Source organism: Epinephelus moara, chromosome 1, assembly GCF_006386435.1.
Source record: "Epinephelus moara isolate mb chromosome 1, YSFRI_EMoa_1.0, whole genome shotgun sequence".
NCBI classification, from domain to species: domain Eukaryota; kingdom Metazoa; phylum Chordata; class Actinopteri; order Perciformes; family Serranidae; genus Epinephelus; species Epinephelus moara.
In genome coordinates, this window is record NC_065506.1 from 21,001,875 (window position 1) to 21,282,573 (window position 280,699).

Sequence of the window (280,699 nt, forward strand, 5' to 3'; positions counted from 1 at the left end):
GGTCAGTGATGGCTGAGTTGAAACTGGGCCAGAACATCCACAGGAACAGTGTACCTGTGACGTGAGAGGCAGTCAATCAAAACAAAGTTAGATTGACACATTTACAATTAGTCAAACAGGTCTGACAATGACTAATGTAAAATATAAACTGCGCCAGATGAACTGGGTCCTAATGAAAACACTGAGAGGTGAGGTTTAAAAGTGTTGAAGTGCAAAAAACAAATTGCTCACCAATCATGGCAAAGACATCAGAGTGGTAGACAGACCCATTGAGGCGTTTGCTTTGGTGTAGGTTTGGTCTGTAGAGGACCCAGGAGATGCCCAATCCATAGTACCCTCCGAAGCAGTGAATGACCATGGAGCCACCAGCATCTCTGCACTGTGGGAATAAGCAGCACAAAAGACATTGCAATGTTTGAAGGAGATTTCTCACTCCTTGGGCAATAATTAAGTTTCCTGTGGGATGACCATGTTTGGTGAGACTCACATGAAGGAGGCTGAGGATGATGAATTCCTCCACAGCAAACAGCGTGACCCCAAATAAGGTGACAACCAACAGCTGGACAGGGCTTACTTTCCCCAGGAGGGCACCATAGGCAATCAGGGAGCCAGCACAACAGAAATCTGCATTGATCAGACTGTGGGGGACAAGGAAAAGGACCGGGTCAGAATGACTGACGACCAAACTAGCAATGATTGATTCACCAAATTACTGTGAGGAGTCAAAGCAAGGCTGGACTGTCAGCTGGGCAAAGTGGGCGACTACCCCAAGGTCCCAGAACCCCACAGGCCACAAAAGTCCAAAGTTCAGTGCATGTCAGATGATTTTGGTGATATGATTTGAATGGCAAATTTGTTTGGGATTTAGCACCACTAAAGTACAGTATCAAATAATGTGGGTCCTGCATTAATACCTAATGATGTTGCCCAGTCATGTCGAGGATCCTTGTCTCACAACCAAACTATTTATAATAACACATGATGTGTATTCATATTTAAAGTTGTGTATACACAGAAACCTTGAGGCGAGGTAGTGTTATTCCAGGACAGGAGTACTGTTTGTTGTCTGGGTGACTGTACAATGAGCTGCCACAGATTTAGCATTGCACTTCTATAACGATGTTGGATCCCCAAATTGACTGTTTAGAAAAAAAAACAGATCCTAAGAGTGAATGAAGATCCTCCAAACAAGCTAATCAGCTGTCATTTAACCATGCTTTCAGTGGACAAACTTGAATGTCTACAGCTTAAATCTGTCATTTTATGGTTGTATACATTAGGAGCAGTTACCTTCAGTTTGTTATGACAAGAATGACTGCTGTGTCTCAAGGACTCCACGAAGCATGACAAGACCAAAGTACATGAAAAAAACGTGAGACTGTCATGTCCATCTTCAAAGACAGATTACCTTGACTGGTTAAAGAATGTGTTTTTCTGTTTGAGTTACATAACACACCTGCGTGTCCCCACCTGCGCTTCTCCAGTTTACTGAATGATTGATGATGCACAAGAAGCTGTTTATTTGCTTGCAATGGAGACTCACCTCTCTACTCCGATAGTGATTTTCCCGGTGGAGTGGTCAAGGGAATGGAACCAGCCTTGCATGAGAAGAGCCCACTGCAGACCAAAGGAGGCGATCAGGAAGTTGAAGCCCACAGCACCGAAGCTGTAGCGTTTCAGGAAGGTCATGAGGAATCCAAATCCAACAAAGATCATCACGTGGACGTCCTGGAAACCTGCCAAGAGGGAAATGATGAGCACATTTGTGTAATGACATGCAATGAGTTTTTTGTAGAATGTTAAGTACAACACTTAGAACAAAAGCATATCTGGCTTTGACAAACACCTGTCACTCTTGCACTTTCATTTTCTACTTAACATTAATTAACTTGTAATTTAAAGGCTGAATCAAAGGTTTTGTTTTGTTTTTTTTAATTATTTATAGATTTGTAATTTGTGTTTTGCATGTTGAGATTGAATTAAAGTGAAAGGTTACAACATACTAGGAGCACATTTGCTGCCAGTGTCACAAGTAAGCTTCCAAAAAGTGATATGTAGCATTGCGCAGTGCTAAAATTTTAATGTTACACTCAAGGTAAGGAGAGGACTTTTCATAAAACGTTCAGCTTTTGAAATAGTTTCATAAGTTTGCCTTCGCCATAATCTCAGTCTAGATTCAAGTTGGAAAAACAGCCTCCTTACATCATAACTCATGTTGTTTTTATGACCTCTGACATTTCAGTGCAGTATTTTTAGCAGTGAACGTAAACCAAAGACAGAAACATGAGAGTAAAATTAGAATAAAATGGCTACAATCTGGTTCTTAATAATTGCAGCTGTTTGAAATATGTTTCATTTGTACATTTATATTTTACTCACAGCATACTACACTATCACAGGATAATCAAACAACACATGCATTTAAAAATGTAACTTTTACTGCAAGGAGAATTTCTTGTACTTACTGGGATATCTGAAGTAGAAGTCATTTTCAATATCGCTGGTGATGTTGTGACTATGTTTGTGCTCTAACCATCTCCGTACGTCTGATTCCTCATCATAGCGGATGAAAACTCCAAACAATATAATCATAGCAATCTGCCAGACAAAGCAGACAGCCGGCAGGCTAACTCGGACATTGGTGTTCTTGTGCCCTAAGAAGAAATTCCTCATGCACTCACAACAGTTCCCCATGTTGATAACTTTCTGCTGATGATGCTCTGATCACTCCTAAGCCAGGCTCTCTGTCCGCTGTGACTTCCAGCTGCTTTTCAGCAGGTATATTTATATATAGAGACCTTTGGAGGGGGTGTGCTCCCATGCACACACACATCAAGGGGGGTTGGACACACCTCAGCTGTCACCAAGTAACCACTCCTTACCTGCTCACCTCTCCTCCTGCAACCTGGCAACACTCCTCCTACAACAGATAGCCTATCACCAGGAAATAAAGTTACCACTGCATTAATGTGTGATAGAAATGACGCAGTTACAGAATAACTTAATATGGCATCATTTTGTTATGTGGTCACTTCTGGCCATTATTCCAAATTCTCACATTTTCCATGTGGTCAACACAATCATAAACATGATAAATATCAAGCTGTGGTGGTAAAGATATTTAGCCACAGAATCCAACGCCTGCAAGTACAGCTGAGATAATGACTTACTATGACTTTACTATTCACTTGGTCCTGTATTGGAAATGTTTTTTATAGTGTTAGCCATCTGCTCTGTGAGAGCATTAAACTGCTCCTGGGTGAGTACACCTGTCAGTCAGGCTTAGGCTACATTATCATCACCAGAGTTGTAAACTGAATTTATGTGTATACTTCTGTAGAAGACACAACAGATTACAGGAATCAGAAAATTGCCAATAGTCTTTCTCTGACAATATTTTTTAATGCTTTATTATAACCTTTTAAGCGGAAACAAACAACTTTTCAAGTCAAGTCCACTGGCTGCATCACATGCCCACAGGTTATTTGTGTCCTCCTCCTACAATTCAAGTGTACTTTGTGTTCTCATTGTTTTATCCAAACCTGATGCTTACCTAAGAGATTCCAGTGGAAGGATCCATCATATGCATCACTGTGACACAAAGAACATTCCAGATGATATCTGCTTGACCTGTTCAACACAGTCATCTCTTCAAATGATTACATAACACAGAATGCAACACTGATGAGATCCGCCTCTCTGATAGTGTGACGGCTTGTGCTCAACAGTTCAACTATGATTTACAGTATTCACTGCAGGTCTGCCTTAATGGGGAATACTTCAATGTGATGTTTATTGTACTTGCACTTATTTTCCCAATATCACAAGAAATATGTATCACTTGGTGTAGTAGGTTTGAAAAGCCGACAAGAGTGGGTCTGCAAAGAAAAATATAAAAGAGATTTAAGATTCTTGATAGATACAATAGACCGGCTGCATTATTTTACTGGATTGTTATTTGTCAGTAATACATTAAGTTTAATAGCCCATAAACCGTGCTCACAGGGTGGGGTGAAAAGCATTTTTGTCATCATGACAGACTCATGGCCTTGTTATTTTTAGGATGTTTGCACTGTATTATGTTGAGAGTCCTGTATAGCACAAAACATGTGATCTAGAATGGTAAATGCTTTAAAAAAAAAAAGAAAAGTTTTTTTTTTTAAAATTTGTACACATTTCTTTGATGACAAAAGTTGACCTGCTTTTTTTTCCAAACATTTCAGTAACATTTTCTCTGCAGACCACATCTCTAATGCTTTATGAGGGCATTTATAGTGAATTATAATGCATTTAAATGCTTTATGACTACACTTATAATCACACATAATGCATACTCATAAATCATCACTGTGTAAATAGGTTTTAAGTCAGGTACATAATAAGGCATCTATAATAATGCATACTTTATCATAATGTTTCATTGTAGTGTGATGCTTTTTCATTCCTTTGAAAGAATCTATGCTGCATCATAAGTGATGAATGCCTGCCGACACTAGAATACTTTGAAAGACTTCGAAAAGATTTAGAAAAGACTAAAGTCTGGCACCACTATGAATGCCCTCATAAAGCATTACAGGTGTGATCTTTATAGAGTGTTATTAAAATGTATTTGTTCTTGCATTTAAAGACATTTTAAGGCTCTTTTGCGATAGCACAGTTGTTGGCGGGAAAGATGGAAAGAGAGGGGGAATGAAATGCAGTAAAGGACTGTAGGTCGCAATTGAACTCTCGGCCGCTGCAGCAGAGACAGAGCCTTTGTTCTCGCACTTACTGCAGTCAGAGGCAATAACTTTAATCCAGTATCATGAGATATTTCTATAGAACAAAGTATGGTAGTATCAAATTATCAGATGTCAAAGTCATGTCAGAGCAGCAGGCATTCAGACCCACTGACACAGACCGTAGATGTAAACCAGTTGAGACATTAGGGTAAACAATGTCCTAACCAGTGTCAACAGAATGCTCCACCTGGTAACTCTGCGTCTTGGACAGCCTTTTGCTGGGAGCCAAGTCACATGATCATGAATATGCATACTGTATCTATCAATGGCAAACCAACACGTTTTCTTGCACACGTCTGTTGAGTTAGGCATTCTACCTAGAGAACACTCCTGTTTGATGGCAAATGATACTAATCTGAGTTTTCTTGGACAAGAGTTACTATGCCAGCTTGGTTGTACTTGGTTGTAATATTACGTACCCTGATGATGACAAGCAGGTTGTTCTTATGCGCTGTTCATGTGTATACCTACGAAAAGTAATGCACACGTAATCATGAGCCAGTATTTTGTGTATAACCCACTAAGATTGGGAAGGCTGGTATCATGTGACCAATGCACTGAGGGGAGTAGAGAAGGACATAATCTAAAGAGTGAAACTCTGCTTAAGGATGCAGGTTGGGGTGAATAGAATAGAATGCCTTTATTGTCACGCATGTACAACGAGATTAAAAGCAGCTCCAGTACCAGTGCAAGCAGTGTAAAAATATACAAGAATATACAATATAGACAAAGGATAAATAGTGCAAAAAGAGGGGGGTGGGGGGTGTAATTACAGAAAATTAATGTGTTCACATTATGGAGTGGGATATTCCAGATGAGTCCGACCACTGTGGTGTCGTCAGCAAACTTGACGATGAGGTTGCTGTTGTGGGTCAAACTGCAGTCATGGGTGTATAGGCAGTACAGGAGGGGGCTCAGCACACAGCCCTGTGGGGAGCCGGTGCTCAGCGTGCGGGTGGAGGAGAGGTGGGGGCCAAGTCTCACAGTCTGGGGCCGGTTGGTGAGGAAGTCCTTTATCCAGGCACATGTGAGAGGGGGGAGGCCGAGAGTGTCCAGTTTTGTGATAGGGATGTCCGGGATTATTGTGTTAAAGGCTGAACTATAATCCACAAAGAGCATCCGGACGTAGCTCTGCTGGTGCTCCAGGTGGTTCAGCGCAGAGTGGAGAGCTACAGCGATGGCGTCTTCTGTGGCCCGATACGCAAACTGGTGGGGGTCGAAGTCTGGGGGGAGATAGTCCTTGATGTGCTTAAGAACTAGTCTCTCAAAGCACTTCATGATTACCGGGGTGAGGGCTGCCGGACGGTAATCGTTCAGGCTGGTGACGGGAGACTTCTTCGGCACCGGGATTATTGTTGCTGCTTTCAAGCAGGACGGGATGACTGCCGGGCCAGGGAGAGGTTGAAGATCCTGGTGAAGGTGAGGGCGAGCTGGTGGGCGCACGCTCTGAGCACCTTGCCAGGTACTCCGTCTGGGCTGGCAGCTTTCCTGGGGTTCACTGCCAGGAGCACCCGTCTGACATCATGCTCCTGTACAGTGAGTGGAGTGGTGGAGGAACCAGGTGGGGGTGGGGGCAGGGCTGGAGCAGATCAGTGCTGCTGTGATCTTTCGAAGTGAGCAAAGAAGCTGTTTAGCTCCTCTGCCAGCAGCAGGTGGTATGACTTTCCTCCTGGAGACTGGTGTTTGTGTCTGTGTGCAGGGATGGGTGGTAACACATTACAAGTACCCGATAGTTGGAGCACACCCTCCGGTCCCCTTTTTTGAAGATGGGGACCACCACCCCGGTCTGCCACTCTGCAGGCACCGTACCCGACCTCCACGCGACACTGAAAAGGCGTGTCAGCCAAGATAGCCCAACAGTGTCCACAGCCTTCAGCATCTCATCCACACCCGGCCCCTTGCCACTGGGGAGCTTTTTAACTACCACAGCAACCTCTGCCAGGGATATGGGCGAGAGTTCCCTCGAGTCTTCAGGCTCTGTCTCGTTCACAGTGGACATGATGGCCGGGTTCAGGAGGTCCTCAAAATGCTCCTTCCACCGCCCAACGATGTCCCCAGTTCGGGTCAGCAGTTCTCCCTCTCTGCTGAGCACAGCCTGAGACAATCCCTGCTTTCCCTTCCTGAGTCAGTAAACAGTCTGCCAGAACTTCTTTGAGGCCAATCGAAAATCCTTTGCCATAGCCTCCCCGAACTCCTCCCACACCCGGGTTTTTGCTTCAGCAACCGCTACAGCTGCAGCCCTTCTGGCCAACCGGTACCTGTCTGCTGCTTCAGGAGACCCCTGGGCCAGCCAGACCCAGAGGTGGCAGTTGAAGACCCCACGGACAGGGGCCTCAGCCAGACATTCCCATTTCACCCTCACTACACGTTTGGGTTTACCAGGTCTGTCCGGCAGCCTCCCCCACCATCTGACAGCTCTACTCCTCTCTTCACCCGAGTGTCCAAGACACACGGCTGCAGATCTGATGATACGACCACAAGATCGATCATTGATCTTTGGCCTAGGGTGTTCTGGAACCAGGTACACTTATGAACCTCCCTGTGCTCGAACATGGTGTTCGTTATGGCTAGTCCATGACTCGCACAGAAGTCCAATAACAAAACATCACTGGGGTTCAGATCAGGCAGGCCGTTCCTCCCAATCACCCCCTCCAGGTTTCTCAGTCATTGCCCAGGTGAGCATTGAAGTCCCCCAGGTAAACTTTGGAATCCCCAGCCGGCACTCCTTGCAGGATGCTGCCAAGCTGTTCGGTGCATAAGCACAAACAACAATCAGAGACCTTCTCTTTGCGACCCGCAGTTGCATCGAGATGACCCTCTCATTCTCCGGGGAGAACCCCAACACGGTGGTGCTCAGCCGGGGGCTTGTGAGTATCCCCACACCAGCACCTCTCACCCTGAGCAACTCCCAAAAAAGCCAGAGTCCAGCCCCTCTCCAGGAGTTTGGTTCCAGAACAAGTGCTGTGTGTGGAGGTGAGCCCAACTATATATAGTCGGTACCGCTCCACCTCCTGCACCAGCTCCGGCTTCTTCCCCGGCAGAGAGGTGATATTCCACATTCCCAAAGCCAGGGATCAGCACACCAGGGGCCCCGCCCCGTCTGCTGTCCAGCACCCAATGCACCTGCCCCTGATTTCTGACCCTGCGGGTGGTGGGACCACAGGGTGACGGCTCCATGTAGTCTCTTCAGGCTGAGCCCGACCGGGCCCCATGGCCTAAGGCCCGGCCACCAGACGCTCACTGGCGAGCTCTCCCCCCGGGTCTGGCTCCAGGAGGGGGCCCCGGTGTCCCCATACTGGGCGAGGTACTCAGCTCCCGAAAAGTCTGTTTCATCAAGGTCTTTGAATCGCTCTTAGTCTGGTCCCTCCCCCAGGACCACTTTGCCTTTGAAGACCCTACCAGGGGCTATTAGCCCCGGACAACACAGCTCCCAGGTTCACAGGGACACTCAAACCCCTCCACCACGTTAAGGTGGTGATTCTCGGAGGAACACTGCTCAGCCTCCCGGGTAAAGTTTACTCCAGGGTGCTGGAAAGGAGGCTCCGACCGATTGTCGAACCTCAGATTCAGGAGGAGCAATGCGGATTCCGTCCTGGCCGTGGAACAATGGACCACCTCTTTACCCTTGCAAGGCTGCTGGAGGGGTCGTGGGAGTTTGCCCATCCAGTCTACATGTGCATCGTGGCCTTGGAGAAGGCTTACGATGGGATGACAGTCAGCACCTCTAAGTCTGAGGCCATGGTTCTCTATCGGAAACCGGTGGATTGCCCTTTCTGGGTTGGGGGAGAGTTACTGCCTCAAGCGAGGAAGTTCAAGTATCTCGGGGTCTTGTTCACGAGTGAGAGTAGAATGGAGTGTGAGATGGATCAGCGGGTCAGTGCGGCTTCTGCAGTGATGCGGGCGATGCACCGGTCTGTCGTGGTGAAGAGGGAGCTGAGCCGGAAAGTGAACCTTTTGATTTACTGGTCAATCTACGTCCCAACCCTCACCTATGGTCATAAACTTTTGGTACTGACCGAAAGAACGAGATTGCTGATACAAGCGGCGGAAATGAGTTTCCTCCGTGGGGTGGCTGGGCTCAGCCTTAGAGGTAGGCTGAGGAGCTCTGACATCCGGAGGGAGTTCAGAGTAGAGCCGCTGCTCCTTTGCGTTGAAAGGGGTCAGTTGAGGTGTTTCGGGCATCTGACTAGGATGCCTCCTGGGCACCTCCCGCTGGAGGTGTCCCAGGCATGTCCCACTGGTAGTAGGCCCCCGGGGTAGACCCAGAACACACTGGAGGGATTACATATCTCGTCTGGCCTGGGAACGCCTTGGGGCCTTGATATGCTTTTTAAACTACAGTAGCCTAGAGAGTGAAGGAAAACACCCTGTAAACGTTACAATGAACAGCGATAAAAAAAAACTGACTGCATAAACACACACGCAGCACAGAGGCAGCCTCTGACCTCACGACAGCTGCAGCTGCAACAAAGAATTCAACCCAAATCAATGAAGTAAGCTTGATGCTAATGTTAATGTTTGCATTTACAATGAGTGAGCTGACAATACATTAACGTTACTTTAAGGAGTCAAAACTCCGCAACAAATCATGATACTAACGTAACCACTTACTAATTTACTGGTTCCTCTTTAGCCCCTGTGGGACTTAAGGGTATGAAATCTCTCCATCTCATTATGTCCTTGTCAACATGCTGTGTCTTTCCCCATGATGGCTGCATCTTGTCCAGCAGACACATCACATGGCAGGGCTGTTTCTGGCTTTTTTTGGGCCCTATGAAAAACTTGTATTTCTGTCACTCATGAATACACACCACATCTCATTACATTCCATATGCATATGAGACCAAATGCTGCTTTTTACTCGTAAAAAACACAACTTTTAATTTAACTGAGGTGTATTGATAACATCAAAACTAAGTCTGGCATTGTGCTGCCAGCCCTGTCAAAAGATAGCCCTCTTGACACCTGGCCCAACAACTTCTGTTGGGGAAATCCTGGCAGGGACTGAACGTAGGGTGGAGAGCAAAGCGAGGAGCACCTCTACTGCATATATTGCACGGAAGTAACATGAACTTTGAGTACTTTATTAAGTATTCACTTTTACTTGAGTCATTTTTTAGGGGAGTAATTGTACTTCTGCTTGAGTATAAATTTCCAGTGCTCCACCCACCACTGCCCATGTGAAACCAAGTGAACTTGAGTTATTTTAAAGTACAGTCACCATGTGCCTTTTCCTAAACCTAAACTTTCATAACTTAACTTGCTGAAACCTAACCTACATAACTTTATGTTAAGTACATAATGTGACAATGCCATTTGTGGGGCGTTAATTTGTGAGATATCATGTGAACCAATGTATGTGCATTTTATTAATATATCATGTGAACAGTTGTATGCAGATACATTGTGACAACGTCATGTTGTTGTAAAGAGAACAAACGGCCTCCAGTCACCTCCACCAACACTGCTGTGAAGTCTGAAAGATGTCCCACCTGGGCCTCAGTCTGCACTTAAGAAATAAACAGCCCCACAGGATGATGACATGGACCAAGGCCCAGCCAAGTGACAAAACACAATTGGTGGACACTAACGCAACAACATCAATCATGACAGAGACACTCTTCCTGTGGCCTCTTGATAATATGCACATAAGTCAGCGCAGTCAGGGTGATAATCTGCCTTCAAATGCTGTTTTCTCTCATCATCGAATGAGACAATGGATCTGACCAGATCTTCACACAGAGCCAATCTGCCTCCACAAACTTTCATCTTCGTCTGACCAAAATGGAGACTGAACACAGCCCTCATTCTATTAACTCTCACATATTTGGTTCATTTTCAATGAAGGACTCCCACGGATGGCCTTGCCAGTTTCATCTATGACATGTGCCAGAGTAAATTCCTTGTCATAATTATTATTTGTCTTAGCTCAAGACTAACTAGAAAGACTACTAGTTAAAGTTCAGATGTGATTAGGTTTCAGTTTTGACTTTCTCTGATGAAAAACTAAAGTAAGGAAAGTAAACAAATGGCTAAAGTCAAGAGGGTGTGAGACAGAAACTAATTTGTTTAGCCATAGAGCTCTTCAGCAGAAACAATTTGTAATTGTTTGTTATTGTTCGCTAGTGCACAATAATTATGTTTTGTTCTTTTAACATCGGGTTGTGTTTTTAAAGAGGCAACAGATAGGATTCGTTTTTTTTTAGCTTGGCGCCACCTAGCATCAGCGGTGTTGCTCGCACTGTCGCAATGACCAAATTGACCGTGGGGATCAGAGATAATCAATAAAATGTAGGCTGTAAAGCCACCAGTACTATACCTCTATGTAGAATGAGAAGGTGTGTGGACACTATACTAAATAAATGAGTAAAGAGACTGAGCAACAATTATCAGATTTATCTGAAGAAAAAACAAATAGTAATGCAAATAATTATACCAGAATGCACAGTACCAGTACAAACAGCTCACAGTAAATGATACCAATATGTACAGTATCAGTACAAACAACAGTAGACACGTAAGGGATAATCTATAGTGAGCCGGTGACTGTTGAAAAATAACTCCCGACAGGGGAATGGAACCCCGACGCACAGCAGAGTTATTTTTCAACTGTCGCCGGCTCACTATACATTATCTCGCTTAGAACATGGCTTACTACTAAGACATTCAAATGTTACAACTGGCATCAATATTATTAAACTGCTGGCAGAGTGTTTTGACAGAGGAGAGGTGTTCACCAGACAAACAGGAGCGGAGGACAGGATTTTACTCCACTTCTCCCAGTCGTCAGGTGTGGTTGGGGGGGTATTACTGTCCGAGGGCTGCCATAAAATGGCAACGGGGCCGACCAACACTCGCTACCCGGTCCCTGGTTGCGTCGATTTGCGATGCTGGCCAGCTAGGAGTTAACTAGCAGCCAGTACAGTACAGTCCTCTCTGGTCTAGCTAACATTTAGCCGTGTTACTTACTGATCCATTAGAAAGAAAGCTAGCTGGACATGGGTTTTGAAGCCTCTTTGGTCACAGGGCTCTCTCCATCTCTTGAACGCCTGATTGAGGTTTACTCTCATTTTTCCTCTTCTTTTATCTCTCTCCTTTTTGCTCTTCTTTGCCTCCTGAGACAGAGGAGCTTGTTTTCTTTTGGGAGGCCGTTTTTCACTTGTTTCCAAACTTTGTCCGTCTGCCATTGTGCTCGTGACTCAACAATCTCATGCCCAACTCCTTGTAACAGTCGAATATATGAAATGTGCCTTTAACATGGTGTATACTGTGTCGCTTAACAGCAACGTCATCAAGCAGCGCTTGTTATGAGTTGAGTCTGTTGAAAGTGCACCCCACGCTGGTCGGACGGATACCTATGTGCTCCTGCATTTCTTTTATTTCTCAACACAACAGTGATGGTTGTAAGTAAGTGTGGCGACTATTCTGTTCATGTATGAAATCGTAGTAGCCGTACAACCGGGCTTGGTAAGGTTGGAGTGTTTTTAAGTTGACGTAAAAATAAACGTTGAGCATTTGTGAAATCCCACACTCGTGTGGAAGTGAGTTTCTGCCTGTCGTCTAACTCCTAAGAGCTACACGGACCCAAAACCATTACATCCTCATAAGGACCAGCTCCAGTCCCTGATTGGCTGACCGACCAATTTCGCAATACATGATGCGAAATTTCGTCACCGGCGGCAGAAGCTTATTGCACAGCCACTAAGTAACCTATGTAAACGCTGACAGTCTGATTTTACTGTGGCCACTACCCTGTGCAACCCACATTATTTTCATAATGATATATTTAGGAAAAAATGCTGTCTGTTGCCACTTAACGGGAGCATATCTATGTTTCCCGGGTTCTATGTTCCCCACTTAACCCTGCAAAAAAGGTTCTATGTTCCCCACTTAACCCTGCAAAAAGGTTCTATGTTTCCCGCTTACACAAAAAAGGTTCTATGTTTCCCGGGTTCTATGTTCCCCACTCAACCAAGCGGGAAACATAGAACCCTTTTTGTGTAAGCGGGAAACATAGAACCTTTTTTGCAGGGTTAAGTGGGGAACATAGAACCCAGGAAACATAGAACCCGGGAAACATAGGGATCCATTGATCCCCATTTAAACTACCACCACCTGCTGCTCTGGAGTTACCTTCTGTCACACAGGTGCAGAACGTATGTGCCAGTTTGCAGCTGTCATCTTTATGGTATATTCAGCTCAAACTTTTGTGCCAAGATGTAGGTGAAGTGAGGTGAGGTAATTGTCAGTCTTTGCCGCCACTAGTTCTTTGATGTCGGTTTTGTGTGTCTGTGCCTTAAGATGCTGAGCTCAGGCAGCAGGGTGGAATTGAGGGGAGGAAGAGTGTTGTTCGATCACGAGGCAATTCCACATGAAGATCCACCCAGAGGAAGACATTCGGCCTTTGGGGAATATCTGACAAACAGCAATAAATCAATGCTGCAGAGAGTAAAGCCCAGAGGGATCATGCTGTTTTATCTTTTCAAAAAGAAATAGGTCTACATTTAAAAATGTTTTAAAAGAGTTAAGGCAGTTGAAAAGTTGATCATTCAACTTAATCTATGCAGAAACGATACAGTGCACAGTACAGTGTGATATGCTTAAAACGCCTCAGCCCTGAAGCGGATAGACATGTGACAACGTGACACCATGGAGGTTTCAGATCTTATCTGATGAAGGCATTTCAGCGATGTTCTCTTTGTCACATGGTGTGTCATGCTCTGCTGTGGGTGCACAGGGCCATGGAATGATGCAGCTGAAGAGATTATGAGCTCCTGTCAATCTACAGGTAAGTGAGACACAGATCAGTGCACTGTAGCTATTCAGACAACAAAGCTTATTTTTTCCAGTTTCTTCCAGTTTTTTTTTGCTTTAGCATTGCTTAGATGGTAAACAACGTAACTATGGCATCCCATCAGACCTGCCACGTGGCATCACTTGGACGAAAACCACAGGACAATTGAGCCTTTGAGCACCTCTATCAGTATCAAAGCTTGAAAAAGTGAAAAGGCATCAAATGATTGGTTCCTTCTCAAATGAAGGATAGCCTGTTTTTGTTGGAATGATTTTTTGATCTCATATTCATCTCGTTTACAACTCGATCACTGTTCTATTGTGCGGTCTGTGACAGATTGATCACAAGTAAGGCAGGTGAAATCTATCTTTGCATCACAACTCATTACATAATTGTTTTCCTATGATACCTTGTATTGTTTCAAGGTAATGGTAGTAAAGATTTCCGCACACTTACATTTGTGCAGTGTTTCAATTTATTGTGGAGCTGTCAGTCTATTAGACCTCTATCAGAGCATACATCTCTGCTCTGATGAAGGTCTAATAGACAGGAAGCTCAACAATGAAGTAAAACACTGTGTAGATGTAAGTGTGCAGAAATCTTTTCTACCAGTTTGGACTTTTTGATGTTTCCAGCACGTAGAAAGAGCGGTGGGTGTCTTGCATCATTATTTCAAGGTAATAAAAGCCAGTTAAGGTAGGATTAGTTTTGGCACTTTGATTATCCGTCTGGAGGAGTTTGAGAAGTGTGACTAACCAGATAAGAATTTCCTAGAACATAGCAGCCCACACAGCTTGATGCCACACAGATAGCAGAGCGTCAGGCAGTCGGCTGCGTCTTAGTGACAGAGAACTCCTGCACCCTGTGACACATCTGACATGCAGATAACCCCTGTCCACAGTATTGTGATTGGAAGAGGAGACACAAGTTTTAAACACAACAACTTTGTCTCTCACATGGGTCATCATGTGACTCCGATTTCATTCACATGCGAATTGTCTCGTGTGCTTCAGTCATCCCCACAGGTGACTCTGAGCACATTACTTATGCAAATACCCATTTTCCTCATTTATTCCTAGGTGTTTCCAAGAGCAACTTTTATTTGTATTATGCTTTAGGAATTTGTAATTACATTACAGTTTTTTTTGTGCATTACTAAAATAAATACACTGCTCAAAAAAATTGTACACTTAATCGTTACACTATAACACCAACTCAGTTAAACATCAGGGATATCAATCTGTCCATTTAGGAAGCACAAGTGATTGTGAATCAGTTTCACATGCTTTGATGCAAATGAAAGTAACAACAGGTGCAATAGAGGGGCAAGAGCGAGACAACCTCCAAAAGGGAATGATTTCACATGTGGTGTCCACAGACAGTTGCTCTCTCCTTATCCTTCCTGACTGATTCTTCTCTAGTTTTATGTTTTGCTAGTGTCCTTGTCACTAGCAGAACATAGGCGGTACCTGCAGCCCAATCAGGTTGCACAGGTAGTCCAGCTCCTCCAGGATGGGACATCCATACGTGAAGTCGTAAGAAGCACAGTCTAAAGAGCATGGAGGAGATATCAGGAGACTGGCCGTTACACGAGGAGAGCTGGACAGGGCCGTAGAAGGGCATCAACCCAGCAGCAGGACCGGTATCTGCTCCTTTGTGTGAGTGGAACAGAAGGAGCACTGCCAGAGCCCTACAAAATGACCTCCAGCAGGCTACTGGTGTGCATGTTTCTGACCAAACTCTCAGAAACAGACTCCATGAGGGTGGCATGAGGGCCCGACAGCCTCTAGTGGGACCTGTGCTCAGAGCCCAGCATTGTGCAGCTCCATTGGCATTCACCAGAAAACACCAGAACTGCCAGGTCCACCATTGATGCCCTGTTCTCTTCACAGTTGAGAGCAGGTTGACACTGAGCACATATGACAGGATCTGGAGATGCTGTGGTGAACGTCATGCTACCTGTTACATCATCCAGCATGAGCAGTTTGGTGGTGGGTCAGTGATGGTCTGGGGAGGCATATCCTTGGAGGTTCATACAGAACTCCATGTTATAGCCAACGGTACCCTGACTGCTTTTAGGTACCAGGATGAAATCCTCAGAGCAACTGTCCGACCTTACGCTGGTGCAGTGGGCGCTGGGTTCCTCCTGGTGCAGGACAATGCCCGGCCTCATGTTGCCAGAGTGTGTAGGCAGTTCCTGGATGATGAAGACGTTGATGCCATTGACCGGCCCTCTTGTTTCTATGACCAAAATCCAATTGAGCACCTATGGGACGTTATGTATCGGTGCATCCAACACTGCCAAGTACCGCCACAGGCTGTCAGGAGCTCACTGATGTAAATAACATTTGAAATAATTTTTCAGCATGATTTTGCATTTTTATTTTAAATGTCAATCATTAATTCACCATTTTAAGAAAAGTAGAATTATTAACTGGCAGTTTAAAAAAGTTTTTTAATAGGAAATGTAAGGTTAACCTTTATTAATCAATTTATGATTATGTTGATTGTGTTAATTTGACACACTACAAAAAACCAACAACACTGGAATAAGTATAGACTTATTCCAGTGGCTCACTCTAGACTCCATAACACTCAACTGTATTTCACCTCTATGACGTCACTGCACGTGAACAAAAATACAAGTGAACTGATGGCACGTGAGATTGGGATACAAAGAAGCAAAAAGAAGGCTGAAATAATTAGTAATAAGTAAGTAAGTAAGTCTATGAACACAGTTTAACCCCCCCCCCCCCCATCCCCCCTTTTAATTTCTCTCTTTCCAGTATAGAGTGGTCCCTGTTGGGGCTCTGATCACAGTCATTGTGTTTGTTTGTTTAAGATGTGTGTGTGAAATAGATGCACAGTAGATGAGACTGATAACTCTTGCACGTTGCTGACTCTTTCCAAGCTGCTCAACCATTACATCTTTTTTGAGACATGACGCTGTTTTGCAATTTCTGATTAAACGATTTCTTTACACAAGCAGATTTGTTTCAAAACAATGTTTAAGAAAAACAGGACACACTTGGAGGTGAGGTGGAGGTCTGAGGATTAATATTATTTCATCACACTTTGTTTTGTATTTGTATTTATTGTTTGTTTGTTTTTTACCACTGACCCCAGTGTCAGCTGAAAACCTGGCTCAGGTTTTGTTTCTTTATTTTGAAATGCTACACTGATGCTTACTATTAGAGTAACTTATTCTGTATCAAATTCATGAATTTACATTCATCAGATTTCCAGTAAACAGACTCACTGAGTTAATATCAGAAGAATATTGGCACATTTTAACATCAGTTAATATTATTTGCATATTTGTGAACAGTGCATTGAATGAACTGACACAAACAGAGACTCTGACACTTTCTGTACGATACGTGACAGGAAAAATTACATCACAGTCTGCAAACGCCACCAAGCAGCTTCATAAACCCTACTAACATTACATGCCATCAACACACACTCAGCAAGATCTGAGATTTAAAAGACAAATGTAGATAAAATTAAAATTGCAGTAAGTATCCAGAATGAAGTATTTTCCTACTGACCCATTAATTGGTAAAACTGTCAAAATAGAATAGCTAAATTTAATTTTTTTTAGGTGCATCTACTGTAGGAACCTAAATGCGTTTTATTGACATTTGACTAAGTTTTCCTGACTCAACGCAATTATGAATGAATTAATTAACCTTTATTTCCCCAAGGGGAATTTGCTTTGCACAAATGAGCATAAATGGGTATCAAAACACACGACAACAACAACAAATAACATGAAAACATGCATTAAAAAAAAATCATAAAAGATCATATTATATTTTTTGCCAGAGGAGGACAAATCATAGACATGTACTCAGATAATGGAACCAACATCCGGTCAGCTGACAGTGAATTGAAGAAATCGATCAAAGAATGGTTGAAGAAGATATACAAATTCAATTTTTTCATTCTGTTGTCATATACACACAGGCCCAAAATACACACACATGCACAAACAGGACCTGTACATGCATTAAATGGAGAGATGTCAGAGCGAGGGGGCTGCCCATGGACAGATGCCCTGAGCAGTTGGGGTTTCGGTGCATTTCTAAAGGGTACTTCAGCAGTGCCCAGGAGGCGAACTGCCACTGCTCCTGCTACCAGTCCACACTCCAGATTTTGTCAGGACGGGGATTTGAACTGGTGACCCTCCAGTTCCCTATAGCCTAATGATACCTACACTTAATTTAATACTCGGCCAATGGGGAATTTTTGGATAGTATTTTCAATGGTTCTGCATTTTTCATTATAAGATTACAGAGTATTATTCATATCCCACACCACTGACCTTATACTGTCTCGCAGTCGCAGGCACTCTCAGTGTCATTTCATCTCATATGATATGTAGTAGCCTACTTCATTAATGGTTCTGATGATGACAAGCTCATGGCAGGATAGGAAAACCCAGAGTGGACTGAACTAGTTAATAACCAGCGTTGTAGTACCAGTTATCCAGATGGCCAATGTGACGGGTTAGTCAAGCCAAATAACGACAAGATATTCTAGGTAAATTGAACTGGCTTCGTGGAACAAGCCTCTGATGTTTCTGAAGTTCAAAACCTGAGTTACAACCAGGAGTATTCAACAAGGACGACCAGTTTGCTCACCACAGATGGAGACACGTCCGGTGCAAACGTGCTCCGGAATTGCTGGAGCAAAGAATACCTTGCATACCTCACTTAACTTCTGACATAAAAAGGGGTTGTTTGTCAACTGAGGTCCTTCACGATGCAATACACGTTAAGTTAAAAACAGTCTGTTGATGTTTGACTAGCATGTAATAATTCAACTTACATGGTTCAATGATATGGAAAGTATTTGGAAGGAATATTTAACGAATTTACAGGTTGACGTAGGTACAGATTATATTTACAGTTTTGCAGTAAGTTAATAGGCCTGTTCCTTGCACTTAAAATGTGTATGGATAATTTAAAATGCATGAAATTTAATTTAAATGACATTGGTTATACTTGGGAATAACTTACTATGATGCTTTCTAGTAACTGCACCTCTACTGTCTTTTGATAAGAAGAGTTTGGTTGTAAATATAAAGGCCCCCCTATTTTATTTTTGTGTCAGAGTTAACAGCTATACTAAGTGGTCGTGAATGCAATGTGGACATTTTGGTGTGCATTTTGGACAAGGGCACTCATTAAAGAGTCAAGCCAAGACGTCATTCTTTGGAAATCTACATGTACTACTTGCGCAACATCTTAGATTTAGGTTTTGTTATCTTGGAGCCAAATAAAGACAAACACGGGGCTCAACATCATGAGACACTCAGATGACAGCTGAAAGCCACTGAACATGCTTGACCGGTCAGGTGGTTCCAATTATAAAATGGTTATGTACTTAGTGTGAGGAGCTAAAAAATATGATTCACACATGACAGACGAGCGTCAAGTGACAGGCAGCACACCCTCCTCACTGTGGATATTTCTCATCTTAGACAAGACTTGAAAGGAACATCAAGGCCTTACTGAGTGTGTGTGAATAAGATTCAATTTGTTCTGTCAGTCCTGTGATGGCTGAAGCTGATACATTCAACTTGCACAAAACACTTTTAAAAACTTTCATTAAGTCAACTTCAGTACAGAGTTTGAGCCACTTTGATTCAAAGCTCAGCAGCTCTGCAGTGAAAATGTTGTGTTTTCATTCTCTGTGGGATTAATCTCAAATTGGTGCAGCGAAACGTCTTATCACTGAAATATGAAAAGGATTATCCACGCTAATGATGCCGATCCACATCAAATACGGCTTAAGTGACAGAAATTGCACATCATTGCAAGAACAATTACAGTATCTCTTCACACTCTGACACTGAGCCAAGGATGTTCAGACCGGCCAGACAGTAGCAACAGTGTGTGCACAAAGATGTATATCATTTAACTGAACCTCTCCATGACATCACACACCCACGCAGCCATCATGATGAGACTTGTAACTGTCACTTAACAATGTCGCTTGCCTTGTCTAAACAAAAGTCTGAGACTCAAGGTCAGGGTTAGTGCTTACACTTTGATGGTTTCATTTTCTCCTGACAAGGCTGTAAAAAAAAATAAGAGAGGGTGACATTTTGGTCAAATGACTAAACAACACCTTTTTGCATCAACCGAAAGGGGTTAATCCTCCGTGCACCTCTGACTCCGCCTAGACTAATCAGAAAACCAAACTGTTTTCAAGTTGTCACAGGTCATAAATGCTACCTGTCAACCAGGTGAGCAGCAATTCCTACAAAATATACATTGTGTCATGGTAAAATACATGTGCTGTATAATGGGCTCTACTGCAAGGTGGCCGACGAGGGCAAATGCGACGGTTTAAAATGTTTCAATTATCAATTCCAAAACAAATACAACAATGGAAGTGTGTTGCAAATAAGAAAAAAAAGTGCCAAAAACATTTACACATTAACAGCAAACATCCTGCAAATACAGAAAAGATGCAAAAATCAAAAATACACAAACCCGAAAACAACAATAACATGCAAACCTCTAGGCTGCAAAGACACTACACCTCATTCTTGTAGTGAGTCGATATTTTGGAGTATTTATTTGAGCTGGTCTTTTTTTCATTTTATTTGTTTGCAGTGGGGTCCTGTATGTGGTTTAAAGGGCTGACTGTTTGTTTTGACGTCATAGACCAGATTTTCCCTCCACTGCCAGCACACTCCCTGGGTTTGGATGACTGATGCTGAGGAGTAGAATGCCTGTTCCTGCCCTGATGGCAGCTGACTTAACTCATTTCATAGCTGTTAAGGTAATTGTGTGCATGCTGCATGCAGCAGTGCGTTCTTTGTAAGGCCAGCTACATACAAGTAAAAAGAAAAAATGGTGTTATTCAGAGTGCAGCTCTTGTCTCTGCTATCCCTTCATGTTGTATTGGTTAAAATGACTGTGTCTGAGACGGTCCAGAATGGATGAGCTTAATGTGGATGAACTTGTCAGGCTCTGCTTTACATGTCTACAACTTTTGACTCATGTTTCATCAGTCTAATTAGCTGTCAATCTTGTTCCATTAAACAAACTTCTTTGAAATGAATGCCAACATAGTGAAGCAGCACATTTACGATGTCACACCACTAGGATTAGCCAATTACATTCAACCAGCAGTGTTGGGCAAGTTACTCTCAGAAGGTAATATATTACATAGAACTAATTACCTTCACCTATTACCTAATAATTTACTTTATAATATTACTCTCTGTGTAGAGTAATATGTTACTTATTAAACTATTTTTGTGTTACTTTCACCAAAGTGACCTCAGAAGAACTAATAGGTATTATAAATGAATGAGGGTCATGTTGTTTGACTGCCGGTAATCAAAGCACAGAGGCTCCAGGTCATTACAGGTCATTTAATATCCAGTGCTGCGCACAACTGACCCATTTATGCATTCACACACAGTGGTTACCACTTTGTATTAAAATCCCTGGCTTATATTAATAATAGCGTGATGATATAGAACAACAATCAGCCCAAACCCGGTCATGCAGGCAGATGATTAAAGTATAGTAAATATGAGACAAGGATAAAGATTTGTGGGCATATGAAACACAAGAGATTGGTGTGCAATTAAGTCACTATGACATGTGCAAATTAACGCACCTTGGCCAGAAGTGCCGATCACAGGAATGAGGGAAAAACAAAGCGGAGGCCAGCTCCTTATCTGCGATGCTGCCTTGGGACGCAGAAGCAGAATGGGATGCATTGTCGACGTTGCGAGTGTATTAATAGTAAAATATGAGAGACATAAAAGCCCTAAATGATTATAGGTGTAGGGTCATATAGAAACATCATCACCATTTTCAGATGATTTACATACAGAGATAAATGTCAGACGCTATTATTATATAAAGGAGACCTTTGTTTGGTTGACGACTGTTGAAATATACACGCCCTCCACTGCTGGATGCTGCAGGCTCATCTACTTTAATAATATATCAGAATGTGAGAACTATTATTTAAATTGCACACAGAGAAAGTTTTGCATCCAATTACAAATTCACCAGTCTTCAACACACAACACAAAGTAACTCCACCAAAATAACTTGTATGTGATGATTAAGCTTACAGTCCAGCTTCAGACTGTTTATCTGGAACCGAATTGTTTGTTTCGTCAACCGTAAACACCAAGTTGAAAATCAGCGCTGGCACATGACTTCATAAAAGCAACTATTCCACCGTTGGAAAGCAGCCTCCCTTCCAGAGAATTTGAGTCACAAGAATTTGTCCCTGAGTCATACATTTATGTTCAATAAAGGAGCTGGCTGAAGCCAAAAAGGCAGTCTGAGGCACTCTGACTGAAATGTATAAAAAATCCTTTAATTAACAGGGATGACCAACGTGTTACATAGTCTTCTTCAGGGACCCTGCAATAAACAGGACAGACAATAGGATTTTATTTATTTTTACACTACATTTTCACTGAAAGCTGACCGAATCCGACCCAAGCCCGAATACAATTTATACATTTTTGACCGAACCCGGCCCGACCCATCGGGTAGGCCTAACGTCGGGACCCATCGGGCTCGGAGCGGGTAGCCACACTCTAGTGTGTGTGTGTGTGTGTCCCCTATCTATAGGGGCCTATCTGAATTTCTGTCTTTGAGAGATATTACTTTGTAATATAACGGAATTTTCTATCCATACATATAAATTTTAAATATATTAAAATTATAAGGCATCTTTGAGTAAACTTCGAGTATCATTTAAGTAGGCTATCTCGTGGCCAGGCCGAGTGTCCTCTTTTTTGGAAATCAAAATATGGGTCACCCTAGCATTAGCTGCTATTTGTGGCTACGTGGTAGCAGCAGAAACAAGAAACAATACTTATGTATGAACATGGCAAACTTTTAGCAACCAGTTGCGTATTTGCACATCCAGCAGCATAAAACCAAAACATTAAGCTCTACGACGCTGGTACTCTGTGCAGAGATGATCAGAACTGCAGAAATTGGTGACAATATTCTGTGGGTTTGTCACAAGCAACTCCTCTGACATTAAATATAGAAATTTCATGCATAGTAGAGGTGAAATATTGAGTTTTAAAGGTCCAGCATGTAGAATTTAGGGTGATATATTGGCAGACATGGAATATAATATAATGAATATGATTTCTTAAGTGCGCTCACACCTGAAAATAAGAATCATTGTGTTTTTGTTGGCTTAAAATGAGCCTTTTATGTCTACAAAGGGAGCGATTCCTCATTTATGGAGTCCACCATGTTGCACCACCATGTTCCTACAGTAGCCCAGAACAGACAAACCAAACCCTGGCTCTATTTGCATTTTCACTTCACTCCATCTCAAGAGTGTTGGAAAAACATTGATTTTTTTAAAACGTTATACTGCTTTATTCAGTGTTCTTACTTGTTTAAATGGTCTGTTTGTTTCGGAGAAATAGAGACCTCTGTGGATAATTTGGACCCTGGTAAAAACTTTCTGAACATCTGGATCTCAAGCTATCAGAGAAAAAAGGGAGCACACATTATCAGGTGTGGGGCTAGCAGCCTGTCAAACAGCAAAGGAGAAACATTGATTTGTAAGATTAAACTGCTTTAATCAGTGTTTTTACCAGTTTTAATCACCTGGTCTGTTTGTTTTGAAGAGGAAGAGACCTCTGTGGATAATTTGGCTCCTGCTAAAATTCTCCTGAATGCTGAAGGATCCCAACCAGAAGAAGTTTCAGCTGGTTGCCATCTACAGTGCTCATGGCTTGATGTAACTTAATTCCCCTAATACTGTTCCTTTAACATCCTGTGCAAAAAGAGTAAAAAATACAGCTCAAATATACCTGCCATTTTATTTTAGATAGTTATGTATAATCAAAGGTAGTGATGTTACACCTAAATGCTTCCTGGTGACTTACAGGAAGATCCCAGAGAGGGAGGCCTGCAGTTGGATCCTGAAAACCAAACACACAACACAAACAGCTGATAAGGCTGTGCTGAGATCATCCTCCTAAAGTAATAAACTGTATCGATGATATTAATTGCTGGATGTCCAACTTTTTACAATTCAGTACAGAGAAGAGTGAGATACCCATAGTTGGTTGAAAAAAGTCAGAGGCAGAAAATGTATTCACAGTGGAAATCAATGTCTCTGACATACAGTGAGCAAGTCTGAAACCTTGGTATTACGTTGGACACGGTTTCAATTTTGAAAATCACGTTACCAATATAAGAAGAACAGCTCTCTGTCACTTAAAAATATGTAAAAACCTAGAGCAATCATATCTCAGACTAGAGACACAGGTTAATGTGTTCATCTTCAACAGCTTAGACTATTGTTACGCTCCATTAGCAGGATCCAATCCAAAATTAAAAAAATCAGTTGGGCGGCATTCAAAACGGAGCTGTCAGCGTACTGTCACGTACACAAAAATTTGAACAGAGTACTCCAGGACTCAATGTAGAGCACTTAAAGTTTTGTGTAATGTCATGTGCTATGTAAAAAAAATTTAATAAATAAAACTATAACCATTGCCAGTAATTGACACCTTATTGTCCAAGTGTTGTAGTTGGCAGCCTCGGGAGGGTGTGGGAACATTCTCTGTGGTTTCTCTGAGTGGAACCAGTTATGATATTCATGTATAGAACTTTTTGTTGTGGGTATAGTATTACACATCTGTGCTGTCGGAAAGAAGACGGATGTATCTAAGATAACCATCTGTTCTCAGAAGGAGGAGGAATGACAAACACACAAGGCAAGATAGAAAGAAACAGGAATGCTGCCATCAGCTGGCCCAATGATATTTACAAAACTCCAGGTTTATTTCCACAACATAAAAGGGTCAAATGATAGTTTGTTCTCACTTTGGAGATATGTTCCAGTGTTCATAATGACTAACATATTTTCTGAAGGACAGAAATTACAAAACAAACAGACAAATAATAAAAATCCCAGTCAACAGGCTTGTATTATGTAATTTTGTTGTATATGGCACTAAGGTCAGCCCGCAGTTTCTTAAAGGACGGTCTATTTCTGGGCTCGTACTGCCAGCAGCTGTTCATAATCCTGGAGATTTCCACGGGGCAGCCGTGTGGAGCAGGCATACGGTATCCTGAAACACATCACAGACCATCAAAACAGGTACTGAGATCAGCTGGAGTCTAACCCAGCTGACATTGGGTGAGAGGCAGGGTACACCCTGGACAGGTCACCAGACTATCACAAGGCTAACATATAGACGGCTTTTCTCTCACTTTGCCAGACTTTAGTCCTGCCTCTAGGAGCCTGTTTTGAACTGTCCTCATTGTGCACTTCACCCCAGCTGATGTCTGCCATACTTTTGGTAGGTCACTTGATGTCATCCTACGGTTCTTGAGTGACATTTGAATGAGTTGGCGGTCATCTCAGTCAGTGGAGAGTCGTTTTCGCCCTCTGCCAGTCTGTAGCTTTGTTGCCCCCAATGTCTGCTGCTTGACCTTGTTCTTATGAACCGCAATCTTTGAAATTCTAAGGATGCAAGCAACCTGATGCTCACTGTATCCCTCTGCCAGCAAAGCCAGAAATGAACCACTCTTTTCAAAACTTTTCTTTTCAACTCTTTTGTCATGGTCAGTAGTTATTATTTGAGTTACCACGAGCACTGTTTTTACTATCCAGCTGATCCTATTCCAAGAGGATAGTGATGACCACAGCTGTGGTTTTTATATTTTACCTCGTTAAATAAGATTTGGTTCAGGTGATCACCTAATCAGTAGCTACCTCATCAAGTGGAATGAGGCGTGCTTGTGCTGAAATGTAATGGAATGGCTACCTTATGTAATGAGATGATAATTAAGGAAAAAAACGGAATGGTCTCTTAATTGTTTTTCAGAGCTGTATTAGTGAATGTCTTGGCAGTGGTACGCAGACAATAAGCCATTCATCTCTCTCGATACATGTTCTGCCGGTCTCTGAAGGGGAACTCTGCCCTGGAGGCACGGGCTGCAATGACTTCCAGCCAGGCTAAATATGTCATCTTAACACCTGCTTGGAGTTAGAGATCATAATCTTTTAAATATTGTTGTTGTCTATTGAAGCCTTTTTAAAAATGTGAATTTAATATGCCTGGCCCTCATTATTAGGTTAAACCCTAACCCCCTAACACTACACATAGTCTGAGGCTGATCTAAATTTGCAGAGTATGAACAAATTCAGGTGAAAAACTATGGATGAACCCCAGATTGGTGTGTACGCACTGTGTGTGAATGAGGCCCACTGACTGTTGGCTTATCTTGCCAGATGAGTCTTTACCTTTCTCCACCTCGTCGCGTGTTTGTTGGTTGGTCATGCTCGTGTAGGGCGTCATCCCCATGGAGAAGGTCTCCCACAGCAAGACACCAAAGCTCCAGACATCACTCTCCATGGTATAACGGCCTAAAAACACCAGCAGGGGGCAGCATTAGCAAAGGCACAGGCACAGGCCTGTCAGTTTTTAATTGACTACTGGCAGAGAGAAAAAAGAGGAGTGTCTGTGGTTGTGACTGCAGGGCAGAAACAGTTGCGGTGTACCATAGTTCAGGGCCTCAGGAGCCGTCCATTTGACAGGAATCTGTCTGAGGCCACCCTCTGCAGAGTAGACACCGTCATCTTGCTGACGGGACATCCCAAAGTCACTGATCTTCACCACGTTGTGCTCTGCAACAAGACAGTTCCTCGCTGCCAGGTCCCTTAGAAAAAGACAAAAAGACAGGGAGAGGAAGATGTAAGAGGGATTAATGCACGGCTGATGAGCAATGGATACAAAAGAGACACAAAAGCATCATGCGCTATATTTAAAAAAAAAAAAAAAAAAGAGATACAGCAAGAGAAGAGGGGACTAAAAGGAGTAAGAGAACAGGCGTTCTTGTCATGTCTCTGGTGTTACATGTGAGACAGTTTGACATGCAGCGTTACAGGCTGAGCAGCTACCAGCTGCCTGCTCTGATCTGTCCCCGCTGGGCAAATCACACAGTGCTCCTGTAATGAGCTGGGTGTCACAACCTCATGTCTTCTCCGGAGCACCGTCAGCCTCCACTGATCCCTTACCCAAAGCACCACAATCACTCCCACTCAACAACTGATCCCCTTAAACCCTACAGATCCATATTAGGTTGCATCATTTCAAACATGTTCACAACACACTCTTGATCTCAGCTTTTCCTCACTCTTCTTTTAATAAATGCCTGGAAAGCAAGATTTATTTATATTTGTAGATTATGTATAAAACCCAATGTTTAATCTTTATAATCAGTTCCTGCTCACTTTGAGATCCACAGTCTTTAGAGGGTTCGAGTCAGTTCTCCTCTTGGCTTAGTACAAAATGTTCAAAAAGAAAATATCAGCCGTTTCAGCATCCTTGCATTTCCTCCCTGTCTCTTTTACAGCTGATTCTAAAATCGTATTACCAGTGTACAAGCCTGTATGAGGCTCTAAATAGTTTAGCACCTCCATATTAGGTTGACTGTCTCTCCTTCGATACCAGACAGGCAGCCTTTTGTGGACCTGTGTCCATTAAAATATCCAGAAAAACAGTTTTTACTCTCTACTCTGTTTTTTTGTATTTTAAAGTGTTTGTTTGCAAACTTCATTTGCTTAAGTATTAAAATGTGTTTTTAATACAACTTTATGTAAAGCACAGTTTTATGCATTTGAGCTGCCATGTTTCTACAGAGGCTCAGAATGGATAAACCAAACACTGGCTCTATTCAGATTTTGTATCAGCCTCTGTAGTTAGCAGCCCTTCTGCACATTGATTTTTTTCTAATGTTAAATGGCTTCATCCAGTGTTTTTACTGGTTTAAATCACCTGGTCCATTTGTTTTAAAGAGGGGGAGACTTTTGCAGATAATTCACTTTCTGGTAGCTATTCCTGTTCCAAGCTATCAGAGAAAAGAAGGTACATGTTTAAAGGTCAGATATGTAGGATTTAGGGGGGGTATAATAAGTATGTTTTCTTTAGTGTATAATCACCTGAAAATAATAATTGTTATGTTTTCATTAACCTAGAATGAGTCATTTATATCTACACAAGGAGCTGGTCCTTGTCTACCTTGTCTGCCGCGTTGCACCACCATGTTTCTACAGTAGCCCATTGGCCATCGTAGTTAGCAGCCCCTTGCAAGGAAAGACTTGGGAAAACAAAGATTTATTTATTTATTTATTTATTTATTTATTTTACCGGTTTAAATCACCTGGTCTGTTTGATTTGGAGAGGAAGAGACCTCTGTGGATAAGTCGGCTCCTGATAAAAAAACCCTTTTGAACATCGGGATCGGAAATGCGGAGAGCACACATTAAGTTATCAGAGAAAATAAGTGAGCATTAGCAGGTGCTGGGCTACGGCCTGTCTGTGACATACTAAACAGTGTCTGAAAAACACTGATTTCTAATGTGAAACTGCTTTTTTCAGTGTTTTTACCGGTTTTACTCATCTAGTCTGTATGTTTTGGAGACGAAGAAACCTCTGCAGATAATTCACTGCATGATTCCTTAACCTTACACACTGTTTAGCTGTAGTTGCAGTTCATCAGTTACGCAAATCCTGATATTACCAGTACAGTCAAGGCCCTTTCCTGTGGACTAAACTCCAACTGGACAGCAGGACATCAGTCATCTTCCACAACATGTTGGCATTTACTTATGTCTAATTTCTTATGAAAAACAACAACGATTTACCAAACAGCACTTTAGCACACTTTTAGATGTTTATTTGGAAAATCTCCAGCTTCTTTAAGGACATTTAGGTTCTTTGAGTTTGAATGCACTTATTGTAAGTTGCTGTGGATGAATGTGTCTGCCAAATGAATGCACTGTAATGCGCTGTTAAATTAATGGTTCTGCTGTCTTTCTAATTCAAGTAAAAAAAATTGTAGGTCAGCCAGCAGTGCATTTAAGCTTCCTCTTCAAGGACACAACAGCTATCAGTTATTTAAGAAAACTTTATCCTTCACTTTTAATCGACTGTTGAGAGCTGCATCAACATATGGGGAAGTGCTGCTGCGGGGAAAGTGCAGTTTGGTTTACAGTTAAGTGATGTAAATGTTAGGAAGGTAAATTATGTCCTTTATTGTGCCTGTGCACCATAAAGGTTTTCAGATCCATCTGCCTGTGGCTTGTTCCACAATTGGTCTCATGGAAACTCTCACTTTATGCAAAATGAACATGTTTTAATATTCAACTAATTAATTTCACTGGACCCCTCATTTGTCTCATACACATGCTCTGCTGTGCATCACATGTATTCTGTGTGTTAAATTCATGGTGACTTTAGATAAACAACTCAGTCTTGAGAAACCTAGACATAAAGCAGCCTACACTGTCCTCTGCTCTAACGATGCTTTCTTGTGTTATGTTTGTTTTATTATTTATATATTTGTTATGTCTTAGATTGTGTATCTGTATCTGAAAATACGTTTTCAATATGGAGCATCAGCTCAGGCGGAGCACTGAAGTTGCTATAGTCAGTCAAAATCTCTCTCTGTGTGTTCAAGGCTGCTGTTCTGTTTTTATACCACTGTCATTTTGTTCACCATTAAACATCATTTCATTCAATACAAAATCATGGAAGAGGGAAAATAAAGCTCTCCAAGTGAATAACCTTGCTAAAGTTCTGCAGAAACCCCTTTCTGGCAGAAATCTTTTCATCTGAACCTAAAGCATGATTGTTTTCCTAACCTTAACCAAGAAATCCCTTTCAGGCTGAAAGCCCTCCATATAAACCTGTCCCTGAGTCCCAACAAATATCTGTGAAACACAAAATTGTCCCAGTTCTTCTTTTCAACATTCAGTTTAGATGTTTGTCATACTTTGTCTTACTAGTCATTACCTGACTCAAAAACAGTAATGTACTACTCGTCTGAATCAAGTGGCACCCTCCAGGGCTGAAAAGTGAAGCCAAGGCTAAGTGCCAAAAACTGTAGTTCCTCTAATGGCCACTTGAGGCTGGCTCCAGCAGTGAGGCAATCCTCATGGACTCCCATAAACATGTTTACAGCCTGGTACAAAAATGGGAGACCAAACCTAATGTTTCTACTGCTGAGGCACTGGCTATGGCAGTAGTTTTTGTGCCCAAGGCAATCAGAGGGCAAGCCAAAATCTCAAGGCACACGTGTATTTATATCTTTGCACAACAGCTTCTATAATGTCTTATCACTCTTATCATGACATAAGACAATAAAAACAAGAAAAAAATAACACTAGTTTTCGTGATACTGTCTTCTCTAGGCAGTAGGTCGTCCTCACTGGTGCTTTGTTGTAATCTGCTCCGTACAATAGAGCAATCAATTGTCCCACTCAAAGCTTTCTCCTGTTAATTGTTATCATCCCTCACATTGGCTGCCAATCAGGGCTTTTGATGTGTCACACACTTAGAATTCCCACACACAAATGCCAACAAAAAGAGTTTGCCTCTTTATTAGGATATGGGTGCACACAACGTACTGATACAGTCAATTATAAATTCAGTCATAACTTTTTGTATAGGTCTAGTTGAATATTGCAGTAATAATGTGTGGTTATCACAAAATTCCACATCACACCTGGATTGGCATCACAACACAACATTTGAGCAAACACTGGGCTATGGTGTTGAAATATTCGCTCAGTGTGCTAAATGTCGAAATAGCAGTCCCCCATCCTGATGAAACACCCATCCACATAAATGGATGCATGTGAATGCAAGGTCCACTTAAGAGTCCTGGTTTGGGGGTTTGAAAATTTGATAACCCTACACTAACAGGACAATAAATTCACACATTTTACTCAAAATATGTATCTGCACCATCACTTCCTGTCTCATAACTGTCTGCAGACCACTGCTCTTTTGTAGGACAGTTATTATTCTGACAGCGGAGGTTAAATAAAACTAAATGGGTCAATAAGCTACAATAGCTTCCTCCATTTTTTGGTCTCCGCGGCTGTACGTCCTTCAGAGGTCAGCAGTGTTAAGAGGGCTTACCATCAGACAACAGCTTGTTAAATCAACAAAATTGAAGACTACGTGGAGCATTCACATGGATTCATTTTGTGAAGTGGGGACCCTTGTTGCTGCTCTGACTCTTTGAGAGCTCTCTCATCGACAGGCACTGAATCTAACTGCATTACCATTCACTATAAATGTTTAACTCCTTGACACAAGAGCCTCTGACAAATTAGACAAAGTCACAATCTTACCTGCTCCTGATGTAATGATAAGACCTATACAAATATTACCTTTGTATAAAATGTATTAAATCTTATCACACTGTGCAAATATAAATTAACTGTTTGACCAACCTGTGGATACACTTCTTGCTCTCCAGGAACTCCATACCCGCTGCTACATTTTCTGTCATTTTGACCAACATCTTTGGCCTCAGATTGTGACTCTCATGCCGTAAGAAGGTGAGAAAATCACCACCTTATGAAACACACACACACACACACACACACACATATATATATATATATATATAGAGAGAGAGAGAGAGAGAGAGAGAGAGGAAGAGAATGATGATGTAGGAACAAAGGAAAGCAATAATGGTAGCATAAATCTTGGGTAAACACACTGAGGGTTGTAAAGGTAAGGTAAGGTAAGGTAAGGTAAGGTAAGGTAAGGTAAGGTAAAGTAAAGTCTAGGATCATGTTTACCTTGAACAAGCTCCATGATGATGTAGATCGGCTGCTTTTGAGTGCACACTCCTATCAGCTTCACAATGTTAGGATGGTCGTACTGCTTCAGGATCCTGGACAGCACAGGAGAGGAAGTGTGTGTGTGTACGTGTATATATGCATGTGTCTGTGTCTGTGTGTGTTTGTGTACACACTGACCTGGCTTCCATCAGGAACTTACTCTTGTGCTCTGGGGCCAGGTTCTCTTTACAGGACTTCACTGCTACAGGAGTGCTATCAGAGCGTAAACGGCCGCTATACACTTCTCCAAAGTTGCCCTGTGTAGTGCGAACACCAACATAATGTGTTACTGTCAGGTTTTTTTAAGTGTATTTTCTAACTCAACAGGGGACTTGATGTATCTACTAAGATGAGATAAGATAAGATAGATAAGATATAACTTTATTTATGAGGGAAACTTGTGCAGCAGTTGCAGTACAAAGTTAGAGGAGTGCAGATACAGAGCATGCAGTATACAATGACTGAAAAAACAAAGTTGAAAAAGCAATGTTTAGCAGATATAAACTAAATATAAACTAGATAACAGTTAGCTGACAATAAGGTGCGATATGAGCAATTTTCCTTGATGAACTGTAACCACATGTGCACAATTTTAAACAAGGGTTGGTCAATATGGAGAAAATCAAATATCATAATATATTTGACCAAGTACCTCGATATCGATCTTTCGACAATATTGTAGTATTGACCATGGGTGCTTACACAAAATATTTACACAATGATCTGATATTATCATATCAATAATCATTAGTAATGTGGATATAATGACGGGGTGGGTAAAGTAAAAAAAACAGAACAGCTGGGACAGTCGAGTAAGTTCAGAAAGTTCATCACTTTACTGTAATGCAGCCTTTAAAATCAGGGAAAGACAATTATATTATATATTATTGTATATTATATCCCAAATCTAAGACAATACCTAGTCTCATATGATGACATTGATATAATATTGCTTGTTTCAAACTATGGAAACTATGTTAAATTGGCAGGTAAGTTAAATCTGAAGGACAGGTTAAAAGACAGGGCTATTCATTGCCGTAACTGTTCCTCCTGTGAATACTGGTTATGAAGACAGCCTTTCTTAAAGTGATTTCAATGTGTGTGATGGGGGACTACATCTACAGTCCTGCTCTGGTGGAAAAATTACTTTCATAGTTTCTGCAGCTAATGTGAGACTTCAGCAGTCTGGGTTTCACAGACCAAGTGGATATCTTCCACAGTTACTGTCGCTTGTATTTCCAAGGACAGTGTTTGCTTGCTGGGCCACAGCAGAGGGAAAGTAATGCAAAGTGGGAAGTTTGTTCTAGAAGTACTGGAACTTTGGACAAATTTACACTGATGAAGCCCATATTAGCTTTAAGAAATCTCTTAGAGACAGAATCTCTTTGCAGCCAGAGAGGAGAAACATCACAATGAACAATAAAACTCTTACATGTACTTGTGTTCATGCAAGTCAGACAAATGTGAATCTATCCTTCAAAGTGGCAACAAGGTCTCCAGAGCACTCTTGTGGACTGGCTAGCTACACTGAACAAAAATATAAACGCAACACTTTTGTTTTTGCTCCATTTTTCAAGAGCTGAACTCAAAGATCTAAAACATTTTCTATATACACAAAAGACCATTTCCCTCAAATATTGTTCACAAATCTGTCTAAATCTTTGTGAGTGAGCACTTCTCCTTTGCCAAGATAATCCATCCCACCTCACAGGTGTGGCATATCAAGATGCTGATTAGACAGCATGATTATTGCACAGGTGTGCCTTAGGCTGGCCACAATAAAAGGCCACTCTAAAATGTGCAGTTTTGCTTTACTGGGGGGGTCTGGGGGGGTCAGAAAACCAGTCAGTATCTTACTGGGGGGGTCTGGGGGGGTCAGAAAACCAGTCAGTATCTGGTGTGACCACCATTTGCCTCATACAGCGCAACACATCTCCTTCGCATAGAGTTGATCAGGTTGTTGATTTTGGCCTGTGGAATGTTGGTCCACTCCTCTTCAATGGCTGTGCGAAGTTGCTGGATATTGGCAGGAACTGGAACACGTTGTCGTATACGCCAATCCAGAGCATCCCAAACATGCTAATTGGGTGACATGTCCGGTGAGTATGCTGGCCATGCAAGAACTGAGATGTTTTCATCTTCCAGGAATTGTGTACAGATCCTTGCAACATGGGGCCGTGCATTATCATGCTGCAACATGAGGTGATGGTCTTGGATGAATAGCACAACAATGGGCCTCAGGATCTCGTCACGGTATCTCTGTGTATTCAAAATGCCATCAATAAAATGCACCTGTGTTCGTTGTTCATAACATACGCCTGCCCATACCATAACCCCACCGCCACCATGGGCCACTCGATCCACAACGTTGACATCAGCAAACCGCTCACCCACACGACGCCACACACGCTGTCTGCCATCTGCCCTGAACAGTGAAAACCGGGATTCATCCGTGAAGAGAACACCTCTCCAACGTGCCAGACGCCATCGAATGTGAGCATTTGCCCACTCAAGTCGGTTACGACGACGAACTGCAGTCAGGTCGAGACCCCGATGAGGACGACGAGCATGCAGATGAGCTTCCCTGAGACGGTTTCTGACAGTTTGTGCAGAAATTCTTTGGTTATGCAAACCGATTGTTGCAGCAGCTGTCCGGGTGGCTGGTCTCAGACGATCTTGGAGGTGAACATGCTGGATGTGGAGGTCCTGGGCTGGTGTGGTTACACGTGGTCTGCGGTTGTGAGGCCGGTTGGATGTACTGCCAAATTGTCTGAAACGCCTTTGGAGACGGCTTATGGTAGAGAAATGAACATTCAATTCACGGGCAACAGCTCTGGTGGACATTCCTGCAGTCAGCATGCCAATTGCACGCTCCCTCAAAACTTGCGACATCTGTGGCATTGTGCTGTGTGATAAAACTGAACATTTTAGAGTGGCCTTTTATTGTGGCCAGCCTAAGGCACACCTGTGCAATAATCATGCTGTCTAATCAGCATCTTGATATGCCACACCTGTGAGGTGGGATGGATTATCTCGGCAAAGGAGAAGTGCTCACTAACACAGATTTAGACAGATTTGTGAGCAATATTTGAGGGAAATGGTCTTTTGTGTGTATAGAAAATGTTTTAGATCTTTGAGTTCAGCTCATGAAAAATGGGAGCAAAAACAAAAATGTTGCATTTATATTTTTGTTCAGTATGTCATCTGACAGGCCAAAAAAATGAATTGTGACTCACTAACCAGGTCTTTCTTGCTCTTCAACCAAACTTCACACTGAGTTTTACACAAATATGTTCTCAACATTTTGAGATATCTGAGACTCAGAGCGAGACAAACACATGGACACACTATGGCTCACTTTTTACTGTAATGGGCATGATAAAAAAAGAAATGATTTTAACAATTGGTCTTGCTTCTCTCACTTCTCTTCTAAATTTCTGTCAACAGATATTCAGTTTACTCACCCGTCCAATGAGGGGTCCCAAAATAATATCATCATGTTCCAGGACCCACTTGTCCTAATGGGGTTAAAAATGAACAATAAGAGACGCATAGTGGTTCTGTTAACTGTGAGACCAGCAAAAGAGGAGAGACAAGAAAGAGGAATAAAATTTGAAGGAAAGATCATCACATTTGCATGTGTGCTCATCTGAGACAACAATGGAAGCACTTCAGTTAAAGGGGACCTTTTGTGCTCATCTGCCATTTGTTGCCATTTTTGGGTTCATACTTGGGGTCTCTTTTGGAACGTGTTTACATACTTTATTTTTCTCATACTGTCAGTGCTGGAGCACCTGTATTTGAGCTCTCTGTGAGACGCTTTGTTTTAGCACCTGTTTATTTAAAGGAGCTGTATGCAACATTCAGAGCATATCTATGACTCAGAGTCTGGGGCAGGATAGTCTGTACACTGTTGTCGACATAGAGGTGACTGAGCTGGCAGCTAGCAGCTAGCAGCTAATGGTGCTAACTCATTATATTAGTGAATATGACTGTCACATACAGAAACTTGCATCTCCATGTTACAGTAGCCCAGAATGGACAAATCAAACACTTGCTCTAGATAAGCCCATTTACATTTTTGCATTTTTGTGTCGGCCATCGTACTTAGAAGCCCATCTGCAGCATTGGAGAAACCCTGATTCGTAACGTGAAACTGCTTTGTTCAGTGTTTTTACTGGTTTAAATTATCTGGTCTGTTTGTTTGTTTCATAATTCAGCTCGTGGTAAAAACCTCCTGAACAATGAACACTGATGGAATTCTAACTGGAAGATGTTTCAGCTGGTTGCAATCTGCAGTTCTCACTGCTATATGACACTTAATCCCTTTAAATCAGGGCTATTCAACTGGCGGCCCATGGGTCACATCCAGCCCAGAAGCAACCTCTGACTGGCCCGGCTAGGGATTGGTACCGAGACCCAGTATTAAACAGCCCAGGGCAAAATTAATCAAGACTGTAGTATCAATAAGCTCTGCCATACAGTATTGGCTCTTTCATCATTACTTTTTAAATTTTGGTGTCATGTAACATTGTGCTGCAGCCTCTCTCCTGCATTCTGCATATACACACGCACACACACACACACACACACACACACACAACAGACAGAAGTCAGACAACAGCAGAGGCCGCGGGGCAGATGACGGGAGTATAATTTCAGGATTACTCTAGTTGACAATAAGTACGCTTGTCACTATAGGTAACTGCAGTAAAACCTTCGCCAGTAAAAGCCAGTGCTTTATTAATACATGTGTTCAGCATGTAGAAAGCGCTATTTCAGTTTGCCCAGTCCACGGTCTCTCAGTCACCGCTATTATGGTTTACTATCACGGTTTACACAAGCACATGAATAGCCCTGCCCCAAATCTTACACACTGGACCTTTAAGGTAAACCACTATCTCTTTCTAAACCTAACCAAGTAGTTTTGGTGCCTAAAGGAAACTGCAACCGTTCAGTGCCAACACCTAGTAATGTTATGTTTAGAGGTCGTGGTCATTTCAGATATTTCTGTGAAATCAGGTTGCAGCAGACTGTGTGTTACAGCAGTACCTTCAGTATAGGTTTCTTCAGCACTATGTCAGACCTCTTGGTGACGTGTTGTCGTGAGGACAGCAGATGATGGATCAGCTGCGGGATACTGCTGAAGCTTTCTCCATCCAGACGGTACAGATTCTACTGACACAGATGGAAAAGCATTTACAGAAGTTAACTGCTGTGCAAACATACTGACAGAGGAAAAAGACACAATGAAAAAACCTATACATGAAAATAGCCTTTTAAATTGTTAGATTGTTTAAATGAGTTGTAGTTGTGTATGTTTTTCTTGTGTTTAATTGAAAAAATAGAGCTGGGAGGGGAGCAGTACTGTACATCTAATTTTTTTAGCAGTATCTTGATCATTTAAAACTTGCATACATATTCAAAACACATGCTTTAAACCACACACAGAAACAAAAAGGATCTACATATAAGATAAAATGCCCCTCGACTCTCTAAAAAAGTGTTTTGTTCTTTACTTACATCCATGCTCTGAATAAGGAAATGCTTGCAGGATCCTTCCCACTGCACAGAGAGCACATAACCATGTTTCTCTTGACTCTTCCTCACCAAGAAGTCTCCGTCATTCTTCAGCAGCTGCTGGACCTCCGGTCTGGGAATTGCTCCGTGGTACCAGCCCTGCTGTCCCAGAGGACGATCCACGTCCAGCACTGGGGTGAAAGCCGGAAGCACCTGAAGGCAGGAAGAGAGAAAAGCAGACCCTTTAAAGCTGACATGAATAATGAAACAATAAGAAGTGATGGAGGATGGATTTTAGGGTGATTCTGCAGAGAATATATGGAGATACTTCAAAGAAAAGTCTGTAATACTTTAAAGTCTAACCGCACCACCTTCCATGCCTCCAGGGAACCGCAGAGCGGGGAGCTGGAGAGCAAGAAGTAGTTCACATTTAAAGAATAATTTGAGCTTGAAGTCCAGCACATTAGAGACACTGAAATATTTGCTTAAATTGATCATTTACAGCATGCACACGGTGATTTTTATCTTTCTGACAAATTAAAAACTACAAACCGGCTGCACAAAGCCTTTTCCTGTTGAGGGTTTGTGTGCAGCACAGCTGGTTCATGGCTCCATCTGTGCTATCATCTGCGAGCAGTGATAAAACCGTGAAAGGTAAACTGGCTGCCTGAGAGGTAAACTTAGTTTTAGGTCAGGCAGAATTTCCAAAGTAGTAACTTGACTGTCAAAGCTGACCTAATTAAGTTCGACGGTGCCTTCAGGAGCACGAGACCCCAAAGAAAGATCATGGGCCTGAGTTAGCTCAGCCGTGCAGTGGCTACACTGTCTCCAAAACATGATGAATTGTTTGTTGTGTGATAAGAGCTATGAGTGTACAAAAACAGACGCTGCAGTTAAAGTTAAGGGCAGGGAGGTGGAAGAGCGAGGAGGGGAAGTGTCTCTCAACTGGAACAAGTGTCCTTCCTTTTAAAATGTCCTTCTGCAACATACTGTGAGACAGATATTGTTCTGCTATGTTTAATCTGACGCCAAACAATTTAGTATAACCACTTGTAATCTGTCTATCTTTATTCTGTGTGTAATTATTGTGCCTGGATTGTAATTCAGTGTTTAACTTACCTCCCATTTGGGTTTAAACAGGCCACTCAGATTGTTTTTGATCCCGTCCATGAGGAGTTTGGAAGGATTTGGGCTGTGATCCTGAAAAAAGAAAAGATCGAGAGCAAATCATGTTGGTCCATATAAATTAAAAAAAAAAATTACTACCAATAAAAGGGAAAACATGCAGGTCTATGGGTTAAGTCATTATTCATTGATTTGCTACAAGCAGCAACCTCCAAGGCTGGAAAGTTAAGCCAATGCAGAAGTGTCAAAAAATGCAGTTCATCGAATGGCCACTTGAGGCTGGCTCCAACACTGAGTAAATCCCCACAGACCCTCATGTTAAAACTTTACAGCAAAAATAAATGTGTTTACAGCCTGGTACAAAAAACAGCTTTGGTCTCTATAACAAATTTTCCCTGTTCATGACAACTGTACAGGGGTAACGTTATATATCCCACCCTTTGATATTTTATTAAGGCTTAAAAGTACACATAATTGAGGGCTGGGCCTGTTGAGTGACAGGCTGTCTGTGAGGCATCACTACAGTCTATGAGCTAGATCAACCCCTTGCTCATCCACAGCTCCACCCTCTCCTACAAATATGGTCATCTCTGACACCAAAAGGCCAAGATGGCAAGGCTTCAAATCGGGAGTCCACGAACCATTGAGTGACGTCCCGTTAGCTACTTCTATTATTTTAAACAGTCTATATTTGCTACAGGAATAGCTGCAGTTCAAAACAAAAGCATGGGCTCAAGTCATGTGAGTTGAATGTGAGTCATTTCCCAGTCCCAAATTTGGTGACTTTGAACTCAGCTTGACAAAATCAAACAGGATAAAGAGCCTTAGAGATAGGATGAGGAGCACAGAGTATTGGAGGGAGTTTGGAGTAGAGCCACTGCTCCTTCGCGTCGAAAGCGGTCACTTGAGATGGTTCGGGCATCTGATTAGGATGCCCCCTGGGCGCCTCCCGTTAGAGGTGTTAAGGGCATGTCCCACTGGTAGGAGGCCCAGAGGCAGACCCAGAACACACTGGAGGGATTACATATCTCAACTGGCCTGGGAACGCCTTGGGGTTCCCCAGGAGGAGCTGGAAAGCGTTGCTGGGGAGAGGGACGTCTGGGGTGCTTTGCTTGGCCTGCTGCCCCCGCAACCCACCCCGGGTTAAGCGGATGAAAATGGATGGATGGATAGACTAAAAGTCTTCAGTCACACTAGCAGCTATGTGAGGCCGTAGGCTATTTTAGCACAGCTTTGAACTTAATGCTGATATTAGCATGGTAACATATTCCCCGGGTCCTATGTTTCCCGCTTTGTATGGGACCCCAAAAGGGTCCTATGTTCCCCGCTTTGTATGGGACCGGGGAACATAGGACCCTTTTTAATAATAAGGGTTCTATGTTCCCCGCTTTTCCCCAAAAGGACCCGGGAAACATAGGACCCTTTTTTTTTTAAAGGGTCCTATGTTCCCCGATCGGGGAACATAGAACCCGGGGAACATAGAACCCGGGGAATATAGGGATGACCCCCATTATCACAATAACAAGGCTAACATGCTGGAGTTTAGCAGCTATAATGCTCACCTGTTAGCATAGTAACTTTTGCTATTTAGCACTAAATAAAAACTCCAGATGAAGTTGATGGGATTGTCATCTGTTTTGTAGGTATTTGGTCATAAACCAAAATACTGGAAAATTTTCAACCTGATGGTGGCGCTCTGTGAAAAGTCAGTAATCCTTTGAGGAGTGTGAATATCTGTGCTAAATATCTTAGTAATTCATCCAATAGCTGTTGAGACATGTCACTAGAAAAAAAAAACTTCAACCTGCTAGTGGTGGTAGAGGAAGTCAGAGGATCACCAAAGTCAGCAAGCTTCATCCTCCTCATCCTCTCGGAGCTTAAAAAAAAAGAAAAAGAAAAAGAAAAAGGTAGGAGAGACTCTAGCAGAGAGAAACATACATTGTTTGAGTTGGACGAAACTGAGACGGCGTCTGGGTCCAACTTCAGAGCAGAGGGAGGTTCTTTGGAGCCCAGCTGGTCCAGTTTCTCCTTCAGAAGAAGCCTCTGAACCTCCAGCTTCGCTCTCACACCCTGGGACAAAGCAACCTGCTGCCGGCACTCCTCCATCGCATGTCTCTTGCTGAACTGGTAGACCCTGGACGAGGCAGAGAGCATCAGGCCAGGTGAATTATATTTGTGTGGGACATTTTCAGTGAGAGCAACATCGATGGTTGCACAACAGGTGAGACAAACAGGCAGTACAAGAACACACAGACATCGATAAGAGGTCTGAGCAAATAGGTTTGCAGATGCCTCCTATTGACTAACACAGTCAATAAGGAGGCTTTTCTAGTGACAGCTTAGTCCATCCTGGATTTTAAGCATGTAAGACCAGTGAACTTTAAATGACCCAAGAGTTCTGCTAGTGAAGTGAAACAAGGCTTCTAAAAAACGAGCAGGGGTTTGATTGCATGGATCCTTGCTGCTTTTTTAACAGAACTTAAATGGCCAGTGCATGGCTGGATTAACCTGATTAACCAGGGCATGAATTTGCTGATGGACCCCTATTGAACACCTCAACCTCCCTCTGTGAATTGTGCCTGTACCCCGTCACCTCCAAGTTACCCTTAAGCACAGCGCACACACTATAGTACTCAGCAGCTCCATTATTTGCCCTGAGACCCAGAAACAACAAGTATACCTGTACTGAAAGAATACTATTTTGAGCCAGGTGCTCTGTGATTTGGGGCAGCAGGGTAAGGCAGTNCATGTATAGGTCCTGTTTGTGCATGTGTGTGTTCGGACCTGTGTGTAATTGACAAACAGAGTGAAAAAATTGAATTTCCCCTTGGGGATTAATAAAGTATATAAAAATTAAAAAAAAAAAAAAATTAAAAGATGTGCTCAGCTTGTCAGTCTTGACAGATTTTAGATTCATCACTTGATCCAACAGAGACTTGACACTGAAAAACATCAACATACATTTTAACCAGCAACCATCATTGCATATCTGTACATGACCCACCAAGAAATTAAAAACATCAAGCCCAACATTTGTAACATTTGTAGTTTTTATAGTTTATGTATAATACACATATTTTTTTTTTATAGATTGCTACTGACCATTTTACAGTAATCAAATAAATAAGTAAGTCAGGAATACCTGACGGAGATGGGTCTGCCTTTTCAAGGGTACATTTAGCAAATGACAGCATTTTTAACTTAATGTGAGTTCTTCTTTGAACACAGGTGTATTTTTCAAGGTCACAATTTGAATCACTGGCAAGGGCCTGTTCTCTGACCAACACATTGTTGGAGGGCTTGCTCTCTCTATGGGCCGCCCCATCCCTTGGAGCCCAGTGAAACCGCACTGTCTTATATTTACACCCCTGATTTTGGGTCATTTGATTGGAGCTGAAATGATTAATTGATTGACAGGAAACTAATCGGCAGCTATTATAATTATTACTTATTGCAGTCATTTTACAATCAAACCTGCCAACGCCTCTCAGATGGAAGGATTCACTGGTTGTCCTTGTACATAAACAGTATATCAGCGGCTCCCAACTGGTCGGTCATAGTCCAAAAGTGGGTCATGGGTCCATTCTGAATGGGCCACAAGTGACTCGCAAGCATGTCAAGTTTGTAAAACACACACTCCATTTCTAAGTACAGTGAATTTCCAGCACAGAGTTGTTATGTTGAAGTGCCATTTCCTGCTGTAGAGTGAGTGACTAACAGACAGCTACTTGACAGAAACAGCAAACTAGCTCGATGACATGGCCAAACTCAAGTGTGATGCTGAATGTTGACCTTGAACTAATGATTGAGGAGTAATCTGGACCCCGTGGCTGGACCAGTTGGGAACCACTGCAGTATATGATAGCAAAGTGAATATATACATATATGCATGGATGGATTACTGACCGGGCCAACTGGGCACAGGCCCAGGGGCCCAAAGTATCAAGGGGGCCCCATGGCCTTAACTTGCAAAATGTCACTGAAATTAACACATGCTGGCCAGGAAGAGACTCACATAACCACAAAGTGATGCAAAGGAACCACAAAGAGACACAAAACAACAAAGTACCTCAAGTAGTACCTCCATAACACACAAAATAATCTTGAAGATCCAAACAACTCTAAAAGACACAAAACAAAAAAAGGAAATGGAAAACCAGCTATGTCAGAGAGGTGTAGGACCCTTTGCATATCTGAGCCCAAGCCCATGTCTGTATGATCTCAGAGTGATGTGAGTAGAACCACAGAGGCAAGTACACTCAGTCTTCAACTTCCTCAAGCTAGCAGGTTCTCAGCTACGAGAGGTCACACTGGGTTTGACCTCATACAGCATGTCACTGCTGGTTTACAAAATGTTTTCTCAAAATACAAACCAAAGGGCAGCATAACCTCAACTTGCCTCACTAACACCACCACCATATGTGCTCCCCAGCTGCTCATTTTAAGGTATCAACATTCTGCAAACAAACACATTGTTTCCAGTTGTCCTCCAGGAGCTCGACTCGATCACTCCCAAAAGACGGTGAACCTCTAACACTCTCAGACAGCCTCATCAACCAAGATAAATGAGGGGATAGAGTGCCATAGCTCTGACCATATCTCTGTATTATAATTCATAAGGCACTTAGAGTCCCATGAGACCACACTGGTTATTAGCTGCTGGCCAGCCAAGAGCACATTGAACTCTCCCATTGGGAAGGACTGCTACCTCAAAGGTTGTGTGTTTTTGCTGTGAAACCTCCTCTGTGACCTCTGAATAAAACATCACAGCATCACTGATTCTCCTTGTGTCTGTGGTCCGCTCACCTCTGGCCCTTCTTGACACCTTCCCGCTCTGCATCCAGCTCCAACTCCAGCTGTTCCACAGAGGTCTGCTGGGAGCCCAGAGTTCGAGCCAGATTTAACAGCTCCTCCTCTATTGCAGTCAGTCTGGGAGAAGGAGATGGAGAAATATCATGAAAGGAGGAAGTAATTGATGCAAAGCACTCAGAGGAAATAGGAGGTAAAAAAGGACCAGGAGGGTGAGGAGGAGGAAGTAGTTGGGACACTAAAAAAGGAAATTAGACTTTAGTCATCTGGACGATTGTGTCGTTTGTTCTCACTTGTGCTGCACTGTCTCAAGCGTGAGGTCGTTCAGTTCAATCCCTCTGGGATCTAGCTGTACATTGTCCTCCAGAAGGCTGCAATCAAACTCTGCACACGCAGGAGTCTCCCCTACAGACCTGCAAGTACAAACACACAGTGTCATTGCTCTGCAGGGTTAGCTTTCATGATTGCATTGATTGATTTGAGAGGAAGTTTTCCCTCAGTCTACCTGTTTTGTTGGATGAAGCTTTCATATTCTCTGTGAGGATCGATGGCTGTCAGAGCAGAGGATATCTCTCTGTGGATCCGCACCACTTCATGATGGAGGAGAGTGGAGATGTCGAAATACTCCTGCAGGATCTCCTTTCTGGGTTAGAGGTCGCATGAAAACAAAGTTAGCGATTTGAAGGACCAATTTTATGAGTTTTAGCCAGAGTCAAACCACAGATACAGTACAGAACATGTTTCCAAAGCACAACATAAGAATTTCCTCACTGTATAAGGATTGTGGGGGCTGGTAAATAAGACACATGCATATCATTTACATTTCAATTAAGTATATAAGTCAGCAAGTCAAATAAGAGATAATGCGTAAATTATACCTACTCTCTCTCTCTCTCTGTTAATAACTGCAACATAACAAAATCTTATAAAATACACTCCAAGATATTGTGTAATCCTTGTACTGCAATATGCACATGTGTCAGCAATGCCAAAGTCAGTTTCATTCGTGGGACCAGAGAGTGTTGAGCTGCATTCAATGCATACAATATCTCTCTTGGGTCACTGTTTCTCAGAGGACACAAATTACTTATTTGAGCTAGGCGTGGTCAATTAGTCAACTGAAGGAATGACATGATCAGTAAAGCCTCTGTGTGGCAAGGTGGTATAGTGGTTAGCACTGTCGCCTCTCGGCTGAAGGGAACTGGGTTTGAATTCACTGGCGGCTGGGGCCAAGAGTTAATAATACTCATTTTCAGTTATCAGTTGTGTAAAGTTGGGGTTTTCAAACTTTTCTGTGCCCAAAATCTCAAGGTACACCTGTATTTATATCTGTGCACAATAGCTTCTATAACGTGTGCTATCACTCTCATCATGACATAAGATAAGACAATACAAGACAAGACAGGTAGGTTCCGTGCTACTGTCTACTGACAGTTGTTTTGTTTAATCTTTTCTTTTGGTGGTAGGTCGTCTTCGCTGGTGCTTTGTTGTGATCTACTCCATACAATAAAGCAATTCATTGTCCCACACACAGCTTTCTCCTTGTAGTTGTTATCATCCCTCACACTGGCTGCCAATCAGGGCTTTTGATGTGTCACACATTTAGAATTCCCACACGCAAACAATGACAAATAGGTTCCCTGTGAGGGTTTTTCATTAGATAAAATTAAATGAAATTACATTTTTTATCTACAGTTTGCCTCTTTACTTGGAAATGGGTGCTCCTATGGTTATCACAAAATCCCACAGCACAACTTGATTGGCATCACAGTTCACCATTTGAGAAACACTGGTGTAATGTGTTGAAAACATTAAGGTATTCTTTACCTAATAAGTGTTAGTGTGTCATAGCTGTGAAATTTAGGTACTCTTTACTTAAGACATGAGATGAAATATATTCAGACAAACTCAGTGCAAGTTGTTACCTCACATTTATCGGGGACATTCTATGGGTTTGTTTTACCAATGCAGGTAAGTTAGTTGCAGGTCGATTCATATCAGAACTATGAAAATGTAGTTTGAGAGACATTGCCTGAGATAGGCAGTCCACTGCAGTAAATATTTCAACATGTTCCAATTCAGATTTTTTGTATTGTTTTGAGCAAACAAGCTGTGACATCTGAGATCTGACAGCTCACTGTCAAACATTTAATGCATGAAACTAACACATTCAGATGATGCTTTTCCTTTGTCATCTTTATTATCAAAGTTTGGGGCTTTCTTTTTTTATATCTACATTTTCTGAATGCATAAACTAGGAAGAAGTGTCAAAACAGTCACTTCTCTCAACTGCATGACTAAATATTGACACTGATGAAAAACTGAAACCAACTTAATGTTCCCTGTTCATTTAAAGGTCCAGTGGGTGGGACTTAGGGGGATATACTGGCAGAAATGGAATATTACAGGTTAGTTTTCTTTTATTGTTTAATCACCGAATATAAGAATCATCATGATTTCATTCGAATGAGCTATTTATATCTACATAGGGAGCAGGTCCTCTTTTATGGAGATCGCCATGTTGCACTGCCATGTTTCTACAGTAGCTGAGAGTGGACAAACAAAACAGTGGCTCTAGGTTAGGCCATTTGTATTTTTGTGTCAACCACCGTAGTTAGCAGCCCCTCTGGTTTATATCACCGCATCTGTAAGTCTTGGAGAGGAGGAGACCTCTGTAGATATTTCAGTGCTTGATAAGAACCTCCAGGACATCTAGCTCTTAAATTATCAGATAATAAAGGTGTGCACACATTAGAGGGCATTGAGCTGGCGGCCCATCTGTGACATGCCAAACGGTGTTGGAGAAATATTGATTTGTAACGTGAAACAGTTTTATGTAGTGTTTTTTTTTTTTTTAACTAGTTTAATCACCTGGCTTGTTTGTTTTCAAGAGAAGGAGACCTCTGCAGATAATTAAGCTCCTGGTAAAACAATGAACAGTGAAGGAATTTAAACCAGGAGAGGTTTCAGCTGGTTGCAATGTGCAATCCTCACTGCTAGATGTCACTAAATCCCCCTAAATGTCACACACTGGACCTTTAAAACACTGCTGTAGGGATGATGTTTTTTTTGCAAGCCAACCTGGAAGCTGATTCTATTGAAAAAAAAAATGGATTACTGCAGAAGGTAAGCTCTGTGGCAAACAAAATATCATGAAACATACATGTTTTGTTCAGTAAAATAGTCTTCACAAAGGAAGCATAAATGCAGTCGCCAGAAGTAAAAGGCTAACGTTAGGCTATGAACAAACTTCACCGCGGTCACTTGATTTTATCATCACCATCACAGAGAAGCTGTAAAGCTGTGTACATTCTGTTGTCTAATTTAAGACACTTGTTAGCAACTGTCTTTTTTAAGACATGTTAAATCTTTAAAATTCCCCAGCAGGGTATTTACTGATGTATTTTAATGTATTTTATGTCATAGAATAAAATATGAAAATATCTTACAGAACTTATTTCAGGCATCTAACCAAGAATCCATTGAAAAAAAACATTGACTGTAAGATGAGGAAACTGCAAGTGCAAAAATGCTAACACATTTCTTTGTTACATTAAGTCTCAATCCTGCAGCACTGTGTAGGGGAAACATGGTTACACTGTGGTACAGCCAATAAAAACGTGCTTTTGAGGTCAGCATTCCTCTTATATGTACTGTTTGTGTGTGTGTGTGTGTGTGTGTGTGTGTGTGTGTGTGTGTGTGTGTGTGTGTGTGTGTGTGTGAATAGAAATCAGCTGAGTGGATGCAAACAGAAAAACAGTAAAACAGGACCACTGAAAAGCAACATCATTCTCACACACACACACACACACACACACACACACACACACACACACACACACACACACACACTGTAGTAGATTTTATCTTACAGTATGAGCACCATCTCCTGCTGCAGAGTCTGCAGTGCACTGAGCAGGGCAGGCTGGATCTGACTGTAGTGGTGCTGATGGTAAACTTGAGCAGCTCGCACAGACAGCACGTACTCATTATGCAGCTCGTAGAGTTTCACTGAAGCCTTTATATAACGCTCCTTAGCCTTGTCTCGCTCTTTTTCTGCACACACACATGAAAGAAGGGGGATGACACAACATTTCATGGTTTAAATATACATATCAGTTTTGCAGAGTAAAACAGAAACAAAGAAAGGCCAGTCCATGCCCTCAGAGTAAAACCGATTCTGTTCAGAGAAGTAAGTGGTGCCAAAAATTCCCACCTTTACTGGCCTCCTGGTACTTCCTCTTGGCCTGAGCTGCATCTCTCACTGCCTGTCTGTAGCTGCTCTTCAGCCTCTCCAGCTCTGTCTGGGTTACCTGAAGCAGCACACAGACACACAAACAGATGGAAAACATTTGGTGGAAGGGTGGGCGTCATTCAGGGGAGCTGTTTGTGTGGTTTAAAGCTGCCAAACTGAGTGTGAGAACTACATCACACAGGAAGTGGACAGTGGCCTTCTCGTGTTTAACTGCAGAGGAACACGAAACATGAGAAAAGACATAAGAGGAAATGATTCAACCTTTGTTATACTGCTGGTGCTGATACTTCAGACCTCCGCCTGATAGCATCTCTGACATTGTTGCTCAGTCATAAAATCTATTCTACTGCACAATGACTTGCACAAAACCAAAGCCGTCATCTGCATAATAAAGTAAGAAAATTAAAATAAACAAACTGTCTGCTGGAGACGGCCAAGCTGCAACCCAATATGGATCAGTGAAAATGAACACATCATTTCCCTGATGTAATTGGGTAATAAAAACAGGTGGAGCAGCCAACGGTTTGAGATTGCATCAAAATGCATTTGCACACACTCTTTCCAGTCTATTGAACCTCATTTCATTCGACTGCTGTCTATTTATAATGCATCCACTGCAACACTCAACTGCATGTCAAGATGACAGACTCGCGCAAAAATCAACACATAGACTCTAAAGCAACGACATCTGCTTTTTTTCTGATAAGAATCGTTCAGCATATGTAAATACTGTATCACCATGACTGTGACTTCTTGTAAACAACCACAGAGTCCAGAAAAAGGAGCAGGTAGTGGTAATTATGACACTGGCTCTGACATAACATTGGACTCTCGAACGTGATATACTGCTGCTTACCGTGCTATTTCAAAAGCCCCACAGTGGTTTCAAAATAAATGAAGTACTGCTTTACAACAGCTGAGATATTGCTAGCAGTTTTCAAGTATATTATTGCTTAAAATGCAAAAAAAGGAAACGTACAAAAGTGAAATGAAACTTTAAGCAGTGTGGGTTCACTTACAAACTGCCCTTATGAATATATACTTTGTGTGTATGTGTGTTGTCTGTGTGTGTCAGTTTACAAAAACAAAAGAGGGTAAAAATGTTCAACCATAAGGACAAAAGAGCAACAATAATCAAAGTTCAATACCTACTAAATCAACAGCTCACTTTCAGCAGTGAGCTGTTTGATCGCAGTCGGAGGTCTGACTGTGTAAGGGTGATTTATCTGTGCTTTGGCATGACCATCTATAAATAGTGGTGTATTTGAGTGTCTGTGTGTTTGTAGTCTCACACCTTGCTGAGCTCCTGCCTAAGCAGGTTCCACTGCTCCGCGTAGGTTTTGCGGAGCTGCTGTTTGTCTCTGATGAGCAGCGTCAGTTTGCTGATGGGACCATCCAGCAGATCCTCAGAGCGCTTCTTCATCACCTGACTGAGGAAGTCCGTCTGAGAGACCAGCACTCCCCACGACTGACGGACAGGAGACAAAAGTCAGGGGGAAAAAGTTATTCACACAAGACAACAGTCCTCCCCATGTTGTAACCTCTGTTTGGATCTGTCTTTTGGTTCAGTAACTACCAACATATTGCTTTAGATTTCAGGAAAATCTGATGAAAGTCAGACCTGGGGCCATTAAAAAAATAAACATACTTCACATTTTTTGCTCTTAACTCCTGAACTGTGAGGTGCAGAGATAAAATACGTCACCACGATTTTGTTGGTCCAACCTGCACCTATTAATATTGTCCACATCCGCTTTGCACAAAATTCTCTGTCACCATTCTTCTAATTCATTTTATCAGATCTTTGCCATCTTTACTAGACATCTGGTGACTTCTGCATTTTGCCCCATTTTCTGTTTAAGTTGCAAAGTCATAGTGTTTCTTGCATGGCTTATTTTAGATTGTCTGAAATACTTCAAGACAGCATCGGGCAAATGCAACCAAACTGAGGATAGATTCTTAGCAAAGTAAAACAACTTTGGCATTTCATCTACAAGTTCAACAGCAGCATGACAAACTCAGTGGTTGTGAGTTTGATGTATGGCAGATGTGATGATGAAATCTGAATCCTTTCAAGTATTTATTTCCTTATTAAAGTGTCAGAATAAGAGGACAGTGCAGCTCTAGTGGAGATTTACTGTTCGTGCTCTTTAGTGCTGTATTATCGGGCTTTGAGAACATATATAAACATTTTGATTTAGATCATTTTAAACTATGACAACCAGGAAACAAAAGGTTTAGTTCAGGGTTATCAGTACCCTGGTACCCAGATATACACAATGACTCCATAGCCCATGTTGTTTAGAATATATAAGTGTTTTATGGAGGGTTTTAAAAGCTCTGAAAATGAAACACATCACAGCAAAACAGCTAAAGTCTGACAAGGGAAGTCGTTTTCCCCAGTATGACCTCATATCAGTGCTTTATTCTGTCAGATTTTTTATTCTGTCTGTGCTTTTTGTTGCACAAATAATCAAACAGAAAGTTTTTTTGGATGGAGACAAACCTGTTTCAGTGGGTCACTCAAATAAATTCTTTATGTGGAAAGCACTGATGCTCACCAGCTTGTTTAAGTTAAACTGAAGTTACATGTATTTAAGTATGAAGTGGATTTCTTCCACTTGACTGACTGATGATCATTAATGATCAGTTGATTATTCAGCTATAGAGTGATCTACAACACCTCACCTGATTGAGCTGGCTGATGTAGTCCAGTCCTGTACCGGGCTGAGGCCGTTCCAGCTTCTCTGCCATGGCAGCCATGTGGTGCAGCTGCACTGAAAACTCCCGCTCACTCTTAGCCCGCTGACCCATCCACTTCTTCATGACCTCCATCAGATGAAGCTCCGAGTCCAGCAGCCGCATGACAGCCGTATGTGCCTGAGGGCACCGCAGGTCCTCTCCAAAGCCCATCTCTGAATATTTAAACTCTCCTCCCTGCTGAGGATTCACTGTCAGCGTCCTACAGCAGCTTTATGTTCTCATGAGTGGGACAGAGCGGCGATCTGAAGCAGCTGCTCAGAAACAAGAGTAGTTATTTTGTCTGTGGCCAAAGACAGCTTTCACTTCCCTGTGCGAGCAAAAAAAATGTACAGTGGTTCATGCGAGGCAGCACTTCCTCATGTCTGTTTGAATGTGGTTGTGCTTGTAATTATGATTTTTCTTTCAATTTAGGAACAATGTATGTGTCATAAAACCTTCCACTGTTGCAAATACAGGCTATAGAATATGCAGTTGAAATGCAGAAACAACTCACAGGCAGGTGGAAGCTGAAGACTGAGCTCAAATATCTACATGTCACATAATGGCCACTAATGTTCACATCACACATCACAAACATCAGATATTAGGATGCAACTGGGGACAGTTGTCTCAGCTCCTGGATTAATGTACAATTTTAAAGTACTTTTACTTTTATTTTCTGTTCCTTTTTACTAACATTATACTTCACTGCATTATCATCGAGCATTTTACATCACTACTTTTATTTTACAGCTGGAGTAAGTAGTTACTTTCTGAGTTTTATGTACATAGATTAAACTACCCAGCCTCAGCCAAATAAAGCAGTAAAATCATGCTTTTCCATCAGTGCAACAGTAAAAACAATTCAGTAAAAACACTACCACATTATACAACTCACAGGAGCCAGTTTTTTCTTTTTCTTTTGATGCTCTAAGTACATCTCGCTGTAAATGAGTACATTTTTGAATGCAGGACTTTTACTTGTAATGAGTATTTGTATTTATTTATTTATTATTTTATTGGTACTTTATTACAGAAAATGATCTCAACATTATGTCCACCACTGAATATTTTCTTTTTCTTATTTTTCAGTGGAGGTGATTTTAATGTCTTGATGTTACACATGATCATATGAACAGCTGAGCAGGTTACTGGAGCAGTGTGGCGACAACATTTCCCTGCAGTGAACTGAATGTCTGATGCAGGCAGGTGCAGGTTTTTGCTACTGTGCATAAAATGGGGAAATAATAATAATTTAAAAATACTGCCCAATGCTATTTAACGTTGAGCTATGGCCAGTGTGATGAAACCTTCTCTAGTTGTTGTTGTTGTTGTTGTTTTGTTTTTTCTAAAGTATACTGCTTATCACTTTTAGACCAGAACAGACTGTAAAAACTGCTGATGGTGTTTGTTGCAGGAAATAAAAAAAATTAAAACAAAAAAAAGCTTTCATTTTCTTTTTTACCACAGTGTGAACCCAGTCTCACTTCATTACTTGTATTTATGACTTGGTTGGTGTTGGATGCAACCTCTCTGCTGTAAACTCATTGGCTTAATTACACCAGCCATACATCATCCAGTGCACTCATTATACAGACTGGGGAGAAGGGACAAAAATACACTACACAATGCAGTGCAGCTCAGATCACAGAGGAAGTGTTTTTTTTTTTTGGTACGGTGCAGTATCTACAGAAGAGTTTCATGTTATCATACAATCAACACTGTAGCTATAAATAACGGAGTATCATGCTGCACTGGACGATGTCCAAATGTCAGTTATAGGTGACAAAAAGAATTCGTCAGTGGTAGCATTCATGTTGAAGAGACTATTTTCCATTACTGCAGCTTGAGGGGTGGGAAGAAACTACGTGTCTTTACTCAGGTACTGCACTTAAATGCAATTTTGAGGTGACTATACTTGAGTATTTCCATTTTCTGCTACTTCATTCTTCTGCTCTGGCACATTTCAGGGGCTGTATTCAAAACGCGTCCTCATACATCACGTTGCTCCTTGTGACAAAATTCTAGTTATAACAGAAAAAAAGGCCCAGTATGAGGAGCTTGTAGGCGAATGCCGAAGGAATGGATGGAAGACCTGATGCTACCCCATCGAGGTCAGCTGCCAAGGATTTGCTGGCCAGTCGCTCTACAGACCAAGTTGCTGGGGATCAGAGGACTGCATAGCAAGAGAGCCATCAGGAACATCACTGAGGGCATCAAGATGGCTGTGGATCTAAAGGGGTCATACCTGGACCACACTAGCTACCTAGACACAGGCTGGGGTCTGATCAACCCTGGCTGGTTCGCCTGGGTGAGGATGTATGATGTTGAAGGACCCGAAACACCCGGTGACTCTAGGTTACAACACTGATGATGTGTCAGTTAAAGGTGTGGGTAAAATCTTCTAAGAATTTCCCCTGAATGTTAGGACTGGGTCCTGGTAGAGATAAGAGTTACTCACAAAGCCTCAGCTCCTTAGGTTAAAAACTGTTATGAGCAGGGAGGAGGACTTTTAAGAGGCTTAATAGTTTCCTAAGCAGAGGAGAAAATGGTGGAAAGACAAAGAGGTAGCAGAGATATTCCCCAAAGTCTGGATGACAGTGAGTAAATGAAAGGCTACAGATTAGATTGTGCAGGGATAATGCTTGTGGTCGATCTCAATAGAGATGCGCTCACATCTTCCACCCAATGCAATAACGATGTAACACTAGAAATAAAAACACTAAGATATTTGGCAGCTGGAAAAATGCAACAGGGCAGCAGTGATGACTTGAGTCTGTCGCAACCTTTCTCTTAGTGATCACACAAACAACACTTTCAGTCTCATATTGTGATGCAGTTCATGTCATTTCCACCAGGTGTCCAAACCTTACAGCTCACCAAAGGACAACCAATCACATCTGTTACATAGCAACATGATCAGCCACACCGGCCCACTAAGGTAAACGTTTCTGTTCCTTCCTGGCACATAGTTACTCTGAGAATTTTTCTAAATCACCTGTAAGTTAGGACTCCCTGCTAGACATTTTTAGCCTAAGTTAGGAGAGTATTCTCAGAATGTTTGTGGAAATGGCTGCAGAGGGAACTTCAGTCCTCTTCACTTTACCACATCTCAAAACCAACATCCTCCGCTCCAAACAGTCCCCACCTGCCTGTGAATCACAAATTTCCTGACAGACCAGAGGCAGCAGGTGAGGCTGGGGAGCATCTCATCCAGCACTTGGACCATCAGCACTGGCGCCCCCCAGGGATGTGTGCTCTCCCCGCTGCTCTTCTCCTTCTACATGTGCGACTGCACCACAGAAAACTCGTCTGTTAAACTCCTGAAATTTGTAGACGACACAACAACAGTCATCTGCCTCATCCAGGATGGTGATGAGTCTGCATACAGGCGGGAGGTGGAACAGCTGGCTCTCTGGTGCTGTCAGAACAATCTGGAGCCGAACACGCTGAGAGCTGTGGACTTCAGAGGGAGCCCCCCGACACTGCCACCCATCACCATACTGAACAACAACGTGTCTGCTGTGGAATCCCTTATGTTTCTGTGATCCTCCATCTCTCAGGACCTGGATTTCCAACATCAACACCATCAGAAAAAAAGGCCCAGCAGAGGATGTACACCTGCACTCGCTCTGAAAGTTCAGACTGACTCAGGAGCTGCTGATCCAGTTCTGCTGTACACTGCAATCATCCAGTCTGTTCTCTGCACGTCCATCACTGTTTGGTTTGGATCTGCCACCAAAAAGGACAGCAGCAGACTACAATGGACAGTCAGGATTGCAGAAACAAATCATTAGAGCCAGCCTGCCCTCCATTTAGGACTTATAAATCTCAAAAGTTTTAATAAGCTCAACAGCAATGTCTCTCTCCAGTAACCATAACCTGGTTACTCATCATAATCCACAGACCTTGTGGGCAGTTTCATGTAGGAACTATCTTCTTTCTATCAAACTACATGCGCCAACCAAATCACCACACACAAGGAAGTGTGCATCTACTCTCTGACAAGAGGCTTGTAACAACATGAGATGTAAACATTAATGGCGTCCTCATCGGCTGAGCTGTAACGTTAGCTAGCTCAGTAGTGCTAGCAGTAGATGCACACTTCCTCCTGCACGGTGATACAGTTGCCGTGTGCAGCTCGGTAGGAAAAAACAACAACAGTTCCTTCATAAAACTGCCCACAACAAGGTCTGTGGATCATGTTGAGTAACTGGGTCTTGATTCTGGAAAGAGACATTATTGTTGGGTTTTTAAATGTTTTTTTTTTTGGCGAGCACCACAAGCCGAATGCCATTTAGTTTCATTATAATTGAGAGAAGACGGACATGTCTGTGACCAATATCTCCAACACTTAACAATTCACACCAAAACAGCCTAGATTGATAAATAGCACTACAGGTAATAGGGGAAAATAAGTATTTTTGATTTTGGGTTGAACTGTTCCTTTAGTTACAATTTTGAGGTACTTGTACGTTCCATTTTCTGCTGCTGTGTTTTACCACATTTCAGAGGGAGATGTTGTACTTTTACTTTACTTTTATTCTATAACTTTAGCTACTAGTTGCTTTGGAAATTCTGATTAATAATACAAACTATAATTAACAAATAAATTATGTATTATTATAGACTAAAATAAGACTACAGGACTTGAGGACAAATTATTTGATGGATTGACTTTGTGCACTGAACAACTGCATCATATGTTTTTGTAGACAATGCAAAATCATAATCTGTGACTTCAAGTGTCAAATCAATGTAGTGGAGTAAAGTACATGTGCCCTAACATTGTAAGAGACTTGTACTTGAGTAAATGTACTCAGCTACTTCCCATCTCTGTCAGGGGATCACCAACGTCAGCAGGATTTATTATCTGGGGACAAAATTTCATGCCAATCCATCAAACAGTTATCAAGATATTTCTGTTTGGACAGACTGACAGTCAGACAGACATTGCTATCTCTGGTGCAGTACCACTGGCATTGCTAAAAACAGCAGTTTCTGCTCGGAGCCTCATGTCATGTTTCCATCACAGGAGTCATTTTTCATCTAAACCTCTCAAGAATATATCTAGAAAATTGAGTCAAATAATCTCAGTATTTTACAAAAATGTTCAGATGAAAGAAAAGTAAATGAATGCTTCTACTGATACTACTACTACTACTACTAATTATAATAATAGTAATTTGTGTAGCATAACTCTTTTCTTCTTTTCTTTTATTAACCATGTCACACCCACTACCTTAGGAGCCACTGGACAATGTACTAACTACTTAAGAAGTAGTTAAAATGAGCTCCACCTAAACAGCTACAACAATATCATGCTGTTTCCACAGTGATGCATCAGTATTAACACTCCAATAATGTAATATGTGGTGTGTTATATGAATCTCAGGGGCCAATGTTCTGCAGGATGAGCACCTTTTCTTTTCATTCTTGATATTTGTTTTGCTAAAAAAATACTTTCTGAATGGGATTTGCTTGTTACAGAGTATTTTTATATCATTGTTCTCGTCCTTTCACTCAAAGAAATACTAAGTGCTATATCGTAGGCAATGGGACTTGCTTGAGTTTCTTGAGGATGTTTCACCTTATCTAAGAGGCTTCTTCAGGTCTGAACTGATGAAGCCATGATGATTACCATGACCTGCATGACTGAGAACCTTCACCAACACTATAAGAAATATTTCACCTACAAAATTACCATTTGTAAATAAATTAGTCAGCCATGTTACCTTGAATTTGTGAAGAAAATTTTGTATTATTGCATGCTTCCACAGGAAACAGCAAACATATTGATGGATTGGGGACCATGTTTAACAACAGCAAAACTATATCAAAACTCTCACACAACTCATGCCGTATAATCTAAGTGTCATTTATCCAGTCGTATGCTGAGTACCTCCTATGAACATGCATTTTCATGAAGAAAAACCCCTTTAGTATTCCAAACTGAACTGATAGTGAAACTCATCTTTTGTCTAGTCAAAGCCAGACTCCTATACTGAGGTTTTTAGCTAAAATGTTTGGGCAGTACAGAGTGTACGACTGGATAAGTGACACTTGGGTTATACTGCACGAGTTATGAGAGAGTTTAGATATAGTTTTGCTGTTGTTAAATGTGGTACCCAATCAATAAGCCAATATGTTTGCTGTTTTCTGTGAAGGCAAAGAAAAAAGTTTTCTACACAAATTCAAGGTAACACGGCATGACTGATAAATTAATGGTCTTTTTCTTTAATGAAGGCAGCTGAGTACCACTCTGCTGTTTTCATACACCAACCTACATCAACTCATGTTCACTTGAAGGACATTTAAGTTAATAAAAACACATTCAAATTTGCATAGATCTTTATTTTTAGTAGAATCTATAATTGACATCAATTAAATAAAAAGGAGAAAAACAAGAGCAAAAAAATCTTTAAATTACAAGAAAATTACACTGCACCATTCATATAGTACAAAAATAGGCCTTATTTTAGAGTTATGTCCCATGTAAGATAGTCATTCTTGTACATTATTCATAGGTCACAAATCTGTAAGGTACTGTGTGCAGCCACAGGCCAGGAACCTCAGGAAGAGGCAGGAGGAGGTCAACAGAGACGTCTGAGGCTGCTCCACTAACCGGCCCCCGCTCCCCCATCACAAAGTGTTTCATTTATACTTAAACAAGCATGTGCACACATGGACGCACGCAGATCTGATTCAGCCCTTAAGTTAATGGAGATGGGATACATTCTACCTCCTCCCTCGACAGCTGCTGAACATACAGGGTGTCACCGCAGATCTTCCAAAATTAACAAAACAAACAAAAAGCAGAGATGACAGAATGACGTCAACAAAACACTTTGAACACATGTGAAGGGGGTCGATGGACTGTGACAACCTGAAAGCAACACGTCGTTACACTAAACAGACAGCATTAAAATGATTGTCTTTGGTTATGCCAAAGATATTGCTCCTATTAACTCCATCCGACTTCATATTGATCATTTCAGACTATATCCTAAGGCAGGACTGAAGCAACATCGAGCTCCACGTGAAATAAATCAGCTGTATAAAGAAAAAAGCCTCCGTCATTCCCATGAGCGAGTCTCTTCTTTATAGCCAGAGGAGACAATTTGCGACAAGCAGCCAGATTTCTTTTTTTTTTTGTAACATTCCTGTTACTTTCTACATTAAAAGGCTTCACACTTTAGTGCCGGTGAAGTGGCAGCCTTATGATGATGAGCTGCTTTCTGGCACAATTAGAGAACCTCTTCTTTTTTAGTGTGTAGTTTCCATCACATTCTTGCAGTGAAAGAAGTGAGCTGGCTGCTAATGGTATTTCAGCAGCTCCCTGTGCTTTGGAAGCACGAGCTACTTAATGCTGCCCGCATTCATGATTTTCTTAAAAGTTGAACACTTGAATGCACAAAGCTCTGAGTTCATCAGTTTAAAGTTTTCTGAGTTTTCAAGCTGTAGTGAATACAACATCAAGCTAAGATGAATAAATCATTTTGTGTGTGTGCACTCGAGGGGCCACGGAAACTTGTCTGTACACCCACAAAGCGTTGCACTTGAGGAGAAACTTTATTCTTTCTGGAAGCAGTATTTGTCTTTTGTAAGGGAAGATGCTCGATGGATAATGTTGATGAGTCTGAGCATCAATAGTGATTGCAACAAATTGGTTCTTCTTTAGAAGGAAACGCTCAGCATCCAGAGTTCAGGAAATAGTATAGGGAAGAAAATTTGGGTGCTGCATTTGCCCATTATCTGTTGTTTGCACACTTTGCACTAAGCTGGGGAAGTCAATAAGATTTTGTGGCTGAAGTCTGAGGCTGTAGTTATTACATTTTTAAATTAGCACCCGCCTTAAACTGGGGCTAATTGAAGCCTTAAATGGCAGTAGGCACTAATGCGCATCACACAAAGCGATGCAGCACACGCTCGTTATTCTGCAGCCACATTAGCTTTGTTCCTTTCCAGGGCACTTTCTCTAAATCCACGTTCTCGGGTTGGTTTCCAATCCAGTTTAGTGCTTCCTGGCTGAAACTGCAGCGATAAGCCAAATGTGCTACACCTGCACTTGCCATCTGAGATGAATTAGGCTTCCTGGCTCGGTGCTGTGTCTGCGAGCGTACATACCAATCTCTCTTCATCCTTTTGAACAGGATGTTTGGAAGGTTCTGGTTTAATTCTTTATTCACTAAAGTTTTTTTTTTCTTCCTGGACAATTTGCAATTTAAATCACACGCAGCTCTAAATATTTATGAATAATACCTTCTGAGAAAGCTATTCCAAACACAACTGGTTAAATTTAATTTGATTAGTTTTGTGTGCTTGTGCACCTTCTCGCCCTAAAACAAGGAGATGATTTGATTGTCAGTGACATGAACTTAGGAACAAATAGGTCTTCACCCTAGATGGAGCCGCCTGGGTAGAAACAGTGGAATGAGACATGAGGCAAATCAACACCCCTAACAATTTCAAGTTGATTTAGCACTTAAACGCTGGCCAACAAGATCTATGGACAATCCTTCTACCCATTCTATTTTCAATAACAGGTTTTAAAGCCCAGGTGTGACTGCCCATGAATGCTGATCCTAAAGGCAATAAATTTTAGGAGATATAGGAGTTTCAGCGGACTAGAATTTACACAGCAGCTTTACAGTTTCTGAATCGCAATTGCTTGTTTCTCTTCTAAAACATAAATTTGACTCAAATGCCTATTCTCCTAAATCTTTTTTCGACAAGCATTTTCATATCTGACCTACATATAATTTGACCTCTATAATCATTTAACAGCTCGTCTGACGGCGTTTGAAACCTTGCTGAATGATATGAGAGGTAGATTAATAAAAAGGATGAGCAGCTGCAGTTTTGTATGCATGTCATCACCATGACAACCCTCTCTCAGCAAGCTCCACCGTTTTGTACTGGAAATGAAAAAACAACAACAACACAATCATAATTTCAGCATAGTAGAAAAAGGTGATCAATGGATTCAAAATGGCTACACTGGGTTAAATCATGAGATGCACATTTTTCGATGATAGCCAGCCCAAGAGAAAAGGAATCACTTTAAAACAATCTTCCCTAAAGGTATGATTAAAATCTCTCAGAATAAATAGTTGCTGCAGTATCATTCAGAATATAATTAATTGGCAAGTACGCTGAAGAGATAATCTGAAATTCAGATTAGACGAAGACTGGAGGGTGAGTGCAGAGACACTGATGAGATGTGGAGTCTCTACGCGGGACTTCTAAACAGCATTCAAGATTTGAAGAGAGCAGAGAGGCGAAATAGGAAAGGAAACCTTCACTTCAGAGGGCCGATAAACATTCCTCGACCTCATAAGCAGTAAAATTACTCACACACACACACACACACACACACACTAACAAAGTTTTAGTCATTATGATATGAGGTGTGTCTAATGTACATTTGTAGTGCTAATGTGCTCAGACAAAAGGGAAAGCCTTGATGTATTGTTAACTGCGTCTGCTCTGTCAATGAATCAATCACAGGTAACTCAACACCTGCCAGCTGCTTTAGAGAAGCTCTTGTGCTCTACAGTCACATATTGTTCTGGGTCCCATCAGCACTTCAGCTGCTTCTCTCTCAGCCCCAGGATGTGCACACATCAAACATAGAAATTAAATATCCCTGGAAGGGATTGTGCCTCAGGGTTGATCGAGTAGCCTGTGTGTGTTTTTTTCTTTCTTTCTTTTAATTCATATTACTTTTTTGATATCCTTCCATGTGATGGTTGGGGAGGTTATGAGCGCAGGAGAATTTATAGTCTCCAAAACCGGGATAAATTGAGTCCATCTTGAATCCCAAAAGGCTGGAGGAAGCTTTGCTGGTTGTGTGACTCACATTTTGTTCTGCCAGAGCTGAGAGAGATCCAGACTGTGTGTACAATAGGAGAACTAACGCCCCCCTCACACCTAGAATAATAACCAAACAGATAAAATAAAGACTGTGTGAAAGATGGATTTTGTTTTAAGTAAATACAAAACGCTGTCTCATCATAAAGAGAGACGACTCAGACAGTCTGTTTTGTTTGTCTGACTGGTGACACGTCATTACAAACCATTAGAGTCTGGACATTTCCTTGACAACTATTATGCTTCTGATTTGTGCGTTTTTAAATTACGCTGTGATTCGCGACAGATAAATGGTGCTTTTGTGAACATTTTGGATGTTGATGTCACTAAACGACACTTCAGAGAGAATCAATGTTTCCAAATCCGATTTCATGCTTCGTAATACAATTTTTTTGTTATCACTTTTAAGTTTAAGTATTAATTGTGACAGGAGCGGCTTTAGCTTCTCTATAAAGGGCAGTACACTATTCATCAGATTAACACGCTCACATTCACACAGACACACAGACACACACACTCTACTCCTCACACTCAACAATCTCATCTGGCTACTGCACTGAGACTGATGGAAAGAAAGAGGAAAAGAAAGAAAAGAAATAATAATAATTTGTTTACTGTAACAAAGAGGAGCTAGAGCTGAAGAGGAAAATGGACTCCGCACAGACAAACACTGTTAGTGATTGAGGGCAAAAAGAGGGAGAGAGCCAGTTTAATAGAAAAGCGCCCAAGTGTGAACAGAGCAAAGCTCGGGCCATCCTGAGCTCTGAGAGACAGCGGCTTCCCATCAGGACTCCCACAGCAGATCCCGAAGCAGGACTCAGATGAGAACCCGGTAAGACAGAGACAGGAAAAAAGGGATGAGAGATAAAACCAGAAAAGACTGTGAGAGGGCAGTTACCACAGCCCTGATTTATCAGACAAATGAGGGTGAGAAGACTTTAAAAGCAGGAGAGAGGGAGGGATGTGGGGGAGGCATTAAAGAGCACTTTGTGTTTTGATAAAGGCAGTCCTCTCATTTTGGACGTCAAACTCTTCGTTATCAGAGTCTGTATTTACCCCATCATCCCCCCACACTGTCGGGATGCCGCGGTACGACACCACCCTATTTCCCCCTAGGCTGAAACTGCCCCCGAGGCCGCCGCCAGCCTCCAGAGAGGGCAGTTTGATGAGTGCGCCTGAGCGCAGCTGCAGCAGCAGGAAGATGCCAGCGAAGGTGGCAATGATGGCTATGCAGCTGAGTACGGCGATGGTGATGGGCAGCCGGGAGCTGAGCTGGAGCTGCATTCCCCGGTTCCCCGGGCCCACCATGAAGCTGCCAGGGGACTCGCGCATGTACTGGTTCAGGTGCAGGCACGTGCTAGAGATGGGGTCCAGGGAGCTGTGAGGGGGGCAGCTCAGACAGGCCTGAGGGCTGAGGCTGCTGCAGGTCAGGCAGGGCGGTGGGCAGGGCAGGCAGGCCGGGACGGAAGCTGGTGGTATAGAGTTTCCCACTGTGTAGTTGACGGGCTGGGAGCCCACTGAGAAGCCTGAAGGACATTCTTTCACACAGCCCTGCTGAAAGAGGTAGTAGCCGGTGTCGCACTCTGTAACACAGAGAAACAAAACTGTAGTACAAAGCATGTACCTTTTCATATGAGTCAGATCACTCAAAAACAGAACCAAGATTCCCACCCAGACAGTCGAGGCTCAGAGGACACACATCAACACACTAAAGCACAACACACATTTCTGTGTTCATGCACCAGTGAGGTCGCTTGGTATCTTGGAAAATGCGGGACAAAGTTTCAAGGCATTTTGCTTTCACGTCACCATTTTCACTTTTAGAGCTGCTTTCGCTTACTAAGAAAACTGATGACGAAAAAAAGATTTGCAATTTATATGCTGAGTGCAGCATGTTTAAGTCAACAGAGCTGTTTCCATATGCAGCAGGTCCAGATGCAGGCCATTGCCTATAATGGCAATTAACAGACTGTGGGTGCTGGGGGTAACAGCGCTGAAAAGAGGAGTGTGAGCCAACAGAAGGAGGGGAATCTAATTTACTGCAGGGTCTTGTCAACTTGTAAGGAAACAGAGAAGACTAGAGTTGTGAGCCCCGAGTCAGACAGCATCAATTAACACATGATACATGATAATCATATGATACAATGATCAAATATATGATAATTAAATTCAGTTCCCCCTCTAATGACTGTGTATGATCTCATCTGTCGGTGTGTAAGTACCTCTGACAGCCTGTAGGGGTCAGAATGTCACTGTTTCAGAGAACATGTAGGTGGACTTCATACTGTGTTGGGTGCTCAGTCAGTGGTATCTCGAGACCTTGCCTATAGCAGTATTTGGATTAGGTATGAGAAGGCAGTATGGACGTCATTAAATTTAAATGAGGTTATTAAAAAGGGACCTGCAGTAAAATTTCATTTGATCTCATCAGAAGTTAGATCTTCATTTCAAATTGACACTGACACTGAGGCTCTGTAACAGCGTGACATTCGCAGGAAGAGTTTGAATAAGGTAATTGTGTGACTTTCAGATGAGTCTGCCCTCAGCTGACGTGGAGACATGCAATGCAAACGGAGGCAGCTGAGCACACATGGGATATTTCATCCTGTTCACCTCGCCTGCTACTTCACGTCACATCTCAACATGACTCAGTAATTACACAATCTCCCCTCGGCTGTTGTGGCAGTAACTTCCTGTGCCGAACAAACTGGGGACAAGAGATACCAGTCTTACCAATGCATATCTGCCTCAGGTCCAAGGTCTTGCAGTTGTCATTGCCAGGCTGAGCCTTGTCAGAGGAGCTGGAAGTTGCTGAGCCGGTGCCGTACAGCACCAGGACGAACTGGGTCAGAGTGCCTGAGTGGAGAGATGAAGGAGATAGAAAGACTGAAATTAAGCGGGAGACAAAGTGGGCCTGTCAGAAACAGTGAGGCTCTGGCACTCCCTGGGGTGGAATTGGTAAATGTATCCTCCTCTCACTGTAAAGTAGACTCTTGGATTTTCTGCATAAAGTGACAGAAAATGACTCGTTGAAATGAGCCGCAATTTAAAGACAGCATGATTTCACTCCGTGCCTAATATGAGTGTTATAAAGTGCACATCTCTAAAAGAAGCATTCAAGTGTGGGGACTTGTGAGAGGTTCCACTTTAGTAAATCACTTCTTGCTGAGGAGGGAGGTGTGAGGCGTTTATCAAGATCTGTTTTCTGGGGTTTCCTTGGCTTCTAAATACCGTGCTGTGGGTGGACCTGATAAGTCCAGATGCAGACGGTCGTTGGTGGATGATCCAAGTGCAAACAGAGAGAGTGCAGTATTCACTCCACTGCTTTATCACGCTCCCTGCTATAAGAAAACTGATTGCTGCAGAGCTGCACAGAGTCAGCTTCACAGCGCCTATAAAGAGAACAAAAGCGCAGACACTTTGGAGACAGGAGCCACACTTGATCTCTAATCTCCTGGCACTGAATCCTTAACCCTTGTGCTAGACTCAACAGATTAATGCATGTGTTGAATAACATTAATGTGAGGACATTCTGGTGGCCTAGTGGTTAAGACACATAGCACATGACCACAACACCCTGTGTTCAAATTTAAATGCCCTTGTTTCCTGTTTGTATCTGTGTTGTCAAGATAGATATAAAGTCACTTAAAATTACTTTTAATATTGTAACATTACATTACATACCATGAAGGTTTTTTCCCCCAAGATTTCAACATAATAATGTCATTAACTGTGCATATAAGAATCTGAATTGAGTATTCTGTTTTATGTCTTTTTTATAGCCAATTATGTTCTTACTAGGCCTGGGCGTTATCTTTTCTTTCATACCTTCCTGTCATTTCACCATGGCATAAGGTATATGATATGCGCAAAAAAAAAAGTATTAAAAGCTGAGCTGCTGGTGATAGAAGTCATTGTAGCATGTATGACATTTTCTAATATGCAATTAGCCTCCTGAGACAGGTCTTGCTGGGTTTAAATACTTATGTCCCATTGAATATGGAATAGAGAGAAAATAAGTGCCCTGCTCGCTGAAGGGCCCAATGAGACTTGTTGCTGCAGCGAATGCCAACACATGAGTGGGCTGAATGAGGATGAAGTGTTGAATAAAATGATGTGGCAAATACACTGCTTCTGTAGTTGGAAAGAATTATCTCAAGATAAAGCTGTATGTGGCAATATTCCCAAACGAGGACGAAGCATTTTTCTTTTGTAGTAGTCCCGAGACGTTATCCTCACCACTTGCATGCGCCATCTGTCTTAGCCCAGGTGCTTGTTCCACCAGTAGAGACTGACCTCTGGTGGTGCAAACTGTGCACTACACCCAAGCCTAGTACTTTCTACTTCTTTTTTTATTTGTTTTTGGGGTTCCTTGTTTTTTGTTGTGCTTTTTTTACTCATGATTAATAAAACGTTCAATCTTTTGCTCAATTGACCATAAGTTAACTGACAGTTTTTTTTAATCATTCAAGTCATTTATCAAGCAGTTCCAGCCTCTCAATTGTGGGGATTTACTGCTTTTCCTTTTTCAATATAATTTTAAATAGAATATTTTTGGGTCTGTGAGGATGAGGATGTCTCTCGAGATTTGTGATGGGCATCTTTTGCTGTTTATTTTAAATTTTGATGAAATAACAGTGTCAAAAAATTGAATCAATAGGGAAAATGATCATTAGTTGCAACCCTATTTTAAATATGGCCAAAATAGAGAAAAATTTGGAAAGCACCATTTTTTGGAATGTTCATTTCTTGGATTTATTCACAACAAAGATGTTTTACCATAGTCGCTGGCACCGGCTACATTCTCAATCTCCAGCGTCCACGCCCCGGTGGGGTTCTCATCCCAGGAGTGGGTGGTCATGAAAGCCCAGTCATTAAACCCCTCTGATGAATAGTCATGAGGCCTGCAGGAAAAAACACAAGCAAGGAGTATTAACAGTTTGTGTTTACCAACTTGTGCTGTATTGTCTGCATACTTGTGTGTTTGTACCTGGGGTGGAGCAGAGTGGAGCGTGTGCCGGCAGGACTAATGAGGTGGATCGCCAGGTTTCCCCTGCGGTTGTAGGACAGGGTGAGCCGGGCCTGGACGTGCTCTAATGAGGTCACGTGACTGTCTGTCCCAAAGCAGGCGTCAACGCTCTTGTTTATCGACAAATGGCTGCCGATGTTGCTGTCGAACATAAGAAAGAATGTAGGAAGAAGACACATGAGGACAAAGGTAGACCTTACTTATGGGCTGTGTGCCGCCAAAATCATTACTGGGTCGTTCTGAGCTTGGGATAAGCTACTCTCCAGATAACTGTGTGAGTGTGACATTTGGCTCCCGGCCAGTGTGGAAGCCTGTGAAGGGTGAAGAGTTTGTGGCCTTGAACAGGATTAGCGTCTCACAACCTGTAGCCCCAGTGTCCTCTGTGGAAAAAGCGCCTCTTTTTTACTCTCTTGCTTAGGAGATTACACGCATTCACAACAACTCAGAGGAGGAGGGGGACGATTACGTTTTTAAGTGACACAAGGTGATCACTAAACTGTCACGCTGCTTTAAGACAAAGTCTCTCCAAGTTCAGTCTGATACATTTTTTATGATGTATTAAAGAACTACATAAATGACCTTTGTAGCAGCATCACATGGGAACAGTCTAAAAGGATAATTTACACCACTTTTCTAGCTGCCAACGAGCCATATAGTGACTGTCCACATTATTACTGGGATGCAAACTGGAAGCACTTCAACATTTGCATGTTGGGGCTACTGCAACATGTATTTTGTGGTGTTTGGAGGTAGAGTCAGAAAACATGAGGAAGGACATGGAAATTTATACAAATGGCTGCTGAAGTTGATTTATCATTGCCATTTAACCACTGCGACACAGGCGTCTGTGATTTAAGGTCACGGAGAAGCAAAATGTGTGGTGTTGTTGTAGGTACGGCATTTGCTTTTACAAGCACACAGAGGCAAAACAGAGGGAGGGGTATGCTACAAACCTGTGGAAAATCAACAAGTAAATGAGAAAAAGACAGACGGAAAGAAAGCTACATTTCAGTAGCAGCTACAGGTGAAAATCACAGCAGTGAGGACTGTAAACACTATTGCTGAAAATTAAAATATGTCTGAAAATTAACATAAGATTTCTCTGTTCAGCATCACTGAAGCACAACACAAATGGTATAATTCTATTTTTTAGTTGCCTTCTGCTTAAATGTGTTTCCCCGCTGGCATTAGCAGCTCACAGCAGATCTGGTCCATTGCATTATGAGACATCTACCAATTACATACTTACCACATATTGGAAATCCTTTATTAAACTATTTTTAAATTAAATCTGTTTACAGCAATAATCCTGGGGAGACACAAATATGTATTTAAATCCTGTGTTTAAAAAGCTTTGCAGAACCACCAACAAATATTCAGGGAGGCAGCCAAACCAGTTGTTATCCATTTGGTGGTTAGCACGCTTCAGAGTGTTTCTAAATCATAAATCTTTTTAAAAAGCTTTGTCAGAGCTTCTAACTCGTGCCAAACTCCAGTTTGCAGTATTATAAAATGTAATAGTCCTGGTTTCAGGGTGTCTACAGATATAAGACATTTAGATTTAATGCTTTTAAAGATAACTTAATGCCAAATTAAAGACTGATTTTTGTACAAATCATCTTTTTCTTATTCAAGCTTTGGCAAATACAATTCAAATTCAAGTAAGTAGTATATATTTAGTCCCGTACTGAGGGAGATTTTATGCAGCAATCTGGTTATTGGAATGATTTACATTTTGCCAACAGCCATATGGAAGTATAAAGTAAAGGGGCGGACACGACTCGCGGCAGTATTTTGAATTTGAGTGCAGTAACCGTTTTGGCCACATTCTTACATACAGCGCCTTTAAGTTTGTTCCTCTTTCAAAAGTCTAGCATTCCAAAGTGTGCATGCAAATCTGGGTGCCTATCACATTCAATGCTGATATACACACGAAATCTCTCTGATGCCTATTAGAAACAAAACCTGTATGCTCATTTATTTGGTTAGAGACACGCTTACAGAAGCTTTCCTGTACAGACTTCAGGCTTAAAGGCAAAATCCATTTTCCAAATGTAAACACAAGGTTAGGCCAAACAATACAATTCAACTCAATGATCTGCAACTCTGAAATCCATGGACAAATCTCTCTATACACAGAACAACACCAAACTTAAAACTCCAGAGTTATTCATTCATCATCTAACTGCTGTCATTATGCTCCTAATGACACAGTATTGTAGTTGTCCCAGGAAATGTGTCCCTTTTGATGACACTGTCATGATTCCGTTAGATGTAATCACTGTATATAATTGACAGTGAGAAAGACACTGAACCCCTACCTGCCGACTTATTTCAAGTCACTCTGGATAAGTGAGTCAGCTAAACACCTAAAATGTAAATCGAATAACCTGCCTTGACTGCTGCTCCCAGACGCTCAAACCATCTGCTCTGAGCATCTCATAGCTGCAGTAAAAGAGAGAGAAACCTCAAACCCAGCGAGGGAAGTGACAGGGAGCGCATAATGAAGAGGAGATGTCAGGCTGTTTAGACTGTGACACCAGGAAGAGAAGGAGTAAAATGGCTGAGGAGAAATTTAGCGTCTTAACAGCAAAAGCAACACATGAATTGACAAATTATTATTTCTCTTTTAAATGCTACCCCTCGAGCCGAGCTGAGTGCCTGTCGCAAACACACACATAACACACACACACACACACACACACAACGACACGGAGCATTTCACCGGGCGCACAGAGCCGAGCTGCAGATGAAGACATAACATGTCACTGCAGCAAAGCATGACGGCTCAGTTATTCCTTCTTCCTCACCTGCGTTCTGATATGGACCAGTTTAATGTCAGTTTCTTTTATGGCTCACTGTGGCTCAAACATCATGGTGCTTAAATCACACGCTGAGTTTATGTCAAAACAATGTGCATAACAGTGTATTTATGGTGCATCTGTTCCTCTATTTCTTGTTATAGCACACTGAGTACCATTATTCTATGCTTTATTTATCTTTCAGATCACATTCATCACTTTATATTTCATCAGTTGCATCATGCGTTTCTGTAAGATGGTTATTTACCTCTGTGCTCTATGTGCTGCAGCTATCTAAGCCAGGTTACTACTGTCAAGCTAGTTTTTTATGTCAGGGAGGAACTTTTCTGGTAAAAGGGGTATACAGTGATTAAGTTATGCACTTCCATAAAGTTGGGAGACACACGAGACGGATTAAGACAGTTTTAGAAAGCGTCCTCCAGAGCCACAGATGACTTCAGACAACTGTTTAAAAAAGCTAAATTGTCCTCCATGAGGCAAGTGTATGTTAAATCAGTGCAGTGCCCTATAAATAAAGAATCATATGCTGTATGTTGGGGTGATGCTTTTTAATTAAAAATCCAAACTGCTGTTTCAAAGTGTGAAAAATTAAATATTTGACCACAGTGGCACAGACTTGTATTATAGCAAGGGACATTCCTAAAAATGAACCTTAGGGCTGAGTGGTAGACAGCATCCAGTGATGTTAATGTAGAGGTGGCAGCTTTTCCATATATAACATTCCCATAATCCAAAACAGATAAAAATACAGCTTCTACCTTTCTTTTTCTATGTAGAAAGGGGAAACAGTTCTTATGTCTGTACAGAAAGCAAAGTATTATTCTCAATCTAGAAGTCAGAATGTCAATATGGTGCTTGAAGTTTAGACTGTCGTCCAGTAAACTAGGCTACTGGTCCTCTCTTTGCTAGCTCAAACCGAAGACAACTAGCTAGCCGTGCGGAACAAATAATCATGACACAAAACCATCTGAGAGGTAAAGTGAGTAAAGGTTTTGGAGTTGACACATACACCATGGGTAAGGCTGTTTGCTGAGTTCGTACAATGCCGCTGCCTTACAATAATGTTAGCTTGTCGCAATGGAGGCACCCACTTTCGACTGAACAGAACAACATCAATTCTAAAATGTAGTTTAGGATTAGGCTGTGTGGGCTGCATTCAAATTAATTCAAACAAATTACTTGCTACTTCTAATTAGTCTGAAGTACGTTTTTAAGTGACAGCTGTAATAAGTGTAGACACTTGTAATCAGGGTGTTGAGATAAATTCAGTGGGCTGTGTGTGCATGTGTGGTGTACTAACCTTGGCTCACAGAGCATGGCGATCACACATTTCCGCTGCGGCCTCACGTTGGTCCATGTTTGTGCCAGCGCTACAATTGCACTGGCATCAAGCAGACCATATCCATATGAATGGCTAACTGCAGAGACCAGGAGAGAAAAGAGGAAACAGACATGAATGTTGGCCTGCTGAGAGCAGCATCCTCTCCCAGCTCCAACTTTACAGACGAGCTACAGTGTGTGTCCCGTTTAAAGCTTTCACACGTCCAATTCCAGGGCCTTACATCTCTCGTTACAATTTGGTTTATTCGAAGCATAACATGTTAATGAGCCTCAAAGGCATTTGCAAACTGCAGAGGGGAGAGGAGAAGTTGGAAGGAGTTGCAGTACCTTTCCGCCCAACCCCATTGGTTCTCCAGTCGTTGGTGAGCAGGTGGGCAGGGTGAGAAGTTCGTACAACCAGATGTTGCATGTCCCTCCAGGTCAGGTTTTTACTGGTATGTGTGCATGTGCAAGCACACACACAGACACACACAGTCACATAAAGAGAAAGAGAAAGAGAAAGAGAAAGAGAGAGAGAGAGAGACACACACACACACACACACACACACACACACACACACACACACATACAGAGTAAGACTCTGGCTTTAAGTCAAGTTGAGGCACTCAAACAGATCAAACAGACACCGCTGACAATACATCCTACAGTCTTAACCTGCAGGTGGACAGCTGATTAAATACAAAGAAGTACCAGTCACGTACTCTCCTGAATTAAAGCAAATCATCAGTCAACGTGTTTTTGAACTCAATTTCTGCCCTTTGGGGCCTTTGGCAAAATGTATTATTAAGAGAACACTCTGAAAAAGTGTGAAGTGATTATTCTGCCTGTAGCCACACAGGTTTGAATGGACAAAAAGGGTTAGAGGAGGTCACAGATGTGTTTAAGGGGACAGTTTAGATCTTTTAAGGTGGGGCTGTATGAGGTACTTATCCATAGTCAGTGTATTACCTATAGTACATGTCAGTTGGCACGCCCCCTGTTTAGAGAGGCAGGTTTGAGCCCGACACAGAAGCTAAGCAACGTGACGGGCAGCAATAAAACGTGTTTTAGCCACCTGTAAAAAATTCCTACCTAACACTATCAATATCAGTTTGAGTTACACTATCTTTAGAATATCTTCACTGCTTCACTGTACCGTCAGACAGTGATTTGCAACAGGTAACTGTTACATCGGTCTCTTGGTAGCCAGACTTCATTAATAAAAACAATGATTTAACAGCGCTGAACTCAGGAGCCGCTAGTCAACTGCTGCCTCGATCAGTTATTTTGTTTGTGTTATTTTGTGACTTTGGTGTTTGAAGGGTTAGTTTGAATTCACCGAAGTCACACAATAACACAAACTAACAAGCTGATCGAGGCAGTGGTACACTAGCAGCTTCTGTGTTCAGCAAGTCAAAATTACTGTTTTTCTCAATGGAGTTTGGTTGGCTTTGTCGAGAACATAAATGAGGAACTGAAGCCGTTAATGGCTCCCCCATCAGAAAGGGCTGCTTGATGGAAAAGTAAAGCGGTAAAAATACTCTCAATACAGTGTACACTAAAACTGTTACAGATCTTTTTAGGTGGCTAAAATACGTTTTGCTGCTGCCCTTGTCCACGGCAGTGTAATGCTCAGCTTTGGTGTTTGTACTCCTGCTGCTAGTCCAAAATGGGGGCTGCTGAAAAGACATCTCCTATATGTGATACACTGACTATCGATAAGTTCCTCATAGAATGCAGTCCCTTTAACTTTTCATATTGTGGATTTGGTCAAATGGGGAATATGATTTAGTAACTTCGCTCAATGGCTTTCTCATCAAATCTGTCCTAACTGGAATCCTTTGCTATCACTTCACTCTCTTTTGCACCAAGACTAATTACTCATTTTCAGGACTGTTCTGACGTTCATGTTTGTTCCTTCATTAGTGCTGCATGACTGGATAAGAGTGATTAGAGCTGTTTGTGTAAATGCACTGTAAGAGTCTGTCAGGCAGAAGGGTTAAAAAGTAATTCATAAAATGGGACAATCAAGCACAATTGATGCATCAGCACGCAGTGCCAGCAATTAAAGCCTGTTCAAATACAAGAGCGTTAAATCTATAATGGGCCTTCTAAAAGTCTGAGGAAAAACAAGGGTAGGAATTATTTTACCTGTTGCCGCTAAATAACCATTTTGCAGTAAGGAAACGTCTAACCACGTGCTAGAAACTGATAAGAGTGGGGCATTAATTCAAACTACTTTGGCTTTCTGAATATTTTAGTGTACATGCAGGTACTGAAAATGACTAATCTTCCGCTAGAATAATTACAGCACAGTCTAATCATGAGTTTGTTCTGTGCAAATTATATTTTTAACACTTTTCTTCTCCATAGAAGAAAACTGATTTTAATCAACAAAAGTCTGGGAAATATGCAGATGGGGAAGGTTCGGATGAGGCTGTAAAGCTGAGGAGAATTGCAACGCTGTGTAAGACTCAGAAAAGTGGTGATAAGCACTTACTTGGCCTCAAGGGCAAGAGCGATGATCCCAGCAGCCAGCGGGGCGGACGCAGAGGTGCCTGTGTGGGAGTCTGTGCACTTTGATTTGAGGTCTGTAGTCACCTGCGGAGGATGAACAGGGCAAAAGCTGAAGTTGGAAAATATTCTTGAGAAACATTCACACGAAAGTTGTTCTTCCAATTCAGTTTTATAACTCTGGGCCGTCCTTTCACAGTATCACAAATCCTAAACTTACCCCAGAACTGCTTTTGTGTATTCACATTAAAAGAAATCCTGATAACTTGGAATTTGCCTCCTTTAAAGGTCCAGTGTGCAGGATTTAGAAAATTAATATAATAAGTATATTTTCTAGAGTTTATAATGACCTGAAAATAAGAACAGTGTTTTTGTTGCCTTAGAATGAACCGTTTATACCTACATAGGGAGCAGGTCCTCGTCAATGGAGACTGCCATGTTGCACTGCCATGTTTCTACAGTAGCCCAAACAAAGCACACCCTGGCTCTAGATTGGACCACTTGCATTTCATGTCGGCCACCTTAATTAGAAACTCCTCTGCAACGTGCAGCGTCAGAAAAACACACATTTTTTAAGTGAAACTGCTTTATTCAGTGTTTTTCCCAGTTTTAATCACCTGGTCCGTTTTAATCACCTCAGAGAGAGACCCCTGCGGATAATTCGGCTCCTGGGAAAAACGTCCTGAACAATGACCACTAAAGGAAATCTAACCAGGAGAAGTTTCAGCTGGTTGCAATCTGCAATCCTCACTGCTAGATGCCACTAAATCCACCCAAATCTTACACACTGTTCCTTCAAGTGGGCAAAAAACTTGATTCTCCATTACTCCCTCTCTTACTATCTCATATGTATTTGCTGGAGGCAGAAATCGCCTAACAGCTGGAGAAGCAGGAGCTGAAGAGCAAGAAAGTCTACAGCATGGCTCTGAGGACAAGCTGGAAAATCAAAGTGGGAAAATTGAATAACTTGTGCTCAGCCTCTCTCAACAACTACCAGTGAGGTGTCTTTGAGCAAGACTCTTTTTTAGATCAACTGCTCCAGCAGAAATCTATACGGTGACCCACAGCAGAGGGCTGTGGTTGTACTGGGCAGCTCCCAGAAGTGAAATTCTGCAGCTACATGAATACAAAGCAAAGCAGTGCAGAACCAGCATGTTTATACTCAGAATAGTGTATCTCGGGATGGATAAAGGTTACAAAACATTGCTTTGCAAAAAGCCCCCAGTCACTATAAAGGTATAAAGTGGAGGTCAATCTATGTAACTGAATAAGACTCACACAAAAGCCGTTAGAATCAAAAATCTGCTCTATGTGCCGACCAGTGCAGAGCCTCTAGAAACTAATCTTTTAACGGACTAAACAGAATAATAAATGCACTGGCAGAACTGACTTTAATGCTGCGATTATGCATTCAGAAGCTTCCCATATCCCTCTTACTTTAAAGTGAAAGAGAATGATAATATAAGTAAAAAAAACCTAAACAGACATTAAGATATTCACTCCTACATAACCCTAGAGGTCCCACCCTCTCTTTTCTACTCCATCTCTTCATTCCTGGGTTCATGAGTGACAGCACAATTAAATGAGTGCAGCACTGAGGCATTAAGGGACCAGCCACATGTCACGGAGATGTCATAAGCTGTCTGTCCAGTTGGCCTGGCTGCTAGACTGTATGCTAGGAAAAGAAAGGCTCTGTGTGTGTGTGCATGTGTGTGTGTTTGTGACAAGAATATTAAGCAGCAACAGATTGCCAGACGGAGTTTTAGCCGTTTACTATTCATAATAATTTTAATGGCCCAAGACTGAATGAATGGAGAAGAGGAAGAAACGGAGGAAAAAGCAAGGAAGTCATGCTGTGGTTCAGACAGCAGGTTCAGAATAACGCTGCAGAATGTATGGGACTGAACAATTACTCAATTAGTCACTTAGAAAATAAAAAAAAATCTGTGGTTTCAGCTTCTCAAATATGAACATTTTCTGGGTTTCCTAGTCTTCTGTGATAGCAAGCTGCTTTTTCGGGTTTTGGACAATCAGTCGGACAAGTTGAGACATTTAAGGAGTCAAACTTGATTATTTTTTGTCTATTTAAAAACCAAAATAATCAGTGTCAAGGAAATCATTCGAGATTTATCAATAATTAATATAATTGTTGCAGATGTGTATGTACAAAATTGATATGTATCTATCAGACAGCATGATCAAGCGGTATTCCTAAAGGGTTAACAAACACTGACACATAAAAAATGACACATACACATTATAAAAAAGCAGAGAAAAGCTGCAAATCATGTCAGAATCCTCCAATATGGGAGGAAGAAACCAAAGACTCTATATGAAGACGGATGACATGTCTCCACTTCCTCCTGCTGCACTAAAATGAAGCCAAAATATCCTGGATATGGCTTCTGCCATCTTGCATTAGTGAGGTCATTTGGAGCTAAGGTCTGCGCAGTAGAGATCTCCGCAGTATCAAGTTCCCACCCATACCCCCGTCCGACTAATCGCAAGCAGTGCCACTGATCGTGAGCACACTGGTTGGTGCACACAGCTGTCAATCATGATATCAACCCCCCTTTTAATAGCATCAAATAACTAGGTACAACAAAACTTATCAGAAAAATAAACACTTGGAACACACACCAGAGTGATAAGAACGACACAAAATGGCAGACACCATCATTGGGAAAAATTTGTTTGGCGCATACTTTGAATTTTAAGTTTGGCCCATGTCCCACCTACTAACATGGGAGGGCATGACCTGTACTGCAGCCAGCCATCAGGGGGCAATCAAGATTTTGGCTTCACTTATGCGGAGCTGTCACGTCTTCTATATACATCTACGGCTGAAACCAGCTTATATTTTACTTTTATCCTTTGATAAGATACCTTGCAGAGTTCTTGAACACTAGTAGTGCTGAAGCTGTGTTTTATATCAGTGGGTGTCCGTGTTTGTCTCGTGCACGTGAATGCACATACACATGCACTTTGGTGACAAGATACAGTGTCATCAATGGTTTCACACCATTCCAGTCATCTACAGACGGGTGTAACGAGCTGAAATACAGCAATGTGCCAGCAACGGCAGGGAAGATGAAAAATGAAAGCAAGTCAATATGGTTGCAAACAATGGCTACGGTTACACACACTAATATTCCACAATATTTCAAATATGACAATATTCTGAATTTGATACGGGTCATGTAAACAGCATATTCCCGAGAGATATTCAGAATTTGAGCATTTTCTGATGTATACAGTGCATTCAGAATATGTGTCTCAATTGGGGTTTTTAGCGCAGTTTGCCACACATGCCTCTCATCTGTTTACAGACAGCTCTGTACTTTGTACATAAACCAACTCACTGGTGGTGGCTGGTGTAGAAATGTATAACCAAAAGAAAAGCCCATATTTCTGGTTTGCAGAAGACATACATCTATTTTTAAACACTACAAAAGACGTGGACACAACAGGTGTTTGGATATGCACAAATATCGCAACACCGACCTTTTCAACAAAGTGATTAGAGAGAGGGAGGCTGTGTTCGCACGGTCCAACAAGTCCACACTGATAGGAAACTAAAAAAAAAATCCTATTTGATGCAAGGAAGCAAAATGACACGCATCTCTAGCTGTTCCACTTTTCCGTATTTTGACGTAATAAACGACTTGTTAGAGCACATTAATCGAAATGTTCATGGCTTTATGTTACTTGTACTTTTGGTGGAATATTCATTTTCATTCATTTTCAGCAGCCATGTAAACAGCTTAGTAGTTATATTGTCTTTTTTGGAGTGAGGGCAAAAACTGGAATATTTTGTGCATGTAAACGTAGTTACTGCAGGTTTTAAAATGCAGGTTTTGTAAATGTTTTTGGAGGGAGGAAATGGGTTTAATACATTTGTTAGACCTCAAGGATACAACCTGGATAAGTGTTTGTAATTTAAATGTATGAAGAAGGTGCTGATCAAGTAAACTTCACCTTGGAAATAAATATCCTCCCTTTGTTTTTACCGCAGACATGGAAGCAGAAGAGAATAAGGAGAAAGTGAATAAGAGAAAAGCAAAACACTCACTATCTGTTTCTCGTTAAGGTTCCCCGAGCTGTAGGTGGTGGCGAGGGTGGAGGAGCAAGCCTCGCTGTACCACGGGACGTTGCCGTTCTGGGTGGAGCTGCTGATGGACAGGGTGTAGATGCTATTGGTGTAGCCGTCACAGTTACAGCTGTCCTTCTCTCGCCCTCCGTTCCCAGAAGCCCACACAAAAATGGAGCCCAAACCACCACGGCCCTAGGGGACATACAGTACCATTCAGACAACTGAAGAAAAAAAAACCCGACCACAGATCCTTTGATTCATTCACTCATTCATGCCTTGGACCTCCACTAACCAGAAAAGAACAAAATCTCATTCAATCTTTAATAGGAATCCCAATTATAGGAGCGCAAATTCATTTCAGGGCTCATTTCAAAAAGGGCCCATTAAAACTCAGCGTACATCACAGGGGCCGGGGTGGTCACTCAGTAAATAAAAAAAAAAAAGGCACTATATGACAACAGCTCATTGTGATAAATCATCCAACCTCTCAGCCTTTGAAGTGCAATAATTTTCATCTAAGAGCTGCTTTATTGTATTGAGTGGAACCATCTCTCTCTGCATTGATCAAACCCAGCTACGCACCACCCACACCACCATCTGACAGCACTGTCACTGTGGCAATTATCTTAGTAGTCAGTGTCAGCGGTTCCAATCAGCTTTATGGCACATGCCTTGAATCAAACTGCTCTATAACAAGATTCAGTGTTAGCTGGATGGATGTGTTTATTCATGGAGTGCAGATGTGAGAGCCTGGGGTGTGATCTGTATGCTTATTAATCTGTTGACTTGTTCGTTTTACATGTCTGACACGGCATTAACACAAGCGCTGCCATTGACAACAGGAGTGGTTACCTGACAGCATTGTGCCTTTTGGTTACTATTCAGATTGCCAGGTTGTTAAAAGCTGACAGACTAGTTTTCATAATGACCCCCGCCTTAAAATCTCTAGTGTTTGGAAGCCTTTGATTAGAAATACTTGTCAAGTAATTTAAAGCTCCAGTAACTGTTTGATTAGAATAAAAAAAATAATAAAAAAAACTTGATTTTTTTTTTCTTAAAACAATTGAAACTTGAAGAGACCGCATGCCGACTGACTGAGAGAGAGCTGAGAGATAAAAGATGAGCTGGCAGTTTAAAAAGCGCCCTTCAACTAACAATGAATATTCAAAGAAAAACTTTTCATACTTGGTTTCTGTCTGTGCTGCTTCTATTCATTTTCCAAGATTTTCCTCCCTGGTGGCTTTTAGAGGACATTCCCTTCCATTCATAATTGTCAGGGTCAAAAATTGCTTTGTTCTTCTCGCTTGTGTCCTCTCATGCTTGAACAGTTCAATTACTGACTGCTGAAAGGAAGCCACACACAGGCAGTAAATAATTTCTCTCTCACACAAACACTCTCACACACACACACACACACACACACCTCAGTTACTCCGCGCAGAAAGGCTTCTTTGGCGAGTTTGGCAGGTCCATCAACAGTTTTGCCATCATCCTCTGGGCCCCAGCTGGCACTGTAGATGTCGATGTGCTGGGGATTCAGACTGAGAGACTGGGCCTCCACCATGTCAGTCACCTCTCCATCCAGCATACGCACACCTACATCCAAACACACAGAAAGGTTTTCTAAGAACATACTATTTCTTCATGATAAATGAAAGTTAACATAAAATTGCATGGCTAATAAAGACAGAACCAGAAGTGAAGTTAAGACTAGAAGCTTGAGGCTACATTGCCGGCAACTAGCGCAACACTATCTTTGGTCAAGTTGCGCTTTTGGTAGAGTAGGTACAACTGGTTTTAACGTGAAAGAAAAAAGTGTGGAATAAAAAAGATACTTCTGAATTGGCTGCATCAATTTTGATCCTTTTTTTTAAACTGTCCATTATGAATGCAACAATCTTCTAAAAGCGCAATGCTAAATCAGTGGAGTACTCTCTTTTTTATAACACATAAAAGGACTACGCTAAATTACACAAAAAGTGCTGCAGGTGATGACAACCTTACAGGCTCCTGTTCCTTTAGTCTGCAGCTCAGTGCTTTAGATCGTTAGCTCTGTAGTTGTAACTGACTGTGTGCTCACGTTCAGCCGGGATTGACACGTGCAGCGCTGCTGTAGCGTTGTTTGCATATATTTACATGCTTGTTCGCAATGCTGTACAATGTCTGTATGCATTTGAACAGCTCGTGCAGCGGTGTAGCACATGCTGTTGGTGTTTATTATTTGTGCATTCACTGTGATGCCCCCCCCATCAACGCCATCTCTATTGATTTGCTTTGGCGCTTGAGCTGGTTTGAAAAAAACAGAAATGGAACGAGATCAATTGCATTGTGGGGGAACTGCCTCCTGAAGTGTGCAGCAGACTTCAGAGACTGAACATTCAGGTAAAAAGATGAAAGTCAACATTAGTCATCTTCCTTTACGTGTGTGGATGAAATTGGTGTAACTGTCCGAGTGTAAATTGAACCAGGCGTGCTCTTATTTTAGGAGAAGTGAACAACTGGGCAATGTCCAGCAGCAGGGCTCAACTAAGGATTATTTATAAGGTATTTATTGATGAAGTGCTATATCAAAGATAAAAGATAAACACACACACACACACACAACAGGGCAGGAAAGGCATACCCACAGTGGGTTGCATGTCTTAACGTTCCTCTACAGAGCGACCGGTGAGAAATCAAAGATGCCTAAAAAACAAACTAATTTCCCCCTTTGATGCGTTGCGGGTCAGGTTACTCCATGCTGCTCTATATGGGTTAAAGTAACCAAGCACTGGCTCTTTGAAGTCTTCCAAAAGCATCAAACAGGCACTGGGCTGCTAGTGTTTCCATGGCAGCATGCACTTCTGTGGAGGGCCATGTGATTCGCTGAGGAGGCTCAAGTATCTTCAGTCCCCATCCAGAATATCCGTTTATCCCAAAAACCAGAGACCAAGGTTCAAAATGCATCAAGGTGTTTTTTTTTCCATGTATATGCACAGTGCAGGTTGATGATTAATTCTCACATCACATTAAAGATCAAGCACATTTTTGCGTTTATTAATGAAGTTAACATTTTTAAAATATAATATGCTGTGTGGCAGATTTTGCCTCTATATAAGACATTAGCAGAGTTCCCCCAAAAAGAGATTTAGTGCATCCTTCCAGCAAAAACAAATCAAAAACAAAACACTAGATGAGGTTTGATATGAAGCTGCAGACTAATACTTAACAGACAGAGTGGTATCGATCCTCTCGTCTTACTCTCCACACGAAAGCCAATAAGCATATTTCCCATATTTGGACTATTTCTTTAAATTTCATCAGCGAGTTGACTGAAACAAAACAGCAGCAGTGAGATGTTATATGTAACACAAAAGAAAAAAAAACATTTCTGACAAGATTCAGACAGTTTGGGCCGGTGACCCTCGAGGATATCGCGGTAGTGCCTAATTTATTGTATTTCTGTTGGAACTGTTTTTCTTTGGTTGACCTGAAGGACCACTATTACCCCACATACTGAAAGATCTGAGCCAGCTAATATGTGATTGAAATTACTGTGGAGATATTTCACACAAGTGTCTCCTGGCTGAATAATGAGCTACAGTACAGCAGGTGGCATGGAGTCAAGTGGGCAAGTGATGTTGAGCACAGAAGCTTTTTGCACTGCTCCCAAATGAATATGCTGGTCTGAATAAGCCCTGCTGCTTTGGATTTAACATGACAATGTGGGTTCTTGCCTTTTGATTCTGATGTTCTGGAGAATGCAGTTTGTCTGTTGGGTTTCCAGCTGTTCAGATCTATTGTAGGACTCGCACAATATGGACTCTGGTGTGTTGCTGTGCTGTGTGTGCGTCAGTTTAATATTCAGTTAATGTTTGGCATGTAACTGCAAATCGTGTTAGAGGAAAATTTCATACTTGAACCTCACAGTGGTAATCATGAGGTTAGATTACTGTCACATATGAAGACACTGAACCAAGGGTGCTTTCAGACCTGGAGTTTGGTTGCTTTGGTCCGAACCAGGGACTTATTTTGTCAAAAGCTGCATAATTGCCGTAAGTTGGTTCCTGTTTACTTGCAAGATAAATGCAACACTTTCTAACGTCACAATGGAAGGACAACTACGCAGGTTGATTTTAGCGCTGGTCATCATGTACTATATTGCTTGCTCACTTTAGGCAAATCATACAGTTTGAAAACGAGACACTGCTCCAACTAGAAAACAATGTTTTGATGTATTGGATGTGCACCACAGGAGGAGGTGCACATTAATAATCCTCCAGGACTGTAACATGCTCATGCTTGTTTAACCCAAACAATGTGTAATGTGACTGCAGTTGGTTCCGATTGAGGTCGGAATACATTCTCTGCACAAACGAACCGCACCAGAGTTCTTTGTATCCGGACAGCGCTCACCTCTTCAAGAAGGTCTTAGTCTGGTTGTTTTGTTGCATACCCTAGTGGGATTGCTGTGTTCACACCTGCCCAAATGTACCACACTTAGGTTGCAAACAAACTTGGGTTTGATTGAACCAAACCAAACAGGGCAGGTGTGAAAGCACCCTAAGATTTGAAAGGATGAAAGGAAGTTTTGAAAGTGTAGATGATGGTTTAAAAATTGAAAAACAGGATTCCAGCATCTGAAAATAAGACTAAAATGAATGGTTGTTCCACCCTTACAATGTTCCTAATGTTCTCAATTACACTACAAATCAGTGTCTTCAAAGCTTTGATACTTACTACTTTCTAATCTTAATTTCACTGTTTTGATATCTGACAGTAATCTTACCCCACAGGCAACTAGAATTACCGCCTTGTGGTTGTACCCCTCTGCCAACCCGCCAAGTTGCAGTTTACATCTGTGTCTTTCCAGACTCATCTAATTTATGTAGAATTGATGAAAGGTATTAAGAGTGTTTTTCTGCAAAATGTAGACACTTCACATCCTCAGTCCAGCAGCACAGAAGATCTGCACAGTCAGCATAGTTTCAAGGTGAACACCCAAGATTAGTGTCACCAATTCAGTATCTGACCAAATGTCTCCCTTTCTGTTCCTGAGTTATGACTTTGCATAGTGGCCAGAAAACAGAATGATGTTACAGTAAAGTTGCCCTTTGACCTTTTGGATATAAAACATCATGACTTTATCATTTTATCCTGTTAGACTTTTGTGTTAAATTTTGTTATAATTAACATATGAATTCTTAAGTAATGGCCAAAAACATGTTTTGCCAGGTCCCTTTGACCACCAAAATCTAATCAGTGCTAAATTTGAAAAATCCCCTCAAGGCATCCTTGAGATATCAAGTCTGCGAGAATGGAACGTATGGACAGACAACTTGAAAACATAATGCCTCAAGGCATGGCTGGCGCTGACAGAGAGGCATAACAAAATTTTGGACTCTAATTCCAAAGTTTATCTTGAAACATATTTTGTAGAGCTAACAGTGCCAGGAGCAACTCGGGAAGTTGAAACACAATTTTCAACCACAAAATTGTCTTGCTTTAGCTAAACTTGGAAGAGCAAACACGCTCAAGGATTTATTGTAGTTTGTGACTCTTCTGATGGAGAAGAGCCTTGAGTGTGGATAAAAGCACATGTGAGGGTTTTCACAACACCGTGCCGCCTCCTGCTCCACCTACACACACAGCCCACTTATGATAGAAAAGCTGAATGCCATGTGGTATGTTCCCACTTGCCATCTGGAATGATCATAAAGAGTTATGGCACTATTCTGACAAGGTTCAAACTTTATGAGAGCCAGAAGTAGGCAGTAGGCTACTGAGATAAGATGAGAGTAATGAGTAATGAGATGAGAGCATGCACTGGGATAAAGGAGTTCCTACACGTAATAAAGACGACACATCGCTGTGCTACATCCTGGTGTCAGACATTACGACACATCCTCACACAGGAACATAAAACAAACAAAACACAAATATCAAACACATGCAGGTATACTAGTGAAGTGACTAAAACAGCAACTAACTTTAATCCTGAGATTACACGTGGCTTCAAATTTAGAATCACACTGGGAGAAAAAGCTAAAATAAAACATCATTAAATAATAAAATAAGCTGTTTACAATGGAAAAATAGACAAATCAACTTTGTTGTTTTTTTAATATCAAAAAGCTTCTTTTGAAGAATGGGAACAAACACTACAAAAACTGTTCCCTCCCCGCAGGCGGAAGCAAAACAACCCATCAGGGTGCAAAATCCTTTTTAGAACAAACAAATAAATATTTCACAATATTTTGCCACTCACATATTTTGTGTCTTCTCATAAATGAGCAGATTCTACTGTGTTTGTGTGTCTGTGACACAAAGAAATAATCTTAAACTTTACTGTTAGTTTCATCGTTAACTATGTTTTCTAATATTAGTGCCATACGTTGTGGCACTGCAGTCAAAGTCTGACCCCTACAAGGCCAAATGCCATCGCATAAGGGCCCTGACACACTGAGCCAACAGCTACGGTTGGTCAGCATTGGGTCACTGATCACACGGCGCCACAGTTTTTGCAGTGTGTCCTGCACCACTAGCCCTTGTTGAGTTGCAGACAAGAGCTGGCCCTTGTCATCTTTTTTCTGGCTGATTCAGCATTTTGAATCCGTGTTAGAGACGGCGGAATGAAGTGAAGTGAATTAAATCACTTTGATTGGCAGTTCAGATAAACTAAATTATGTTTTTAGCCACTGAGCTCTTCAGTAGAAACAGTTCATAATTGTTTGCGTTATTGTTCTCTAGTACATGGTAAATGTCCTTTGTTTCTTTTACATTGGGTTGTGTTGGTACAGTGCTTACTGGCTAACTAGCATCTTGGGCCCATCATGATGGCCTTCCGGTTTCCTTTTTTAAATGACATCTTCAGACTACCACCGCCTGCTGGTATGGAGAGTTATTTCCTCTCACCCAGGCACAGAACATTCATGCTAGTTGGCCGTTGGCTGTGGTCTCTGCATGTGTTCAAGAGCAGCTTTTTGGCTGAGACACAGGTGATGTGAGGCCACGCAACAGTTGGCCTTCGTCACCGCTGGTTCTTTGATGTCGGTTTGGTTCTTAATCCATTTCCCATGTGCTGAGCGTATTCACAACTTGACACCAGAGCTGTATGCTCACTAAAAACAAGGCAGCTTGTTAAAAGTACACAGTGAGTGAGTGAGTAAGAGAGTGTGCAGGCTCTTTGAAAAAAAATCATGTTTTAGCTCAGCCATGATCCCTTTCTCTATCCCTCTTTCTCTCTCAATCTCCCCATTTGCATTGTAACAAGCTTAAGTATCAATGAATTTGCCATTATTTCTCAGTTAACTGATTAATCAATCATTCAGAGAATCCAGTCTGAGTAATAATAATAAAAAAAAGCCCATTTCAATTTTCCAGAGCCCCACGTGATGTCTTCAGAAAAGCAGTAAATCCTTATATTTGAGAAGCTTTTATCAGAGATACGACAAACGATGTTCAATTTTCAGAATAATTGAGAGAGAGAACCTGACACAAAAATTTGTTTGGTCTTCATTTCATTGGAGTTGCCATCTTAAATTAAATAGGGAAAGGTGAAACTGGTGTGAATCACACGTTTCATCACAGTCCAATATTAAACTGATTTTTTTGGCCAACAATACAATATTTAGTGATGTCACAAAGTCTGTCACAGTACACTTACAATTAGATTAATTCAGGGGCATGCAATCAATATGAGATGATATCAGTAAATATCCCCATCGTCTTTTTCTTGGCTGTTTACCAGTATCTGCATGGCACTAGGTTGCTAGCACTGTCTGAATGTTTAGATAGGAGGTGTGCTTGGACGGAAATGGTGACACAGACGTGGCATGGGAATTGAAGATAAAGGTGTATCTTTAAGATGATGGTATCGATCAATGTTTTCGCTTTGTGTCATTGATATTGGTTCGTTGGTCATTGAATTGATGTATCAATCCAGATAGATGCAGTGTTACACGCCTACAGACAGGCCCTGTGCATTCTCATAATAAGGCTGAGAGACACTGGGTGATGAAACTTTATTGGCCAGAGTAACACAATCATGTACCAAGCATGTGTCCCTCAAGAGAAGAAGGGGCTGAGATCACAACTCGGCATCAATGAGACCCTGCCAACCAAGTATTGTGTCAGCCCATCTGACACAGCGTCAAACTAAACCTTATACTGGCCATTTTGCCTTCAACAAACTATTAAGACAGCATTCTCAAGTTTATAGTACCACAGTCAAACTCTGAGGGTCACCTCTATCTCTTCCACTCGCTCCGTTTTGCCATCTTCACACCACACAACTTTTCAAACGACTTCACTGTAGCAGACAAATTTACAATGTGGGGAAAAAATCACGAGAATTTTACCTTGGTGTGCACTCCAGTGATTTCCCATCATTTGGTCTTGTATTGACGTTCCAAAATAATCAAACACGTTTATTATAACTGTAAGGATTTAGTTTTGGCCCATGCAATTAGTGAAGTCAATGACGTGAACATTGTCAACAACCAATATGTGCGCTCTCTCCAGCACCAAACCAGGTAGACATAAAACATGGCGGGGATTCTAGGGAGGCACAAGAACATGAACAAGTCTCAGTTCTCTTGTACTGTGGAAAAGGAAGAGAAACTGGTGGAGTTGTGCAGTGAACACGAGTCTGTGTATATTTCGACGTGTATCTGATCCAACAACTGGCACTTATTTTAGTGAAAAATCTTAATTTTTGAAACAGTTTGCATCTAATTCACGCAGTCTTCTCTCACTGAAATGATGCAGCTAACCAAAAGAAGCTGGTAGCGAGTCCTTTATTGTTTACCTTCACAGGTTATATTGATGCTGAATTGACAAGAATTCTGTCGCCATGTGATGTATTCCTGCACTTAGTGACCCCACAAGATCCGGTGTCTTTGTAAAATCTTGTAGTGTGTGACTAAAAGCTCTCATTGTCTTTAGATATGAGAGGGTGTCACACTTTAATATTTAGTATTTTTACTTTTCAAAGTGGAGATGTCTCTCAATACATTGAGTTAGCAGTGTATCTGGTAGATTTTGTACTGTATATTTTAGCGTGTATATAATGTTTTGCATGCACCAATTTACAACAGATATTTAGGGGATGGAACACCAGAAGAGAGTTACATCAGTTACATTTAGCTTGTATACAAGCCGAGAGCAGTAAACTTGACATTAATCCAAAAGCTGTAGCACTGAATCCCATCAGAAACTGCATACCCACTGTGCTTTTCCAATCCTGTCACCATGCAAAACCAATACAGTTACAGTGAAATGGCAACCCACGTCACAACTGTGGTGATGCTCAGAAAGATTCAGCAGCCTGCTGCGCCTGGGAAATGAACTGAAAATAACACTGGCGCAGCGTAACAAGTATTTCAACTATTCTGGCAGTCAAAAAAAGAAATCTGAGATGAAACTCCGGTTTGGCCCTGTGAGATCAAATCAATCATCTATCTGTTTTTATCTGACCGTACCTCCAATCCTGGCATTGTAGGCCACACCGACTCCACAGATCCCATTGTTGGCTACTGCTGCCACTTCTCCTGCACATCGTGTTCCATGCCTGGAGAGGAGGAAGAATGAGAAAGTGAGAGGCATGTTCAAAGATAACATCTATCCTTGGAAGTGTCATTCACCTAATGACACAGCATTCTACTCTTTATACACACACACACACACACACACACACACACACACACACACACCTACCTAGGTAGTGTACATGGTCTAACAACGGTTGCTTGTGAGAGAATATGTTCCCTCCTGCACCAAGGTCAATGTGTAGACTGAGGCAAAACAAACTCATGGTTCTTGGCCTTCACTCCTTTAAACAAATCTTAATTCCCATTCGTCCAAAAGGAAACTTTAAGCTAATGAGTGGAGACCTACGTACATTATCTGTGGCCTTCTAGCATTAGTAACCTTGAAATGCCTACAGGGCCTGAACCCAGTCAAGGTAAAAGAGAAATAAGACGACATACAACCTTCACACATGGGAGGAAATTGTGAATTAGATTTGCCATTTTCACAATGGGTCTTTGATTAGGCCTAAGCCTCTGTAGTAAGATCCAGCTCCAGGCACTGCAATGTAGCAATCCAAGTAGCCAGTACAGACGGGCTGATCATCACATTCCAGTCAGGTGCATTCCCCTGGTCTGCCAGATGGATACGCACTCCTAATGTCTTTCAAACCATGGCGCAATCCCCACTGGAGTGCAGCCATTCCCAGACAGGAATGCTGGAGCCAGGTCAACACTGTGCCACATCAGGAAACAACAGAAACAGTGGGCATTCACTACTGAAGGAACTATCTACACCAGCAGGCTTCCATTAGGCACTCCGGGTATCCAGCCAAACAAACCCAGAATCAAAACACCACATCAGCAGCAGACATCCTCCCCTGATATGACAGGCTTTATCTGCTGTTAGGATATCACCATTCAGTCTGAAGGTAGCCTGCCAAAACGGTCATTATCAGTTATTAATGAATTTTAAAGAACTCATTAATCTGCTAAATTGAAGTGCAGTTTAAACCGTTCACAATAGAGAGATCGGAGGTCACAGAAGCCATAACCCATATTTATTTGACTAACTGCTTTTAATAACTGTTAAGACGTCTGCTTTCATTAAAGCCACGGGTGTAATGACAGGAGGTCAGAATTTTGTAATTCATCTACTGGCCTCTCAAGATCTCTTCAGACAGAGTGATGAGCTGAGAGGGTGGAGGGTAATGTCAAGGCCACAGTCAACACTGGCACCACATCTCTCACCGGACGTCAGTGAGATGCAGTCCTCCCCTCCAGCCCCCACACACATGCACAAATGTCATCTGGACACATTTCCTGAGAACCTTATCTCGGCATTCCTAGAAGTGCTGGCCTGTTGACTTAGGGAGTCGTATGTCCTCAAGCATCCGTGTTTGTGATGCAGCCGATGATAAGGAGCAGCTCAGGTGTCTGAGATGAGATGCCAGGCATGCACAGGCTTATACCTCCTGTGTTCAACTGAGCCCTTTAACAAATCTTTCTTTGACACATTCATTACAGTCACTTATATGGTAGACTGATTCACAGCATACAAATGCTGTTACCGAGGTACAGCTCTTGGTTTCTGAATCTGATTGCATGTGATGCAAGAGCTGCTTGAATAACCAGGTTTTTTGGGAGTGATTCTTCCTTGGAGTGATGAAATGGATACAAGATGATGTCCTTATACTGCTCCCACACACTGTTTGGGTCAGTCAGTGTGAAGAAGAGTGCCTCAGTGGGTCAAACATTTTTGTGAAATTCTCTTGTGAAAGCAGCCTACTCCCTGCTATTTATTCAACATCACTTACAGGAGTCTCTGGTGTAAAGGCAAACCAGAACATATTCCAAATAACATCAAAGAAAACCAAGAGGCACACACATACTACCATTTAAAAAAAGACAGCAACACTATTTTGGGCACCTTTTTCTTAAAAACGGATTTAAAAGATTACCAAAATAGTTGCAGATTAATTTTCTGTCTATCACCTAACTGATTAATGTGCTTGCTTATCCTTTCATCTCTACCTATGATAATAACCCAGTCTTGTTCTGCCAAACCAAAATTGGTAGCCAATCAGCAGGAATACAAAATAGTGTGAAAACACATATATGACAATGATCTACACAAAATAAAACCTTGAACCTCCTGCTCCATCATCTATTCATTTATCTATCTACCAGGGACAGTACCCAATAATCAACATTTCCACCTAAATCTAACTGTGCCACAGTTAGCTAATGCGCTCATTTTCATTTGTAGTCCCTGGGCAGATTTTGTGGCCTCATTTTCATTAATACAATGCTTCAGCAGGCACTACACTACAACACAGTACAATTACACACTCACGTCTAGACACAATTAAAAAAGTAGCAGATATATGTAAAAACAATGAGAGTATGTAAAAGCAGTGCCAGAGATGAGGCAGAGTATTGTGCCTACTGATGATTGCAAGTTTGTATGTCTGTATGTTTGCATGTTTTAAGTTTAGATAACTAGTGTTCTCTATTAATACAGCAGGAACAGTATTCCAGCAGTGGGTGGGTCTGACTGAGAAGACTGTTTGTCTGAACTTGCTACATCTGTATTGTTCAACACAGTCCCCTCTAGTAGTTGCCCTTGTTTCCCTATCACCACTATCCTTCTACATTACGAACGACTCAGTATGGGAGGGGTAAGCCAAGAGAGACTTAGAAGATGAGGCAAGCAGCTGTAAAATGTTTAAAACTATCAGAATTCAATAGATTGTACTTTTGTACTATATGGGTTAGTCTCTATATACAGACTCTACATTCAGTGAATGTAGAGTCTGTAGGCAAACCCCGGAGATCTTGCCCCCGGAAGAAGAGCGCAAGAGCCCTGGTTTCCGGTTTTAGGCTGTTTGTAGTCCGCGTGATATTGACCAATCACGTTTGGGCCGGCTGCAGTTGTTAACAGGTTAAACGCTCCGTGCGGTGAACTAACGAGGCGGAACATAATTGGCGTCACTGCAAACTCTGAATCCATCTCAATGGTTCAGCATATTTACTTATACATAAACGGAAGTCGGAAACGGAAGTTCACCTCCTCCGCCCAAATCAAACCGGAGTGCCAAAAAATCGGGGGTCTGCCCCCAGAGGCTGTGTCGCCGTCTGCCGGAAGTCAGATGCAGAACACAGTCGATGGGTTCCGAGAATGATATGGGTAAACTCATTGTATGTAGTGCACATCACATGCCACCAGAGGTCAGTGTCTGGTCTCTACTTTTGGAACAAGCAGCTGGGCTGACAGATTCCGCAGCTGTGACTGATAGGGGGTGGGGATAAAGTTACAGGACTGTAAACAGCCTGCCGGCAACAGCAGAGAGAGACCACAGGGAAAAACAGCATATTTTCACATCTAAAGGCCTTCGCACACTTTTAAATTTGTCATCCAAAAAATCGTTATGCACAGAAACCTTGCACACCGATTCTGATGGGTTTTATTGTTCTATTTGGTGCAAAAATTCGCAATACGTGACACAATGAAAAGACACATTGCCTCCTTCACCTCTCTCCACTACAGTTACCTATCCGGCTGTTACCACTCCCTCCTTGTCTTTCATCTGGCACCGCAGCTACATTAAGAGGCGGAGCTGTCCTCCCTCTATGCCCTCCACATTCTGTGTGCAGTCCATGTCCTCCCTCTCGTCATCACCATCCACCTGAACATTACTATCTGACCTGTTAAACGTGAGCTATGAAAGGATATTATTTTGACCAAAGCAGGGGTGGTGGTTGCTGGAACAACGGACTAACAGATCTCAACAAAACCATCCTGGTTGGTTGGTCTTGTTTGAGGTTCAGTTTATTTTGTTTCTATAAGAGTTTAAAAAAAGTGTGTTTTGCACGAGTTAAGATAACATTAGTCTTAGTCTGGTGAAAGAGAGAAACTAAAGTTCAGAGGGTGTACGGCTGCATTGCTCTCTTTAATAAGGACAGAAAGTGTAAGAATATTTATTATCTGCGCCCACTAATACCCTGATATACTGTATGCAATGCAGTGATAGCTATAGGGCTTTTTAAGAGTTTTCAATGTCTGTTTGTAAAATAAAACAAGACAATGTTTATCACACTATCATTACATGCATGCCTACACACAGCTATAACCTATAATAATGCTTCATTAAACTAGTTACTGTTAATTTAGAATATTACAAATGGCACCCAAAGTAAAGATTTTAATAGTTTACAGCCCAAATCCCTAAATGCAAAATTACACCACAGCTAATTAGAAACCTTGACTCTGTGAGTTCATCTGTCAACAGGATGATCGGCCATGATAAGATGCCTGAGGGAGCTACCAGTCTTCTGACAATGAGCACAAGGCACGACTGAAAGTCCTTAATTTGTCTGTACGCACACATTTTTACTGATCTGCTGAGACTGACATCACATGAAACAAAAACCTGGGTTCAACCTCCAGGCCCGGATTTAGAGAGGAGGCTAACGAAGCGACAGCGCCGGAGCTCATCACGTGAAGTGCTCCACTCGCAGACAGTGTCTGCAGGGACAAAGAGCCGTCTGTCACTACAAGCGCAGCATTGTTAACAAGTCGCACAGATTAATGATCACTGCTGTAATATCTACCTGATAGATTCCCTGACACACTGGAGGGCTCTCAACCTTCAGTCACTGGAAAACACAGGAGTCAACTCTCAGCTGCACTCAGAAAATCAGCTCCATTTAATTGCAAAGATGTTCACTCTAATATCCGTTATCATTCAACAACTATGTGACTAATGACTAAGTCAAGAAGTTAGATATCATAGTAGGGGTTTTACTTGATTTTTATCCCATGTAATGATCATGTGATGATCTTAAAACAAAGCAAACTTGCTGGACATAAAACTTGGCAAGTAGTTTCGTTTTTTTCTTAACACCTCAACACATTTTGCTTTTTGTTAGATGTAAATTGGCTAGTATGACCCTTTCAGATACGCTTGTTAGGGAAAGTTATATAGTACATACAAATGAAACTGCAAATTAGGGCTGTGCAGATTTGCAGGATGCTAGGGAAGCCCAGGGGTGGGGGGTGGGGTGTGGGTTGTGGTGGTAACAGTTATCCATCATATTCATATACACTAATCAACAACCCAACCCTGACCCAACTTCGGTAGGATCGAGTGCTGCTACGTGTGTGAGAGAGCGTGACAAAGAGAGGGAAGAGAAGGTGGACTACCACACGTGATGTTTTTGTAAGATATTAATAACTTGGAACACTGCAGGTTGGCACTAGATGCAAAGCAAGCGCATAACTACAGTTGCCAGCTGTGGATAACCGTCCACGCTTTATCTCACCTGTTCCTTCTCCTCATCAGACAGCCAATTTAACTGCTTCAAGTGGGGATCAATGCCTGAGCTGACAACACTGGTCTCATCCATGTCTGACACTTACTACTTCCTTTCAGTTTCCTCCACCAGTTTACTGGTGAAAAGCACAAAACACTTCGATTACCGATTTGGTCGTTGATTAGAATGGCAACGATTGAAGCATTCAGGTCAGCCCTATTGCAAATTCATATTTATTTTTCACTTCAATAAAATATCACTACAGAAACAAGCTTTCAGTTTTTCACAAACACTGTCACGTTGTTTTTCTGATTAGAAGACACAACACAGAGGTACAGTGAATACCCCAATAATCTTATTTAGATGTGCTTCCAGCAGACCAAAACAAAACTGAATGAAGCAATAGTCAATTAGTGTGGGTGCCTGTAAAATTACCAACATAATGCAAACTGTCCATTTAAAGACTAAGTTGTGTATACCTGTCCTGCTTCCAGCATCAGTTGTCATCTCAGTCCACTTACAGCAGCAGTTACAGTGTAAACAGCACATGCTTTTCATTTAAAAAACCTTAATGCCTTCATGCATTCTTCTCAACAAAACCGATTGGACAAAAGTCTCTCACTTCTTGGATAAAAGAAACAGGAGAGTCTTTAAAAACTTCAAAACACCTATTGCATCTGATACATTGTCGTCATACGTAATGGTGATAATAGGAGATTAAGGTGAACAAAGAGCAATTTCAGTAAAGTCTTGTTCCGATTACAGCGAGAACAGGCCCCGTGGCAGATTCTAGGCACAGAGACTAACTCAGGTTACAGCAACTACAGTGTGCTGCGGGCCTGAGGCCAACAACATGATCAGTATTCACACCCACAGCTGGCAGAACCATTATCACTGTGCAAAACCTAAACCGCCTCTCTCTGGGGGCTTGCTAAAGAGACATGCTATTGTCATACAGATGTGTCCAAACTGGCTCTGTGGATGTAGTCCAAAGGTGGGAAAAGTATTTACCCAAAGCTGCATGGTCAATTGTGCATTATGAAAAAAATGGCACAAAAGCAGCTTTTTGGCTTAAAGATCTGCCACTGATGCTGCATTAAAAGCAATCCTCTAAGGTGCCACGTGTGATAGGTGACACTTGACAAGCTCTAAATTTGGATCCTGCAGTTTGTGATACATACAGATTAGTTATTTTACTACAAGATGGCTGAAAGGACAAGCAGCCAAAAAAAGAAAAATAAGAAAAACAAAGAGATTGCACAATTATTATGGCTCTTGGCAACAACATTTTAAACCCACTCAAACATTTCATTAACATTTCTATCAAAAGGATTTCAGTAAAACATCCAAGTTGTGCATAAACTCCACTGACAGCTCAATCTCAGAATAACCATTTCTGCATTTTAGATTTGAAACTGCAATGACATATTGTGACATACTGTATGTGCTTGTCCAACATCGCATTGATCTTTTTTTATATCTTCCGAGCCCCACTCCTCGCCGAGAGTCTAGCTCACAACATCTCTCATTCACTTGGTCCTTCTCTCTCGCATTAGCTTAATTACTTGAAAAAAAATCATTGAGGCTCTCGAGGCCACGGATAGTGGCGCTTGCTGTTCATTAGTCTCTGGGCTGCACTGAACCTCAAAGGTAAATCTGAACAACTGTTTTGCTCTGCTCATTCTTAAGACTGTTAATGGTTCTGCCAGGTTACTAATGAGGGGGCCTTCAGGATAAAAGGTCTGCTGATGTTTATAGAGCATGGTTAAGAGAGGAATATGAAGAAAATGTCTGGAGAGAGATTAATGTAGGGCCTGGTGAAAATTAATCAGCCTGCTGTTTGCAATACTGTTAAATAGGTCCCTCCACCCATCGCTATGCATAAAATATTTCTGAATATACTTGTTTTGTATGGAGCTGCGACAATTAATCCTTTAGTTATCAACTATTAAATGAATCGCCAATTAATTTGAAAATCGGTTACTTAATTTGAGTAATTTTTAAGTAAAAGAAGTCAAAATTCTCTGATTCCATCTTCTGAAATTTGTATATTTTCTGTTTTCTTTACTCCTCTATAACAGTAAATCAAATATATTTGAGTTGTGGACAAAACAATTTATTTTAGGATGTCATCTTGGTCTTTGGGAAACACTGATCGACATTTTTTCACCATTTTCTGACACTTCATACACTAAACAACTAATTGATTCAATGAGAACATAATTGACATATTAATCAGCAATCATTAGTTGCAGCCAAGTGGAAACCTTTGAGACTGAAAAATAAATAAAAAAGCCAACACTGACTGCTGTGCCTGCAGTTCCTCGAATGGCCACTTGAGGGTGGCTCAAGAAGCCAGTCAATCCACATTAGAGCTTAGATCGGGCCCAAAAAATCCAGCCCGACCCGGCCCGAGCCCGTGCACGTTATGTCCGGGACAGGCCCGGCCCGTCCAATTAACTGTAATTATGGGCCCGAGCCCGATTTAAACCCGACATTTTTCAATAAGTTGGCTGTTATAATTAAGAGTATTAAACCATAATTCTTGTTATTTGAATGACAGAACTATAGGATCTTAATGAATGGTGCAACACGGAAGCATGATTATGTAATAAAACAGGTGTTTATTTTCGGATCCAGGTGGTGAAGGGCTGTGCGCGCACAATGTTGCAACATTGGACATGTGGAAAGGATGACGCAGTTATTCGGCAATTAAACCACCGTGTATTACTGAACAGTACAGGTTACTGTTGGCCGTAACCACGCCAAAACAACCAACAAACAACAACTTAGCTGTAACTCCATCTGTGCACTCCTGCTCTCTCCTCCAGCTCGCTCATACACACACCAGCATGCGCACTCACACAGCCCTCCTCATCCCCGTCACACTCGCACCCCGCACCTCATTCAATCCCAAACATGCCATTAACTCACAGAACATTGACATTATAACAGAACATTTACTGCAGGGTCGCTACAATACATAACCTATAACATTATCAAATCATAGCTTTAAAACAAACAACAAAAAAAAAAAAAAACGTCATATCTGACCGGCCCGGCCTGGGCCCATCAGAGGGAGGGGGGCTCCCGGCCCGACCCGGCTTGGGCCCACGGGCCGGGTCGGGCCGAGCCAGGCTCGGGCTCGGGCAGAGAATCTAAGCTCTTATTTAACACTTATACAACAGAAATAAACTTGTTTACAGCCTGGTACAAAAACAGTTTGGGTTTTTATAGTTAATTTCAACATTCATAACAACTTCACAGGGGGGGAATTTTTATATAACTCACCCATTTACGTTTTATTAAGGCAAAGTTACTCATATTTAAGGGTGTGGTTACTTGAGTGACAGGCTGTCTGCAAGACATCACCACGGTCTGTGAGTCATATCCACCACAAATCCCAACCGCTTTTCCAAATATCGCCTTCTGGCTCCAAAAAAACCAAAACAACTGGCGATGGCTAAAATGCCAAACTGGAGGATTCAAAACAGGAGTCTGCAAACCAATGGGTGATGTCATGGCAGCTACGTCCATGATTTTATACAGTCTATGGTTGCAGCCCTAGTTTTGTTAAGTCAAAGTTTACATTGTTTTTCCTATTCACAAGCACGATCGAGAAAAATTCTGCGTGCTCACTGACACATGTCAAACAGTGTGATTCTGACTTCCATAGTTTGTGATGAGAACCAACCTTAATCTAAATTGGGAAGCAATAAACTGAGTATTTCTAAAAAAGACTCTATGCCAGTTTAGCCAGGGTCAATCCAGAAAATGCACATTTGGAAACCATCCTGATAGGAGTCGAAGGAAACCCTGGAAAGAGAAACATCTAGATCACATGCTGTCTTAGGTAAACATGAGGGTGAATGGTCACATTGCTGCTGAGCCATCCTCACTGCTTCCCGTATGCTGGGAAAGAAAGACGGCCTTATGGAGCTGAACAGAGTTGGGCTTTCTGCAGGGAACAGACACTCACAGTCTTACACAACCTTACGCATTTTCATGCCCGCCCACAGGTTGTTTACACATGCATCTGCACCGACCCACTGTAAAGTAAGAGACACGCATACACACACAAATATGCTCCCTCTCAATTGGTCCCGCCACAAGGAAGACACGGAGAGCTGGGTGGCAAGAGATAAGGGCCGAGGTGAGCGAGGGTTGGAAAGAGGTGCAGCCAAAATGAGGGAAACATCAATACTAAGTGTCTTAGCTGGGCTCTGGGCCACTATGAGCCACCAGAAGAGCTTAAGCGTGCCTTGGCATAGATTGTGGATCTGTGGAGCTGGAGGGATGTTCTCCCACATTCTTCCACAAGAAATTCCACCATTTAAGGTTTTGTTGATGGTAGTGGTGAAAAACAGTTTGAGGCTCTGGCACAGAATCTAAAAAACATTAGGCTGAATTAGAAAGGAACTGCATATTGTTTGCACTGTTTCCTTGTTTAAAAACTTTTACTGATAATTCTGTGCGTGTGTGTATGTGGTTCTGCCCTTAAGAAGTTTACTCTATTTTTGGTATGAAAACAATTACACACCCTCTACAATCAGCCTGCACCTCTTATATATTCCACAAAGCTTTGCAGGAGTTCATCCAGCATTGGCATAGTATGTCCAGGCCGTTCAACAGCTCTGACTGTATCCCCATGGCCTCCATATTCATGGGGCGCGCTCCTAGCCCCGTCTCAGTTGGGGACGTCTGATTTCCATCCCTGGCTAACTATAATCTTCCCTGCCGATCACCAGTAATCATGGTGAGCCTCGGGATAAAAAAGCCTCTCAGGCCAGTGGCCCACAAACAGCAGATTACAGCGAATCAGAAATTAAAGTCAGACGTGTGGCAGGCGGTGGGAATGAAGGAAGACGAGCAAGGGCCCTCCGGAGCCAGGAGATTTGCTCTGTTTCATTAATGCTGATGAACTTAATTCAATCAATTCTCTGCAAGACATCACTGTGGTGGTAAACAACTCCTAATGCCATCTGCAGAGGCCACTGCAATAGAGCCGTTTTCCTCACACGCTACCTTAATCCTAGTGTAGATTTACTCAATTTACCCAGGCTATAGAAATGCCCTGGTGGCGCCTGTGTGATTTAAGAGGCCATAGCAAATCCACACACTCCAAGCTGGGGACAGGACTCATATTAGTAATTGCCCATTTTTGGACAGTAAAGCCGTTAAATGGCGGAAAATCAAAATGTCTTGGACAAACCCCATAGGCTGTGGCCTTTAGGTAGTTTTGTTGCCATATAAAGTGCCCCTGTCATAGGGCTATTTACACGTCAGCTGTCAGCTATCAGACAGTGAGGTGGACAAATTAATGAACAAGTGCAATTTCATCCTGACATGTCCCCCTCACAGCCGGCATTGAGAAAACACAGGTAGGTGGTTCAAGGGCAGACCAACCGACAAAGAGAAGAGTGGAAATTAAATCATCTGCGTAGATTCCTACCTGTTGTCATTAAGTTGCGTGTATCGAGGCTGAGGATCTGGGTCGCCATCATTCACATCGTAGCTGGCATCTGGGTCCTAAATAAAGACACAGATAAGCAGTTAGAGTCTGTTAGGATTTGCCATACTCAAGTATTCAAAATTCTGCAAAATTTAAAACCTTAAATCTTCACAGAAACGATTCTTAAAACCCATCAGCCGCTCAGTTTCACCAAAAGGAAGACACTATCTTTAATTCAAAATCTACTCTATTTATTCTGTTCTTATCTTCACTCTGTTTGCTGCTGCAGTAACAGCCTCTCCATGGAAAACACCTTTCAGCTCATTTAGGAGTTATACTCACGTAGTTCTGCATCAAGTCAGGATGGTTCCTCTCTATTCCATCATCCAGGATGGACACCACCACTCCTTTACCTGTGTAGCCCAACTGCCACGCAGATTTGGCATTCAAGTCACGGTGGTTGCTGTTGTACTGAGGATGGAGAAAGCAAATAACTTAGATGGAATCTAATTATCTGAGAGACACCTGAGCGCTGACAAGAATGTGCTTTTAACTGAATCTGGAGAGCTTACTTTAAAAAAAAAAAAAAAAAAGGCAATCATTTAAGACATTTTGATGAAGACTGAGCTCTTGACTGAAGCATCCAGGGAAAAGGTGCGGCTTATTGAATTTCAGTCATTCTTCCTTAGTGAAAAGATAAAGTTTCTCAATGAGGTGAAGTCTGTATTGCAAGGTTACAAAGAGTATCTCTATTCGAAAGAGCATCAACGCCATGCTTGCAATTATTGCATTTATTATTAATACCAAGCAAAGCACCTATGAACTGGATCATGGCACATAGTAATCATCCTGTATGCTTTTTGATGTGCTTCTGACATTCAACTTGACCTTTGGTCAAAAGCCATGTCTGGCTTTCATCAAGTTCAAAGCTCCTCTTTTTTAAGTGTACTTCCTGTTAAATATTATGTGTCTGATGTAGCCGCTACCACAGTTTCCCCTTAGATATCAGACCCTTGTAAATGCGGTCTATCAGGAGGATAGGGATTGTTCTTCAGCCTTGTATCGTCATTGACATTTAAACCATCAAGGAGAAAATCAATTAAAGCTGAAAGTTGTGATCTGCAATGCTGATTCAAACTGAAAAAGGCCTTTTGTGGCTGACACACCGGATGCATAATGAATCTGTGAGAGGCATGTGCAAGGTTTCGTTTTGAATATTGCTCATCAAGTTAATCTTCCTTAATCTCAGCATTGGCTCTCCACACTGACATCTCGAGCCTGCGTGCATACAGTATGTACAGCTTAAGATCTCTGCCTCGAGGCTTGCCCATGATTTATCGCATCTCATCATTTAGATAAATATCAGAAAAATATTAAATATTCATTTTAACAGCAGATGCTGACCATTAGCATCTGTCCGCCAAGGACATCCTGCCAACAAACCCACCCACACTCTCCTCTGGCCAGCCAGGTTCAGTTTTAATGAGGCACAGAATTATTTCCTGCCGGGCGAGAGCGACAGCACATTCCTGCAACCCAAAAACCTCTGCTACATCTTTGCACTTTTAAACGATCCCTTATTATCTAAAATACACTGAGGGTATATTTTCCTGTATCACAGAAGTGTGTCGATATTCACACAATACATGACTTGTCCACAGTCAACAGCTTCATCTCAATTAACACCAACCTCACATGCAAATAGAGGTTGTTTGGTTTGTTAACTGCTAATATGTTCAAATGCTCTTTATGAAATGGTGACAATTATGTTCTGCTCACAGCTCGGCTGATCCCAATAATGGAATGGATCCGAGAATAGCAAAGGTGTTGCTCCAGTTTTCATGTCTTTTGGTGTTTAATGAGCTTTACATCCTCATGGGACGCCCACAGACTTATAAATAGAAATCAATCTTTAGTTTTGTGCTTTCCACTCACACAGGATCAGCACCTCTTTAAAAAGAGTGCATCATGTTCATAAATACCAGCATAGCAGGTTTAGCAGTAATAATAACAGTTTCCTATCATAGAACATTTGTCATTTTTTTATGCGCCAACAAAGATTCTAGGGTTGATTACGAGAACATTGATCAACAACTGTTTTGATTACAGAATCTGGAAAATTGTGATGGTCATTTTTCTCACATTTTACAGACAACAGGATAAATTGAAAAAATAAATGTTGGATAATCAACAGTGATAATATTCATTGGCTGCAGCCCAAAGAGACACTAAAAATGCTATTCAATTTTGCACAAAACTTTTCCACATCCTTATGTAGTGCTGACAGGTTGTGATATCATTTAAATACGAATAACTGCTGTGAACATATGGCAGAATCAGTTACATCTCGTCACATTAATACAATCAGGCAGCAGGCTCTTATCTACTCATTTGCCTTTCAAGTTGCCACTAACTACTCCAACACACAGGGGAAGTCAGTGTGCCTCTGTTAAAGCAAAAACATTTTGAACAACTGGTGATGCAAGTCTGTTTTGCATCACCATGAATTTCCTTCCGCCTGAAGCACCCTCACAGTAATTGAAGGAAGAGTGGAGCCGAACAGAAAATCTCGGGGTTGTTACTGCTGCTTTTAACAGGCCGACGTATCAGTGACATTCTTCAAGTCAAACGTGAAAATCAATCAACTGAGAACAAGAGCGACTCAAGGTGAATCGCCTCTGTCTACTCTGCTTTCTGTCTTTGTTGCTATACGGACAAAAGTAAACCACCGGTTTGAAAAAGCATGCAATTCAGGATTCAAAAGTGCATGTGTGTGCATGTATGCTATCGTTCAAGCTAAAACCTTTAGGTGAAGTCGCTCAGTCTTGTGCTTCGTGTTCTGCAAACAAGACACATAACAGCATTTTGCACAAAGGCGGCATATTGGATTCATACAAGCTTGTCTTTTGACTCGGGGGAAACATCACAGCCCCAAATTTAATTACGTGTATTGACTTTGGGGTGGATAAAAAGCTCAACCAGTGTGTGGCTCTGAATTATGTTCAACAGATGCACACAAAACAGACAGCACAGCCTTTTGTTCAATGTTGTTTCTGCTCAGGAATGCTCATACTCACCAGGTACCACTGGTCTCTGAACTTGGGATCTAACGGATCTTCGTAGACATCCCTCTTTTTCCTCCGTTTTGACACTTGTTGCTCAGCCCAAGTCACCTGAGCAGGAAGTGCACAAACAGAAATACACATTTAGAAATCAGCAACACTAACAAAAAGGTGAGGCTCAGTGGACAAAAAAACTCCAGCCACAAAGGTTCTACTCACTGTCATATTAAAAAAAGGGGAGAAAAAGAAACAGAACAAGAATTAATTATGTGCAGGACATGAGGGTCGCCATGTCAAATGAATTAATAGAGATCCACATTCTCAGCGGGACGACAGCAGACAGAGTGAGATTAGAGGCACAGGGGTATCGCAGACTCCTCACTAATGAGACTTGCTGATGAACTCCAGAGCAGCCCGGGACTCATTAAAACTTCTGGATTAGTGTAAAATTGGATGCATCAGGATCTATTATGCTTATGGGTACATCTAAACATGTATACATGCTAACAATATACACACAGAGGTACAAATTCAGTACAAGTCTACCGACACAAAAGTCTGCAGCAGGCTTTCATAATGTGCGAGCTCTGGCAGAAAGTGTTGACAGCAGCAGAATGCATACAGTGAAAATAAGCCTGCATCTCACTCGCTCTGCAGAGTTGTGCTCCCTGTACAGCAAAAACGCCCGGGTAGATGAGAGAGAACAGAAAGAATAATGTCAGAGACAGAAGACAGAGAACTGCCTGCCGCAAGGACAGAGCACCTGATGTGAAGGACAACCAAATCACAGTGCACCTCTCTCTCTGTCTCTCCGCCTCTGCAGATCACCAGAGACACAAGAGTAAAAAAAGGAAAGAAGTAATGAAGGTCACATTAGCTGTTACACTGAAGCGGTGCCAATTCAACACTACCATAATATAACGCCATAATGGAATAATTTCACTTCAAGGAGCAGAAAGGTTTGTGTGCCAGTTCCTGTTTGTGTTCGCTCCCTTAACGGCTGAGAAGCTCAATCAGTCTAAGTGGAGGAGACGTTTCCACCAGGATTCATCTGACTCTTACTGGGATGATGAGGTCAGCACCGTGAGGTGCAGCTGTGGCAGTTTGCACACAAACCTCGGTGACAGCTTTTTCACGATGAAAATGTTCACTTAGGGAGAGATACAATCATGGGCACTGACACATTAAGTTAAAGAACCACTGCTGGCAAACATCGACGGATATGTTGCCAAACGTGGGAAATGTGAGATAAAAAATAAACAAAGTGGCCGACTATTTTCACACCATTGAGAATCCTTACTATATATGTTCAGAATATAAATTAACAATATTCCACTATGCACAAACATGTTTTTTATTTGTATTGTCTCACTAATACAAACATATGGATGGATTTGCAAATATGCATAACTTACTATGCAAATACATTTTTTAAATTTCACGTAAAGATGATATAGGTTTTATAAATGTTAATAGTTTTACCACAAAATACATGTAAAGTCATATTTACAGATTTGTGGATCCATTTGAACATGTGCACCAGTTTTGCAAATTTGTGGATCGCTTCCTGTAAGTTTGTGGGCCATAAGACATTTGTGACTTCCCTCTGATAAGTTTTGCAGATTTTTGTCCAATTCGTAATGCGGCCAATCTGTGGGAAAAAAAAACAAAAATGTGAGGTGCAGTTACTAATTATACCAGCAGGTGGAGACATTACTTTATATGAGCTTACAGAACAACAGTCTGTACTGGAAGAAGGCTAAATTACTAGTTGACCTAACATCCCCATCTGAACCAAAGGAGACAACACCACAACTAGGAGGTAAAAGACAAAGTGGAGCAGCGTTATTCAACCCAACAATCATGATTCAGTTTTCAACTACATACACATACCAGACTGGTGTTCTACTATTTGCCTTTACCTGGACATTATATCCACATTACTGATGATTATTTATCAAAAATCTCACTGTGTGAATATTTTGTGAAGGCAAACCCTACAATATTGTTGATATATCAATATCGAGGTATCTGGTCAAAAATATCATGATATTTGATTTTCATCGTATCAAAGCTACCGCTTCATTCTTCTGACATGCTGATCATAAACTCAATTGTGAATCACAACCATTGGTTTAAATAAAGATTCTCCTGGTTACAGAACCTGGTTGAAGCCAGGCTGCTGTCATTCTCTTTGTTGTCTCCTGTTGTTCGGATGCGGATGTTAGGTCAACTCCAGTTTTAGCCTTCTTCCAGTACAGACTGTGGTTCTGTAAGCGCATGTGAAATGTCACCATCTGCTGGTGTAATTAGTAACTGCACCTCTCATATGCAGATTTTTTTTCTACAGATCTGCTGTGGTATGATTGAACAAAAATCTGCAAACATATCTGCGGGAAGTCACAAATGTCACATGGCCCAGAAACTGACAGGAAGTAATCCACAATGTGCGAAACCCATTTTATATGTATAAATGGATCCACTACATCAATTTGTTGTGGTGAAACTTTCAACATGATACCAAAATACATGTTTGTGTATATTGTGGATTGTCTTCTGTGCGTTACAACTATTAAAGCACAATCAAAACTTAAATAATAGAGCAAGGTTCCTTTTTTGTAGACATACTGTTGCTGTATAATCTGAACATATGCAGTGTGGATTCTCAGTAGTGTAAAAATAGTCGACTTCTTTGTTTTGTTTATCCATTTCCCACACTTGCTGACATTTCCATCTGTGTTTGTCAGCTGTAGTTTGCAGACTGTCTTTTGTGGGTTCCAACAAATTAAGTCCAATCAAAACTTCCACACACTCCTAACTTTTTCTTTGTACTGATGGTTTCAGCCTGACGACTTTTGCTTTTGGAAGACAAAATCTTATGCAGCACGTCCAAAATATAAATGCAGACCTCCTCTGCACTGTATTCTGGTAAACTCCCTTGCAGAAACACAATGAAAAGATAAATCAAGGTGGTACATAATGTCGCAGAAATATTTACAACTGGTCAGAAGCTGTTAACATTTTTGTGCCCACACTGTCTACATTTGCCACTTATTATAATGCCAAAATTGACATTTCTGTTTCTAAACTAGTTACTAGGTGTTGTGCCCTGTGGCAGGTCCTATGCGAAGATAAGATGAGGACAACAATAGAAAATCCAATACTGCCTCTTGTAGCACTAAATCAAATCTAATATGAATTCCATCTAATCAGCTACTCAATCTTCTATTAAGTGAATCAATAAATATGTATCTTATCACTATCAAACTTTTAGAAGAACAGATTCAGATCCCTCGAGTTTCACAAGCCTATTCCAACATGACATTTTTACTACATCTAATTAGTTTGAGATAAAAAGGCAGTCGTTAACACGGTTCTCTCAGTCAGGATTTAATATTGGCTCCATGTTTCAAAGAAAATGGCAGTACTGACTAAAAAGGGTCTCTACACTGTTAGTGACAATGACTCAGTTGTATGCAGGGGAAAATATTCATCATCATTACATTAATCCATGTGATTTTCTGTCAGACAGACACAAGCTATTTTGTCTTGCGTCATAAGGCGGTGTGTGGCTTCCCCTCCTCCATTTCCTTATCTGCTGTTTAATCGCACATTAAATCCTTTACGAAACTTGTATTTCTCACATACGTATGGTAGCTCTCTGTTGTGGGAAACACCCATGCTGATTCTGTTCAAACATGACAGGGTTCCTCAGGACGCAGTACTTGCGCAATATTTGTTTTCTGGGGCAACACAGGAAGTTATGTTTAATCAACATGGCAACAAACTGTTTACTGCACTGAGTGTAGCTTGCAATACATCAAATCCGCTCCTTAAATCATCTCAGTATCACTGCAGAGCACGGTGTAGCTTTTAATTGCTTGGTAATGTTTTGCATAGTATAGGCTACACAAAACCATTGTATGAAAGTCGCTTTGTAATCTCATGCATGCTGTTCCAGACAAAGTGACAGCTTGTATTCACACTTGAGATGTGTAGGAATGCTACTAGGTCTAACAAGACAGACTGGTACAACAACTCCTGTAGAAAGACCACACCAATGTGTAAAACTGGGAGTACATTAACTGATGACTGTACATGCTTTAAATTCAATCCAAAACACTTGATTCCTTCCTTAAGGGTTTTGTTTTTATGACCATAAAAAACTGTTCATATTTGATTACAGCAGCCAAAAAGTTTCACACTGTCAATTTTTATATAAATATAAATTGCAGTTCAGCAACCAGTAGTAAAGATATTTTTGTTCCACAAAAGGTAAATCTTTTCACATGCCCATTATGGTCAAACCACAGGGTCCGACTTTAACACACCAATAAAAACAAGGAAATAACATGACTGCTCAACCTTAACTCATATACTTTCAGCAAGCATGCAGTTTAGCTTCAGTACAGTAGCAACAGTTTCTGCTCCTTTTCGCTCCTCAGTGACACCAGTTAATTGGTGCTAATTTGTGCATCCAGTTGTCTTGAAGCTGGGGCAGGCAGAAATCTGTAAAATCTCCCCTCTCTGTCCTAAGCCCCTCCAACCAGACGACCACCAGCATACGCACATGCTTCATACAGTAATCCACTGTTTCCCATATTGACTTATTAAATCTCATTTAATATGAGAGTTGTGCGCAGCACATTTGCCTTGTTCCTCCTTGTCTTGCTCTCTCTCTCAGTTGATATAAGAATTAGCAAACCAACCATACCATGATTCCTCTACCTTAATCACCACTACCTGGCCTGCTTGGCCAGGGGAAGAGTGATCCGCAGCTTCAGAGACTGACCTTCAGTCAGCAGCTGGAGCGGCTCTAATTCAGCCAGTGCAAACTCCCCTGCACCTGGGTGTTACAGTGGGTTGGTAGCCAGTGGCAGAACCTGGTCTAACCTGTGTAACGGCAGCAACAGAAAGTTTTCTGATCTGGTAGGAAGTTAGGGCTGTCCACTTCCCTGTAGCTGGGGGTACTGCTGCTGCTGACTAGGGGTCCGTCTTCAGAGCTGCTGCCTGCACTCCTCCCAGCGAGGTGGCCTATAGTTTAGGCGAATGACGCGAAGGACACACAGTGATTCGAGGCTCTTGCTAACGTTAGCTACATAAACGTGAACCTAAAGCTGCAGCCATGCGCATTGGCTTGATTTAGCAGAAGGCTAAACTATTGAATATATAATTTCTCCATCTCTGAAAAGCTTCACGGATATTGACGGTTTTATTTCATTTATGGTCAGACTTTCTTTTAGGGTCTCTTCCTTTGTTTGGGTTACTCTGCAGAATAGACAGTTGTTACCAATGTTGGAATAGCAATTTTCTCTGCAAGATTAAATAATGAGGAAAATAGAGTGTTTTTTGAACATTAACACCTTGTTTCCACATAGCTCTGTGTATGTATGTGAGTCAACTAGAAGTCCATTAATGCCTATGAGAACCTCTGTGTGTTTGAGAAATTCCTCGTTACGTTTTTTTTTCTCTCAAATATGGTGAAAAAAATGTAGCTTAAAAACAAATTAGCTAACAGACCAATGTATGTAACACACCTCTATTATACATTTTTTCTACTTGAAAAGTTTGACGGCATGTTTAGCTAGCTTACATTGGTAGCAGGCAAGCACTGAAACTGATATGAAGCGCATGCATAGTGGATCGTACATCTTTCAATAAAATATTTCACTAAACTGGCTGCACACCAGACAGGCCAACCTCCTTTTTTATTTGTCACCAAGCGTTAGTGGCCCTGTTTTTGTCTTTGTACAGCTCCACACACACATTCCACAAGATTGGACAGCAAAAAACACATAAAATTAACTTTTCTGCCAATCTCTGTGGTGGCGTTTTTATCCATCCATAAAGAGATGCATTTCTTTGCAGTGACCACTAGGGATTTACTCCATACACAAAGCATTACTGCATGGAAACAAAGCATTTAAACATGTTCTAGTAGAAACCTAAAATACAAGTGTAAAACTACAAATGATAGGTCCCCTTTAATGTCAAACACAGTTCTTGGGAAAACACAACAAAGACCTGATTTCTAGCCATAAGGAAATGATGCACACATTAGTGGCTTGGGTGTGTTCACAAAACATCATGAAGATGCTGAATCAGTAAACTCTGGGGGGAAAAAACTTCCTGAAAGCTGAAACACAACTGTACAGCAATTACCTTCATTTTAGTACTTTCTGTCCCATTTGTGGAAAGACATACATAATTTCAATGCGCAGATAGTTGAAATTAATCATTAAGCTCTTAATCAGGCGTAAGTTTTCTAGAGATCTATCTACCTGATAGCAGCCTTACATTACTTTCCAATCATTATCAAAATATACTGTATAACTATTCTGTAAAATGATAAAAAAAAATAAAAATAAATGTGAATATTAAACTATACTTTAGGTCAAAGTCCTTGTTTCCAACAAAATGTTTTCCTCCTCCTCCATATTCAGAGAAAAAGGGAACAACAAACAATACAAGTCATATTTCTCAGCTCCAACCTCATAATTCATATTGAATAGATCTCCTACTTTTGGCAAGAGAGTTAGAATAAAACATTTCCATTTTTCTATTTTGCAGTTTTCATGTGAATGGTGTTTCGAAAATTCTTTAATAGTCTGTGACAGAACACAGAGCCCAGAAGTTGACAAACAGCATTTTTCATTATAAATAGGCTTTGAAAATGGAAAACGGTGTCTATCTCATGCGTCCAGACCGATTCAATGCAGAACCAAATGCTCGCAGACTGCTGACTTGGTGTTCAGGTGGAGAATCTTATCTGTCCAACAAACATATTCCCCACCCTGCTCATTTTGTCCCACCCACCTCTTTGTCCTATTTCATTATACAAACATAGCATCCTCCCTCTGAGGCCAAATGGAAACCTCGAATGAAGCATCATTAAAATAAAGGAACACAATCCCAATTACAGCACAGATCAGCGGCTCTGTCATTTACATTTATGCTCGAGCTTTTTTTTTATATTTTTGTTACAACTGCTACTATTCTTGCTGTAATTATGATACTGAAAATAAAAGCAGTGAACCACTCATTGCTCTGCTATGTCTGTCTTATTCCTGCTCTTCTTTTCATCTAACCAAACAAAAACACCAAAGCAAAAGCTGCCCACAACAACAACAAAGCAACAACAGTATAAAACAGAAAACAGTAGAAGGCATGGAGGTAGCAGATAGACCCGAGCTTTAAATCTTCAATAGACCCTATTAACAGGGCTCTGTTAGCCAGTCTATGAGATCTGGCAGAAGTCCAGCTGCTTTTGTCAGTAATTAGACACTCTTCAAAGAGAGTTTACTGAGCCTTTTGTTCAGGCCTCATCTCGACCGGTTAAAAAGGACGGTCTCTCTAGAATTCAAAATTCCTCCCATTAGAAATATGTTTGCAATGTTTTTCTTTTCTAGAAAGAAAATGCAGCTGATACTAATGCAAATGTGAATCAAATTGCTGGCTATGCTTTGATCAGACTATTAATTGCAGCACAGTTGCAAAAATGAATCAAAGTTTAGATCCGAGGGTATCTATACATACAAACCGCAGGGATTTGGTAAAAAATTGCAAGCTATTGCAGCATTTACAAAGCTCCCTTGATTCAATAAACAAACAAATAAACAAAATCTTGTAAATTCCTGTGGGTGTACTGACAAGCTGACCTGGCCCCTCCTGCACAGACAGGAGGACCTGGAGCTGTAACGCTCCACTTTGTCTGAGGTGCTGTGGGAAAAAAGGAATTCAACAACAGGAAATGGAGCCGCACTGTTCAAGGAAATCCCAAAGAGGGAGGTGGACGATTTCTAACATGGACACAAACAAACCCAGCAGAAGTTGTGCTATTCCCAGTATGCACCTGTGCTATGTAGCTGCACAGCATGACAGCATGGCAAGTCATTTGCTTTTTTTAAAGGCAGTAGATTAGTGTTGATGTATATGATGCTTCTGCATTTGCACTTAATATATTTACATGGAGATTTATCTAAATTGCTATAATTGTGCTTGAAATTCTCTCCTTACTGAAATGAGCTGGGCCAAGACAGCAATTATAATATAGATTAGTGGGGGACACATTCCTCCCTATATTAAATATGCTCAAAATGCATCCTGAGATTACGGAGACAGAAAGAAGAGACAGTCTTAGGAGAAGGCAGAGAAATGAGGAACAACGTGAAACATTTTCTCACAATTCAAGTTTCTTGTAGACTCCACCATAAAAAGAAGGAGGAAAAAATAACACAAGAATGAAGTGAGATCAGCGGGGAAAACAAAGAACCTGATGACGACTCGAGTCGAAGAGCCTGAGCCAGCCTGCAGGATCATCATTGGAGTCAATTGATCACAATTGGCTATATAAAGCCCAAGCCATTTCAGATTCATTGTTCATTGTAACCCATTGTGCTCTGGGTACGCCAGCTGTCACGAGCGCCCTGCTGCACTCTGTTAAAACACTTTGACGTTCTCCCGATGCACGGCGTTGTCAGCCAGTGAACCACGGAGGAGCACAAACAAATAAAAAGCAGCCGGCAGTTCCAATTAATAATTTTCACATTGACAGCGGGTGTCAGCCAGCGATGCAAGAAAAGGCTGCTCTGTTTTTTTTTTGGTTTTTTTTTTTAAGTGACTGTTTTGTCTTTGTTTCAGCGACATTTAACAGCTACGCAGTTGCTCTGAAGTGCTGCTGTCAACTGAAACTTACGTGTAAGCTGAGTTTACTGAGGATGCAGAGAAGCTGTCTGAAAACAAACCCTCCTGTCATAACAAAAATAGACTGACACTCCCCTGTCCACAGAGATACTATAGAAGAAAGGGACATCACACAAAATACTATAGAAAACTAGTGAAGTAAAACTCTGTTACTGAAGCAATGTCACTGCTATATGGGTGAACAAGAGGCAAACTGAGGAGAGCATTTTGGATAAAAGTGCTATATAAATGCAATTCTTTACCCAAGAAATTTGGTAATTTAAGTCACTTTTAAGTAAAAGATGCAAACATTTTCTGTTTAATTTGTTAAATGTGAAGCTTTGCTGCTTTTTCTTGTCTTCGCCTTCTAGTTAATTAAATATTTTGAGGTGGTCGTACTGTTTGTTGGAAAAAACAAGACACTTCATGACATCATTTTGGGCTCTAGGAAATTACAATGTCAATTTTAAACGGTTTTCTTATGTAATAGGCCAGATCCACCCCTGTAGTTCTCAAAAGATTTTTTCCTTAACTACAAAAACCCTTTACCTGCTGCATTTTTATATTTTTGACTCTTGCCTAACTCATCTCAACTTTAAATATTTTTGCTCAGCACTCTGGACATTTACTTTGATGCCTTGAGCTTTTTAGCAAATTTAATAGTTAAGTAAACTCAAAAACAAAATGTCATTTGGCCTTTAAAAGTATCGCATTTGTTGTTCAGGTTTTTATATTGCTGTATTCAGTCAATCAGTTTCAGAAAAGTGCTTTGAAAGGCTGATAGAAGGTTCTTTATAAAGTGCTCATACATCTTTTTTTCTCCGGCGCACACTCCCTTGTATTCCCACAGCTATGAGTGTTAATTTCACACTCTTCCCTTTGTCCTTCCCTACGGGGTAGGACACAGACTCATTTTCAAACTAACCTCAAACTCTCTTGCAAAACAGCGGGGAAAATACACATATGAACTTTCAATTTAGATAGGTCAAGGAGAAGGAAGGATTTTACAAAGGAGTGTGGAGCACCGACACACCTCTGAGCACTCAGGTGAAAGGAAAACCGGCAGAGTGAACGCCCTGGTTCGTTTGAAACAGCCATTAAATAAGAAGGAGACAAATGAAGATTAAGGGTTTGGTTCTTTGCCCCGTGGCTGTTGGCTTATTTTCTTCTTTGTTTCTACTAACACAGTGACTGTAACTGATCATTAAGTGGACTGACTGAATAATTAAATCCAAATCACCTATCAAATTAGTTTCAGCTTAGATGCAACAGCTTTTAGAGACTTTAAATGATGAATGAATCCCTTATAATGATCCAATATAGAAGATCAAGCTTGATATTCTACTGTATAATAGTAACAGGTGAATACATGGCTATAGTATTTAACAGTAATAACATGAGTTAGGAAAAGGATGTTAAGGTATTTGGTTTGAGGATCACATAAAGACTCACAAGAGTACATTTAGGGTTTTTAAATACTGAGAAGTTATAAGTCCTTCATACAGAAAAACCTTTTTTCAAAGCCCCATCGAGAGAAGGTACTACATTATCTGCTTGGATGATATACTGCAAGTTTTGCATTTTGCCACACTTAAGTGACCTTGCATTTTTATTGTGGAAATTATGTTGGACGTTAAATCAGCATAATTCACTTCTTCTATATCACAATATCCACTGCAATGTTCATTATGCCCCAAACACTTTAGTTAAAAAGCTAAAATGTGGCTAAACAATCACTGCCTCAGTTTCAAGTTTTAACCAAGAGCTCAAGCTCCTTACTGTAAGATATACTGGAGACATCTGACATGATTATACTGACACCACACAACAGCTAGTGATTGTAAGATGACAAATGAAAAAAACACTATATGTAAAGTAGTATTTCCAAGCTCATGTCAAACCCATTCAGAGCCTAGAGAGAGGATAAGTGTTTACTGGGTCAAATGCTGAATATAAACAAGCACTCCAAATACCTGATTCAGAAACATTTACCTCCCAAGTGGCAGGAAAAATGCTCTGACCGTGTTCTCCATAGCTACACCACAACCACCACTCATGGCTGACACTACAAATACAGCAACTGCACCTCCACTTTCTCCCTGCAGCAAACATCAATAAACCTCATCCACATCCACGAACACAAAGTCTGTCAATCACACAGTCCAAACTCCTTACCCTGGGATCTTTTTGAAGACGGACTTGTGTCCCCCTGTGGTCCGACAGCGATCTCTTCACCACTGTACGATGCCGGAAGTGATAATAATCGCCAAATACCTGAAAAGACAAAGAGATATGAGAAGTTACCACATGAGGGTGTTTGACTTTGTAATCTGATAATACCCCCACATCTGACAATAGCCTAAATGAAGTATGAAATTACTGTGGTCACGCTAGCTCTCTACCGCTAAACCACTATGTCAAAATGGCATAGTGGTTGAGGACAGGGGACAATAACACACAAAGCCATGAATTAAACAAGTTAGATAGCTGTTCTCAGTTTGGATACTTGGCTCATGATGCAATAAAAATGGAGACCCAGAAACAAGTATGTAAACCTTCACACTAGTTACGCAGAAAAATTGGGCCGATTTACAAGCCTGGATCGAAACATGTAATGAATAAATGAATAGATGCATACAGTAAATCCATTATTTATGATTTTTTTTCCTGTTAAGTCTACAGCACTGTTAACTACAGCATCCTACCGCATCAAATAACCAAAAGCAGCAGCATTAAAGATTTTAGAGGTATCATTATATTGGACTCATGTTACAGTAAGCCCTGTGTAAAAACCTTGACATTTAGATTGCCCTTTTCTCTCTATAGCAAACGTCTACTCAGGTGGTAGGGGGTTAACAAATCTCTCCCCATCCTCGCCGCCGCAAATCATTTTCTCTTCATTTCTCTGCATTTTGCGGTGCCAAGTGAAGCTAATGGGCTGCATTAGTCAGTAAAAGGTATGTTCAGAATTAGAGAACCTATTTCATTTTCCCTCTCAATAACCCTCTCCAACGCCTGATACCACCACGCTGACTTACACATTCCCCTGTGGGAAACCCAATACAGGACCCATAATCCTCTGTGCTCAGTCCAGTTATTACCACTGTGTAATCAAGGTCATTAATAGAGCAGTGAGCAGTGACACACTTTACTTTAAAGAATATATTGTGTGAGCAAAGAAAAGTGCTCCACATCACAGCTGGGGATTTGAAATAGGTGGTGTGACTCTACACGAGTGCTGAAACAACTACCCAATTCATTGAGTGACAGAGAAAACAATCTAATAAACCATTAATAATTCTAATTATTTATCAAGTAAAAGACCAACAGTTGATCTCAAATTTAAATTCTTTAGGGGTGTTTATAGATTGATTATTCAATTGAAAAAACAGATTAACTGAGAGTGGAAAAAATGTAAGTTGCAACCCTGTACACACAACATCTATTTCACGTCTGTCCGTCCTGAAAGATGGATTTGTCCTCAGTTGCTCTTTCTGAGCTTTCTTCCATTTTTTTCCCTGTAAAGGTTTTTAAGCCCTCCGGGGTAAATTGCAGCTGTTGTGCTACATAAATAAAATTGAACTGAATCGAACCCCAATCTAGATAAAGGGAAACAGAGTTCAAAGAAACATTTTTTACTTTTAAATACTGTGTTTAGCAGCTGACCAATCAAACTTCTATGAGGTACTCAGGTGGCGTTAACGGCTCCATATGCTCTGAATTGTTAACATTTTCACTAAAGAGAAAATGGGAAAATGCAGCTAGACTGAGTCATGAACGGATTTTTGTGTGCAGAGTTGTGCATGAATTATAGGCAACATGAACATATATGAGGGTGTGGTGAAAGAAAAGAGAACAAATTATCCATATTTGTTTTCAACAGACTGGGATGCTTTGTGTCCCGGCAAAGGTTGTTGTAGAGCTGAGGTACTACAATGTGTACCGCATTCCTTCACTCTAAAAAGAGTCACGGTTCAGTCTCCCCAACCTCCTCTGCTCCCATTTAATCACAGTAAACAGGCCGATTCCAGCCGGGCTGACACAAAAAGCCCCTGCACACAAAGCCGGTGGACAATAGGGAGGCAATAACCAAGAGGGAAGACACACTTTACAGTGATATCAGAAGTGGAACCACCACCACAACCGTCTGCGTGTGTGTGTGTGTGTGTGTGTGTGTGTGTGTGTGTGTGTGCGCACACGTGTGCGTGTATGTGAGAGTGACTGAGTGAGTTAAAACCATTAAAGAACAAGACCAAAAAGAAAATGCAGGATACAAAAAGGGGATAAACGCTGACATTCAGAGGCATTAGCTAAGCCGACTGGAGCTTCTCTGAAGAAGAGAAGAATAAGAGTAGGTAGTGGGACCATTGTGTTAGCCCAGATAAGAGCCTGGGAGGTGGGACACTGATCAAAGACATGGGTGGAGAGTGACGGGGTTCATTAAGCAACTCTAAATAACACTAACACCGGCGAAAAGATATACTTGAAACAAAAGCATTGATGGTCGATTCATCCGGTTGGCCAGTGTGTTCCAAGATGATGTATCACTGTGCCAATTCTGGTGATGGGAGGCATTTTATTTTTTTAGACGTGATATCCGACAGACAACATAATGTCAGTTTTCCTAAGCTGCAACAAAGCACTTTGAGAGAATTAAAAGAAGAGAAAAAAAAAAAATCAGGGTTTCGGTGTCAGAAAATTAAATCAAAGCGAAACAACTTCATTTGAAACTCATCATTCTGTTTGAAATTGCATTATGCAATTCACTGGAGAAGACACCGACCCCGATATGTCCACCGGCAGCAGTATCAACAGATTGTGGTGAAGCCACAACACATGCTGCGTTTTCATTAAAAAAAGGGCCACATTTAGTTTTCGTGTTAATTGCAGTCTTTGCTTTTACATACTGCAATCTGAAAAGTGCGGCAAGCTCACAAACATCTGGAGGCTTTCAAAGTAATGTTGGGTAATGTAGCAAATCACGATCTGACGGGAAATTTGGGTGCATTAGAAAATAATGTCTGAAATGTTTTACACAGGACATACTGATGTACAACTATACACAGTACTCGTCGTTTGTCTGACATGATTACTTCCTAAAACTTTAAGTCCACACTTCTACGATAGAATGGACACTTGCAACAACTAAAACAACCTCAATATAAGCACAAGTCTCAACCAAGTGGACAGAGATCTGTTCCAAGACAGACCAAAAAAACCCTTGTACCTATGCATAAATGCATAGATGTACACATACAGGGACAGAGGTCACCTCACATTCAAAACAGCTCAACTGTTTCAAACATATGCAAACACACACACATCAGTTAACCTCACCCAGCAACATGAAGTCCATTCCAATACTGCTAAATGTCTACCCCTGCAGCTCAATCATCATCTGGCAATCAGCAACAACACTTAAGGGCTTATGTTTTGGAGCATTTAATCTCAGGACTACAATGTTTCAGCGAGGCTTAACTGCTTTCCACTGGAAAAAAAGGGCCATTTACGACAAAGACATTCAGATGGAAAAAAGGATGTGGAAACAAACGGATCAGGACTTGTGAGTGACCATTACTGATGCGATAAGCTGGGCACTGATAGAGCAGAACAGGCTTAACCGGTGCTCTCTGAGTGGCCTATTACTGAAGTGAGGCATTAATCCATCAACCTCATTAAAATGCGTGGTAACAGACAGTGGAAAATTACTGTCTGCTGGTTTGTTTGCCTGCCAAATTTACCTTGTGGGAAAGCACTTATCAAAAGGTCTGGTGTCTCATCTCCAGTGACTGTTGACACAATTATGTTTTACAAAGAGCCAAACAATGTCTGGAGACAAAGTGGGAGAGAGGTTTCAGGGCTGCAATAGAGTGATATGAAACTGTTTTCCATATGGAGCCGTGACTGTCAAGAACAAAGCCTGCCGATTTTGGAAATTCCACTTGAGGAGACCATTAATGCCGTTTAACTACGGACACATCAATCACAACACATTTCACATCAATCACGACACATTTCCTTTCAGTTTTGATGCTTAACTGCATTTGATTTAGGGGCATCGGGATGTAGGGCATTACCAGATTTTTGGGTGCACCAGCAGGTTGAGATAAATTGAGAAAATGAGACTTACGCAGGCACAGGCGATATAGCCTCCTAAAATAGTTCAGCAACTTGTTTATATAATGAGGCTGGAGTCTAATTACTCAGTGCGGAGAATGGATAGGACAGGGGCACAGACTGCCACAGCGGCAGCTGGACATAACCAGCAGTTTCTTTTAAGGAGGGCAGAGCAGACCGAGCTGCCCACACACCTGAAAAATGGGCTTGCACAGCTGGTCTGCCTTTCTGCCAAACTACACTTAGTCATTACATGGTTTCTTCTCATTGTTTTCGCTCTCTTCTTTTTTCATCCCACAGCAGTCTCTCTGTCTCTCCTTACTGATTATCCCTGAGTTTTATTTAGCATCTATGTTGTGCGTACTTGATTAGAAGCTGAGCAAAATCAACAATTTTGGTCGTCTTAACACTGCAGAGGTGTACACAGGTGTCGGTGGAGTGTGCAGAATGTTGTACAAAAACATCTTAATCATGTAGGAATAAACTATTACATTTATGAAGCCGTATAAGGCAAACGCAAGCTACCTTATTTATAAACACACCGTCCATTCTCAACAAGCCGCCGGCCACATTCCTCGCCTGTGTTTATACAGTAAACACAGATTATGATTCTTGGCACAGTCCACCGTTTACCTCGATTATTCTGAGGAAGTTAGATTAGTCCATTAAATGGTGTTGACAAAAACAAGTGGATTAAATAGGATGGTGAAATATGGCGCATTTGAGTGTGGAGGACGGCTGGGGCAGAGAGTCGACTTCGTGATAATTCAGCCATTCATTCATAATTCAGCCAGAGGGCCTCAGTTTAAGACCCTATAACATACAGTGGAGAACCTTGTTCAGTGTTTTGCAGCTGACTGAGGGCTTCAGTGCCATTTCTTCCTCTGGGAGGTCACTGAGTATCATGCGATCATCATGTCTCTATCACCAGACAATAAAACAGACAGACAGTCTAAAACTTTCAATGCATCATTTATATTTTCTTGCAAAGTAATTTCTTGGTCTTATCCATAACAGATGCTTAAATTTTGTCCTTTGGTTGACAATGTTAAATGTCCTTTAGTCTGAACTCTTCTTCAGCCTTGTTGATCTGCACAGAAAATGAGTTATTCTGCTTATATCACATTGCATTATGCCATGTGCTCAGCTTGCTACCAGTCACCCACTCCCTGTTCCTGCACCATCATGGCTCCCCAATGAAATAACCTTCCCCCTTAGGTCAAGACTGTAGAGTAGCAAAGCCTGAGGACCTTTCTCTTTCAGCAAAACCCTTAAGTGCCACTTATCACTCTTCTCCTTGCACCTGACCTTGTTCTTGTCTCGCAATGCAGAAAAAAAATGTTAGAGAAAGGCTTCTGTTTCTTTACTTTTTCATGAATAGGGACTCAACAATCTTTTCTAAACTCAATTTTCACTCATTGTGTTGACCAATTTGAAAGTTTTAGTCACCACTGTCCTGAAAACACTTCAGTTGCTACAGACTGTAATCACCTGGCTTTGTGCAAAGGTTCCTGAACTTCCATTTTGGCACTTCTCTGGAAGTGATACCAATTACAATCTATACCAAAGTTCAAGGTTTTCTCGGGGAAAAGAAATGCAACAGCTAGTTTGCAACATGGGAAACTCCACAGTTTAAAAACTTCACTGACATGTATTTGGTGTGCTCTTTGTTTCCACATACAAGCGATGTTCTGATTCAGAATGTCAAACATATGTTTTGCTGCCTTGTTGATCATTTGTCCATGTAAACTGTAGATTGTGTGCAAAGTTCTGAGGAATGCATTGATATTTTCCCAAAAACATTCAGGTAGAATTTTTGAAATCATGTAACATTTCCAGTAGAGAGCGGTTTGCTAATGCTAAATGGCTATATTTTATTCATACCAGTGTCATATTCTCTCTTTTGCTTCATCTGTTGGCCTCCCACTGTGCTGTAGAGCTCTTTTAAAAGTCACCACATTTAAATGTAAAAAAACCCAACCCTCAACTTTTTCAAACTGCATTCGCCTACCTAACACTGCACAAACATACAAGTTTGTCAGTCTCACCAAACAGTGTCACCTTTTCAATGGTGTGTATCCTACACATTCTGGTTTGTTAAACAAAGTGGAAAAACAGGACAGAACCTCAACCTTACAGGTTCTTACAGGTTCAGGTTATGGGAAGACTCATGCTCATGCTTCCTGTTAACTCTGCCTGTATAATTTCAGGGAAACATGATGTTTACTTGTTGGCAGCACTGGCAGAGCATCACTGACACACATTATACGGTAATGTGATGCAATGCTGGCAATGCCCGTGATGTTTTACTACTTATTAACTTGTAGGTACACAGTAAATGTCAATGTTGCACCAAGACTGAGACAAACATTGCTTATATTTATGGCAAACCTTAAAATGAGCTTACAATGTAAGACCCTGTCCCAATACACTCCTTGTTCCTACCACTTAGCCACTACCTCTCCGTTTTGCTTGTTCAGATCTAGGGGTAGGGTGTCCCAACTCTTCTTGGGATAGGGGGGCAGGGCTAAGTGTAAGGGCTAGTTTTTAGAGGTTATGTTATGAGAAATCATTGGTGAGATGGCTGTACAAGCCAAAACAATTGTCTTTGGTAATAAAGATTTAAAAATTAATAGAACCATTGTATTATCTTAGTTTGATGCCATTGCAATGTATTAAGGTCCTTTTCTTTATAGCGAACATAGTGAAAGAAACTGCTAGTATGCCGATGTCTTGGTAGCTTACTAGCTAGTTAGCTAATATTACATTGTTACTGCTGATTTGTGCATAGCAGTGTAGAGTTGGGCGATCTTGTCCATAGAGTGCGGAAGTCACGCCCCTTCCGGTAGAGCTCATGGGACCTTAGATCGGAAAAAATATGAATGGCAGTGAATGGAGAGAGCAATATTATCTTTTGTTCCCATTTGAGCTGCAACATGAAATCTAAATATGTTGTTAATGAATTTAAAACATAAATTTTAAGGTCAAGAAAGTCATACTTTGTGGTAAAACTGAGATATAAGCTTTTTAATTAGAAAGACTCAAGAGTACACAGGAGGAGGTCGCGTATGTGACGTAATAGCTTTCGCTCACTTCCTGCAGCTTGGCCTCCCCGCTGAAATTCCACTGTTTTATGATTAATCGATTTATGATTGAAGATGTCTGTGTGTTTTGTGCCAGGTTGCAGTCACTCCAAGCTGCTGGAAGCGAGCAAAGGCTATGACGTCACATACGCGACCGCCTCCTGTGTAGTTTTTCTAACTACGTTTTTTTCAAAAGCTTATATCTCAAAGTTTTACCACAAAGTATGACCACGCGCGGGGTCACGGTCATTACGCGTCGCCGTGGCAAGGAGAGAAGACAAGAAGAGAAGATGGCGCTGGTGTCGAAGAAGAAGAAGAAGAAGAAGAATAAGAAGAAGCTTCATAAAGCTCTTTAACATATAATGGCTCCTTAATTAGCAAGTTGACTTTACATAGACGGCATATCTTTTCAATTTCTCCTGACATTGTGTTGTTTGGTTTGTTCACCGCTCCGCGACATGCGCGTTAGTGTCGAGCGGGCGGAGGCATTCGCGTCTGTTTACATAAGCGCCAGCACACCAGTGACCTGGGGTTTTGACGGCTTATCCCATTACATAGGGGAAGTGTTCAACTATTCCTAGTAACGGTGTTCCGCGGGGCAAGGTGGCACTCGAAAACAATAGGATAAGGTATAGGGCTAAGAAACATGAAATAGGAATGGGCCAAAAAGTAGATTATTTGTTTGCCTATAATTACTGATAAGCCTACGGTATGCTCCATCCTCCATGGGTCTCTGCATTAATTCAACGACTCATCCACTGCAGCACACCTCTACTTTATGTAGTGGATGAGCATATAAAAAGTTACAGTGTCATGGCAGAACAGCTGCAGGGCTGTTAGCTCACGGGTCGATGAGAGCGGTCCTCAGATGACTAACTCTTCACTGCAAGGTCTTTATGGTGCTGCGAGGGTAAAGTCAGACAAGCAAAAGACAGCAGACATACGCAGTTACGTAGGCCTTACAACACTACAGCCATGGCTGCACAGATTCAGTATGGAATAACAATTATAGAAACGTCAATACATGCGAGAAGCAGACAGGCAATCTCTCTGTGCTCAGTTGTTTTCCACTGTTAGAAAAAGACAACGTGGTCATGGGTATTCAATCATGGTTATGGATATTTTCCCTTTAGTTTTTTTAGTCTCCAATATTTTTTTCCCTCAAAATCCATCTTTGAGAAAAGTGAAACACATATTGATGTGGTAAAGGAAAGAATAGTCACGACCCTTCAGCCTGTGATCAAACACTCTCACTCCCCCGCTGGACCAGAACTGACTGACTCTGTGAGATATGAACTTTGGCCTCAGGGTGGAGTCAGATGTCATCCCGAAGAATCGGTCTATCCTGAGCACAGCTACAATCAGCAGGTGGTGGAGTGAAAGGGTTTCTGACAGAGTCGGTCTGACCTCAGTCTGACATGTTTTTTTTTTTTTAAATAACCTCTTAGAAGCGGAGACGTGCTCCTTTAGACAAGAGCCAACTGTGACCAGGAGGAACTCTTCCAACATTTTGTTAGAAAAATCATTTTGCTCGCCTCAATATGTGTCTAAGCGGTAAAAGTCTCATTTGTTAAAGCTTGAGTAGGATGTTCCTGTGCTTGGGTCACATTTGCAGAACAGGTAATCATTTTCACGAACTTTATTTCAACACAAGACAGAGATTTTTAAAAAGTCTTCATAGTTTTGATCATGGTGTGATTTAGCTTTGCACTCATGGACTTTCTATGAGCCATAGCCTGACACAAATTGAAATATCATTTACATGACTTCAGACAGAGCTGTTACAAGAAAGTAGTTACATCGACTCAGTGGCTTCATTCACTATGGTTGACATCATATCAGTTTACAGCCATGAGACGTAGAGGTGCTGTTGGTGCAGTAGCACCAAAAAATGGATTTGCCCCCCAAAAACAAAATTGATGAAAATTAATTAAGATTCATTGGAAACAATAATATAACAGTAAGCCATTAATGACAGTAACAGTTTGTGTCATGCTATTCACATGACATGACCTCACTATCCAAAATGTCCACGTCCACTATGACACATTGTTTACTGTTGCCATGGTGTTCAGCACCACAGACAGTGTACAAGCACTCTACATAGTCACGCTGTGCCTTTATAATATATGAGTGTTGTTAAGCATCTATATGCTTGCCGGTTAAGTATCTCCCCACCCCTCATTCCTCAAGAAAGGGTCAATTCCTCAGCTATCTTATGCAATTTGGTGGTCCAATAAAACTGTCGATCCTGTAAGAGCGTAGTTAGGCTTTAACTATAAATGATGTGGCTTTCAAAGAATTTGTCTGCTGGTCTTGATAGACATCACGTTGCCCTGAAAAAGAGGACAACAAGTCTGCACACAACTTGAGCTTTTCCTCAAGTGCCTCCAGAATCTGGAAAGTCAGCTGAAGGTTTTGATGTACAATAGGCAACTGCCTTCACTACAAACAAAAAAAGTCGAGTGCAAAATGTGAGTCACCAACAGCACTTGATGTTTTCCTTCCTCACCCAGTCAAAAACAGAGTACATCCATGTTTCTGCTACAGCTTGCCTTTCTCTGTGTGTGTGTATTAATTTATTTATTTCTTAAGGCAGTGGTGGTAGCAGTAACATTGTTCATTACTCTCCAAGCAGCATTTTATTTTCATTAATATTTAAAACTCAGTAATTTATTTTTCTGTAATCACCTCCCAGGCTGCTGCATTGCCTCTGCACACATGGAAAACCCACTGCAATAATCTAATGCAATGTCCTTCAATTGCAAAAGTCTTCAGGCATAACCCGTTCAGAGAACGACAGATGATCTAACTTGTGGTCCTCTAAAGGGATTTGATGTATTGAAACCTTTTAACCTTTAAGTCGCCCTCCAGACTTGTTTTAAAGTATGCAAAAATACTGAAATATGATTAATACTTTGTTTAACCTGACTTTCTGACACAAACAGTTTGGGAAAAAAAATCTGAAAGGGGCTGAAAGCAGACCTACCCTTTATCCATCATTAAGAAATTCTGGAGCTGACCTTCGACCTGCCATTCCATTGCTGCTTGAGCTGGGTTTTGCTTTCTGCTTTCTCCTGTGCTGGCACAGCGCTACTGGGGCTAGACCAGTGCCAATTAGCCAAACTGTTTTCCCAGGATGGCTAAGGCCTGACCTTTCCTTCCGTCCCTCATACTCATTGCCTTTGGTGGTTGGATTGGTTAGGTTTAGTAATGTGGAGCGAGATTGGTTAGGTTAAGAATATCAGGGTAAGCTATTCAGAAGCAGAGTAAGGTAACATAGGGACAGTCATACCTTCACCATTCTAGGGAAAAAACTTGCAACTGGTTGACCAGTGAAAGAGCAGTGTGCATTAGGATGGCTAAAATTGGCGTAATAGGGAATATAGGAGAAATTCAGCCATACATGTATGAGCCTCAGTCAGACCCAGACTCAGATGAGGAGTCTGTTGTGCTCTTGACACAGAGATAGTGAAACCATTAGAGGCATTTGGCCTGCATTCTCACAGTATTTTACTGATGTTGGTCCGAAAGGTTTAAACAGACCTAGGCCAAAAAAAAAAGCTTTTAAATATGCTGCCCTTCTTCTTAGAATAATTTATAGAAGATTACTATGGTGGAATTTAAGTCAATTATAAAGGATCAAGAAAATAGCACGCTTAGTCAATGTGATTGCTACACAAATTCTAACTAAAATCGTTTTAGCTAACTATTTTTTTGTGTTGCTTTTTGACTGGACGTTGTGCTTGTTTACTCATGGTGTGTGAGTGCTAGTCTGGTCAGATTTGAAATCTCAATGAATGTGAATGCGTGTGACAAAAAGTTATTCCCATAAAAGTTACCAACTGTAGCTTAAAGAACAGGGATCTGCTAATTACAGCAGCTGTGTGCTATAGTGGATTTACTATGCTTGAAGAGGATGCAACTTTAGAATAGCAAAGCTGTGTGGCCTAGTATTTGTTAAACTACCAGTGAATTACTTATCAGCACGACCTCACTTTCGAATGGTGAACATACATGTATTCTCAGTTAGAAATACCTAAATTAGAGTTTTTTGGACACTACTAACACTTCAAGGTTTTTGTTTTGTTACATAAGAATAGACCATATTCATTAAAGGGATAGTTCAACATTTTGGCAAATTCGCCTATTGCCGTAATCCCTATAGTCACACGAGTAGGTACATTACCTTTAATTGTCAGTGCGTGCTGTTCTGAGATCGGTGGGACAGAGCTGCCAGCTGAAATGGAGGTAAATGGTACAGCCCCCTCTCTACCTCAAAACTAATCAAATACACCATCAAATGACTCCAAAACGCTCTAGTGGACAACACATGGCTTGCGCATTCCCCACGCTATGAAATAATAATGTATAATTAAGTAATATTACGACACATGAAGCAAATACTCGGAACTACTTTCTTGAGTAAACCACCGGGCGGAGTGACACAGTGCGCAGCTGAGACAGTGCCGTAGTTATTGCTTGTAGCCATTTGCGGTATCGTCAGCTGGACGCACCAGAAAGTTTGAGGAAAGTTTACAAGTGTTTTTGTAAATCATGGTTTACACATGCATTGTAAAAGGTTGCAGTAACAAGCCGAAGACATGGAGCAAAGTGAAGTTTCACGTAGTTCCAACCAGTAATACGGACAGGATGAAACAATGGCTATTTGTGCTGGACATCGACCCCAACACGCCTGTGGAAATGGTCCGAAAAATGTTTGTGTTCTCCTGCCGTTTTTTACCGGAGGACTACGCTGAAAGGATGGAGCGCAGAAGCTCAGGAACGGTTCAAGCGCTTTTCTTCAAAGAGACTGTCATACCATCTGTCGGCATCACAAAACGAGCAGACGTGGTAAGTGATCGTTATGTATTTTGCTCAGCTAAATATGTTGTTGTGGTTATGTTATGGATAAGTGCTTGCCCAGAGCATATAGTGAAGTGACTGCCATTACTTCTGCTAGGGAACATTTTATGTTGTTGTTCCCTCAGGAGTTGTGGTGATTTATGAGTGTGGAGTTAGCATGTTCTCCCCATATTTCGGTGATTATTTTGAGGCGTACTCTATATTTATATTGCACAGGTGTACCTAATAAAGTGGCCAGTCAGCCCCACATTTACACCACCGGCTCTGGGTCTCCCCTCAGCCCCTGGTTGCTTGGCAGCCTCAATCTCTCTTCTTGCTCTCTCTTCTTCCAAAACCTGTAACTCTTCCTCTGTATATTCTGGCTTCTTCTCAAAAAAACTTGTTGTTTTGATGACGGGAGTAACTGCACTAAACATACGCTGTTTGAAATCACTCCGCCCAGCAAGTACTGTATGTCTGGAATGTAGTTCCGGGTCTGCATTTGGCTTCAAAACAACTCTGTCTCGTAATATTACATTATTATTTCATAGCGTGGTGAATGTGTAAGCTACAAGTTGTCCACAAGAGCGTTTTGGAGTCATTTGATGGTGTATTTGATTAGTTTTGAGGGAGAGAGGGACCTGTACCGTTCACCTCCATTTCAGCGGGCAGCTCTGCCCCACCGATCTCAGAACAGCACGCATTGACAATTAAAGGTAATGTACTTACTCATATGACTATAGGGATTATAGCAATAGGCGAATTTGCCAAAATGTTGAACTATCCCTTTAAGCGTTGTTAAGGGAAATGACAATTTTTGTTGCACTACCACCTTATAAGGCCCATACTAAGCAAAGAATATTAAGATCGTAATTCATGTTTAACAGCTTCCTTACTTTTTACTAACAAGCAGTAATTATGAGGTTATTGAGGGAAAATGCTAAGTTAAATAGTCTTGTAGTTGTAGGATATGGTCATGCGGAATAAGACATTAAAAGGTGCTTTATAATGAGCAATAAAGAACCAATATGCTTCTGATGTGCATGCTAATGAGCAAAATAGATAATGTTGAGTATGTGTACCTTATATAAAGTGTTACCATAAATATAAAATGAGAAGTAAATGGTCCAGTGGTCTGCCTTGTAATCAGTGTCACAGAATCTCTAATCGCACTTGTCTGATAAATCTGCTGGAGCTGGAAACAAACAATTTTTCATGACCAGTCTGCTGGAAATCAAAGGTCGCCCCATTAGAGTCATGTGAACGGTGAAAAGATAATCTCTCCAAACACGTCGTCGACTCTCATGCAGATGCCTTGATGAGCTCATCCTCATTAGTGGAGGAATTCAACTGCATCCATTGCTAGTTACCCCAGTTTGTGTGTGTATGCGTGTATGCGTGTGTGTGTGTGTGTGTGTGTGTGTGTGTCTGTGTGTGTGTGTGTGTGTGTGTGTGTGTGTGTGTGTGTGTGTGTCTGTGTGTGTAAAGGAGATACAGCTAAACTAAGATGGAGGAAATTGGAGAGGGACAGGGAGGAAGCAGGTTTTTATCACGAGGGAGGCAGTTCTATCACTGAGAGTGGAAACTGTATGATTGCTTTTGACGCCATGAGGGAATACTAAATCTAATCTGGGCTTTGAATCTGTATTAAACAGTACAGTAAAAATGACCAACACCTAGTTTAAAAGGCAAAAATCTACTCTTTTAAAGTGGGGATAGCGGGGAGGCATTTTGCACTCCCGATTTGTTTTTGTTTTCACAGTGTGCTGATTTAATTATTACCCACCCTTTTGGCATGATTCTGCTTTCAAAAAATTCCCAGTCCACACCTTTAACAAACTGGGGGTTTAAAGAAATCCCAGTTTACACAACCAACATCCTGCTGGTGCCAAGCTGCTATGTGCCCAATACAATAACAACCCAATGATTCTTTTAAGAGGTTGATAAACATTTTGGGAAACACATTTACACCTTGTCTGCATGTTAGCAGTTAGCTTAGCCTAAAGACTGGATCTGTTCATATCTAATAAAGTGTTTGTTTAACCTTTAAAAAACTTAACACTACCCAAAATATCAAACTATTTCTTTGGGGTTTCAGAGCGCGACCATTTGCAAAGAGTAAACTTTAAACAATTAAATCAACATACTGTTAAACGCAATGCATGTAAACATGTTTAATTTCCTCCCTTAAACTGTTGTTTGTGAGTATGCATGTAGCAACTGTAGAAAATCACTTTGACTAGTGGAAGATGATAATGCTCAAATGAAAACAAAAAAAATCAAAGGGAATCAAAGAATGTGACAGGAATCAAAAGAACATCAAAGAACATCACTTATATATGGCACACAGTATATCCACGGGATGGATCTGCCTCAAAGTTGTTTTTGCTTTTGGTAAGTACAGAGCGACAGTGATGGGAAAGACAGAAAAGATTTACCATGAATTCATTGGCATTTTAACTGCTTCTCAGCCCCCAGGGCCCCCTGCCAGGAGCGCTGGAATAAACGCCATTATATAAGTAGACATGAAAGCCAATGCATAAAATCCTGGGCTGGACAGAATTAATGTGCACTGATGAATAAGCATGAGCAGTGATATTAATACATCGGTGAGTCTCGAAGTACGAGCAGAGCCACAGATTACAGCACTGAATTAGATGATTAGGCTGACATTTTTCAGTTGCATCACCTGATTTCTATGTTTCGCTTTAAAAATTGATCACTTAAGAGGTTTCAGTTTAGGAGATGTACACAGAGGTAAAGTCCTTGACGATGAGTTTGACAGCCAAATCTGGAGCTTTTTCTATAAAGTTAACGGTGCGTTTAAGCTGAGGTAAGAGCACTTGGGCTGTTAATGCAAAGAGTGCGAGGGCACATGTACTGTTACTGTGAGAGGCTTCTTTTCAAATATAACATCTCATTAATAACCTGTTGCGTTTATCCCCACCTTTCCTCTCTCTCTTACTCTAGCGCGCACACACACACACACACACACACACACACACACACACACACACACACACACACACACACACACACACACACACAAAATGAAGACGGTGCAAAAGGTGATTGCCAGTGGGACAGGAGCTAATAAGATTTAACTCTGGCGTCTAATTTTATCTCCCCTCTTTGCTCCTATAGAGCACTGACAGGGCACTGCTACTGGACAGAAATACCAAACAGGCTCTTCCGACCTCAATGAAGGGCCACAGGGGCCATTTGAAGAAGCTGCACTCTCTTAATTTCCTAACAACTCTCCATCTAAAACATTTCCATCACTGTCTTCTCCCTCCACCGAGGACTGGGCACTTTTGTCTCTGCACCCACCACAGGTAGCCAACCCTTCTGCACTTCGATTTAATGGACTGTCATGAGGGTCTCCCGAAGGTCCACAGCAGCAGCATTTTAAGAGTGACTTTGAGAAAATTGTGAAGAGGACATAGTGGTCTCATATTGGTAGGTGAAGGGCATTTCCTTTTAATGAAAAAAAAAAAAAAAGTTATTCCATTTTTGTTGTAGTTGAGATTTTAGAGTATTTGGCATTTTTGTTGGGTAAAAGGAAAGAGATAGATCAAACTGACAAAGATAGTGTGCATCTGTCAACTTTATGCTGTAGAAATACTGTATTTTTCTTATCATTGCTGGTTTGGTTACTCCAACATGTCCCTGCTGCACACCGCTCACATGAAATTGAGCCACAGCCTCATCCTACTGTTGCCAACGCCCGAGGCTGCACACATTACAGTCTGTGATCCCCCTCACTCTACAAAAAGCCTCCAACTCATTGTACTCCTCCTCTCGCACTGAAGGTGAAGTGGGGTGAAAGAAAGACGGATCACAAAACAAGATCCACCACACAGATGGAAGAGGGGAAGCCCTCCAAGACTGTTTGTTACCGCTGTTTCCACGGAGATCAGTTAAGGTTCAGTTTTGACAATGTGGTATGTTGTAGGAGGGCCAGGAGGGCAAGAGATTGTGATAAAGTATTTGGTTCACACAAAAAAGACAAGGATTTTACGGGCTGTTTTTTTAAACTAGCAAAAATAAAATGGGTGATTCGTGCAGGAGATTATCTTCAGGAAGGAAAAACAAATTATTCTCTGTCCTGTATTCTTTTACAGCGCCACAAGCCTTTTCAAAACATGACACCAACCAGACATAGCTGATCTGGTATGGTATGCATAGCGCACCTCAACTTGGTTATTATGGAAAAATTGTAAAGCACATCATCCTGGCTGAATGACCGGCTGCCTCATCAGTCACCACTTATCTGTGCTGCTATTGTCTTGCTCGAGGACAGACTACAAGCTGGAGCTTTCTGCTTCTATAATGTTATCGCAAAGCTCTTAATTTGGACAAAATCCTTTTGCCGCTTCTTTCCCAGACTTAATGGTGAATTTGATCCAATAATGAGTACCTGGTGCCTTTTAGGCCACTACACACACACAGACACACACAGACCTTTTCTCCTCCTCCTGCACAAATCTGTCCCAACATCAATTTCACAGATAAATGTGCAGAAATAGGCGAGAAATTGATGTCGCCAAAAATTGATCCTGCGACTGCTCACACAGAAAAGTACTGAAATACGCCAACACACAAAAAAAGGTTGTGAAATTTATATATTTTTCAACAATACTTCCTAAAACCAGTCCTTGCCCTTTGTTGAGGGGAGGGTAGTCTACACAATGTCATCAGCACAATGAGCCGGATCATCAGCAGTGCATAAACGCACATTACGGGCACACCCATTTCCCAGCTACCTGGTAGAGATTACACTTTTTAAGCTCTGCGCACACATCAAAGTTTCCCATAAATGAACTGCATCACAGCTGTGAACAGCACCATGAAACAGCCACAGACCATTTCTGAAAGCACTTTCGATATGTATCTGTTGAAAGAAACCAAAGGACATCCTGTAAGTAAAGGATCATTTCCCTGAATATCTTAGTCATCTTTAAAGTCGTTATCGCAGGCAAAGCATGTCATACCCAGGTCTGATGTGGCATGTAATGGCTGCCTGGAATTTACAGAATCTCTCTTTGACGCCCTGACATTTAAAGGACGGATAATAATCACGGCTGCATACAAAATGTAAATGTACGTGTGGGTCCCAGTTTTCTTTACTCTCACACACGCACTCACATGCCTGCCTGTTCTCATTCCCACAGCATCAAATACAGAAGCCTGGTCAGTGGCTGTCGGCATCTAATTCTAATGCAGAAGTCTCTCTCTAGCGTCTGTATGAGACATATCAGGCTGTCAACTAACTCCAATTATAAACCCATTCGCGGCAATAAAGTACTATACAGAGCGAGAAAGTCCAAGTAGGGTGGGAAGGACGGAGGAGTGGTGGAAGGGAAGGGTCAAACAAACACAAGACTTTCAACAAGGAGGTTGCTGTTCCTGTCCTGTGTGAAAGGTTGAGTTGTTTTTTGGGTTTTTCTAAACTACCTTACGTAGTTAACGTCACTTGACAGATGTGTCACCATACATATGCAACACGTTTGTCATGCGAAGTTTGTGTATCAACCTAACTAAGCAGTTTTGTTGCCTAAACCTCAATCAGTTTTGGTGACATGTTTCCTGTGAACACTAAAGTTTATTTAAGGCATTATGCATGTATCAAGTGGAAATTGACTCGCCATCCTTGAGCATCCAAAACACTAGAGGGGTATCTAGAGCGTCATAGTTTAAAGCATAGGGACCCTGACCAAGCTGCCATATTTGACGAGTTGAGAATGAGAAAGTGTTGAGGATGCACATGCTCGTGGGTAACACAATATAGAGTCCTGCCAATCATTTAATACTATTTAGGTGATCGATAGGTGCTGTAATGAACCAACAAACATGGCAACGTGCATGCAAAGGCAGGTAAGAAGAAGACTGTCTACATGTAAACACAGATGTAAACGATATAGGACACTTAATTGGGGGGAAAAAAATCACTCGTCGCATTTGTTAGACCTCAAGGGTACACACACAATGCACTGTTGTGAGAAACACAATGTGAAACAGAAAAAAAACTTGGCAAACTTTGTTTACAAAAAACCTCCACAGGGCACCTTCAAGTTGCTATCTGCAAAATGGGTGCAGCAGTGAAACAGATGAGTTAATGAAACATAAGGTGCAGTTTGTCCTTGCAGCTTGAATCAAGGCTGCGTGGTAATGCAGGTAATGCCCTGAGAATAATGAGCTAACGTTAATCAGTATGGTACTCTTTTACTTACAATGAAGCTGAGTGAAAATACTGTCAACAGCAATTAAGTGGAACCGAAATTAGCTGAAAGCACTGAGTCCATTTCAGAGAAATTGGATTGGGCTTTCAATGGGTCATCATGGTTTATTTCCCCTATCATTCTCTAATCTTATGAAAGCAAATCAACATAGAAGTCACACGCAAACTGGGTCCAGCTGCTGCCGTACACGCCGTAACGCTTTGTTCCTCCTTATCTGAAATTGATGTGTTCATTTATGTGGGTGAATGTCGACCAACAAAATTATTCATAATTTCCATTCCCTAGGCAGTATGAACAAATGAGCTCCTCCAACCAAATAATTCAGCAATCGGGGGAAGATATGTTGAATGCAGTTACGACACAGAATTATTCATAGTAGACAGCAGCGCGGAGCAAAACAACTCTGCCCTCTTCTACATTATGAGAATGAAAAGCAGTCACTGCCTTGTCAAGGAACATTAAACTCGTATGACATGGCTGCCTTTATTTCAGCTCCCTGTCAAATAAAGCTGCGCTGGGTCCAGCATAAAAATAATATCAATCAGACACATGCTCCAGACAGTGGAAGGTGTAGAGACATTAAGCAGTTTGTTGCCTTGCATATTGTATGTGAACCTAACACAAAAGCATTATATTCAAGCCCTACATTAATACAGTTTATGTAACATATCATGAGCGCAGAGAGAGCTGTGCGTGCAAGATGAATTACCAAAAGCGATTATGACCGCAGTATGCATCTCGCTCAATTGACTAACTTCAATGTCAGACCACAGGCCCTCGCAAGATGCGTGCAAACTGTGTACCTCTGAGCTGAGCTATTTTTGAGTGAATGTCTTGTTGGGGTATATTTCAGTCCAACAATCTTTGGAGCCAGCTGTTTTAGAGAGACTGAAGTTCTCATAAAAGTGAGCACAGATAATGACTTTTTACAGTTTGGGAGCGGCTCTGTGCTTGACCTGATTTGATCAATTAAAATGCACAGATGTTCATTTTCCCAGCGGTTTCATCAGCCCCTGCACTTATATATATACAGCACTGTTTGGATGTTGTTGTCTCCGAAATGTCCACACTCTCGACTGGGAAGTGCAGTAAACTTCTTGTAACTTAATCCATCCTCTGTGCTCATGGTCTTTTCTTCAGTGACAACAGTCTGGCTGTTAGATATCATGTCAAACACACCTTGAAGGGACAAAACAACTCACAACAACATAATGAGAGAAGTCTCTAGTATGTGTTTGGCACAGGTCTAAATGGGACACTGGTAAAGGATAGCAGACACAACTGTCTTGCTGAATGGGTCCTCAATGAAACGGGATGTGCTACAAGTCGTCTGAGCACAGACATCGAGCCATTCCACATCCCTACCTCCTCCTCAATCTCACTCGCAGCAGGCGAGAGTGAAAACAACAGAGCCGAGAATAACACAATGACTGGGTACTGGCAGTGACCTTACAGCGCCATCATTTCATCCTGCGGATACTTTATTTTTCCCACAGGGAGTTTAGATTGTCACAGCATCAACGCAATATAGAGATGCACAGATAAACCTCAAATCAAAGTCCCGAAACTCCGCTGCTTCCACTGTGCAATACCATCGTGACATCATATAAAAATACACCACTTCAGATCATTCTATATTTTGCTGCACACATTTAAATAAACAAATGTAAACAGTGTGAATGTGAGCGTGAATGGTTGTTTGTCTCTATGTGTCAGCCCTGTGATAGTCTGGCGACTCGTCTAGGGTGTACCCTGCCTCTTGCCCAGTAACAGCTGGGATAGGCTCCAACCTCCCTGAGACCCCCAACAGGATAAGCAGTTACGGAAAATTAATGAATCAGTGATCGAGAATAAAAATATGCAGAACTTAGTGGACTTTTTTTTTTAATAGTAATGTGATCAACAATATTAATTTTAAATCTGCGGGGGTGTGGTTGGAATTCTGCGGGCACAGGTGTCTTGTGGACCTGGTAATGAGACAAGGCGATACAGAAGTTATCCACACGTTCTACATCACAAAGTAAATAGCCAAATGTAAACTCAGTTACTGTGTGGAATGTAATTAAAACACAAAAGGCTGATCACCAACAGTACATGCGTCTAGCCATGCCGCGGTGATGACAACGGATGAAATCTGACACTGAACTCTGAATCAAAACCCACGCAGTAGGCATTTATAGCAGGACTCCCGTTAAACCCCCTCCACACCCATGGTCCACCCACACAGCTGTTTTCATTTATGTCTCCCGATTAGATCTCTTCTCAAGTCTGCGTGGGCGTGTACAAACTGTGATGAAGTAACAGCTTTCTCACTCTTGTGTTAGTTTTAATGCACCTGTTAGGGTATGACAATTTACACCATTATAATTGTTATAAGTTCAGAGTTGTGGTGGCATCAAAAAATTCCAAACATATCTATAAATCTTAATTTGTAAAGTAAAATATAAAGAAATTAACTACAGCTGCCAGATGAATATAATGTGTGTTTGTACTTCAATGCAGTACTGGAGTAAATGCACTTGGTTACACGCCACCACTGTCCATAATGACACATACAGGGATGTATCTACAATAAAAAAAAGGGAGGGTAAAAATATTACGCCTTTCCATGTTGGCTCAAAACGCATGACTGTGAATACCAAAAAAAACAAACAGGTTTATTCAACCCAGCTGTTTACCCAATACACTGGCACATCGTTCACTTGAATCTTCTTGATGTTGACACAATCTTGTGTCCATCGTTCACTTGAATCTTCTTGATGTTGACACAATCTTGTGTCCTGTTCTTTGTCCTCTTTGTGCAACCTGTTTCCCGTTAAGTTTGTGTGTGTGCTCTGTGGTGGCGTTTCAGGTTGCACTGGTCCACAGACCTGTTTTAGTGATCACTCAACTGTCTACTGTGTATGGAAAATTAAATCTCCTTGTCTTCCTCCAAAATGCATTAAAGTTAGACAAAGTAAGAATATTAACTTTGATAATTTCATAAATGATTTGATTGCAATAAACTGGGACAGATTTCAACTCATACCGTATATTGAAGATGCCTGGAATTATTTTTACTCTGAACTCACACGTGTTATTGACAAACATGCCCCCTGGAGAGAAATCAAGGTCAAAGGTAAACACTTACCTTGGATCAACTCAGATCTGATTAATCTTTTTAAACAACGGGATAAAGCATGGAAAATTTACTGAGAAACTAAGGATGCCACTGACTGGGAAAAATATAGATTACTGAGGAATTTATGTAAGACAAAAACACATAATGCAAAATCAGACTTCTATAAAAATCAGTTCTCTGAAAATATGCACAACCCAAAACAGTTCTGGAAAAATATGAATAATATCCTTAACAAATCAAACACAAATACCAGTACCCAGATTCGTTTTAACAACAACATTAGGCCCATTTCCACTGAAGAAGTTCCTGGTACTATTTGGGGGGCAGGAACTACTACAGGAACGTCCTCTCGCCCGGCCCTCTCAACCGCCGTGTCTCCACTGAGAGAGCGGAGTACGAGGAAGGTTCCTGTAAAGTTACGGGCTCTGGATATTATGTAATCGTTGCGCGACCATTTTGACCGGGGCGACGGGACGCCGTTAGCTGTTAGCCGATAGCCGATAGCGGTGTCTGTAATAACTCACTAAATGGCCCGTGAAAATTTTTTTTTTTCCAGCGGATGTCTTAGTTACAACATGATTGAGCTAACTGGAGTAGTTTCATGTCGTATCCGACAACGGGAGGCTTTAAACAGATGACGTCCTGATGTTAGCTTTGTTGCTGCTTTTAGCTGTCCCTGCCAGCTGATGCTTTCTAGACATTGTGACTTCCCATAACTGAATAAATACCACACATATCAACACAAAACTGCTTTGCTAGCTCAATCATGTTGTAACTAAGATATCCGCTGGAAAAAATATTTTTTTCACGGGCCATTCACTGAGTTTTTTTACATGGCGGCGGAAGCTATATGAACGAGCTAACCCTCGTCTGCTGAGTTTTAAAAGTGCCGGCTATTTTGTTGCTTTCTGTTGTCATCACATCCCTCCTTGAGTATATCCAATCAGCATCAAGTAACCCCCAAGCCCCAGCCAGGAGTCTTTCGGGGCCGTTCTGAGTACCTACTCTGAGGCAGGGACTTGTTTAGCCCCTGTAAAAGTTCCGGAACTCTGTCCTTCGGGGGTGGTTCCTGTGGTGGAGACACGCACCAACGGCCCCGGCCCCATAAAATTACCCCGAAGTTCCTGCGGTGGAAACGGGCCTATTATTCAGGATCCATCAGCTATCTCAAACATTTTTAATCAGTATTTCACCTCTGTAGGTAGCTCTTATATGTTTGACTCATCTATGACATGCGATTCCTCTAGTAGCTCTTCCTGTAGTAGTTCTTTTTCTTTTCATAAACTGTTACCTGTTGAAGTTCATCGTGCAATCAGTGAACTAAAGGATGACTGTGGATCTGGACCAGATGGCATTGAGATTAAATTTATTAAGCCAGCAGCCAATATTTTGATGTATCCATTATGTGATTTGTTTAACCTCTCATTATCAACCTGTGCCCTCCCTTCTGCCTGGAAATGTGCCATTGTCACTCCACTCCATAAGGGAGGTGACCCAAACGATATCAATAATTACCGCCCAATTTCTATTATCAATTCTATAGCTAAAATCTTTGAAAAATTAATCTTTAATCAATTATCACGCTATATTACAGACTTTAACATTTTATCTCCATGCCAGTCTGGCTTCAGACCTAACTTCTCCACAACTACAGCTCTGTTAAAGCTCACTAATGATGTGTTTACTGCTTCTGAGAATGGCAAACTCTCCGGTGCAATTTTCCTTGATCTAACCAAGGCCTTTGACATTGTTGACCACTACTTACTTCTCGATAAACTCTATTCCATTGGTGTTTCCCAGAATACTTTACTTTGGTTCAACTCATACCTTCACAATAGGCGACAATCTGTCAATTTCAATGGTAATCAATCTGATTATTCTATTGTTGCGAAGGGAGTGCCACAAGGTTCATCCTTAGGACCACTTCTTTTTTCTATTTTCATCAATGACCTCCCAAAAATATGCTCGGACTGTCAAGCACATCTATATGCTGACAACACCGTTATATACACATCTAGTGTTAACAAACCTGTTTTAGAAAATACCCTACAACGTGAGTTTGCCTTAGTCCAGAAATGGTTCTCTTCAAACAGACTAATGTTGAACAAAAAGAAATCATGTAGCATGCTGTTTGGTACCAGACCGGGTCTTGGTGATGCCTCAGATCTAACCATCTCTTTTATTGATGGCTCACCCCTTGAATATGTCACTACTTTTAAATATCTTGGCCTCTGGATTGACCCACTGCTTTCTTTTAAACATCATATTGAATCCATCATAAACAAACTAAATCGTAACCTAGCTATACTTTATCGTTCCATAAATTGTTTTACTCTTCAGATCAGAAAAAGAATTGTTACACAGTTATTACTCCCTACTCTGGACTATGCCGATATAGTTTATCACAACACCTTTGAAACTTATCTTCAACCTCTCAATGTTATTTACAACAGTCTTTGCAGATTTATTTTAAGGTGCCCATATCGAACACATCACTGCTTTATGTACGAATCTTTAAAGTGGTTACCCCTTAATGCAAGAAGACACTACCATTGGCTCCAATTCATTTTCAAATGTACTCACTTCAACTGTCCTCCTTACTTAAAACAACATCTAATACCACATACATGTTCATATCCTCTTAGACACATTCAGCAACCTTTTTTTTCGGTCCCTAAAACTAGAAAAGAAACCGGCAGGCGTGCCTTTAAATTTAAAGCTCCGTCTGACTGGAACACTCTGCCCATTAACGTAAGAACAATCAACTCATTCCGCTTCTTTAAGAACTCAGTATTTCACTTTCTCAAAACATCATGCAGTTGCTTTTAATGGTATTGTCTCCTTGCCCCTTTTACATAATCAGTATTACTGCAATTATTACTCTATGTGTATATGCAGTTATATAATGATATGGATGTACATGTATGTGTGTGTTTGTAGATATTTATGTGTGTGTACATATATGTATGTATGTATACATGTATGTATGTATTTATGTGTATGTATGTGTGTAGGTATATGTATGTGTGTGTGTACATATACTATGGTATACATACATGGTGCTAGACAATATTATGAAGGTATCATTATTATATTAATCAATTAAGGTTACATCTACTACTTTTATTATCATTGTATATTGCATATTAATATCATTGTCATGCTATTAATATTGCAAATATTACTATTATGACTGTTGCTGCATTATTGCTAACATATGCTCTGGATTTGTTTTTGTGTTTGTTTTTTTACTTTTATTTTTTTGTGTTTATTTTTTACCTCATTTTACATGGGTATTGTGGGCTGACGGAAATGTTGTGTGGGTGGGTCAGTACTGGAGAGCCTAGTGCATGTTATGATTGTCTCTTGTGAGTGTGATTGCTGTGTTGTATTGTACAGTGTGTTTTGTGTTTTGTGTTGGACCCCCTAGAATACGAGATGGCTCATCTCAAGGGGCTATCCATTAATAAATTTGAATTTGTTAAGTAAAATATAAAGAAATTAACTACAGCTGCCAGATGAATATAATGTGTGTTTGTACTTCAATACGGTACTGGAGTAAATGCACTTGGTTACACGCCACCACTGTCCATAATGACACATACAGGGATATATCTACAATAAAAAAGGGAGGGTAAAAATATTACGCCTTTCCATGTTGGCTCAAAATGCATGACTGTGAATACCAAAAAAACAAACAGGTTTATTCAACCCAGCTGTTTACCCAATACACTGGCACATCGTTCACTTGAATCTTCTTGATGTTGACACAATCTTGTGTCCTGTTCTTTGTCCTCTTTGTGCACCCTGTTTCCCGTTAAGTTCGTGTGTGTGCTCTGTGGTGGCATTTCAGGTCGCACTGGTCCACAGATGGGAACATTCCTTTCTGTTGAAGAGTCCAGTCTGAAGCTCTGAACACACAGACTGTGTCCAGCTGACTGCCACAACTGCTGGATTCAGCATTCTGGCTGCCCAAACCACACTGCTGCTGCTGCTGCTGCTGCATGGTAGCTGGGACAATGACAGGAAGGCTGGCCGCAACCATTTCCTAGAGTCTGACGATATTCGGTCCTATGAAGACTCTCAAAATCTCAGTTCAACGTGTTATTCATGGGATGGCCTGGATGGATCCATCAAATTTTAAGCTATATTAGTCAGACTTCTTCAGCTTGCACATTAGATAGATATTAATAATGAATTCTAATTACTTCTACATTAATCTATTTTGGTATAAATATATTTCGTACTGTAAAATTACTAAAGTGGATCAAACAAAGGCACTGTAAGACACACGTTGGTTTGTGGTTGCCCATCATTTCTCTCTCAGTGTGTCATTGTGACTCTGCATAAAGCAACGCATGTTTCCTGGAACCTACAGTAACAAGTAATACCAGTCTCTGAGAGTTACTGTAAGATGGAAAAAAAATGAGGAACAGTCCCAAAATAGATGAACAAGCTGACCTGGTACCAAAATAAGGATAATAAAAGGTTCCAGGCTGTGTTGTGTGTGTAGAGGGGGGAGAGAGAGATTCTTTCATGAACAGCTATTATTATAGGTCTGGAAAGCAGTGGGAGGTTGACTGTTTTCTGTGGACTAAACACATGAACCCACTTGTTGGGAAAGCTCCCTCGGAGCTTAACACCGCACAGGACTCGGCTTCTTTCCAGCGCACCATAATTGCAGTTCTCCTGGTTTTACTTTGTGTATTGGAAAGTCAAGGAATGGCAGCACCAGACTCTCAGGGAAACCTGGGAGCTGAAGTATCTCCGCTGTGCCACAGCAGAGTACATCTGGACTTGTGCCCTGGGAATGAGAGCAAGTCACTGAGGCTCACCAACTATAGCCACCACAGTATCCTGTCCAAAACATTGGTAACATTCCCCGAGCTGAAGCAGCCTCCAGAGAAACACATCCAAACAGATGGACACTCCTCACAAAAACAGCCTCTTCAGTGTTTCCTGCGCAGTTGGTTTCCTGTATATTGTGGTAAATATGGCAGCAATCTGGACATTTCAGGTTTGTGAGAGCCCAGTTCCCTCCTGAGCCAATTTCAACATCGGCTCTAGTGCACTCCATGTGCATAATAACATTTATATTTGCATCATGATTTATGGACTCTGTTGCAATTTAAATGCAGAGCAATAAAGCCGCATTTTCTAACAATGGGTATGAATATTCAGATGAATGTATATGAATGTAATGGAAAAGGGCACTCTGTTGTAAACATGCATGTGTGCTCAGTAAGAACACCTTCCATGATCAATAAAACAAATGGAGGAGATGTATAGGCATTAAGAGGCCTATTGCTTATCGATCTATAGTGCTAGTCATTTATTTAAAGGTCTGGTGTGTGTGATTTAGAGGGATTTAGTGGCATCTAGCGGTGAAGATGGCAGACTGAAACGTCTCCCAATTAGAATATCTTCAAGTTTTATTGTTCAGGAGATTTTTACCAGGAGCCGAATTATCTGCAGAGGTATCTTCCTACAACAAAAGGACTAGGTGATTTAAATGGGCACAAACATAAAATAAAGCAGTTTTATATTGAATAATGGGTGTTTTTCAGACACTGTTTGTCACGAAGGGGCTGCTACAGTGGCCAACACGAAACGCGAATGGCCTTATTTAGAGCCAGTGTTTGGTTCATTAAATCTGGGCTCTTGTAGAAATACAGCAGTGCAATATGGTAATCTCTGTAGACAAGGACCTGCTCCCTATGTAGCTATAAACAGCTCATTCTGAGAGGAGAAGAACACTAGAATTCTAATTTTCAGGTGATTATACATCAAATAAGACATATTTATTATATTATATTCCATTTATCCCAATTTATCCCCCTTTATCCTGCACACTGGACTTTTATAGGCAATATGCTGACATGTGCTTCCCATTTCACATCACTATGTGCTGAATGCCTTTGGTTTTTGGTCTGCTGGCCTGACACAACAAGCAGTTTTAGTTTGCATTCAGTACATTTGCCATTAATGCATATATAAATCAGTATCATAAAAAACATCCTTATTGTAATATTGGTTTTAACCTAGGTGACAAATGATCTTGTGCAGTGTTGCTCCGAGCAGCAAAAAAAACAGAAACAAAAAAACAGGTTTGTATATTGCATCATTCCCAATCCAACAAGCTTGTGACAAGAACCCCCTCAGTTAAAAACCGACTGCATACGGCATCCAATTCAATCAGTATGGCTTCAGTCAGCAAAATCATCACACACAATAAAGAAGATGAGCTCTGTCTTCAATAGCAGGCACCAGGGATTCAATTTCACAAACATCTGATGAGGTGGGGGGAAAACTGTAACTCATTGATGCATAGCTTACATCAGCAATAAAATATTCATGAACACTCGAACGCACACACACCAACAACTGATACTGTACACAGACTTGGTAAATTCCTCTTCCTTTGCAACATGGAAAGATGACCTAGAAAGAATTGTCTGTTTTTTTGGAGTGTCACTCTCCTGTCGAGCTCAATCTACCCAACTTTAAGGACTTCCGTGGAAACTGAAGAACACAGAGAGACCTGACTTTCACATCAATAAAACAGATGATATAACATCCTGGAAGAACAAACACTTCTTTTTCAAAGGAATGACAAAGGAAAAATACCTCTAGCGCATTTAGGAACCATTTCTGCCAAGTTGGCAGGTTACCAAAACATTACTGGAAACATTCAAAAACAAATAAGCACCTACTCAGAGTGCAGTGCTGCGAGGAGGAAACAGCCTGGTGCATGATTGGAAGAGCTGAAAAGCTCCGAAAAATGAATTTAAAAGGTGCAAGAGAGAGAGAGTGAGAGAGGAAGAGAGAGAGGTGTTTGTTTGTTTGCTTGATATTCTTATCAGACACTTTGTGCCAAACAATATTTTGACAAGATTTCTTTCAAGGCATGTGAATAAAAGCAACTGTATCGACATCTCGAGGTCACCCAGGCTAAAAAAGAGAAAGACACAACTGATGAGAGAAACAAGACGTTCCTCAGATTCTAATTTAGTATTGCCGCAAAGAAGAAAGTGTACTTGCAGGCACACGAAACGTACTGTGCTTGTGTCTGTACACTGTGGACGACATCACGTACATCACAACAGGGAAACAGTATAATTATCATAAACTATTTAAAGTTAGATCCTCCAGCAACGCAGAAGCAGAATCCTCTCGCATAGAAACCTGTTTTTCCACCCCCGCCAGTCATGTGTAGCTAAACTACCCCTATAAGTGATAAGGACACCTGATCTGAAATCTAAATCCAGCATCTCTGCTACACTGCAGCACAACCAAACAGCTCAAAAACTGCAGATCTGTTACAACTTAGCAGGACTCCTGTTACAAAGAGGAAAAAAAGCTCCACCCAAATGCTGCATTCCTCCCACACTGCATTCTCCATTAGACTAGTTACAGGCTTTAAAAACGTTCACCTCATTGTTTTCATTGTAAAAAGGCTTATCAGATCTAAGCCTTTACCCCTCTTTAAATTGCACCACAAACGACCGCTCCGCCCCTCAGGTCAGCTTGTGTATGCGTGTCCGCGAGTGTGTGGACAACATGAGGAAAGAGGCTGGGTTGCGCAGGTCCGGTTAAAGACAGGAGCATCCTGTCCTCGTTACGTGCTCCGTGACATGAGATACAAGCCAAAACCAACTGTTTCCACAGACAGATCAGTTACCTCTAACACAGTGCTGAACAATGCGGCTCGCTCCGACTGCCAGCAACTTTAACTTTCTCTGTTCAGCCACTGAACTGAGGAATATGTGTTAGAGCTGAGGTGCTTCATATTAAATTTAATGAGAGACCGTGAAGGACTAACCTATATAAATCCTGTTTAAATGTATTTGGCAAACATCCTGGTTTCTAGCAACAATGACACATTCACACCTGGAAGCTGCCCAGCATAACCACAGTCTTATCTCGTGGCCACTGGAGCAGATGGGTAAGAGCATTGTTTAACGACCCCGTGAATTGGCTTCCTTTCCATTAGGTGATGTGTTCATTTCCTCAGCCAGAGTTATAACATTAGTCCTGGGACCAAATTCACGACCTCTTCCTCATAAGTTTAAACTTATTTTGGTTTTAGTTTCTTTAGGGTACTCTATGGTATCTTAACTGAGGACATTAGAAATCGTAAACTCTTTATTTGGTATTTAGTCCAATACAGATAATTTAACAGGTATTTTTATGTGCTTTTCCTGGCTTTCTATTTGGCATTTTGCCTTTTTCAGTAGTTAAGTAAAAGCAAAATGATAGGAAACAGAGGAGAGAGTTGGACATGCTACAAAGTTCCCTGTACAGAACTAAACCAGGAGCGTTGCAGTTCATTAATATGCATAGACCACCAGAACATGCAGACATTGCTTTTAATAGCGCTTAATGTGAAGATATAGTTGGCACACTAGACTCAGCTAGCTTATACTCGTATATACTATACTCTAGTTATATATTTAATACCTCTTGTTAAGAAATCTTGAATCTGATAGTTTTGATTAAATCATTATCTTAATTTATTGTGACATATAATGCATAATCTTTAGATAGATTGACAGATACTGTATTAATCCTGAGGGAAATGAAGGAGGTAGTTGTTTTTAGTTTTAGGTAACAAACAAGTACTTGCAAAGAAAGTAGGAGCTTAAACTACTGAACAAAGGCATGCTGTGGCTGAAATCAATGTAGCGTAATTAAAACATCTAATTTAATCACAGGTCTATCTGATCATAACTTGACTTTATTCGCTCACAAATTAACCCCGAAAAAATTCTCAACCCATGCCAGAAATCCAGTGACAATAAAATGCACTCCAAAACACAACTGGGCACAATTTCAATCAGAGTTTCAGCAAATTAACTGGAAAGACATAACCTATTAAAATATGATGAACTTAATAGTTGCTGCAATAACCTCACGGTGACAATTAAAAAATATTATTAAGAAGTATAAACACAGATTTGGCAAGCAAAACCCAGGAAAAATAAACTGCCTTAGAGAGAGATCATGCCCTACAAATCTCTATCAAAATAAAAAGTAACATGAGGTGCGTTCCCTTACCCCTTTTTTATTCTATTATAATTTTAAAACTCAAAACATTGCAATAAAAAGTTTGCACACTTTGGGGAGGTGGAAAAGTTGGTGTATCAATATAAGGTGAACATGACGAAGTACACTGGAAACAGATTCATCGAATAAATGACGACGTTCAGTCATGACGTACCGTCCGAAATTAACACATTTTTACCGGCGAAAACAATAAACTGCCATTTTGTCACATAGGCTATATATTTGTTTCGGTACTTTTCATTGTGATAATAAGGTATTGCTTGGAATATTAACTTACAGAAAAGACCAGAGAGAAATCTTAGGCAAAATTGTTCTAATATATTGAACCAGTCATCACCAGTCAAGTTCGCTTCTGGTAAGCAGTAATGTAGTGTACATGTAAAGGGCTTACAGTATAATGTGAAAGGTAAAAGGGAAGGCGTGACGCTGACAATGTGGGAGGGAATAAATAGTTTGCTATCTTCGTGTTATTATTTCATATCTTCATAAATATGGGCCCAACTCATAACCCTCAACTTCACATAAGCCTAACAATAGCTTGCATTGATTTTAGACCTTCAATGATCACTTGGACGATCAATGGCCATCAGGAGACTGATACTGGAAATTAGCTTTGGCTTTTAACACGTGTACAGTACATGGGACACTGCTACTGCAGCCGTCAATGTTTCTCTGTACTTGTCGCTTACATATAAACTTTACTGAACTAATGTTAGCACATGGAACACATGCGCCTACAGCGCCCATCTGAAATGATTGGCCCTGCTTTGCATGCTACTTTAATTACTTCATGAATTAGTCAACTAGTAATTTTCCTTATTCAATTAATAGTTAAGTCAATTAAACATTGAGTCTATAAAATGCAAAGAAAAGTAGTGAAAAACTTCCCAGAGTCAAAGTGGGATCTATAAATGTGCTTTGTTAGTTAAAAACCTGAAGACATTATGTTCACAGTGAAAAAAGAAAAACAGCAAACCCTCAAATCTGAGAGGCTGCAACAGCATTTTTTTCACTATTTTTGCTTATATAAAACAACTGACGCAATTAATCGATTATTTTTCTGTCAGTTCAGCTCTACTTGTTTGCCACCAATCAGGACATCTTGCTCAGCAGAGCACACCTCCCCTGCAGGTGTGAGCACGTAAGCTTCACAACAGGCATAATCCATAATGCATTTAACAAGTAGACAGTTTAGCCACAAGAGGCTGTTTGTTTGGTTGAAGTGTTTACGTGAAGGCTTTTGATTTCCTGTTATTTTTTGTTAGAGAAATGGCACAAAAGAGTGATGATCAACGATTGCAGCCTACTGCTATTATTCCAACCACTATTATTATCTCATATGAATGTAACATAAAGTAGTTCTTTCCATTTCAGTGCTGACATTCTTCAAATACCTCGACCTTCTCTGTGTGTTTGTGTGGGTGTGTGCACATTTGAGTGTGCTCATATATAAAAGCCAGAGAGAGGTGCGCGTCCATGTATTTTATTTTTTTTTTACGTCCCTTCAACACATCTGGCTCTTGTTATAGCCCCTGTGACCTGTGTGTGGTTCTGCTCCATCCCAGCCCCCATCGCTCCTCTGTGGGAGAGCAGAGTAATGACTGAGTGCTGCTGGGCCTTTGCTGCTGCAGTTCCCAGGACCCCTGGCAATATGGGTGTTCACTGCTTTGCTCTAGGCTGGGGATGGCCTCCTGCTGACCAGTTTGTTATTTCTTTTCCATCTTTGTCTTCAGAGTGATGTTTTTTCAAGGGGAACGAGTGAAGCCAGACATTTATGTCATCCCCAGGCTACGTCTCCAGAAACACTGATTCATGCACTGCCTTTGTCTTCTCAGGATGTCGGCCTTTAGTGCTATCACTGTGGGGCAGGTTTTTAACAAGATAACAATTACCGGTTTGACCTGATGCAGTGCCCTTTTGATTAATAAGCTAATCTAAAAAGATAAACACATACAGGGTAACAGAATGCTATCAGTGGTTGAGCTGTAATTAAAGTGCTGACAACCAGAGGTGAGAGAACAAATCTCTTTTACTAAGAGTCGTTACAGGCTATTTGCATCACAGATTGTTTTCCTAACTTTTGGGAGTGAAAAATAGTTTGTTCCACAGACATGTCTACACATTCAGTAACTGCAGACTATAAATGTCTGCTGCCTGAAAATGTTGCTTAATAAAAAACCTTAAGGAGTGGCCAGACATCCCCTTTATCGTAACATCTGGAGGGTTCAGGGACACAAATTAACTTTAAAAAAGCTTCGCACTTGGACATAATTAAGATCAGTCTATTAGCTTTATCCCCACATTGTCATAACACCCTCTATGCACAATAATAACAACTCGGTTAAAGGTGGATCAAATAAGCCAAAGACAATTCTCTGGTTGCCCAAGTTGTTTTGCAGCAGTGAGAAGTGCGTGGGCGTGATTCTATTTTGTTCCATGACTCCATGAAGCTGCGACTGATGGATAACGACAGACAGACTGATGTTCACTGCTCGGTACTTATTTCTCTGTCTTGATGTCTTTTTTAGCTGTTGTTATTAAGAAGCTTGCCACTGCTGATATATATTCATGCACTCATCTTGTAAAGTGTGGCATACATGTTGTTCAGGACCAGATCCATTGTCCTATTGTAGATCTGCTCTCTGGAAACTGTGGCTAATCTATGAACTGCTTCAGAAACAAAGAGGTTGGTCATGTATCACAATCATGGCCCAAGTTTCCTGTAGATGTCTCTACAGCAACATCTGCTTTGTAAATACTGCAGTGTGTTATATAATGTACGAGAAAATCAGGTTCACCTTGAGTAATTATTGAATTTCTGAAATGCAATGTCATCTTTTTCTCTACTTAAACTATTTACAAAGATTTCCTCTAGAAGCTGCATTATGAAACTTCAGGGTAAGAGAACACAACATGTGCGCCTGCTGACTGATTAAACAACAGTTTTGTTGACATGATCCATAAATACTGTAAAGATAAATGAATGTGGATGTTTATTTTCTGTAAAGGGTAGTTTCACAATTCAGTTACTTAACATATTAAATGATTAAAAATAACAGATTTACATACACTGTATGAGTAACATTGTTTTGCAGTGGAAATGGCTCAGAATTTAATTTTGGGTATATGGGCACCAAAGTCCTTCCTCTCCACACAGAAGTCTCTGGCAGAGCAAACAGGATAAGTCAATCTCTGCAGTTCATTAACTTCCAAAGAAGAGCAGCTTTCACTGAGATGAAGTTAGATCTGGGTCTGCTTAGTGAGAGAGAGGCCAGCACGTCGAATAGAGGGAGGCTCTCTCATTGACAGCAACACAAGGACCAAAGGCAGCCGGACCAAAGACGCTTTAGAGATGCACCACTCTGCTGCTGATCAACCGTACCGAGATGAGAAACGATCTCCCTCTGGATGAAAAGCCCAGCCTCTTAATGGGTCCGCACCAAAACGAGGGCCCACATCCAACTACTCTGACTGTGAACTATGTTTGCAGCGTTATCGTTCCTGCACTTCAAAGCGGCACCATCTCCAAAGGGACATGCTACGCCGGCTCTATAGGGCTGCACACTCCGTTAGAGCCATCAGCTCTCATTGGCTAAAGTAGGCCAGAGCCACAGTGCACAGAGGGGTGCGTTAAACATTAATGAAGATATTGCACAAGTAAACCAGCTTACAAAACATGCTTAAGCATAATAAAATATTTAAAGGTGGCAATCTATATGGTTGGTGTGTCTGAGCCACGTGTTTGACTCAAGGACCCTGGAAAGGCCCTCAGGGTATAGTAACAGATCATGGATGAATAGAAACAGTGATGCCGTTTCAATAGCTGGCTTCTGTCCAAGTCAGTGTGATATACGCTATAAATCATATATGGGCAGGGGGCAGAATCTGCATAAATGTATTAATATTGCAAAAATGTTCTTAGGCTCGCTATGGGTGTTCTTTTGTCAATAGAGGAAGTGTTTGTCATAGAGCGATGAAAAGGCATTAGTCTTATTCATTATGATTTAGTGATGTTTGCTCCACAGGCTGACTTTAAATTATCTGTCCACCACATCTCCCAGATATATTAAATGGGCTGTGCTTCCCCAGTTTATGGCTCCTTTTGTGTTTACATTAGAATATCATAAAAAAAAGTATTTTTTTATTTTTTTTATCACCTTCAGAGCATACAGTAAATGCAAATATTAGCTGACATAAGTGAGTAATAACCCTCTCAATATTAATTAATTTCTCAAAGGCGATTTCCATTTTTCATGTGGGCGTGTTTACTGACACGGCTGCATTTCTGTTGCATTTTCTTATTCATCATGTCAATGCAGCTGCTGCAATAACACAAATAAGTCACAGATTTTGTGACATTTTCTAAAGTTCATTTCAGACTTTGCTACAAAGTCAGATGAAACACGTGCTAGAATCCCGTTTGGGAGTTTAAGTTCGGTGGAGAAGCAAAGATCTCTTGAAAAGGCTTTGTGAAGGTGTTGGGGAGTCTCGCTCCTGGCAGATGACTTGGTGGCAATGCAGCACAAGAAAGAGGAAACACCTGCGTGGGATTGCACAAATCATGCAGAGCAGCTCATTTCAGCGCTCAGCAGGCAGCTTCTTCTCCCATCATCTTTGGGCCAATCATATCCTGTCAGAAAATTTTCCAGCAAATTTCTTCAACCCCCCTATTTCCCCGCAGTTAATTGCTTCACTTCTCCAGAGTCCAATTATGGACTACATACCTTCAGCCTCTCATTTCTGGTGTTTTCCAATTCACTCTAGTTGTACTTTGCGGTGGAAGTTTGAACTGAGAGATGGGTGAGAAATAATTTAGCCCTTATCAGGCGGAGCAGGACCAACAGTTTAGCACAGCCTCTAAATTGAGGTGTTCCAGTTTACACAATTATATCTCCACAGTATGCTGACTGACAGAGGGAGAGACAGGGTGAGACCTCCGACAATTACCAATTTTTGCAGGTGAGATAATGGGCAACAACTTCATAACAAAGTAGAGAGAACAGAGATTAAAGTGATTGCTTCCTGTGCCAACACTTTCAAACAAGCCATCAACCACTTTCCTGAATCGACAAGGATGAATTGTTGTAAGTCAACAAAACGTGCCTCCACCCTGTTCTGCAAACTACATATGAACCATGTTATTTAAACGTGCAAATACAATTATTTGGACTGTTCAGTGCTGACAACATTAATACATAAATATAGATATTACTCATGTCCATGGGGTATGAATTCTGTAATTATGTTACAGCAAATACTGAGCAAAGTGTGACACAAAGAAGTGAAAGAATGATGTCTGGTGTAATTTTGTTTACTACATAAGAGACAATCGCTACATTTACAAGCACAAAGTATTCTGGTTTTTACCCCTTTCTGCAAAACACAATATTCCTACATGGCTGAAGAAAATGAATATTCCACTTATAATCCCAACCTAAATTGAAACGCATATTCCTTAAGGGCTGTACGTGTGCCCAAAATACTGCTATTAAGACACAAATAATACCAGCCTGTCCCACATGTCTTAATCAAAAAATGCTATATTCAGAAAAAGGCCTAATTCTGAATATCTACATGGAATATGCTGTTTACATGACCCATTTCAAATTAAGAATCATATTTGGAATAATAGTGGAGTATTAGTCCACATGCAAATGTAATGAATTACTGTCATTGTGCCTCAGCTTAGCATAGTTAGTTTAAGCTAAGTTAGACATTGATCTGAACATACATCTAGACATTTTTTGCTTCCTTTGTGTGAGCAGATCAACTACTTAAAAGTGAAAAAGTAGGGCAAGGCAAATGATACTAATACGCATTACTGTCCTGGATTTTGGATCATTCAATAATGTTTGCCTAAAATGTGTTTTATGAACTTTGAGCGGAGGTGCCGTGGTGTACTGAGTGTGTTAACCACAGGAAATGAAGGGTGAATCTTTCTACTTGATTAACATTTCGGAGAGAATTACCTCTCATATGTTTCTCACGGATAAATATGAACTAAAAGCACCAAAAGCTGCTGCAAAATATGTCAACATTAAGGTGTGTGATGAAAGATACAGTAATATTCGATTTAGCAAGGCCCTATGGGGAAGAAGTTTTCATTTAAATTAGCCTGTAAAAGAAAGTATGAGGGAAACCCAACCAAATGTTAAAGAAGAAGATTAAAAGTTCATCCCTCCTCCGTATCTTTTTAACTACTTTTCTTTTTGTTGTGGGCTAGATTAAAGTAAAGTTCTTACAGCAGCTAAGTGCAGTGCTGTGTCATGAGCTACAGATAGGAAAGTGTCATTTCTTGTACTTCATCACAACTTCAGATAATATCAATCTCTTTTGCGCCTTCTTTAATCTTCTGCTGAACAGAATATTAATAATCTTCACAAAAAAGGGGTCTAACCACTTCAGACAGGAGGAAAAGAAATCTGCCCATTAGATAGCAGAAATAGGTCAAGATGGTGCCACGGAGTACAGTGAGGGCACAGTATGCCAAACACAATCCTCCCTCACATGCAAAGCCTTGGGGTGGACCAGCAGAACGAGCTATGAAGGCACTTGGCCTCCAAATATGAACACAGACGGTTTTATCCACTAAGCAGAAACCACTGCTCACAAGAAGGGAAGTGGCACGCTTCTAAGAAGAGCGACACATTACTTTGAAGTGAGGTGGGACTAGATGACTTGTTTATTTATCACCTTTTTTTTTTCTTCCACCTCTGCTTCTTGTGAAAAATCAAAGACAGGTTGTGAGGAAAATCAGACATTTGTTTTGCATCCTCTAAACATAGCGTGCAGGTTATCTTGCAACATTTTTGTATTTTCATGAATGAGTATCAATACTGTCTTTCATACTCCAGGAGGAGGGTGCAGGAAACAAAAAGACTTCCTCAGAAATGGTGCCGACACTGACACTTCTTACATAACACATCCTTGGGACACAAGCTCTTTGTAGGTAGACTTACCTTTATCTTGTTTAAGAAATACTTCACCTGCAAAATGATCATTTGTATGTCAGTTACTCACTGCGTGTCATGAAGAAAATTTTGTTTTTCTCTCCCGCCTCCACAGTGAATGGAGAATCCAAAAAAAGCGAACATTCTTTATAAATACATCTAAATAGGGACCGCGATTACAGCAAAACTATATCAAAACATCTGTTTAAAAGCTCTCACACAGATAGTGCAGGATAATCCAATTCTCATTTATCAAGCGGGATGCTCAGTGCTCCCTAACACATGCATTTTCACTAAAAGGTCACAAAACGAACCCTTCCGCCTACGAGTAGCATGCCCTGAGCACACTGGTGGTTGCACTGTTCTCAAGAAAACACATGTGTTTGGGATGTACTGAGCATACAACTGGATTAATAAGTCTTGCTTATACTGCATGAGTTTTGCTGTTCATGAATGAATTTTTTGGATTCTTTGGTCACTGGAGAGGTGTTCTGGAAAAACTACATTTCCTTCACAAATTCAAGGAATAATTGATATACAAATGGTCATTTTGCAGGTGTATTCCTTTAACCAATGAAGTTAAAAGTAATCATGACTCTGCAGCCTCACTTCTCGACAATGACGGTGATGTAATAGGGTTTCTTTAAGAACAAGATTGATGTAAAGGTTGTCAATTGCTCAACACAAGGTAGGCCCAGAAAGCAGTCATGCAACATTGCAAAGAGCGAGTTAAATATTGAGACACTGTGCCTCATCGTCTGTAAGAGAACTTTCATGAGCTGCATACAAGATGGACGAGATGGTGAAAGCCTGAGGCCACAGACAGAGACACAATGTAACAGAACACATGACTGACCTAAAAAATAAAAAAAGAAAGCTATCTAGCAGTTTAACCAGCAGTCTGGCTTAATAGATCAAATAAAAATGGGCCACTTTTGTTGCAGCAGTGAACACAATTGATATATTTTCAAATTAAACCTTTGATCCTGTGGCCGTTTGATCCATTTTAGATTGTGCTGTAATGATTCTTAAGATTTACTTAACTTGTGTCAGTCCTCCTTATCAAATCACTTCTTACTACTAATAGCAGTCCCTCCAATCCCATTTCACTTTTTATTTAAATACTGGCATAATGGAGGTGCAATTGAACCAAGAGTAGCACAAAAATGTGAGTTCCCCCCTGAAAAACTGCAGTGCAAGCCTGATGATGTGGGCAAGAAAAGGTCTTTAAAATGTAAAATAACCATCCGGAGATGCAAGCTGGCAGTTAATGCCCATTTACCACAGTGTGAGTCAGCCGTTTCTTAATTTTATTACTTTAACTTAGTTTTAATTATTCCCCTTGTTCTAAAATGGCCCTATAATGTATAAGTGAAGTCAAAGTGAGAGGTGTAATCCATTTGCACACCACTTGGTCACGGCAACCTTTTACTTAAAAAAATTGATAGCCTGGTTCATTTCAGGTACATTTATATTAATACCCCTTGCTGGCCTCATCTATTGTGAAGAGAAAGAAAGGAAGGAATCTTAAAGCCATATGAAAGCTAAGTAAGAGATACTGCAAAGAGGAAGTGTACCTCAGCTGAGACAGTGCGGTGCACTGAGTGCATCGAGGGTTTTACAAGATTTGCTGCTGTCAGACAACATTGCCTTAAAGTTTCCTCACTGAGAAACGACCAGCTCCACTGTCACATTGGCTAGCTGGTCTTGATTGATTAGTAGTGACAGAAAAAGAAAGAAGCACTGACTTTTGGCCCTGACACAACAAACCAACCACAAGGAACCAGCATCTGCCAAGACGGCCAGATGACTGTCCAGTTGTCTGTGTTACTCATCTTGAAAACATTATGGAAAAATGACAAAGAAACTAATCCAGCCAATCATTTGTTTCCAAGCCACAGTGAGTGAGATTAAACCGTAAAAACACTGAACAGGCACTACTTCTGCTACTAGTGGCAGCAGCAGTAAAACGAGGAGAAACCACACTTAATGGTTGAACATAACTAGTTTTCTAATTGCATGTAGGGAAACATCCTGAGGGCCAACTAGAGCCACACTGTGATAACTAAAGACAACAGGCAGCCCCAGACAGCCCTACAGCAACCGCTGGACAACTGTTGGCTTGATGTGGCAAAGCCTTCGGATCTGGGTTGGCAATAATGGGTCGCACTTGACAAGTTATCTTTATGTATTTATTGATGAGCTCCACACTTGCCAATCTTTATGTATTTATTGATGAGCTCCACACTTGCCACCAAAATAACCTTATATAACTAGAAAAGCACTCAGAGAGTGCAGACCTCCGCCAAGTAGGTGATATTCCCTCCCCCTCTGCATCAGATGTTGCAGCCTGCATCACAATTACGTTATTTGCATCACTATCATTATCAGGTTATATATGCCTTCACCATGGAGACACTGTGGTGTATCTATTTCGTTTTTATTTTGTACCAACACAGAATATAATGTTTTTTTGTATTTTTCACTTTCTTTTTTTCCAACACAAAACATTAATTTTAACTTTAGAATTACAACAATATTTAGCAAGTAGAACTAGACGTGTTTTCCGGCCACCAGATGGCGCTATTTTCACCGTCTTTAGAAATTGGAATTGCTGCTGAGGCTGTCAGACGATAGACTTTATTTATTATTTTATCCACTTTGCTTCAACCGATCACCACCAAAATTTTATCATCTGTTCCTTGTCCCATTATCCACCTTTACTGAATTTTTGAGTTATTTTGCAGACAAACAAACAGAACAACGCCGGCGAAAACATAACCTCCTTGGCGGAGGTAATTATACTTAAAGGAGCAGTGAGTAGGATTTAGGGGGCTCTATTGGCAGAAATTAAATATGATATTCACATTTTCATTAGGTTATAATCACCTGAAATCAAGAGATGTTGGGTTAGAATGAGCACTTCATATCCACAAAGGGAGCGAGTCATCTTCCACAGAGCCCACCATGTTACACCATCATGTTTCTACAGTGACCCAGAATGGACAAACCAAGCACTGGCTCTAGAGAGGGCCTTTTACACCTTTACCTTACCTGACGGCCACTGTAGGTAGGGATGAGCAGAGGGGTTTTTAGTTTGTTGCAGTCTACTACCTCAATGGTAGCTGCAGCGAAATCCTACACACTGCTCCTTTAATGTGATTATCAAGGGAGAAAATTAGTTAATCCAGTACTCTTTAAACAAATTAATTCATGGATTTGTGAAAAGTTTGAGCTGCAACAATCAGTCAGTTGATATTAACATTAATCGTAAACTATTGTCAACTTTATGGGGGTTTATTTCCAAGTAAAAATGTGAGGATTTACTGCTTTTCATTGTCTTAAAATTATAGATTAATTGTTATCTTTGGGTTTCGGATTGTTGTGGTTGACTGACAGGCATTTATCATAACTTTCTGACATTTTATAAACCAAACGACTGATCAAAAGTAAAAATTAATCATTAGCTGTAGGCCAAATTTATAATTCAAGCAGATAAAGACACATCACACAGCAGTAAAATGAATTCAGCAGTGTTAAGTAGGGATGCACAAAATTGGATTTTTGCTGATATCGGTTATGCTGACATTGTCCAACTTGTTTTGGCTGATTACAGATGCTGATATATGCACCTATATTTTTTCACCTAGTTGAAGGGAACATCAAGTGTCTCCTGTAGTGGAATTAGCATATTATTATGCCTGCTCTTTTTGTGATGGCCCACAGGCAGATGCCGGCATAAAATACAGTGCTTTCCAAAAGGTACACGTTTACTGGGCAAAAATAAGAAAACTGCTTTAGCTCAGGTTAAATGTAAAACATGGCAGATTTCTTTTTATGCAACTTATTTCAACAAAAAAACGGTAAAATGAATCCTACTTTATCAGGTTTGGATGATGCTCTCTCTGCCTGACAACAGCCACAACGAGGGCACATTAGACCTATTTTGACTAATAAGTTGGATAATTAAAGGGTCATCTTACCAGCCTGTCATACTGGCAGAAATCTTAACTTCAGACCAATGCTGATATTTCATTTAAAAGCCTTTATCTGCAGATACAGATGATGTGCATATATTACCCTGCATCCATAATTCAAAGCACTGAAGAAGTTATGTTACATTAAAGAAAATCTGTATTATCTCATCATCAGTAAAAAAATCAAGGGAAAAAAGGATGATGTATCTAACATGTGCAGCACATGATGAGTACATTTTAAGATGTGTTAATTATTGTGTTCGCAAAATGTATCCACACCTTCATGACAACATGGAGCAACAAACTGACATGTTTAGGGTATAGGGGTGCCATAGTGTGAGTGGGATGACGAGTGAAGGCGAAATAAAAATAACCATCATCAGAGCTGTAAAACCTGCCCAGCTGCAGTCTTTGATCCTCCCCTTGAGCTCTGCTGCCTAATTCCAACACCTGCACACACTCGCAGAGTCAGACACAGAGCTCAGACTCACCATGCCTGGCCACACATAGCTCACAAGGCAGCCCTCATTCCTCCCTCAGCTGAAGGCAAAATAAAAAGCTTAACAGATTTGTTTGTTCCCAATTCTAAAGTAATGGCTTCATTTTAATCAATGAGCAGTGACGTACTGGAATGCAGTCAGAGCGGCGCAGAATGTAGGAGCGTCTTTATTTCACTCATCACTCGTGGTTATACCCCACCTTTCAAAGTTAATGAGCAAAGAGAATGCATTAATAACATGCCGAGGGCTTAACAGATGTGACTGTTCCATGTCATTTGTTCTGAGCATTTATCATGTCGATGTCATGTGGCCGGTTCCCATGCTCTATGTCCAACAGACAGTCTCCTGAAGCCACTGTCTAAAGCAGTCAATTTTGTAAGGGAGCAAATGACGACTAATTTCATTGATGGGTAGTCTGTCCATTATTTTATCAAACAATCAATTGTTTGGTCTATACAATGTAGAGATCAACTGACAGTGGAGTACAGCAGTATCAAACAGGAGCTGACAGCCAATTAATCAGTCGATATCACACTACCCAGCCCCCTACAGAGAAAAATTTGCAAGTGTTGGAAATAAACAATCTTTGACTATATTAGAAACTGGAGAACTGTTGAACTAAACATCTGACTCAAAACAATTAATACCCAAGTAAATAAAACTGCAACTGAACATCAAACTTACCACAAAAAATCTAGATGGGAGTAATTTCTATTTTTTGAGCTATTATTTTCCCCCAATTCAACCTGAGATTCTCAGGTACACAATAATATTACTGCGACTTCATGTATGGAGCCTCCATGCAAAACCTGTATTTCAACTATTTTTAAGTATATTGTGACCGATATTTGACAGAGCTGAAAAAAATTAAATGTAATTTGAAACAAGGTGCTTTAGAGTGGAGTAATTCTGTATTTTCAAAAAAGTCAAAATTCTTTCTGCATGAAACATAAAAAAATGAGACTAGGTCAAAACCTAGTACATGGCTCAACTGTGTATGAAATCCTAAAGGGCTTTAACTTTGAAATTAGGGCTTTTACTTTGAAAAAGGAAGTGGTGGCATTCATTCAGTAGCCTCTTTTTCACAGCCTGTTCAAGGCAGCAATGTTGCACTGTTGTGCTGCCTCGTCGTTCTGTGTATATGGTACAATCACGACGTGAGGGGACAAATTTAAAAAGCAGCTGGTAGCGGGTAGCAGCTAACTCAAAGAAGAAGAACAGTGACTGTAAACGTCTGCAAAATGGGAATGCAGTGAGATTCTGGAATCGCGCCGGATGATGCCACTGACGTTTGGGTCTGTGTAAAAATGCAAAGGAGGGATAAATAAGGGACTTTGTAACAGCCTTATAAAGTGATCTCTGTGTAAAAAGGGCTAGTCACAGACTCATGGACTTAAACTCGCGCTCTTGCTTGGTACCACTGTTGCAGTCTAGCCATGAAATTCATGTAAATACAGCTTAAAATGGAGTGGGGCTGCATGATATGCAATAAATAAATAAATAAATAAATAAATAATCATATTGCACTATTTTTACATACTGCAATTGCATTATGAGTCACAATTTTAGTGGCAAACGTCAATTTTACATTTAATATTCACGCAAAAAATATATAAAATATAGACATACTGAGATTTCCATAATATTTCAATTAACTGTGCAGCCCTAAAATGAAGAACAAAGCTCTTAGACTCACTTGCACAGCAGAGGGAACCTGCTTTCTCTGGAGCTGCACTCACTGATCAGCTCCTTTTTGCTCCACTCAACACAACCCTCCCCTCCTCAGCTCTGGTCAGTGATGTATGTCCCTGCATGACTAGTGGAGGCTCTGAGCCACTGAGCACTATCTGAGCCAAGTCCCACTGAAAACGATAGTTTGTAAAACACCCTACCAATGCCAATTAACTGGTCAAATCGATAGTGATCTCTAATACAATGTCGGGAAATGGTGGAAAATGCTTATCAGTTTTCCTTCTAAATGTCTTATTTTGTTCCAACAACAGTCCAAAATCAAAACATGTTTGTTTCATAATTGTAGAGGAATATAGAAACCACACAACATTCACATTTGAGAAGCTGGAACCAGAGAAAAGACTCAAATTGATGAATCGATTAGGGAAGTTGTTGCAAATTAGTCATCTGTCAATCAGCTTATCAATTAATCAACTAACCGTTATAACAATGTTATAAGGTATCTAAACTGATGTGCTTCTTTCATTTATCATTCTACTTTTGATTTCAACACTTCAGGAGCCTCGTTAAGCTGAGGCATAACTTGCACATGCACGAAGTGGTTCTTCACTGTAGCAACGAATAGGTATCTGTCTCATGAATTTCTGTTTGATACTTCAAACTGACTTTTTCATTTGGCACCAGCAGCCTAACACATGCACATTAACACATAGGTAGTGATTGGATGCCTTAGAAGCACAGGATGGTTTCTGTGGTTATTTCTACAGGACACATGCCGGGTCAGGTCAGGCTCCTTGGCGATGTGGTGGGTCGTAACGGGGATTATTTTAACCAGCACAAGTATGTACACCAGCCCAAGAATCCAGCTTGTGAAGCAGGTTTAATAAGAAGAATTGAGTAAAAACCTGGAACATCTGTTTTTACTTCATTCCATGTTTCACATTTGAGAGAGCTCAAGGCTTTACTCAGCATTTATCCAGCTAACTCTATTAAGCCTGCTTCGTGAGACAGGCCCCCTGCTCTGCCATTTTTCCATCTTAAACGCTGTGTCAAGACTTACTCATCAAGCTAGCTCTGGTCAAACACAACAGTCCATTTTCCTTGCCTCAAAATATCATAAAATGGGTTTTAAAGCAAATTGCTGAGCGCAGCCAAAACGCACAACTCCTCGTTTCAGGGGCGCAGTTTTGTAAGTACATGGGTGTAATTGCTTTGTCTGGAGTCCTCGCTGTCTGTGGGCAATACATAGTTTAAGGATTTAAGTGTGTAGGATTACTCATTAGTCTGCATGCTGTGATTCACAGCACAAATAACATTCCTGGTCATGACCAATAAGACCATATGGTGCAAAGAGGAACACAGTTCCCTGGAAAAGTGCTGAGGCTATGGAAATCAAACATGTGCGTGGTGAGCTACTTGTTGCTGTCTTTAAGGACCCACTTTCTTACTTTACACTTTGTACATAAACCTCATTTAGTGCAGTGTCACACCTACTGTGATTATGTCTGAAAGTCTAAAAGGGACACTGTGCAATCTGCAAATTACAGCTTTATGACTTCAATGCATTTCCTCTACAAACAAGCAGGGAGGAACAGATGTCACTTGCTGAAAATAAAATGATGTTTGGAGTCACTGATCATGAATCATCAGAAAGTACAAAATAGGTGTTTAGGTTTAAAGACTTTAAAGAGGAGCTACGCACATTTTCAGAATTCATACATGTTATTCTTATGGTCTAAGACAGTCCAAAAATAGTAGTAAACATGAACCACTCTCTTCCATATACAAAAGCTAGAGTGCCAAAACTCAAATGTGTGATGTCACAGGGTGTAAAGTCTGGAGCTGCTCCACTGACAAAGAATTGGGAAAGGTGTTATAGATGACACTGAGAGCGCCCCGGGGAATGTTCTGAGTATATGGGTACATTTTCTGTTTCAGAGCTGAGAACACTAAAATAAAATAAAGCTCATTTGGGTATAAAAAAAGAAAAACATTCTGTGGGTCCACAAAATCAGGATCCCATTTACTGTCAATGGAGCAGCTTCAGACTTTACACCCCATGACATCACAAGTTTGAGACTTTCTTCTCAGGTTTCTGGTTTTGAGAGAGAGTAGCTCATGTTCACAAATATTGGTTAAACTTTCCCACGCCATGGAAATAACATACTGAAATTCTGAATTTGGGTGGTTTCCCTTTTAGAAGTTACTCTCAAGAGTTTGTGGTTGAAGGAAAAATCAGCAGTAGAGTTACAGTTTTACTCTTCTTCCCAGTAAGTAAAAAGTAAGTATATTCAGCAACACAACAGATATGCATTGCCAAAAATGTTGTTATAAAAAGCAAAAACCAAAAAAATCTCTTCCTATCAATGTAAGTTACTGTCGCACACTTACCCAAAACAATCCTTTACCACAGCTTCACCTACTTTTAGGAGAGGAAGTGATGATGTTACATGATAACTTGATAAGGAATTTGCATTGAGGTCAAAAAGGCAGTGATAAAAAGAGGAACGCGATACTGAAACACACAGGAAATATTTATCTGTACATCTCTCCCGCACCTCACGTGCCTGAAAAGCTATGGGCTTTATAAGATTTTAATAATTTAAATCTTTTTCAACATGGAAGCAGCAACTGATTGAAACTTATGTAAGATCAGTCCAAGTCTTGTCAGTCAGGAGATGAAATCACACAGTGTGTGGTGCTCTGGAATTTCAATCGTTTTGATCCAGTCGCTGTCAGTTTGTTTAAGATTAGTTGAAATATGCCTCAACTGTACAATTTCTAAACAGAGAAATAAGGTGCTGTGCATTGAGGGAGAAGGTGATTTTTTTAAGTCACTTATGACAGAACACTTTCCCATCATTAACGACATGTTCCAGCAATCCTTTCTGCACTGTTATCAGACAGGGGGCGCTGTTACGGCTCTTGTCAAATAGTATAGCAGTTCCGAATGCAAAAACAAGCCAACAGGAGGTTCCGCCGTCAACCATAAAGACAAGGACAGAGTTCACGCAAAAGTAACACTGGTGCCAAAGATGCTGCAGAAAGTGAATCGCACACCAGCTACCTAGAAAACAATCCCTGTGTTCACAAACAGATATACAGTTATGTTAGCCTTGGAGTTGCTGATGGACTCAGACTCTGTTAATTTATGTTTTGATCAACATTCTGAATCTGATCTGGATGAAGTAACTAAGAAAGTAGCGAGTCTGTTAGGTCGAATCAGGATCACCATGCTAGTGACGGTGACACACAAAGACGCGACAATCACAAAGGCGACGGAGACGATGGTGTGAAATTTGTTGCTTAGGGAGATGTTTCACTATGGTGAGGTTTGTGGTGCCCCCAACATTTTGGGGAGGGTTCAACTACGATTCAAACTGAATATTATTTTTAGTATCATTTTTATTTATTTTACACAATTAAAGTTGGCAGTATGGAAGTGAAAAATCAGAAATGTAAAAATGATATTAGCTCTTAGATCTGCATTCTTTCTCAGAACTTTAGACTATTGTAATAGCTGGTTTATAACCATACAACAAGGATGGGAAAAAATCCATTGTTGTATGTTTGATCAGTGCAAACACCACTGCCACATAACAATATATACACAGCTGAATGAGCTGTAAAAGATCCTTTTTATGACTGTGACACGATATTAAGTACCAGGTGGTCACATCACACACTGCAGTCACACAGTAGGTTAAATGTTGGCATACACTGAAACTGATTAATCAGAGAAATAAGATCTGGAATTATTAATACTTTTTTAAGAGTCTAGTGTTTTGTCTTTGGATGTAAAAATGGAAAGCAACAATACACAGTGGGGAAAAAGCAAGGACATAATCCTACTGCACTATGCTCTTTGACAGCTGAGCCAACACAAATACCCAATAAAATGTACTTAAAAATGAAAATGAATAATCATAAATAACTCACATCTGGACATTGATGGGATATAATAACACCTAAATGAACAAGTCAGATATAAGACAAAGGGCGAGGGCCCACTGTGTGTAACAGCAGCAAGCTACCCTGCTTCTGTGCAACCTTTCAGGAGGCTGATTCATCCTATATTTGCCAAGTTGAAATGTAGTGGGTTTTCTTTTCACATATGGCCCCTGTATTACCCGCGGTCAGAAATGCTTCGGTTATTTGACTTTCTCATTATATCTAAACATTACACCACTGCAAAATGCAGGTAAAAATGCAGCTTATTACTCACATGTCCGTGGTTAATGAACCCATGTTTATAGGCAATTTGATCAGCTTCCTCGGGACCTCCAGGTATGTGGACAGCCCATGTGTTGGTGTAGACCTTCTCACCCAGTGCCGGTTCCAGCCCAGAAACCAGCAGGACCAACAGAGGCCCGAGTAGCAACTCCAGCAGCCTGAGCCTGCGGCCTACAGAGGGACCTGGAGGGCCAGAAGCCATGGGTTCTCCTAGTGCAGCACGGTCTCTGAGCACAGCACCTCTCCTTCAGGCCGGGGCTGCCCACGGTACATGCAGGTGTATGGAGAGACAAAGAAGGGGGGCAGTCACAGCTCACCTGACATGAAAGAAGAAAACAATGCAAGTTTACACATCTGCAAAGTTCAGAAAGCCTTGTGAAGACTGTATAACCTAGAGACTATTCACAAGTGGCTAAAGAAAAACACTTGGTCTAAATTTGAGGTTTTCAGGGCTCAACACTAACTTTCAAAAGTGGTTTCCAGGCTGGCAACCATGCATCATTTGTTGGCTGCTGAAACAAAAAATATAGCTACCATTTTTAGTCACCTTATATTTTGAGTAATTAAGAGGATATGTAGTTATACATCAGCTTTAAATGGAAGGGTGACCAAAAAGAATGTTATAAAGCCAAACTACACTGAGAGATTCAGCCAGAGACTTTGAGATCAACTCTTAATTTTTTTTAACGGAGCTATAGGGGCACTCCAGCTGTGTTTTTTTGACAACACTACGAGACATATCAAATTAAACAGAACAGTTTGTTAAAGTACAAGAAATATCACACTGCACTTTGCAGTACATTTAATTTCAGCCCAACCAAAAAACAACTTAAAAACCGTTTGTTTATCTGAGTTGGTGTGATGCTGTCTCTGTAGGAGATGACAGCGCCGTCAGGTTAACAATAGCTCAGCCAGTTGTTCTGCAATCTGACAGCTGACAACAAGCATCCCAGAAACAAACATCATGTTGTTTACTAAGTTAACTTCACAAACACAGTGTCCCGGCTTGCTAACATCATTTACCTCCTGCATGTCTGAAAAATCAGGATCTCTTAAAAAGTTACAGGATGTATCAGAGGATAATATGTAGTCTTAAAAAGTTTTAGAAGGATCTTCTGTTTGGCGGCATGAATCTTGTAAATGGCGGTGTTTATCAGTCTGTCAACGGGTGTCCCAGCTCTTGCAGCCTCCACCTATTTATCACCTATTATGTCTATTCTTCATGTTCAAAAGTGGCTGCCATCAGTGTCAATCAAAGACCAATTTTTCAACATGGTTGCCAATGGCAACGTGGCAAAGGTTACTATGGAGCCCTGGTTTTGTTCTTCCTTTATAGTTCCTTTAGGGCTCAAGGAATAAGGATCAGAAACAGGAACAGAGGAAAAAACCTGGTGTGAAAGTTTTGAAATTCTAAAATGTGCTGTAACTGAATGCAGATAGGTCGAACAAAGACTAAACACATTAAATAATATATGAATCTGTTTGTTCACAAGGAAGAGCAGCCACCCCAACAGCAGTTTGGGCCAGACGTCCTGCAGCCCAGCTAAGTACAGGCATTTGATAATCCCACAGGAAGTAGTGAGCGGGACGCCAAGGCCAGGCCTGATGTTGTGGTCAGGCTCACAGCAGCAAATTTGGGCATTTACACTCCCGTGGGAGGATACGGTAGATGAAGCTTACAAAAGGGAAATGCTTAGGTGTGCTGGGATGCCAGCAGAGGTGGAGGAGTGTGGTTGGAAAAGCCAGGCTACGCCCTGGATGCTGAGAGATCACAGCACAGTTGGTCTCACTATGAGGTGAAGTAGCCACTCGAGGGTGGAGTTTAAATACCTGAGGCAGCCGGCAGTGGCTGCGGCCAAGGAGAGAACATACACACTTTAAGTGTCAGAGAAAAATGCTTGACTACAGCCCACAACACACTGATCCGAGTGTGGGTATTTCATTGTAGTGTGCTGACTCATATGTTATCACTAAGACATTAAAAAAACAAAAACATCTTTAAAAACAAAAACAAAAAAAAACAATCTTGAATAAGACAAAGCAATATATCATATGACAGTATAGCTACAGTAGCCAGAGCTCATGGAGTAATGTTGCAGATACAGTTTTGCCTCTAAGCTGTTGTTTCAAGCCAGAAGGGTCAGCTGCTCCTTCAGTCTGTTGAGATCATTATCCAAAGTGCTAACTCTATTGTAACCCCTGAGCTGACTGGGCCGCACTGAATACAGAGCTCCTATTCTGTGTTTCCTACTGTATGCAGCCACATTTGTTCTCCTCATTCAAATCCACTGTGGTTCAGGGTGTGTTGTCTATTTGCAAGTGTTAAAGCCTCCTATAAATCAATCCCTCTCCTGTGTTGGCCATCTGATAAACAGAATACATAAATCTAACTCACTGTGCCATTATACCACACTTCATATGAACTAACAAGTGCCTTAAATTTGCCCTGAACAGTTTGTTGTGAAGCCAGAATGATGTGTTTATAGGTAGCTGGGACATTCATCATTATAACTTAATTATTAATTTTGCATGCATTTTATAATTGGACCAAATTTATTCACTTGGACCCCAATACATTCATGAACCTTATCATATGCGCTTCTGTTTTTCTCTCAGCTGTATACAATTACCATAAGGCCACTTCGAAATCATATTATACTTTGTTAAATGTTCCTGTATAACATATATAAGCAGATTTGTCTGATTTCATTACACATTTATGGTAGGTAGGGATGCACATATTGTGAAATTCTGGGCCGATACCATTGTTTAAAATAACAATTGACAATTTCTTTTGTTTGTTTGATTGTTTGTTAATTTTATATTTGCTGTTACTTATTACCTCTTTAGAGCCAGAGAAACATAGAAATCTACATTTTGAAAAGACAGCTGACCTGTTTTAAAGCCATTCACTTCATTACACTATCTCTGAATGAGCACAAATTCAATTATACACATTTATAAAACATTTAATTCAACCTTCTTTCACATGAAAAACACCTTTTATTACTGCTTCAAAAGGCTTTTTATTACATTTACATCATAATTCTCTCTCTGATATCTACTTTATGTTGCAAATTTCTCCGACAAGATTACATCTGAACACATCACGACAACACTATAATTTACCTTGCCATATAATCATTTTTACCAAACAGAGCTTAAACACATCATAATGTACCTCAGCGATTAGTTCAAGCTACCAGCTGCTAACAGCTAACGTTAACAAGCTCTCCTTCTGCCGATTTCAACATGGATTTGCTGTTCACAATATATCGGAGAAACAACAGGTGCATCCCCTGATGGGTCAATAGTGAGTTTACTGCGTCTCTTCATCTCAACAGCATCCCGGAGAAGATCCCTGTTCATCTCAAACGTGTTTTCTGTTGTCTCTGGGACGACGGGACACCATTAGTCTCAAATCCTGCTTTGGCAGAACTGAAAAACATCTGCCATTGCCAGTGGTGTAAGTCATCTTGGTTGCCAATAGGCCAAAGGCAGTCAACAAGGCAAATATTGGCTGATATCGATGTGCACCCAGTAAATCGGTGTATCCCTAACAGCAGGGAAGTCATAATATACCAGTATTGACGATAACCGTGATATTTAAATAGAAAACATTAATGTCTAATTAATAATACACATAAGATAATATCATGTAAATAATCAGTGCATCTTCAATCATTTCGGTTCCTTTCTGTTCTTGCTTTGTCTATGTTTCCCAAAACCACCTGGTTGCCTTTTCACTAACCATTAAATGTAATTGCTCTTTATGTATTCTTTTGTACAGTTCTGGTTACATACTCTCTCTCTCCACCTCCCTACGCTCGTATTTTAAGTAAAATTAATTTGCCAAAAGAGACAAATACATAATAAACAAAATTAATCTGACTGATGGTATTTTTTTTTCAGAATTTCTTTAAATATTATAATAATATAATTATCATAAACTCTTTGGGCCACCATGACTGCGCAGTGACAATTTACAAGTATTTGAACTACATGTACAACTTCAGATAGATGCTTTATTTGTTGCAGAGGGGTTACTCTTCTTTGTACATTTACAATTAATTAACAACTAATGTGGTTTAAAACCAGCATTTTTTGACACTGCTTTGATAAAAATGTTCATTAATTCAAGTGTACTGAAAAAGCAACAGTTCAGTCACAGATGATTCATTAATTTGGTATAAATGGCTTTAACGGAAGAATTACTCTTGCTGCTGTAAAAATCCCTTTGGTGGCTGATTTTCCCATCTGGCTGGTTCCTCGGGAGTTTTTTAGGAGCTCCCTAGATGATAACACGTCTTCTTTTGCATCGATGTCAAAACAAATACAGCTCCTGTAAATCCTCTCTCACTTGTTTTAATTACATTTATTGTGCCGGTATTATATTTCTCTCATCTATACATGTTTATCTGAGAAAACCCTCAGATTTGTATTATAAAAGAAGCCCTGTTGGTTCAGTGGCAATTCAGATCAATATTTAAATCCCTCTGCAGGGAGGTGACACATGCGTGGAGCTGAGAGATATATTAGGAGCTGTAAAGTGAAAAAGACATGATTTTAAACTGCTGAAACACTTGACGGCCAGCTTACTTTAACAGCCAGTAACAAGTAAATGTCTACAGGGTTAAGACAGACTCGGTTCAACGAGCTGTGAAGCCACAGGTAACTGTATCATTAGCAACCAGCAAGATAGTTTACAGGCCAGCCTGGCTGTTGAGTCAGTACAACAAGCTGCTAATCCGTGCCAGGCATTTCAACAGGAGATGTTCCATTTCATAAATATCTGGATAACAGCTAAGTGCAAAACAGAGACTACTATATATAAAACAAGCACCATGTGTATCACACCACGCAGAACAAATTGGGCGCCGTAAGTGTCTCTCAAAGTAGAACTGTTTTTAATGTGCCAGCCTTCAGTAGCACCCAAATCCCTCCGCCACCACCTATTTAATTCTTCCTTCCTGCTCAGCTAAGCCTATTTAAACACATAAACACACACAAATCAGCCTAAATTAGACTAAGTAGCAAGGATCCACACCCAAGATTAATTACATGTTGACATTTTGTATCATCTGCTCGGTTCCTACTGAAATTGAAGACAAACAAAAAGTGCTTCCTGGTTATTAAAGCCAACATTTGCTTAGGTATTTATTGGATTTAAATTAATCAACATTTCAAAATATAGCATACGATTAAAATAAGCTAACAAGAAAAATAAGGAAAGTGGGAGATAATTCTCGTGGCATGACTCACTCAACTTTGTCCTTTGTCCTTTGATGCAACAGGTACACAGAGTGTCAATGTTTTCAGACCTCTGTTTGATTTCCAGACACATGCTGACATTTAAGCACAGACACCTGTGACCTCATCTGGGCGCTCAACCACTCAGTTTCTGTAACGTCAGCGGGTAAACCACACGCCTGACGCAACAATGCTCAGCTACTTTACTGTTCGCGAGGGACAAAGGAGAAGCTGACCGTCACGCTGTGAGTGGTCTTTAGTGGTACCACAGTAAATGATACCATATGCTAGACTGTGATAACAGAGGTTATAACAGAAAAAAATAACACTACACCAAATTATAATTAGCCAAGTATCATTAAACCCAAAAGGATAATACCAGCCTCATTACCGAACTCATCAGAACGCTTTAAAAAGGAAACAGTTTACACCTCATCAGTTTATTATTTACATTTTAATGAGATAAAAATGAACTCAAATGCGTTTAACCCATATGACCCTCTTCTCACACTCAAATATCTTGTAATTACTGCCGCTTCCCTCATTGTGACACACATGAAAACAATATCTCAGCGTAGGAAGGCTCAGATAGCCCACTGAGAATTTGGAAATGAGCTGTGTGTGAGTGGCAAACTGATGAATTGACAGCAATAATAATGATAATATTTGGTTAATTCAGTATGTCATTAACAAGACTCAGAATCACATTGCATTTGCAGCTGAATCGTGCAAAAATATTTGTGAACCTCAGTTTCTAAATCGTGTTAAGCAAAGGGAATGCTCATGGCAGATCGCCAGTATAAAACTGGGTTTTCCACTACAGCACCAACATCATCACCTGTACATAGTGAGTACGTGTTACACAGGCAGCAGACTACTCCTATCTGCAAACGCCTTAATTCCTCTGGTTCAGTGTTACACTATGTGGCAGTATTCCATTATCACTACCTTTAATTACAAAAACCTTTTTTAGAGGAAATCACAGGAGTGTATTTGGGCTAACACTTCACAAAGGTTCTATCTTACAAAGTAGAGTCTTTGGTGTAATTACCAGCAGCAATACAACACTGAGATCACAAAGAATGCTTTTGATAGTTTGGTCTTCTTGTTTCCAGATTCGGTTTCTCATGTTTGCCCTCAAAATTGTGCTTAAGATTGCATCTGAATCTGTGTTTAAATAAATAACATCTTATAAATCTGCATCACAACAAGAGCAGGGTCTTAAAGGTCTAGTGTGTAGGGTTTAGCAGCATCTAGCGGAGAGGTTGCATAATTAAAACTTCTCCTGTGCCAAGCGTGTACTGGCACTACAGTGGCTAACACAAAAACACAAAGGGCCCAGTGTTTGGTTTGTCCTTTCAGGGCTACTGTAGACTAACATGGCAGACCTGTGGATGAGGACCCACTCTGTATGTAGCTATGAACGGCTCTTTCTAAGGTAACGAAAACACATCAATTTTTAGTTTCAGGTGATTATGCACTAATAAAAACATAGATTTTAATATTATATAAAATTTAGATGCTCCTAAAACCTACACACTGGACCTTTAAAGAGAACGTTTTGAATCTTAACCATGTCGCCTGGTATTATCACACAATCTACATGTTTGCTCAGTGCACAGATTGAAATTAGAAAGTAGCCTGGACGATATTTGGAACAGTGAGAGTGAGTGACTTTAGCTTTGGATTCTGTCCTCTACACTGCTGTGAGTATTTTAGATGTTGAACTTGAGTGAACGAATAAAGATTTATACTTTAATGTTTTCTTAAAGAGCGTTAACATGTAATATACAAGCTTTGTGCAAACAGGAACACAAACAATGTTATTTGCATAAGGCTCTTTGTGGACATTAAATAAAGCCTCTGGATGACACACAGACAGCCGGAGTCTTGATATTTTAACATTTCCATTTAAGCACTTCCATAGAAACTGCTACTGAATCAGATTCAATGTGTTGTAATTTGAAATATTGACCAAAAAGTGGCACTGATGAGATCATACACAGGAGCACAATGGTGAAAATGGACACCTCTGGAGAATAAGGACTGTATAAAACCAGATCCTGCCATTATTCTGGATGTTGTTGAGAAGCAGCAAAACACCTTTGTGTTTCAACTAACACCTCCTTCGCCACATTATTTCCCCTCCTGAAGGCTTTAATAACAGGAGCAGATTTCTACCTCTCTCTCCGATGGTGTAACATTTCACCATTTCTTTTTATTTAATGAAAATGTATACCTGCTGCTTAGTTTCAGTGTTTTAAAAGTATTCAACCATGTCCGAACATGCCATCATCACACAGTGTAGCTGTTCACAAAGTACTGAAGGTGGTTTGCGATCATTCTGTGAGTAAGTCTTAGTCTTATGATGGGAGTTTGCATTGTAAAACCCATTTGAGGTTTAATGGGTTGAGCTCAGCAAGCCTAATTAAAGTACCTGCGAACCAAAAGAAAAAGAAAGAAGCCTCTGTTGCCTGTTCTTCTTTGTTTCTGGTACATTTATTTACATTGTCTATCTACTTTTTTAGACCTCCTGCAGAAATGGCCAGCAGTAATGCATAATACAAACACATACAGTTAACTCCAGAGTTTTCCCAAGACAAGAATGCATTTCACTGAGATGCATGTAAAGTAAGACAAGCAACTTCAAGACACCACTGCAACATCTCATCACACTGTAGAAGTGAGCTGCCTGGCACGTCAGAACAATGTGCATTGTGTGTTTGAGGTGCCTTAGTGTCATTTGGCACATGTAACTGCATGCAAGGGGCTGCACAACCTTGTTTTAGAGTTGATCCATACTGATGGGCAGCTCAGTATTGCCTCAGTGGACAGTGTTGCACAAACAGCACATGGAGGTCAGCTTACATAAAGAAGAACACTTATTTCTACAGTAGTGACACTAAATAAAGCTGAAGATTAGTTACACATGTGAAAATAACGTTAGTATTTATATCAATGCAGGTTATGTTTCATCAGATCACAGTACACAACACCACAGCACGTCAGCCCCGTCTTACCCAACAACATCAGCTGTGTTTTGCATTGATTAGCCCTAATGTCAAAGTTCAGTCCCGACGGAGTCTGTAGCTTCCATTATGGCTGATATGTCAGAGCATAACACTAAAAGTAAAGTAAAAGTTTCCTTAGAGCTGCGTCACATAGTGAGCTTTAAAAGGAGGCTGTTGTTGGGGAGCAGATTAACTGCATTAACAGTTTAGGAAGGAGGAAAACTTCTCTCGCCCTGGCCTGTAACGCCAAACACTGTAATGTCTCTGAGCTCAAGTTAAGAGGTTTAAATGCATCAGCTGATAAGAGTAACGCGGTGGGCTTGCAGTCGGTTGACTCACCTCACGCGTGAAGTCCGTGACAACAACACGTAGTCATAATTTGGCTCGGAGCGGCGGCTGGAGCTGATCGGATGATGACTCCTCCGCTTGACAAATATGTCTGAAACTGTACCGCGCCGTGATTAACGTAAACTTGACACCGCTGTAGGCTGACCTGCTCCTTCTCACAGGTGCCTCCCCTTTTCCTCTCCTCTCTCATCCAACCCTGACGAACATTTCCGACCTTACATTTTACTACCGACCGAGCAGTGTGGAACACGAACAACACGTTTTTTTTTCTTCGCAGGAACAACCACAGAAAACCGGACGCAGCGCAGTCGACGTCACCTCGGCGTGAGTGTGTATGTGTGTGTGAGAGATCCCCCCCTTCGCGAGCCGACACACACACAAACTGACAGCAACCGGGATCAATAAGACAACATGCCGTCCTGCGCTGTCCGGTGTCAGGGTCCCGGTGGTACCAGAGGCAAACTCGCCGAGCACGCAGCCCAAACAAGTAAAAATACCAGCGCGAGCCCACAGGAAACTTACAATCCGCTCAACTTACCAGCTTCCTTTTACATCCTGCTCGACCCGGCGGGTTGTTGGCTCTCACCGCGGTGTTAGAACCGACGACGGATCGGTGAAGCGACTGAAAAATTGATAAGAGAGAATTGCTGGTTATAAATAGTCATGATACCCCTCTGGTGTACCGCTGAGTGGTCCGTACAAGCCCCAGGAAATACGTCACGGCCGTGGACGAAGTAGAGACGTTAGAGCAACACCTACTTAGCAGCCAGCAGCGCTGCGACACCCCCACCTGCTGGTCCGCAGCGGAATTGCACCCTGATCCTCATAGTGAGGCTGACAGCTGCCACACAAGCTATTCACTGAGATGGATGGAGACACCTCAGAGTGAACAGAGTAACACTTTAAACCATATATACAACCATGAAACTCCCCCCGTTTATTACTAACAAAAAAAGTTTTTATATTAAAAGTTTTTTTATTGTATGTTTGAATATGCAAATAAGGCATTATCTAGATAGATAGATAGATAGATAGATGTACTTTATTGATCCCGAATTGGAAAAATTATTTTGTTGCAGCAGCAGACTAAAATTAAAAGCAGTAAACACACAGTAATACACATACCGCACTAGAAACAAATATCGATCAATAGAAAATGTATAAAGAAAACCATAGCATACTCTATATAGGATAAGATATATATCTATAAAATATCTATAGAATACACAGTGTAAGAATACACTATAATACACTCTTAATATACTAAAATATTAAATATATCCATAGGATAACATGTATACGCATAGTTTGTGTGTACATACATGGTTTGACAAAGCATAACATATATGTCATGTTTGGATAAGGATATAAAGATGAGATTACTTTTTGACTTAGGTATATATATGAATTTTTATTTTTGTAATTATTTATATCTCGCTGTAAGACAAATATTATTGGTAATTAATTTAATATATTACAATAGGTCTAGGAGAATTAATTATTGTACAGCTTTATACTGATGGGGAGCTACATATTTGAGTATTGTTAATTTATGGAGAATTGGTGGAAATAAATAAGGTTGTACTTCCTCCCACTCCTTTTTGGACATGTAAATCAAATCATTATATGTTGTTTTCAGTTTTAATGCTTCCTTTAGTATGTCTGTTAATCACTGCATGATTATTTTGTTTATTTGCTACTTACATGTTCAAAATAAACCACTACTAACTAACTAACTACTACCAGTACACATAAAACAAATGTGCAAATTCTTTTAAGTTATTGTTTTTTCCGAATGCATCTATCTCAGAATACATATTCATCTAATTAAATATATACTGATTTTTGTATATGTCTAGATCAAGAATCTGTATATTGGATAAAGCCTGGATCAAAATTCTTGTTTCACATTTTTGTCATATCAGAGTCAAATGTTCTTGCAGACAGGGTTTTGGATATCTCTTTTTATTACTCCATAAATCAGAAACTACTGTCAACAGCCATAAAAAATCCATTTTCGCCATGTTTTCAGGAATAAAATGTTTCATAAATCAGACTAGGAATGACAAATGAATGAACCCCTTTGTGCAAAACCTTCAGAATATAGATAGGCATTAAACTGGAAAGTTATATATATGGAAGTGCTACTGAAGTTGAGAGTCTCAGAGTATGAGAGCAACTCCTTGTGAGATGTCAAATGTAAAATTCTATGCATTTTTAGACAAAAAATAAGACACTAGGGTAAAAATTGAAACTAATATCACCATGAAACTTCCCCAGTTGATTACTTGCATTGAGAAAATTATTTCTATATTACAAGTTTTCTGAAATTTCATGTTTAAATATGCAAATGATGCATTATCTTATTGAGTCTGTGCTTTTTGCATGCATTTCCAGAACAGAAATCAGACCTAAAATAAACACCCAGATGTGTATTTTTGACCTTTTCTCCCCACTAGCCTGAGAGAAAACACGTCATGGAAGCAAAATAGCCCCAAATCTCAAAAATTGATCAGTGCATGAAAAAACAAAGTTTTCACCTGGGGTGTTCTGCCATTTAAACCATGCCTGGTGTAATGCCAAGAAGTGCCATCGTCACTGAGAGCATTGTTGTTGCTGCTACACACACACAATAAATGAACATCTTTCCTAAGGTCAGAATAGCCTGTTTGGAGGCCCCCAGGCAAAATTAGCTGCTGGACACCTACTGACCTCCAGACATTCATGCCGCCCACTGTGCAGTGTGTGTGTGTGTGTGTGTGTGTGCCCTGTCACCTCCAAGTTATCACCGAGCACAATGCAGACTATAAACGGCAGCTTCATCATTTATTTACCCTGACCCATCCAGTGGCCTACTCCTACACTGGAATAACACTATCTGGTCCCAGGTTTCCTGTGTGTCAGACAGTTTGTGATAATTTGACTGAAGCTAACTCCCCTTCTCTATGATCTCTCTACTGGCCCTAACAATGTAAGGGCATAAAGTTAGAAAAGTAAACAGTAAAAAGAAAACAAAATAAATGAAGAAATATGCACCATGTGAGCACAATACCTACTAAAATGATACAATTATGATCAACACTACATATTCACACGGCCACAAAATACACTACACTCCTGCCTTCGTTGATATTGTACTTTAGAGGGTTAGATTCTTTAACAAATGTGCAATGAATTAAATAAACAAAAGAAAAAAACAATTGACATGCAGTTGACCTGAGGCTCTTGGAGCCCCTTCGGGTGTGATGCCTCGGGGCAGCAGCTTGCTTTGCCTGGTTGAAATTCTGGCCTCTTTCCTTCTACATCCTCCTATATTAAGCTGAATCCACCTGTAGTCTCTAGATCTCATTTAGAAACCTTGAGCTACAGTATAATATAAACCCCTGGTTCCCAACCTGGGGGTCCCCACCCCCACCTAGGGTCGCCAGAGCCTCACAGGGGGTTGCAAGGCCTTCTTGAAGAGAACTTTTCAAAAACATACAATAGACCTATGTGTCCCAGCATTTCATTTATTCCTGTGAAGAAAACTAAAATAAATTCATTCATTCATTTATTTCCCGTAACCGCTTATCCTTATTAACATTATTTGAATGCTTGTTAGATGGACAACAACAGTAAATATTGATCAACAGTAAAAATAACTATAGTTCAATGACTCATTGAACTCATTCATTCATTCATTTTCCATCACCGCTTATCCTGTTAGGGGTCACGGGGGGCCTGGAGCCTATCCCAGCTGACACTGGGTGAGAGGCGGGGTACACCCTGGACAGGTCGCCAACTTATCACAGGGCTGACACATAGAGACTAACAACCATTCACACTCACATTCACACCTACAGCCAATTTAGAGTCACCAGTTAACCTGCATGTTTTTGGACAGTTGGAGGAAGCCGGAGTACCCAGAGAAAACCCACGCTGACACGGGGAGAACATGCAAACTCCACACGAGTAGACGCCCCCCACCCTGGGTTCAAACCAGGAGCCAAAAAAGAAGGAAAGTGTCTGCACACTGAGTTAAAGCTCCTGCTTTTATTTGGCTCAAAGCTGCAAGCTTTCAACCCTATCGGGTCTTCATCTTTGCCTGATGAAGACCCGGTAGGCTCAAAAGCTTGCAGCTTTGAGCCAAATAAAAGCAGGAGCTTTAACTCAGTGTGCGGACACTTTCCTTCTTTTTTGATTTCGCCTGTTTGTCCTGCACCTGGTACCTAATACGGTCTTTGGATGTGCGCACAGCCCTTGGCGACAATGCCAACCACTGCACCACTGTTGCGTATTTGCTTTTAAAGGTTAAGAAATTTTAACTTACAAACATCTCCCATGATAAGGCCGCAGTCGAGACCTGAACACAAGTTATATTCAGAGCCTTCAGTCTCTGCTAAACAGCCACGTCCGGTGTCTGAAAGAGTGAAAACAGTTAAAACAACCAAAGAGGTAAGAAAATCCTAAAAATATCAGGAAAACCCCTCTGATGAAATATTAACAGGACGTAATTTGCTCCAAACTGATTTAATGGCTCATTTTATGCAAATTTCTTGCAGTTATTGTGTTTATTATTGAGATGAATTGTACAGTTTATCAGTTGTTATGTGCTGTTATTGTTATGGATTGAATATAATGTGAAATATCCATCAAATATATCACTCAGCCAGTGGTTGTCAGTTTACTCAATGATAGAAAAGGGGTTTAGACCAAAGTCTGTCAGCATCCTGTAAGTGGGTGCATTTAAATTCTGTTTAACTGTTCAAGTAGTTTTCTGAATTATTCAAACATATAAATACACTTGAATATAACAAACAGTTTCCTCACTGCCTTGACGCTGTAACTTGACTTGTGCTTCTACTGAACAGTCAGGTCAGCGATAATTTGCTGTATTGCTCCGAACATCAAAAATCCTGGGAGCTTAAAAGTTTCACTCTGTAGTTTACCACTTCAGTATTACCATCACACAGGATGACTATAGTTTTTGCATTTTACTCTCATCTGGGATGCAGTGCCATGCTCGAGAAATGAAAAATACCTGCATGCAGCAGTATTTGGAGGGATTAGTGGATCCTCAGATTTACAGATACAGCAGGCCAGTCAATTGTTCAGTTGTATAATACATCTACGATGCTAACATACACCCATTTCTAATGGGTGAAGCCTTGGCCTGGAGGAGAGGTCATCAGGTGGTCCCCAACCTTCTCTGGGTGTTTCGACCCTTAACCACAACACCCTCCAGTTGGCGGGTCAGCAGTGATTTGCCAGGTATCTGCCCTTCTCCTCCCGGCTTCCAGCTTGTGTCCTCTCTCTTGTGCCAGAGCCAACAGGAGGCTCTCTCTGACGCTTCTCCCAGCCTACAAACGGCTGCTTTCCTCAAGTGGCCTCTCAGTCCAACCTTGGTCACTAGATTCCACACAGATTGAGCTGGGAATCCTCGACATCCAACTTCCACCGTCATCAGCCATGTTGTCCACCCCTTATCCCGGCAGTCTTGGACAAGTTGCTAGTATTTGGCTTTTTTCCTCTCTCACTTGAATATAACACATATAATCTATAAAAGTTTAAAGAGTCTTTGATTTGATCAAACAGTCAGGTAGTGTAAACGATGTTAGTAGAAAGTGCAGGTATTGTACTTTGAAAAGATTCATAAATCAAAGCTTCAGCATTTCTGGAATGAAATTAGCAAACTAGGTCCTCATAGATGGAAGAAGGTCCCACAGAGGCCACAGGGCCTGACGGTAGGCAGGTTAGTGTGTCAACAGATGTTATAAATAAACGTGGAAAGGATTTCAAAGGTCTTTTATAAACACCAGTGTCTGAAGTTTAAGGGAAATAATTCAAGCTATTTTAATTCTATTTAATTAAATAAAATATAATCTCAAGTGTGTTTGCTTAATCACACATCCTGTGAAGTTTGAAAAGCCCTTTTCTCTGTTAAATAAACATTAATCATCAAACTGTGTCCTTTGATTTTTCCAACAAAACGTTATATATAAATACACTTATCTACATTTTGTCAAGCTGATATCTCACATAAAAGTGAAACGTGCGGCAGAGTGCAAATAAAGAGCAATTTTGAATTAAAGGACCAGTGCACAAAGGAAACAGAACAGTTCAAAATATTTATTTGAAGTACAAATATGATGATACCAAGGGAGGTCAAGGGACAAATACATTCGTTCCAGCATGTTACATGAGTTGCCAAAACAAGAGGCACAAAGCCAGTGAGCGTACGGTGAAGCTGTCTGCCGCTGGAGCCGAGTTTCTCCCTGTGGGAGCAGACAAACAGAGCATTTATCATCTCCATAAAAACACAACATAAAAATCATATTGGTTAGTGAAAACAAGTATTACCATAATAAAAGTATATGCACTCACAAAGTCTTCCTGGGATAAAATAGCTGTAATGGCCTCATTATGAAGGAGGCTGTTAAAAGGACATTTTATCACCATCATTTTTTATCAAGACACACCTCTCTGCTCCAGCAGGACGTCTCCTTCATAGCGAGCAAGTCCGACAGCGTGCCTCTGCTCGGAGTCCAGCTCTGCCCACTGCTCCTCGGTGACCGCCCACGCCTGCTCCGCGCTCAGCCACGACATCTGAACTGCACTGAACACCACCTGTCAGTCACACACCCAACATAAATACTGACTAACTGCTACAGCACACCTTGTCATATGAGAGGACGCACTCTGCATGTATTTTGTCGCCCTGACATATATTTTTAATTTTCTTATGATTATTGAACAGATGTACCATAAAATATACCATACTATGGTTTCTTTACATTGGTATGACATATAGCCATTCAGACAGTATATATGTATTTGTATAAACTGTATCACTCTGAGGAAGGACACATGCATCTATTTATGGACGAGATGCTTGTGCCTGTGACAGTGTGAGCTGTAAATATTAATTGCGTCCTCCGTAGCCGAGCTGTATTGTTTGCTAGCTCAGTGGTGCTAAGTGAACTAGCAGTAGATACACGCTTCCTTCTGCGCGGTGATATTATTGGCAGGTGTGGTTTGACAGAAAGAAAATAGTTCCTACATCAAACTGCTCACAACATAGTCTGTGGATTATCTTGAGTAATCGGTCATGATTTCTGGAAAGAGGCGTCACTGTTTAGGTTTTCAAATGTTTTTGGTGCTGCTGCCTCCATTACATTTGAGGGAAGGCAGACATCTCCATATTTCCAACACTCTGCAACTCACACCATAACAATCTAGATTGATAAATAGCACTACAGGTAAAGGAGAAATATAAATGTGTGTGCCATTTCATGACAAAGACAATTTATTTTCTTAAATGTCCTAAAAAATTAACAAAATTTCTAAAACATGTCTGACAAAAAAAAGTATCTAAAAAGTATATATATATATATATATATATATATATATATATACATTTGTATATACATATATAGCACTTATTGTGAGGAAAAATATATAAAATTTGGTTGCCTCATCTACAAATTCCCTGTTTGAAAAAGAAAACTGTCATTTTCAGAAAACCACAAAGTTGATGAAAGCAGCTAATTTTACGATTAAAAAAAATGAAATAAAACATCTGTTCACAATTGCTACATCTTTTTTCACAGCAAAAAAAATTTGACATGTCATGCTAAAAACAAAGCCCAGGTTTTAATTATAACATCTACAATGGCTCTGTTCTGTTCAAGTGTCCCAGTGAGTCATGACAGTGTGACAGTCAGCCAGCATGCACAGTACCAGAACCCTGAAACTGAGGCAGCTAATTGGAATTCAACTGACATTAATGTCATTATATGTCACACCTGTGCCTTTTCTACTGTATCATGTCAGATTGCTGTTCATGAAGAAGGCCTAATGATGACTTTCTTTTACATCTAATGAGACTATAATTGTCGTAGAAGTGAAAGTAATATAACTCAAATTCAAACAAATTCGCCACATTTGTCATTGGTGCTGCAGTGCCTGTCCCATTGACTCCAATAGAACTGACACTAAAGTCTGACTTCTCGAACACTGTCACTGTTCCTTCTTTTATTCTTTCCTTGGTAGCTGACAGGAAGTAAACAGGGACAGAAGCTGTTGCCCTAGCAACAGAATAGCACTGAAACAGTCCATAGTTGTACCCCTAGGAAATACAATGAGATTATTTTTCTACGGATGTACCTCTGAGGCTAAACATTGTTCTTTAGGTTAGCACTAAAGATATGGGTGAAACTCACTGCCATCTTTTTTGGTGACATCAGTGCGATGGCTTCAGGGGTGATTCCCTCCACTTGTTCTTGTACCAGAGCTGACAGCACCATGTCCTCCAGGCCCACTGGACAGAGACACAAACACTGTTGAGTCAGATAATTAATGTTCCCTATATCAGTATAAAGGTAGTAAGTATAAGGCATGAAGTATAAAGGTTTTATGCCCTCAAGGGTGTTTTTAATTGTACCTATCCATCCAAGACCTGCCGTTTCCTCCTCCCACCCTACTCACTCTTTGGAAAAAAGTGATCACAAAAAGTTTATACCCCCGGGGATGTTATGTTCTACTGTACCTGCCAGTGTCCCAATTTCAGTGAAAACTTCTGGTCCCCAAGCACTGACTTGACCAAAGGCCTCAGGTCTGGACAAAAGGCCTGTCAACGCCTCCATCTGCTGCTCCGTGCATGGAAGGGATGTCTCCCGCAGGAACAGGACAGCCATACTGCAGTGTGAGGAAAAAGATTTAGGACCTTATCCTCCTCCAGGAGTATGCAGTATGTTTTATGAGGGTTGTGCTGCTAGGAAATGTGCACCAGCCTCCTGTTAGTTAGCATCTGTTAGCAGGTGGATGTGAAATCAAGTATTTACTCTCTGAAACCTAAAGCAAGTAATTCTGTTAAGGCTCTGTTTTCACTGCTGCTAAGTACTGTTATGTCAGCATATAATGTAAGTACTACCTTGTATACAAATTAGCAATATTTGTCAAACCATTTGGACTGTATATGTCCATCTTTGTGGATGCTTGTCTTTGTTTTGATGTCATTTACCTGTATTCTATATATGTCAAAATTATTTTGATGGCGATGGAGGAAGTTTATACGTTAGGTTTTTGACTGACCTGAGGTTGTAGGGGTTCAGTTTTTTCATCTCTGAGGGATACAGACCACACATCAGATGGCCAAAGGTTGCCAGATCAACAGCTGATAACTGCTCCACTTTCAGTTTGCGTTTCCGCATCACTCCTAAAATTACTGCTCTCATCTGGGAAAAAAATAAATAAATAATTGAGACATTAAAGGAACACTCCATCCACAAGATGATCAGATGTATATTAATTATTCGCCCTGTGTTATGGTGAATTTGTGAAGAAAACTTGTTTTTTCTCTCAGGCCTCCACGGTGAAGGAAGAATCCAAAAATGGAGAAAACTCTTGATGAATTAAAGTCATTGGGGACCGTGTTTAACAACAGCAAAACTGAACCAAAACATCTCTTTACAAACACTCACAAAACTTGTGCAGTATAATGCATGTCTAATTTATCCAGTCATATGCTCAGTACTTTGCAAACACATGCATTTTCACTAAAACCTTAATATCAAAAATACTTCTGCATATGAGTAATGCACCTGGGAAAGCGCGTGCCTTTAAACTCTGCTCATACACTCCACTGAGCAGACTTCAAACGCAGGCGCTTACCAAGGCATGCTACTTGTCCGTGGGTAAGACTGTTGATGCAGAAGTCTTTTAAATAGTAAGGTTTTAGAGAAAATGCATGTGGTTGGGAAGTACTGAGTGTACGACTGGATAAATGAGATTTGCATCGGACTTTGACTTGGACCTCTTTTACTTTAATTCATCAAGTGTTTTCTCTGTTTTGGGATTTTTCGTTCGCTGTGGAGGTATGCCAGAAAAACAAGGTTTTCTTCACAACTTCAAGGTAAGGCAGGGTGAGTAACTGATATACAAATCATCATCTTGTGGTGAAGTATTCCTTTAAACACACACTAATGGGCATGTTTAAAGTCTTCAGGAGGAGATCCTTTCATTTACTTTAAGTCTTACATCAAAATGAAAAATTCAAAACCTTTTTAGGGCTCCAGTCTGTCAGTGTCCCCAGATGTGCCAACACACCCAGATCAGTGAGAGTGGCGTCGTGCAGCTCTCGTTCTCCCATCTCAGTCACCACTGGGCCCAGAGCCAGCACCTGATCTGCTCTCAGCTCTTTCACCGGACTGAAGGACTGGATTGAGTGAAGAATTATGTTGATGTTAAAACACTATACGTTTTACTCAGCTGTCCTTCTCTGTCAGGGTTAGAGAGTATCAGCAAGGATGTGACTGCCTGCCAGGGGCGTAAATATAGACTATATATAAATATAGGGGGGCTTGTAGAGAGAGCATGCTGTCCAACAATGTGTTAGACAGAGAACTGGCCCTTACAAGTGATTCAGATTGCCACCTCAGATATATGCATGTGTTCAAAAAAGAGCTCATATTAAAATAAAAACGGTGACATCTGCTATATACGCCCTCAGAAAGGTGAACCCATCTCCGTCATGGGTTGGACAAAAGTTAGTTGCAATCTTTAACAAAATTATGTTTATTCCACATAAACTATAAAAACTATAAATAAACTATAAAAATATTCAATGAAATGCATCATTTTTTTTTATTTAATTTGGTATTTTTGTCATATACAAATTTGCAATAATGATTGCTGGGTGATATGTATGTTGATACAATACGATGATACAAGATGATACAATATACAGTTGCTAGTTTAGATGCAAAATCAGGCTCAAGGGCCTGTCATAATAGCATGAACTAACTACCATACTCCGCTGCTGCCTGCCACAAAAAAAAAAGAGTAATTCTCAGGCACCACAAATCAATTCTTTTTCTTACATTTTTGGGGATGATGCATTTTTACCAAGAACTGTGCTCTGATGTTTAGATATGCCTGATGGGAACAAGATCCTCACTGGGAGTTGGACAGTACTGCTGCACTACAAGCCAGACTCTGAGTGAGATAATGATCTGAGACAAACTCTAAACTTCCCGTGGCTTTTCACAGTTTTACTGACCTGTCTTAGTTTCACCCACAGTGCCCGGCGCTGCTCTGAGCTCATTGAAGCGTCCTGAGCAAAAACTTCTAAACACTGTTTCAGATCCTCTGGTGACATACGGCTGAGCTGAGTGGAGGTCCAAGCTGAAGGGAACGTCCCTCTGATGTCTGCACAGCTTGGAACTGGCACTGCTCGGAGAGATGCCAGTGAATTCAGCACACTGATATGAATATAAACTAATGCAGCGTTAGACACAGAATCACCATGGCTCTGTGAGTTATAGGAAGCATTTACTGAACCTTTTGCTCGCCTGCTCCGTGCTTTGACAATCCCTCGAATGAGACTCTGAGTTTGCTGTCTCTGGCGATGCTGGTCCATACACTGAGTAACACAGACTCCACCCACCATGCTGTCTTCCCAGCGACTTTGACCCACCAGGACCTGCTCCACCGTGTCTTTATTCAACACTGTCTGCACAGGGGAAACACGTATTATTAGGCTTGTCAGGAAAGTGCAATGAAATCAAATATTTCCTTAGGTAAATGCATCTGGGTGCTTACCAGTGGGATGGAGTTTATCTGCTTTGTTGACAGAGAAAACACCAGCCTGCCCAAATGTTCCACATCCCCAACCTGCCATTTAGATGGCTCCCTGGCAAACAAGCATACACATCTTACCATCATTGCTGCTTTATGTCTTACTGCTTGCATGTTTTGCTTTCAGGCATTTTATGAATTCAGACCACAGCCTATTCTACCACTCTGCACTAACAGGTGTTGAGGCTGTCTTTTTAAAACAACTTATAAATCATTTACTTATACAAGAAGCAGTATCGAGTTGTCCATCACTTTGGTCCAGACTGAAATATCTCAACATCTGTGGGGTGGATTGCCATAAAATCTGACACAGATCTTCATGTTCCCTTCAGGATGAACTTTAATAAAGTTGGTATCTTTTAAATTTTCATCTAGCACCATCATTGGATTGAAATATAAATTTGTCCATCTGGTTTTTGACCAAATGCCTACAAAACTAAACACATTCCCAGCAGCCTCAGCCGGACTTTGAGTTGACCGCTAGTTAGTAAATGTTAGCATGCTTACACACCAAACTGAGACAGTGAACATGGCAAACATTAGCAAGTTAGCACTGTCATTGTGAGCATGTTAGCATACTCGTGTTAGCATTTAGCTCAAAGCTCCACTGTACAGCCTCACAGAGCCGCTACCTGTAGACGCTTAGTGTTGTTAGAGACATGAGTTTAGAGTTTAGAACATTTCCAGGCATTCAAGCACCATGCCCAAATCAACCTTTGTTGTCAGGCACACAGTGCTACACAGGAATGAGCCCTAATAATGGAAATGACTTTAGCACCTACAATTCCCTTGTCTCAAAGTCAGTGGGTTAGTGAACGGTTTAAGATGCCTGAAATAAGGTCTGTCGTTGACACAAGCTGAAGTGATTTTTTCCATTTTGTCCAACCACATAAAATACGTCGGTAAATACCACACTCATGAATTTAGAGGCTGTTATGTATCTCAAAAAAGGCGGTTGCTACCAAGTGGCTAAATGAGACTACAGAACGTCATCATGCCGAGCACAGCTTTACAGCGTCGATGTGGTGGGGACAGTAAGTCATGCGACTGTGGTGTAGTTTGTTTATAGCCTAACATTTGCTTTTTAGCTCTGGGGATTGCATTCACGCTTCAAAAATGATAAAAGCAATGTTCATTTGTGGAGATTCTGTTGCTGAACAAATCATAAGTATCATAAACTTGTTTCCCACATTCTACAGTAATTCAAAATCATGTGGAAAAATCCAGTCTAACCCTAACCCTACATAAATGTAATCCCTGCAGCACTCTGTTAATCCATTATAGACTGGCTGATGATTAAACACAGGAAGAAGCATTTAATTTTTTGATACTGAATCATTACTTTTGTCTGGTCTTTTTGGTTGTATGTGTGTAGCTGAAAAATATAGTTATTGGCATTATTAAGAAATCAAAGTCTTTACATCCTTTTTTTAGGTGTCATAACTATGGTGTGAAGTTTCCTGTTTCTGTTTTATTGAGTTAAATTACTTGTCAAAATATTTTTGAAAGATACATGTCATATAGTTGTTATTAAAATGTTTTAATAATTTTTTACAAATATATACATATATATATATAAAATAACATTTTAAATGCTTTGCAAATTCCCAACTGTTTTTAGTTATATGTGTGCAGCCAATAAATTCCTTTATTAAAATAACTATTTAAATTAAGCTCTCAACATAGTATTGATCCAGGTGTCATATCCAGGACATGTCATGTTTTCTACAGTAAATGTGTTTCTTTTTACCCGAATAGGTCTTTCTGAGTGAGCAGGGCACTAATATCTCTCAGAGCCTCTTTAGGAAGGCAGAAACTTCTCATCTCCTCCAGCCGCAGAGCCAGAGCTCCTCTGTCCACCAGAGCCAAACTGTCCCGGTCCAAGAAAGGCAGTAAAGGCCCCAGGACGTCCAGAGTGGTGCCATCAATCTCCCCATCAGTCTGAGAGGAGCCCTGCAGAGCACCACAGACAGTCAGTGGGCCTGGATTATAGGGATTTCACACTAATATGGATTCACTGGAGTGAAAAGCAGCTGAGCAGGTTATGTTCTGAATCCCTATCTTTATCTGTTTCTCTTGTGTGCTCACTTGAGAAGCCTGAACCAACAAATAGAGTTTGCTCTTTCTGCCCCATTAATGTGATAATACAAATCAAATACATGAGTCACCAACACTGATGCAGGCCCTGATTTAATTTAACCAGAAATAGCAAATCTAAGTTCCAGTGTGCTCTGATGCTCAGGGTTTTTATCATCTTAATCACCCTGAGGTTAATTTATGATTTCTATTTTCACTTAAAGATGTTTCTTAATTACACACAGCAGCTGGTTTCTAGTCACACTTTTCTACATAAAACATACAGCAATGTGTCAACTCCTGATATGCAATAAACACAGCATTTGTATTGGTCATGTTGGTGTTTTACCAGCTCAGTTACGGCTTTCTCTGCCAAATTTGTCTGCTTGTAATGTGGCAGTCTGAGGAACTCAGCAAAGTGTGCCTGAATGTGGCTCAGAATGGCTCTGAAGGAGGCATTAAAGAAGCCCTCTATCATCGTCACACTGGAAAAGACCAGAGCAGAGGTATAAATGTAGTTATCTTTGGATAAACAGAGAAATAATGACCTTTAATAACAAGATACTTACGGTAAAGTTGCAGCAAACCCAGAGCTCAAAGCACTGAGGTCGAATTCCGGTTGTTTCCTCAGTTCGTCTACGATACATTTTCGCTGGTAACACAGCCAAAACACATCTGAACTTGTTAGAATTTGCTACAGAATCACAACAACAAACAAATGAATCATGGCTGCATATCAGAAGGGTTAAGGGTATCAGGAAGGTTTGAGCATGTGTTCCTCACCAGAGCAGGTCTCATGCCTCCAGGCAGCTCACTAACAAACTGGAGCAGCTCTGCAAAATCTGTGTCGTTGCTCCAAAGCCTCAGGAAGTCACAACTCATTCCACCAGCAATATGACCCAGATCCCTACAAGCAAGAGAGAGGTCGTTATTTAAATTGTTTATTGAGTGAGTATCTCACCTGGAAATGACTGCAGGTTCTGAGTCTTTAGTTCAGTTTGCAGGTAAAATTACTTAATGATTGAAATTATAGATCTGAATGCTCTGGAGCAATAAATCCAACTTACCTTACCGTGTTGCTGGTAATGTTTTTAAATTTGTGGATCATTTTGAACAAAAGCTGAGCCTGTAGAGACAAAAAAAAGTGTCAGTCTCAGCATTTTGACTGCATACTTTAAAACAAATGACATTTTAATCAAAGGTGCTAAATTAAATTTTAGTTACTATTTTCCAATATATTTATTTATTTATTTATTTTTACATATCTAAGCCTCTTTTGACAAGTTTGTTTTCTCACTACTCACACTCATACTTTGGTATATTTTGACAAAAGTATGCGAGTATTAAAATATAGTGAACATACTATGAAAAAAATTTGGCTACGCTGTGTGAGAGAAGTTTCAGAGGATGTTTTGATACTTTTGGCACCATTAATATCATTGGCACTGAACATGGATTCATGAGACCCAGTGGTGAAGGCCTTCTTGTTCTTTTCCTTTGATTGGGTGGTGCTGGATTTTCAAATACATTTCTGCAATTGTAAATTTTTATTTTTTAGTAACAGATTTTAGTATTCAAACTGTTGTAACCACAGAATTCTTGTATGTCTAAACAAACATGTACAGTTGTCATGTTTGCACTTGTCACTTTGACGATAGTTTATGATTTGGGATACAACTGTTCAAACATTTGATACCATCTGTGGTAAGAAACCAGAACATCACTACTGTGGCTCAAACATGGATGATGCTTAAAAGATGGGTGAAAAATCACGTTATGGTCAAATTTCTGTGAAAGTTGATACTCCTTATATTTGGCATCCTAGATATCACAGATGATGGATCCTGTTGTCCACTCATATTTTGGATGATCCCTTCACTCTTCCTTTAATGCAAGCATTTGGCCAAAACATTACAGTTTCCCTTTTGTGCCACTCTCAGACCAAGAATGAAGTATGGTCACAAAACATCTCAGAATTGTATAGGTAGATAAAACAGGAGTTGAGCATCAGACCGACTTGCATACTCTTACATAGTTTGTTTAATCCAACTGTGTTATACTTAAGTGTGTAATGAACATTAAAACTTTAAGTTTTCTCAAAAAGCAGTTCACCTCCCTTACACACTGAAAATCCCCAGACTGGATCTGGAATGCAACATCGGTGGTACAACACTGACATGACTGTACCACATATTATATTGTATATGTGTACAGTGGCATCTTTTTTAGGTCAAACCCAAATTCACTCAAAGTGATAACTGTCTGCATGATTGATTTGAGGAACAGCACAGGCATGTTGCTTAAAATTATACATTACACATGACACTCCAATCTCACAAAATATTTCTCAAACCGACTATATAAGGATTTTTTTTAAAAGATTATTTTTTGGGGCTTTTTGCCTTTAATGGACAGGACAGATTGAAATGGGGTGAGAGAGAGAGAGAGAGAGTGGGGGTTGACATGCAGCAAAGGGTTGCAAGCCGGAGTCGAGCCTGCGACTGCTGCAGCAAGGCATCGCCATTGTACATGGGGCGCCAGCACTATCCACTTCGCTACCGACGCCCCTATATAAGGATTTTAATAATATTTCAACACATTTTCCCTCACAACTTGTCAAATATCGTCTTTTAGTCAGTTGCCGTCTGCATCAAACTATGACGCCCTAGGTACACTCCAGCGTCAGTTTTGGACCCTTGTTACATGCATCGTATCTTGTCAAAAATAAACTTCCATTTTCACTAGAAATGTACAGTTCCTGCTCCTTAAATGCATATAGTCTATCCAAAAAAAACTCAGAAGGTAGGAAAAAAACCTTTTAGGTTTACTTTCTTAGGTTTAGGCAACAAAAGTACATGGTAAGATTTAGAAATATACACCATGGTATTGTTTACAATGAGTACATTTGTTACTAACGTAATGTAACGTCAGTAGCATAGCATGCTACACATACTAGCACATGGATTACTGAATGGGCCTTGCAAAATGTCACTCAAATTAACATGTGCCAACCAGAAGAAGACTCCAAATCACACCAAAGAGACACAAAATACGACTATAAAAGGATGTAAAACCACTACAACCACCTGTGTGTCTTGCTCCAGTGTAGGAGATGTGGTGGGGCCCTTTGCATATCAGTGTCTAAGGGCCCATTGTTTCATAATCCACCCATGACTCCACTGACTTTTTGTCTTACACGGGACACAAACAGTGGTCTTCCTAGTGAAGGTCCAGAGTTTGTTTGATTCATCCACCTCCTCTCCCACCTGGCCGATGAGGACTTTGTTACTCTTTATACCTTTATACTACCTTTGTTGCCCTAAGTGTCAAAAAATGCTCTCACCCGTTGTGTCTCATACTGTTTCTAAAAGTGCCTCGGTGCGCTGGTGTCTGATGCTGAGGTCGACTGACCAAGTGTTGGTATTTGATAAGTTGGGAGTTGGACTGAGTTGAATATTTAAATCACACAACTAACACGGGGTATTGAAAAAACTTTAGGGTGATTTAAGTACAATATTTTAGGTTTGGTATTCTGTGCCACAAAAAGGTTTCAGTGCAGCTACCAACTGAAAAGGGCAATCTTTGTTGATTTCACTCAGGTCTTGTTAGGCTGAGAGCAGGAGGTGAAATACACTCTTGGCTGTGACAAAATCCCTTTAAGGTAGCCATTATTAATTTATGCTACACTCCTCCACACCATTGTACTACATCCAAACTAATTAGCTTGATGGCAGCTGATGCGTGTGGAGTATTAATATCCTGAAAGGCTCATGTGAAGCATATCCAATGAGTTGCAGATTAATGGGACCAAAGACCAAAGCTGGTAACATTTTCTTCTTTAGTCAGAGAACTGCAAACCTATTGTTGTCATACCAATGCATTGTTAAACAGCACACAAAGGTAGGTTAAAATAAAATGTGCACCTGCTGTGGCGACCAGCGTATGTCTCTGTACAGGCTGATATTTCTCAGGATTGTTTCCCCATCTAAGGTTTCCGTCAGCTTCCTCAAGGGGATGAATGGTAATAGACAGTTTACCTGCTGAGTGATGTTCTGCAAGTGTAGAGCCTGCTGACACACAACAACAACAAAAACATAGTAAATCTAAACCTTGAAGCTCTTAAAGGGTAAATTTGCCACCTTTTATGTGGATGTCCAGTCAGTGGTGATAGTAAATAAAGTCAATTTAAGTCATAAATTTCTCAGTGTGCTGAGTTCACAGCTGCAAAATCTGTTGTTTTGTCTGCATCCAGAGCAGTCATTTTACATGACAGTGACATAGTTGGATGCAGGAAAAACTACAGGCTGGTTTTCATTCTGGGTAGCTGGGGCCGTGCTCTAGATTCCACTCATAAACATACTTGTTTTCTTCGCTTGTATTGCAAACTAGCTGTATTCAACAGCAAAAATAGCATCCAAAAAGAGAAGTTAATTGTGACGATGTTACTGATGAGGATACATTTTACAGTGTTTTGGCTGACTTCAATATTCAGCCCTATTCATTTGAGCCAGAGTACACGGTTGAAACAATGCAGCGGAGAGAAGCCGAGGCTACGGCTACAAGAGGATATGGATGATGGGGACCCTCCCGAACCTGAGCTGCTGAGAACAAACACCGACTGGTGGTGCTTTTTCTCAAAATGCCCTCAGATGCCAACAGAAACTGAATCATCCTGCTGCAATAAATTTCAGCGGGGGAGTTTTTGTTGGATGCTGTCGCCAACCAGCATGAGCCGCTGAGTGTGAGAGCCTGTGTGAGCTTTACTATGCATTAAAGTTTTACTCCTCACTTGGACAAAGGTGTGCTGGAGAACTTCTTCAGGATCCTAAAGATGAACTGGAAAAAACAACCAGCAGGGCCAAGAGGACAGTTAACAGTTAAGTGAGTATTTTTATCACCTAACAATATTATAGTCTATTTTTATTACCTCTTAGCAAAATGCTGTAATTTAAATTAGGCTTTTATCATGAAGGACTGAAGCAGTCATGCACTGACATGGACAATGTGAAAAATAATTAACGTCTTGGCTCATGCTAGTTTAGACTATGCAGCGTCCATGTTTGCAGAAGTATATGCACAACTTAATAACCTCAGCTACACTATGATTTTGCCAACAAAGTAAAATCTATGGGTTAGCAGGCTAGAAGCTATGGGAGTCAGAAGCTTGGACGCAATGCATCCTGGCAAGAGAACTTGGCTTTCTCAGTCAATATAGCACACACTGAGTATTTTACCATCAACACTGTTTAGATATTAGCATAAAAGGTGGCAAAATTTCCCTGTAAAGGCAACACAAAGCAGGTTTCTGCATGTGAAATGAGCACTTGTTATAATAGAAACTCATAGTGCCCGGATTAGCTGCACTAAAGTAACTCGGTTTTTTGTTTTTACCAAATGTGATATTTTCCCAGAGGTTTTATCTGTAAGAGTAAAAAATTAACCTCTCCACCTCCACTGTGTCAATCAACACATTATGTGAGAACAATGTGAGCCACAGCTAGTTATAAGGAGGGATGAAAAGATGAGAGAAGTGATAAGTGTTGTATTGAAAACAGATAATAGCACCATCACCTCCTGCACTGCATTGTATAGCATGGCTCTATGGCCGGGCTTAAGCTCAGTTAGCAATGTCCTCCAGCACTGGCAGTGAGCAGCTTCACCAATCTCAGGCCACTGGAGGTCTGAGAGCACAGCAGGGGAGAGACCGGCAAGTAACGGCTTCAGTCTGCACAGTTTTTCCATGGTGAGCTGGCAGGGAGAAAGAAGCACAGTGATGAAAGTGCAGTTGGCTGAAATTCAGCAAAAGCTATTTTTGAAAATGTCTACTTACAGTGACGTCCTCTGAAATCTTGGATAACATTTGAAAAGCCTGAGGAAAGTATTGAAAAATTACCAAAAATATACAAGTGTTTTTTGGGTAAAGGTCACATATTTCATCAAAGTGTATCCTCTTGATTTCTCTAGAAATTTTGTAGCTAATTTATTTTATGTACAGTTATTATAAAAATCCACACAGCAGTCAAGGTTAGCTTTTCTTTTTAGTAAAAAGGGGTGATGCTTCATGGTTCAATGCAGCATCTTGGAGGAAAAAACTAATGACATTTCTTTTAATCAAACTTAACTTTTACAGTTAACTACATAATATCTAATACTGCAAAATTGTGGAGAACATTTATTAACTTTGCCCAAGATAAGAATGACAAGAAGTCACATGTGGAAAGAAGAACAATTTCCTGCTGACCTGTGCAGGGGAGTATCTGTGTAATCCTGGATGTGAGAGGATTTCCAGGAGTTGTTGTGAGGAGAGCGACAGCAAGAAGGAAGCTCCTAGCTGAGGCAGAAGACCGCTGAGGGCAGACATCTCTGTGGGAGTGATGTTGCTGACATTCAGGCTCTCAACAGCTGGTATCAACCAGGAGGACAGCTGTCCATGAAACCGTTAAACACAGTTAGTCAGACATTGAGGATGTCAGTGGTTTAAAGCAGATTTTCTGTAGTGGACTAGAGAACAAGTGCTGCTTACCCTGCCGCTGGCACTAATGAACCCCTTGGACATGCACTGAGCCAGCTGTTGCCAGAGAGCCGAGGACACAGCTGAGTCCTGAAGAAATGAACCCAGGTCCACTGGATCCAGGTAACATGTGAGGACTCCTAACCTGCAAAAGGATATTAGCTGCCACTCGTGTTTTAAAAATTTATTTTTCGGCATTTTTGCCTTTATTGTAGAGGAGAGCAGGGTGATTTGAGCCTGTGGGGAAGTTGAGCCACCCCTTGTCTCTAGGCAATCATAGAAAAAACTGGTCATGTGACCACAAATTATTTAAGAGTCATCCAGTTTACTCACCTTGTGATGGAGAGGGACCCATGGAATGAGTGGTGAGAACATGTAAGTTCAAAAAGCTGTTTTTATCATTCAAAGTGATTTTTTTATGTTCAAGGAATAATGATTCTTGTGTTTGAACATTTACAGACATGTTCGAAAAAATCTCACGTGTGTTATTGCTTTAGGGTGTTACAATATAAGGCTGTACTGTCAGCCTGATGTGAGCTTTAAACTGCTAGATGATACAGGTTTGTTTAGATGGCGGAGGTGGTTTAAAACGTCAACATGTTACATCCCAACTCGTCAAATACTGCTGCTTTGTCAGCTGACATACAGGTCAAAATATGACACGCTAGAAACCCGTCTGTGTCTGTTTTGGACGTTCACAGACGGCACGTCAATTGATGCTTGTCACATGCACTGTGTCTTTGCTGTTTTCATAGGAGATTGAGGTCTCTGCTCATGACATGTATATGTACATGTTCCTGTCTGCATCCGTATCTGACGCCGACGTCCACCGACGTATCTTCTTAAGATACTGAACTCTAAAAATGGCTCTAAAAAGCGGTCTGATGCCGACGTCCACTAACAATCCGGTAGTATTAGATGACTTGGGTTGTTGCTTGTTGCCTCAAAAACTGATGCACCTGATGTGTCTCGTACTGCAGAAAAAGGTTTGCCTCTGTGTGTCCGGTGGTATTTGACGACAGTGGCCTACCTATGACTATTACTCAAGTATTGGTTTACCATAATTCTACATTGCATTCTTACATTTGATCACAAAAAAACATGTGACATTTTGAATTTTAGATCAAAAAGCATCGTGCCATGTTTCTTTAAAAAGAAGACAGACAGGGCTTAAACTCCTCTTGTGGATTTGGACATAGCAGTCGGAGAGTACAGAATGGGAAGTCCATATTTCAGGTGACAATGTCGACAAGATGACTTTAAAGCAATACATGTGTTTGACACAACTGGGCGAAGTAAAAAGAACAGGGTATAAGATTTATGCCCATGTGGCTCAACTTATCCTCTCCCTAGGATCAACTTACCCCTCATCAGGGGCAAGATGAGCCAAGAGAGCTCTTTTTTGGAAAGTCGTATTTTGAAAATCATTTATTTCAGATTCAAAGTGATTATTCCAAGAGATGCACCATGTCCTGAAATACTATGTACATATTTTAATTGGAGACATTACTGTCATACCTGCACTTTAAAGATACCTCAAGTAAAAACAGGCTCAGCTCACCCTGCTCTCCCCTATAGCAACATAATAGAGACAGACAGGAAATGAGGAGAGAGAACTGATGTGCTTTTCCATACCTGATACAGCACCACACATCAATACCTAAACAAACTATGACTGAACTTATCAGTATAATTAGTCATGCTCATTGATGCCAAGAAATAATCTCTGGAGTCTTGTCAACAGCAACACATCCAGTACGTCAAGTATGTCCTCAGATGATCAAACTTTTAATGCAGTACCATGGCCAAACACAGAGCAACACAGAGCACAGGACTGATGCTCTGTAAATGGACCATCTCCGTGGAAACATAATGGAGTAAGTGATTATAAAGATAGAAAAACACACATAAAGATCAAGTATGTGGGTCCCACCTCAGTATGTTATCACTAGTCAGATTCTTCCTCTTGCTGAAGAGGGTCCGGAGCACATGGCGCCCCCTTACACCATCCAGGCTGCCGTTGCCTAGCAACTCTGCTAGAGGAGTCAGCTAAAGGAGACAACAGATAAAATGTTGAAGAAGGCTGAAGATTTAACGAGGTGAGGTGATCATCTGGTGTCTGATGATGGTCAAGAGCAATTCTCCAAAATCTCCCATAAGGGTGTAGCTGTGCTGAGACCTGATGACTATGAAGAGCATAGCATACAATTCATTTTTTAAATATATATATATGCTGTGGTCATTGTGACCTGTGTTGAAGTGTTTCTGATTTATTTAGGTTCTCTCTTTTTTTCTCTACATACATTGTGTAAGAGCTCCAATGTATGGCTTTGGATCACGTGTCAAATCAGATAGAGGTTTGTGTTTACGTTTTAGGTTTTGTTCAAACCTTATGTGTATGCTATTTGAGACAAACAAATAAGTTCTGTAAAAATGTAATTTTGAGGATTGTATAGCTTTTTGCCCCTGGGAATGTTTTCAGTCATTTGGGCATAGTAAGCCTTGTATCTTGATTAATCGAAACATGACGACAACATGAAAGGGACTTGTAACTTCACAGACAAAATAACTACATATAAATCCGTTTTTCACACAAATTTTCATGGTTCCTAGGAATATGTCCACATATTTTGGTATCTCAAAAAGGTAACTTTTACTTGTCATACTTGCCATATATCACATTCTGTTTATGTTACAGCCCCTGAACTTTGGTATAACATCAATAAAATACTGTATTTTAGCTGGAAGTATTTAAATGTCCATATGTGCATACTTTAGGTTGCTGCCTGGGGCCTTAATACCCTTTTCCACCATTTTCAAGGGCCAGTTATGATAAATATAACATCTACTTGTTGCTTTTAAATGATTTGGATCTATGACACACTGTTTTGTCTGTGCCCCGCATCAATTTTCATGGCTCTAGGGCTTATTTTACTTAAGATATTGGACCCTAAAAATGGCTTCCTGCCCAAGCAGTTTTTTTAAGGGGTGCAAAAATGGGGACATTTCTCAGGGCAAAAAACTATATAGTCCTCAAAATGCAGCCAAAATATTTTACAGAACTTATATTTGGTGTCAGATAGCATTATAGTAAATGGACTTACACTGATATAGCACCTTTCTAGTCTTTTGACACTCAAAGCACTTTTACACTACATGTCACATTCACACATTGGTGGCAGTGACGACCACACAAGGTCATCTGTGAAAGAGATACAACAGTTTTGTAGAGATTTTTTTAATTAGTGAAAGGGTCTCTAACCTGCTGTGATGTCAGCTGCTGAAAATGACTGACTGGGAGGTAAGGCAGAAGTGGAAGGATGGAACTGAGAAAGTATGGTGGCCACGTAGGGACATCACCCACCACACTCGACTGCAGGAGTCTTTTTACAAAGGCCTTTTTCTGCAGTGACTTCATCCCTGAGCTGTGGTCACGAATGGCTGTCAACCTAAAGAGCAAAACAGAAACTGTTACCATCAGGACATTAAGATATATCAGAACTGTCTCTTGTGTCAGTGACTCACACACTGTCGTTGACTATCAGGGAGGCTGGGAAGCTCATAATGTCAGAGACAGACATGAAGGGAATGAACTGAGACAGGTCCACGAACAGCTCTGGGGTCACTCGGGGGAACTTATGGATGAAAGCAGCGGTCATTGTTTCCATGGCCTGCAACTCTTTTTGAGATGCCTGACAAAGAAAACAAAAGAGCAGCATAGAAACTGATGTGCATTCAATTTGGCCCTCTTTAACTATGCATGGGTTGTGATACGGATTAAAAAAAATAGATACAGCACAACAGAGCGCAACAGATGGATGAGGGATTTTACCTGCACAATTAGCTTAATAAAAACTGTCAATAATGATATACTCAGTGTGTTGTTAGGAGTTGGAGAACACACCTGATCAGTTTCAACTTGTAGCTGGTCCCAACTTTGATGCATATGGGAGAGAAATCTCTTAACAGCATCTTTTTCAGCAGACATCACCAGAGTGCGGATGCTGTCTCTTGGCATCTGGAGGTACTCCTGGTGAGATAAAGTGCATCACCTAAATATAAAGCTCAGTGAGCTGATCTCTCATGAAAGTTAAACTGTGAATGCAGCTGCACAGGCCTGTACCTGCAGCAGAAACCTCAGAGCAGATGAGTTGTCATCCCGTTGAATGAGGTCCCACAGGACAGGCTGATGTGAAAGCAAAAACAAGTCACTCACTCTCTGCTCTGTGTGTGGGTGAATGTGTTTGTGTGCGAGTGTGTCAGTCAGCTATCTTACGCTGAAGCAGCTAAGAAGGTCCTCTTTGAGAGTGGTGTTTTGCTCCCTGCGGAGGAAGACTCCGACAGTGTGAAGGACGCTCATGGAGGCCTCTGGCTGCAGTTCGGCCCAGGAGGTGTTGTCAAGGAGACTGGAGAGGAGGATGGCTTGACCCAAACCTTGTCTCGCCTCTCTCTCCCCCTCTTCCAGACCCGAAGAGAGGCCCACCATGAAGTCCAGGACTCGCAACACGTATCCCAGCATCACTAAAAACCCTTCACGCTCCCCTCCCTCCACCTCACACACACTCAGCTTGTGTAGAGCTTCCACCAGCAGTGGAGCCGGATCCACACACAGCTGCGAAGTGTCAAACTCATAAGGCGCTGGGAGCATGTCAAAAAACCTCTGCAGGAGGCACTTTCTGCCCTCCAGTTCTGCCTGCAGGTCATCACAGATATCAGCAAGCTGGGGTATTGACCTTAACAGCCGATTGTAGAGAGTGGCATTTAGACAAATGTACTCCCTCAATCCATGTGTCTGCCCGCAGAGCTCCAGGAGAGAAAAGTTGGTGAAATGATGCACAGCCCACGTAGTATACTGGCAAGTCTCCTCAGTGGTTTCAACATGGGAGAAGTTGTGTATTTTTGAGCAGTACGCTGCGGCCCAGCTGCCCTCTGGCAAAGACTGGTGTGAGTCAGGGGACTCTCTGCCGCACAGAGCTGAGATCAGGGCGGAGTTGTTGGGAAGGAAGCAGTGTCGGAAAGCCTGGGCACTGAGCAATCTGCTGCCTAACTGGGCCAGACAGTTCTCATCAAGTACCAAACTTTCTACCGTCTCACCTGTCAGCTGCACACACAGGTCATCTATATTCGTCAGGTTAAAAAAATGGTAGTCCTTTGCCCCTGCAGCCTGCAAATGATAAAGACAGAATAAATTAAAATGAAGTAGAAGAAACTTAAATATGATGGTATCCGTGCAGGTCCTTAGTATGCCTTGCCATGCCACAAATACTAAGCAAAAAGTTCTCAAAATACTCAACAGAAATCGACCCATTACCTGATGTGCTCTCTGCAGCCAGAAAGAGGAGTTGGCACACACGGTGTTGTTGAATTCATGTGCAAAGTACTCACTGCAGACATGAACCCAAAGGAAGTCATCCTCAGCAGCAGACAGGTACCAAGCTGCATCAGAGCACGTGGCATGCAGGTCAAGCCCCAGCTGGGCCTCTGCAGGATTAACTGACCCGTTTTCCCCCTCAAACAGTTTACAGTAGAGAAACACAGTGAAGTTGGAAACGCCTGTCAAGCCTGGGATGGTTTCATTACACACAGCCTCCAGGATTTCTATAGAGCTGGAGAACTCCATCTCTCTCTGCTGGTTGTTGCTCTCGCTCGTTCTCCCTGATTGTGGCTGGTTGAGCTGGGAGCGTTGGTCATGAAGGCGTTTTTGTTTGGAGATTGTTTGTGTAGAGGGGCCTGTTTTTGGAGATGAGTGGCCTGATTTTAGTCGTGATCTTAGTTCATCTGCTTCAGTGGAGGGGCAGGACAGGAATGGTAGCAAACTTGGGAGACCCTGGGAGCTAACACCCAAAGCCTGAGTGTTCCACGTCACATTATGTCTTATCCCCCTACATATACGGGGGCAGAACAAAGGTAGAAATGTCAGTCTGCTTTTGCTGCTAATGTACTATCAAATATGCAGACTGCATTGACATATTGAGCCATATTCCTAACATATCTCACCATAAGATCAGTTGTCTCAGGTCACCTTCAGAAAGACAAAAGAAAAGCAAATATTACCAGGAAATCAAAGTGAACAAGTGGTGGAAAAAAGCAACTGGGAGCCCCTGCAGTTCACAACCATGTCTGATGCAACGGTGCAGCTCAGCTAACAATGCCCAAGATATAATGTTACCGACATCAGTGAGAGGATAAAGAGATTAGCTGGGCTAACAAGAGATGCTTTCACCAGCCAGGATGATTATAAAGATTTTAAAGCAGTGTCAGTCACTGTCACTGTCTCTACTGTATCCTACGGGTGAAACCAGGGCCAAATTGATGCAGCTCAGGCTTTTAAAAAGGGTTTTACTCTGTGAATATCACTAAATACAAGCTGAAGAATGCATGATTTACTTCTTTACCTATTATATATACACACTTGTAGTATGCTTGCTATTCACAGGTTTATCCTCTGAAGCAAGGCATCTGAATGTGAGAGTATATCTACATAAAGCAGCATCTGACAGGTGAACTAAAGCTGGAGGATCCTCTTTCTCAATAATCAGATTGTGTGTATGACTGCGTGCAACACTGAATGACACCTGTTTTTCCGTGGGATGAGCCAAGTTTGTAACTCAGCTTATTGTCTAATGTAGTTCTTATCAATTCAAATAGCTTTATTGGCATGAACAAAGATATGTTCTGCCAAAGCATTTCACAAAAAATAAAAAGTAAATAAATAAATACAAATAAAAGTGATCATATTTTCCACGTTACATACATTCATTCAATATCTATACATATTTAATATACATATCTATTATGATTGTGCAAACAGCCCGAGTCGATCTGCTCTACATACTCACCAACTGAGCACCGGCTCCGAGTGTTGGGCTGTGGCACATCCACCAGGCTGCTGACATCATCAAGCAGCGCCATGGTAACTCGTGACACTTTCTTCCTCAGGTTACCGTAGACAGAACTACCCACTCTGTGCAGGAGGCCCCTCCTCAGCCCGTCCAAACTCTGCACCAGAGCTAGATTTTTCTGTGCCATGTGACCACCTCGCTCTCCTCCACCTGAACGCGATAACGCCTGCAGAAGGAAACTCTGCATGGAGTCTGGATCATCCTCTGCGGCCATCGCATCCTCCAGAGACGCATTCCTAGACAACCCATCCTGCCTCATGGCCTCAGGAGGCAAGCTGAATGGCTTTAGACGTCCAAATGCATTCGAGCTCCTACTGTGTTCAGCACCTTCCCCTGCTGGGTGTAAACTGACCACAGGCTTCCAGTTGCGTGTTTCTAGGAAACGCAGCAGCTGCTGAAGCCAACTTACACTGAAGGCGCAGTCACTACGACCCTTTAGAGCACAGATGAAGCCCTGCAGGCCTGCACTAGCCTGACCATAGGTCCCACTGAGCAAAGCCTGAAGTGCAGCTTCAAACACAGCACTCACTGTCCTCCAGTTCTGAGATAAGAAAGTTAAGAGGGGTCTATGGGGCTGACGCTCTGATAGACTGATCAGACTCTGCAGCAGCCCCAGAAGCCAGTCCCAGTGAGGGCTGCCCCTCAGGGACAAAAACCAGTCCTGCACTCTGACGCTGGGTCGGGGTGGCACCCGGCCATTCCACTGGTTCATTGCAGCACTCCCTTCAGACTGGAGAAAGTAATGTAGCACCTTCTCCCAGAGCTGCTCCTCATCTGACTCTGCCGGTGCCTCCTCCAGCTCCGCACCCATCTCTTGGAGGTACATAGAGATGTTGTAGAGGAAGCCAGAGAGACGGTGCCTGTCAATTGGCTTGTTCAATGACGGCAGGTTCTTGCTGGGGAGCAGACCTAGTGTTTTTAGGCTCCCCATGATATTCCTCACCCAAGGGTGCATAGACTGGTCCTTGTTTGTTTCTGGGGAAGCTTTCTGAGGATTCCAACTACTTCCTGTACTCCACTTAGAAATGATCTCCCTAAGAATGGCATCTCTTTGGTCCTCTTTACCGCCTCCTAGAAAAGTCCCATCAGAGACAGCTTGAGCTGGGATCATGTTATGAACATGTAGTAATAAAATATTTAATTTAGGGACATATTCTGGTGGTGCACTCACCTGTCTTCTCAGGGGATCCTTGTCCCATTAAAACAGCATAAACTATGATGCTGGTGAATATAAGAGTGGCCATCCCTGGCCCTTTCTCTGCCATCTTCATCTCATGGCAGCATGCACAGTGACACAGTGGTGTCACATCTTTCTCGTCAGGCTTTCAGGCTCCTATTGATTCCACAAAATCCTGTGTTTAAACAGATGCTGTGTTCCTTTCTTATTTCAGCGATGGGTCAGACTCAAGGAGTAAAGTATCTCAACAGAGAGGGGATATTAAACCTTAATGACTGGCCACCACATCACCTTATCACTCTCACTGCTCGTTTGCTAAAACAAGCATCAGTAATGTAGTTACCCTATAAAAAACTAAGAGACTACAAAGGTAGGTCCGTATGCAATGCTGAAAAGAGTGACCAAAGTTATGAGGTTAAATACACAGTTCTTAAAGAGATCACAGTTTTACGTGTGTAGCAGAGAATACGTCTGTTCCTATTAAAAGCATATGAAAGGTCAGTGGTCACTCACAAAAGTGAAACAATGGATAAAAAGAAATCTAGAACTCACCAGCAGTTACAGTCCATCCATTGCTTTAGGTATCCTTTTCAGGCTTTTACTAGCATCTCTTACTCAGCGGTGTCAGCACACTCAGAGCTGACCTCTTTCTGGGTGGCACTCTCTGTTTCACCATCACTCTGCCTTTCTCTACCTTTCACTTACTCCTCCTGCACCCCTCCCACCTGCGTCCTCTATCTCTCTCTTTGCTTCTAGCTGTTTGAGGGACTTGCTTTTCTGTCTCTGGGGTTTAGGTTTGATACCTGGCTTCATATTTCATGAGTTATCTTTCTATGCTACAGCATGTTGGTCAGCTGTTTTCTATCTTTCTCAGTGTGCAGGATACGAGGAGAGAGCAGCGTGATTAAGTTTGGGTGTACATAATCCCTTAAAATAAGTTGTCTCTCAGTCTTTAAGGTCACCTCCTGTATTTGGGTGTACAATATATTCCTTTATGTGTTCCCAGTATTTTGGGCCATCATACAGGAAGGTCACAACACTCAGCTAGGTGCTCAAACAAGGTGAAAATCTGGATCATGTTAATCACACCCAGGTTATCTATCCCATTCTCTCTAACTGTCCCATGTCTCCCACTGACTGATTCCCCATTGAGCCGTCTCTCAGCTGGGACTCATCTTGTGACTCTGGGTTTGTTGGGGGTGTAGTCTTACTGACGGGGCCGGCCCAGCAGAGACTGTGCAGGCTGTCAGTGTTTAGACACATTTATCCCTCGGCCAGGCAGACTTACAATTGAGCCCTGTGCAAGGGCACGGCAGCCGGCTCCCCTGAGTCAGACCACTGTCTGCAGGCCCTGAAACCCAAGAGGGCTGAGTGAAAGGACCACCCCCTCCCTCCACTTGCTCGAGCTGTATGATACTGTGGCCTGCACAGGGACAATAACTTCCTCCTGTATTATTGATACTGCAGGGAACAGCGATCACTCAGTGCAGCAGGGCTCGATTCACCACAGGAATATTCAATGAGAAACTGGATCCACACCATACGTTCCTCCTCTCTCTGTTGGAAACTCAGGTATGGCAGAAATCAGCTGGTGAAACTAGCTGTTGAGATTGTAATAGTTGGTTTGAGTCCAACTTTTCGCCACTATCTCTCAATGGAAATATGAAATGATTAATACCTCAAATTATCAGTTGGTCTTTACCATAATTTATTGAAATCAGAGCTTAAGACTTTATTTTACTTGCACAAAACCTTTATTTTTAAAATTTTTAATTAAAAAAAGCACAACATACATCACTCTCCAATACAATAATTCACATTAGGCATGTTTTATAAATAGTAGCATCCATGTTTAAATAACACAGTTTCTCAGCAACTGAATTGGTTTATCCATTAAATCTGAGGGGAACCTTTGTTTTGGGGAAAAATCCCAAGATCCAAGTCCTTTTCCCAGCGAGACTGTTCTCAAAGCGCTTTCTTTACACATAGTTCCTCCATGGGGACACCAAGAGCCCTTTGCTTTGCTTCATAGAACAGCAGCAAATCCTTCTGGGCCTGCCACATACACACAAGTATGAATATTATGACAAACAATTAATGAACATCATAATTAGTTAGATAATACATGACAGCATTTTCAGGAAATAAAAAAAATTACCAACCTGCAAAATTAGAGCTTTTTTATACTGCAGGTTCCTGATGGTGTTATTACTGGAGTCAAGTTTTTCCTACAAGCAAAAACAAGTTTCTCTTATGACCTTGTACAAACAGCATGGCAACATGTGTAAAATACACACTACTTTAAAGAGAATTCACCTCAATTTTGTGAGTGACCCCATCAAAGGCAGTTTGGTCCATGTTAGAGGCAGAAAGCACCGAGGAGAGTTGAGCCTGCCTCTTCTCCAGAAGGTCTGTCAGGCCTTTCACCTTCCCTTCCAGCTGTGTGCTCTTCACACCTGCTTTATGCTGCACCTTTTGAATATTCTCTGTGAACGTCTCGTACAGCTCGTCCCTCTCCTGCTGAACCTGTGTGACATGTGCACGCACACATATGAAAGGCAAATGCTAAACCATTGACATAAATGCCGACAAGTACACGACGCATCTGGCTCACATCCAAGGTGCACATGAAATCAAGCTAACATTTGAGCAACGTGACACAGTGCAAGCTTTTACCTTTCTGAATTTCTGCTCCAGGTCCTCACAATCCCGTTTCAAAACATCAACCTTCTTTTGTTTGGCGCTTTCTTTGTCATTCTGTCAAGAACAGTGTCACAAAATGACCTTGTGCTGATATACAGTACACTACATGTCAGTTACGAAGACACGCACTATGCAAGGCACCAATCAAGGCAGAGGTAGCAACAAATATAAGTGCACAAAGTTGCAACAGTAAACTCAGTTTAAAAAAAATACCTTTTCAGGTCTGTAGAATCTCAATCTTTTCTCAATATCAGCGCTTTCCTTCTGGACTTTCCTGAGATGCTCTTCGAGACTTTCGTTATCCTGCAAAGCATGAGCCCGCTTGTTTTCTTTCTCCTCTGTTATTTTCTTTATCTCTTCAATTTGTTTCTAAGAAAAGACAATAAAAACATGCCATGAGATAAAAAACACATATCCGGATCAGAACTACTGTTGCAACAATTGATAAAATGACAGAAAAATAACTGTCAACAATTTTGGGGCATTGATGGAAATTACAAAAATTATCAAAGACTTTTCTATGCATCATATTATTTTGAATAGAATAACAAATTGATTATAAATCAAAACATGCAATTCAAAAACATCACCATTTTCCCCACATTTTAGACTAAACACTGTATAAATTACATGAAAAAATAATTAACAGGCTCTTCAATGATGAAATGAATTATGAGTTGCAGGCCTAAAAATATCTGAAATTTCTTTGGTGTCAACCTAAGAAGAATGCTGAATGTGTGTACTTTTACCCTGTTTGAATCGTTCTTATCCAAATGCTGTTGCATGTGATTAACAGATTGTTCCCTGAGATCACTGAGAGCTTTGTTGTGCTCTTCTATAAGATTGTTGTTGTGGCTGTTCCAACGTAGCTCAAACTCCTTGATCCCATTTTTCCTCTGAATGTCCAGCTCTTGCTGCACCAACTCCATCTTCTTCTGATACTTGGCCTTAGTTTCTACTCAAATAGTGACACAAATCATGGGCCCAATTTAGTTTCTGACATTACTGGGTGTTAAATTCAACTCAGATTTTTTATTTTTTTTTACCTGCGAGCTGCTTCTCAAAGCTGTTCCTTCTTTTAGTCATTTCTTCATTATGTTTCTGTTGAGATAACAACCAAACTGATGTTTGTAGCATTGACGTTTACTTGTTGGAAATTATCAGAGCAAAGTAAAACATTAAATACACAGATCTTTAAGTGTAGAATTAAAATACTACAAACCAGTTCATGCTCCTTGATGAGGTCTTCAATGTCGAGCTTCTCCGTGTTGACCACAATGGCCCTCATGTCCTTATGAAGCTCAGTTTCTAATTGTTCTTGTTTTTTCTGTACCACCTGAGTGGAGACTAAACCATCTGCTTTCAACTCAGAGATCATGTTGTGGTGTTCACACAGGAGGTGCTTCATCTTCTGCTTATACACCTAGTGAGGAAAAGATAATCAAATGTACAATATAACGTTCATTCTGCCATATCTGTCCATGGATAATCTCTGCTTAACAAATGACAAATTACTGCTAGTATCTGTGAAAAAAAACAACAAACGTCTGTATATCAACGTTACCTTGATTTCTACTTGGTGGCGCTCCTCATCCTCTTCTATGTCCTTTTCAGCTTTTTTCAGTTCAGCTTTAAAATTCTCTAGTTCTCTGTCTGTAATCTCCCAAAAGGTGTGGATCTTGTCCCTCTCCAGCTGAAAGTAGTTTCTCTCCTCCCTCTCTCTGTCCAGCTCCTCTCGAAGACGCACAATGTGCTCTTCCATCTGAAATACAAAATTGAATTTTTGTGTGGGCATATCTGAGCCAGACAATGTCGACGACAATAAACCTTACTGCCTCATTTATCCTAACGGGGCACTCTAATCATTGTCCATGTCAAAGTCCTATTTAATGTTCACAGGGGGCACCACTCAGCCTGTGAAATCATAATGTCTTCTGTGGCTCTGGAGGAAAGTCTGAGAAAATAGCCCTGATTATGTCTTCAGGGCTATTTGAGCATGGGTTTAAAGAACACCAATTTATAAGAAAAGGGCTTCATTAAAAACTGGGGAGGTTGGGCTTGACAGGCATTTTAGCAGGTAGAGAGGGAAAGATTAGACAGTTAGGCAGTATCCAGTGTGTTGTTGTTTTTTTAACTTGTTTGCATGTGGTTGTATTCAGAGTAATCTTGGGTATTTTGAAAGGTGCCTTTTATAAGTGAAGTGTGCAAAATTTAGGGGAATTTGGTGGCATCTAGAAGTGAAATGCAGATTGCAACCAGCTAAAAACTTCTACCGACCAGAATTCCTTCAGTGTTCCATGCTCAGAAGGTTTTTATCAGGAGCTGAATTATCCAAAGTGGTCACATCCTTTCCAGAACAAATGGACAAGGTGATTAGAACCGCAATAACACTGAATAAAGCAGTTCCAACACAAACCAGAGTATCTTCAATGTCTGAGAGATGGGCAGCTCGCCCACAACATGCTATTGTGTGCTAACTCCCTTAATATGTGCTTACCTTTTTCTGATCCAGACATTCAGGAGGACTTTACAGTGAGCCAAATCATCTGCAGAGGTCTTTTCCTTTCCAAAACAACCAAACCCAGTGATTTAAACCAGTAAAAACTCTGAATAAGGCAGTTTCATGTTAAAAATCATGTATTTCCAACGCAATTTGGCATGTCACTGTGGGTGGCTACACCAACACACGCTAATGTGTGGTCACCTTTTTTCTCAGATAACATAAGATCCCAACGTTCAGGAGGTTTTCACCTGAGGCCGAATTATTCACAATGGTTTCTTCCTCTCCAAAACGATTTAAACCGCTAGAAACATGGAATAAAGCAGTTTAACATTACAGATGGCCCTATCTGGAGCTGGTGTTTGGTTCGACTGTTCTGGGCTACTGTAGAAACGTGATGGTGCAACATGGTTATCTCCATAAACAAAGACCCACTCCCTATGTAGATATAAACAGTTCCTTCTAAGTTAAGGAGAACACAACAATTCTTATCTGCAGAGGACTATACACTAGAAAACTTTTCATATTTTTATATTAATTCCATTTCTGCAAATATATCCCCATAAATCCTTCACACTGGCCTTTTAAATTAGATGCATTATTATTATTATTATTATTATTATTATCATTATTATTATTAGACTTATTATTATTATTACTACTGTTTACACATATTAGGAAGTGAAAGTTAGGATATCTCTGCCTCTGCTGCATTGATTTTAACCACTTTTGTTTAAACCTTTCCTTTGGGATTTCCCAGTTACCTGGTGTTTACTGAAGCCCATTAATGTACAGATCATTGAGCAGGAAACTTTTCTTTCCTCCTGAGTCTGACATGAAACACCCAAGCATCACTCCACACTTCCAAACACACACCACACTTCAGCTCTGACCTGCTCCTTGGACATCTCCTCCTTGGTGCGGCCATCTATCAGTACTGGTGTCCTTGCCTTTGCAGGCTTTTTACTTGAGTCTTTCTTTTTGGGTGGCTGTACAAAAGTCAACATAGAAGAAACAAGTTAAAACTACTTCATTCTAGCAACCTAGCATTTTTCTTTAACGTCATTATTGTGAGGAAGCAGCTATCATTTGTCTGTGCCTCTCATAAATGTAATAGATAGATAGATAGATAGATAGTACTTTATTGATCCCAAACTGGAGACGATAATGATGAAACACGAGACGCACAAACTGAGGAGACGAGTTGTCAAACTTAAAACACCAAATTCGTACACCAACCAACTGTTAGCTTCTAAATAACTAACTAAGCTATTAGCTAACGTTAAGCTAATAGCTAGCTAACAACTAACGTTAGCTATTTATTGTAGTCGGCTCATGGATGTAATGGTCTGATTCAAATAAAGCTTTGCTCACCATCGTATTCACTGTGCAGGCAACACGGAAAGACAGGCAATGTTTCAACCGTTTTGAGGAGCTAGCGTTAGCACGGCAGTTAGCACACTCAGTGTTGAACTGTCTCAAGTCAACAGTCTCAAACAAGCGTTGTCATAGTAACACAAGCACGCGGTCTTTACAATGTGAACGATTTTTTTTTACCTAGGATGGCAAAGACTTGACCCGCCCTTATCTCTCTCTGATTGGCTAGTACTCATGCCTTCAGAGGCTTGATTGGTTAGATTTATGCTGGAATATCAGGCTAAGCCAATCAGAGGCAGAGTAAGGCAGCGTAGTCTCAGAGCCGTAGAATAAAGCAATAATTCAGATCACACTTTAAAGGGGAACACCACCCAAATTAAGAATCCCGGTATGTTATTTCCATAGCCTAGAAAAGTTCAGTCAATATTTGTTAACATGAAAACCAAAAACCAGAGAAATAAGTCTTAAACATGTGATGTCATTGGGTATAAAGTCTGGAGCTTCACCATAGAAAATAACTGGGAGCCTGATTTTATAAACCCATCAAAATTTTGCTTTCTTTTCTATACCCAAATGAGCTTTATTCTATTGTAATGGTCACAGTTATGAAACAGAAAATGTACCCATCTACTCAGAACACTCCCCTGGGTGCTCTCAGTGTCATCTAGAACATCTTTACCAATTGATTGTCTACAGAGCAGCTCCACACTTAATACCCTGTGACATCACAAAGCTGAGTTTTAGCACTCTAGTTTTTGGATTTGGGAGAGAGTTGTTAATGTTTACTTATATTTTTGGACTGTCTTGGACCATAGGAGTAACACATATGAATTTTGAAAATGGTGTTGTTCCCCTTTAAGGTTTATAACATATTAAAATGTAGTTGTAAGCAGTTGTAAATGTTCACTAATTTCTGTCAACAACTACAACTCTTCCTGGGGGCACAACAGACTGTGGTCGGCACCTGTAAGTGGAAGCTGGTGTATAAAAAGATAAGAATGAGACACAGTTGTAATAATGCATTTCTTTATAGAAAACCTTTGAGTTGCCGGCTAATACTGTCCAATAATAAACATTTTTAAATGGCCTTATGGCTGCAGACAACTATTATGGTGTATTATAAACCATTTATAATATTCTTTGCAGAACAAGTACTTTTCCATTATGTTTTAAGTACATTTTGCTGATCAATGCTTCTGATTCCTCCTATTCCACATGTACATTTAACCAGCTTTGAGCAACCAATTCACTAAAATGACGTTAAATTTAATTTTTAAATCAATGTAACTTTTGTTTTTGTACGAGACAAACACCCACTGGTTGTGTGTGTACAGTACCAGCACCCTGGGTTATTAGTAATGTTGTGTCACCTAAATATCTATGGCTGTGATAACCTGATTTATAGGGTATAGATTATTGCTTCTGATAAAATGAATAAATCATCATCTGTGCTACACTATTATAAATGGCTTGTTTTGTTAGGAGCTACAAAGACAGATGACATCAGGAAAAGGCGCTTTGATGGGCATAGACTGTAGGTTCAAAGACTTGTGTGCAGAGAAACAATATATTTCAGATATGAATTAAATACCCAAACAGAAATACAATGACTTAATGTAGAGGTTTCCCAAAATACATAGATGATACATAAAGTTTTACTTCATTATTCCTGGAGGATTGTAAAACCTTTTCACATTTCATTGATTTTCATCTGCAGCAATTAACTTACACTGCAAAATTCACATGTACTAAGTGATGTATGAATTTCATTTCACCTTATTGTTCTGTATTTGGGTACCTCACACCCCCACTCTGGTGCTCTACCTTTTAATGTATGCATGCAGTGGTGCAGTGCTACACCTACAGGGAGAGAAACCCAGCTGTTTGGCTCCTTCATAAGACCAGCCTGAACTGCAGAGGTGACCCCCCCCCCCCTCCTCAGACTGCAGGGCATTCAGTATACTTATAGCCCATCTAGAATACACATGTACAAGAGGTTGTTTTTTTAGCTGGCTCTAAAGATGGTCCTGACTGAAATATCTCAGCACATACTGGATGGATTGTCTGAAATGTTGAAATGAATCATGATGCATCTTTTTTTATTATATTGTAAGGCAGTGGTGGAAATGTATTAAGACATAAATGAATGTATGATTTGTGCACTGTCATGGTTTGAGAAGCATCAGTCCTTCCCACTTGGCATGCTTTATGCAAGGAGGCTCAGGGTGTCCAGGGGTAAAGATGAAGACCTTGGAGATGATCCAGACTCCCGTGATAGCCGTGAATGAGAAATGTTCTTGGCAGTAGTAACACATTGCTTGCCTTGTTAGCATTGTTAGCACAAGTTTTCCCCATTACAGGTTGTTTTAAGAATATTTGCTCCCCAGTATATGAATGAGATGGACGTGGTATTCAAAATCATTCGTTTATTATTTGTTGCAATCAAATACCTATTTAAAAACAGACAACTATGTACATTTCTGGAGTAAAATATTTACTTTTGAAGTCCTTAATGCAGGAGGTCACGGTCAAACATTGACCATCGGGACATCAAAGAGGTCACAGAGGCCTTCACCGTCGTCCAGATTGTAGGCATATTCATGTTCCGATGGGGGTGGAGACAGACGGACGAGCGGAGAAAAAACTGTAGAGTAAAGGTGAAGACGTGATTAATACAAACATACTACAAATAATTTATGACAGATATAAACATAATTAATATGAAGTCATAAAATAAAGTTCACTTACCTTCAGAGGCAATAAGCTCTCTGATTCGATCTGCACTTATCATTTCTACAACATGAGGTAACACATAATTAATCATACATTTGTATACATTCAAATAAACTGACAAGAATTTAATGAACATAAATAATTCAGAGACACAAAAACAACACAGGCTCTACCTTTGGTTGGGCGTAGTAGCTCCTGCAGTTGTTTTGATAAAGCTTGTGCTGGGGGAAAATAGATTTTTAAATGTCAATGTAAAAGCCTGCAGCACTGAGAGAAACATGCAGGAGGCATGAACATATTATTGTGTAAGCATGCAAGAAAAAAACTGAAGACAAGGAAAGACACCGCAGAAACCACTGTGGTATATTAACGATAAACTGTTATCAGTCAGTGAAGGAAGAGCCTGACTTTTGTGTTATCTCTTCCACAGAGCTCAGATAAGAAGTAAAAGAGATATTAAAAAGCCAGTTTACCAGTAGTCAACTGACTCAAAGTAACGCAGACATCCACGTCTCAAATGTATGCAACGGTGCCTCCTGATGCTTGCGTTTACAAATTTGACCACATTAACAAAGACCCTGTTTCTGCCTTGTTTAGAGAACAGGATCTTGACAAGAGTGGTAGTGAGCAACACAAAGCATTGTGGGACATGACTAGAGAGATTTAAATATGGCAGACTTTGACATATTTTCCTGGTCAAAAGCCAAATAATGGTAAGCCTGAGCGCAGCAGCACTGACAATAAAGCTGCTTGCTGTGTGAGGGACACAGAGAGACAGAGAGGGGAAGAGAAGGTTGAAATTAGATTATTGCACGTCTCTGCAAGTTATTAATAAGTTACTCAGAACGCTGCTTTGTCACTTTCTGTTCTTGTTTTTTGTTTCTGTTGAAGAAGTGTGTCCTAAAGTATGGATGCTACCACCCAGAATATAATGACGTCATTTCCAATTCTCTATTATTATGCATCTTGTATGAGCCAATCAGAAGTGGACCATTCTAAATCAGTCTGTGCAAACTGGCTCTGGAGTGTGTCTCCACATGTATGACCACTTGTGATCTCACTTCTCTGCTCTGTTTGCAAATAAACATGTGAATCATTTCTATTTTCAAAGATCAAATGTGTTGTTTTAACCAATGGGAGGTTAGTCATGTTATGCACAAACCTTTAAAGCCTTTATTATTTAAAATTAATAAATTAAATCATATTAAATTATAGAGCTGCTTGTGGCGTATTGATTTGCAGCCCCTCCTTGCCCTGCTCTCTGTCAGTTTAACATGAGATAAGCACTACCAGGAGACAACTGCTGTGGGAGCATGTGCCCCATGCTGGGGACAGTTGGTAAGACTACCCCTTGGCCACACACACGCACGCACGCACGCACGCACGCACGCACGCAGTGACAGGGCTAACTTTTAATATCACATGGCCAATGTTGCCTAAAGCCAAGTTCAGACCAAAGATTTGGGATGAGACGAAACTGGTTTAGAACATTTCAGAGAAAAGTTGCAGCGGTGTAAACTGGCTGTCTGAGCTCGACTCAAACTGACCGATGGTGTCAACTGCAACGCCGCTGGTCAAATCGCCAGCGACTGGTTTTAGCTACAAATTATATTCAGCCACAAAATAATCCTGAAAAACTGGAAATCAAAACAGAGGTACAGAGAGTTGTTGCATAGAGATGATACTCCGTCTAGTTTTCTAGTTGCATTGGCGTGAACCAGCAGGTTTTTAGAACATTACAGAATGGCGCATTGCAAGTAGCTGCATGTTTCAACTCGTCATGTCGCAAATCTTTGGTCTGAACTGGGCTTAACTGTTATTAACGGGTTTAACGACAGAGTTGAGCAGATTCAATGTTGGTGTGAGTTTGTTGAGACCAGTTAACAGCTGCTGCTTTGTGAACTCACATTAACCAGGCAGACAGTGAACTGACCATTCACCGCAAGAGGAGTGGCACCAGAGACAGTGCTTCAACTCTTCATCGGTGCAACTGCATTAATGAAAGTTTTCTTTTCCGGTGGGGTGTCAGATAAGCAAAGATGTGAGCTGAGTAGGCAGTCCTTCACTGTGGCTAAGGACACATTAGTGTACACACACAGAATTTGGCCACATGCTGCCCAGACCACCTCTGAATGTGCTCTGAGCGACTGGATCTCAAAACGCACTGACTACTCATTTGGTGCATTTACACCTGTACTTTGAGCTGTCCACTTGTGATCCGATCACCGTGGACGCATGTTAATACCCTGTGTAAATGTACCAGCCAAAGTCTAAAACCTACAAGATTTCCTGTTATTTTAGTTCAGTTTCGTAAGTACACAGTATTGTTTCAGTTGGTTTTCATTTTTTTCTTAAGTCTAGCTATTTTTACTTCAGTTAACTTAAATGTTTCTTTACACCTAATTTTAGTTTAGTTTTAGTCAACTACAATAACCTTGGTCAAGTAGTACACCTGATAAGTGTCTTAAACAAATTATTTTAAACTTCATATTAATTTCCCCATTTGTAAAATCAATCTGGCAAGGGGTTGAGTATCAAGCTAAAACTGAATTTAGGATTCTATTTCAACAAAAACACACTTCAGAAAGCGTTCAAACTAAAACACTCACATTTAGATGAATCCGGTCTGTTTTTTAATGACGATGACTGAAGGTGCTGCATGTCCTCCATGGCCGACATTGTAGATTTGGTGCCATGTCCGGTATCAGCTGAAACCTGACAAGGTGCGATACTGCTTCCCGTCTCATCTAAAGTGGGTATGACTGGTTTGGCGTTCCGTAAAAGTTCTTCAGGCGGTGGGACAGGCAGTACGACAGGAACAGAGCTGACAGAGAGTTTGTTAAGAAGTACGACATCAATCGGTCCATTAATACTTTTTAGATGGATCTGGTACTTTGCTGGGCTGTCCTGAACCTGAAAGAAAGATGTATTCACACACAAAATCATCCCATCTGAATTAATGAAAGCAGAAAAGAAAAACGGCAGTGGGTTCCAGTGATGCAGAACTTACAGCTTTGGGAATGGGAACATCTAGCTGTGTGCCAGGCGGTGCTCGTACTGCCAAGAGAGTATGGCCTGGAGGGAGAAGAGAGTGAAAATTCTTTCAGATGACAATAATGTAGTCTGTTCTTTATATATTAAAAGTAAAAATAAATGCTTGTGGTTCTTTTTGCCTTTATATTGAACCAACTATGCTGTAACAGAAAGTACAGCATAACTGTAACTTACCACTGAAGCAGTTGCAGATGTCGTCATGATTCACATAGGTCAGAGTTAATGTGAGTTAAGGTTCAACTTGAAATACCACATTTAATCTGCTCAAAATAATGTCTGACATCTCATTTTCAGTTTACATTTTACTGTTAAAGCAGGAAGAGTGAAACATTTCCAACAAGCACACACAGTATATTTCTGTGCACTTTGCTGTGGCTTCGTAAAAAGGATATTCACTGCAGTCCTCCCTTGTGTTCCTGATGCTCTGTTCTACCCAGAATCTCTGCTGGTCCAACATACACTCCTTCTGCTCCAAGTCTTTCAGCTCAGCCCTCAACTCCATCACTCTGTTGGTTAACATGTGTGCAGTTTCTCCTGGCACCGCACCCCTTATTTAGAAAAAGATATGCATTATATTGTAAAACATATTTTGCACCACACTCCTAACACACATGCATATTGAAATGTGTACACACAAAGCAGGGTTGGAAACTTACTTCCACTTCACAACGCTCTTGGAGATTTTCACAATGAGACCAACGCCCTCCAGCACATTTGTGATGTCATAGATTCGCCTTTTCTGTGCGACAGCCAGGAGCTTGACAGCCTGAAAGAACACAAAAAAAAGCCCACTGAGCCTCCTCATCCTCATCCTATGGGGTTTTGTTTCATAAATGTCCACAGAGTCTATGATCTGGGTGTCTCAGCCAACTGTACCGTAACACTCAGACATCACTTCCAGACAATACTAAAGGGATAGCTCAGGTTTTCTAAGTGGGGTTGTTTGTGGTATTTGTCAATTGTCAGCGTATTACTTTCACTTTTCAGCTGCTTCAGAAAAATCAGCCTCTGCTATAATTAAATACAGCATAAATAGTTACTCTTTTTGGGTTTTAACTGGAATGTGACTTAAAATAAAACTAAAAAAAAAACAAACTAAACTTCTTTTTTTCACATTTAGTAAAGTGAACAGAAACAATAAAGAACCACAAGTCCATGGGCGGATTATGAGAGCATGGGCCCCTGGGAACCACTATGTAGAGGGCCCCACCACCTCTCTTACATAGGAGCAAGACACACTGACTATATGGTGTTTTGTGTCTATTTGTGGTCATTCTGTTTATCCTTGTGGTTATTTTGTGTCTTTTTGAGGTAATTTTGTGTCTTTCATTGTAATTTTGTGTCTCATTGTGGTTGTTGTGTGCACTGTGCAGTCATTCGGATCTCTACGATGTATTTTTTTTTGTCTTTTTGGTGCTGTTTTGCCCATTTCTGTAGTTATTTTCTGTCTCTCTGCTGTTCATTTTCATTTGTGGTCATTTTGAATCTCCTCCTGGTTGGTGCTTGTTAAATTGGGTAACATGGGTAATATTATTCCTCAGCGTGCACTGTGGGCATTGGCAAAACATAAAAATTTTAAGTTACATTTAACAATTATCTGGAAGGTATTCTGTAGGTTTGACTGTATGTGTATATATTTTCTGTTTTATGATTCCTACTAAATACATTCATTGGGTATGTGTGTGCACTCCTGGACCAGAACAGCTATATTACATTCAGCAGTTTAAAAGAAATATTAAAGTGTCATCTTATTAAGTGTCCCAATATGATGAAACATCTCCAGTGATGGGATCAATGTTTGTTATACTGGTGTCAGGTCACTCACGTCTTTGAGGTCCAGCACACCGCCATCAGCTTCTTGTAACAAGACCAGAAACTTCGTGGCGAGCATATGAAGGCTCCTCATACTCCTCTGGTATTTGGGGATCTGGTCTGGGGTGGCGGTCTCTTCATCTGCACTGTGTGGGCTACCTTCAGGATCCATTCTGCTGGACGTGAGAGGAAAACAAATGAACTCGGGAGCCTCCCTGAGCTGTGCCATTTGAATCAGCTGCACAGAGCCCGCTCCACACAACCGGAAACACCTTTACTTCGAAATAAAATCTTGTCAGGGTTTCCCTATGAGCCCTCGTTTGTAGGTTAATGTGGAGTTAATTAGATATTGTGAAAGGCACACTTTGGGGAAGACAAACTTTGTCATGTAGTTTGCGTCTCTTCGTATACCACTGTTCGTTTCTCTATAGCGCAAATTTATTTTTGAAAAGTTTCTTCCGGAAACACTAAAATGTTGTGTATATTCTCATCCGTGTGTAGCTAGTTATTTTTTCTTTCACTTTTGAATAACTTTTAGATTTTCGACGGGACGCTAATACAAACAAACATGCTGTCCACATAACTTAAGCGACAAACAAGAAAATGACGAGATAAAGTGTTTTTACCTTGGTGTTTTCGGGAACAACGGTACAAACAGTCGCTACCGACGATACTAAGCTAACGTTTGCAGTTCAGACGACGACAACCGACGATATTTTAACTCGAGATATAAGTTTTGGCGAGCAGAAACATTTATCCACAGTTTATTCTAAATCTAGAGTCAAAATATCTATAGCAGCGTCCCAACTTTACTGATAGCCCACCCCCACTGTAGTGGAGTAAGGGGCGCGTATTTTTTCCGGTAGCTGTGTGTGCCTGCCTTCAAAATAAAAGTCCATTTTGGCACGACCACAATAAAACCCTTTGTTGTTAAAGTGATACCAAAAGTTTAAAGGGCACTTTTAAAGAGATATTAACGGAATGTTTTTCCTTTCTTTCTTTCTTGATTAAAAAAAAACAAAAACATGTATTCCATCTACATTAAACTTTAAAACTAGTTCAATAACATTGTTCAATAAACATGCAATTTATGGTTCAGTGTGTGGGCTTTAGGGGGATACATTGGCAGAAATGAAATATAATAAAATAAGTATGTTTCTTTAGTGTATACTCTTTGTGTTTTTAGTCCCATAGAATGAGCTATTTATGTCTTCGTTGGGAGCAGGTCCTTGTTTGCCAAGTTGCACAATAGCCCAGAACCAACAAACCAAACACCAGCTCTAAATCCGGCCATTTTCATTTTTGCAACCCCCTTTAAAACTGCTTTATTCCATGTTTCTAGCGGTTTAAATCACCGGGTTGTTTTGGAGAGGAAAAAAACATTGTGGATAATTTGGCTTCCTGTGAAAACCTCCTGAACATCTGGATCTTATGTTATCTGAGAAAAAAGGTGACCACACATTACCATGTGTTGGTGTAGCCGCCCGCAGTGACATGCCAAATTGCATCTGAAATACATGGATTTGTAACATGAAAGTGCTTTATTCGGTGTTTTTACCAGTTTAAATCCCTGGGTCTGTTTTTTGGAGTGGGAGAGACCTCTGTGGATAATTCAGCTCCCAGTAAAAATGTCCTGAACAATGAACACTGAAGGAATTCGAACCGGGAGAAGTTTTGGCTGGTTGCAATCTGCAATCTTCACTGCTAGATGCCACTAAATCCCCCTAAATTTTACACACTGTTCCTTTCATGAAATGAACAAAACCATGTGAAGCAGGGCTGTTTTGGAGCCCATGCCTGGTGGTCTTGCCATGAGGGAGTTATCTTTGATGGAAAAAGTAATTATTCTCAAGGGAAAATATAATGTAAATGGAGAAACACTGCCCTTGTAATAAAAAACAAATAATATAAAATGTCTTTGTCACTGTCTTTGCTTTTTATTCTGTGTTGCTTTAGTGTAATATGTTTGTCATATAAAAATGTTTTCATTTTCTTTTTTAAAAATGTGTTAAACTGATTACAATTCACACCTGCTTGTGTTTTGTGGTTGAGGACTTCCGTGTAGAGTCACGCGCTGGTCACGTGGCCCGCGGCAGTAGTCATATGACGTGCGGGTTTGTCTTCTTCAAGCGAAACAGCCGTTGAGGACGTTGGTATAACTTGTCTCTGTCGTGTCGTATCGCGTGAGGTTATCTCTGTCGTAAGAAGTCAGTGCGGTTCAGTGATGTCGGCTGGGGGCTTGTTGGTGTGTTTGCTGGCCGTGTTTCAGCTCGGCTCGCGGGCTCAGTACGCTCCTGATGAGGTCACTCACCTGCCAGGTATGGCGTTCAAACCCAACTATCGACAGTGGTCGGGATACCTCCAGGCACGGCCCGGGAAGTTCCTACATTATTGGTAAGAAACAGTCAACGACTGGCTTTCTGCAGCTTCTCAACAAGCCTCACCTAAATGCTCCACCCAAATTCAGCCTAACTTTGTCAGGTGTGGAGGTACAGTGGGGTCCAGAAGTCTGAGACCACATTGAAAATCTACTTTCACGCCAACTTTGAAATAATCAGAAAGTTTTAGGGTTCGGAAACACTTAAAAGCACATGTAACACACATGTAAAATGGTCCTGCAACATTTCTAGATCAGCAGTGACATTTAAGCATTTTTTTTGCATTGATAAACTTCATAACTTCATAAAAGGTCAGATTTCCTTGAATTGTATCCCCTCCTTTGGAGCATGTGTTCAAATGGTACCCAGGTGGGTTAGAGCCACTCATCTGAGGCTTGTTAAATAATTCAATGCAGCCAGCATTCAACTGTTAAAAATATGGCTGTGCCTCAAGTTTTCAGCAGGTCATTCCTCACCAAATAGCATTGTGATATTGGGAAACAAGGCATCAGAAGTCAACTTGATATCTAAAGCAGAGACCGGCTTTTACAGTGTCAAATAATGGTAAGACTAAAGATGTCTAAGGGGGCAGTACACAGAGCTCTAAAATGTTTTGCTTACAGGGTTTAATTGTATCCAAAGTACAATCAGGAAGACCAAAAGAAACCTTGAGACACCTAACTGCAACAGTACTGTCCAAAAAAAAAGGACATCTTGTTGTCTCGCAGGGTGAGTAGCAGATTCTGGACCACTTCTCAGGAGGGGAAACAAGGCCAAACATTTGGGGTGGGCCAGAAACTCCTATTTACTGCTGAATCCAAGTTTGAAATGTATGGCAGTAACAGAGGGGTGTATGTAAGGACACAGGAGAGAGAATGATACCGCAGTGTATCAAACCAACGCTAAAACATGGTGCCGAGAATATTTAAGTCTGGGGGTGTTTTGCCTACTCTAGAGTTGGACACAAGCACAGAACTGACTACACCCTGACTGAGGAGAAGTACCACTGCATCAATCAGAGACACCTTTGGTTTGCATCTGTGTGGGGAAGGATTTATACTGCAGCAGGATACACACCTCAAAGCTTTGCAACAACTACTAGAAGACCAAGAGTAGTGACTTTCGTGGACTCTGAAGAAGAGTGAGAAAACGAAAGCAGAGACAGTTCATAAAGACAATATTCTGAAATTGATTTAAGTTTTCTTGGCTAGTGGTCTTAGACATTTAGACCCCACCAGGTGTATGACCTGTCAGTGTCATTTAACCCTGGTCCTGATCTCCTGCAGGTTTGTGACTTCTCAGAGGGACCCGGTCAAAGACCCTCTGGTGCTCTGGCTGAATGGAGGCCCAGGCTGCAGCTCACTGGATGGTTTCCTGTCAGAGAATGGACCATTTCATGTGAGCAAGCTGTTTGTGCACAACTACACCTGTTCACTGAGTAACATGTGACTATGAATAGGCATTTTTCCTTTTCACCTTTTCAGGTAAATGATAATGGGGCCACACTGTATGAGAACAATTTCAGCTGGAACAAGATCGCCAATGTGCTGTACCTGGAATCTCCTGCAGGAGTGGGATATTCCTACTCTGATGACCAGAAGTACGCCACCGATGATGACCAGGTGAGTTCAGTGACTGACAGGCTCACTGTGAAATGTGAAGAAGGGCTTTCCGTTTCATGTGTTCTTCTCTTAGGTCGCTGATGATAACTACAAAGCCCTGCAGAGTTTCTTCACCAAGTTCCCAAACTTCACTCAGAATGAGTTCTTCATCTTTGGCGAAAGTTACGGTGGAATTTATGCACCAACGCTCAGCCTGCGCGTGGCTACTGGAACCGCCAAAATCAACTTCAAGGTGAGATGTTTCATGCACCCAGTGGTGGAAGGCAACCAAGTATACTTAAGTACATACAATTTTTAGGTACTTTATTAGAGTATTTAAATTTTCTGAAACTTTGTACTTTCTATGTTTCAGAGGAAAATATTGTACTTTTTTACTCCACTACATTTATCTGATCATTTAACCAGATAGATTCGAGATTATTTAGATTAGGTTTTTTTTCTGTATTATGAACACACTTTTGGTGCTTCAAGTATTTTAATGCTTTTTGTACGTGAATGTTTGTTTGCCTTTTACTTGTAACAGTATTTCTACACTGTTGTTGCAACTCTTAAGTAATAGATCTGACTACTTGTTACACCACTGATGCAAACTTCCCTTCAGCCTCAGACGTTTAGCTCATCAGCACCATCAGCTGCTCAGTATCAGCACCACCACCAGCAGAATGCAGTTTCATAAAGGAAGAGATGTTATTTTGTGAAACTCAGAAAAGACATTTGCAGTTAAACAGAAATGAAATTTTAACTTGTAGTATTTATCTTGAACATGTGTTTCTTTTCAGGGCTTTGCAGTGGGAAATGGCCTCAGCAGCTTCGCTCTCAATGACCAGTCTTTGATCTACTTTGGTTACTATCACGGACTCTTTGGAGAGGAGTAAGTGGCACTTTGCTGTAGAGGAATATGGTCAAAAAGCAATGTCATCAGATGTTAGTGTTACGCTGGTTCAGTCAGCAATGATGCACATATAACCTTCAGTATGAAATGACACACAAACGTTTTTAATTCTGCCAGGTAATTCAGTGTAACAGGTAATATAGGGACGGTCCCTAGCTACAAACAGAGGTTATAAATCACTCAAATGCAGCTGATGCAGTGGTTGTCATTTAACACGATGTTTTATGTGCAGTTTGTGGCGTGACCTGAACATAAATTGCTGTGACAAGGGAACCTGCAACTTCTACAACTCCAGTTCAGACATGTGCACGACTCTGGTATGTGTGCACTGTTTCTTCAATATTCAGCTGGGCATGTTTGGTACTACTGGATGACTCGTTTAGATTTGACTTCGTCCTTGTCTCCCTTCAGGTGATGGTGGCCTTTGGCATTGTGTATAACAGCGGACTCAATGAGTATGCCCTTTACTTGGATTGTGAGGGTGGCAGAAGGTCCTACAGAAGCTACGAGAGGACCATGACTCACCTGTTTAGGAAGTACAGAAAACACTCTCACATCCACGAGGTGAGTGTTTTGTTTGCCCATGTGCCTGTGCTTCAAATTCTTCTTAATGTGTCGTAGCTTTAATGATAAAAATCTTAAATAAAGGTTTCAGATGGAACACCTTCCTCTGTGTCTCTGGGTGAAGTGCCTCCCTGCATCAACAGTACAGCTCAGATGAACTGGCTGAACAGAGGCGACGTGAGGAAAGCTTTACACATTCCAGATACACTGCCACCCTGGGACATCTGCAGGTGTGTAACAGCTAAATAATGAATGTGATGCCACCGTGAATTTTATCAGAAGGGAGCTGTGATTCCAGTGTATCACTAGCTCCTTATTGAAAGTATTGGTCCCCATTAAGATTTTGGGAGATCTAGTAGTGTGTAGAAGTGAAGATTGCACATTTTAACCAACTGAAACTTCTCCTAAATTAGAATTCCCTCAGTGTTCATTGTTCAGAAGGCTTTTAAGCAGGAGCCAAATTATCCGCAGGGGTCTCCTCTTTGTTAAAACAGACATACAAGTTGATTTAAACCAGTAGAGACGCGAAATAAAGCAGCTTTGTGTTCTTCTGACGCTCTTGCCGCAGAGGAGCTGTTCGGTGGCCCTACACACTGCACTGGACCTTCATGTTTTAGCCATGCCACCGTAGCTGGTTGCAATCAGCTGGTCTGTTTTTGTTTTGGAGAGGAGGAGACCTCTGCAGATAACTCAGCTCCCGATCAACAATCAACACTGGGAGAAATCTAACTGGGAGAAGTTGGAGCTGTTTGCAATCTGCAATCCACACGGCTTGACACCACTAATGCCCCTAAATCTTACACACTGGACCTTGAAATTTTGAAATTAGAGTGATGGTAATTCATATCTGAAGCCTTTTCCCTCTTTTCTGTGTGGGTTAGGTAGGACGTCAGGGGCATGTTGATAATGATTATAATAAATTCTTGTTTTTTTTTATTTCATTGTAGTGATGTCGTTGGGGAGCAGTACACCAACCTGTACCCAACAGTGAAGGAGGTGTATCTAAAGCTGCTCCCTCTGGGCCTGAGGGCGCTCGTCTACAACGGAGACACTGACATGGCCTGCAACTTCCTGGGAGACCAGTGGTTTGTGGAAGACCTCGGCATGAAGGTAAGAACTTTCATTTTGGGAATAATAAAAACACACATTTTTCCTCCCCTCAAACTACAACCAGACGCACCTCTTGTTTTTCTCAGGCAACCACTAGGTACAAGACCTGGCTTTATGATGACCAGATTGCTGGTTTCTACCAACAGTTCGGAAACATCACTTTCCTGACAGTCAAGGTAACCACCAGCGTGATGTTTAGTGTCTAATTAGAAGCTTGGTTGCCCCTTTTCACGTGTGAGATATGGTTGCATTGCAGTGAAATACCACTGTCCTCTGTGTTTCAGGGTGCAGGTCACATGGTTCCTCAGTGGGCTCCGGGTCCAGCTTTCCACATGTTCCAGTCTTTCCTAACAAATGGCTCATACTGAGCCATGATGGAGACTGCTGTATGGGATATACCTGCACTCATCACTTGTTAGATAGTACATTTTTTTCTCAGGGAAGATGAGTTTGGAGGTAAAAGGACTGTGAGGGAACTTATTCTTATCTTCTGTTTTGTTAATGAATGACCTTCAGTGAAATCTGAGTGTTTGGAGAGAGACATACTATTTGTTGTTGGCTTTAGATCAGATTTGAAAGTGAACAATTGAAGTACAACGTTTGAGGATGTTGGCATCTATATTGGGCTTATATGTAGGAACCCTTTTTATACAGTGTCTTCATTTTAAAGGACCATAAGTAATTGGACTCTTAAATGTGGAACATGTGCCTTAAGTCTGGTTTTCAGTAAGTAAAAAGCCCCTGCTCAGTTAGATCGAGGTTCTGAGTGATGTGGCCTGTTAACGACTTTCTGTTTAGCCTTAAAGTTTTGGTGGCCTTGTCATCGTTTGTGCTACTGCATTGTCCTGAAACTGGGGAACTACATGTGAAACAAGGCACAAATCCTTCACTGTTCACCCCAAGTAGAAGTGAAACCCCTTCATAAAGTTTAAACTTTGACCTCAGTTTCATTTCATATTTAATGTGCAAAATAAAAAGCCAACAGACACTGTCCTTCTCCAGATACTTAAGACTGCACTTAATATGATCAATGGAAGCTTTTTCCTGTGGCACTGATGTAAAGCTAAGTCTTGGTGTTTTCACTGTATGTGTGTAATACATGGTGATTGTTCTAATCTTATTGATGCTCAAACTGTCTCGATCAAAACTGCAACTTCACTTGCGTTTGTCTCTTTATTAAATGTTTTAAACAGCCAGTGACACTTGGATTGTCAGATTTATTCACATTCCTTGATTGTAGTTAAGTTATTGGAGCATCACAGAGTGCTCTGTTACTTTCAATAAAACTTGCCATGAACTTCATGTGTGCAAGTCAGCTTTCTGTACGAGACAACAGGGACACACGATTTCTGATTTAACAAATGCCTTGTACATCCTCAGCCTGAAAACACAGTAAATCAGTGACAGAAACCATAAATGCACCTGACATTCACTCATGACCACATTAACTCTTGTCTGTAGCACCAAAAAGATAAGAAAAAAATTAAACATTTGACACAAATGCTTCAACACAAACACCAAAACAAAAACATAAAAACAATTTGTATTGCAACAATGATTTCAAGACATTAACAAAATAATAACCAGTTTCGTAATGGCCACAGACAGCATTCCTGTTATGACTGTAGTTTCTTTCCCTTCCTTAAAGTATACTGTAAATATATCCAGTCCAACAGTATGACTAACACAATGTAATTGATCTTCCATGAGCAGAGTAAAAAAACATAAAAAAATCCCTTTTACCTTTACTGTCCTTCATGTCCACAAATAAAACACCTGTATATTGCTTGGTTTCAGAAAACAATTAAAAAGCTGTCAAGAGTCACTTGAATTATCAAAGCATGCTTAAATACCCAAGATTATTAGCTGTGATACAGTTTAATTAAATAAATGTAAAACCAGAAATTAAATCCACTCGGATAGGTCTTGATTACCACTTCATTGTAACCTCTGAACACATTCCTTATTTTAAATGTACATCAGCTGCGTCTGAAGCTCGGGTGAAAAAATAATTACGTGTAATGAAATTATTTAAAGATACACTATGCAGGATTTTCTGAGAAACAATGTATAGAAACAATCCCTCTCGCTCATCACTTGTGAACCATTAGAAGTGTGTTGCGTGTATTTTTCTGCAGAGTCTCTGCCCTCTGCCTGTATTTTACTTTTCTGTGTTCAGGGTGTTTATGGGCTTGTTACCCCACAGCACTCAGGTGAGGTTGGAACTTTATAAAATGGTAGCAACCAGGTGCCAGACTAGAAGCAGCAGGCAAAAAGCAAAACATAGGGAGGTGAATGCCAAACGAGAGTGAATCTGGGGTTGGCTTTTACTTTCACTTTCACAGGCGAGCATGTTCACAAGCAGTGACAGACAATCCTGCATAGTATACCTTTAATGCAACTTAATTGTCATGTATTATAAACATCTTAAATTAGTGTTGAATAGACCAGGTCTTGAACATTGGGGCATATAAAACAAAAGCTCACACTTTAGTTTTAGGTTTTAAAAAGAGAGATTATGTCTAACCTCTCATACTCAAGCTCAAAACAAAGTCTGCAGTGTTGTGATTCAAGTAAATAAAACTTCACACTCGGTTTGACTGGTTGGCTTGTCCTCACTGACAGTGAAGCTGTCTGTAGCCTCATTAACAAGTCCAGCTGTTTTCAGGAAATTATGTGCAAACTGAATTCTGTGTAGTTTGTTACATCCGTTCTTTTCATACATTCATAAAGACAGTATCATTTTGAAACACACTCTGTGAGGAACCAGCACTCTTGGAGGAGTTTGAGTTTTCATATCCTCACTGTGGAGGTGCTGCTCTGCTTGGACACTCTGCAGGTCTGTGCAGTGTTTGGGGAGGCACACTGCTGCCTTTTAACCCATTAACTGTTCTGCACATTTAACTGACTAACCTTTTTAACGGCCTTCAGACTTAAATGAATGTAACTTTGTACAGCAACAGCACAAAAAATATGATTTCACCCCAAAGCCAATTAAAAATTATCATCATACTGCTAACTTTAGAAAATATATTTAAAAAAACCCTCATAAGTCCGATTAGGGTTGCAGCGGTTAACTGGTTTACCGTATACAATGATATGAAAACTGATGGCTGTCACACAGAGTATCTAACCTGTGGTGAACATCTTCTTTCCTTAAGGGGTCTTAACTGATTATAATGATAATACCATATACAGTGATTCCATGAGAATGATATTTTCTGAGACAGTTATTGTACCATTAAAATACTGATATCATTGCAACCATAAATACAGTTAGCGTTCATTGCCCAAACAGTTGAACAGCTCACTTTGTCCAGCTCGTTTAGGAGGTACTGACTGAAAGTTAACAAATCAGTAAGATTTGAACTGTCCAATACTCATTAATGATTTTGCGTGCAACTGTATCACTCACTTGAATATTCCATTTGAGACTGAATTATTAATTTGTGGTCAAACTATCAGCAGTGGCAACATAGTCTGGACCTGGATGAGACCTGAAAACCACTGCATGTCTTTTTCAATAAGAATCATTTACTTTGACATGCAAGTTAAAATACACAAATTGGTACAATTTCATTATTAAAATCAATTTGATCGTAGACCTTTTTATACAAAGTCCTTTGGCTCTTGTAAACAGGACAGGAATGTGTCACCCATACCGGGTCCAGAGACGGGGGAGGCCCCTCGGTGCCCCTGAACCGTCAAACGGTTTTCACTGCAAGTTAAAACCATCGTAAAAACATGCAAATTAAACTGTACATTAAATAAAAGGCAAAGTGTCTGAAGTCATTTGGCATTGTGGGGTGGCTCTGACTACTACCTGACTGAGTACAGAGCTGTGGAGCTTTAACTCAGTATGGGGCAGGGGTGTGACATGCCGGAGTTGATTTTGTAAAATGAGTGTCATGAGATGCTTCTCCATCATAGTTCAGTATAGCAGCACAGGACTACACCCCCCCCCCCTCTGTATTAAACACCGCTGATAAATGTGTTCCTTTTAGCTGACAATGTCTTTATAGATGGAGTTGGACGTGGTGAGACCAAAGATGAAAGCTCCAATCGTAACCATGACAACACCGAAGATCACCAATCCATGCCAGCTGTAACAGAGAGACCGACGTTAAAGAAACTTTCTCATCAAGGACATAAGTTTACTTTAATCTGCATGAAACATATTTTCAGTGATAGAGCCAAAATTACAAAAAACAACACCCGACTGTGCAGATTCAAGTGTTTAAGTTTCTTTTAGGGCAGTAACTAACATTTTCATTATTAATTAATTTGTTGATTATTCCAACAACTAACCAAAACTCAACAATATACAGTTTACGCTGTTATAAAACTGGAGCCAGAGAACATTAGGCATTTTTGCCCAAGAAATGCTTCAAACAATTGATTTAATATCAAAATAGTTGCAGATTAATTTTCTAATCAATCGATTTATCATTGCAGCTCTACGAGAGCTACGTTAATTTGTCTGCTGAATGTCTTACAGTCAGTTGTTTGGATAAACATGAACCATGACAACTCCATAAGCTGGTGATATTGTGGTAGCTTGTTTTGATGGTTTTTCAGCACCCAAATGGCCAAAGTGTGATAATACATCTCCATTAATTCCTGTGAAGAAGTTATCCTCTGTGTTTGACCCCTCCTTACTGTATAGTAGCAAAGGGGCAGCCACAATGCAGCACTCAAGGACCACTCCAGTTAAAGAGAGCGCAAACTTCACACTCTAAGGCCTCTTGTGGGGTTACAGCTAATGGCCTTGTTGCTCTGCTGTGCACTACAATCTAATCAGTTTAGAAAAAACTGAAAGACATCCAGGACTAAGCAGCATCGGGGAAGCTACATGAAAACCAAAGTTTACCAAAATATCAGCTACTTGCCAATGAAAAGTGGTTAATCTACATTGTAACTACTCCCAAAATTTTTTAGCTTGCTAAAGTCAGACTAGATAGATAATCACGATGTAATGAAATCTCATATTGTTACATAAAGGTGCAACTGAACTGACAAAGAAGTGAGCAAAGTGTTGGTGTGTTTGATTTAGGGACCTTGACAGGCCAATCCAATCCTCCCCTCAGCTGCCCAAGGATGTGTTTTATGGAGAGGATAGGGAGCAATAGTTGGAGTGGAATCAGGCAAAATGCTAAACCTTTAGGGGAATGCATAGTATTCAATCAACTTTAGTTACGTGGCAGCTGATTGTCATGAAATGACAACTGTGACCAAAAAGCTGTAGCACTGTATCATACTGTATGGCAAAAAACTTCATGAGAATACTATAAATATGTAGTTTGTAATTAACTTAACTAAACAAACTACACGACTCACAGTAGTAAAGAATTGAAAAAGCTACTCAGACTTCAATGAAGTTAAACTGCCACCCAACTACTGCTAATCGTGGTTTAACTAGTAACTGAACTACATGTAGCCCCACACTGGGAGTAAGCAGCATCTCACCTTGCAGTTCGGCTATCTGTCTCTGACAGCTTGGCTTGCATCAAACACAAACCTGTTAAGTTAAAGAGACATTGGACAGACAGTTCAGTGTGACATTAGACATATGCAGAAATCTGAAACCTTGCAAACTGTGAGGGAAGTGTTACCTGGGAAGACAAAGATAAAGCAGGCTGCCAATCCTCCGATCAGCGAGATCACCCGACCAATATCTGGGATGAAGAGGGCGAGGACAAGGGTGACAGTAAACCACACCAGTGTCTGCAGGATTCTCCTCCTCTGCTCACGGCGCACACACACCTCCACCTGCTCGCCTTGAAAACGCAGCCAAAGTCCTTCTATGACTGCCCTGGAAGGTCACATGATTACACCAGAGTGCAGTGAGGAAATGCTACATCAACTGTAAAATCAGTACTGCTGTTTTTGTCACACACACTGGGGATGCACTGATCCCATGTTGTAGTACTTACAGGGCTGATCCAATACCAGTGCTCTTTATTAAATCTGTTTATCTCAGTGTATGCTGAAATAACCTCAAAAGGCATCTAGTTGTAGTCTTGCAAATAGTGACACTGCAAGATCCCACATATTTGAAAAATCTTTTAGTCTGTGACTAAATTTAGATATGAGAGGGTATCAGACTTTAGTCTTTTTAAAGTATTTTCAGAGCCTTTGCAATGTCCTCTAATGTATGGTAGACATAAGGTAACGTGAGGCTGTAGCTACACATCTCTGCAGTATAAGTGGAAATATTCATTACACAACAGTCTTTTTAGGCGTGTGCAATGAAAAAAAATCCTAAGAACAGTGAGACCAGAAGCGTGGAAATAAAACATGCATATTTTCACTGGATCTTACCTGCCACAGAAGTGTAAGATGGGGTAGGAGGTGATGACACAGATGACAATAAAAGCTCTCGCGATGGCCACAGCAATATCATCCGGAGGGTACGACATCAACACATCCTGACTGACATTGGAGCCAAATGTCAGGAAGCCACAGACACCTGACGAATCACAACACGCATTTCAAGGGATAGTTTGGCAATTTTCAAACAGCTTTGTATCATAACAATGTGGGTAGTGTGTGTAAATGATCTGTGGTAAATTTCCTTCCATCTTGCCAGCACCCTGCTTTCCCTGTTTATCTCCCAGCTACAAGAGCAAAAGCAAATGCCTCAGCCTTTTCCTCTTTCCTCTGGTCACGTAGCACCGATTTCAAAAGTATTTTCGCCTTTCTACTACATAGACAGCCCAGTTTTATGAAAACACCATCTTTCCAGCAGCGAAATACTTTTAAGTATTGACAGCAAGTCGAGCCATCTGACTCGTAACAGTGCCACAGTAGGTGTCTTGTGCTGTCAGCATAATCTAAGCTGACATGTAAATACTCTGAAACAGTCCGGTGACATGTTAAAGATCAGGAACAACTTCATATCTGATCCACGGGACGGGACAACAATCTAAGTGGCTACAGTACATGATCTCGAGTCTGTTATAACGTGGGGATTTTGAAACAGATATTTCACTAATATAGATGGTTTACAATGACTGTTTTCAAAGTAATAGGGGCCCACACAGAATTTACACCTGGAGAATTCAGATTTACAATGAGGAATTAACACCTCACAGTTTTATGCCTCTGTGATCCAAGTAAAGCTGCACTTACAGTTTGGATCAATGTCTGTGAAAACATGGATGCTTCATACCCACTGTCCCCTTGGCAGCACAGAAGATCTATACAATCAGCAGACTTTCAAGGTGGACACCCAAGATTAGTGTAACCAATTCAGTATCTGACCAAATGTCTCCCCTTCTGTTCCTGAGATATGGCATTGAACAATGGCCAGAAAAGTGTTTTTGCAGAACATGATGATGTCACAGTGAAGCTGACCTTTGACCTTTTGAATAATAAAATGTTACCACTTCATCATTATATCCTGTTCGACATTCGTATGAAGAATTAGTGCATACATTCTCAAGTTATGTGAGGTCACGGTGAGTCAAAGTAGACGTTTGTGCAAATTTGCAAAATTTGAAGAAATTCCCTCAAGGTCTTCTTACGATATCACGTTCACAAGAATGCAATAGATGGATGGACAACCCGAAAACATAATGCCTCCGGCCACGGCTATCACAGCTGAAAACTGCAACAAAATCTGTACACTCCTCTTGGGTCTGGTTAATGAGTAATAAGTGCACAGCTTGACAATACCTGTCCCTGTGTAGACGAAGAGGCAGATGATCATGCTAAAAGTGACCACAATTCCCCAAGGTTTAATCTCTTTTCTGCGCATGCTGTTGAACACCGGCACACAGCTGACGTGGCACTGCAGAGAGACGTCAGGAGAAAGAAGATGAGACAAAAATAATGCATTTATATCAATTTCTGTTTGCAAGAAAGGCATATAGTTTTATGATCTCAAATGATACCAAATGAAGAGATACCTGGAAACCAAAGCAAATGGTGGGCATTGCATTGAAAACTGCAGTCCAGGAAGCAGAACTGTAACAAACACAACAATTTAGCAACTCAAGCAAAGCATGACGACGAGGATGCAGATGTTTCTGCATGAATGAGTGGGTGGACAGTGCTAAAATAATTACTGAAACGTTCTGAAAAAGCTGTTGGCTGCATAGGGTAAGAGTAGCATAATGAAGTGTGTGCAGAGCTCACCCGTCAGGAATGTGGCCCGGAGTCATATTTTTACTTGGCCAGATGTACTTTATGATGACCACGATGGTCACATACCAGGTTCCCATCACACTCAGTGCGCTACAATGAAAAACAACTCAGACCTGATCACTGTGCAAAGAAAAGTGTTTTTAATCTTCAGTGAGAAAATAAGCTGAGTGAAAGTTTTGTACCTCGCATACTTCTGAAAGCCAATCTCTTTGGGGATGGAGAGAGGAAGAATAATCAGGAATGCAGTAACACAGATGGTAAACTTGCGGTCAGTGTACCAATTGCCACTGACTGGATCAGCTGTGTCAACATTCACTGCATCCATCACTGTAACAAAAAACAGGAATTACATAAGACGTTTACGAGGGCAGACAGACAGACAGAAGGAGGCAGTATAAAGTACGCTGGGTTAAAGTGGAAAGTGCCACAGTGGAAATGAACTCCAAACTGGTGGACACATGGAAAAGATTTAGCAGTGTAGATAATTAAAGTCACAACTACTCAATTCCTTAATTATCAGGACCAAAGGAGGTGGAAGGTCGTAGACTACTTTCAGAGACAGGCAGGAGTAGGATTTCTACACTGTCAGCATCTCAGCGTAAGGAAATGTAAGAGTGAGTCACATGAGGATCACATTTACTGAGCGAAAAGGCTGAGTGGTGTCATCCTTGGTGCTCTTTGCCCTTCAGTGATGGCACAAATAAAGGTTATCAACATACGAGTAGACGTCTTCCTTTGTTCCAACACACAGGTCACAGCTTAATGTGGGACAAAAATGACAAAGTCCTTGTAACTGGGGTGACTGATCAATGACTATGACGATTACATGTACTTAAAGGAATGCTTTGACTACAAAGTGATCATTTGTATATTCAGGGTTGCTACTGTACAGGTTAAGGCCAGTAAAATAGCCAATTTTCATTGAAGGTGCACTTCTCCATGTCGTCTGCGGTATGGTGCCAGGTAGCTAACAGACAGTGGCCCATATGCTCTGAGCATCCAGCCCAAAAACAAAATTTGAGGGTTGTTGGTTCAACTATACTGATCTGTGTGACGTTAATGCAAGAGGCATTCCATAAAAAAACAAACTGATTAAAAAAATACACGCAACCAATCATTGAGATTTCACAAAGCAATGTCAGATAAAAAGGATTCATAAAATTGTACTTCCCATGTCTGAGCATTTTAAGACTTTGATGGATTGATATAGGACATTTTAATATCAATTAATTAATTCTTTTTACATTAATGAATTCGGTGCCCTTTGGGACTTTTTAAGGATCTGCAGGAACCTTATATCAATTTCTCACTACATGTCGTCTTGAAATCGTGAAGAAGACTTTTTTTTTCTTGCATGGCTCCACAGTGAATGAAGAATCCAAAAATAGAGAAAATTCTTGATAAATTAAAGTGATAGGGGTCCAGGTTTGACAGCAGCAAAACTAACAAGCACCTGAGCAAGTGCTGTGTTTGAACTCTGCCCCGTGCAGACCTCAAACATACACATGCCCAGGCACGCCACTCGTGTTTTACACAGTAAGGTTTTGGCAAAAATGCATGCGTTTGAGAAGTACTGAGCATACGACTGGATAAATGAGAAATGGATTATACTGCACAAGTTGTGTGAGAGTTTGTAAACTGATGTTTTGCTATAGTTTTGCTGTTATTAAAGACGACCTCTGTTTCTTCATCAAGAATTTTCTCAGCTTTGGACTCTTCATTCAACGTGGAGCCATAAGAGAAAAACTGAGTTTTCTTTCCAAATTTATGGTAAGATAGGGGAAGTGATACACACTGATCGTTTTAAGAAAAATAAAAACTAAGATTAAAGATTGTCTAACCAATCTCATAAAATGGGACAGAAACAGAGCAGCTTGGTGGGTGAGTCACTTTATCAGTGTGAATATACTTACAGCGATCCAGCTGGTCTCCAATGACAATAAAGAACGCAATACAAGTGCCAAAGGTGTACACAGCAATGGCCACTTCACATAGGACTCCTGTCACTTTCCCACAGGTGGCCCGCACAACCTCTTGATAGGTGCTTTCATTACTGACCTGAAGAAACCAGACAGATCATTAATGGCTAGACATATGGATTCAGCAGGGAATGTGTTGGAACAGCGGTCTAGTTATTTAGTCACTGTCCAGTGTGTTAAACACCGTCATCGTTTCCACGTATCGTTCAGCCCTAATGCTGAGTCAGTAAAACATTCTGCCACAATGTTAAAACACCACCAGCATCATGACGAATTCTGACATTGTGTCAATCACCTGCCCACAGTAGGTTCATTCTGCTTTTCTTTGCTGACAAGTGTAAAAAATAATCTGCTGCTGCTATAACACATGGTTTTAAATTTGGCAAGCTCTGCTTTTAATGCAGTTTTAACACAGCATGAATGGAGATTAAAGCAAAAGTCCATATAAGGTATCAGACAAAGGATAAACGTTACATGTATATTTGTCCTAAGTCAATTTCACATTTTCCAGCAGGGACAACTGACTTTTTTGTACACCAGCTGAACACACTGATCCATTACTGCCATTTTTCAAGCTATTCAGAATCAGTTCAGCAGCGTCTAAACAGGTGTTCTGAACTCACCAAGTAAACCTGCAGCAGAAGCCTCACTGCTGACTGTATTCATCCTCAGTTTAAGGCATGATTATTGAGTAAGGGGTGGTTTTACTTTAAGGCCATTGAGTGTAGTCAGTCAGCTACACAGATGGAGTCAATGACTCTCGCGGTACCTCATGCTTTAACACAAAATTCACCCTGCAGCAGAATGTGGCTGATTTTTCGTACATTAAAGCAATATTCTGCACGTTTCTCAGTCAGAACGACCGAAATAACTCAAACGTGGACTCTTCTGTCACTGTGTTTTAACATGTTAGCACAAATCTGAGCCATCCGGAAATGAAAGTCTTGGACTGTTGTGCAATGCACTTCATTTGCTCAAAAATATGACCACAGAACAAAGTTATTACACAAGGCCGCTGAAGAAAAAAATACTGGTGTGAAAGAAATGTAGTCAGATTTAGAGGGTTGGAGAACATGTTGGAAAAAATGAAAGAGAAACAAGTGGAGCTGTGAGTGATGGGAATAAAGACTTTGAGGAGGGCAGAATCTGACAGTCCTGTAGTGACACGTACCTGGGAGCAGTAGCCCAGGATCACCAGTCCACTGATTATGAAGATCAGCATAAACTGAAACAAAGAAACAGGAAGCATCACGTTAGAGTTCCTGACAATATCATCTATAGGCATTTTTATGTTGGTCACAAGAACGCAGAAATACACTCATACTGTCAGCAGTAGTCAGCTTTAGAATTCTGTGTCAAGTAGTGTGCAGACATGTTGAAGCCAGGTTCTGTCTGAAACTTTAATACAGATAATCCCACAGTATTTTTAGTCAATAATGAAGTGAAACACATTTTCTCCTTTCAGCTTCTCTTAATGTCAAACACTTCTCCCTGTTATGTTTAATGCAGGTATATGGTGGTAGTCATAGTGAATAATTTTAAGACATTCCTTTGGCCTCTAACATGTGATAAACATTTGTTGCTGACATTTTGCACACTCATTAATCAACAAAATGGTGGGTTGCTGCCCAATTCCTCATATTACACCAAATGTTTGCGGACGTGCTCCATGCAGTGGGTCAAGGGCCTGTAAAAGGGACATACAGTATTTATTGCCTCACTGGGATCTCCTCACCATTTGAAGCATAACTCCTGCAGTCACTCCTCCTGCCATACTGAAGGCTGCAGGGAAATTGAGCAGACCAGCTCCCAGTGCTGCGTTCACTACAATGAAGACCGCTGCCCAAGACGACACCCCCCCGCTCCTATCTGTGTCTGTCTCAAGATGCCGGACAGAATCCACGCTGGGGCTCTGCAAGAGCCACGCCCTTTCCCCTGAGTCATTACTCCCAACTGCGCCCCAGTCCTCGACATCAGTGTTAATCGCCATTAGTCAACAGGCTGTAGCTCGGCCTGCCAAGCCGCACGCTCCCCAGAAAATTAAGTCTCCACCTCTCTGGATCCCAGTCTGATCTATGCTGATCAGAAATGTCCAGTCTCTTAAGTCCCAGTCAGGAGGCAGCTGATGTTTCTCAAAGTTATCACCCGTGTCAGTTTGATGGTGGAGCCATTCAGTTATCTGTAATGAAATATTGTTTGCATTTAGAAACACTTGCATTGGTAAATAAAACTTGGGCATGCACAGTGCTGATATCATATCACCATACAGAGTAAATGAATGTTAAGTAGCTCTCAGTGTTTGGATCTGGCTATCATGAACAAATGTCAAGCACAGGAGTCCTTCTTAGCACAGTACCTATTCTCTGTATTCATCGAAGAAACTTTAGTTCCCAAGCAAATTCTTTTTCTTATCACTGGTGACTGAACTGTAATTCTTACTTAACAATTAACCTTACTAAATATAATGTCAAAAGTCGAGGTAGGTTAGACATTTTTGTCTCCATTGTGCAACAGTTGGCTGTTAAAGAGATAGATTGGATCTTTTGAAGTGGGGTTGTATGTGGTACTAACCATAGTCAGTGAATCACATACAGTAGATGTCAGTCGGAGCGCTTCCAGTTTTGAGAAGCAGGCTGGAATCTGACACAGAAACTAAGCGATGTACTGCTGTGGATGGTGGGCAGCAACAAAAGAAATTTAAAAAAAAGTCCCATCTAAAAACATCAATACGAATTTAAGTGTACGCTATACGGACAGTATTTTCACCACTTAACCTTTTCATCAGACAGCCCATTCCACTGGGGAAGAGGTTAACACCTTCAGTCCCCATCTTTGCTCTCGTCAAAGCCACCAGACTCTGCTCAGCTCACTGTACATGGTAATGTTAGCTGTTGGTCTACCGCTGCTTCGATCAGTTAGTTAGTTTGTGTTATTGTGTGACTTTGGTGAATCTGAACAAACCCTTTAAATCACCAAAGTCACACAATAACACAAACAAAATGGACTCTAGCTTTGAAGAAAGCAATATAACTGCTTCATTTTCCAGTTGGAAATCACTGTCTGACAGCCAGGTTAAGCACTGACAATATTCAATATATAGTGTAAACTTGAACTATTTTAGGTGGCACATTTTTGGCTGAAATACACGTTGCTGCTGGACCCTCCACAATAGCAGATGGCGTAGCTTCCATGTTGGACTCCAGCCTGCTTCTCCAAAGTGGGGGCATCCCGGCTGACATATGCTGTATGTAATGTAATATAGGGTCTATGGATAAGTACCCCTTATAAACCCACTTTAAAAGATCTGAACTATCCCTTCAAACTCTTGGTTGACATGAAGCCTACATTACTGTTGACCCACATGGTCTTTTTGAGTATGTCAAAAGGTTCCCGGGGGGCCAACAATGCAAAGTTTTGATGAGCCATTTCCTAAATAGTTTCCATCTTATCTCCTGATAACAAACAAGGAAGAGCGTAGTCAGGATCATAGTGGGTGACCTGATAACCAATTTAACAGTTTGAGGAATGCATACCTTAACACAAAGAAAGACATAATGGACACTTTAAAGTCAGACTCTCACTTCAATTTAATAATCTGATTACAGTGCATAAGGGACCTGTAAAAGACTAGACAATGTCCCTTTAATGCTGGCTGCCATTAATACTGATATGCATGTGGTCTTAGCAATAAAACACAAGAGGATTGAGCCTCGTATAAAAGCCAAACTAGATAGAGGTAATTAGATTTTATCTATTTATTTAGTTAGTTAGTTTCAAAGACAGTGACACTTCTCTTAAGTCACTGTATTTAGTGGCATATGCTATAACAAGATCATGTAATGTTAACACCAACAATGAGATGGGAAACAGACATATATCTCAAACAATAAAGATAATTTGGCAGATACTTAAAGCATGTCATGTGAAACTCTCATTAAATAACCAATAAGCTTTAACAATGTCTACAGAGACCACAGAAGTAGAAGTCAAACCAACCTTACTGGGACCAGGGTGCTGACACTGCCCAGCTCAGCTGACCTCAGTTTAATTCACTGCTAGCTTAACGTTACCTCACACAAACACACCCTCAGTTGCCACACCGGCACCAGATAACGTTACAGGTTAAACACCACACCTTTTAATGTGATTAGATTATTCCTTTTCTTTTCATAAACGCAACAATAACATTTGTGAACGCAGCCAACCCCTTTGTTACTCTGTCACACAATAGCTAGCTAGCAAACGTTACACATAGCTGAATACACAATACAAACAAGCTAATTTTTAACCAAACGAACCGGACAATTAAATTTCTACACATCGTTTATATTCGCTGTATTTCGTCGCTGTTTAACGCTGTGAGGAAGATAAAATGCCGACAGAGAGGAACAGTACCTTCAATGATTATCAGCCTCCAGGATATGACTGAGCCCGTCTGTGTTTTGGCAGCCCATAGAGTGCAGAGGAGCATGTGACACTTCGTCACGTGACTGGAATTCTGGGTCTTCCTCTTGTTTGGAATTGTGGGTATTGTAGTTTCCTGTGTTCATACGACTCCGCCTCAATTTAGCAGGGGCAAATAGGACAGGTCTGACAGAGTCATTGTTAAAGTAGTCACACAGGTTAGTCTCAAGTCTTTGCACTCGAGTCTCAAGTCCTGAACTTTGAATTTCGAATTCTAAACAAATGTAATGCCATTTTAACAACAGAATAATATCTGAAATTTACAAAAACATGATTGAAAAAAATGACTTATTCATTAAAAGAAATGTGTCAGATGATGACATAAACAAAATCATATTTGGTAACATTTTTTGCTGGGCTGTCACTGAGTATTGGTTATGTTAACTTTGCACAATTTGCACTGAGATATTTACACCTTATTTGTATTTATATTTAATTAACTATCCATCTTCTGCTACCATTACATATTTCACCTTCTGTGCTTTTTATACTTTATATTTTCCAACATTCCTTATTTAATACAGTCTTTAATTTTTTATCTTTTAAGCACATTCTAAAATAAATCTGTATCTGCACTGGTATCTGTACATATATTTATCTTCATATTTATTCATATCATCTATAGCAAAGTATTCATTACTGCTCTTACATTTTAATCACCTTACACTGCAATACCTGCTCTGTCAACATCAAATTTGCAGCACCATATCTACTGTAGCAACAGCTCTCTGTTGTAGTCCTGGGACTAGACTATCATTTCACTGCTGTTTTTTATTCTTATGTTTTCTTTATAGATCTTTCTTTTTATCTATTTTCTCCATCCATATGTGTATCTGTGTTTTTGTATGTGTTGTGTAAAAAGCTACTGGGTGCCTTAATTTCCCTTGGAATTGATAAAGTATCTATCTATCTATCTTGAAAATATATGAAGTTGTAAGGTTTTAACATTTAACGCAATACGTTAAATGTTATCTTTCAACCCTGTTTTGTGAAGGGGACCCATGTCAATATTTAAGGGCCCACACCTCATTATTGCCCCGAGGACCCTTAATATTAGTGGGTTAATCCAGTCATGCAGCAGGTCCAGTATGGAACCTAATAAGAGACATGAGTATTTGGATTTTAAACAGCTACTTATTGCTTAATAATGGAATTCAAACCCGATTCAAACACCACTGAATTCATACCATTGAAATATTTTACTTTGAATACTGTGTATCTGGATGTATTCTGATGAATTTGATTTTTTTTTTTTGCAATGTTCAAATCTTCAGATTCAAATATTTAAAAAAAAAAAAAAGATTTGGTTGCACAATTTCAAATGGTCAAATCACATCCAAAAACTCAAGATGAATAATTTAAAATAGCAACATCTGGGCTGCCCACAACAGGGTAGGCTGGGTAGTCTGGATGTTGCTATTTGAAAATTTTAAACTTGAATTTTTCGATCTGAATTTGATCAATTGAAATTGAGCAATATGAATACTTTATTTATTTTTAATTCTGAAGTTTTAATTTTTTGATCTGAATTTGTGACCATTGAAAGACAAAGCATTCAAATCCACCTCTCAAAATTGCAAATCAAGAACTTTCAAAGAGGTGAAATGAGAACAATATACATGTGTTTAAAGTCAAATGTTTCAAGTCTCTGAATTCAGCAGTGTTTGATTTTCAGTATTAGGTATTTAGGTGTTAAAATCCAAATACTTTTTTCTCTTATTTGCCTCCATAGACCAGATGCACTGTACACATTACATGTTCTCGCCAACACCTCTTGTCAGTGACAAACAGGTGAACACAATTATCTATTTAAAAAATGAATCGTTATACAGAAAGTGTTTACTTAGGAGGATCTTTATATCTTCATGTATACCCACTGTGATATAACTGTAACACATGTATATGAAACCATCACACAGCATTAATAAGCACGGAAAGATGGGTAAAAAAAAGATTAATGTTAACTGATCACTTCAGGAGGGAAAAAAACTATTTAAAGAACACAATAGAAAAGATCACTCATGTATGATGATTTAATGTTTGTTCAATAAGGTACATGTCCAATGATCCATTATTTCATGACAGAATGCAAAACATGGAGGCGAAGTGCCAGAGACTTCAGACGTATGAGCAGACTGGGGGAAAGACCCCACATTTCTAAATGCTGTTTTGATGATGAATAGATTCATACACTGTACACATACAGCAAACCAGGATGTGAATGACCATCTGAGTGAATGAGCAGCATGTGCATATATATATTCATGTTCACCCCGATCACGTACATCATACATCTATGTCAACCACACGTCTGTACTTGTAACAAATACAGACTTCATGACTGAAATAAAATTTAAAGAATGAAGGGATGGATTTTGGGCCTGTGATGGAATATGGAGGGAAAGACATCTCCACTGTTGAATCAAAAGTATTGTATAGTGTAATACAAAGTATTGACCACTTCTCTTTGCTGAGAATAATTGTTTGGCTTGTGTGCTTGTTTATATCAGGGGTTAAAAAGAAGACTGAAAGAAAGCCACCAACTATTAAAACCAAAAAAATGATTCATAAATTTCCACTGGAAAAGTACTGAATACAAGGGAGATAGCTAGGCACACTCCAAACAGATATAATAATGAAATGATGATTGATTAGGTTAGATTAACGGCAACAGATTAGCATGATAGTGAACTGATTGCCTGATTAAAAATAAAAACAGGATGCCGACCTAATATTGAAACTCAAACAGTGCCTTACAACTTATAAAGTGCTACAACTTTGTCATTAAAAATTAAGAAAAAAAAAAAGAAAAAAAAGAACTCACATTTTCTAGAGGCTTTCACATCGCAACAATGATCTCCATTTGTCTGAGAAACTAATGCACAGCCTAACATTACCCCGATGCTGGTTCCTGTGAGTGAGTGGGCCCACAGCACACATTTATGAGAACACTAATGCACAGCCAACAGTTGATTCCATATAATAAATAAGGAAAGATGATCCATCAGTAGTGCGGAAAAACATGTCTTAGAATTTGGCAGGGGAGCCTGTTTAGTGAAATGTAAAACAAAAAAAAAGGTAACCAGAAACTAAACCGTTTGACAGCAGAAACTGTTCCAAGCTGAATTCATGATGAAATCCAATCAAGAAACTGTCTAACTAAACTCTGAGCTCTTTTCTAACAGGTGGAATGGAGCAGACAGAAAACAGGTGACGCATAAAGCTCCTCTTGAACACTGCTGCTTTGATTTCGTAGCTCTCCCAGCAGGACAAACTCTACTTGGTGACTGCATGGATCCCGTGTGCCAGGTAGCCAACGTTCCCAGAGGTCACGCCTGCCATGGAAATTCTGCCATCCTTGGTCATGTACACTGAAAACTCCTTTGTCAGGCGCTCAACCTGCAGGAAAGATAAATCACATCTCAGAATTTAAGAACAAACATTCCCACTAAGGTTTGTTCTCTCTCGTATCTCGTGAAGAGACCGATAAAGACACTGTTATGGTGGTTGAGCCCACTGAAGATGAAAGCATGAACATGTTCTTCTAAATCCTGCTAAGTCATAAGTTCTTTTGCATAATTAAGGTAAGATATTTTGTTGTTTTTCATAATCTGGGCTGGTGGGAGCATGTAGAGGTTAAACAGATAAGGCTCAAAAATTGAGCCTTGGGGAACTCCGTCATTTTTGTACACTCAGATGGTAGTTCAAAAGGTAGGTCCTGTCTATCATACTGGATTAAAACCAGTTTAACATCCAGTTTTCCAGTCTGTCTAGTAATATGTTATGGTCGATCATGTCAAATGAGTTCTAATAATACCAAGACTGAAACTTTTTTACTGTCAGTGTTTAAGGGGGTGTCACTAAAGACCTTAACAAGAGCAGTCTCTGTGCTGTGGTGTCGTTGAAATCCTGACTGAAAAACATAACAATTTTTTGGACCAAAAACAGCCTCTTCAATTATTTCACTTAAAAACATGATGTTTTATAGGGACCTGTAAGTCTTTTAAGAGTGACCTAATAACTGCAGTTTTCAGGGCATGCAGTAAATAACCTGTGAGAAGAGAAGTGTTGACTGGTTCCTAAATATCTGATGCCAGTCATTATTCATTATACGTATTTTTTGTCTGTTGTTTTCTACTGTCAACTATCAAAGGCAAACTGTATGTATGTGTACCTGATCGGGTTTGAGGCCTGTGAAGCAGAACATCCCGATCTGATCGATGACGTGCTGCCAGTTGTGGGTGGAGCCCTCCTTTTTCAGACCAGACACCAGCATTTCTCTCATCTTAATGATGCGGTTAGCCATACCATGGACCTCCTCCAGCCTGGGACGAATGACAGCCGGGTCGGACAGAACAATAAATGGATTTTGGAATCAATCTTAAACAGTTTGGTGAACATGAAAGAGAGACTTGGAGACTTCAACCTGAAATGTTTTTACAAATGTCCAAACTAAACATTCAGTTCAGGCAACAGGTGTGTATACATGCATCTACAGAATATATACATACCACAGTGTGCGCAGATCTGGTGTGTTGAGGATGGTTGCTGCAATTCTGGCGCCATTCATTGGTGGGTTGGAGTAAATGGGTCTGATGAGGATCTTAAGCTGAGACTCCACCCTCTTTGCCTCTTCTGCGTCGGTACACACCACAGTGAAGCCTCCCACACGCTCCCCTGTGAATCCCAACATGCACATTGATTGTTAGTCTGACTGGGTCATCTCTGTGAAACAGGAAAGTTGTGTTAATCTGCTGAAACTGACAATGTAACCCCTTCAGTCTCAGTTGTATGAAGGCTTAACTCATACTTAAAGAACAATATAATGATGAAGGACTCAATACATCTCTATAGTATATGTAAATATCAAGAACGTGTCTTTGTAAAATGTGAAACATGTAACTTTTATTATTCGCTTTAGTCAGATTTCAGTTCTCAAAACAGATTTTTTCATCTGAATGAGATCTCACTGTCAGTGCATCTTAATAATATGACGCATCACTGTGTTCGCATTTTGAGACATTGTTTTGGTGAAGAAACCACTAACCACCACAAAAACACCTACTCTTAAATGACTATTTACTTGATGACTGCTTTAGAGAATGTGTAAATTAGCTAATTTGTCTGACATTATAATGTAATCATATTCAGTGCTGTGAAAGTCTGGATACATATTTGTTTCACTAACTACCTTTCACCACTAGGCGGTGGTAAAACTCAAGCTACAGTTCACATTATCGGTTACTATGTCACATTCAGACCTGCCCTCAGTCATCCTGGCTTCCATGAATCAATGTACAGTAGAGCATATGAATAATTTAATCACCTCTTATTTCAACAGATTCTTTGTATTATGACATATACCCAGATTTTAGCAGACTCTATTCAGCACTAGTTAAACTTACCAGTAATATTTCTATTTTTTACATGATGAAATTTTAATAACATGTTCTATCTCATGTCAGTGCTGTTATCTGCCATGTGATTTTAATTAATATTTATTCAAGAAGACTTTGTAGTGAATTCTGACTGACCATAGAGCCCCATGTTCTTGGCGAAGGACTGGGACAGCAGGATGTTGTGGCCCTGCTCAATGAAGTAGCGAACAGCCCAGGCATCACGATCGATGTCTCCGCTTGCAAAGCCCTGATAAGCCATGTCAAAGAACACGAGCAGCTTTTTTTTCTATAAGGTGAAAAACAAAGGGGGAGGGGACACGCACACAGACAACCTGTTAATAATACTTCAAGTGATAACAGCGGGATCAGTTACAGTGCTTATCAGCTGTGGCTTTTGAACTGTCAAAGATTTCCTGATTTTGAGATAAATGAATATGTGTGCTGATATTTCATCAAAATGTCATTGTAAACATTTTACAGAGCTTTACTGAGATGATGAACACTCGCCTTCACAATGTCAGAAATCTCCTTCCACTGCTCAGGTCTGGGGTCGACACCAGTGGGGTTGTGGGCGCAAGCGTGCAACATGATCACACTGTGCTCTGGGATTTTCTGTGACACACACAAAAAGGTTTTGGTTTGTAAACTTACAGCACAAACTCTCTTAGTTGAAAATGTTCTCACCACAGCACCGGCTGCCAGACACACAACTGAATACATTACTGACTCTAACCAAAATCGAATTAACTCTGAGGTTACTAGCCTTTCAATATCAGCCGTCGCCTCTCATAATATTTTGATTATAAACAAAAATGGAGGCACAAAGTTCTTCCTGGTGGCGATAACATAAATACAGTTGAAGTAATAATACACAAATGAAAAATAAACCACAGAACGGATGTCGTCAATTGTAATGGTCAACACCTCTGTTGCTAATTAAACTTAAAATCAACCACAATTCTACAAAAAAAAGAACAAACTACTCTGTGACTGTGTCTTGAATGAACTTAAGATTTAAGAGTACATAAAAAAGATGCAAAAATGGACTTATTCAACAAAAAATATTTTCCCTAAGGGCCATGCTATCACAAATATCCCTTGACGCCCCCCCAGCTAGTTCATCATTACCGTCTTACCGAAATGTCATCAAGAGCTCCCTTGAAGTCAAAGCCACAGGTGGCCGGCTCGTAGTATCTGTATGCTTTGAGCTGCATGCCAGCATCTCTAAAGATGGGTGTGTGGTTTCCCCAGGAGGGTTTGGGCAGGTACACGTCACGAGGACCTCCATGGAATCGAGACTGTGACATAGTAAAGATACGGTCAGATAACCAGTGTGACTGAAATTTATGTTTGTGCTAAGTGACGACTACAAGGGGAACTCACCAAAAAGTTGGCTCCAATGCGCAGAGATCCAGTTCCAGAGATGGTCTGGACAGTGATGCTCTGTTGGGAGAAGAGAACTGCTGCAGTGATTTTGACTTCAAACTGTTCAACCAATTTTAATTTCATTTAGTTTGGAGTAGTTTACACCCCAACTTACCCTGCCGCTCTTCAAGACCTCATTTTCAGCACCGAGAGCAAGCTGGGCGCAGGCCTTGGAAAACTCCCCCAAACCGCCAATGGGCAGGTACTCCTTATCCAGCTGTTTGGCTGCAATCATAGCCTCTGCCTAGAAAGGATAGTGTGAAAACCAAAAGGTGTTAAACAAAAACTACTGTGATTTTCTTGACTGATATTTGCACATTAAACATCTATGATTTACTTAACATTTTGTTAAGACACTAATCAAACACATACACACCTTCTCACTGTGGCAAGGCAAAAATTCTCCTAATGATTAACGTGTGTTTTGCCCCAAAATACACTGAATGCTAAAATGTTCAGAAGTGATGTTCCCAAGGGGGTTCAGAGGCTGAGCTCAGATGACAAAGCAACAATGCACCCATTAGAAAGACCCTGACCAGTAACAACCTTTAACCCTTCAAGCAGCTGATGAAAATGTAAACCATTCCCTAAATAGAAGTACTGTGGCCCTCTTTGAGTTCATTATTATGAGACTTTAAAACTCAATGATATAACAGATTTCCTAACTTAAGTGAATGGTAACCTTGGTATTGCATGTGGAAAATAAAATCACTGTAGGTGTGTGTAACATTAGGAAAACGTAGCATTAGTGCATTCACTGTAGGGATTGGTGACAGTTATACCTTGCGGACACAGCTGAGCACAAAGGGTTTGCCCTGGTCATCCCTGTAGGCTCCCACTCCCAGGTTCATCTTCTTGGGGTTGGTGTCCCTCTTGAAGGCTTCAGTCACCCCCAGGATGGGATCGGGGGGACCCATCTGCACTCCACCCCACCATGAGCTGCAAAGATACCAAATTAGATGAATATTAATGTGGATGTGATGAAAAACACTGAAGGGACACAAGAGTTCATCTGTGTGCACTGCTGCTCTGAATTTACCTCATAAACCAAAACACGAGTGCACCCATACAAGGTCAGGAAATGAGCTGCTTCCTAAGTTTCCATGGCCTTACGTGACACTGGTCACACTAATGTAATGGACATATTAGCCTTGTTCATGTAACATGCTGTGGGCCTAATGCCCGAGCTTAACTCCTCATGTGACCTGTGGATACCACACTGACGTAGAGACACATGAACGACACATGCTCAGTGGGCACAGGTTTCATGAAACAAACATAATCCATTCAGAGGGTCCAGAGTCCAAAAACAGGAGTAACAGTTAATACGGATCTAAAACACAAACACAAACTCCCTTGTTCACCAAGTGACCATTCCCACCACCCAGCAAGGTTCTCTACAGTGTGATAAACATGCATGTCATTTAAGAAAATGTTACAAACAAGCGTGCTAATTTTATTGGCTATTTTTGATATCTTTCTTTATGCTTTTGGCAATATTTACAATCCTTTTAAAAAAAACTTTCATTTATTTGGCCTACCGCTTGTTCACTTCTTTGTATTTTTATTGATTTGTTCATATTAGTCTAGTGTGACAAAATACTCCTGACTGATTAATCATTAGGTCACATACTAAAGACTTTTATTTTTTTGGTAAAGGCAAACAAGAAAGTAAACCTACATTAAAAACAGCAAATGCAAGTTGCCTATCAAATGTAAAAAGCACATGCCCTCTGACTTCTTGACCTCAGACTGACAGTCTACAGCTCATTGTGCACATGACAGTAGTAGCCTGGTTCCAGACCATAGACCCCGCCCACTCAACTGAGTAGGCTTGCATTACTGGTCTGGCATACTTCAGTAAATTTGTGATTTATCTCGTCCAAACGATGGACGGACCAATGAACGCCGGGGGTCTAGCGATTAGCCAATCAGCGCCACGCTGATGTCAAGCTGTACGCCGGTGGGTAACTGGTGAGGATAGCAACAATGGCGACCGCTACAGATCCTACAGACCACATTAACGACGCTATCGAGGTATTTCGCCACTACTCGCGTTAATGGAGGACCAAATTAAGGAAGCTGCTAAACTGGATTTAACGGCGATGCAGCTGGGCGTGCACGACGACGGAGACATTTTAAACGGGCAATGCTCGCTTGTTTTCGGCACTCCCGAGGCATGGATACTAATGACGTCAGATTCTGGGTGAGTCGTTGATCTCTAGTGATTGGTTAGGGAAAAATCAAATTCCCTCCCCCTTGTAAATCGCCTTCAATGGAAGCCATGTCAGACTGAAGGTTCTGAGAGCTTCAGTCTGACACTCAGGCTATGACAGTAGTGCAGGCTGTGTCAGTGTATTAGATACACTTCAGACATATTACATACAACACACCCTAATAAAATTCATGAAAGTATGCCTACACACATCAAGCTCTGAAACAAATAATGACCACTCCAATTTAAATTGGAATGACTGTTTTTTTTAAATGTGTCTAGCTGAATGTCCACACACACCTGTGTAGGTGTCATGTCCAACGAGAAAACCTCAACAGGATCACAGGCCCTTCATCCCTCCATCTCTATAAAGCATCTATCCATCATAAATAATAAAGAAAATTCTTGAAAAGAAATTTGTGGAAGTGGAAAGACAGGCAGATCAGGCAAAAATATCCAAAACTTGTTGGAAGGAATATCATCATATATGTAGTGGTAGTGTTGCAAACACAAGCTGAGTCATCTGTGCTTAATGTGCATTCTGCATTGAAAATACAATCACAGGTGAAATCTACTTAAGATATCTCTGACGTTTACACATGCCAACAAAGAAAAGATGAATGCAGTGATTATCTCTGCAAGCATTTCTACTTGTTATAGTAACAGAGATGTTATTTTCTGCTTCCTGCACAGGGACTACAGATGTAAATGAGTTTATAGCTTACTCTGATACAGCCAAGAAGCTGTGCATTGTCCCTGTCAAATAAACAAATAGTATGCAACAATCACTCAGAATGAAGGTCTATAATCAGTGATAGTGGACTGCACAATTCCAATGTGGGGGCAGATAAGATGAAAGAAATGCATACAAGTACATAGTAACTACAGCTCAAAGATTTCATTACAAGAGTTCACAGTATGAAATGCAAATTGAAGTAAAAAGGTAATCAACCAAAGTGATCTTTAGCAGATCAATAAATACCTTTTGTGTGATGAAGATCTGATTAAATCAGTGCATTATTGGTTGCTTTGCTACTGGATATCTGGCTACTGTGTCATCTCGGATTCTTACCGATTTAATACTCATCTTAGTATTGGAACCTTTTCTTCTTTAGATTATGAAATTAAATATATTATGTCACATGTCTTCTTGAAACATGAGGGTTGTTGCCTGTTACAACTGTTACTGCACTGCTGCTCACATTGTCTCAGGTTTCCTCTACTTTGTGAAGCCTCTAAACTGTGCAGCTAAATTTAGGCCTGAACACTTTGCAAAGGGCAAGCGTCTCCAAAGCCTTGCCAATAAGATAAAATAGATCACACTACTGCACTGCATAAAAAATAAAGGAGTGTGAACTGAATGGGGTCAAATATGGTAGGTGCTGCTTAGTCTGGCCTCGCAACTATTAATTCAAATACAATGGGGTGTGGTGATCCTGAGGCTCTGGTACTACAGGCAGGACACAACACAATTGGAGCAACACTTTACAAGGCAGAACAATAACACCCTGAATGAAAACTGCCTTGGTGAAGCTTATAATGTTTACACTGTGTCTCAGAGGTATTATTTTTTGTTGCATTTTGTAGTTTGTGGTGCAGTTGTGTTGTAAATGCTGTTCTACTATGCTTCATACTTCTTGAATCTAACATTCATAAGATGTCCTCTTTACACTGCAGTGCAGTTCAGCATAGTGTAATACAGTAAACAGCAAACTGTGAGTAGATTTAACAAAGACAGTAATGTAATGTTTATGGGTACATATGAGAACATAAATGATGCGCATTTTTGGAAACAATAGCGGCTGCCATTATTTTACTACTTGTGTAGTTTTATTTTCAACACAAACAAAATGGTGAGTTTGGGAATCCTGCTGTAAAGGGCATCATGGGTTCCAGCATTATCATTCTGAGAACCACACAGGGAACCTTTGAACAGCTGAACATCAGAGTTTATATAAACATCCCAGTGACTGACAACTTATCAGTGATCAATAGATCAAAGGCTTATTTTACCAAGTGGTGCAGGATTACTGAGTTTACACGGGTGTTCCTGCACAACCAACTGCTCTTGATACTACTGTCTGACAAAAAACAAAAACGTCTGGTTGCAAGTGGTGTGGGGGGAAACCCTATTGTCAGTTAATTATTCTCTGAAACCAGACCAATGTGCATGAACATGAGCTGGCACGATGTGACTAACGGAAACTCTGAAATACACCCACACAGACAGGAATATGATAGCACCAGCTAGCAAAACGAAACCTACAGTTACACCTGCGGAGAAAGAAGAGGCTGAACAAAGACAAGGACACAACGCCTGAAGACAATGTCTACATTTATGGAGGCTGCATGTGAACTATTTTATTTATACAAAGACGCTGCGGTAGATCTAAACGACTTTGCCCTCCAAGCAGACCCTGAAAGGACATCGCTGACAAAATGAGCTTCACCGCTAGATATTAGCCAATCAGCGATCAAAGGCGGGACAGGAAAGCCAATCAGCGATCACAGGCGGACCTGGACAGCCAATCAGCTGGCACGACTTCTTCAACTACGACAAGTCGCTAAGCTCAAACTGTCCGAGGGATTTGACAGCTGAAGCCTTCGCGATCGTGTAAATCATTTACAAAGTTTCCTTTGAAACAAAAACAAAGAAAATACAAGCCAATTTATAAGACATGTTACTATAACTAATTTAAACTATTTAAACCTCTCTGGCGTTGTTAATCTCACCTACACACTGGACTTCTAATAGCTAACAACTGCCGCTGACACACCAACTGACTTTCATCAGTAACGTTAGCAAGCTTCACTGATAGCAGCGCCGAGTTACCCTCTGAGGTCAAGTCAGTGTTAATGGGAGAGAAAGTCTAGCACAACAGGTGCTGACCTGTGAGGTTATCAAGTCATAAAACAGGAGTCTGTAGCGGTTACCTGCATATGAGCATTAACGCTAACTGTTAACGTTAGCTCTAGCCCCAGAAGCTAACATCAGGGGCCTATTGGAATCATTTGACCCCTGTTAGCTAGCCACCAGGTGAGGCTAAAGTAATCACAGAGCAGTGAAGCGTCACGGTGATGACTGACAGAACTGTTAACGTTAACATTAAAATAACGGATGCTTTGCTGCTCAGTATAACGTTAGCTGTAACTATATGAAGGCTAGCTGCTAACTTGGATCAAGACAATAGTATGTAAATGTCTTTACAGTCGTTAGCTTTAAGGGTAGGCTATTCTTGTTGTTTACCTGTTGCGGGTGGACAGCACTCCCAGGGACGGGGAAATGTTCCCCAGACAGTAGATCACCTTGTTTGACTTGAGCAGGGCCATCGTGGTGCTGCGCTTGGGAGCAGAGCCTCGTAGGATGTGGACGGATGTGAAGGGCAGGCACGACTACGACGCTACCATTTGACGACGTGCTGACGTCAGAGGGGCCAACGATCAGTACAGTGGAGACACATGGAGCAGAGCTGAGATGATAATCTGACCAGTAATCCCCACTGGTGTGGTGTGAAGGGGGCAGCAGAGGAGGGAGAGGCCAGGATAAAAGTCACACAGGAGAAAATAACCTACAGTAGAAATACAACAAAATGTCCAAGACATTTCCAACGTGCAAGGCTTAGTTGGATGACATAAAAATGTCATAGAATATTCCATAAATAAATATGTACAATTATATCATAGAAGGTCCTGAAGTAAGAAAGGACAACGTTCTGGGTGCATATCAACACAAAAAAGTCTCGAATAATTTTTACAATTTATTCCTGTTTACATTGAAGGGATGGGATAGACGGCTGGAGTCCCTCCAAAAATTAAACTCTAGTGAATTGGGGTCAGCAACAAAACCTATGTTAGCCACCTAATTTAGACCTGTTGTCCTCATTCGTGGACACTTTTTTTGTGCCATCTAGTGGTAGTAAAACCGCATGTAAAAACAAGATGGCAGCCATCTCTTCCAAGAAAGTCTGCAACTGATCCTGACACAAAAATATTATTGTTTACAATATTTAGTTTTTATACTTATCGGGTCCTACTGATCCCAAATAGCTAGGAGACATTATACCAAAAAGTATACCAAACAAAAGTTCAGGTCTCAGGAGGATATTGAGAGTATTTTCGTCATTTTACCTTTCCGTCGGTTTAAGTTCCCTGCTATGCTCTTGTCAGTCATTCACAAAACAATAATTTTATCTTGCTAAACATGGGAGTTGCTGATCTATCACTGCTTCAGTCAGTTGGTTTGTGTTATTTTGTGACTTTGGTGAATCTGAACTCACCCTTTGTAACACCAAAGTCACACAACAACACAAACAAAATAACTGCTGGAGGCAGTGGTAGCCTGCCAGCAGCTATATAAAACAGCTTCATTTGGAAATCTGCTCTACCTTGTCTGACAACAAGGTAGAGCAGTAAAAATATTCAAAATACAGTGTACGCTTAAACTCATTTGACATTTTTTTGGTAGGACTTTTTTTAAGTGGTTAAAATATGTTTTGTTGCTGACCCCTCCAATACAATTGATTCCTTAGCCTCCATGTTGAACTCCTGTCTGCTCTCTAAATTGGGAGCATGCTGACTGACATCTACTGTACGTAATACCATGACTATGGATACAACCCCTCTTCCAAATATCTGACCTATCCACTTAATCTCACATGCAACATTTTAAATTCAAGTAAAAGGACCTGAAACTTGTCACTATTGTCCTCTGAGTAAACATGTAGAAAGAACCTGCCGTGAATATCAGAAGATCGAGGAAGCACACCACAACAGTCTAAAGTCAAATTATCCATTGAGGTATAGAGGTATCATGGTCTCTAAACTGTGGATCCAGGCTGCCAAGTGTGTTTTTCATCAGTTATTCATTGGAGAAGGTACTAAACAGCAATACGTAGGAGCCACTGTTTGGTCAACAAGATATTGCATTCCAACATGTTTTACAGTATTTATATGTGAAATCTGTTATAGGGTTTAGTGCCCCTTTAAAGATAGTGGTAGATAGTAAGACTACACCTCAGTGTGGCAGTTCAGGATAAACCCCTTGTATGAGATCCTTATCTAAAGTCAGTATATTACAGTAGACGTAATTCATGGACCCAGTTTGGAGAGGCAGGCAGGAGCTAAGCAATTTACTGCTGTAGACAGGGCCAGCAGCAAAACATGTTTAGTCACCTAAAAAATCAATATCAGTTTAAGAGTACGCTATGTTTAGAATATTTTCACTGTCGTATCTAACCACCAGACAGCAATTTACAGTGGAGAAATGAAGCTATTATATCAGTCTCTTTGGAGTGATTTAACATCAATGAACACAGGAGCTGTTGGTCTGCTGTTGCCTCGATCAGTTATTTTGTTTATGTTATTGTGTGACTTTGGTATTTAAAAGGGTTAGTTCGGATTCACCAAAGTCACACAATAACACTGACTGATTCCAGCAGCTCCTGTATTCAGCAAGCCAAAATTATTCTTTTTTTCAATGGAGTCTGGTGGCTTTGACGAGATCATAGATGTAATGAACTAAAGCTGTTAAAGGTTTCTCTGTCGGAACAGGCTGTCTGGTGGAAAGGTAAAGCAGTAAAAATAATCCAAATATAGCGTATATTAAAATTGTTAGGCTATAGATTTTTTTAAGTGGGATTTTTTTAAGTTGCTAAATATGTTTTCTGTTCCCCCTGTCCACAGCAGTATTGCTTAGCTTCCGTGTCAGCTTCTCAAAAGTGGGGGCATGGCGCCATACATCTACTGTATGTAATACAATGACTATGGTTAAGTACCCTATACAACCCCACTGCAAAACAGCCAAACTATCCCTTTAATGGTAAAATTGTCAGCCGACAGATGGGGCCTTGGCCTTAAATCTCTCTAAATTGGACAAACAAAAAAGTCCAATGAAGCTGATATGCATCCATTTAAGTTTCAAATCTGATGGTGATCTTTTAAATGATAATATGACAAACGGTTACCAGCATGTCTGCTTTACAGGTGATGTACCTGCTCCTGAAAAACATAACATTTATGGTGGTGATGATAGCTACTTTTTTATTGTCTGCTCAGTTGCAGAAATGATGCCTGTCCCAGGCAGCAGCATTCTGCAGTTACTATAATTGTCCACTTGAGGGCAGTGTTACACCATAGACATCACAATACATCATCTTCTGAACAGCAGCTGCTTTATAACAGGTCCCTGTGTGTTCATCTGTCAGTAGCCTTTGCCTGGTTCATCATGGAGACTTTTCTAGTTCATTTGCATTAATGCCACGTTGACAGTCCACCTGCATGTATGTCACATGTTAATATTTGAGTATGTGTTGCCATTACAAGACGAGGAAAATCAAATGCTAAATTGTACCTGCTGAAGAAGTGTTTTGACTAAGATGTCAGACTGTCACAAACTATCACCATTACCTATTTGCTGTTCCTGTTTGCCGGAGCACTGGTACCTCCACCTTACCACCATATGGAGACTTTCTCTGCATTTTACGCCACATAGCTCACCAGCTCTTGTTGCTTCTTGTGTAGTAATTCTGTCTTTCTAGTTAACATATTAGATGAAGAATGAGGATTTGTGTTAGAAACACACTCAGATTACAATCATAAAACACACACACACACACACACACACACACACACACACACACACACACTCATTGCCATTAATCATAATCCGAATCATAATCACTTCGTGTAATATGTAAGTGTGCCTCGCCTGATGTTAAGGGGCTCCCGCTGCATTAAAGGTCCAGTATGTAAGATTTAGGGGTATTTAGTGGCATCTAGTGGTGAGGATTGCAGATTGCAGCCAGCTGAAACATTTCCTGGTTTGAATTCCTTTAGTGTTCATTGTTCAGAAGGTTTCAGCTGGGAGCTGAATTATCCACAGAGGTCTCTTCCTCTCCAAAAGAAATGGACACTGTGATTTAAACCAGTAAAAACACTGAATAAAGCAGTTTCATGTTAAAAACATCTGTGTTTTTCCAATGCTCTCATTGTGCAAGGGTTGGAAGCCATGTGGCCGATGAGGAAACATGGGTGGCCCTATCTAGAGCCAGTATTTGGTTTGTCTGTTCCGGGCTACTGTACAAACATGGTAGTGCAACATGGCGATCTTTGTAGGTGAGGTCCTGCTCTCTATCTTAATATAAACAGCTCATTCTAAGGTAACAAAAACACAATGAGGTGATTATAGACTAAAGAAAACATACTTATTACATTAAATTCAGTTTCTGCCAATATATCTCCCTAAATCCTACACACTGGACGTTTATGTGAAGATGCCGGGCATGTTTTTACTTTCAGAGTTATACTAGTTTACAACAGCAACCTGACTGTCACTCAATTTGTGTGGAGGGAACAGCGACCTGGAATAACATCAGAGCCTGGAAGTCCATGAAACATTTTCTTGCAGCAAGACAGACTCGGACTCACTGGCACCCCAACAGAGTGACAGAGCAGGACACACATTTGGCTTGTATGTAGGACTGCCAGTGTGTGGAGGAGATATGGGTGTTTCTAACAAACCCATTGTGTCAGAGGGAGCTCACATTCACACATGCTTTGTTCAAAAACAATTGTTTGTGAAGTAGAGATGAAATGAAATGTACCTTTTTGTATTGTTTACTCAGTAACATGTTGAGCAACGTGCTGTGTTTCCACCTTTGTGTCCTTAATAGTCGTCTATAGGTTGTAGCTGTATTGTGTCTCATTCATTCTACATTTGTCCTTAAACTACTCTGTGGAAAGAAGAAACCAATGACAGCATGATAACAAGAGCAAGAGGAGGCTGAGGAGCAAACAGAGCAGAGCTGAGAGAAGCATTAAAATGAAAGCGCAGCAGGAAAAGACTAAAAACTGATAAGAGCGAAGTGTTACTGACTGTAATGCTGAGTGACGTCTCACAGCTTAACGCAGGGGTGAACAGGCTTCTTTAATACCCATTGTACAGTATATGTGTGCCAGAGTGTGTCCTCACTGTACTGTTACTGCTCCTTGTGAAAAAAAATACAACCCCTTATTCAGCCTTCTGTTTATGTGATGATTTACTATTTTCAAACACACAGTACATTATCTAAATGTTATTTTTTTCCACCCACTCATGTGACGGTTATGGGTTAATAGGTTGTGTGACAAAACATATTATTTCATATATCACTTACAGTAATAACACTTGACAGTGTGGGCTTATGCTGAATTCTGTTCTACAACAGTGTCGTCTTTGCTGTCCCTCACTGACACGTTTACATGCACAAAATGTTCTGGTTTTTGCCCTTTTTATTTGCACAAAAAGACAATTTTCCCACTAAGCTGTTTACATGGCTACTGAAAATGATTATTCCACTAATACTTGTGTTTACATGCAGCTGTACATTAACACGCTCTAACATGTCGTTTATCATGTCAAAATATGAAAAAAAAAGTGGAGCCACTAAGCAGCTTGTGACATTTTGCGTCTATGCATCAAAACAGGATTTTTTCAAAGTTGTCCACCAATTTGTTTGCCCATGCGAACACAGCCTCCCTGTTTTGTTCTTAACACTGACCGTAAACAGGCAAGAGGAGGAGTTGAGATGCATATTCTGAATTCTGCTGGACACATATCCAAAGAATGCTATTAAAACCCAAATGATAGCAGCATATCCCACACGTCTTAATCGGAAAATGTTAAATTCAGAAAAGGGCAAAGTTCAAAATATCTAAACAGAATATACTGTTTACATGATCCACATCAAATTCAGAATATTGTCATATTCAGAATAATAGGGGAATATTAGTGTGCATCCGAAAGCAGTCACTGTGGTTCATGTCATCTTGTTCACTTTGTTTTCAACAGCAGCTCTCACACATGTTCAGTCATGCAATTTTATCTAAGATTAAGATTAGCCTTCATTGTCTCCCTTAGGAGAAATTTGTCTTGGACATCTGAGAGAACACAGGCAACACAGCCACACACATGTACAATCAATTAACAATTAACATACAGTATCACCCCCAGATCCATACACCCCAAGAGTATTAAAAGATGCCCTGGAGCAGGAGTGTCAAACTCATTTTAGTTAATGGGCCACATACAGCCCAGTTTGACCTCAGATGGGCCAGACCAACAAAACCATCACACAATAACCTGTAAGTACCATCAGGTCCAATATTTTCCCTTTTTTGTGTAAAGAATTAAATCTGTAAACGTTCATCCTTTGACAAAACATTGTCATGATAATCTTTTATTGTTATATCAGAGAACTGTATTCTGGTCAGGGTGGAAAAGCCTCTGAAGCAGAATTGTACATGAATGCAGTGTTTAAATTGCTGCTGAAACCTGCCACCTCTTAGTCTAGTCATCTAGTGGACTGGATTAACCCTTTGGTGGTCCGGTTCTGGCCCACGGGCCGTGTGTTTGACACCCCTGCCCTAGAGGCACATGTTGCACACCTACCTGAAGTGATTCCACAAAGGTCCTCTACAAAATTATTGCATAAATGCCCTACATATAGTAACTGCAGATGCCCTACACCAACATATTGCACAACCCCTCCCCTCACACCAACACCCTCATACACACACTCTTCATCTCCTACTGTTTAGTGGTTTGATTGATAGTGGGTCTTGTGAAAATTTAGACCTATTCTTACAGTTTGGTAACCTGTACCTTCTGCCTGAAGGCATTAACTCACAGTCCTTATGAAGGATATGGTTTGGGTCAGTAGTGATTTTAAGGCCCTGCTTCGTCACTGTCTCCTCAAATATCTCCTGGAGAGAAGATGGGGGCAAATGATATGCAACATTATGCATACAGTTAACAGTTATTTCCGTACATTCATACTTATTAGGATACATGTCAATCAAGGAAGGTGAACATGAGCAACCATTCTCAATGTGACAACTGTTTTGTTTCACTTTTGTTAGTGGTAGCCCGTAATCCTTTTTAAATTTTAATTCCAACCTCAGTAATGAAGTCATATTTTTCACTGGGTTGTCCATGTTTATGAATACATAAAACCTTATGGTAAGAACACACAGGGCAGAATAGTAATATAATCTTTACTTAAAGAGCACTTTTTAAAGCTCCAAGTTACAGAGTGCTTCACAGAGCAAATCAGACAAATCATAAAATCATCAGGTTTTAAAAGAAAACAGAAAATAATGTGTATAGAAACCATGTATGAAAACCTAGACAATGATGACATGCTTTTAGTAGTTTATCTTTGGAACATTGCAGTTTCATCACATCAGACCCACATTGATAACATCTGCAGTGGCATAATTAGTGCAAGTGCAGCTGAATTCTCTCAGCACCGCGGTTGTCTTCTCCAAAGTCCTTATGAATTCTCCGTCATATCTTTCATTGACCTCATGACGTTTTCCATCGAGATCAAGGAGAAGTGTTTAGGAAAAGACATATCAAAATGTCAAAATATCTTTATTAAAAAGCCAAAGTGAAATGTCCCTCTTTTATTAAAGGTCCAGTATGTAGGATTTAAGAGGATATATTGGCAGAAATTGAATATAATATGATGATGTTGTTTTTTTGTTGTTTTTTTTGTTTGTTTTTTTGGTGTATAATCACTATCGTTTGTTTTCATTACCTTAGAATGAGCCGTTTATATCTACATAGGGGGCAGGTCGTCTGTGAAGATTGCCATGTTTCACTACCATGTTCCTACAGTAGCCCAGAACGGACAAACCAAACACTGGCCCTAGACAGGGCTATTCAGGTTTCGGCTATGGCGTCGGCCATGTAAAAAACACACGTGAAATTGCTTTTTACTGGTTTAAAATCACCGGTTCAGTTCATTTTGGAGAGGAAGAGACCTCTGTAGATAATTTGGCTCCTGTTTAACCCCCCTGAACAATGAACACTGAAAGAATTCTAACCAGGAGAAGTTTAAGATGGTTGCAACCTGCAATTCTTGCCACAAGATATCACTAAATCCCCCTAAGTCTTACTCACTGGACCATAACCTTTGTTGTGCCTCAGAGGGCAGGAAATAAATCACAAAGGCAAATGCAATTCCCAGCATTAGTCCACTAACCTCAATCTGAGCAGAGGTCTTGTCAGCCAGATTAAGACCTGTGAGCGTGGACAACGCCTATAACAACAATGTTTGAATTTTTAACATGCAAATATGCATTTATGTTATCCTGGGTTGGAATACAACTCAGGGCCACCAAGGTGAAAAGAAAACATCATAAAAATGTTGTTTTACTCACAGGTTAACAAATTATTAATTATTAACTATAGGTTGTACCGTCATATTATTGTGACCCCATATGTTTATATGGTGCTATGCAACTAGAAACTGGAATCTCTCATAAAAACTGGATTTGCATTTTATTTGAATGTTCAAGACGAATGCCGCATTATGATTTCTGTGGCTTCTATAGTTAAAAAAAGGAAAAAAGAAAACATTGTCCCCAGTGTCTGTCATAAGAGACACACAATTAGACTGAGATCTAAAAATATCACTAATATTTGCACAGATTTTCTAGGGCAACAAACATCTCGGAAACAACATTCATATATAAGAAAACACTGCAGTGACTAAAAGCTTCAGCATGATCACTGTTACTGTAATGTGTAAAACTTCCGTCAAACAAGGTCTCCATAAGAGTAATCTAACTATAGAACACACAGTGCTGAATAGGGGATGAAGATGACGACGAATATCTAGCATTGTGGCATCTTTTGAGCATATGGAAAAGAAATGCTTGTTATCTCTGAATTTAACAGCAGATTGAGGGACTGTTCTGATGTCTGTATAGTTTGCCTTTTGCATGTATAAATGAAGGTACACAGTCCAGTATATCTGGTGCACAAAGTTGGAACACTCGGGAAATCAGCATAATGTATTTCCCTAGATTTATAACAAGCGTGTGTGTGTGTGTGTGTGTGTGTGCAGCTGTATGGAGGGTAAATAACAGAGTGTCTCTCATCTGTCTGTTTCCGTTGCTTGTCTCATTGCTCTCACTGAGTGGGACTGATGTGTGTGAAGGAATCAGAGCGGATGTAACTCTCTTTTTTCCTCGCTGTCAGCAGTTAACAGAGTTTCACTGTGTGCCCTTCTGTGTTTCTGTGTGTGTGTGTGTGTGTGTGTGTGTGTGTGTATTTGTATGCCCACATGTGTATAACAGTGAACATTTGCTGATGGAGGTGAACATTGTATTGTTTCTGTGTGTGTGTGTGTGTGTGTGTGTGGGGGGGGGGGGGGGGGGGGGGTTGCAGTGATGGTGATGTGTGAAGGGTTGTGCTTTAAAGATAGTGAGTTTAATTAAAGATGAAAGAGCTGATTATTAATTGATGGAAGGTAGAATGTTCCATGATGCTGAAGGATGGGGGTGTGTTGACTCCATTAAGACAGAAATAGAAATGGCAAAATTTGTGAGTAAACTTGGAAAGCACCAAAAATCCAAATATAATCTACAATAAAATAGTGTCATTCAGATATCATAGAGGCAAATAAAATCAATTCTATATCAGAGAATATGTTTTGTCTGGTGAGGAGGGTCAAACACACACACATTTGGATAAGAAAAAACATATTTCAATTATTTAAAAGTGCAAATCTTTGCTTTTCTCGTGCCATGTTGCAGCAGATTTGTATAAATGTAAAAATAGTGAGACAATCATCCTGCTGCATTTCTTGCTGTTGTCCCCGATCCCTCAGCTTGTCCCACTCTGCTTGCTTCATCTCAAAGTGCCACAGAAGCTTCGGAGGCTTCTCTCTATGAAAAATGGAGCAGGACAAGCTTTTTCTACATCACACTTTCTGTTACCAGGAGATTAGAAAGTGAAGGTGGAGCACTCTGGAGAAAACACTCTTGCTCTGGGCATCTGTACTCGAGCTGTAATCTTCACCGGAACCACGCAACTCTCCGAGTGGGGGAAAATTATTTTCTTCGCTGTGAGAGAAGACCAAACAAACCTGTCACCATCGAGGGGATGGCGCAGTTAAAACGATCCCCCTGATAGCTGAGGTGTAACTGAACATTGTCTCAAAGTTGTGATTATTTAATGCAAGTGAATAACTGGGACAAGAGTTGTCATGTTATATTTATTCATTCTCTCAGTAACATCTTTGATAGAACAGTACAAGCCTCATTAAATAAGATTAAATTAAATAGAAATAAAATAAATGAACAGATGCTACAGAACAGAAGTATTCATTTTAAATCATCGGGTGAAGAACATATAGATATGGGGTTAATGTAAAAAATGTATATTAAAAACAGGAAGTCAAATAAAAGCACAATATATTCCTGTAGTTGTTGCTATGGCTATCTCACTATGGAACTGCATTTTAAGCTAAAAAAAAGACAAAAATCTCAGAGGGGTACAAAGCTGAAATAGCTGGGCCAGCGGTACACTTTGTGCTCTCAGGAGCACTTTTGTTTTCACTCTAAGTGGTGTAGCGAGGTTAAGGGTCACACATGCACCAGGTTACATCAGGAGGTAGGAAGGAGGAGGCAGTGGAAGGGGAGGATAGCGGGGAGCTCACAGCGTGGAGTCCCGGCAGAGGACGATCTCCAGCTCAGTGCGGTACAGTTTCCCTCCGTCAGACAGAGCCATGATGCTCTTCTTGTACCCCATCAGTCCTTTTGAGTCCACAGGGTCCACATCCTGCCAGAAATGACACCGGCACAAAGTGGTTTATGGATGATACAAACGTACAGTACAGTGCAGAGGCATCTCCAGCAGCCGTCTCATCTCAGCTCTATATTTGGCAAGTAGAAAAGTAACCTGAACTGATCAATCAATGGGCTAACTATTCATTACCATTTTGTTCTTGTCACAGAGGTCCTTCAGCAAGGCATCCAGCTCCTGCTCGTCAATGTAGCCATTACCATCCTGGTGGAAGAGACAACACAAGAGGTCTGAATTATAAAAGTATTTCATGTAAAAAGAAGAATAAGAGTGTACAGTCACACGAGGTCTCTGATGGTACGTGTTCGCATGATTTGACATTTCAACACTTCCCATTCATTGTCTATGTGAGCAGCCACAGTGCATCCTGGCAGTGCTGCGTTTTGAGAGACTGGGTGTCCACTCCACATTTGCATAAAATTGAATCTAGGCTACTTCATGCAAATCAAGAACGTCCTGCACAACTCACCGCTTCTAGAAACTCCTGAAAAACTAACTGTTGTCAATCTGAATTGAAGACAAATGAACCAACTGCATAGCTTCTTTCCAGGGGTGGGTAGTAACGCAATACAAGTAACTCACATTTGTTTTTATAAGGGAGGAGAACTTTTTATCTTCCTTTTTTTAAACTGTCCTTTACTGGAGTATATTTTTGAGACACTAATCTACTTTTTATGTCACTGTATTTGCCATTTTTACCTTTGTTACAACTTTAAATGCAGGGATTGAGTGTAGGGGGGAAGCGAGAGTACAACCCCTACTGCAGATGCCACTGTAGTTTCCAGCTGCCTGGAAGAAAGAGATGCACTGCCTGTCTTTTAACCACAATGCGATGACGACAGAGCAAAACCCAGAACAAGAGGCAGCCCCGGGTCAATCTCTGGCCAAATCGGACCACACATTCATACCAAAGTCTAAAATAGACAACAGTTACATGAAAAGGTGCCTGTGGTACCTCCCGAAAAACACTGAGATGTCTCCTCTTCTATCACAGCCTACTGCAGTGACATAATGCAGGTGAAATGTAGCTATGTTAATTTTTTATGTGTGACATTAATCTTTGATGTTATGATAAATAAGAGAGGGGGGAAGAGGGAGAGATGGAGAGAGTGGGAGATTGTTCATATCTCAGTTGTATATCTTTATTTGTTTGATTAGCTGAGCTGCTACTTCATTAAAAAACATTACTGGAAAGTAACTTGTACTTCCAGTAATTTATTAACCAGAAACTTTATTACTTTTACTCAAGGAGGTCTCTGACATGGTATTTGTGCTTTTACTTGAGTGCAGATTTTCAGTACTCTACCCACCCACTGCTCATTTCTTTCCTCAAATGTTTTCATAAACACATTCGATGAACTAATTTAATAATATGAGAGAAAGTTACCAAACTTGCCGTCATGTTGGTCCTGTTTGAAATCCTGGAGCAGACAGCCTGTGTATTAAGTGGCACCCCCATTAAGCGTCCAATACTGGGAGGTAGCGCAACACTATGCATGTAAAAACGCCCCGTGGACACGCACCATGAGGCTGAACCTTGGCTTACCTTTTTTATCATCTTGATTTAGCATGTTAGCATGCTAACAGGCTAATGGGAATTATATTGATTTTGCTGGATAGATTACAATTTCGACCCGATAATGGCACTAGATAAAAAGTCAGGGGATCACCAAAGTCATTTCATTTAATCCTGAGGGTGACATGAATGTGTGGACCAAATATTTCGGCAGTCCTTCCAATAGTAGTTGAGACATTTCACTAAAGATCAGAAATGTCCAAGGAAAAGTCAGGAGATCTCCAAAGTCTTTGGATTCATCCTCTGGGCACCATGAATGTCTCATGAATGTTTCATAACAATTCATCAAATGGATGGACGGTTGGTTGGTTGGATTAAAGTGGTGGATCAGCTGACATGGTCAGCCCTGAAGCCATGCTGCTAGCACTGCGAACAGCGGAGCATTTATTAAATAAGAGGAGACTTGTGAGGGGAAGTGTCATTAAGTGGAAAAATACAATCAATTTAAAGACCATATATAAAATGAAGTGTGTAATCAGTCCTATACAGCCTCAAAGAAAACATGGAAATATATATTGGACCGTCTGACAACAAACATACACACACACACACACACACACACACACACACACACACACACACACACACAGTGCATATGACATAACACAGTGTACAAAACACACAGACAAACATGTTTTCACCTTATCATAGAAGGTAAAGAGGGAGTCAAATTCTTTCACTGTGAGTCTGATGCCCTGTGTGAGATGGAGAGAGGGAGCAAGGAAATTGTTAGAAACTGCAGGGTATTTCTAGAGAGCGGTAAAAGCCCCACCAGATACAGAACTGATATTAATCCATGCAGATTATGATAACTGGGACTAGAGTTGAGTTAATCCTGATCAGACTAATCCTCTGTCAGAAAGGAATTGTTGATCTGCTCTCGCAACCTACCATGTACGTATGTACGGGAACATACATGACAAAATGCAAGTGGGAGATTTGTTTACGATAGATACGTATTGTCCCTGTGCTACAAATGTTGAACTTTGAAGCATCAAAATGTATTCTCTAAAATATGTCTTCAAACTAAGAATATAAATGGAACTGTGCAACAACATGTTTTTACTTAACATGAAAATAAAAGCTCTAGATTTGAATTATCATTGTTTATTAATCATCTAATTGATTCAGCCAAAGATAAAAACTGTTTCCAAACACATAACAGGAGCCTATCATGTTTTAAAATAAATGTTATATACCGTAATATCTAATTCCTAGACTTATGGAGACTTATGAGACTTACCCTAAGTAAACATGTATAATGTCCCATATGTCAGTTCATGATTACAAATAATCCTCTTGTAGTGAATCCAATAAGGTTGAACTGCACTGACTGCAGTGTTGTCTGACAGCACTATGTTAGAGCGACAGGACTTCAGCTGCTATAGCAGTTATGGCTGTATATTTAAAAACACTGTGAGTCCAATCATACCTCAAACTTCAGCAGGAAGTTTTCCTGGACCGGCAAGAGCCTGCATTGAAACAACAAGCACAACAAGGCTTCATCTTGTTGGCATCCTTTAAGAGAAGTTTATAAATTACCATCTAGAACACAGACAATTAAAAGAGGAGACACACTCACCTCGCCATCTCAGAGAGACCCAGCTTACCATCGCCATTAAGATCAAACATCCTCAGCTGCACAGAGAGGAGAGAATTCATCAGAGGAAGCAAACAGGAGGTCTTAAAACACCTTCTGTACACTCCTGCACACACATTTGCATGTTAAACACTCAGGAGTGTTTAGAAGGCAGCAGGTGAGCATGTTTAGACCACAGATGGCTGAGTGAAAAGTGATGTTTCAGCATTACATTAAGCTGGAGGGTGAACCCGAACATCGATGTTCAGTATATTAAAATGAAAGCCTTTGGCAATGTTATTTCAGTTACATTATGCAGAAATGAAACAGCCAAATGCTACATTATGAACATATGGGCATAGATGTGAAATGGAAAGAAATGCTTCATGGTAATTGCTTTTGTGTTGATGCCACAGTTAACAGGCACAGTATAGTGTAAATGTAATACAATGGGTTTTTTTTAAATGACATTAGGTCTAAAAAATAAGTGGGTGTTTTTGGTCAGTACTAGTGTGGCCATCACTCTATCGTTTATGTAAACATGTAGGAATAGAATTTTTTTTTAGATTTTCTACAGTGAATAGTCTGATAAGCTCCTGACCTTTAAAGACCTGAGTCTTGCAGTTGTAACGCTGAGTTTGCAGAAGCAGAAAATAAACGCAATCTTTGCCTAAAAATACTCACAATTGTCTGTGTGTACTCATTGAGCTTCTTGTCATCGTAGTTTCTGTTGGCCTTCTTGAGTAGGTCTGACAGGAAACCCTGAAGAGAGACAAAAACTACCAGTGATCAGATGATATAATGTGTTTCTAAATGGTAGTTTGCAGGTGAATATGAATGGTGCTGATGTCTATGTACAGACCTCAGGATGTGAAAGCAAGCATAGTGCTGTGTGCTAGTGATTTTTTGAAGGTGCTATGTGGTTTTGTTTTTCACAGAGAGCATGATATACATGTGCAGAATTACAGTAGCTCCCTCAGTAGAGACATTAGCACCAATTATACCTCTAGCATGGCACAGAAGCTAAACATAATGTCAACCAGGGTCTGGTTTGTTTTCAACAGAGGTCATCTTTCTCAGTCCAAGGACCCCTTAGCTCAAAGATGAACGCAGCAGGGACCCACTACTACATATATTGTAGAAACTGAGTTGCATTTAGGATAATTCTCTGAATCTTTTTGGGTCTTCCCTCGTTTGTACTCGCCTGAAGCTACTAAGTCAGCAGCAGTTGTAACACAGCTAGGTGCAGCCTCACCTTCTGTATTTTGTTTCCCATGAATACACTTGAAGGAAGGAAGAGGCATGGCGCTGCTGTGGACCCCACATTTCACCTGTCTGTCTTTTTTTTGTGCTTTTTTAAAATTTTTGTGGTCATATCTGTTTGGACTACAAGTTCATATTCAAAATAATAATACAGGTAATTGGCCAATATGTTTCAATAGTATGTAAATGTTACCAACTAGCTCACCTTGTGTTATGGACGGTTACCACACACTGATTCAGCATTTGCTAGCTCACATGACTGCATGTGGATTCGTGGGTAAAAGTTAGCCTTTCATCAGTGTTGTGTACTGGAATTTAAATGTTGGTTCATTTATTTATTCATTTTATGAATAAGCCAGTTTATCTTTCCTAAAAATATGTGGAATTCAATGTGTATTTGCAGACATATTTCAATTTGTTTTTAAAATCAAAAAATTAAAAGCTAAATTATCAAACATTAATTCGCGGCCTCCCTGTAGTCACTCTGAGGACCCTCTTTTGAGGACCCAAGGTTTACAATAATTACAAAGAAGAAATATGCACATACATGTATTAACTACTTTTCTACCTTTTTTCGTTTTGTTTTGACGTACGTACGTATACGTATGTACCTTAAACAATTCTACATTAATCACAGTTAGGCATATTGTGTTTTACCTTCAGCTCATTGGACTCAATGTATCCACTGCGGTCGGTGTCATACCTCCGCCAAGCCTGCAGAAGAGCGATGATGTTACAGTAGCTTTCAGAAAACATTTTGCTACAATGACCATTAAAAAAAACCCACACACTTTCTTTTTATATTATCTGATTCACGGATTTACAGACAAAAATAAAGAGACATAGCAGAGGTACAAGGGTGTCATCTGGCACTGCATAAATACAGACTTTGTCAAAGCCCTTAGAAAAGATGGATACCTAAACCCCTCCAGCACTCACTGCCTTTCCCCCGCAGAAAGCTGTGCTCCATTCATAATGTATGTTCTGTCTGAGAATAGCTTCAACACACAGAGTGGCCTGAACATCACACCACTGAAAACTCTACTCAGCCCCAGCCCGAGTACACAAAGTGTGTGTGTGTGTGTGTGTGTGTGTGTGTGTGTGTGTGTGTGTGTGTGTGTGTGTGTGTTATTTTCAATGACAGTGGACCAGATGTTCGATGCCTCGCCTTGATGTTTTCTCTCTAATTATTGCAGCATATGCAGAAGAAGTGTGGGTCAGGTATGATGTTGTGTACTTGCTGACAAGGCATCAAAATAACTGCGTAGAAAAAAAAAATCTGTTTCGAGGTTGTCCTACTATCTTTGATTTAGAGTGATCAGAGACCTGTTTAAGACTGGAGTTCATGTTTGGTGTGGTAATAACTGTCACACCGACAATGCTAATTTATGTAAGAACTGTGAATTCACAGAACTGTGAAGATGATTTAATTAAGCTTTATGCTGTCAGGGATAACTCGGACCATCTAAAATGCAACACAGTCTCCAGTATGATTTCTAACATTTTTGTCAGGGTTTCAATGCCACGTCATCAAGGCTGTAACAATTTACACCCTTACTGGACTGTTTCCACAAGAAGCAGGGAAACAAAAGGCATGGCGGGGCAGTTGAACATGTGTCCCACAGGATGTGCTGTGACGGCGCTGCTGACTACAAGCGTTTGTAGGGAAATTTCACAGCTCAGTAAAGTTAAGCAGTTTGTCAGTGAGCAGCGTTTTCCATCAGAAACAGAGAGAGAAGAAGGCTAACAATCGCCTTTAGGGCTGTCCACTGTATAATCCAAATTCTTTACCATCATTACATTGAATCAGTTTTGATGAGTGTGAGAGCTTGGCAGAACTGATCCAATATAAGGAGTTACATAATAAGTACTCATAGCATGACACAAGGCATAAATATGTTGAGGTAGACAGATACAAATATGCAGACTTACAGCCATAAACTCGGTGCTGGATCCCACAAACTCTCTGAAACAGAGCAGGAAGTTTTCCTCTGTGGGCAGAAGCTGAGCCAACTACAGAGTGGACGACAAAGAGACAAAAGGATTATTATTCCAGACACTTATATTCTATGTCAGTGGTTTAGATTTAAGTTTATGAAGACAGAAAATGGTAGAAATATAGGTTTTATTTAAACAGTAGCTATACTTTTTAGGATGATTTTGACATTTTTTATTTTATTGTGTAGACTGACAGTGAAGAAACAGAAGGAAGGAGGATGGACATGCAACAAACTGGAGTTAAACCAGAGATGCTGTGTGTGTCTTAACCATTAGAGCACTACAGGAGGCCCCAAAAGCAGCTGTTTTCAGTTAGTTCTCACCTCTGACATCTCAATCCGCCCATCAGAGTTCTTGTCAAAGCTGGCCATGAACTCCTTCATTTTTTCTTTGAATGCAGTATGTGTAGGATCCTGTAAACACATCAGATCAAAGCACAAAATGACTTATAAGGCGGTCTTTATGTCAAACATATATTTAAGAGAAAACATGCTACTCAGGCCAAATCTGTCCCTTAGACATTACATTGATATTACAACTAAATCAGCAACAAAGTTTCATATGATAGGGAATTTCACCCAGATGTTTTCAATGAATGTAATGAGGTAACATTGTTAATTACCAGCAGTGACAATGTTGCAACAGCTGGTATTGTTTTCACCTTGTGAGTCTGTGTGTGTGTGTCATGTCGTAGGTGAGATTCTCTGTCCAGTTGCATTTTTTTTCAATACCATAGATAAGCAAATGTGCACCGTATGATAACTGTTGTCATGTCATGGTAAACAGTTTCACAGTATACAGCTGCAACCCTAATTGCAAGATGGTCTCAAGTTAAAGTGGTTAATATATTGTATGTTATCAAATGCTGGATTGAAGGTGGACTGAACAATTTGGTTGGAAAATAAAGCAAAACTAAACTTATATTCATTCATGTCCGCTCTGGTTTAATTGAAGTATTCGTGCACGCTGCACTCACCACGCCTGCTCCTCGTCTCGCAGTCTCCAGCTCTTTGAAGAAGTTCTCCAGCTCCTTCCCTTCGATGTAGCCGTTTCCTGTGGAGCACCAGAGGAACTAAATTAGTTTGGCACAAATGATGTTATGAAGCTTTTAAGTCGCCTTAAGCTTTGTTGACTGTTTAAAAGTTTGATTAAAGACTGTGGATGTGGATGAAAGATTAAAGGTCAACAGGGGTCCTTAAATTTTGGAACAGTCGTCAACCCTCAAGTGCTAGTCCGGTCTCAAGCCGTCTGTGATTCGATCCAAGTAAGCAGCAAAATGTAAAGTGCTTTCTGGGACTATATACAGAACGTATACATGCTTACAGCTGCACTTAAATCAGTGTGAGTATTACTTATAGTATTTGGTTGGTTTAGCCCTGGATTCAGTGCACAAGTCGACAAGTCGTCTTGAGTGAAGCCTAAAGCTTGACAACACCAGGATATAAGATAATGACATCATCTCTACACAGCTGAAGACTTTTAATTGAAAACTCATTTTGATGAACTGAAGTCACGCCACACAAAAACAAGCTCGTGTCTAGAGAATTTTCTCTTTTCTTGTTCATATATCTCGTGCCAAATTGGGCTTTCTGGAGTGTGGAGAATCAGTAATGTGCTGCAGCAGGGAAAAGAAAAACAACCCACAAGAGTCCATTGTAGCTGGAGTGTAAGCAGTATAATGAGTTTTCTTGCCTAAGAGGGTGGAAGTGTGGAGTCAGATTGATGCTTATTGGGGCATTCTGTCCCTTTGTCTGGATTTGTAAGTCTTATGACAGTCACATGACCGGGATGATTTTAATACAATAATTTACCCCACTGGTTTCTCTGTAAGTCAGAGGGTAACATATAGGACATTCAGCGCTCTCTTTTTAATCATAAGAATGAGTCCCATCTGTCTAAAATCCCAGCAGGGATTGCAGGGTTCGTGCCTTTTATCGTACAAAAATAGACATTGATAAAATTGTTACTTCAATTCGGAATAAAACACAGATGTACAGAATAAAATGCAGAGATTCCCCCCTGCCCTCCCTCCCTCTTCATCTCTTAATCTCTTATCCTCTCATCTCTTTTCCTTTCTGATCATTCCCACCCCCCTCCTCTCGTCTCCACGCCCAGATTCATTTGCACACGGTATTTGATAGGTGCTCCATGTCACCATCTGTGCTTTGGTCGAGCTGCTGTTTCAGATAGTGTATAAACAAATCACTGCTGAGACCCAAAACATTGGGTGTGGTAATACAAAGCAGGCCGGCACAGCACACTAAAGGTGACATTCATGGTCTGTGTAGTTTCACTTTGCTTATATTATTCAAACTTAAACTGATGATAATTTCTTAATATCAGGAGGCATTCAGACTGGTGGCTGGGTTGCCACTCGTTAACCAAACAATCACATTGTGCACCAAAGATGTGAAATCATCAGTAAGAAATTCCACCAATAAAATGATCATATCCAGATCTGCGATATCAAATCACTTTACCGCTACATTGCTAGTTTTGCTGGTTTCAACCAACCAGTTTCTATACAGGCTGTTCTCATGCACTGTTTGAGCCTTTCCTACGAAACGTAATGCATCAAATTTGTACATATCCCATCTAGTCATGAGCCAGTAATTTGTGTATAACCCCCGTATTGAGGAAGGCTGCAATCATGTGACCAATGCTTGAGTAAAGAGGAAGCAGTCCCCATTCGGAGAGAGGTTGGGGTGGTGGATGGGTCACAAAACACTGAACGTTCCCCTAGGACTTTCCCCAAGAGACTGGTGCACAGGACTGTGTGAACTTTGAGTGAACCATGTTTCTTTTTCTAAACCTTGCGTTAATTATGTTACGTCATTCCTGCGGCACTTATTCGTCGTTCGCTGTTTAGGCAATCAAAAATGTCATCTCGATCGATATGCTAACCTGTGGTGAGCAGAGTACTGAAAATCTATACTCAAGTAAAAGTCAAATCACTCCGATAAAAAATGACTCAGGTAAGAGAGAAAATTACCCTTTGAAAAACCTACTCAAGTAAAAGTTAAAAAGTACCTTTTTAATCAGTCCCTGAAAGTACAAGTTACTTTCTGTGCAGGCCAGAACAAAATAATAAAAATAGTTTGTTTGGATGAGCAGGTCGACTATTTAAACAAATAAGGATAGCCTATACAATTGAGAAATAAATGATCTCCCACCCCTCTCCCCATCATAACATCAGAGATTAACATTGCACGTGAAAAATTTATATAGCTACAATTAGCTAGCTAACTGCAACTTCACAAACTGAATGTGCAACTTCAATGCAGGGTTTCCCCCAAAAAAGTTATCAGACCACATCGCAAATATCTTTTGACAGCGCCTGGCACTGGTAAGCGGAGAAGTGTCTTTTTTGACAGGGGCCAGCAACACTTTATTTAGATTTTGCTGTTAACAATGCAGCAAAGTCAAACTAATATAAGTTTGTTATGTGTAAAATGTACCATTTGGTCTCATATGCATATGGAATAAAGATTTGGTGTGTATTCATGATTTATAGAGGGACAAAACAAGATTTTGCATGGGACCCCCAAAAAGCTAGAAACGACTCTGCTAGTTGGTGTCTCTACTGGACAAGATGCAGCTGTCATGGGGGGAGGAGCAGCATGTTGACAAGGACAAAATGAGATAAAGTAATTTCATTGCAGCCTTAAATCCCACAGGGTATGAAGAGGAGTCACTAAGTTAGTACATGGTTAAGTAACTGATTTGTCGCAGAGTTTTAACTCCTCGCAGTTAACATATTGTCTCATGAAACTCACGAACCATAAATGCAAACGTCGGCCACTGACTTACTAACTGTAATGTTACAGTTAAAATCAAACTGTGTTTTTTATCATAATTTCCATGACATGTTAAACGTTGACATGTAAAAATTGTTTCTGGTCAACTGTCATGAGGTCAGAGGCTGGTGGCTCTGTGCTCGTGTGTGTTAAATTTTCATGGGTTGTGTTAAATTTTCATTGTTGTCATTGTAACTTTAGCAGGGTGTATTTCTTGACCTGCTAGACTACTGTAGTTTAAAAATATCTTTAAGAAAATAAAAAATGAAGTCCACGATGCTTTAAGCCAGGCAGGTGGTCAACTTTGGCCATATGGGCTGTCTGGTTTGCAGTAGAGGTGCCCTTTGCGTACCTCCCCCCTCTTGATAGCGAAGTAAAAAGTAGACTAGTGGCTTGAACATATACTTGAGCAAAGAGCAGAAGTACAGTTTTTAAAAAAGGAACTTGAAAAGTATGTGTGTTACTTGTAACATGCCACTACCCACCCCTGATGCTGACATACTGATGTTGAGCAGGTACAATGTTTTTCATGCTCACCATTTTAGTTCAGCATGTTAGCATCTGCTAATAAGTACTAAACACAAGGTACAGCTGGGGCGGATGGCAATGTCATTAGTTGGCAGGTATTTGGCTATAACCCAGACGATTGGACAAATAAAGATGTTGACCTGATGGTGGCACTGCATCAAAATTAGAGGATCACCAAACAAAATACATCCCGAACGGGACATGAATCTTTGTGCCAAAGTTTCATGGCAATCCATCTAGTCGGCAATATTTTACTCAGAACCACAAATGTGAACCGAGAGGAAAAGTCAGGGGATCACTGAAATCAATAGATGCATCATCTGGGGATCATTATATCTGTACAAAATGTCATGTAAATCCAATGGCTGTTGAAATATTTCAGTTTGGACCAAAATGATGGAACGACCTACCGATATTGCCATCCATAGTGCCTCTCTGATGGTCTCGATCAAGTGATTGTATGTGTTAGTGTCTGCAGTATTTATTAGAGACATTAATTAGAGGACATGACTATTAAATACAAAACCCAATTATTTAACAATTATTTTTACAAATTTGCGCACAAACTTCCAAAGAAATATTGTTCCCTACTTTGTGACCAAGCAGCAGCATCCGCAGACTGAAAAATGAAGCCAACACAGAAGTGCCAAACACTGCAGTTCTTTGAACGGCCACTTGAGACTTGCTCAAGAATGAGTCAATCATCATGGACCCCCATGTTTAAATGTCCAACTTTACAGCAGCAATAAACATATTTACAGCCTAGTACAAAAATCAGTTTGGGTTTCTTTGGCTGATTTCAACATCCATGACAAATCATGGGGTGATTTGTTGTATGACTCACCCTTTTATATTTTATTAAAGCTTAAAGTTGTGTATATTTAAGGGGAGGGCTGCTTGAGTGACAGGCAGTCTGTGAGGCGTCACCACAGCCTCTGAGTCAGATTCACCTCTCACTCCTCCACAGCTCCACCGTCTTGTCCAAATGTGGTCACCTCTGGCTCCAAAAAGTCCAAGATGCCGACTGAAATGCCGAACTAGATGCTCATAATGGGAGTCTACAAACCAGTGGGTGATGTCACAGTAGCTACATCCATTATTTGTACAGTCCATGCTTGTGACTAGTGACTCAGCAGTTTTCTGCATCCGTCAGATGTTAACTGGCCCTTTACAGCTGTGTCTGCAGCGCAGGGTTTAGACAGATCAAGTGTTATAAAATGTATGCAAGAAGGGTTCTAGATTTCTAATCTGAATGAATTTTAATGTAAAACACAACTAGTGATTAAATACAGCGTATGTCAGGTGGGGAAAGCAAGGAACAATTAATCTGTGTTGAAGTCTGAGTGTCCTCAAATCCTGTGACCTGTAATAGCCCGCATAAGTAACTGTGTCCTCAGTTCATCGGGGCTCACTGCCAGAGTTTAGTTGAGAAACAAATCTCAGCTGCCACATGGAGCGCACCACTGCACACTGCATACTGAGCAGATGCAGCCCTCTACTACCCAAAACATTGTCAAACACAGCTCAACTGCTGATTGCTCAATGGCACATCAGAAACAATCCAGCTGCCTAACTCATTATGACTGAAAACAGCTAAAAGCATCAAGCAAAACGCATTCCTACTCACTAAATGGACAGAAAAGCCCACATGAGTTTTGAGACTGCTGGAATATCAGTGCACACATCCATCCTTCATATGGCTGAGATCCCCAGTTGTTTGTTTGTTTGTTTGTTGTCCTCATGTTCCCTGTAGCCAACAGAAGCCACGGTCAGTCAGTCACTGATGTGCTGCAGCTGTGGTCAGGAAAACAACCTGTTGCTGCCGTGATGATATCTTAGCCAGGCCAGAAGCCAATGCCAACACATCCTACTAAATAGCCTGAGACTTTTCCTGTGATAAGTTTTGAGCCTCTATTGCCCTCGATCAATTTTCTCCAGATGACTGATTTATTTCTAAGAAGATGGCATGTTGTCAAACTTCGGAAGAAGGTTTGAGCTTTCCTTGGGGAGGTAATTAGCTATGGTTTCTTCACCCTCATTAACAAGAGTGTGGTGCCCTTAAGCAGAACATTTAACCCCTGAAATTCTCCAGTGGAGCTGCTTGAAGACGATGGTTTACAAAGAAGCCACAGCAGTTGTCCAGGTTGGAGAAGCTCTGGTTCATGGCTATTAATCAGACTACCTGCTTTTTCTTTCACTACATACCATGACACACCTGTAATTGATTTAGAATAATACAAATTTTACGATAAATTGTCTTTGAAAATCTGTGGCCCCTTAAATGGTATTCAAACTGTCCTCAATTTATAGGTCCAGTGTTCAGGATTTAGAGGGAAATATTGGAAAAAAGGGAATATCACCTGAAAATAATAATCGTAATAATCGCTACCTTAGAATTAGACGTTTATAGCTACATAGGGAGCGGGTCTTTGTCTATGGAGATCACCATGTTTCTACAGTAGCCCAGAAGAGACAAATCAAACACTGGCTCTAGATGGGCCCATTCACGTTTTCGTGTTTTTCGTGTTTTTCGTGTTTTCATGTTTTCAGGTTTCCAAATTTTTGCGTCAGCCACCATATTTAGCAGCCGCTCTCCAATGAGAGTGTCAGAGCAACACTGATTTTTTTTACATGAAACTTTGTTTTTACCGGTTTAAATCACCACATGCATTTGTTTTGGAGAGGAAGATACCTCTGCACATAATTCAGCTCCCAGTAGAAACCTCCTGAAGGTCTGGATCTTACCGAGAAAAAAGGTGAGCACACACCACCAGGTGCTGGGTAAGTGGGCCGTCTGCCACATGTCAAACGGATTTGCAAGATGAAACTGCTTTATTCAGCATTTTTACTGGTTTAAATCACCTGTTCTGTTTGTTTTGGAGAGGAAGGGCCCTTTCCAGATAGTTCAACTCCTGGTAAAAATCTCCTGAACAATGAACACTAAAGGAATTCTAACCAGGAGAAGTTTCAGCATTAAATCTGCAATCCTCACCACCAGAAGCCACTAAATTCCCCTAAATCTTATAAACTGTTCCTTTAAACAAAATATTTTTCATCTTGTCTCCCAAAATGTCCATGCAGGAAGACATTGCTTATCAGCAGCTTTCAAAACCATTGCAACTGTCACAAAAATAATTCATATGATGATCCTCCAATCTATAACCAGTGGGGTCACAGTTAAGGTTTGGATGTTTAGGGTCAAAGTACAAATCTCTTGATAGGAAACAGGACACACTGTGAAAGTTATACTCTAGTGCTGTCAGGCTCATCTGATTGATGAAAACAAAGTGTGAGTTTATCGGACAGGGTGTGTAAAGGGTTTAACAATAGAGGTCAGAGCTTGTTGTGAATGGCTTCACAATATAATCCTTCAATTTGCAACATGAAAATCACCAAAGCTGGAGTGGCTCAGAGTGACACAGAGACAATGCTTCACTGCAGTTTGGCTGATGGGAAATTTACCAACCAAAACATTCAGACCTGAGACTCAAGATGTTTTTCAAAGTCAAAGAAGGATCCTTGACCTTGAGAAACACCTTGAGTCCAAACGAGTGTGTAATAATATAATATACAACAATTTTTATGTTCTTTTTACTTCACTACACTAAATTGACAGCCCAAGGTACTTAGCAGATTTTACAAATAATCAATTTATAAAATATGGTGCATTATTACCAGGGCTAATTTCACTATTGATTACTCTGTTCATTATTTTGCATTTGCAATTGTAGAAAACAGTGACAAAAAAGTGTTTTTATCATGATTTCCATGACATGTTTAACGCAGTCATGTTAAAATTGTTTCTGTTGTGTGACCAACAGATAAAAATCATAAGATATTCAGTTTAATATCATAAAAGCCTGAAAAACAGCAAATATTTGAGAAAAACTGAAGTTTGGGGATGTTTTTACTTTAAAAAATGACTGATGTGACATGTGGGGAACAATCAATCAATTAACAAAGTAGCTGATCAACAACTGATTAATCAACTACTTGTTTTTAGCTCTAATTGTTGCAGATCTATCTACATGACAGCATGAAAAATAGTTCAATTCAGCTCCATCTTAACCATCTACAACATTAAATAGCTGCATCAGAAACAACAATCCATCATGACCATCACAGGCACCTTCTACCTGAATGATAAGTACTTTTGATATTTTGATTTCATTTTATATTATAGTTACTTTTATTTGAGTAAAAATTGCAATGTGACTCTATCCCTCTCTCTTAATACACACGCGCACACACACACACACACACACACACACACACACACACACACACACGCACACACACCTCCACTCCATTCCCAGTGAGCTCCCAGATTCAGAAGCTCCTCCCGACAAACTCCAGTAAAACACCCTTCATCCTCTCCTCTCTTCACCTGTTCACCCCCCCTCTTGTCCTCCCTCCTTTGCATCCTTTTATCCTTCCCTCCCCCATCTCTCCTTCACCCTCCTATTCTCCTGCTCTTGCAGCTCTCTCCTCCTCTCCCTCTCTCCTCCATCCTCCTCTCTGTAACTTCACTCTGACGGATTTTATTTCTCTCATCAGAGTCTAAAACCACCGCAGATGTGATACATTTAAATCACAGAAAATGAACTCACAACATAAATTATGTTACAGGATGTTACAGTGATGCCATTAAACAATCATAACTGAGCGGATTCTAGCAGACGCACCAAGGCTATACATGTTTTAAAATGAAGTCAATTTGAAAAATTGACACTGAAAAAAGTCCTGTTTAGGTCGTATTCATTTCCAAATATTTTTTTCTCACAGAAGTTAATATTATTCTAGTTTTCAAAAAGCGCTTCACTGGATTATTAATCAAAATATCACTGAAGAAGAATTTAACTCACTGAAAACCAAATTATTGCGACACAATTAATAAAAACCTGAATTTCTAACAACACACCCCTCTGACAATAATGTATTTAGCGTCTAATAAATACTAATTGATCATTCAATTAAGGGCACAGTCATCAGACCGGCGGAGACTCGCGCGCACTGACCGTCTGCGTCAAAGTGTTTCCAGATGTCAATAAACTGCGTCGCGGTGATCTCAGCCAGGTGCAGCTGGGGCGGCTTCTGTGCTTGAGTTGCCATCTCTGCAGTTTCTCCCTCCTTTTGGTTGAGTGTTGTAGTTGAGGTAAACTTTTCCCGACGTAGAGCTCCTCGGCACTGTGGGCAGCTCCTCCTCAGCTGAGGCTTTTAAACCCCCCGTGGCGTCCGCGCTTCTCCTGCCCGCCACACGGGGGCGCATTCTGCGTGAAGAGAGCCTGCAGGCAGGAGACCAATTACAGGAGCAGGAGGAGGAGGAGGAGGAGGAAGGCTCTCCTGGGCTTTGCATATGAGTTACCATTAACTGCTGTCCATGCTGCTGGTTTGATAGCAGCATCATTATACATCATCCAATCCTGCTGCTCTCATGAGGACAGAATCACATCAAGCAATTTATCCCACAGTGGGGCGCCCTGCTGGCTCCAATGGATCTTGTAGGCTCTATGTCATCCCTGTCTCTTCCAATAATACAAAAGCTCTCATCAAGTAAAGCCTGAATAGATTAAATATCGCACCCCAGGGGCCACTACACCTCAGGAGAACGCAAAACAATACAAATGTGCAGTGGTGTGCATCTCATGCTTCAGTGAGGGCCACATTACCTCCATCACTGTCTGCTGAGTTTTGATTTTACCTATCAGATGTCACAGATGAAACAACACCTTCCCTCCATTCTCAGCTTTTACTCCCAACCTTTCACACCCCCCATCATTCTTCCTGGCCTGTGGAGGTCGGAGGGGCACTCAGTCTCCTTGGCCAATCGAACCCACACTTGGCGTAAATCCCAGCAGCAGCAGCAGCAGCAGCAGCAGGGACTGTTGTATGGCTACTAAATCACCAGCACGCCTTATGCTCATTCTGCAGGATGAGCCATACACTCCTCCTATCTTTTTCTCATCTTCCCCTCCTACTGTGGTGCAACTCTCCTCTCCGATTTGGTCCCCACAAGCTGGTTTGAAGGATGGGTGCTGTGGTGGGGGGAGGGGGCTCAGATGGAGCGGATGCAGAAGAAGAAGAAGAAGACACTTTATCTCCTCCCTGCAGAGCTGTGTGCTGCTGATCAGAGAGAAACAAGAGAAAACAAACACACAGAGAGTTGGAGAGCGTAGATAATAAGTGTGTGTATGTGTGTGTGTATAGGATAAGTGCATATGTGCAACTACCGTATGTGTGTGTGTGTGTGTGGAAGCAATGGAAGGGGGAGGGGGAAGATATTTATAGGAACTTCTATCGTAAAGCCTAAACTGTATGAATAATAATTAGATAATTTATAGGGTTTGTTTGCAGAGCTCCGAGCGCTCTCTGCTGAAAATGTTGGAGGTGAAGTGATGGGCTGCATAATGGAGAGGTGTGAGCGATATGAGAGCGACAATGATGGATAAGGGACAAAGATGTTAATGGAGCTCTGATCACCTTTCAAATGGAAAAGTGTCATGTGGATATGAACATGCACTCTCATATGTGCAGGTATCCACACAGAATTTAGAGGAGGCAGCTGATGGGGTGTTGGCTTTGCATGCCAATTGTACATTTCATAGATTGCAGATTATGACTAACTATACAATCCTGTTAGTGCTGTATTAAAAATATTATATGAAATTTAGATTAAACTGGCTTAATGTTGATAATTAATATGGAAAGAGAAAGCAGGATGAGAAAATGTCGCAGGCAGCAGGTGTTTAAGAGGCTTTTCAGTTCACTTTGATTTAATTTTCTGAAATGCAGCGACACCGTAGCATCTTTGGTGTTATGCAGAATTATGCAGGATCAAGCAACACAAATCCTGTTTGGGTTTACGCATAAAAGGAAGGGATAATTTAAAAAAGAATATAATTATAACCTATTGTCAGAGTGCAGACTTAGTGGTGCTTATTCTTGTGGCAAATTACACCAAATGAACACTTACTTTCTTCTCATTAAAAAAAGATGGACAAGTTAGTTACTGCAGGTTGAAGCTGTGGGTTAATGGTTTTTGTTATGGATGATTATAACCTCCACTGTCTGCTGCTGTTTCACCACATCTGTCCTGCCTCAATCAATGAAAGCCATTTCACCTACACTCTCTAGACATCTTCCATTAAGTAACCCGAGGTACAATCAAAGCGTAAATAGTTAATATAATTGGGGTTTTTGTGTGTGAATATTAAGGTTGTAGTTCTATTGTCTGGCATCCATTTTGTAATGACTTTGTATTTTCAGTGTCTCTAAAAACTAAAGCTGTTTTTTTATCATAAAGCCTCCGAGGATGAGCCTGCTTTTCCTTTTCTCATAGACACTGACATTAATCCTAAAGAAGTAACTGTTTTTTAAAGAACTCAACACAGATTTTAACCTTTTGAGAAGCCAGAGTGAGGCAAGCCATTGCCAAAGGTTAAGTTCTATATTGTTTGTTGCGTTGTGAGGTTTATATGATAAGACGTTTGAAAAATGTGGAGGCTAAAACATATCATTAAACATTAGTGTCTTCTAAATAATACAACTGCCTTCCTTGCACAAATGTAACCTCCTGCTCACCTCTGCTCAACCACAGTGCTTAAAAGTCAGCTGCTGATTAATAAGAGCACAGCAAGAAACACTGATGATGCAAAGTCCTACACACTGATGCATTTCACTAAGTGAGAATTATATCTCACAAAATTAATGTCTTAAACATTCACTACCTCACCACTGTCTCCAGTGTGTATGTGTATGTGTGTGTGTGTGTGTGTGTGTGTGTGTGTGTGTGTGTGTGTGTGTGTGCGTGTGTGGCTGGACAGCAGCTGCCTGGTGAGCCCCTCGCTGATGTTTGCGTGCCCTGAGTTACCTCCAGCATGCAGTCATGGTTGAATCTCTTTCTGCCTCATTCTGATAGCTGATCAACCAACAGCACGCGAACCAAAGAGATGACCCACCGGACAAATTAACCACACCTGACATGGTCAGGAGAGAACAGAAAACACAAGAGTTTATAGAGAAGAGAGGAAAACATGCTATTATTTATTTATCCTTCTAAAGTATTGATAGGCTACTGATAGCATTGTTGTACCTGTAATGATGAGACCAAGTACACCATTGTCATTCTAAAAATTTCTATGAATCGGGTGACCTCACGTATATCCCAGCATAGTTTTGCCCACATTCAACCTGAGTAGCGGTCTAATCAGCTAAGATATCTGGAAACAGGAGGCTTCTTGCTTGATAATTACCCTGACACTGGGTGATACAGCAGCCCAGTCGCCAGAATAAGATGTTGACATTGTGTGTTTCTGCCACCTGCAGACATGTGACATGTACGCTTCATACACATGACATACAGAATACATTTATATAAGCTGAGTTCTTTTCATCCTGAGGAGGAGAGGATGGTGGACAGTGTTACACCTCGGTGAAATGGCTGCCAAGCAGCAGACAGCAGCAGACGACTGTTCGGGACCAACAAAAGCAGGTGTTCTCAATGAGATTTCAAGACTTTTCCAACCGTGTTCATGGCCACAAAGGCTGCTGTTTGGGTCATGTCCAGCCAACCAATTCTCATCTCAGTTTGTCAGATACTGCCGCTTTGTCAGTGGACCCTAAACATCAACATAAGATGTACTGGGTAGGTTTGTTTTGGATATTCACTGATGGCGTCTCACTTGACGCTTGTTACATGCGTTGTGTCTTTTAAAAATACATTTCTGCTTTCACAGGAAATGTACAGTTTCTGCTTGTTACATGCATTCAGTCTTTTTCAAAATAAAGTACCACATATGTGAAACACTTAATTTTAAGTTTATTTTTTGTGTGTTCACATTTAGAAATAACTTAATGTTTTAGCTTAAAACAAATATGGTCCTCACTCATGTAATGTCACATCATGTGACATGTCACTAGTGTAGCGTGCTACACACACTAGCACAGTACATTGTTGTTGTTAAAATGATTCGATTGATTTCCACTGACTCAGGAAACGAGTGGCAGGCTCTTGAGTTGAAAGTCCAGTGTCTAACCCATCCACCTCCCCTCCCTTCCCTCCCTATGTGGACTTTCTTGCTGTTTATACTACAGTACTTGCTGGAGGCGTCAGAAATAGCTGCCGTGCGTATCATACCACTGGGATTGGTGCCTCTGTATGTTGGTATCTGCACTGAAATCACTGAAAAAGCAGCAGTATTTGAAGAGTTGGGAGTGAGAACAGACTGGTCCAGCTATATTTGGAGCAATAAAAGCAGGTGTTTATTTTAACAAGAGTATGGGACATGTCCAGCTGTGTTCATAGCAACAAATGCAGGTATCATATGAAACATACAAATGTTATATATCCATGTTTTGCAGAAACATATGATGCCAACATTTATTTTGGCAGTTGTGTTGCAGCTACAGGACAGCTGGAGCTGTAGCAGCAGTGCTAAGTGGTGCAGAGGGATAAGCCATGACCGTGATGTTGTTTTCCATCAAACACAGTGCTGTGTTAATTCCACCACGCTGGAGTAACACTGACCCAGACCCAGTGAGTGGGAGGCCAAGTGAACTTCATAAGGTGGGAACCATCTGTGTTGGTTTAGTCCTGCACGGCCACGGATGACTGTAGGCATCTAGCGTGCAGGATAACTGCATGCTGAGTATTGCATTAACAGCAAGCCTACAAATGGTATTCACCACATACATCACCAGGACATATTAAAGCACATAAAAGCATATGCAGTTCAGCGGACAATCATTCTTCTGAATGGCCAGGAGGTTGTGCAATCAGGCCTCAGTGGAAAACAGTGCAGTTACCCATATGGCTGTTTGTCTCACCCGTTTGTCATCATTAGCTCCACAGCCACTCAGGACGGGCATGTTAATGTGCTCTCTGATGAGCAGGGCATCTCCAAACCTGAACTTTCACTTCTTAACTATCAAACCTCCAACAAGCTTATCCCTCATCATGCAGCCATTCAGATGTGGGATGAATATGAATTACACCAGAGTCTTCCTCACTGATGCGATGCCACTGAGACAACAAACATCTAAACCTGCATAATTACGCGCTCAGAGGAACAATAAATACCAAATGTGCATACTGTTGGTAGGAATGACTATCACAGTGTGGGATTATTTGTGTGGAAGTGTGCATGTAGATTAGATTAGGCTCTCTGGGTTTGACTGCCAGAGACATTTGCTCCGGCGTAAATACGGTTGAGCAGAAGTCAGAGTGGGAGTGTACAATTTGTGTAAATTAGAGTGACAGGGTGCCTCATTGCAGTAATCAGCCATTTGTATCGGCTGCGCAACGTGGACTGAGTAACTATAGTGTGACTGTCAGAGATAGAAACTGTTGGAGTTGCCAAAGGCTGGAAACAGATAAAGCAGAGTCAATTTTCAGTCTAGTTGGCAGATTGTGTTGTGATTATTTCCCTGCAGAAAACTGGAACAGATAAACACCTTGCAAAGAGAAACACTGCGTCATCATTTACTGCATGCCATTTACAGGCAACAAATATGTAGAAAATAACATACAGTGATAGCGGCAAACACTTCCATCACACTGGGGCCTCTTGCTGAGATAGGAGCTGAACCCACGCAGTGTGACACAAGCATCTCCACATGGTATTTCACACATGAGGCAGATAGTTTCACATGATAAAACTGTGTGTTTAAGAGAGAATGGCATCTCTCTGTATACATGCAGAACGATGTGTTTTCCCTCCCCTCCCTGGGGAACCATTAAGATACCGGACCTCCCAAGAGTACATCTCTCAACTGCAAAAACAACCCCACCACGGGTAATCATGTCACATGAGACAGAAGTGATTATTTGTCCTCATGATGCAACAGTAAGGCTGTGAAGCAACAACTTCATGTTTCTACAACAAGAAAAAAATTATGGGAATGCATAGTCATGTAATACAATTTAAAGTCAGTCAGAAATGACAGAGCACTGCTGTGTTATTCCCAACATCAGTTTGACACTTTGGGAATACACTTTCTTACAGGGAGGTGAATGAGAAGATTGATACCACTCCCATATCTGTTAAATCTGAAGCCACTAATTAGCAGCTAATTAGCTTAACCTAGCATGAAGATTGGAAGCAGAGGGAAACGGCTAGTCTTACGGTAACAAAATCCAACTTAAAGCACCCCTAAAACCATTTTTATACATCCTGCGATATATAATCCAATTAATCATATTTCCACATGTATTTTGTATCTATCTGTATTTTTATCTAGTGTTAAGACCTTGCAAGTCTGCAAAGGCATAGGATTAAAGCACAGTATGATAATCTGTCAGGACAACTAAAACCTCACACTGCTCTGCTGATAGAAATGATCATCCCCCCAGTCACATTATAAATCTTCTGTCTTTTACCTGAGCTCCTGCAGGTGCAAACACCTACAATTTTGAAAAGCAGAAGTAGTCACATGTGTCCAAGGCCAAAAAAATGCCCTTTAAAGAATTATTAGAGAAAAGTAAACTCAAACATTGATTGAGGAAATTACTGCAAGATATTAAATCATAAAATCAAATCAGAAGTGAACAAATATTTTTCTTTCATTAGGCCTATTCATTCAGTCTTGAGGCTACTTTAATTAAATATCGGTCAAATTGTGTGCAGACCTGAAAAAGTGTAAAGAGTACTGTATATGGCTGTCAGCTCTCACTTTTCCAGTCATACCCAGTTAGTATCAGATGGCACATTGAAATGTGTTTTAATCATGGTATTGTCAGTGATTTTAGTTAGTAAGTAAATTGCTGTACTTGATCCCATTAAAAGGTTAACCATAACTCTATTCATGGGCCTCCTTTGACTTTGGGCCGGGGTCATTTGTACCCTTGACTATACCCGTGACTAGTGCAGAGTCATTTGTCCTGGGTGTGAATGCCAATTATAACCTCTGCCATTAAATACAGTACAAAAGCCAGATGTAAGCATGTGTTGGTGGATATTTTGGGCAGTGGGAAAATGGCTTTAATGTTATATCTTGTCTGTTATATCTGCCTAAACCAAGCTGTATGTTTAAGTTTAATTAGGGTTTTGTATTGCAGTCTATGGTAGACTTTTCTGGCAGCCTAAGAGGCCGTTTACACGCAAACAGAGATTTTGATCAACGGAGACATCTTCCTTTGTTTATGCCAACTCCGGCCAGAGTGGAGATTTTGGAAAACTCCGGTTGCGCGTTTGCATGTAAACTGAGATAAACGGAGATAAACGGAGTTATAGGCAGCCGACGTCACAGTATGCGCCGGAACTTGCGCCTGTGTCAAAAGTGCGACCTATGTTGCTATGGTGACAATGGATACATGGAAGGCTTGAGCTTCTCGTTACACTGCCACCTACAGGTTTGGCATGCTCTTGTGTATATATACACGGGTAAGTGTAAACGAAGATCTTTTTGAAAACGGAGACGGTGAAATGTCCGTTTATGAAAATAGCCGGCAACGTGTAAACGGCCTCTAATGGTGATGACAACAGTCCAGGAAGTTACTGTGCTTTGCCAAAAAAGAGTCCTCCATGTAACATGATACTCAAAATATGGAATTTTCCTTTAAATGCTTTGAATCCACCAGTTAGATCACAAGTAAACAGGGCAGACCCTTTTCACAGCAGACATTTTGACTCAGAAGCACAAGTGTTACTGATAGCTCTAACAATGGCTCTGTTCAAGTGAGAGTGACAGTGAAGCAGCATACACAAAACCAGGAAGCTGAAATCAAAGCAGCTAAATGGAATTCAGCCATCATTAACATCATTATTTACATCTGAGCTTTTCCTACTGTGACAAGTCAAAATGTCTGCTGTGACAAAGGTCATTTCAAAATCTTTGCAGAGGTTGTACACACTGTGACGCTCCTCCCACTGTCTGCAGTTGGCTGATATGGGAGGGTCATTACCTTGATGAAGCTCACCTGGGCCTTCCAGGCTACCTGCTCTCTCCCTTCCTACAGCAGAAATCCACCTGGCATACTTGCTTTTGTTTTGCACCCTCACATCCATGCATGGCTTTCAATACTGACTTTGCTGACATACACACTCCATTGGTTATTTAAGTTAACCTTACTTTAATAAATTGTGATTCTCTGACACTCATGGGTTTTATTTTGATGTTTTGAATGTCATATGTCCCTTCTCACAACCTGCATTACTGCCCTCTAGCACTGGGTCGCACAGTTGTCTGTCCTGCAGTAAAGAGCCCTTTACAACCACTACGAAATTCAACTTTTGATCAGACTCAGCCTGCATCAGATAATATGGACGATGCGTTTCAGGGTGTTATAAAACAAATATTTGGCCCCACACACAAACACAGAGTAGAGGCTCAAGCCGTCCCCTCCCCCGACCTGCATTCACCGCTCTACATCATCGGTGTTTTTCGGAGAAGAAAAATGAATCTGTGCAGACAAACATGGATCACACACATGAAGGGAAACAATGTCTACGGGAGCTCAGCGCTGTGATGAATCATGGTGTGTTGACAGGACTCCATAAACAAATGCACTGAAGTGCAACAAGCACTCCCACATGCACATTTAAAAGTGCAGTATACCGACTGAGCAAACATATCTTCAGATGTGTGTGTGTGTGTGTGTGTGTGTGCATATTGAATACCAACAAGTTGTCCCTGAGGCCTGATTTGTGCCCTCTGCTCCCACCTCTGTCTAGCAATTCCTTTTATAGAGTCAATTCAATCCAGCAGTGAACAGAGGTCTATTGATGTGCCTTCAAGCAAAGAGAGAGAGACAGTGTGTAGTAAACAACGCTGGCAAAGAGCTTATCTATCAGCCACTGACTGTGATTGTTCAAGCATACTGTAGGGGAGAAAATCAGAAATCAGTCCCTGTGATTACAAGTGTTGAAACAAATTAATCAAATTAAACAAAAAACCAATGCGGGCCATATGGGACATAATCTAGCTGCCAAACTGTTGGAGAACATGCGTGACCCAACAGATTCTCAGCAGCTTCACACACTGTTTTTGGCAGCTGCACATTTAAAGCTTTGGCTCCGTCGTGTTTTTATTTTGGACAGAATATGACACAATGAGCTCAAAGTGCAATCTGTTGGCTCTGAATGGAGGCCAGGCGGGTTTTAGCCACACCAGATTAACATTTCTGATTTTACAGCGAAATATACCGACTCACACACACTGTCAGCTGAGAGTTGATCTGAAAAATGACGTCTCAGAGTTATTTCAGTTCTCAGACCTGAAATGTTGCCTCTGTACATTTTTCCATAGCTTCCTTTAATATGTTTAATCTTCCTAAGAGTGTGTGCTGGTGTGCAGTGTATATATATTAGTGTAATAAAGACAAAGATGATGGCATATAATTCAATTTGAAGTATGTTTTCAATATCCAATCCACAATATCACAGTAATAAATTAACCTTAAGTGAACTCTGTGTGAGACATTTGTCTGTGTCACGAACAAACATTTGCATCATGTTGCTTTGATTAAACAGTATTTGCATTTGTTCTCATGCAGGAGGTTGAGTTTGACCCGCAGCGCTGAGTTAGTTTCCACAGCCTTCATCATCAGGTCACTCAGGTCATCTCTGAATAATATCAGGGGTCCAGAACTTGCACTGAAAGTCTTTGCTCCAAGCTGCATCAGCAGACTTGAGTTTGATTTCAAACAGCAGCTTTTCATCATGCAGTCCTTGAAAGTCTGCAAAGGCACAGGATTAAAGCACGGTATGATAATCTGTCAGGACAACTAAAACCTCACACTGCTCTGCTGATAGAAATGATCATCCCCACCCAGTCACATTATAAATCTTCTGTCTTTTACCTTAGCTCCTGCAGGTGCAAAACAGGTCACAATAAGCATTCATTCATAAAAAGAACCGATACCAGTGGATGTTAATGTGAGTGTTTTAGACGGTATTTGGTGATGATTATTCATCAATAATATGGTATCCTATCATTTTGTCAAATATATTTTATTGAAAAAAGGACATTTCAGGATGTAGGATATAAGTGCAGTGTACATTTTCCATAATGGAGAACAAAACAAGATACAACATAATATCCAACATAAAGACACCTACACATCAGGATAGAAAAGAAAACCCCTAATGACACCCACCCTCCCTCCCTCTCTCTTTTCTGCTCAGCATATAGTATATGACAATACAAGTAGCAATGGAAAATAATCTTTTTATTAAAAGAAAAAAAAAAAAAAGGTGAAAAATAATGTTGGCCAGTCGGCTATATGGAGTATCCACTGTGGGTTGTTAGGTAATGGATGAGGGGCAGCCAAATCTTGTCAAACTGTGACTCTCTTTTATTCAAAGAAAACCTTATTTTTTCGAGGTGAAGGGTATTTGTCATTTCGTTGAGCCACAGCTTAAAGGTGGGAACTTCTTTTTTCTTCCAGAAAGTCAGTATCAATTTTTTGGCTGTAATCAGACCACAGGAAAGGAGTTGCTGTTGTGATTTTTTAAATACTGGTATAGAATCCGAAGTTCCCAGTATAATAAAGACAGGATCAGGTTCAATGTATGTATTGAGAATGTCAGAGAACGCTTTAAAAAATTTTGCCCAGAATTTCTCTAACTTGGGACAGGAAATGAAACTATGGACATTGGTTTGCCTCAGCTATGTTGCATTTATCACATTGTGGGGAAGTGTCTGGAAACAACCTGTGAAGCTTTAATTTTGTGTAATGAAGTTTGTGGAGAACCCGAAACTGAATGAGGCAGTGCCTAGAGTTGATAGAGCAGGTATTGATCTGTTCAAGGCTCTCTTCCCAGACTCCTTCAGGGATCTGCATCCCCTGCTCATCCTCCCATGCAGTTTTAATTGCTGACATAGAGGGGGGTTTGAGATTGTAGTGAGTTATAAAAGTGTGACACCTTTCTATCAGGACCTGCGTTTTGAAGAAGGCACCTATCTAGAAGCGAGGGTGAGGCACTTATATAAGAAGAAAAGTAGGTGCGCACATAGTCTCTAATTTGCATAAACCTGAAATGATTACTCCATGGGAGTTTATACTTTTCTCGCAACTGAGGAAATGAGGCAAAGGTTCCGTTCAGGTAAAGGTCGCCGATTGTACGAATACCCAAATCCCTCCATTGTAAGAATACATTATCAAGTTGGGATGGCGGGAATGAAGGGTTCCTAGCAATGGGGAGTAGGAAGGAGGGCTGACTGGTCCCGCAATGCGTCTTAATTTGCTTCCGAATTCTGATCATACTATGTATGGCGACACTTCCACTGTAGATAGATTTATCTGAAGCCACTGGAGACAGGATCACTGCACCCAGACTATATGGTCGGCATTGCACCCGCTCCAATTGCAGCCAGCGAGGGGGGTCAGCTGAGTTATCTAACCACCTCGAAATAACTTTTATATTAGAGGCCCAGTAGTAGAGAGAGAAATCGGGGAGAGCAAGCCCACCATCTCGTTTCGGTTTGCAGAGGTGAGCTTTTTTAATTCTGTGACTTTTACAGTCCCAAATAAAAGAGAGGATAATAGAATCTAATTTCTTAAAGAATGATTTGGGCAAAAACACAGGGAGGCATTGGAAAAGGTACAACAGCTGGGGGAGAAATATCATTTTAATGGTGTTAATCCTGCCAATCAGTGATATAGGGAGCGATCTCCAAAACTGAATGTTAGCTCGGAGTTTGGCCACAAGAGGGGGGTAGTTGGCTTGAAAAAGAGAGGGAAATTCTTTAGTGATTTGAATACCAAGATAGGTGAATGTCTGAGACGAAATCTTAAATGGTAAATGTTGTATCAGGGATAAATCCTTCAGGCCAACAGGCATTAACTCACTCTTGGTCCAGTTAATCCTGTAACCAGAGAAGGATCCAAACAAGTTAATTTTATCCAAAACAGTGGGAAGACTTAATTGAGGCTTGGTAATAAACAGGAGAATGTCATCTGCATATACGGAAATCTTATCAGGTATGTCTGTAACATTGGAGCCAAAGATATTTGGATCAGTGCGAATAGACTCCGCGAGGGGCTCGATGGCCAGCGCGAACAGGAGGGGTGAAAGAGGACACCCCTGTCTCGTGCCCCTAAACAGGCTGAAGTGGGAGGATAGCATTCTGTTAGATAAAATTTGGGCCCTGGGATTTTTATACAGGAGTTTGATCCAGGCGATAAATTTGTCTCCTAAATTAAATTTGTCCAGCACAGCGAATAAATAAGACCACTCTACCTGGTCAAATGCCTTCTCGGCGTCGAGAGAGACGATTACAAGGTCGCTGCTACTGGACTTTGTATGGTACATTATATTAAAAAGGCGTCTGAGGTTGGAGAAGGAGTTTCTGCCGGGGACAAACCCGGTCTGGTCTGAGTGAACCAACGCACTCTTATATCTGTTGAGTCTGTTTGCTAAAACTTTAGCTAATATTTTCTGGTCCACATTGAGTAAAGAAATAGGTCTGTATCCTCCAACCTCCTCTGGGTCCTTACCCTTTTTTGGAATGAGTGTTATGACAGCCTCACTAAGCGTTTGAGGCAGAGACCCATTTTCGAGGGCTTGAGTGTACATTTTAAGCATATAAGGTGTAAGTATGTCCGTAAATGTTTTGTACAGCTCACAAGAAAGACCGTCAGGTCCTGGGGTTTTGCCTCCTTTTAAAGTTTTAATTGTGTCTTTTAGCTCTTCCACGGTAATGTCTTTATTTAAGAAAGTGTGATCCTCTTGAGTAAGAGAGGGGAGGTTGATATTTTCAAAAAAGGTTTCTGTACTATGGGATCCTGCATTTGTTTTGGAGGAATAGAGAGTTTCATAGAATTCTTTAAAGCGATTGTTGATATCTTTCACTGAAGTGAGACAATCTCCATCTTTGGATTTAACTTTATGAATTGTGCGATCATTTTCCAGTTTACG

The 280,699-nt window shown here is 40.8% G+C and overlaps 10 protein-coding genes across 14 annotated transcripts in view; 1 reads left to right on the forward strand and 9 right to left on the reverse strand.

The window, feature by feature from the left end:
- rhcga (Rh family, C glycoprotein a) overlaps positions 1-3,321 on the reverse strand; it is a 6,932-nt gene extending 3,611 nt beyond the window's left edge. The window contains exons 1-5 of the mRNA XM_050052165.1: positions 2,466-3,321; positions 1,544-1,736; positions 488-638; positions 232-379; positions 1-54 (exon numbers count right to left, since the gene is read on the reverse strand). The exon at positions 1-54 is cut by the window's left edge and continues 113 nt beyond it. Coding sequence (XP_049908122.1) covers positions 1-54; positions 232-379; positions 488-638; positions 1,544-1,736; positions 2,466-2,694 — 775 coding nt within the window. The 5' untranslated portion in view covers positions 2,695-3,321. The remainder of the gene's footprint in view (positions 55-231; positions 380-487; positions 639-1,543; positions 1,737-2,465) is intronic.
- A 21,045-nt stretch (positions 3,322-24,366) lies between these two features.
- On the reverse strand, positions 24,367-50,015 carry fes (FES proto-oncogene, tyrosine kinase). The gene is made up of 18 exons (XM_050053564.1): positions 49,652-50,015; positions 48,258-48,431; positions 46,925-47,021; positions 46,581-46,764; positions 43,214-43,351; positions 43,002-43,121; positions 42,706-42,828; positions 39,838-40,033; positions 37,894-37,974; positions 36,778-36,987; positions 36,307-36,429; positions 34,719-34,772; positions 31,393-31,511; positions 31,213-31,307; positions 30,859-30,982; positions 26,116-26,273; positions 25,858-25,980; positions 24,367-24,679 (listed from the first exon to the last, which is right to left on the reverse strand). Exons 1-18 carry the CDS (start codon positions 49,874-49,876, stop codon positions 24,537-24,539), a joined length of 2,487 nt encoding a protein of 828 aa, XP_049909521.1. The 5' UTR covers positions 49,877-50,015; the 3' UTR covers positions 24,367-24,536.
- Positions 50,016-56,038: 6,023 nt separating this feature from the next.
- furina (furin (paired basic amino acid cleaving enzyme) a) lies at positions 56,039-166,506 on the reverse strand. Of its 4 annotated transcripts, none has more exons than XM_050051874.1 (16): positions 166,349-166,506; positions 157,194-157,518; positions 109,551-109,649; positions 98,709-98,804; positions 95,974-96,102; positions 95,632-95,708; positions 84,819-84,907; positions 76,781-76,953; positions 75,337-75,549; positions 71,251-71,351; positions 69,098-69,201; positions 68,730-68,847; positions 64,569-64,748; positions 64,358-64,482; positions 62,312-62,434; positions 56,039-61,161 (listed from the first exon to the last, which is right to left on the reverse strand). In XM_050051874.1, exons 2-16 carry the CDS (start codon positions 157,401-157,403, stop codon positions 60,554-60,556), a joined length of 2,445 nt encoding a protein of 814 aa, XP_049907831.1. In that variant the 5' UTR covers positions 157,404-157,518; positions 166,349-166,506; the 3' UTR covers positions 56,039-60,553. The 4 variants fall into 4 exon arrangements, with proteins under 4 accessions (XP_049907831.1, XP_049907838.1, XP_049907822.1 ...); XM_050051881.1 differs by lacking the exon at positions 166,349-166,506 and adding an exon at positions 165,802-166,094; XM_050051865.1 differs by lacking the exon at positions 166,349-166,506 and adding an exon at positions 162,464-162,580.
- Positions 166,507-171,946: 5,440 nt separating this feature from the next.
- On the reverse strand, positions 171,947-193,174 carry LOC126392244 (stereocilin). Its single transcript, XM_050047551.1, has 28 exons — positions 192,853-193,174; positions 192,011-192,035; positions 191,325-191,895; positions 190,290-191,177; positions 190,137-190,199; positions 189,918-190,043; positions 189,539-189,705; positions 189,276-189,462; positions 187,947-188,062; positions 186,026-186,158; positions 185,744-185,926; positions 185,333-185,371; positions 185,074-185,250; positions 183,426-183,569; positions 180,570-180,628; positions 180,286-180,409; positions 180,072-180,154; positions 179,852-179,987; positions 179,177-179,379; positions 177,391-177,481; positions 177,130-177,301; positions 176,849-177,018; positions 175,850-176,005; positions 174,883-175,025; positions 174,338-174,486; positions 174,012-174,109; positions 172,269-172,416; positions 171,947-172,064 (listed from the first exon to the last, which is right to left on the reverse strand). Exons 1-28 carry the CDS (start codon positions 193,172-193,174, stop codon positions 171,985-171,987), a joined length of 4,953 nt encoding a protein of 1,650 aa, XP_049903508.1. The 3' UTR covers positions 171,947-171,984.
- A 2,664-nt stretch (positions 193,175-195,838) lies between these two features.
- LOC126391407 (dynein regulatory complex subunit 4-like) lies at positions 195,839-200,829 on the reverse strand. Its single transcript, XM_050046159.1, has 11 exons — positions 200,670-200,829; positions 200,189-200,284; positions 198,360-198,557; positions 198,018-198,218; positions 197,842-197,896; positions 197,545-197,750; positions 197,009-197,164; positions 196,769-196,849; positions 196,409-196,618; positions 196,255-196,320; positions 195,839-196,147 (listed from the first exon to the last, which is right to left on the reverse strand). Exons 1-11 carry the CDS (start codon positions 200,670-200,672, stop codon positions 196,058-196,060), a joined length of 1,362 nt encoding a protein of 453 aa, XP_049902116.1. The 5' UTR covers positions 200,673-200,829; the 3' UTR covers positions 195,839-196,057.
- Positions 200,830-203,083: 2,254 nt separating this feature from the next.
- LOC126395722 (transcription factor E2F4-like) lies at positions 203,084-209,134 on the reverse strand. Of its 2 annotated transcripts, none has more exons than XM_050053399.1 (10): positions 208,898-209,134; positions 208,285-208,444; positions 207,116-207,225; positions 206,852-207,007; positions 206,634-206,677; positions 206,416-206,480; positions 206,015-206,318; positions 203,579-203,626; positions 203,421-203,465; positions 203,084-203,316 (listed from the first exon to the last, which is right to left on the reverse strand). In XM_050053399.1, exons 2-10 carry the CDS (start codon positions 208,441-208,443, stop codon positions 203,201-203,203), a joined length of 1,047 nt encoding a protein of 348 aa, XP_049909356.1. In that variant the 5' UTR covers position 208,444; positions 208,898-209,134; the 3' UTR covers positions 203,084-203,200. The 2 variants fall into 2 exon arrangements, with proteins under 2 accessions (XP_049909356.1, XP_049909363.1); XM_050053406.1 differs by having other exon boundaries at positions 208,285-208,447.
- A 1,227-nt stretch (positions 209,135-210,361) lies between these two features.
- On the forward strand, positions 210,362-216,033 carry si:ch211-122f10.4 (cathepsin A-like). Its single transcript, XM_050075028.1, has 11 exons — positions 210,362-210,665; positions 211,936-212,047; positions 212,134-212,271; positions 212,345-212,503; positions 213,051-213,142; positions 213,396-213,480; positions 213,575-213,727; positions 213,812-213,957; positions 214,675-214,837; positions 214,924-215,013; positions 215,122-216,033. The coding sequence occupies exons 1-11, from the start codon at positions 210,496-210,498 to the stop codon at positions 215,203-215,205; spliced, it is 1,392 nt and encodes a 463-aa protein (XP_049930985.1). The 5' UTR covers positions 210,362-210,495; the 3' UTR covers positions 215,206-216,033.
- A 1,968-nt stretch (positions 216,034-218,001) lies between these two features.
- Positions 218,002-229,447, reverse strand: slc38a7 (solute carrier family 38 member 7). Its single transcript, XM_050032313.1, has 12 exons — positions 229,360-229,447; positions 226,700-227,143; positions 226,136-226,189; positions 224,899-225,043; positions 223,168-223,312; positions 222,977-223,075; positions 222,748-222,805; positions 222,515-222,629; positions 221,159-221,306; positions 220,450-220,649; positions 220,304-220,355; positions 218,002-218,940 (listed from the first exon to the last, which is right to left on the reverse strand). Exons 2-12 carry the CDS (start codon positions 226,952-226,954, stop codon positions 218,838-218,840), a joined length of 1,374 nt encoding a protein of 457 aa, XP_049888270.1. The 5' UTR covers positions 226,955-227,143; positions 229,360-229,447; the 3' UTR covers positions 218,002-218,837.
- A 2,000-nt stretch (positions 229,448-231,447) lies between these two features.
- Positions 231,448-241,873, reverse strand: got2b (glutamic-oxaloacetic transaminase 2b, mitochondrial). The gene is made up of 10 exons (XM_050043278.1): positions 241,715-241,873; positions 237,035-237,191; positions 236,368-236,496; positions 236,211-236,270; positions 235,964-236,125; positions 235,335-235,439; positions 234,963-235,113; positions 233,940-234,105; positions 233,603-233,753; positions 231,448-232,827 (listed from the first exon to the last, which is right to left on the reverse strand). The coding sequence occupies exons 1-10, from the start codon at positions 241,795-241,797 to the stop codon at positions 232,705-232,707; spliced, it is 1,287 nt and encodes a 428-aa protein (XP_049899235.1). The 5' UTR covers positions 241,798-241,873; the 3' UTR covers positions 231,448-232,704.
- Positions 241,874-251,726: 9,853 nt separating this feature from the next.
- Positions 251,727-268,051, reverse strand: LOC126396144 (calretinin-like). The gene is made up of 11 exons (XM_050053980.1): positions 267,860-268,051; positions 259,493-259,569; positions 258,840-258,929; positions 258,451-258,531; positions 257,176-257,232; positions 255,940-256,017; positions 255,259-255,314; positions 255,109-255,148; positions 254,318-254,371; positions 252,233-252,304; positions 251,727-252,076 (listed from the first exon to the last, which is right to left on the reverse strand). Exons 1-11 carry the CDS (start codon positions 267,951-267,953, stop codon positions 251,951-251,953), a joined length of 825 nt encoding a protein of 274 aa, XP_049909937.1. The 5' UTR covers positions 267,954-268,051; the 3' UTR covers positions 251,727-251,950.
- Positions 268,052-280,699: the final 12,648 nt, after the last annotated feature.

Bases quoted from the DNA above. Each gene is read 5' to 3' on its own strand.
- got2b (XM_050043278.1), bottom strand. From the start codon at position 241,797: ATGGCCCTGCTCAAGTCAAACAAGGTGATCTACTGTCTGGGGAACATT. The intron at 237,192-241,714 runs GTAAACAACAAG...GTATCTTTGCAG, and splicing joins GTGCTGTCCACCCGCAACAG to CTCATGGTGGGGTGGAGTGC. The intron at 236,126-236,210 runs GTGAGTTCCCCT...ACTATGTCACAG, and splicing joins GCATTGGAGCCAACTTTTTG to TCTCGATTCCATGGAGGTCC.
- slc38a7 (XM_050032313.1), bottom strand. From the start codon at position 226,954: ATGGCGATTAACACTGATGTCGAGGACTGGGGCGCAGTTGGGAGTAAT. The intron at 226,190-226,699 runs GTGAGGAGATCC...TCTTTGTTTCAG, and splicing joins CAGGAGTTATGCTTCAAATG to TTTATGCTGATCTTCATAAT. The intron at 223,313-224,898 runs GTAAGTATATTC...TTTTTGTTACAG, and splicing joins TGGAGACCAGCTGGATCGCT to TGATGGATGCAGTGAATGTT.
- furina (XM_050051874.1), bottom strand. From the start codon at position 157,403: ATGGCTTCTGGCCCTCCAGGTCCCTCTGTAGGCCGCAGGCTCAGGCTG. The intron at 109,650-157,193 runs GTGAGTAATAAG...TTGTCTTTTCAG, and splicing joins GGTTCATTAACCACGGACAT to GTATTTGGCGATTATTATCA. The intron at 76,954-84,818 runs GTACGGTCAGAT...GTTTGGATGTAG, and splicing joins CTACAATGCCAGGATTGGAG to GTGTGCGTATGCTGGATGGA.
- LOC126395722 (XM_050053399.1), bottom strand. From the start codon at position 208,443: ATGGATCCTGAAGGTAGCCCACACAGTGCAGATGAAGAGACCGCCACC. The intron at 207,226-208,284 runs GTGAGTGACCTG...GTGTTCTTTCAG, and splicing joins GTGTGCTGGACCTCAAAGAC to GCTGTCAAGCTCCTGGCTGT. The intron at 203,317-203,420 runs GTAAGTGAACTT...TTTACTCTACAG, and splicing joins AGAGCTTATTGCCTCTGAAG to TTTTTTCTCCGCTCGTCCGT.
- si:ch211-122f10.4 (XM_050075028.1), top strand. From the start codon at position 210,496: ATGTCGGCTGGGGGCTTGTTGGTGTGTTTGCTGGCCGTGTTTCAGCTC. The intron at 212,048-212,133 runs GTGAGCAAGCTG...TCACCTTTTCAG, and splicing joins CAGAGAATGGACCATTTCAT to GTAAATGATAATGGGGCCAC. The intron at 213,481-213,574 runs GTATGTGTGCAC...GTCTCCCTTCAG, and splicing joins CAGACATGTGCACGACTCTG to GTGATGGTGGCCTTTGGCAT.
- fes (XM_050053564.1), bottom strand. From the start codon at position 49,876: ATGGGCTTTGGAGAGGACCTGCGGTGCCCTCAGGCACATACGGCTGTC. The intron at 36,430-36,777 runs GTAAGTAAAGAA...CTGTGTCAGTAG, and splicing joins TCCTTATTCAGAGCATGGAT to AATCTGTACCGTCTGGATGG. The intron at 31,512-34,718 runs GTGAGTAAACTG...CGCACTACACAG, and splicing joins TGGGACCCCTCATTGGACGG to GGCAACTTTGGAGAAGTGTA.
- LOC126392244 (XM_050047551.1), bottom strand. From the start codon at position 193,174: ATGAGGCAGGATGGGTTGTCTAGGAATGCGTCTCTGGAGGATGCGATG. The intron at 185,927-186,025 runs GTAAGCAGCACT...TTTCATGGACAG, and splicing joins TCATTAGTGCCAGCGGCAGG to CTGTCCTCCTGGTTGATACC. The intron at 179,380-179,851 runs GTAAAACACCAA...GGTGCTCTGCAG, and splicing joins AGAAAGCCGTAACTGAGCTG to GGCTCCTCTCAGACTGATGG.
- LOC126391407 (XM_050046159.1), bottom strand. The intron at 197,165-197,544 runs GTAAAAGTACAC...GTCTTTTCTTAG, and splicing joins ATAAGAACGATTCAAACAGG to AAACAAATTGAAGAGATAAA. The intron at 196,850-197,008 runs GTATTTTTTTTA...TGTTCTTGACAG, and splicing joins GATTCTACAGACCTGAAAAG to AATGACAAAGAAAGCGCCAA.
- LOC126396144 (XM_050053980.1), bottom strand. From the start codon at position 267,953: ATGGCAACTCAAGCACAGAAGCCGCCCCAGCTGCACCTGGCTGAGATC. The intron at 255,149-255,258 runs GTGAGTGTGTCT...GTTTCAATGCAG, and splicing joins GGTCTCTCTGAGATGGCGAG to GCTCTTGCCGGTCCAGGAAA. The intron at 252,305-254,317 runs GTGAAAACATGT...CTCTTCCACCAG, and splicing joins TCTTTACCTTCTATGATAAG to GATGGTAATGGCTACATTGA.